At 42.7% G+C, this 246220-nt stretch overlaps 3 protein-coding genes across 4 annotated transcripts; all 3 read right to left on the reverse strand.

The window, feature by feature from the left end:
* Positions 1–13665: 13665 nt before the first annotated feature.
* Positions 13666–96008, reverse strand: SLC12A8 (solute carrier family 12 member 8). The gene is made up of 13 exons (XM_056861376.1): positions 95889–96008; positions 89830–89976; positions 84087–84278; positions 82037–82268; positions 53512–53625; positions 45325–45412; positions 42190–42277; positions 30924–31070; positions 28975–29653; positions 26631–26728; positions 24753–24870; positions 18614–18674; positions 13666–14029 (listed from the first exon to the last, which is right to left on the reverse strand). Exons 1-13 carry the CDS (start codon positions 96006–96008, stop codon positions 13828–13830), a joined length of 2286 nt encoding a protein of 761 aa, XP_056717354.1. The 3' UTR covers positions 13666–13827.
* Positions 96009–112915: 16907 nt separating this feature from the next.
* Positions 112916–162208, reverse strand: ZNF148 (zinc finger protein 148). Of its 2 annotated transcripts, none has more exons than XM_056861396.1 (7): positions 162189–162208; positions 136269–136614; positions 133946–134071; positions 132090–132213; positions 131410–131493; positions 119188–119306; positions 112916–114798 (listed from the first exon to the last, which is right to left on the reverse strand). In XM_056861396.1, the coding sequence occupies exons 2-7, from the start codon at positions 136596–136598 to the stop codon at positions 113194–113196; spliced, it is 2388 nt and encodes a 795-aa protein (XP_056717374.1). In that variant the 5' UTR covers positions 136599–136614; positions 162189–162208; the 3' UTR covers positions 112916–113193. The 2 variants fall into 2 exon arrangements, with proteins under 2 accessions (XP_056717374.1, XP_056717373.1); XM_056861395.1 differs by having other exon boundaries at positions 133946–134074.
* A 29388-nt stretch (positions 162209–191596) lies between these two features.
* Positions 191597–238587, reverse strand: SNX4 (sorting nexin 4). Its single transcript, XM_056861137.1, has 14 exons — positions 238525–238587; positions 226763–226881; positions 220639–220777; positions 219564–219713; positions 217937–217984; positions 216844–216899; positions 213654–213726; positions 212088–212149; positions 209910–209975; positions 202950–203039; positions 199283–199382; positions 196348–196493; positions 194086–194200; positions 191597–191968 (listed from the first exon to the last, which is right to left on the reverse strand). The coding sequence occupies exons 2-14, from the start codon at positions 226879–226881 to the stop codon at positions 191921–191923; spliced, it is 1212 nt and encodes a 403-aa protein (XP_056717115.1). The 5' UTR covers positions 238525–238587; the 3' UTR covers positions 191597–191920.
* Positions 238588–246220: the final 7633 nt, after the last annotated feature.

Consider the following 246220-nt stretch of genomic DNA (forward strand, 5'->3'; position numbering starts at 1 on the left):
AAACTCTGCCTGGGGGCTGATGGTTGAGTTTTGAGAATATGGATGGGGGGGAGCGTGCATCTAAAGAGTGGCAAATCCAAGGCAAAACCTCCCAGGCATAAATGGCCTTAGAGAGCTGCAAGCAAAAGGACCGGCCGCGTGATCATCAGCATTAGGAGGGAACTACCCTACCCAACCCGGTTGAAACGTTATCAAAAGAAGAGCTTCAGTATTCAACACGCAAACAACTATTTGCGCGCGGGAGGTTTTGCCTTGGATTTGCTGCTCTCTAGATGCACAGTTTCCCCATCCAAGTTCTCAAACCTCAAAAATAAGAGTTTTGAGAATTCCAATGGGGAAAATGTGCATCTAGAGAGCGGCAAATCCAAAGCAAAAAACCCCATGCATAAGTGGCTTATAGATCCAGTAGTTAAAACCCCCACGAGGTGGAATGCCCTGGGCCTGATTTAATCCTACACGTGAACATAAGAACATAAGAAAGGCCCTGCTGGATCAGACCAAGGCCCATCAAGTCCAGCAGTCTGTTCACACAGTGGCCGACCAGGTGCCTCTAGGAAGCCACTAACAAGACGACTGCAGCAGCACCATCCTGCCTGTGTTCCACCGCACCCAATTTAATAGGCATGCTCCTCTGATACTAGAGAGAATAGGTATGCAGCATGACTACTATCCATTCTAACTAATAGCCACGAATACCCCTCTCTTCCATGAATATGTCCACTCCCCTCTTAAAGCCCTCCAAGCTGGCAGCCATCACCACATCCTGGGGCAGGGAGTTCCACAATTTAAAGATGGAGAAGCAGGATGGACTGCACTTCCGGAGAGCCACATTCTAAAAAGCAGCATAGGTTATTTCCAGATGGGGATGGGCTTGCCTGGTTTACCTGTTGTTGGTTTGGCTGCTAATGCAGTGCAGCAGCAATGGGGTTTCCACACGGCAGGTTTCTCTGCCCATTCCCAAACAGTGGCCATCCCCCCTTCCCCCTGGCCACTGGGGCTTTTGCCATTTTAAAACAAATCAGCACTAAAATATAGTTTTATTGATATACTGTTGAAATAACAGGTGAGAGCCAGGGTGGTGTAGTGGTTAAGAGCGGTGGTTTGGAGCGGTGGACTCTAATATGGAGAACCAGGTTTGATTCCCCACTCCTCCACATGAGCAGCAGACACTAATCTGGTGAACTGGGTTGGTTTCCCCACTCCTACACATGAAGCCAGCTGGGTAACCTTGGGCCAGTCACAGTTCTCTCTAAACTCAGCCCCACCTACCACGCAGGGTGTCTGTTGTGGGGAGGGGAAGAGAAGGTGATTGTAAGCCAGTTTGATTCTCCCTTAAGTGGTAGAGGAAGTCGGCATATAAAAAACCAACTCTTCTTCTTGTATTCCCAGACTTCATTTTTTTCCAAAGCCGGCATTGGAGAAGAGCTTTATAGATACCATGGACTGCTGAAAAGACAAATAAGTGGGTTCTAGATCAAATCTAGCCTGAACTCTCCTTAGAAGCTAAAATGACCGAACTGAGACTATCATACTTCGGTCACATTATGAGAAGGCAAGAGTCACTGGCAAAGACAATAATGCTAGGAAAAGTTGAAGGCAGCAGGAAAAGAGGAAGACCCAACATGTGATAGATAGACTCAATAAAGTAAGCTACAGCCCCCAGTTTGCTAGACTTGAGCAAGGGTGTTAATGATATGATGTTTTGGAGGTCATTAATTCATAGGGTTGCCATAAACTGGATGCGACTTGACGGCACTTAATACAAACTCACATGTTTGAGGCCCCTTCTGTTAAGAAAGTTTCTTAGTATCGCCACAAGTAATGGGGCTAAAACAAAAGCAGAGGAGCTGTAACACCTGTTGTTATAACAGTATTTCGCTATAATTATATTCTAGAGCTGATTTTTTAAATTAAAAGCCTCCCGGTGGTGGGGGGGGGGGAAGGAGGAAATGGCTACCCTGGGAATAGTTAGGGGAAATGGCTGATGTGGAAAAATATACATTTTCCCACCCACACAGAAGCCATCCAGGCTTTACTTCAATTGTTCCCAAAACTACAGAGCAAAGCAAGTTTGAGAAAGATCTGAGAAAAGCCAAGGAATCCCTAGAAGGTGCACAAATACATCACAGTGCTGTGGGCCAAGCCAGAAAAAAAAACTCACTTCCCAACACATTGAACCCAGAGCTAGGGTTGTCAACTCAGGTTTGGTAAATTCCTGGAGATTTGGGGATAGCGTTGCCAACTTCCAGGTGGCACCTGGAGATCTCCCACTATTATAACTGACCTCCAGGTGATCAAGATCAGTTCCCCTGGCAAAAATGGCTGCTTTGGAGGGTAGATTGTATGGTATTAACGCCTGCTGAGGTCCATCGCCTCCCCAAACCCCACCCTCCCCAGGCTCTACCCCCCCCCCCAAATCTTCAGGTATTTCCCAACCCAGAGCTGGAAACCCTATTTGGGAATGGAGTCTAGGGACTGTGAATTTTGAGGAGCTCACCAGGAATGTGATACCATAAAGTCCATGCACCGAAGCTGCCATTTTCTCCAGGGAAACCAGTGTCTGTAATGTGGAGATCAGTTGTAATTCTGGGAGCAGGTGTTTGATTGCCAGGCCACCAGCAAAAAACGGGGGGACGGGTACTTTGGGGACAGCTGTTGGGCCAATAGTGTGTCACAGATTTTCTGGCAATTCTTAGGCAGGACTGACTTCACTTCTGGATTTTTGTCAGAAGTGACATCACACTGTTAACTGACTGCCGGGTTTTTTTTTTAATTTTATTTTTCTCCTGTCGCCACTTTGAGTGGCAGCAGGAAATGGAAGCTGGGAAAGGGGAATCTCTCACCTCCACTAGGGGGCTGCCAACCCTGTGGACCAGGCAACACCTAGTGGTTGGCAACCCTGCCCAGAGCAGGTAACCCAAGCAGAAATGGCCACAGTGAGCAAAGAGAGAGCACAGACTATTTCTCCCTGCAATGCTCGTTCTGCAGTCCACCATGACATCCTAGGGTCTAAATATTGTCGAAGGCTTTCACGGTCAGAGTTCATTGGTTCTTGTAGGTTATCCGGGCTGTGTAACCGTGGTCTTGGAATTTTCTTTCCTGACGTTTCGCCAGCAACGAAACGTTGCTGGCGAAACGTCAGGAAAGAAAATTCCAAGACCACGGTTACACAGCCCGGATAACCTACAAGAACCAATCCTAGGGTCTCTTAATAGTGGGCATTTATAAACCAGGAGTAGGAGAAGCCAGCCCTCAGGGACAAACTAGTAAACTCAGCCTCACCCAGGAGGGAAACCAGTGGAAACACCTTTTCCCTCTTCACACTTTTTAATATGTATTGAGAGCAACATATGACAGTCCGTTGCTTTTCACATTTTATACTGCTGTCATTCAAATATAAAATCTACATTGCATTAGACTTTATTTTTTTCCAGAAAACTATCCCCCGCACACAAAATAAAAGTTTCACCAAAAATATGAAGCTGTTCATTTGTTCTCATTGAATCAGCATTTCTCATTCCTATAATCATCTACAAATCTATTTACTCTGAATATTAATAGTCTTCCTTTTGTAACCCAGACTTCATTTCAAAACAGTTTTCTTCTCCTTTCTAACCTGTTTTTGACACTGTAACTAGACTCAGGAAGAGGGGAAAGAGCACTATTGCTGGGAAAGCCTTAAGTAGGGGAAAGGTGGAAAAAGTGGGAAGACACATATGTCTACAATCTGTTGGTGATATCAGTATTTTAAAGAGTGACATCCTGTTTTGTTGCCTGACAGATCCAGACCACAAAAACGTGGCCTCGATACCTTTGTCCATTTTTAAGATGTCACTTCAGGGTTGCCAACCTCCAGGTAGTATAGGGTAGTATAGGGTTGCCAACTGCCAGTTAGTAGCAGGAGATCTCCTGCTAATTCGACTGATCTCCAGCCGATAGAGATCAGATCATCTGGAGAAAAATGGCCGCTTTGGCAATTGGACTCTATGGCATTGAAGCCCCTCCCCAAACCCTGCCCTCCTCAGGCTCCGCCCCCAAAATCTCCCGCCGGTGGCGAAGAGGGACCTGGCAACCCTATGTCTCTTGTATCTGGGCTTGATTTTGTTATGACAAGGTAACACACCTTCCACGTTCGAATTTGTCCCATCAAAATTAGGCACACTGTAGTAAACAATCAACAAGGAAGCAAGAACAGAAAAGACTCTGGCGCGGTCACTAGATGTATAAGTACAACTGAGGCCTGCTGCAGAATGAGGTGGAAGGATTCTTCGATAGTAGGAGGGGAGATTCTTGTTTTCAATGCTCCCCCATGTTAAAAAAACAACAACCCAGCACGTCAGAATGAATGAGTCTAGCACAGTGATGGCGAACCTTTTAGAGACCGAGTGCCCAAACTGCAACCCAAAACCCACTTATTTATCGCCGAGTGCCAATGCGTAACACGGCACAGCCCTAGGCCAGTGGTCGGCAAACTCATTAGTCAACAGAGCCAAATGTCAACAGTACAATGATTGAGATTTCTTTTGAGAGCCAAATTTCTTAAACTTAAACTGTAGGTAGGTACACTGAATAAAACTTGATATCATACTTAATAATGATCTTATTTATTGATAAAAATTAAATTGTAAGTCCCTGCCATTTCCCCCTCCCCGTCCGGAGTCCTCGTCTGGAGGCCTGGTCTACCACCATAAAAGCCTATTGGTAGACCTGGCCTCCGGCTGAGTCCCATTGGGAGGCCAGGTCTACCAATAGGCTTTCTTGGCAGTAGACCTGGCCTCCGGAGGCCCATAGAAGCCAATTGGTGGACCTAGTCTCTGAAGAGGGACTTTTTCCCCTCCTCGGAGTCCAGGTCTACTGCCAAGAAAGCCAGTGGGTAGACATGGCCTCTGAGGAGGGAAAAAAGTAAGTAAGGTATCCATAAAATTAAATCATGACAATGACTGACAATCACTGTACATTTTCCCCATCTGCATTCTCAAAACTTATTGTTGAGTTGTGCATCTGAGTGGCAAATCCAAGGCAAAACCTCCCATTCACAAATGGCCAGTAACCCCTGTCCCGAGCCCAGGCCTCCCGGGGCCACCTCGGGACTTTCCAGACACCGGCGGGGGTTAGCCCCCACACGCGGGGGGAGAAAAGGGGTCTGGACAGCAGGATAAAAGCCCCTCCCACCCGTCCTTCCCTCCGCCCGCCGACAAACCTCCGTGGTCGGGCGCCTGGCCAGGGAGAGGGGGCAAAGCGCCGACACCACCCCCAAGCAGGAGCTGACCCCCACAACCTACCTTTCCCCCGCAGGTTCCCCAAAGGCAAGAAGGGCAGACGCCCCTGAACTGGCCCAACCGAAGAGGGGCGAGGGGGCTTCTGGTGGGCCGGGAGTCCAGCCCCCCCGACACACGTGTGTGCGCGTGCGCCCCCTGCCCACTCTTCCTCATGAGCCCCTCCAGAGGGCCGCGGAAGCCGGCCGGCCACAGGGAGTAAGAAGGGCTGCGGGGCGGAATACCCTCCAGGGGGGCGGAGAAATCAGCCCCCGCCGCCCAGAGTCCAGGAAAGGGGGGGCTTTGAACCGCCCCCGTGACCCAGCTGGGCGGCCGCGTGCCTACAGCCTCCCCCATCCGGGGCGGGGCAGAGCTGGAAAGGCCAGCAGCTGGGAGGGGCCGCGCGTGCCGGCAGAGAGGGCAACGCGTGCCGGAAGTGGCACGCGTGCCATAGGTTCGCCAACACGGGTCTAGCATATTGCTTCCAGTTTTCTACCAACCGGAAATAATTAATGTGGGGGAATTCTGGAAAACTGTAATCCCTGGCTGGCAATCTGAAATAAGTCTATTCTACCACCTGCCTTTTCGCTACCACATTGTGCTGGCCAGGCCTCAGGTAAGAAGATATCTGACCGCATTTCCCAGAGGTTGCTGCTTTCGACTTTTCTTGTTCTCATGCTGAACTTCATGGAACAGTATGCGCTTTGGATGCAAAACGCTACTGAAGTGTGCTGTTGAAGTGTCATGGATGCTTTGGGCTGATCCTGCATTGAGCAGGGAGCTTGGACTAGATGGCCTGTATGGCCCTTTCCAACTCTATGATTCTGTGCATAAAATTTCAGCTCTGGGCTGGAACCATTTGGATTGAACAATCCACTGAACAGTAAAACATGTTGAGTGACAAGTCTGAGCAGACCGTGGCCTAACAACATTTTGGTTAAGAAGAGGAAGGAAAACATTGGAAGTTTAGTCCCACACAGCTTTTTTAGCTGTCAGAAGTTCTGCATTGCTTAGTTGCTTGCTGAGGAAACATTGCTGTTGGACTTGACATTTACAATTCAGATTGTAACTAGCAAGAGGGCATAGCTTGTAGCACAGCTGCTAACTGACACATAAAAAGAATCCAGGAACAAATACAAGTAATAAATCTCAGAAATAGTCAGACTTAGCAAGTACACATCCTGTTTTATGAACCAGTGAATCTGCTTTTCAATTTATGCATTAATCAGAAGGGAAATCTTCTGTAATCACATCAACCAAGGTCCCACAAGAAAGAATGGAAGTAGTCTATATTGGTGCCAATTTTTTTTTGATAGTCCACATGAATTGAAAAAACAAATTTGCTCTCTCTGTAAGGAGTATTCACTCCATAGTTCATGGAAAGCCATATTCACAATCCCTGTCAGCCAAAAGAGCCACATGACTACTGCACCATCAACCACATACAAATAGTAATATTAAAGATAAGTATTATATTTATAGTTATAGTGCATCTAATCTCTTGGCTGTCAGCTTGATATATGACTGCCCCTCTGAGGCACAAGCTTGGTAACATTGGGTTTTATGCTGGAGACAGCAATTCAAAGGTATTGTTTTGTGTGTTGCAGAGCAAGATGAATTTGCTTGTTGCTTTAATCTATGAAGGAGCCCCGTGGCACAGAGTGGTAAACTGCAGTACTGCAGTCCAAGCTCTGCTCACGACCTGAGTTCGATCCCGACGGAAGTTGGTTTCAGGTAGCCGGCTCAAGGTTGACTCAGCCTTCCATCCTTCTGAGGCCAGTAAAATGAGTACCCAGTTTGCTGGGGGTAAAGGGAAGATGACTGGGGAAGGCACTGGCAAACCACCCCGTAAAACAAAGTCTGCCTAGTAAACGTCGGGATGTGACGTCACCCCATGGGTCAGGAATGACCTGGTGCTTGCACAGGGGACCTTGACCTTTTTTAATCTATGAAATGCAGAGAAGGATATTGCATATCTCTGTGTTGAGGGGAACATTGAAACAAATGTTCTGACAAATTTTGAAATTTTTGAAAGGTGGCTTACTAATCTCCAGAATGTACAGAATTTCATGTGTGTATTTTGAAGGAATTGTCTTGCTAATTCCTCAGAGTTCTTCAATTCCACAACCCCCATCAGCACATCTGTATCTCCATTGTGAGCAGATTTCTTCTATTTCAGTCACTTCAGTGGAATAAGAGTGGGAAAGTACTGCTGGGTGGGAAAATAGTGTTCCTCCCTTGCTATCTTCAATTTGCTTCTGTGTTTTACATGTTGGAAAAGGAAAAATGTACGCACCAATGTCCAGAACTGGAGGGAGTAAAAATCTGATTTGTACATGGCACTTATTTGTCTCTTGAGGTTTGTGGAACATTTAAGTTTAACCATTATATATGAGCATACACCTGTGTGGTTAGCAAGATACCAGATATTTTAATAATATCCAGAGAGGACTCCAAATGTGGAATAAATTGCATTGGTTCAAACTGGCAATTAAATTAACTTGACAGGGTATTTTATCCTTCACGCAAGAAATCAGCTTGGCAAGAGCAGAAGTTAGTAGCAGAACATTTTTAGAAAGATCAGAAGCTGAAATCCTGGGGGAAATTACAGTTTTGTAGCTTATTCTTGATTTCATAAGCAAAGACATGTTTTCTTCCCTCTCAAATAAAATATTACATGGTAGAATTGCCTGATAAAGTCAGCTAATTCTGTGGGAACAGCTGATTCCTCACTTTGAAAAGATTACTGCATAAAGGTAATGAATAGACTTATTTTACAACATTGCAGTTCCACTCAACCATCATACTCCCAAGCTGAAATTTTGAACCACTAAAAATCTTAAAAATCAGAAAAGTGACAAGTGTATACAGACAGGATTGCAACTAAAACATTTGGGGACACACCCACTCAAATCAAATAATGACTAAAATTGAAGATTCCTGAGTTACATCGGGTTGAAATTTCTCTACCCGACAGGAATTCATCACCTAATAGCAGGTAGACAGCTGTGAATAGGAAAGCACTCTGCACCTAGTCCTGAGGCAAAATCTCCACTGCAAACAGGAGGCAACCCCAAAATAGTATATCTCTCACTCCAGTTTCTGCTCAATGTTCTCACTTATCACTGTGAAGATTAAAGAGGACAGAAACAAGCCAGAAAGCGGCAAAGGGCTCAGGGAGGGAAAAGGTGATAGACTGAAGCAGATGCAAACTAACTTGGTCAGGAAGGGATCAACTGACTCCCTCAGCTTCAGTAAACTTGCAACTCTTCCCCCATTTTTTCCCAGACAACTGGAACAATAGCTAGTTGCACATTTCCCCTTACATCTCTACAACAAAAAGAGATAGTTTAAAAATAAATAAATGCTGGGAGTTCATAATTGGGTCAAGGCATATTTCCCAGTGGGGTTGCCCCCAGATAATGTTGGGTTTTTTTTTTTTTTTGTAACCTATAGTTAGAGTGCACAAAGGCAAACTATGCAGCAAAAGCCCATCTGATCTGTGTGCTGCACTGAAACAAACTTACCCAGAACATCTTTTATCTATGCAAACTAATATGCTTTCTTTATTGTAGGAACTCCACTTCTAAATAGGATAGGGCAGAGCTAGGTCTATAATGTAGTCTAGCTAACTAAGATGGATGGAGACGCAGGAGCCACGTCCTGCTCTCATGGTGCCAAGATGGAGAAGAGACAGTGTGCCTGGAGAGAAGGTGTGAAAGAGGAAGGAAGTTCTTTCCCTGAGAGTATCAGTCTAAACATTAAAGGGATAGCATAAGAGCAATAGAGGAAAGGATACCCAGTGTCTAGTCCAGTGTCTAGACCCATCAATCTCTCTGACTCTCTCATAGTCCCCCTCTGAAGTCTGAGGTTAAGAGACAGCACCAAGACCTTCACTTCCAAAAGATACTCCCCTCTCTGTAGCTTGCCTGGAATGGATGTTAGCCTAACTGGTGTCTTATTTTCTGGGAAACTCAGTGTACTGTAGTGATTAAGAGTGTCGGACTAGGATAAGACCCAGGTTTGCATCCTCCTCACTCTGCTATGGAAGCCTACTGGGTGACTTTGGGCCAGTCGCACACTCCAAACATAACCTACCTTACAGAATTGTTGCAAGGAGGAAATGGAGGAGAATGATGTACGTCGCTTTGGGTCCCCATTGTGAAAAAAGATTGGGTATAAATGGAGTAAATAAATAAAATTACCACTGGGTCTATTTTTTTAAATTGGCATTACCTTTGTTGTTTTCCTATGGCAAGCAGGCAAATTTCAGGGTCAAATTAAGCATTTTTGGAAGAATATCAATAATTTCACATTTTTGTTCCTTAAGAATCTTCAGGACCTGGTGACTCTGACTAGGTGTGCCAACTTCCAGGTGAGTCCTGGAGATCTCCTGGAATTACAACTAATCTCCAGACAACAGAGATCAGTTCCCCCAGAGAAAATGACTGCTTTGGAGGGTGGACTTTATGGCATCATATCCATGCTGAGCTCCCTCCTCTCCCCAAGCTCTGTTTTCCCCATATTCCACCCCCAAATCTCCAGGAGTTGGCAGCCCTAACTCTTATCAATTTGCCGGTAAGCCCTACAATATCATCACATTACTTCTATCGGATTCGGTTCTTCAGACACTTGTCCCTGAAAGTAGTGGTTCTGGCATGCGTAACTAACACCTTCCAATGAGAAGACCAACACGAATTAATTCAGGTCCTCTGCTGTTTTCCTTTCCTTGTTTAGCAACCTTTTTAACAGCCTAATAGCTTCCCTGGCTGGTTTTCTGTTTCTGATATATTTATAGCAATATCTATTGTTTGTATTAATGTTTTCAGTAATATGCACCTCCATTTCTCTTTTCATTTGCCTTCTTGTCAACTTACGTTTGTTCTGCCAGAGCTGATGCTTCTCCTCCTCCTCATTTGGGTACTTTTAAAAAGAAAGACTTTTTCCTTTTATGGTTTACTTGTCTCTGCTAATTAACCAAGCCTATGTTCTTTTAGATTTGATACTTTCCTAATCTGCAGAATTGCATTCTGTGTAAGCTTCACTTACTGTGGGATAGAAATAACTTCCAATCATCTTGAAGAGATTTGACTTTTTATTCTTTCCCTCAACTTTTTTTAATCCATTCCCTAATTTTTTGAAGTTTCCCTTTCTGAACATTTTCAGCAACTTTCCACTTACATAAACGCTGACTGTAATAGTGCTCTGGCCACTGTTCACAAGTGATTCAACAACATTGACATCTTGCACCAGGTCCCGAGCACCACTTCCCTCTATGAGGTTTCATGACTATTTCAACTCATGACCATTTAAGGCATTTAGAAATATTTTCCTTGTCACAACTCATCTGTGCATTTACCTAGTCAGTCAATGTGCAGGTATTTGAAAACACCCATTACTACATTACTTTCCTATTCTGTTGCTCTATTTTCCCCTCCCAAGGGCACCAGAATTTGAGCCATGGGACAAAAGTACTGCCTAAGTATAAAGTTATATAGTATAGGAGTCATAACAGCTTTATTATTCTAGGACAGGGTTGGATCTAATGAGTTGTCAATGGAAGGAATGATGGTCACAGATCTCACTGTGTTCCTCTCCCCCAGCAGTTTTTTCTGACCCTAAGAAAGTTTATTGTCTGGGTTGTGAGACCTGCATGCAGTAACAGACATGCGGGTTAGGAGATTGCCATAGGGAGGGCTGAAGGAAATGAAATAATCCTTTCTGCCTCTTCTGTCAGCACAGCTCTGCTTGACAGAAGATGGGAGGCAAAGGCCATTTCACCCCTTCTTCACTCCAACCTCCCAGCCCACATGGCTGTTAGTCCATTTGGCTTCAGAGCCCCAGGAATAAACATTTTTGAGGTGTGCAAGGATTGCTGGGGAGAGAGGGACATGGGTAAGATCTATGGATCACTCAATCCAACCCATAGGCCTATTGCAAGCAATTTATCTAACAATCTGCCAAAGTAGAAGCTGAACACTAAATGGAGAAAGCAAGAGCGAGTTGGCACATAAAATGTCTATGGCCAAATAAGTCATTTTGTGAAGCTTCAACAAAGTCACTGAAAAACTCACTAGGTTTTTTTTTAACAGTAATATTAAACACTGTCAACTGTAAAAATGAGTGAAGATATATATGTATGCATTGTGTAGTGTGCCACTTATATTTTAAAATTGAATCTTAAGGGGAAATATTACTCAAGTTCATAAATTTGAGAATTTGTGTCATAGAATAACAACCACAGGCTCCTGGTGTCTCTTACATAAGTAATTTTGATAAGGCTGCCCGGGGTCCTGTTGCTGCTGCTGTGGGGGTGAAGGAAGCGGGTGAGTGGCTTTTCTATCACTGGTGGATGAGCTTCATTTAAAGCTAGATGGTACAGTCATTCCTATTGATACTGTTAGATCTATGAATGACCTTTGACACAGTTGACCACTCCATTCTTATCCATTTGTTGGAATATGGAGTTGGTGTTAAGGGAGTAACCCTTTTGTGGTTTTGGTCTTTTCTGTCTGATCAGACACAAAGAATTTCCACCGGAGGAGTAAAAGCAGCTGAGTGGGATTTGTCCTGTGGAATACCACAGGACTCTATTCTCTCACCCACACTTTTTATTTATAAACAAGGCCACTGAATGAGATAATCTGGAGCTTTGGGTCATCTGGAGGTTTGGGGTTGGGTGTCCTCAACATGCAGATGTCATTATCCAAGCCTCCAGGTGCATCTGTCTTAGTTCTGAACCAGTGATTTGAGGCCATGATTGGGCAGCTAAGGCAGAACAAACTGCAGCTGAATCTAGCCAAGACAGAGGCAATGCTGGTTGGGAAGACTGATGTTCTAGAGCAGGGGTGTCAAACTCAATTGTTACAAGGGCTGGATATGACAAAAAGGTCATATGGTTGGGCCAGGTCATGTCTTGCCAACCAGATTGAGTGTGGGGAGGGTATCTGCCTTGGCTGATTTGCGGGCCGGATCCTGCCCTCGGGCTTTATGTTAGATATCCCTGTTCTAGAGGGTTTGGATCCACTTATCTTGAGTGAAGTGGTGTTGGCTTTTGTATAGCGGATTGAGCTTGGGATGCTCATGGACAGACTTGCTGTTCAAAAAGCAGGCTGGTGCAGTAGCCAAAAGCGCCTTCTATCAGCTGCATCTGGTTCACCAACTCTCAGACTTAGCCAGTCTGATCACACTGATCCATGCTTTTGTAACCTTGCAGTTGGATTACTGTAAAGTACTCTATGTTGGACTGCCCTTGAGGACAACCCAGAAACTATAACTGGTCCAGAAGGCCACAGCCTGGTTACTGTTAGGGGTTAGCCTATGGGACCATCTGGAATTTTGTTAATTATCAGTTTGTTCTCCCCTTGCAAGAAAGTGCTGATTATTTTTTGTTATTTTTCATTATCATAATTTAGAGATATTGCAATAGTATTAATAAAAAATAGCAGCAGTTTGGCATGCAAAGCAAAAAGCAATGCTTAATCGAACCTCTGTACCCCCAAACTTCAAAACCAATAAATACCATTGATTCATCAATGCCATTGCTGACCATGGGGGAGAACAGGCAATAATTAAGCCTTAAGAGAAGGATGAAAATGTAGACAGATGATATCACTGAGAAAGCTGAATAGTGCTTTGACTGTCCATACTGGACAACCAAATACTGCAATTGTGTTGCATGATTTAAAAAATCACCAGAAATCAAGATATATATGAAAGAAAGGAAAAAGTGGAGTGCAATGGACTCCCAACATTTGAATTCTCTGAGTGAATAAATCATAGCAATTTCAGCCTAAATGGCTAGTATAGAAGTGCCTTCTGGCCATCTGATACCCCCTTTAGCAGCACGGTTGTTCCTATGGTCCTTCAAATAAAGTGTTCTCCTCAGTCTTGACACTACCTTTATATGCCACACAAGCAATGGACTTCAGATATCATTAGCATCATATTAAAAATAGTGTGGGACCAATTGAATAGGCAGCAGTAGCTATGCAGGTAAAGATACTTAGAAATATGTTTGCATAAGATAAGTCAAGCACAAACATTGATCTCTTTAAGTATCATTCAAAGTCTTGGGGGTTTAAAACAAAGAAGAAAAGCTTCATGGAATATGTCTGGAATGGGCAAGTTACTTCATACTGCATGAATCCTAAAAAAGTTGCATATGAAAGTTTAGTCTTGTTTTGAACAGCTTCAGAATTGTGTGACCAGATCTCAGCTTTCTTTTAGCTCAACTACTCCACATTTTCCCCTGAAATTTCCTCTACCTATCCAGTTCTGTGTTACATGTTAATAGAATAAGAGGTGTCATATGAACAATTTACAACAAAAATAAAACGATTTTATAACATTATATTATGACATTAAACAAAATGATTGTGCAGTTATTGTGAAAAAAATTAGTCCCAATGTTCCAAAAAGGTCATAAATCTCTTTTTGAACAGAACAAGGTTTAGAAGCCTTGGCTGTAAACCTGGCCTTTTCCCCTTTAATTGGAAGTTTCAGCATTCATTAAAATCAATTGTGAAAGGGCAAGCCATTTAATCAGGCGGTGTGTCTGTGGTCAGTGTTTTTAATTGGCTGGTGGACTGAATGGCATGTTCCTTTCTCGTTGGAACTGATTAACAAACTCTTCTCTGGTGATAACAGAGGAATGGTGGTAGCGGTCCCGGGAGGCAAAATCTGTATTCTCTTCAGTGAGCTGCGTGGTCTCCATGCCAACTGTTGCAAAGGACGGTGTCACAACAAACCGCTCTTCCAGGGATGGCCTTCCCCTAAAAGACAAAAGAACACAGAACCTTCAGATGCCCCATTGTTTCCCAATACATCTGCAGCTGCGCTCTGAACTGGGTAAACAAAACAAAATAGAAAAGGAATCTGCACTACTATGTACAGACATGACGCTTCAAGAAAGAATGCAAACTTTTTCTTATAACTCCAGGGTTTGAACAAAATTCATAAAAGACCAGTTCCTTATACTAGGTTTTATTTTTAAATGCTGGTAAAAGTTTTCTTCTTCATGCATACACTTGCCTATCCCAGTTATTTCTGACCAGCTTCAAAATGTTCCAGTCCTATAAAACCAGGTGAACATTTATTTTTAGTTATATTTAAACTTTTTGGCTGAAATAATAAAATGATTTAAAATTATTTCTGTACCTCCTTCTTGGCATTTCCCAAAGTTAGCAGGCAACAATCCAGGGAGTGGAGGGAAAAGAATCCATTAAGTTTATCGTGCATTTTTAGGGTTTTTGTACTGAATGCAAAAAGACGCTAGGCACTGCTTCAGTTTTTAATGAGTGGAAGTTGAATATATTTAGATCCAACCTCATCTGCATTCACAGGTATTTTGCAGCATCTTTCTTACTGAAGTATTCCTCACTGGTGGTCAGAAAATTAGCCACGAAGGCCTCCTTGACTTGTTGCAAAGACATTGTCTACCTTGGCAGCTGGTTTTTAGCAGAAGGTAAAATGAAAACAAAAAAACAGCTTCCACTGAAGCCCTTCCACCTTCAATATATTTCCCAAGTTGCCAGCACAGCAAGAAGTATGTTACAAAGTGCTTTCACATCACCAAATGCTGGTGGTCCTATGTTCTTCAAGCAAAGTTGGTGGAAACAGGGAGCTTCTACAGTCTGAGTCTAGTTAACTTCAAGTGGAGTACTGATGTTGGGGTCAAAATATAGAGTATTTGGGGCTGATTTATTCATTATCAGTGATGCCATGAGGAATATCCAGAAAGTACATGTGATACCCATGTTACTATTTTATCGAACAGCACTCCAAGTTCTAGTTTGCTAGCTGGGTTTGCTAGCTGCATTTTCACAGCAATAATAAGCTGCAGCCAAAGGCTTGCATTCCACCAGAGGGTTTTCATGGATGGAAGTATGGAAGAACAAAAAGCTCCCTGGAAATGCTGCTCCTGGGGGTCCCCTGTCTCCAAGAAGGAGCATTTCAGTGGACATTTTGGGCTGCAGTGGGAGGGGGGGAGTAAGAAAGTTGCACTCTGCAGGTGGAAATCCTCTGCAGATATGTTCTGGTAAATCCAAACTAGAGAAATTCAAAACTTTGAAACAGAAGCACTTCCTTGGCACAAAACAGCTTCATATTTACATTTTTTACACTTTGAATTATAGGCTAATCATCAGGAAGAACTCTTGGGACAGGAAGCTGGCTCCAGGCATGTGAAGAAGTATAGAATAGGAAGGGTGATTACATGCAGGCCCCTGATGTGAGGGAATATTAGCACGTGTATCTTGTTACGCCAAAGTGAATAATTATGTACTTGATAAAATTCCCTTTTGTGCAAAAAAAAAAAAAAAAATACAGGAGTCTGTCTGCATTTGCACCTGGTCACCCTGGGAAGAACTGGTGGTTGATAAGACATAAATTTATGCAGAGTGGGGAAAACAAGACGGAGTCCAGAAAGAAGACATGTAAGGGACAAGGAAAACAAACAAATCAAAACAAAAAAGCCCTTTGTATATTTCATCAGATAGGGTAAGTGCTAGACATCTATCATGACCCCATCTGTAATCCTGGCTGATATCCCAGAGACATTATTCCTGACGGATGGCAGGGTAAAAGGCCATTTGCTGGCAACCTCTCCTTACATGCTTTTTAGCCCATCTCTATGGTCACTGCAGAACTGGGAACCAGGCAAATGCTTCTGCATTTATCTTCAGATTGTGACAACTTGGCTGTAATATCAGTAAATTAACTGCAGCGACCACAATCTCAGCTGAGGTTTGTAGCACACACTGGGGAGCTGCCCAGGCCATCTTAGAAGGCTGATATAAATATCATAAGGGAGATTTAGGTTGATGACTACTCTGAAACGCACATCCACATGGGACTACAATCAGTAGAACACTTAATCGGTATAAATATTCATGTGCCTATTCTGCAATTTGTAAAAAATAATGTTTCAAAAGTTAATTTTGTTTATCTTCACATTGGGGGTTACCGCACTTGTATTCCCAGCGATGTATGAAGAGTTTGAAAACGTTATAAAAAATACTGTTCGCACTTTCTATGTATTCCCACCGATGTATTAAGATCCACAATAGCCATGCGGATTAGTTTTGGATTCCACATGTTAACAGATCACTTCAGGATACAATGGTTCCACGTTAACATACCACACCCTCATTAGCACATTATCTTGATACTTACAGGACAATGGTTAGCACATTACCTTTAATACTTTGCAGGACAATGACTCAGCTCAAACCCAACCCCCTTCTGACTATATATTACTCTTCCTACACACTTGACACTGAGAGACACTGTCCTTCAGTGTTACTCCTCTGAAGATGCCTGCCACAGCTGCTGGCGAAACGTCAGGAAAGAAAATACCAAGACCACGGTCACACAGCCCGGATAGCCTACAATAACCAATGTATTAAGAGTTTGAAAACATTATAAAAAATACTGTTTGCACTTTGTTTGGCCCCTTTAGCTGTGAAGGCGTCTTCCAACCATTTATAAGCCGTGGTATCCAAAAACCCTTTTAAAGCGATGTTTTTTTACAACATTTTCAAACTCTTAATACATCGCTGGGAATACAAAGTGCGGTAACCCCCTTAATGTTGTGGTTTCAGGCTACTACCATTCTAGCTGTTTATAGAAAATCCAGTTGATATTGTTACTACTCTGCAGCATTCCAGTATGTTTCCTTATTGTCTTTCTATCTTTTTCAGACCTGATTTGTGGCAATATTTTAAACTTAAAAGCCAGCATGTCTGTTGTGGCTCAGCAAAATACTGCTGAGAATTTCCAGGGCTTCCTTTTTATTTCTGCTTCTTTCCTCTCTTGTTTTTATTGTAGTCAATTTGATCCATTTGATCCTAGCTTTCGCACAGTGGCCATGGCACACCTGATCCTTAACCAGTTCGTGATCCTGACATGGGGAGGAAACATTTGTTCATTGCTGCTTTTCTCTCTGCAGCTAAGTGATAGCTTATTATTTTTGCATTAACTTTTATGCTTAACATTTTGCATTTGCACAATTATGATTATTTAAAAAGAAAACGAATGAGAAGTAGTTTCAGTTGTAAAAATAAAGGAGATCATTAATATAGACATACATACCAAAATAACTAATTACAGATCAATTCAGGAAGTAGTTAATATGCTGGAAAAACAGTAGTGGTTGTGAAGAGCAATGGAACCATCATTTTAATTGCAACTGATTATGGAAAAGAAATGAATGAGCTGGACAAAAGTGTCTTAATGTGGAAGCAACTATTTGTGCGGCAATAGCCTTGTTAGAATAGGCTGTTAGAATGCGTGATAAAAGCTGAAAAAAGTTGAAAAAGAGCATCTCTAAGTGATGCGACAGCACAGAGAAGATGTGGGAGCACAGTAAATAACAGCCCATTCCTGACCCTTGCAGCCTCCAGGGGTGGCGTGGCCGAGGCACTGCCGCAGCGCCTCCAAAGATGTTTTCCAGCCGGTGCAAGGCAAAAAAAAACAACCTTTTAAAACATAAATTAGTGAAAATGGGGAAAATAGCCCCATTGAAAACAGTGATGCTGCACCAACAAAAAGCTGGCACAACACTGCTGTTTCTGAAGGGGGTGTTCCTGGGCTGGAAGGGGTCAGGAAGCTGACTACAGTCAGCTCTGCTCCTGGGAATGCCCCGGGAATGCCCCCCCTCCCATGCCAGCACTGCAGTTCTCTTCTGGGATTTAGGTCACAGAGAGGCTGCAGTGGTGGAGGAGCCCTGTGCAGCTCTGCGGTGCCCAGGTGCTGACAGAAATGCCCCTGTGCCAGCGTAAGTGCCCCTTATTCCGTGCTAAGAGGTCACGCTGCCTCCACACCACTTTCAGCCCAAACCTCAGGAATTATTACAATGGCAAATATTGGGAGCAGAAAGATTTTTTGCTTCTATCAAGGAAACAGTAGCCAGTTATAACTAACAAAATGTTAAGAAGCAATACAAATTGCAATGGAATTGGGAGCTCATGACAAGCAAGAAAAATGATATAAAGAGGGATCTATAGAAAGTAAGCCCTGACCTGGATGGCCCAGGCTAGCCTGATCTTGTCAGATCTCAGAAGCTAAGCAGGGTCAGCCCTGGCTAGTATTTGGATGGGAGACCACCAAGGAATACAAGGGTTGCTGATCAGAGGAAGGCACTGGCAAACCACCTCTGTTTGTCTCTTGCCATGAAAACCCCAAAAGGGGTTGCCATAAGTCGGCTGTGACTTGACAGCACTTTACACACACACATAGAAAGTAAGGATCAACTCAAGCCAAAGTTCAGACTCAGTATCATTATTAGCTATGCAACGTAACAATTTTAAAGGAATTACACAAGTGGATTGTGTCTTTTCCTAGTTACTGACACCAACCTGCAGGTATTAATCAAAAGTAGTTTCATCCACTTGAAAAAACTGAAATTAGCTGCAGCACCTTTAGAAAAAGAAAATTAATTGTTAGTTTAATACATAATCTAAAAATAGCCTAAAGCCTTTTAAAAATACTCCTCACAACCCAGCACCGATCCTGTATAATCCAAAGCAATACCAAAACAGAAATGGGGAGAAAAACCTGACCCCAGAAAAACCAGGTATCCAAAGAATTGCCTAATAATTATACTGATATGTAATATCTACATACAGTCTGTATTAATCCTTTCAGTAATGGTTCCACAGAGGATAAATCTTAAAACCTATTCCCACCAATATTAAAATATTTGGGTTACTTTGGATTAGGTCCCCAAAGCAGGCTGACAAATGGCCCTATAACAGTATGAATACCAGTGGTTTGCATAAAATAAACTAGCAGAACTTTAATACAATACACCATCAGAAGTAGTATTTAGTCGCCATATGGATTTTTGGTTTTAATCTAAAGTGGATTTTACTCCAAGCTTTTAATTGCAATCTATTATGTATTATTGTATTGTATTTTAAATTGAATGTATTGTTATTGTTACTGATGTGAGCTGCCTTGAGCCTGGCACTGGCTGGGAAAGGGCAGGATAAAAAAATCTAATAAAATAAATGTGTGTGTGTGTAAAGTGCCGTCAAGTCGCAGCCGACTTATGGCGACCCCTTTTTGGGGTTTTCATGGCAAGAGACTAACAGAGGTGGTTTGCCAGTGCCTTCCTCTGCACAGCAACCCTGGTATTCCTTGGTGGTCTCCCATCCAAATACTAACCAGGGCCGACCCTGCTTAGCTTCTGAGATCTGACGAGATCAGGCTAGCCTGGGCCATCCAGGTCAGGGTAATAAAATAAATAGTTGAACAAAATTCAATAAAACCAAATGCATTTGGTTTTACTGCATTTTTAAACTATTTGTATTGTATTCAAGTTCTGCAAGTTTATTTTATGTAACTCATTAGTATCCATACTATTACTCTAGAACACTCTGTGAGGTAGGTTACTCTGTGAGGTAGGTTAAGCTGAGAGTATGTGACTGGGCCAAGGTCTCCTAGTGAGCTTCCATTGCAGACTGGTGATTCAAACCTGGGCCTCCAAGATCCTAGTCTGAAACACCACTTTGGTTTTCATGGGATGGCTGGTGTTGAACAGTAGCAAGCAGCCGGGTCTAAGTCAGTCATATAAGTTGGGTGGTAGCAAGATGTCTGGTGATTGTTGTAAGGCCAGCCTCAATGAGGCCTCCCTCAAAGTCCAAAACAGACCTGGAAAGGGCCCCGTCCTCTCCCCTTTTTTTTCTGACAGGAACCAAGGCTTGATGGCTGACAATACTGTTTTGGTTGCCTAGCAATGGCCACCGAGGGCAGTTTTTTTTAAAGCTATAGGTGCTGCTTCTATTATTATTATCTGTTGCTATTATTATCTATTATTTTGACTCAAAATCTTACAACAAAGACTGTTACCATATATGGAACAAGAAATGCCCGATGTTCAAGCTGGATTCAGAAGAGGAAGAGGCACTAGAGATCATATTGCAAACTTATGTTGGTTAGTAGAGCATACGAGAGAATTTCAGAAGAAAATCAGCTTGTGTTTCATTGATTACAGCAAAGCTTTTGACTGTGTGCATTACGAAAAGCTATGGCAGGTTTTAAAGAAAATGGGTGTACCACAATATCTGATTGTTTTGATGCGCAACCTGTATTCTGGACAAGAGGCCATGGTTAGGACAGAATATGGAGAAACAGAATGGTTTCCATTTGGCAAAGGTGTTAGACAAGGATGTATTTTATCTCCCTACCTCTTCAATCTGTATGCAGAGCATATTGGTAGGAAAAATGGATTCGATTTGGATGAAGGTGGAGTGAAAATTGGGGGGAGGAATATCAACAATTTGAGATATGCTGATGATACTACATTACTGGCAAAAAATAGTGAAGACTTGAAACGACTACTTCTGAAAGTTAAAAGAGAAAGTGCCAAAGCAGGACTGCAACTGAACATCAAGAAGACAAAAGTAATGACCACAGGAGAATTACACAACTTTAAGGTTGACAATGAGGAAATTGAAATTGTTGAAGACTTTCTATTCCTTGGTTCCATCATCAACCAAAAGGGAGACTGCAGCCAAGAAATCAGAAGGAGATTGAGACTGGGAAGGGAAACCATGAAGGAGCTAGAAAAGATTGTTAAGTGTAAGGATGTGTCACTGGCCACCAAGATTAAGTTAATTCATGCCATTTTATTCCCTATTACTATGTATGGGTGTGAGAGCTGGACAATGAAGAAAGCTGATAGGAAGAAAGTAGATTCCTTTGAAATATGGTGTTGGAGGAGAGTGTTACGGATACCCTGGACCACCCAAAAAACAAATCAGTGGGTTATAGATCAAATCAAGCCTGAACTGACTCTAGAAGCTAAAATGACTAAACTTGAGACCGTCGTACTTTGGACACATTATGAGAAGACAAGAGTCACTAGAAAAGACAATCATGCTAGGAAAAGTTGAAGGCAGCAGGAAAAGAGGAAGACCCAACAAGAGATGGATTGACTCTATAAAGGAAGCCACGGCCCTCAATTTGCAAGATCTGAGCAAGGCTGTTAAGGATAGGACACTTTGGAGAACATTGATTCATAGGGTCGCCCTGAGTTGGAAACAACAAAATTACACTTAACACACATTATTTTGGGTGGGGGTTTCAGACTTTTCTGCAAATGTGGGGCTTTCTTTTCAGGTTTATAGGAAGATGACCCTGATCTGGATGGCCCTGGCTACCCTAATCTCGTCAGATCTCAGAAGCTAAAAAGGTTCGGCCCTGGTTAGAACTTGGATGGGAGACCACCAATGAATACCAGGGTTGCTATGCAGAGGAAGGCAATGGCAAACCACTTCTGTTAGCCTCTTGCCTACAAAACCCCACTGGGTTGCCATAAGTCAGCTGCAACTTGATGGCACTTAACACACACATACACATACAGGAAGAGATGTCTTGTCTTTTCATGGTTCAGATCTCCCGATTTAGGTATCCACAGATTTGGCCATGTTGAGAATTATATTGATACAAGAGGCAACCCACTGTTGAAACCAAGGCTTCAACTGGCAATACTGCTGTGGTCACCTAGTAAGGGCCACAGAGAGCATTTGTTTTGTTTTGTTTTAAGCTACAGGTGCTGCTTCTGTTATCTTTGCAGGGGTTAACGTTTTTTGTTTTAAAATTACAGACTTTTCTGCAAACCTGGGGCTGTTCTCAGGTTTGTAGAAAAATCTGTCTTGTCTGTTCAAGACTCCAGTCTCCATATTTAAGTATCCACAGATTTGGCCACTTTAAAAATTAAATATAAACACTGGAAAGAAAGGCAACACTCAGCATATCTTAACACCCACAGTTCCTTATAATGTTCTAAAGTGTAGATTAATAATTCCTAAATGTTTCGGTAAAATGTCAATGCCCCTAGAAGATTTTATTGATTTGCCTCTTCTGTTAGTGTTTATTCCCAAGGCAGTATGCATTGAACACAAAGGTCCACAATTCTATTTATGCCACTGTGTGTTTGCAATTTAAGAAGTGACGGAGTGCGACTGCAATTTTGATCCCCCCAAACTGAGAAACACAGCGTAGAAGGGTTTAACTGTTTAGGATTGCAATGCTGAGCTCTGAATACCATTTAGTATTAAGTACTGAAATAGAGCCCCGTGGCGCAGAGTGGTAAGCTGCAGTACTGCAGTCCAAGCTCTGCTCACGATCTGAGTTCGATCCCGATGGAAGTTGGTTTCAGGTAGCCGGCTCAAGGTTAACTCAGCCTTCCATCCTTTCGAGGTCGGTAAAATGAACACCCAGCTTGCTGGGGGTAAAGGGAAGATGACTGGGGAAGGCACTGGCAAACCACCCCATAAAAACAAAGTCTGCCTAGTAAACGTTGGGATGTGACGTCACCCCATGGGTCAGGAATGACCCGGTGCTTGCACAGGGGACCTTTACCTTTACTGAAATAATGCAAAAAACTAATCATCTGCACAGTCTCTTGTAGTGACCTTTACCTTGAAGATTATGTTATCAGTTAACATTTCTCACATATTTCACATGTTTAATTCTTAAATCAAAGAGCCTCCTGCTTCCAGTTAAATATTGATATTTAATTATCTAAGTATTGAAATTCTAGTCTTCACTGGAGTTTTCTCGGTTAATGGACAGGATTTACTGATCTTTTCCCTATTAAATATTATAGAAATTCCTTTATAGAAACCATTCTTCCTAATTTATTACACAATGATTTAACAAAATATATTAATATATTAAAATATTTCAGTTTGTCAAAAAGCATAATTAATCTAATCATACTAATTGCATCCAGACAGTATTAAACACTGTATTATATTACATACACAAACACATTGCAATTAAATTACACATACAATCTGTCCCTGCATCTGCTCAGGATGTCACGGCCTCCAGAACAATCAGACAAAATCATCCAGTTTTGGCTTGTCAGAAATAGTTCAAGGGTACATAGTTCTGTCTAGCCATTTTTGAACAGTTTCATTACATTTTGCCTGGAGATGCGTATGGAGTGCTTGAGTGACTACCTGTGAGTTGGACCAAATGCTCCTCCTGACTAGTGCAAACCAGTTGAATCCTTTGTTGGCTAAAGTTATTAATGGTTCACTTAAGGGTAGTATTGCAGGGATCCATGTTTGTTTGGCCCTTACTTAAATACTCTAATTAGCTGAAGATTCCCCCAGCAAGCTATCAATATGTCCCCAAGCTTCCATTTGTGAGGGAGGCTGTTGAGCAACTGGTTGTAAATGAGTTTTAAGGTACAGTTCAGGTACGAAAAATGCAGAGAAGTTCTCCATTAATTCTTTCCTCCAGCCCACTTATGAAACTCCTGCTTATTAGAGACTTCTCAAAAACTAAGCTTTGGGTTTATCAGATTAATGCTAAAGGAGCAGAAGGTTGGGGATGTAGCTCTATTTTAGTCTGGCCAGGTTTTAATTTGGCCAAGTTTCATTCTGCTTTCATGGAAACTGTGTGTGTGAAGTGCCGTCAAGTCGCAGCTGACTTATGGCGACCCCTTTTTTGGGTTTTCATGGCAAGAGACTAACAGAGGTGGTTTGCCAGTGCCTTCCTCTGCACAGCAACCCTGGTATTCCTTGGTGGTCTCCCATCCAAATACTAATTGAAGCTGAATCCAGCCAAGAAAGAAGTAATGCTGGTTGGAAAGGCAGATAATTCAAGAGGGGCTGAATCCACTTGTCCCAGATGGAGTAAAGTTGGGTTTTTCAGAGCAGATTAAGAACTTGGGGGTCCTCATGGACCCCGCCTTGCTTTTGGAAAAGCAAGTTGACATGGTGACCTTATCAGCCTCTTATCAGCTGCATCTGAATTGCCAGCTTTCTCGTTACTTACCTCAACCAATCTGGCCACGCTGATCCATGCTTCTGTCGTCTCACAGCTGTATTACTGCAATGTGGCTTTGAAGATAACCCAGAAACTATAACTGGTCCAGAATGCAGCAGTCTAATATTATTAGAAGCTAGCCACTGGGAACATATATATTGGCCATTTTGATACAGCTACATTGGCTGCCAGTCTGTTTCTGAGTTTAATTCAAGGTGTTTGTTATGACCCTTAAAGCCCTTCCCAACCAGAAGCCCACATATTTAAAGGACTGTCTCCTAGAGCAGCCCGTCTGCCATAGACCAGAGCCCAAGGGCCTTTTCCATCGTGGTTCCAGCTCTGTGGAATGGGCTCCCTGAAGAGGTGAGAGGGCCCCCCTCCTTGGAGATCTTTAGGAGGCACTGCAAGGCTTTTGAGAGGGGTTGGATGGCAGGCATCTTTTAAGGGGTGGAGGGGGGAAGAGATTTGGGGTTTCCTATTTTATTTTTTGTTTTAACAGAAGTTTTAAAAACTATTTATTATAAGCCACCTGGAACTATGAGGGCACGTGGGATATAAATCACTGTCTCTGCCCCCTCCCCAAAATAGTTTGGGATAGGGCAAGCTATGTGTAAATAGATTAATTAAAAAGTTTTGGATTAGAGTGCTTCAACATTTAGTTTTATAAAATCTGAAGCAGTTCTAATACTGTGGACTGAATATACTTACCAGGTGGTAGTCCTGGACTCACTTGTCCAATGTAGAAATACAGAATAGTTGCTAGCCCCAAATTGACAAGGGTGTAGATCCACTGAATGACAAACATAATGGCAAGGGATCCTACTGCCTATTGAAAAAGATAAAATAGTTAGGATTATTCTGTGACACATTAACTGTTGCTACTGCTAAGTAATATACTGGATCAAAACTGCTCTTGGTAGAAGGTTTCTCTGATTATTCTTGAGATGCCAAGCATTACTGGGTTTTCACAAGGGGAGAAAATTGCTTATATTCTCAGACTGCTTTTGGCAACTTTTCAGGATCTAAATCACACGACCCCCCCCTCCTCCCTTGTGTGTGATAAAGCTTTGCTGAAGTGGTCCAGTGAGTAGACCGCAACCAGCATATCTGATGTGATGGTGTGATCCAAGCATGTGGTATGAAGAAAATCATATGACCCACAACAGTCTTATCATGTCAATAATCCAATTTTTAATTCACAAAGTAAATATACCACAGGGTTGGGTCATACTGATTCCAAACTGTAACTGGTGTTACATTAAACTTGGGCAGACTCAGGTTCACGCACTCCCCTGCTCACCCCATCATGAGCCCACTAGCTACTTTTAGGGTTTTTTTTGAATCATAGTTTGACATTACATCCAAATTGACAAGCTTTGGTTTGTGCTTGCCTGTCAAGACAGGGCTGTAAAAAAAAGATACCCCCCCCCCAAAAAATGGTTTTGTAAACATGAAAGTAATAATTAGTATATGAAGATACTCTTTTGTAATCTTTGTATTTTGTTTTTTTTCTTTTATTGTATTGTTTTGTTTTGTGTTATAAACATTAATAAAAATTTATATATTTTAAAAAAAGACAGCTGTAAACCAGTTGTTCTTAGTCTGGAATCCTTGTTTGTATGCCCAGCACAAACCATGGTTGTTGGTTCTGATACAATGGCATTATAAGCCAGAAACCAAAAAATAGTAATCAGCTATGAGGTTCATGAGAAGTAGGACACAAAGGTAGTAGTCCTTCTTTGCAAGTTTTCCATCTGGTACACAAAGGCAGATGACCAGGGAGGTTTCAATTAGCACTCGTGCTAATATCTTTTTATCCTTCATGGATTTGTCTAATCCTCCTCTGAAACACTCTAAGCCATTACATCTTCCCCCTGTCATGTTACATCTGACTTATGGCATTCCCTAGTGCGATTTTCAAGGGAAGAGACTTTATGAGGTGGTTTGCCATTGCCTGCCTCCGGGTCATGACCCTGGTATTCCTTGAAGGTCTCCCATCCAAATACTTGCCAGGGTCAACCCTGCTAAGCTTCTGAAATCTGACAAGATCAAGCTCTCTCGCTCTCTCTTAATAAACATTTTAATTGTTTTAATTACAGCTGTTAGTCATGTCTTGACCACACATATAAACAAAAACCTTGAAATCTTAACTCCAATAGGCTTCATCTTACACAGTCATGGATATGCTCCTAGTGGTATTATGCTCTCATTGGGTAGCCTATTAGAAAGTATTATTAAACCCCCTTAGGCCTTATAGGGAAAGGTGGGTTTAAAATAAATATTTTTTCTGTATCTACAATAAGCTTCATCTTTTGTAGAAGAGCAAAGGATTCTGCCATGATCTCATTCCAGAATACCTTGCTTTTTACAATTCCATTTCTTCCTCTGGGTTTCCCAGCTACCAACTGCAAAACAGGTGTACTATTGCATTGTACAACAGAACTTTTCCTATAAAGCCTGAATGTGCGTTTGTAATGGCAATATCTTAATAAGATTCCTCTTCATTTACTTACTGTCCTAAGGCCATCAACGGGTGTTTCATACAGAAATAAATAAACATTGGAAATATCAGGAAGTATGACTCACACCAATAAGAGAAGCCCAATGGTTACAGAGTCTGGAGTAGAAGGACACTGGCATTTTCTGAATTTCTAACTCTTGACTTCGTTGTTTTACATTTAAATCTGCCAAATAAAAAAAGACAAAGCCATGAGAATAAACCATACCATAGATTCTCAATCTGTTACTGTTCAGCGGGATAAGCTTTCTGTATGAATACTCCATGCCTGAACTACCACAAGTGTTTTTGTACCATCAAACCTTTCAGGATTAATTCCAGTTATGGTAGGGGTCCCTAACCTTGTTGAGCTTGTAGGCACTTTTCAAATTTTAAGAACAAATAGTGGGTATCACCACAAAAGGGCTGCATGGGAACTGAACCAACCACAAAACATTGGGAGGTTCCATCACAAACCCCTTCCTGTGAGCAAGCCAGATTTTTCTGAACGGGTGCTCCCTGAAGACACAAAGGTAATCCCTCCTGGGCACTTCTGAAGAACATCCTGCACGGATTCACTCTGCTTTGGGGGAGAAGGAAGAGGGTGCCAGGAAACACACTGGTGGGCAACATGGCACTCATGGGCACCATGTTGGTGATCCATCATTGATGCTATCTAAGTTCAAGTCTGGCTGCAGTTCTTCACCCTTTCTATCAAATTATCAAGTCCAGTGGTAGTACTTACTTTCCTGCCACTTTTCCTCAAACCCCTTTTCCCTGCCACAATCTTTGCTATCACCATATTTCTTGCTAAAAGAACCCCCTTTTAAAGATGACAGTTTACCTGATAATATATATAAAAAGCAGAAAATATACTATATAAATGTATATAAGGTTTTTTTTTAGTTTCAGTCACCTTTAATGGCATGATAATAAAATAGTGTATATGTTTTAATTATATGAATTTTAATTTCCATAATGTATTCTGATTACAAAATTTGAATTTGAAATTTGAAAATGCATTATTTGAAATGTATCTTAGTAGCTGCCAGGTTGTGACTAAGGTCCCTTTCAAACAGCCCTTATAATCCGTTTTAGCAACCGGTTGCTAACAGCTATTTTGTGTCACTTCAGACATCATTGTTTTGGCTCCCAGCTGCCATCGGATTTTTTTTTAACCTTTTCATACAAAGCCGCTTGTGTCCCATTGGCAAGGCGAGGTTGAGCAGGTTTTATCTAAACTGCTTTCTTCCGTTTTCAGCTCTTCTTTGCACTTTTGAATCACTGTAGAGTGCTGTTTAAAATGTCTGGAGCACTTTTAAAAGGACTGCGCTCCCCCCCCTCCGCCGCCATTTTTAGCAGCACATTCTTTTTCACATTTTTTAAATGTTCTAACTTTTGCGCTATACTGCTAGACCAATATAGCAATTCAGTCCTATATTGTGTGTAAAGTGCCGTCAAGTTGCAGCCGACTTATGGCAACCCCTTTTGGGGTTTTCTTGGCAAGAGACTAACAGAGGTGGTTTGCCAGTGCCTTCCTCTGCATAGCAACCCTGGCATTCCTTTGGTCTCCCATCCAAATACTAACCAAGGCTGACCTCAGTCCTATATTGCCAGCATTCAAATGCATTGAATTGCCACATTGGTCTAGCACTATAGCGCAAAAGTTAGAATGTTTTTAAAATGCAAAAAAGAATGCACCACAAAAAAAGGCATGGAGAAAAAGCGGCACTGTTTGAAATGGGCAGAGTTCTTCAGAGTGCTTTAGAGATAACTCATTAATGGATTGAAATGTGCTGTATGAAACCCCCATCCCTGTATTGCTTTGCCTGGAATTGAGCCAACAACAGAAAACATCTGGTTTGAAACGGTAATGTGAAAGGGGCCCGTGTCTCCTAAGAATGAGTGGATAATAAACAATCTTATGGAATACAGGCTACTGACAGTTCCTTTGGTTCTTTACTTTGCCACAATTTTATAATAAGCAAACTTTTAAAGAGCTGGAGTTATCCAAGCATGCATTAGCAGTAAATTCCCTTCCTAAATCATAATGAGTATTATGAGATGAAGACCACAGTTCTTTTTGCTTTTATAGCAGGGGTATAACTTTAGTTTGCTGTTCAGGATATTAGCAAGCTATTTCCCACTGTGCCAAATTAAAATACATTCTGCTGCATGTACAAAAGGTGAGTATGGAAGACCACTGGGTAGAATATCGTAAACAGTAAATCTTCCTGCACTGAATTAAATCTGGGCTTCTATGTCGTAGGCAAATGAGATTAGAATCTCCAGTGAACCATTAACATAAATTTTATGGTCATATAAAAATACTGCCTTTGATATGACCACATAAAACAGGTCTCTAGCCTCATCTACTAGGGTACCAGCAAGATTATACATTTTTAAAAAATCTGTGTTTCTAATCTGTTTTACCTTCAGTTTTCTGACTGGGTGTATTTTGTATCTCATTAAAATGCTGGTTTCCATCTTGGCTGAGCTTCTGCTTGGCTTCCATAGTTGCAGATGGAGAGGCACCTTCTTCACCCTGATAACTTGTTTCTGAAAAGCTCTGCATATTTTTGTCATTGGATTCCAGGACCTCCCTGCAGAGATCTTGAGCAACAGTCGCATTATTATCCAGATCCAAGAGAAAGCTGTCTTGTAACATTTGTTTGGTTGCTTTCTTTTGTTTTCTCTGCTTGACTGATTTGCTAGTATCTGGGTCTTTCCCCTTTGTTTCATTACTAGCAACTGGCTCATTACTGAGAGGTCTAAAAAGTTGGTCCATGTCTTTTGTGAATTCTAGCAATGTGCCATCTGATCTACTTTGAATTATTCCATCTGATCCATAGCTGAAGGGTTTGTCCTGTATTAAAGGCCGAGAACAGCTCAGCATAACCTTGGAGTCCTGTCTGCATAATCTTTTGGCATTCTGCTGAAGGTTGTAGCTCATGGAGACAGAGAAATAGGAGTAATCCACCATAATGTATGTAAGCATGAAGTTTATGGTGACTATTGAAGCGAGGGTGTTCACTTGGCCAATGAAAACGAATGCCATGGTGATAAGGCTTGTTAAACAGATCGCAGCCACTGGAGTTTTGTTTGGTCCTTTCTATATTAAAGTAAAAAAAATACTAATGTTTGTTACTTATTGGCAATAATTTGATCTAGAACATTTCCATATAATGTTCTGTACATCTTAATGCATGTCTTGTCCATCTTGTCCTCTTGAACTGCCTGGTAAGAAGGGCACAGCCAGGGAAGGTGAGAGGACGGCAGGGTCAATGGCCTGCACAGGGACCAAAAACTATCAGATTTAGAAGTTTAGTGGTAACCCACTCTCTACATGGAGCTTCTGTTCTATTGGAGAAAAGGTTGTAACAAATTTTTGTTCTTCAAAAGCAGAACACGAGGCACTCAATAAAACTCCCCGAGAATTAGCTGGCAAAGAGGGAGTTCAGCATATCAGAGGCAAGGCAAGCAGGCTGATGGTAGCTAAAGAAGGATGTGTTTAAAGGTACTAGATGAGCTAATGTGTAGAATGACAGTTCACTCCAATGAATGTCATGGTCTAGGGACACTATAGGTTTTTCTACCCAACATTTAGATTATTTCAGTATTTATCATTGATAATGACTTGGTATCAAAGAATCCCTTAGCTTCTGGAATCTCAGTTATTAGGCCACTACTGGTCTGACAATACATAACAGATAAGGCAATGGTATGCATGAGTAAAGTGCTGCCAAGTTGCAGCTGACTTATGGTAAACGCAGCCTCAAATCACTGCAGAGCCAGAGGTTGCCGGGTTGTGCCGGGCGGGGGGTGGACAAGCCAGAGTTTGGGGCGGCAGGGGCAGCAGTAGAAGCCGGGAGCCCCAGGGGCTGCCGGCCATGCTGGGTTTCCCCGCGTCTTCTCGGGGCGGCGGCAGAGCGGAAATGGCGGCGTCTCGCCTGACGCCCAGCTGGTGAGCCGCGCTCTGCCTGTTGGGGTGGGGAGCCTAGTTCAAATGAGCCAATGGGCTCGAGGCTCTAAAGGGGGCGGGCCTTCCTGAAGTCAGACCTGGGGTGTTTCACTCAGGTCCGACTTCCCGGCTTAAAAGAAGGGGCCGCTCGCTGTTGCTCCCAGCCAACTTATGGTAACCCTGTAGGGTTGTCAGGGCAAAAGACGTTCAGAGGTGGTTTGCCATTGCCTGCCTCTGCATAGCAACCTTGGACTTTGTTAGTGGACTCCCATCCAAGTACTAACCAGGGCCAACCTTGCTTAGCTTCCAAGATCTGACAAGATTGGGCAAGCCTGGGCCAACCAAATTGGGGCCAGCCAAAGGTATGCATATCTGAAATTTAGTGTATTGAGAAAAAAGTCTTCAATCCTTGTTTACTAACCCCTCGTCCAAGGAATGCAAGAATTGGTATCACTTTCTCTTGAGCAATACATTGAAGGATTCGGGGTGCTCCATAGAGACCTCCCATACAGGATGCTAGAGATGAAATGTACAGACCAATTAAGAACAAGAATCCCACCAAGGAGACCTAAAAGAAAAGGGGAAAAACAGAGAAAAACTGGTATGTTTCTTGATTAATGTCCCAAGAATTCTTGCTGGAGAAATACATTCAACAGAAACCAATGGGGCTTCCACATCAGAGCTTGTATAGCTTGGCTAAGAGTGTGAGTTGTCCAGGATTCACCTCAGCCATGAATTTATTAGGTGGCTTTAGGGAAGCTGCAGCTGTCAGCTTCAGTACTGTCTGAAACATGAAGATCTGGCCTACTTTACCAGGCATCTGAATTACAATATACGTCAAATATATAATTCCTTCCAAATAAATGTGTTCAGGGTTGATCTTAAGTTTAAACTTAAAAGTTTAAAAGAACCTTTTCCTGGGAGTAAACCCCATTGAATAGACCTGAGCAGGATTCTGAGTAGATCTGCTTGTACAAAATCACTGAAGTGAACAGAAACTGTTCAGAAACCATTTTAATGTAGTTATTTCAGAAGAACTTGCCCACAAAAGCATGGTGGTAGACACTGCACTTCTAATTAACAACATGAAAGCATAAACTTTAATTTGCTCTGGGCAGCAAGTATAAACTATTAACCGAGTAAAGCAATCTCATGGAAAACGCTGCACTTAGCCGCAATTTTCTTAGGCAAACTGTACCAGTTTCAGGAAATAGAGCAGAGCATCAGATACTAGATTCCACTTACAAACTGGAAGCTAGCCTGGACAGAGTTTTATTTCAGGAAAGTGCACTTATGGAGATAGATCATCAAACAGAGAAAGACATACAACCCTAAAAGCTTCCAGATAACTAGAAAACAATCCTATATGTCCAGTGAAGATCAATATTGTGTTTTTTGTGTTTAAAAATTACAGGGTGGGAGGAAATCGATTAAATCATGAATCTAAATCAAATGCATTTAAAAAAAAACATGTTATAAAGGACTTAAAGTACCAAATTATGTAAGACAGAAACAGCTGCTCCCTTGTAATTGTCGATTGTGCTTGTACAGGGCAACTATCCTTTTGTCTTAGACCCTATTTTACATTCACAGGTAATTTCTTTTTTTAACACTATCAAAATGTAACAACTTCACATTCAAATCCTATGTGTGCTTACTTGGAATTGCCCACCAAGTTAAGTGGGGCTTATCCCAAGCAAGTGGACCAAGGATTGCAGTATTAAGTCCTTAAACCAGCTTGAAGTTCAGACACTCATGCACCTTTTGATCTGATAGCCAATCTGAGCATTCCTACAAAAACTATATCCTTATTTCCCCCTTTTCATTACAATAACTAGAGGCTTCAGCTTAAAGGAGCCTCATTCTACATAGCCCTCTACAGAAAGGTCTGCAAATATCTTAAAATGTAGACTAGGCAGTCTTGGCCAAATGTGAACAAATGAGACACAAATCCAAGTTCCAGCATAGAAGGTGATGCTGACCAGCACCACAGCTCCAAACGTTTCTACTTACAGTACAATCCTGACTTCAATGGACTTAGAAGGGTATTATTTTGCTTAGGATGGAACTGTTAGACACTTCAGCCACACATCTCTCTTTTTTGCCACTTTTATCATTAAAGCTACTCTATCTGACTGCTTAACTGTAGCCGTGCTGTTTTACTGTTACGGTGCATTCACAAGGCATGATCAGCAGTCCCTTTCAACCAATTCTGGTTGAATAAAGTACTGATGGAAGCTGGCTGTACAATTAGAGGTAGAGGCAAGAGGTAAAAAGGGAGGGTCCAGAGTGTGCAGATCTGTCAGACAAGTCAGGAGCGATACTGAGGATATGACCATCTTCTGGTCACTAGAGGCGGTGGGGGGGAGGTAGTTGTGAATTTCCTGCATTGTGCAGGGGGTTGGACTTGATGGCCCTGGTGGTCCCTTCCAACTCTATTATTCTATGTCAAACTGTCATATTATCCTGTGGCTTAGAGCACTCTACACTTTCCAGAAGCATTTCCGTGTTAAATTAGCACTATTACTCAGGGATCACTTACTTGTCTCCATACTCACCTTCTGAATTCTCATATTCCCTAATAAATGCAGTTCCTTTAAGATGAAAGTGGGTCAACGTGACCAGAAGTAGTTAAGAAAAAGGATTACTTTGTTTTTAGTCTTAAAATTCCATACTCTGTGTGACAAGCCTATTTTCCTGCTGAGGGTACACACACAGCTTCCTAAGATTTTTCTGGGATCTAGAGTTGTTTTAACCTAGAAACCTTCCCCTCATTTACCAGGTGTTCTAATGGTAGCGAGTGTATAGGCTTTGGTTTCGCTGCTTTGAGATAATTATTGTTAGGTGTGCAAGTACTTTAAGGAACTAATTGAGGCAGGATTTGAACAGAACAACAAAGAAGATTTGTTTATTTACAAGATAGTTTCAAGGTCTAGAATAGCAGCACCGGTCTCCAGGCTGACAAAGGAGAAACCTGGCTGAGGCACTTAATATTAGATCAGTTATGGCATTAGAGAGTAGTTTGGATTTTCTGTAACGCTTTCAGACAATCGCAGGCTATTAGTGATTAGCCACTAGGTGGGATCCTCTCACACATACTCAGGTTTCCACCCACACCAGCCTGCACTTTCCCCAGAGTCAGGCTAAAAAGTACAAGGTCTGCTCATCACCAGAGTCAGGCCTATTAAGTGGGGTACTCTATTCTGTCCCAGAGACAGAGTTGCACCTCTCTGCCACACAGCCAGGCAGAGCTACCCCTCACACTGTCTGCCCTTTTTCCTGAGCCAGACCTGAGGGATTCAAAAAGATCCCTTACTCAGAAAGATTATGTTTATGCTCGATGGGAGAGGTGGAAACTACAGAGCACATGCTTCTGAGATGTCCACATTACAAGGAGGCCAGATCAAAATATCTCCAGCCAGTGTTAGTTGGGCTTCTTGATGAATCTGATGCAGCCAAACTGAAATATCTGATAGAAACCACTGGGTATCCAGACAAGTAGCCCGATTCTGTCTAGGGATATGCAAGACATGGGGAAACGATACTAAAGCTGACACACAGTTTTAAACCCATTTGACTAGCTCCAATGTTCATGCAGCTATTTTTGTTGTTGGATTGAACTATTGTTGTTTTAATGATGTTTTAACTTTGTAATACTGGTCAAGGACCGCAATAAATTATAATGAATAATAATGAGCCAGACCTGAGCTGTCACTGCTCTCTACCTGAGGCAGATCTGAACTCGCTCCTCCTCTGCTTCCCTCCAACCTTCTATCCTCCTCCTGAAAGGTGACCAGCTGTTGGAACAGCAGCACACCTAGGGGCTCCAATGAGTGTCTGTTTCTCCCTTCAGGGGCAGGAGAGCCTCCTGTTCATCACACTCTGCATATTCTTCAACCTTAATGAGGTCAACGGCCCAATTTTTATTTTTATTTCATTTGTAAATTGCAGTTAATACACTGATAGTGCTGGGGTCATTTGTAACCTGCATTTGAATTGAAAGGGAAAGGTAAATAAGCACACAGGGGCAAAATGATGTTTTCTTCCTCAGTGACCTTGCTGCTATTTTTGTTCCCTTGAAGCCGGTAGGAAAGTACATTTAATTTTTTGTTCATGTTGAGGGTATATTCATATTTTCTACAACAACTCAAATATTTTAAATTTGGTTCCCTTTTTTAAAAAAGCATCGTGCAGCACATAAAATACATGCAACGTATTTCAAAACCCATACGACCACCACAAAACCAAACGAACCTTCTTATTTCTAGATAACAAAACTGCTAACAGATAAAAGGTACAAGGAAAAGGCCGGGTGGATAAAGAGAAATATAAGCTTCCATTATGAAAATAAACAACTACTTCGAAAATAGCACTGCTACCAGTTACAACAATGTGTTTTGTTAAGCTGGTTTACTGCACTGGTGAAAACAAACCGCTGATTGTGTCAAGCTTTGCATATCATTTTAGTTACCAAATGCCTGCATTTGAAAGTGCCACTTGACATTCCATTCACAGCTTAGGAGGAAGTGGTCTTTTCACCAAACCTTTAATGAGAACAAATTCCTCAAAAGGAATTGGTAATTCTGTTCCGATCGGTTCTCAAGTACCATTACTTCATATATTTAATTGCTGTTCTTGTTTTATTTATTTTTAATTGCTTTGGAGGACAAATGTTTCTTTTAAAAAATAAATGACTGATTAAATAACCATCATTTCTTTCCTCTTGCATTTCTCATGCAATGCCAATGAAGGGTAATTCTGCCAAGAACAAACCATGTTTTTTAATCCTTTTATTACATCTGCAGCACTTTGTACCACCTCCTCCCCTCAAAAAGAAAAGAAAACTCTTGCTTGCTGTTTTTTTAATGATGCTTTAAGATGGATTCAAACTTTCTGAGTAGCATGTTTTCCCAAAGACCAAATTTTAAATTAAGTTTCCTTATGCCTTGCTTCTCCTTGTTCTATCTATCTAGTATATTTTTATCCCAGCCTTCCTTCAAGGAGCTCAATGGGTGTCGCTTCCCCATCTTATCTTCACAAAAACCCTGTGAAGTAGGTTAAACTGAAAGAAAGGGACTAGCCCAAGGTTATCCAGCAAGCATAATGGCAGTGTGGGCATTTGAATCCAGGTCTCTCAGACACTAGTCCAACTCTCTATCCACTACACCATACTGACTGTGCATTCCCTTTCTCTACCAAATTCACCACATGCTTAAATATACATTATGATAACACTAGGTAGCACAGAACACAGTTCAAACTCCTGTCTCAGCGGGGACACAACCAGGAGTTCCTGCAAGAAAGATTAACCAATAGCTGCCTACTGTTATCTTTCAAAGCTTCCTGTTATCACAAAAACTTTTAGGATAATGCAAAGATTTAATACAGGCATGCCTACATGACAGGTATACAGAGTGGTGTAATAATGGGCAGTGTTGGACTCAGGGTCACATAACACAATCAATGCAAGATCTTTTACTAGATCTCTCAATGCTTGCTTTATCACTGCAAAGCAGGATGGGGTCATTTATTTTAGTTTATTTTTACCCCGCCCTTTCCTGGCCCAAGCCAGGCTCAGGGTGGCTAACAACAGTATAATTTATATCATATATCAATTAAAAACATAGAACATAAAACATATGTAACTATAAATATATACTTATAATAAACAATAGTAACATTAAACCTCTAAATTAATTTAAAATGGGGGACACTGGGGAAAGATGAATGAACGCACTAGAAATATCCCTTCCCTGAAGCTTCTATCAGCGGTACGAGAGAAAAAAATCTCCGTACTTTTTACCCCACTGCAGCTTTGGCAAGGGAGCAATTTATATTGAGGAAATAGCAAGGTCGAGGGGAAATCCTTAAGACCACAGACCTAATCCAATTCACATACAACCCCCACCCATAGGCCTAATCTAATTCATTGCCCTCAGATGTTTTTTCATGTTATGTTGGGAGAAACATATTGTCTGGTTCTTAGACCTGGGAAACCTAATTTTAAACCTGTGCTCAGCCATGAAATTTCACTAAGTGACCTTGGTTCAATCCTATCTGTTATTCTAACTCAAATGCTAGTTAGATAAAATAGGAATGGGAGAAGAAAACTAAGCATGCTGCCCTGAACTCTGTAGATGAAGGGCAGCATTAAAATTTATAAGTAGTAATAATGTGATTCACTAAGCTACAAGTAACATCGGCCATGTTGTATAGTCTGCCAGGCCCTTAACAACTACCCTAGTTTGCTTGCTGCCCCAAGTAGGCTTAGTGAGTCTCAGGTTGTACAGATCAGATGTAAAACTTGATGATCTAACAACTGTCTACATGTTAAATACTCAGTAAATTAAGATGACCCACAGTGGCCAAGTGGTTGGGACAAATGGCTAAACAGAGTTGCACTTTGGTTCTCGTAGGTTATCCGGGCTGTGTAACCGTGGTCTTGGTGTATTCTTTCCTGATGTTTCGCCAGCAGCTGTGGCCGGCATCTTCAGAGGAGTGTCCTCTGAAGATGCCGGCCACAGCTGCTGGCGAAACGTCAGGAAAGAATACACCAAGACCACGGTTACACAGCCCGGATAACCTACGAGAACCAATGAACTCTGATCGTGAAAGCCTTCGACAATATTTAGAGTTGCACTTACCTGTAACTGTTGTTCATCGAGTGATCTTCTGTGCAGGCACACATGGAGACTGTGCATGCGCAGGCCAGCCGCGGACAGATTTTTTTAAGCTTCTAGAATTCTTCGGCTTTAGAGAGAGCGCTTCCCTTCCCCTCAATCCAGTGTCACATTTCCTGACCAAACGATTACATGATTCGGAGAAGAAGCACTCTTCCCTCTGTCCTCCTCCCTGCCACCATGGACCCAATAAGAGATGACAAGACAGATCCCACAGCGGGGAAGGAGGGGGGGATGCATGCCTGCACAGAAGACCACTCGATGAACAACAGTTACAGGTAAGTGCAACTCTGTTTTCATCGTCGTGGCTTCTGTGTAGTCCCACATGGGAGAGTTAGCAAGCTCGCTTACCAGGCGGCGGGTGTGGAACCAGTTAACGAAAAAGTGACTGCAGCCCTGCCCTCCCTACAGCTGCTTCTCTGCTGGAGTCCATATCAATAGAGTATTGTTTCATGAATGTTGAAGGCATGGACCACGTTGCCGCCCTGCAGATGTCACAGAGGTTGACCCTGGAAGAAAAGGCAGCAGAAGCAGATTGTGCTCTGGTAGAATGGGTCTTTACCTGGAGGGGACGTTGGACTTTTGCCCTCTCATATGCCAGTCTAATGGTAGATGTAATCCATCTAGACAATGTCTGGGAGGAAGCACCTTTCCCTTTATTTGGGCCCTTAAAGCACACAAACAGGTTATCTTGAGACCTGAATTCAGATATTCTCTGTAAATAAAGTAAAAGTGCTCTGTGAACATCTAAGGAGTGTAGAGACTTCTCTGCCTGTGATTTCAGGGTTGGGGAAAAAACTGGTAAAACGCTGTCCTGGGACAAATGACAAGATGACACCACCTTAGGCAGGAAGGAGAGGCTTGGACGGAGTACCATCGTGTCCTTGAGGAACTTAGTAAAGGGGGCCTTGTGATGTAGGGCTGTCAGGTCACTAACCCTCCTAGCGGAGGTCATAGCTACTGTGTGTGTGTGTTAAGTGCCGTCAAGTCGCTTCCGACTCATGGCGACCCTATGAATGAAAGTCCTCCAAAACGTCCTATTTTTGACAGCCTTGTTCAGATCTTGCAAATTGAGGGCTGTGGCTTCCTTTATTGTCCATCCATCTCTTGTTGGGTCTTCCTCTTTTCCATAGCTACTAGGATCACTAGTTTATAAGACAGGGGGAAAAAAGACAGGAAAGGCAGTTCACAAAAGCCCAGTGGTTCAAAGGGTAGGCCCATCAACCGTGAAAGTACCAACGACAAGCTTCATTGAGGCGTGGGTGGTCTTACTGGGAGGTAAAGGTTGTTATCATGATCTGTGTGTACCAAGCGAGAGAGAGACTGCTTTCCAAAATGCTTGATTGGCGTTTTCATTTTTCTCCTTAGTCCCTTTACTTATTTTACCTCAGTAACTAGTAACAGAGATTTATTAAACACTGTACAAGGGATGGACTTGGAGGGAAAATGGTAGGTAGGGAAGGTATAGAACCAGAGCTAGCTTATAAGTTTTTCTACAGAAAAGGCATACATCTTAGATGGTTTAGTTAGTACAGAATAACAATTCTTAAATTACATTCCCAGATTCAGTTCCCAGAACTTCCTATAGATGTTCCTATGTTTGACCAGTGAGATACCCAAGCTACTTTCAAGTACAGATATAAAAATATGGCATTTTGACACCTGCATTTTGATCCATCTCTATGCCATGTATTATGCAATTGATACAAAGATAACATTAAAATTGCATAAATTTACTGAAAAAAGTCTGGTGCAAGGAAACAGAAAGTGGCACAAAATACAGAAGGGGGAAGAAAAAAATAAGGATTTCGGAGTCAAAACAATGGGGCTGTAAAATTCAGTGGCATTTCTACTTTGAACTCTGTTAAAAATATTTTTCATCCTCTACCTTTCAGTACCTGACAACATGGAATTAAAAAAACTAAAACAACTCAATTTTTTTATTGCTAGATCACCAGATTACGTTTGGGATTAAATTTTTATAGCTGTATGTTTATATGTTGGCTGGCATGTTGTTATATTAAATATATATGAATAATCTAATGGAGTTTCTACAGTAACATTTTCCTGTCGAGGCTTTTTCTCACAAAACATTGAGAATTAAAATATTTCATATCACACATATGTATGTTCATAAATTCTCCCCATATTGTCATCCTTTCCTGGGAAATCAGAAGAAGCTAAAGTTTCCCTTCTCTTAGCAGACTCCTCTCAGGAGATAACCATTCAAGTAGCCGAATTTTGCCTCCGGTCTAGTGGAATTCGTAACCAGCTAATCTGGTGAACTGGATTTGTTTCCCCACTCCTACACACAAAGCCAGCTGGGTGACCTTGGGCTAGTCACAGCTCTCTCAGCCCCACCTATCTCACAGGGTGTCTGTTGTGGGGAGGGGAAGGGAACGTTATTGTAAGTCAGTTTGATTCTCCCTTAAGTGGTAGAGAAAGTTGGCATATAAAAGCCAACTCTTCTTCTTCTTCTAATTGAAAACCTTTCCCCATAGAAGATCTTTCCTCCTCTTTTTCAAATCATCCCTCCCAGAATCATCAACTTTTATTATTTTATTTTATTATTTTAACCTAACTTTGATTTTAATTCAGAGCTGATATTGTATTGAAATAAAACTTGATTGATTGATGTACATAAATTCATAGGATCCTACCAATTGATTAGGTATAAGGATGTCAAAGAATATTCTCTCTGTTATCCTGGGAAAACATCAAAATATCTGGGTAGAATCATTTAAAGTGACAGCCTTCCATGAAGTATACTAGTTTGCAGTTCGGTTTGAACATAACACATACTGAGCTAACTTATCAAATAAATGAATATTAATCATTATAGGTATGTCTGCCTAATCCTATCCCCAGTCACGAAGGAAATTATGCTACATAAAATACACTGTTGAAGATTGGCTGTAAAGGACCTTGAACAAGAATGGGAGATGGTCATTCAGATTTGCAAACTAGAGGTATGTGTTCCTTTGCTAGGTATGACAAACATATTCGGCTGTTTGTCAGCGTCATCAATAAGGAAGCCCCTTTGAATTCCTGTGGGTAACTTGCTCTTGTCATTTTGTGAATCCCAGATCTGTCAGACCAATGAAGTCTCGATATAATTCCTATCAACCCAATTAGCAGGAAATCAAATGGAAGCCTTTTGTATGAGATGCTGTTGCTGTAACCTGCCTTCAAATGTAAATGTCGTGGAATGTCTAAAATTTCATAATCCTCTTGCTTTCATTGAAGTTATGCTAAGATTTCTGAGGGACAAGGTGATTATTTAACAATTGCATTCTAAATCTGGTCTGAGGTTCTAATGAAGGAATGGGATACACTGAACAATACAGCTTGGCAGTATTGGCCTGCTTTAATTCTTGAGGGTCTTAACCGAGGGATTATGCTAAGACTTGGTATTACTGAGTTCTGCAGGAGAATGTAAGCTGCTCAAATCAATTTCCCACAGGAAGTTTAGGGTGAAATACTGAAAAAGCAGTCCAGGACCTCCATTTTGTCTAGAAAATTTGATCTGAGGGGTAGTGACAGCTCTGTGAATGTGTAGCATGTCCTGTCATCTATGTAAGACTCGGCATGTGTGTGTGTTAAGTGCCGTCAAGTCGCTTCCGACTCATGGCGACTCGGCATACAGGGAAATTATTTGCTCCATTTACTGTCTTCACTAGCATTATGCATGGGCAGCAGTTAAGTCTAGGCTTCCACAATGCTGAGAGAGACTTGCCTGGCATATCTAAATCCTTCCCCAGCTCACTCCACCTCACCACCAGCACATTCCCTATCAGAGCCTGAAATGCCACAGTTTGGTCACTTCTACTCTATACATGTTGGAACTACTTGTATTTTTAAAATTTATTTTGCATTTTACTTATAAACTGCTGGCGTGGATAATTACTGGACACAGTGTGCCTAATAGCAGTTTCATTCCAGAATATGAGGATGTCTATTAAAGTCTCATAAAATGCAGTCAAAGCAAAGCTTCATGTCATCAAGAATCCAAATCCTTGCAGGCTGAGCCTGCAGAATCATTAAGCAAGCAAATATCTGCTTTGGTATACTGAATATTTCAGCTTTATATTATTTCTTTAAAAACATATTTTCTAAAAGGTGCAGGACAACACTAAGAATCATTAGAAAGTGTCTGGAAAAATCTCAGAAACAAGATAAGAATTCCCAACAGACAAGAATCAAGTTGCAGCATCTTACATGGTTACCTGTTCTCCATTTGCAGTCAGGCTTTGCACTGTGTCTTTCTGCAAGGTCAAGCTCATAGTCCATATTATTTCAGACTTTCTATTTCTCATGCATCTTTTCTTATCTCCCTTCCTTGCTGCTCTGCAATGCATATCATCTATCTGGACTCTTTTAACTTTCCTTTTCCAGCCTTCCCATCATGCAGTGTCTATGTGAAGAATACCCCTTCCCTTCAAGCTAGCTACCTTTCTTCAAAACCCAGCAAAACATTTCCTGAACTGCCTTCTGACAGTTAAACTTTCTCCATTGTTGCAAATGAATTATGACACCTTGTCCTGAATTAACTTGCACCACATTATGGAGGATGTATGACTGCCATGGAAAACATCACCCCACATTTTTTTATTTTGTGGCAATATCTAGAAATATCTGATGGTGTTAAACAGCTATCTAACAGTAATAACATTCACTGAATCCTACAGCGGACCCTACTGGCCGGCTGTCTCCAGTCTCTATATCCTTCTTTTCATGTCCTCTGAAAGTCAAGTCATTTCCCCTAAGGTCCGGATTCCTGAATCTTGTAAACTGAATAAGCTGCACAAAGTAAACACCTGGAAATCAATTTGTGTTATTTGTTTGGTGCAATGAATTTGAGTTTATTTTGTTCCAATTTTGGAACATTTCAGTACATAGACACTTAGCCTTCTTTGACACTTCTGAGTACAGTGCTTTAAAACATGTAAACTTTGAGTACTATACTTTCAGCACTGAGTGAAGTATTTTATGTGTTTAGTTAGTTACCTTTTCTGCTATCATAAAATCATAACGGAGTGATTCCCGGGTACAAATGGCTCCCAGCAAGAAAACAAAGACTATATAAAGAAACCACCTGCAAAAAATAAAAAGACAAGTGTCAAGCAGATAAGGGCCATCATTTTTAAAAACCAATTATGGTTAGGTGAAACTACAGCATACCATTCTTTTGCTTTTTTAAACAGGCTCCAAACCTGCATTGCATGAGTGGAAGGGCATTTCTCCTCATGCAACAAGGGGAGAAATTTCTACAGATGCCTTCTTCTCATTATAGTTCTCCACTCTACATGCCATTTTGTTCTCAAGGGTCTCCCTGACCCTCAGGGGTTACTTTTCTGGGTGGCAATATGAAAGGGGGGGTAGGCAACAATTCATTCTAAAGGGAAACCCAGTGATACTGAGGTGTGATTTAATTTCCCTTATTCTTCTTTTAGATCACTTTAGGAACAGTTATGAAATCAGCCCTGGATGGAGGTTTAGTTTAGAAAAAGTAAAGATATACTTGGAAACAATGTTAGCAAAATCCTTTGCAGAGATTTATGCTATGGCGGCTGCCACCACCATGCGGTAAAGTCGGCAATTAACAACACACTGAAAGGGTTGGAGGCCATGTTACAGGGCCACAGGGAGGCTAGTTTGGGTAACTGATTCCAGCCTATAATTTCCCAGGTGGAGCTTTCCTATCACCATTGGCAAACCTCTGACAGCCACCAGAAATGTTGAGCATGGAGACACACGTAAGTTCCACTTAGCTAAGTTCCACACAGTAAGCGCTCACAAACCCTATATGCTAACTGAGAATCACAGTGCCAGCCCCTAAGCAAAGCCACACCCTTCTAAGCCCATTGAGTTCAATGGACTTAGAATAGTGTAATTCTGCTTACGATGGCACTGCAAGTAATCATGACAAGACTGTTTCCAGGAGCAAATCATCATCCCATATAAATCTGCATGTCGATTAAAATCATATGGGGACAACCTATACAGAGCACAAGTGAAAAGAGACTGGATTGGGGTGTTCTCTGTGATGGATTTAATTTGCTAAGTTTTTCTTTCTAGAGCTTGTTGAGGAAAAGGAGTGGTATTGTTTAGTTTATCTTATCAATTTCGGTAAGATTTTAAGAATCTTGATACCATACAAGGAAATGCAAGACACATTGCTTTTTTGTATCCTGAATTAGATAAGGAGAGGCTTGGCCTATATCCAACCATGCAGTTAAGAAAACTTAAATTCCCTGAAGTTTTCTTTAAAGGGGGTGGTGATTGCCACTGATTCTCCCCTCCTACTGCAGCCCAGTGAGCCCCCTGAAATTTTGTTCCTGGGAGCCAGCAGAACCTCAGCAACAACATAGTGGGGGTTGGAATAGCAGAGAGAAAATTGGTGAAAATTTCCAACCCCTTTTGAGAAAATTGACCATAAGTTTTTGGAATGTGGTTGGACACAGAGCTCCTCTCTTTGTACAAGGAACTGGTTTACATGAATTTCAGGTCCCTTTCAGCCCTGCTGAAATCTAAGTAACCTTTGGAATAGATATCCCTCTATCAATCTGCAGTCACCCACTGAAGCCTGGCTTTTGGTGGTGGGGCTCTTGGGCAAAATGCTCTCAGTAGCATCTCTTTCCCCCCACTATAAGCAGGTCAGCCTGCTTGCCTTCACTCACTCATTCGACATCTCCCTCTGGGCCCAGTCTACTGCCCACTAGGTGAGGACAGCAATGGCAGTTGCTTCTTCTTCTCCCTCCAGCTTGCTTGGAGAATTGCCTGAGCCTTAGATTACCAGCAGAGTTTTAGAAGATTACCTGACACTGGAGAGAGGCATCAAATGACAGTAAATCCTACCTTAGTGGTAACTGTTAGTTCTGGCCTTCAAAATACTGTAGTTCTTACAATAATAAATCCAAACGCTTGAGCAGCTTTTATTTATTTATGTTCAGTGCCAGCTGTGTACATGGCATTTATTAAAATGTATAAGCAACAACTACTACAAACAAAAGATAGGACATAAGCCCCTGACATAAGAAGCTCACGCTAACGTGATAAATGAGAAGAAAGAAAGATGGGAGAGAGTTATCAGTTGAGCGAGAGAGGGGGAACCAGGGATGAATAAGTTGAGCGAGAGAGGGGGAACCAGGGATGAATGTATGGAAATGCAGTTATGCTAATTTAAGCTTTTTAAGCCACCTCTCCAGAGACCTACTCAAGGAATATGAAGAAAAAAGGTGGCACCTTAAGATATCTTTTAAAAAATCTAGCCTGGACTAAAAACGAAGTCCCAGTCCTACCTCGATGGTAAGTTTTGGAGTGTGGCGATGGGTTTCCCCAAAGCTCTGCTTTGTTCCCCCTATGCTTTTCAACATCTATGTAAAATCGCTGGGAAAGGTCATCTGGACATTTGGGCTGAATTGCCACCAATATGCAGAGGACACTCAGCTCTATCTTGTGCTACCTGCATATCCTGGGGGGGCTGGGGAAACTGTGAACAGTTTTGGAATGGTTGAGAACTAACAAGCTGAAACTTAATCCTAACAAAACGGAGGTGCTACTAGTGAGAGAAAAATCTGACCCAGGGAATGAGTTATCCCATTCTATATGGGGTTGCACTCATCCTAAAGGATTGGTTGACTATGGATCTGCTGCGGTTTCTATTATGCAATAAGTGCACCAAATGATATTTTGATATATTTTGATATTTGATAGGGCTGGTTTTTATTTGTGAATGCTTTTAATATGACAGGACATGGTGTTTTAAACATGAAAGCTGCCCTGAGCTCAGTTTTGCTGGGGAGGGTGGAATATAAATGTAATAAAATAAAATAAAAATAATAAATTAAATTGGTCATGTTCACACAGAGGAGTTTTGGCTGTTGTTAATATCAGTCCCTAAAAAACCATGACAGTTCAGGAGTTTTTACCTTTTTTCTAATTAACTAATCTTGTTGTCAAGCCCTCCAGGGTAGAAGGTCGTAATGGCAGATTATTTAAGCAAGGGCCAAGTTTTGTTTTCCAGATAATTAGAGGATGATTGGATAAGAAATTGATTTATTGTGCCTAGGAGATAAATACACAAATGGCAGAAAAAGTTACTATGAATAATTCCACCCACCCTGTTTTCAAGGGACTTACGAGATGCCTATTGCAGACAAGGATCCTAGAGGAATACTCATTGCAGGCTTCCGGAGATCACCACTCATATTGAAGCCAGCCATCACACCTGCAGTATGGGACACCCAAAAATAAACAGGATACTGTATTAGATCCGTAAGACAATGGACTTTTTAAACAACACCACTGCATGTACTGATATCTGTACCATGTATGCAAGCTTTGTGACTAAGCGATCAGGTATCCAGTGGCAACAAGCCTCTAACTACATGGCCACAAAGAGGTTCTTTGTACCAAACTAGACAATGACATCCAAAGAAAAACACTGATTTAAACAAAAAGCAGTGTATCTCAGAACTATCACTTGAAAGCAGTCCTTGTCCAAATGTCCATTGACATTCTACCTGGCAAGTCATGCAAGCAAGCTACACATATTACGCAATCTGTTAAACCCAAACACACTATGGGTTGACGCTCTTGCAAAAGACAACTATTGTCATGAATCCTTTCAGATCATGAACCTTCAGGACAGAGATCTGTCTTTGTGATTTTTTTCTGTAATGCATTGACTCACCTCTGTACCTTTTGGATAAAGGAAGTTCCTCATCTAAATAAATACATTCATTATGAAATGTTAGACCCTGGCAACTCAAGTCTAATGATGGGTAAACTCTTCCTGGCTTGATTCAGAATTCCAGGCAAGTGTAAGCAACACTGAATAACATTTTTTTTAATTCCCTAAGAATTTTAAACTGTCCCTCCTTGAATTGCAAGGAGAGAGAGAGTATCTGTTTGTGTGAGAGAAAAATCACCGTGGGGGGGTGCATGTGCACATTCGCTCCTTTCCGTGGCTGCAGGAGGCGCATTTTTGGGGGTGCAGCCCCCAAACTTTCAGCGTAGCTTCAGATGAGGCTTCTTGCAAGAATCTCCAAGTATTGTAAAGATGGGATCAGGGGGTCCAGAGATATGGGTCCCCCCTTTTCCCTATTGGGATGAATGGGATCAGCCGATCCTATGCATCTAGAGAGCGGCAAATCCAAGGCAAAACCTCCCGTGCTTAAATGGAATCGTATTCGATTACCCAGTCCTTCCTGATGGAACAGAAGACATCCACAATAAGACCCCTTTTAGGGCTTTAATCTATATTTTTTTCCCGTGTGTATGTGGGGGGGGGCAGAGTCTGTGGGGGGCAGTTTCTGTGGGGGGGGAAGCCAAAGGAGGCTTTCGCCCATTCTGCCGAGGGGTGTGTGACCGCTCACCTCTGTGGGAGTGTGTGTACTGCTTTTAAAGTTAAGTTTAAAGTTGAGTCTGTGCGGCAGCTAGCGAGTCTCTCTTCGCTTGGCACCCTTGGTGTCAAGCCTCCTCCTTGGTGTTTTTCACTGTTTTTGCCTCTAGCCTGGGGTTGAGTGCAACGGGGCGGCTTGCGTGAGATCCCCTGCGTCTTGGATTTTTTCCCCGTTTGGAGGGTGCACCGCGGCGCCGTATTGGTTGGAGAGGTGGGGGGTGGTGCTGGTGAGACTTGCTTGAGTTTGGTAGGGTCGTTTGCATAAGGGGGGAGCATCCCTCCACCATGAGAAGAAGGAGCAGGCCAGAAAATACAAACTCTGGGGTTTTTTTACACTGTCTGTTTTGCTGCTCACTCAAAAATGTTTTTGCAAAATCTGACTTTCACAATACATTTTCACGGTCCAAGTCACCTGCTCCTTTTTTCCCTTTTGCTATAGCTAGCCTAGTGCGCCTCTGTTCCTTTCCATGGTCGCTCACGTGTTGCTTTGCATTGCAATGGTTAGCACGGGAGGTTTTGCCTTGGATTTGCCACTCTCTAGATGCATAGGATCGGCTGATCCCATTCATCCCAATAGGGAAAAGGGGGAGAACCCATATCTCTGGACCCCCTGATCCCATCTTTACAAAATTTGGGGGTTCTTGCAAGAAGCCTCATCTGAAGCTATGCTGAAAGTTTGGGGGCTGCACCCCCAAAAATGCGCTCCCCCCGGAGCCGCGGAAAAGGGCCAATGTGCTTTAAGTGGCTTTATTCCTGTCACTGTGGGCGATTTGGGGGGGCAACCTCTACCGGGCCCCATATCTCAGGACCCCCTGACCCAATCTTTACAAAATTTGGGGGTTCTTGCAAGAAGCGTCCCCTCAAGCTACCCCAAAAGTGTGAGACCTCTACCCCCAAAAATGCCCCCCGGAGCTGCAGAAAGGCATGAGTCCATTTTTAATGACTTTATTCGGCTGAATTTTTCCCCAAACTTGAACTAGGCGCCGAATTCCACGGATCCGAATCGGGGGAATTCAGACTTCAGCATATCCCGAATCGAGATGGGCCGAATTCTGCCGAATCCGAACTATACCGATTTTTTTTTTCAACAGCCCTAGCGATTGTGCTGCTCCCAGGTGCTGTTGTGCTGTTCTGTCCAAGGTCAATCTATGCCCCGTGTTTAGTCTTCCTAAATTCCCATATTGTTGCCAAGTGCTCCTTCCTGCCTCTGGGAGGGGGGTTGCCTAGGTTACCAGTTATATCCTGTTGCTTTTCCATATATCCTCTGCACCTCGCCTTTGCTCCTTACTAGTGTCCTTCTGAATATTGCTTCTGAAACCTGTCGATGATAACCAATAAAACTGCTTTCGTGGATTTGCCGTCTGCTGGAATCTGTTTATGGTTTGCCGCAGGGCTAGAGCTCACATAAGTGCCGTCAAGTCGTTTCCGACTCATGGCGACCCTATGAATGAAAGTCCTCCAAAATGTCCTATCTTTGACAGCCTTGCTCAGATCTTGCAAATTGAAGGCTGTGGCTTCCTTTATTGAGTCAATCCATCTCTTGTTGGGTCTTCCTCTTTCCCTGCTGCCCTCAACTTTTCCTAGCATGACTGAGGAGGGAAAGGTGAAATAGGAGGATGCATTAGGGAAGCATAGGGGAACATTAATATATGCTTTGGAGTACACCACAAACATCAAAAAAGTTGGAACGAGTACATTAGCAAATAATGGGCAATGTTGATCGCTTTCCCCTTAACATTCCATCGCTAGTCTCTCCACTTTAAAAACAACCCCCCAAAAAGGTAAAATAAAGCATTTTTAAAAAGATAGTGCGGAGGGGAGGGAAAACTGGGAGAGGAGGGGGGCACAGATTCAGCTGGGGGAAGGGTGGATGTGGGTGAGGATGGGCCGCAATGAGCAGCGGAAAAAAACACTGAAAGGAGTATTATGCATGATAACGGAAGCCGACTCAGAATCAGCTTGAAAAATACATCAGCATATAAGCACTCCCAAAAACCCCTGGAAAACACCAAAGAAAAATCAAAGTGACTCCTAAAGGGAGGAAAACATGTATGGAAAACACACACACCCCTCCGTACAGTTGGAGGCCAGAATCGACAATAGCCACACATGCAGAAAAGGCCCATATGTCCCAAGGAAAGTGCTCTATCTGTGATGCTTCCTTCTGCCTTCATTTCTGCACTATCTTCTGCAGCCACCAGATAAATGGGGAGGTAGACCTGGACGGCCCAGGCTAGCCTGATCTCGTCAGATCTCAGAAGCTAAGCAGGGTCAGTCCTGGTTAATATTTGGATGGGAGACCACCAAGGAATACCAGGGTTGCTGTGCAGAGAAAGGCACTGGCAAACCACCTCTGTTCGTCTCTTGCCATGAAAACCCCAAAAGGGTTCGCCATAAGTCGGCTGCGACTTGACGGCACTTTACACACACACACACACACACACACACACACACACACACACACAAGTGAGAGGACTTTTCCAGCTCAGATTACAATCTGAGAGGGGGGGGGGGACTCTCAGGCTTTAACACAGGTCCTTGTTTGGGACTGGAGGTAAGCATTGCCTATCATCAAGGTTCATATTCCAACAAAGGAAATCTCCCTCCCCCCCAAAAGCTAGCATGCAGGCCAAGCAAGAGTTTAATTACATGAATGACAAAGCCACTTCTTGGCTATTGCATTACAAAATGTTTGGGAAGAAAGCCAGTAGATTCATCTGAAATGCTTTAAATATCTATTACAAAGAGAGGAACAGAGATGTCTTGGTTGTGTGACTATAATTTCACTTGCATCACTGAAGCAATGTACATAAAAACCCAGAGATCCCAAAACAAAGTTTGACCCCCCTCCACCTTCAATTTATTATTTTCTCAGGCAGTTTCTACAAATTACAAGTTAGTCTCATTTTACAGTGCTGGAGCCAGATAATGACTGAGTCATGGAACTGCGTATTACCATAAAGAGACCCAAACATGACCTTAAGTTTTGGCACACTGCTGTGGGGACTACATCGTTCGACTTGTGAAGCTGGGGATGGAGTTGTCTTTATCATACTACTGCAATCTATTAAACTGAATGGTATGAACAAAATGATATAAATGGATCAGTATAATATCCACTCCAATTTGCACAATTTCATCATAGCCTTTAATTCTTAATCAAGGGATTTATCTCTAAACTCTTTGATTTTTCAGAAGGATCAGAAGGGTGCTTTCACATGTCACAAAACTAACCCAGCATAGATATTTTTAAGGGCAGTTTTGCACATGGTCTAGTTGATTACTGGAACTTCAGCTTGTAGCTACATCCTACCAATGCAATTCATCCTTTAACTGAGTTTTAGGAACTAGACAAGGCTTCCAAGCTAATGCCAATCTCTGGCTTGGCACTACGCTGTGTGCCTTATCCTCATGCTCTGCTTTTCCCTCCTCCACTCATATATTCCAGTTCATCATTACCTCTTTAGCACAAACATCCAAACCAGCACTCTATGTATAGTTTGAAGCAGTTTTGTTTGAAGGACAAAATTGTAGTTTGGATGTAATGGCAACATATGGTTTGCCTAAAGAGAAAGTGTTGGAATGCCATGTCTCTTTGTAGCAGCCTCAGGCTAGGATCTGGGAATGGGGTTTCTTCACTCATGGTTTCTTGTCCTCCTTCCCTCTCTCTCTCCCACTAGCACCAGATAATTCCTGTTTGGCTTGGCCAAGTGGGAATTTAAATATACCTCCACACTACTGATGTGCTTCCCAGCATCTTCCCTCCTTTTGTGGGACTTCTGGCTCTAGTTGGTATAGTTTCACTATTGCTATAACAACAGCACCAACATATCAGGCAGTTGCTTCACTGGTATCCTGTGAGGCCAGTGACTCCGAGGTCCTAATGAATCATTTTTTTCCTGTCCCATAGCAAACTGAGTCTTGGTACCTTCACACTTCCTCTGAATACCAGCACCAGGAGGCAAGATCAGGGGAAGGCCTCGGCCTCTATGCCCTGGTGTTGGACCTCCAGAGGAACAGGTTGGCCGCAGTGTGAGACAGGATGATGGACTAGATGGGCCACTGGACTGATCCAGCTGGGGTCTTCTTATGTTCTTATACTATTGTCACTTCTGGGCAAAGGTCTCTTGTGGCTACCTGCTATGCTGACTGCTATTCCTTCCAATGGGGGAATCTTACCTATGGGTAAACACAGTGTACTGAAAGTAAATAACTTCTGAACGCAAAGAAATGGAGGAGAGGTAAGTGTACAAACACAAGGCTCATTCAAAAATGGCCTATGTCATATAGATTAGTGCCAAAATCAGTAACCAGGAGACAATCTGTGTTAAAGGAGAGGACTGAAGTGTTGAAAACAAGACACAGGGTAAATCACCTCTGGCTTCCTAGATTACTTGGCTGTCCACAGCTCATGCCCCTATTCTAATTTCCAAATATTCACAAGAGACTTTTCTTTAGGCCTAGTCTTGGATAATATCCCCAGAGAAAAGGCACATTGATTTAACCATGCCACTGACCCATCACCGTTGTGAGCAGTTAAGTCTGAATTTTGTAAATACTTCAAGAATAAAAGAGGAAGTTTTTTTTCCCTGAAAACCAAACGAATGGCATACTTAACCCAAAAAACTGTATTCTGAGGGAGCATCTAGCACAACTACTGGCTTCATTAGTTCTAATGAAATAATAAATCACCAGTGCTTTAAAACATAAATTATATCTGTTAGCTTTGGCTTGTTTCCTAGACACCAAGAATTAGTAAGAGTTGAAGCATAATTTAACAACATTACGGGTAATTTTTATTATGGTACTCATGTATTCCTCCTTCCATACTCTGCTATCTTGGATGACAGGTGCATTATTGCCTTCCTTACAGAAAGCAGCTGTGCAGTCACACTAAACTCTGGGTTGGACCCAAACTTCAGTGATCCGAGCAGAGTTTGGGAAGGGATCACAGCTATCTTTCCCTTCTATGTCCAGCAGTTTTCATTGGGGTGGGGGTGGGGGCTGATTTCCACCAATTTCCCCTTTTCACTGCAGTCCCTGAACGATCTCTGACAGTGTTCCCAATTGTGCCCTGACTTTCAGGAACATATTTTCAGGAGGTAGGAGGAAGAAAGGGAAAGCAACTATGATCCCCTACGTAAGCTTGGCACCAGGTAATAAAAGAAACAATGCGTGCTGCAAATCTACAAGATATACAAAAAATCACAGCAACTACGGCCAAAAGTTATAAAGAATAATACTCATATGGGCTATAAGTGTGTATGTATTAAATTGGAAAATAAGAAAATCAACTGGTATAGCATTAATACATAAGCAGAAATGTCTTCAGATACAATATAACAATCTGAAGGTGTCAAATACACAGGCTTGTATTCTAAACTCAGTAACTGCCACAATAAAGTTCTTGTGAAAATAATGATTGATGCACTCTCAATATTCCAAAATCCAGGTGAATTGATGTAAGTCTCCAACCGAAGGGGACTGAAGAACACAGAAGAGACATAGCTAATTTGCTGCTTCCAGGAAGACTGTTCCCTGGAGTTAAAATTTAACATGGTACTGAGGAAGAAGATGCGAAACGGGTATTGCCGGATGGATACCTGTCTGCTCTTCATTCTTCAACATCTCTTCTACGTTCTTCAGTCCCCTTTGTGCTAACATGATGCTTGCTTCAAAATCAGCAGGAATCAATGGAGGGCAAAGACAGAGACAATTTCAACAAGAGATGGGAAATGAGAAACCTTGTTATATTATACTGTTGCCCCTCATTCTTATCAACTGGTATAATACAGCAACTATCAACACAATCCTAAGCCCCACTGAATAGACGTGAGAAGGATTCTGAGCAGATCTGCTCAGGGTGGTACTGTAAAAATATGAGCTAGACAGCCCTGGGTGAAATCTCACTTCAGTCCGGAATTCACTGAATGCCTTACCCTTCCATCTACACAATATATACAAATGTATCTTACAGGGTTGTTGTAAAAATTACATGTAAAGCACTTGGAGCACTTAGTAAAACAACAATGCATATCAGTGGTCCCCAAACTGGGCAGTACCACCCCCTGGGGAGGCAGTGGGATTATTTAGGGGGCACTAAGAGGCAAGGGGGCAGCAGGGGGGCGCTAGAGGTGGGCCCCTTCAACTGTGTTGTTGGATAGGGTCGGGGGTGCTGGTGTTGAGTTTGGGAACCACTGATGTATATAAATGCTAAATAATGAGAAGCTAGGCCATTTCAGTGTTATGAAGTTTGGATTCGGGTGGGTTTTTTTCCTTTTAAAGTCAAAAGAGTTATAACAAATGATGACTAATCGATTATCACTCAGACACAAAATGAAAACAAAACTGAACTATGGAATGAGACTACAGCTGTACAGAATGAAAAACACGAACCCACTATAGCAGGTTGATATTGCCTAATCCGGGTACCTGAAAAGGGGAGATATACTCAATGAACTCCAGACACCATTTGTTCACATTTGCTTTAGAGTATTTGGCTAGATACCTTCACATACAACTCCCCCACATTCTGTAGCTAAACAACAACTGACAAATATTAGCCAAAAAGAGCATAAATATTAATTTTTTCCAAACTTATTTGAGACACAAAGTATTGATTTTGCAAAGCTTGAAAGTTTTAAACAGATATTGAAGTAATGGAAAGGATACTTGGAACATTGTGGGGTAAAGGGCCAAAGGAAGGCAGAGAATCTGTGAAGGGGACTCCTTCACTCTTGGAAACAATCACCTTTTAGGCTGAGGCAAGGTAAGCCCCTATTGCAAATACTTCTCTTCTCTTTACAATTATGAGGTGTACAAGTATGATTTCTTTAAAAGCCAAGATCTTTATAATGCACAGAAACCACCACGATGGTTACATTGAAAACTTCTTGGGTACATTCCATAAAGTTCCACAGTACCTGTAGCAGCTGGGAAGAATACTCCAAATACAGTGAAGAAAGACTCCCCTGGACTGTAGTCAGGAAGTGTGTTGTTCAACATAAGGTCTTCGGAATAGCCAACAAAACCGTGTTCTGCAAATTTGCAAGTAAAATAAGAGGAAAATACATTTTAATGTCTGCTGCAGACGGTGTTTATGCTCTCCCTATCACATACTCTCCTCACTAATGCCTACCCATTTCTGGGCTTTCTTTCTGCAAATATTGCATCACATTATGTTAACTGCTTTGCTACCGAATCACAGGATAATAACAATAAAGTGATGTCTAGTCATAATCAACTTATGGTGACCCCTCGGGGGGAAGGGTTTCAAGACAGAGGCGGTTTGTCATTGCCTGCCTCTGGATAACAACCCTGGTCTTCCTCGGTTGTCTCCCATCCAAGTACTAAGCATGGTCAACTCTACTTAGCTTCTTCGTTCTGACAAGCTTGGGCTAGAGTGTGCGTGTGATTCACGCCGAATCACGGAATACGAGATCAAATGTCCAGGGACAACTGGCACTATACCAGCTCAAATAAGGAACATCAATAATGCTTTTTGAAGTGTGATACTTTGGAATCAGGAGGATCTGTTTAAAATAAAACAGTATCTATCAATATCAGAAATACTTAAGCATATAATTAGAAAGAGAAACACAGGGGTTTGGAACAATTATTTATTATACATACATATCGGTCACTAGTTTTGGCTGGTCTGGCTACTGTTGCTCAGGCTGAGGACATATGGCAGAAAAAACTCCTTGGAACCTCTTGCTGCCTGGTCCTTGTTGAACTGATGGCTGCCCGGCCACTGATTGGCCATCTACAGAAGAAGTGCCATAGCGAGAAGAACAGCAGCTCCCTCATCCAGCAAGCAGCTATGGTGGCATAGTGAGGTACTTGAGTAGTTGTATATCTTGCAGTGAGGTGCTTGAGTAGTTGTATATCTTGCAGCAAAGCAATTCTGTCCCTGGTCAATTTAATTCTGAAACCTCTTCACATTTACATTTCATTTCTATTTCAGCTCAATTTATTTCACTTCTGCTAGGAAGGTACAAAAATCTCAGTGTTGCCCCACCCCCAGCCCTGCTTTCAGGAGCTACAAAGGTAACATACACCAAGAGGTACTCAGCTATTATTTTTAATCATTTCTCTCTGGTCCTAGGAAGGACAAAGAGACTTGGCAAAATACATGCCAATTGTTGCTATGTCATAAAAATAGCGGGGTAATAAATGGAAAAAATAAATAAATAAACCAGGGGTTGGGCTTATTGACATCTGCCAAATCTTCAAGCAAAGTCACTGAGGTCAAACGCAGCCACGGGTTTCCAGTACCATCATTCTTTTTCGTGAAAAGAAAACTGTATCTTTCTGAATGCCTTACACGGATGACCGGTGATCCATGAAACCTGGGACTTGGCATTCACAATTCACAGTCTGTGTGCAGAATTTGCTATAAAACTTAACTTTAAGACTCCCCAGAAGGAGTTTCTCAGACAGAGTGATGCACAACTGAAAAGGATCCCACAGGAAGTATACTGAACAACAAGATTTAGCACAGAGACTGTGTTTGCAATCCCCTGCCTGCAAAGTGTGTGGTGTGCAACTGCCAAAAGAAAACTTTGATTTCTGTATACTGGAGGGAGGGAGCGAGTGAGAGAGGGAGGGAGGAGACTAAAAGAAATGTCTGAGTTTTGAAAAACATTTTGGTGCATTGGAGTATAGGACACACCTTAGAGGCTTGGAAAAGTTTGAGGTTTCCGCCTAGAGCTCTGAGAACTTGGAAAATGATTTGAGAAGCAAAGCCAGTGAACGGTGGTTATGCAGGGTGAGCCATTATGCAACTGCCGAAAGGATATCTTTTTTGCCAAGTTCCATGAAACCTGGTCTTCATTACAGATTAGTCAAGTTTTGAGTCAAATTCAAGATATAGACAGTCTGCAATGTTAAAGCTAAGCAGAGTCGAGCACAGAAACAGGACTGTATTGTGAAACTCAATATGCAATATTGAAAGTGGCCCAAAATGATGATCACTAAACTACACTGGGTTTGCACTTTAGAAAAATAACAGATGTTGAAATATAGATATTTTTTTTAAAATAGAAGGTTAGATAGTCATTTAAGAAACTGGAAAAGAAATACTTTCCTCAGACTTTCTTTAAAAAAATGTACTGGGAGGTCACTGGAGCAAGAAAATGTCCACTGTATCTCATCACTTTGTTCTTCCATTACTAAACTGTATCTGTTAGTATTACATTTAAAGAAAAGTGCATCAGAAAATGTGCAGGTACCTTTTCTTCATAACCCCCAGCTCACCACCTCACAACCGTGGCTATGATGAAATACAAACAGCACACCTTCAGAACAGCTGGAGATCCTGCCCATCATTTTAAAAAATTAACCACTGATTATAATGCTCCAAATTTCTGTCACGGTCTAAAAACTTAATTTCTTTCAGAAAATCTTGCAGTGTTAATTGCTTTCTTTCCATTTAACATGTGGGAAGACAATCTTGCTGCTAGTGTCAAACCAAAAACCTCAAGAAAAACATTTGCCGAATAATTAGAACAGAAAGTTAAAAGTCCACCATCTCTTTTTCATTAGAGCCAGGGTGGTGGAGTGGTTAAGAGTGTCGGGCTAATATCTGGGAGACCAGGGTTTGAATCCCCACTCATGCCATGGAAGGTCGCTGGGTGACCTTGGCTAGTCACACTCTCTCAGCCTAACCTACCTCACAGGGTTGTTGTGAGGGTAAAATGGAGGAGGATATAAGCTGCCTTGGGTCCCCATTGGGGAGAAAGGTGGGGTACAAATGAAGTAAATAAATAAATAAACCTTCTCCCATGTTATGCATTATTTCATGTATATGAATAACAAGACAATGATAGACATCTACTGGTTAATAAAATCACATATAACTTTTCTTAATTCATTCAGTAAGATTTAAGGTGGCTGACTATATGTATTAAGTGTATTTCATGTCTCATATGAGAAGTGCCCAAACTGGTGATAATCTAGAAATGGCAGCCCCTTCCCCTCCCCCCATATCTCCTTTTTAAATAACTGTTTACAGTCATTCCTTTAGTGAGGGCAATAAAATCTTCATAAAATGTTGCGAGTCTTATCTCAGAGTTATTTCACTACCTAAGAAATCAACTAGTGTCCTACCTCACAGGAAACAATGTAATTATACATAAAATAACTAACGATTTTGCACTTTGTGGTGGCACAAAGTCTCAGATTCAGCCCTACCTATCTTAAACTACCCCAATGCTATCTATCCATCCGTTTTTTATTCCCACCCTTCTTCCAATGAGTGCAGGGCAACATATATAATTCCCCCCTCCTCCATTTTATCCTCACAACAACCCTACGAGGTAAGTTAAGATGAGAGAATGTGATTGGCCGAAGCTTCCTTCAGAGAGGATTTGAACCTGGGTCTGTCCAGTCTTATTCCAAAAATCTACCCACTATACTATACTATACTGTACTGGCTATTTCCCAATGTTTTGGAAAGGAGTCTGAACATACAGTTCTGCTTTACTCTCACTATAAGTGCCTGCCTGATTTTGGTTACACATTACCAAGAACATTAATTTTTAGGACTCCTGCTTTAAAGATCTGCCTGCATATTCAGAAGCTGTTTTGATAACCAAGCAGTGTATCTCCTTGGAAAATGTGGCGCAATATCTTGGAAACTCTTGATTCGTAGATCCTTCTTTACACACTCTATAAAATTCTTTCTCATATCTCAGGTAGCAGACAAGATAAGAATTAATGGAATTTATAAGGTCTTGTCGAGTTTTGCTGAATGCACCTCCCAGGATAGCCTGCCATTTCTCTATCATACACCTAAAATTAGGATCATAAGAAATGCCTTGGCAGGATCATACCATGGTCCACCCATCTAATCCAGCATTTAGCTCCTCTGTGCATTATTCTGTCACAGCCATTTCAAGAAGTGGATTAAGATGTCCAAGATATGAAAGATGATACTGCTATATGATATATATAGATATATATAATCAATTAAAATGAGATGGGGGGATCTTTAGCGTAGAGTTATACTAAAGCTACAAATACTTTCCAGGGAGATGTACACAGTGTGTGTGTAGGGAAGAAATATCAGCATGGGATGGGTGGGTAGTTCATCCCTTCTGAACTTTATGTTCAGCAGTTAGTACTGCATTAATCCCACCTCATGTGTTTGGAAGTCTACCCCAAAGGAGAGTCAATCTAGTATCAGCGCCAATGATCCGCACCAATGATGAATCTTCCCAACCAGATTTCTACTGGCAGATTTCATCCCTAAAATGTTAAACAAATATTGTGCAAGGCAGATGCGTCTGCGGGGACATCAGTACAAGTGTTCACAACACAACCCTCGCTTAACAGATCAGAATAATAACGGCACAGAAAAATCTCAAAGCTATAATTTAGTCCACTCCCTTGCATGAAAACATATAATTAAATAATTAAAGGAACAAGTTCAGTATTTGGTATAATTTTCTTGCTATTTCATTACAAAATTCCTAACTGGCAATAATTGAATGACTGACAGTGTCATCTCAAAGACTGAAAGGAAGAAGAGGAGGAGGAGGAGGAGGAGGAGATCCCTGATCCTGGAATTATTCCTCACCTCTGCCTCCTTCCATATTACAAGCAAAACAAACCCTCTAAAATAGAGACATTACACAGAATTGAAGGGTGAAAACAATCTAACAAGGCCCAGCCCCGTGAAAGGCAATTTGGCCTCCTTATCTTTTGATGAAAAAGAATGTGCTCCCTCAGATTAATGACGTGTTTACCAAAAAGGAAATCACCACCCTTCTGAAGCACTGACTGTTTGTTCCTTCCAAGTCACTGTTCACTGATTCTGAGCTGATCTCCCAAACCTTCCCATTTAAAGCCAGTATACAATGCAATTTCCTCTTGGCAGCTGGCTGCTCAGGATGCTCAAGATTCCACTTTTTAACTCTGTCCTGAAAGCTGCCCTAGTGGGGAGTAAGAAGAACAGACTCCACCTGTTACCCTAGCATCTGCCAAGTCAGTGAAGTGGGAAAGTTTGCTATTTAGGTCATGCTGTATTATTCATATGCAGAGAGACAAAGAGACAGATGGTTAAATTACTGCAGAAGTGTTCTCCTCTTTCTCCCCCCTCAAGTGACTCATCTACAAATACAGCATACAAATATTTTCATGTCCATATTTCCAAGACAGCATGATTTCTGCACTCATATTCAGGTCAAAATCACAGCAATGCAACACATTTATAATTCAGCACAGACAAGACTGCGTTTGCTTCCTGTGACTGTACCACTAATTAGCACTGAAATTGGCTGTGGGCATAGAACTCTGAGAATCTCTGAATTTATTAAATTGGGGGGAGGGGGAATGCCCATGTTTCTAGCCCATAAGGCTGCAGAAAGAGGGTTGGAAAAAGCATGTGAAAAAATACCTACTGAAACTAGAACAGAGACTGAACAAAATTTCTAATGTAAAGGGACATTTCAGTGCCCTATCTAGACCAACAAATGCACAGTTTATAATTTAAAATAAGCAATAATATTATAGCCTGCTGAGGTCCCTCCCCTCCCCAAACCCCACCCTCCCCAGGCTCCACCCCCAGAATCTCCAGATATTTCCCAACCCAGGGCTGGTAACCCCAGGTACGAGTGGACCATAAGTTAAATATGAGCAGCCAATGAGATACAGCAAGAGAAAAAGCTAATACGATCTTGGGGTGTATCAACAGAGGTATGACATCCAAATCGCAAGATGTCATAGTTCCGCTGTACACCGCATTAGTCAGGCCACACCTGTAGTATTTCAAATTTCAAATAGCTTTATTGGCATAGTACAATTTGCAGTACATAAAAGGATAAAAGTTAAAGTAAAATAAAATTAATAAAAATCATTCCTGACACATGTAGTATTGTATGCAGTTCTGGAGGTCTCACGTCAAAAAAGGATGTGGACAGAATGGAGCGGGTGCAGAGGAGAGTGACGAGGATGATTAGGGGCCTGGAGACTGAGCCCTATGAGGAAAGACTGAGGGAGCTGGGAATGTTTAATTTGGAGAAGAGGAGGTTGAGGAGGAACATGATTGCTCTCTTTAAGTATTTGAGGGGCTGTTACTTAGAGGAGGGCAGAAAGCAGTTCCTCTTGACAGAAGAGGATAGGACTCGCAATAATGGGTCTCAATTGCGGGCAGAAAGGTACCCGCTGGATATTAGAAAAACATTGTTTACAGTAAGAGTTGTTAAACAGTGGAATCGTCTACCTATGGAGGTGGTGAGCTTGCTCTCACTGGCAGTCTTTAAGCAGAGACTAGACAAGCACTTGTCAGGGATGCTCTAGGCTGATCCTGCATTAAGCAGGGGGTTGGACTAGATGGCCTGTATGGCCCCTTTCAACTCTATGGTCTTTTATGCATGGGTTGGATCTCCCTGCTTGGACCTGGGTTCATTGCACATTAAAGTAACCCAGGTTGGGGAAAACTGTATGCATTGGTTTGAATGATCAGGGATGAAACTGTGTGCTAATTGAACCATGAATACAGAAAAGCAGTCTCCCAAGTTCAAATCGAGTCCCACCCCTTTCAATGCTGCTCTGTAATCGGCTTACCTCGTGAGAGAAGATTTCCTTCCCCACAAACCCAATTGCTGCATAAAAAAGCATTTTAAGAACAAGAAACAAAAAACGGAGCAATCTGAAAGGGGGACAGGGAGAAATCCAAGCCTCATTTTTAAAAAGCCTTTCTTTCACTCAGAAAGAGCTCCGAAGGTAGCAGGAAGCACTTAAATCCCTGCCTCTTTACACATTGCTTTGTGATTGGCTGTGAGAGAAGCTGATCTTCTGTTTTCTCCTGCATGCTGCTTTGAGGAGGGGGTTGGAAAAGGGTGGGGCGGGAAGCTCAACCCGAGAATGGTGTATGCATGCTCTGTGACTCCAGAATGAGCCAGGATGAATGGTTTAATTCGGGCCAGAAGAGGAATGGTAAAAGCCGGGTTCATTTTGAGTTGAAACAGCGTTGAGTTTCCAAGGAATGAGGTACCGTGCATACTGAAAAATTTGATCCTGGCTGAAACGGGGAATAAAGGAGGTTAAAGTGACCATGCATAAATGACCTATGATTCTAAGGCACATGTAAAGAAACCCCATATTTGCTTTCCACATCAACCCAGAGACATTAGTAAAAGTTCTTAAAAGACAGGTGATGTGCTCAGAGATTTCCTTCCTCCACTTTGTTTGCTGGATGAATGGGGAAGAGGAGAAATTGTGTGTAATATCACATTACACATGTAATTTCTCTAGACATTACTGCAAAGACAAGGAGAGGAGTGGAATTCTGGCTTTGGGATGCAGCCATGAAACTCATAGCTTCTAGCTTAGCCCTTACTAAAAAATCTTTTTCTGCCTATGGGCTTGGTGAAAGACCAAAGTGGACAATATGGCCATGGGAGCTGGATGTGCTCTCAAGGCACTTTGGCAATCTTCAGTACTCAGGAGACAGCACAGCATTAGAACATGTCAAAGAACTTGAGTTCACATTTTGCTGCATGTTCCCTTATCCAAGGGGAAATAGGCAGGCTTCACCTGTACATGAAGCAAGACATCTTATAGCTCCCCTAGTATATGCAACTAGAATCAGAACTGGATAGAAATGTTTGTGGCTCTGCGTGAGACTAACTGTGCATTCCTGAAGGGAGGGCTGAAGCACCATAGGAGCTGGTGTGACCCCATGCCGGCATCGGGATCATTTTGTGCCATGATAAAGTGGCACAGACGCCAGCATGAGGGCATTTACACCAGCACCACGGAGCGATGCAGCAGAGTGGACCTTGGCTGATGGCACTGCCACTCAGGCAGTAAAGACATGGAAGCAGGTGCCCATGCCAGCATTGGGGGCGTTCCCGGGGCCTGGGAACACCCCCCTATGCTGTAGCGTTGCTATGCGAGCTAAATAGCTGGTGTAACACCATGTAACTCTATGGAGGAGTTTCATGGTTGTTGTTTTTTTAATGAATTTTAAATATTTATTTTTTGGCTGGGTGGTGGTGTGGAGGTGGTGTGCCTGTGCCAGGAATGGGCTGCCCCAGTGCAGGCCTAAGAAAACTATCCATTTAATAGACCCAAGGAGGATTCTTAGTAGACCGGGTGAGGGTGGCATTAAGAGAGTGCATGAAAAAGGGGACCAAATTGCAATCTCATTTGAAATGTTGAATTAGAAGAAGGAAAGAACAGAAAAGAAGGCCAACAAAATTAATTGCATTGGAAAAAGCAAAACCAAAAATAGGGTACAGAAGCATGGAAGAAGAAATATTTTACACAGGGGCAAAACTTTTGCAAAGTAGATTGCAGAGTGGTCCGGATGGAAAATTACTTAAAACTCAGAAAAAGATAAAAGATAAATTAAACAAAACAACTCTTAAAATGAGGACAGAGAGAAACGCCATTTGATAATCATGATGGAAAAGGTCACGGCTCGAGAATGGTGAATGGAACATTAAGATACTGTCTGTCCAGCCCAGTCTATTAACCAACTCCCATCCTATGAGCAGAGTCAGAGAGAAAGACGAAGGAAAACATGTCTATCAAACTAAATTCCGGTTGTTTTCTCAATTTTAACTCCCCCCCCCTTAAACAGCCATTGCTATCGCATACCACATCCTTTGCGCCTCCCAAGCTGTTCAAAAAGAGAAGTCTTTCAGCTCCCACCTTAGCATCAAGCCTCTCCAGTCCTATGAGTCCCTTGTCACACGTCACTTAACTTATTTTTAAACTTTGATTTACAAACTGCAGATGAGTGCAGAATTAAAAACATAGCAGGAAAAACTATAGCACCAGCTTTTGCAATGAATGTTTGACATTTTCTTCCAAACTGTTGGGATAAATAAACTTCACACAACTACATAAGAGCATGGAGACAGCAGATAATAAGAGTTTCACACAGAAATAGTTATTACTTATATAATTGCTATGTAAAAGAAAAAAGGTAAAGGTCCTCTGTGCAGGCACAGGGTCATTCCTGACCCATGGGGTGGCATCACATCCTGATGTTTACTAGGCAGACTTTGTTTTTATGGGGTGGTTTGCCAGTGTCTTCCCCAGTCATCTTCCCTTTACCTCCAGCAAGGTGGGTACTCATTTTACCAGCCTCGGAAGGATGGAAGGCTGAGTCAACCTTGAGCCCGCTACCTGAAACCGACTTCCATTATCAGCTGCTTATTTATTTTGTTTATTCCCTAGAGGTAATGGACCTGAAGCAAATATGGCTAGCAGTAACAATACTATTAAAGGTAAAGGTAGTCCCCTGTGCAAGCACCAGGTCATTACTGACCAATGGGGTGACGTCACATCCTGACGTTTACTAGGCAGACTTTTGTTTATGGGGTGGTTTTGCCATTGTCTTCCCCAGTCATCTTCCGACCTCGGAAGGATGGAAGGCTGAGTCAACCTTGAGCCGGTGTTGTGCTCCCCCCATTCTCAGAGAGTCCAATGAGAGCAATGAGGGCAGGAGGTTGGTTTGATTACAGCTTGCTTTATTGGCCAAGAAGTCATAACTGGGTGAGCCAGGATCCAGACAAACAGCTCCGCGATCCTGTCACCCCGAGGCAGGGCAAATGCAAGAGGTTTTATAGACGTTTGACATTCCAATACAATGATACATTTTCTTAACATTTGATTTTAGCTTGTCAATGCAACGTCATTAGTTTCTTCAGCGCGTGCGCGAGCCTCGCTATATTAATGAATGGAGGCTAACTTATTGAGCAGTTCAGAGTGTTCCCTTGCAGGGCGAAGCAAAAATATCAAAAAGGAGGAATAGGTGGGAGGGAGGCTGTCGGAGCACTCCCTTATACAAGGGGAAAGATTCCAGCCTTTGGAATATGTGTGTGCCTACATGCTTGGTGCTAAAGGAAAGGGGGGGCACTGGGAAGCGGCTTTTGCGGTTTTGCTTGTAAGCAGCTTATGTGTGTAGCTTGCGTGTATGTCTGAATGTGATGCAGGTATGATTACTCAGGCACAACACCGGCTACCTGAAACCAACTTCCGTCGGGATCGAACTCAGGTCATGAGCAGAGCTTGGACTGCAGTACTGCAGCTTCCCACTCCGCACCACGGGGCTCCTAAGGAATTGCTATGTAGACAACAATAATTAAATCAAACCAAAATGTTGTTGGCCAATGGCCCTCTTTTTATAGGAAACATTGTGATTTCTACTTTTACCTTGTAACCCACTCTGAGGTCCATATTATGGATAGAAAGGCAAGATATTAATGATTTTAATAAATACATTACATATTCCTACATAGTAAACCTGAGACAACCTTCTAGATCTGTATAAGTCACTGTGTGTACAGACTGTGGGAAGCCATTGTTATAATGCAGCCATTTATCAAACTGCATCTCCCAATAGTCTCCCACATGCCTTCTCATGGTGGTGGACAATCATAGGATTACTCATATGGCAAAAGTTGGGTCAGGGAATTCTTCTGTGGCAAGTCTGCTGGAATGGCCTCCCAGAGTGGATACAAAGAGTGCCTCATCCACGGCATTCCAGAAGACACAAACGAAACGGTTTTACTCCAGAGGGCATTTGGTGGAGAGTGAATTGGCAGGTTTGTCTGCATTAATTATTTAATTCAAAAAAGGAACCCAGCAAGACTGCAGCCAATCACAGCCCACCAGCGCACCATCGTTAGAGCACATATGCAAAAAAAAAAAAGACACCACACTCCCCTGGGTCAAAAAGAACTTTTCCCCCCAGGAAAGGGCAGACAGGGTAAAAATGTTCTCGGGTAGAATGAATACAACAGCGAAAGAGGCGAGATGCAGACAGAAATTTTGAATGCGCTGCCAAACCTCGCAGATCGTCCATGAGGATAATTTGCTGTAAGTGAATGGTGTGGAAACTGCCATTAATTGACCTGTAGTTATGAAAGTGACAAGAGTTTATGTTTAACTAACTAAGAAAGAAGCTCAGTTTTTTTCAGGGAAGACTTTGTTTGATCCTACTGCTCACCTGTTCTATCACTGCTGCCCTTGAAACTCCGCTGAAGTAATCTTTGTGTTTTATACTGATAAGCTCAAAAGCAAACTAGAAGATGATGGACAAGGTTCACAGTAGTAGTGAAGTTGTATCAGCTGATTATTAGTATTTTACTAGCAAAGAGATAGCTGCTGTGAGCTATGCTGGTGAAAAGAAACAGGGTTTTCATTTCATCCCTGCTGTTCCCCAAAGTAATGTGTAAATCTTTTATCTTGGCCACAATCTGTCTTTGAACTCACTTCTTCAAGAGATTTTGCAGGCCTGCATATGCCTGTGACTGTAAGGCCCCCTAACATTGTTATCATTAAAAAAAAGAAATATGTCTGCACTGAAATCCAAAGTGCAGACAATTGGCAGATAACCAGTTAATAAATTTCTTTGCCAGACTGTTGAATAGACTGGCCTATAGTCAAGAGTGATGTCACATCAATTCAATGCATTATAACTGGAAAAATGTGGGTAGAAGCAGGGTGGGTTTTATATATAAATTAAAAAAATTGTGTTAGCAGCCTCTTGCTTTGTTCACCCACAATGTCTACCTTGTTCAGTAGCTGAGTGGGATTTCTGCTGCTATTTTTGTTCAGTAGTTTTGCTGCAAAGAAATCCAGTGCCAATTTCCAGATGTGCTTCAAATCAGAAGTCAGCAATCAGATAGGCAAAGCCTGCTGAGATTAGCAGCATATCACCATCTCTTCCCATATAACATGCTCACACACATGCACAACTAGACTGTGCCTTTCTTTCAAAACTGTGGCCATATCCGTTATACCCAAAAATATTTTGGAATATTTTCAAAGCATTTTCTTTTTTTTAAAGTAGTTTGTGTAATAGGTTCCACCCAAGCTCTGCATACATCAAAGAATCAAGTGTTTATACAAGATAATCTTGTTTTAAGGACTTGTTAATTAAGGCTGTCTTCCTGTCACACTGCATGTTATGTGGCATACCTTTTGCCTTTCAGGAGGGTCAAAGGCGGGACTGCTCAAATTTTTTTAATATTGGGAATAATTAGAATTTTAAAATTTTAGTAGACATATAATGTAATAATTAACATCATGTCTATTTAGTTGTATTATGTTAGAAGTTATTTTAATATACATATGAATATAAATATTGTCGTTAATTTAAAGTTTTCAAGATTTTAGACAAAATATTAAGATAATCATGAATTAGCACTCCATATTATTGTATATTGCTTATACTAATATTTATTACTGAAATATTTATCCTTTTCTTGGGCATAAATATCTTTACTATTTTATTTGTAAAGAAGATCATGGCTTGATTCTTTCTATATCATTTGTAGTAATCTCAGCTTTTATCATAGTTCGTATTCTGTTTTTATTATATACAAAAATTTAAATTACCAAAAAAACCCAACTCAGTCCTTGCGTCAGGCCTGTCACATATTGAGGGTCCTCTACACATGTAGAAAACACATGTTCTGGGGTAAAAACCGGGGAACATCCCAATTTGACACAATAATCTAGTTCAAAAGGGAAGGACTGGAAGAGAGACAGATAATTAATAAGTATTCTTTATTGCCCTATTAAAGATACAGAGCTAGAAGGTGAAATATCAGAAAAGCAAATGAACAATGCAACAGTTTGTATACTGTCCCAAAAAAACATTTATGTTTGGATGAACTTGTGTCTAACTGGATATGGCTATGGGAAGATGGCTGGCAATGAGGTAAACCGGTCTGAAGCCAGGAAAGGGAAATGGAGGTTTGGAAGAAAAGAGGTATAAAAGAAGTCATAAAATGCCTGTTCTGAAGAGAAGGGTCCAGCTGGGACTGTTGAATTTGTGGTATTGGAAGGTGGACCAGGAGCAGAACCAGCAACCAAGTAAGGGTTCCTGCAATTCCATCAGCAAAAGAGCCTCAGGGGCAGAACACACTACAAAGGGGTGCCCTGTATATGAACCTAAATTTATTGGGCACACATAGGGGAAGCTTTTGGATTAGGTGAACTTGGTGCAATGGTGAAATCCTTGGTGGCAATGGACCAACAGTGTTGAGTTCAACTTCCTATCTGTGCATTTAATTCTTGTAAACATACCCAGGCGAAGAAGGATGATGTATACCCAGGGGAGCAGAAGTCCAAATATGGTCATGAGTCAACAGAATGATATGGCGGCTAAGAAGGCCAATGCAATTCTGGGCTGCATCAATAGAAGTATTGTGTCTAGATCAAGGGAAGTAATACTACCACTGTATTCTGCATTGGTCAGACCTCACTCAGAATACTGTGTCCAGTTTTGGGCTCCATGATTTAAGAAGGATGTTGACAGAGTTGTGGAGCATGCAAGTTGGAGCGTGTCCAGAGGAGAGCGACCAGAATGGTCAAAGGTCTGGAATCTATGCCCTATGAGGAGAGACTTAAGGAGCTGGGTTTGTTTGTTTAGTCTGGAGAAGAGAAGGTTAAGGGGTGACATGATAGGCATGTTTAAATATTTGAAGGGATGCCATGTTAATGAGGGAACTAGCTTGTTCTCTGTTGCTTCAGAGACTAGGACACGGAGTAATGGATTTAAACTAAGAGAAAAGCGATTCCACCTAAACATTAGAAAGAACTTTCTGACAGTGAGGGCTTTTCGACGGTGAAATGTGCTGCCTCTGAGGGTGGTAGAGTCCCCGTCTATGGAGGTCTTTAAGCAGAGGTTGGATGGCCATCTGTCGGGAGAGCTTTGATTGTGGGATCCTGCATGGCAGGGGGTTGGATTCGATGGCCCTTGTGGTCTCTTCCAACCTTGTGTGATTTTGTCATGCCAGTTGAGACAGCAGATGGGCTGAGTGAATTACTTGAATGACAGACTGTTCACAGACTGCTTGACTAAATGGCGTGTAGTTGCTTGATGGTCTTCTCTGGGCCTGAGACTGAATTACTGGAGAAGGCTGTATTGTGAATTAGGCTCTGGGATCTTAACTTATTTTCTTGCAAACCTGAGTCATTGTTTAAGGCCAGAGGAACAGGGAACTCTGGAGGTTTTGACAAGGATCACTGACTGACGTAATCCTTAGGGGCATTCAAGCAGTTGGCTACTCCCATCCAAGAGCACCCAGGGAAACTCCTACCTCTGACAGGGGCGCTGTGTTTGGTGCCAGACTGGATATTTTATTTAGGGCGAAAACGCACAGTCGCTTTAGCCTCCTTTATTCCCTGTTCCAACCAGGATTCAGCCATGATCGAATGCACGTTTGGTGAAACGCATGTGTTCCATCCTGGCTGAATCCTGGCTGAAACAGGGAATAAAGGAGGCTAAAGCGACCGTGCGTTTTCGCCCTTAGTCTTCTGTCATCTTAAAGCCACAGAGTTGTGGGGCATGCAAGGACAGGGGTCCCCCATGGGAGGTGGCTGTGTAAGTAGCACTGAAGCAGTGTTCCTCCTTGTAGTCAGGTATGCAGCCAGACAGAAAAGGGTCAAAGGCAGATGCATAATTTTTGGTATGCCTGGAACTGCTCGGCCACCTTAATTTATAGGCCACCTCTCCAGAGGGTGATATCCTGACTTTGAATAGTCTGAAAACATCTCAAATACCACCCTTCACTGTAATTTCAGGATTATTTATTCCCCCGAAACAAAACTGCTATTGTGTTCAAAATATTGTCGAAGGCTTTCACGGTCAGAGTTCATTGGTTCTTGTAGGTTATCCGGGCTGTGTAACCGTGGTCTTGGAATTTTCTTTCCTGACGTTTCGCCAGCAACTGTGGCAGGCATCTTCAGAGTAGTAACACTCACTGTCCTTCAGTGTTACTCCTCTGAAGATGCCTGCCACAGTTGCTGGCGAAATGTCAGGAAAGAAAATTCCAAGACCACGGTTACACAGCCCGGATAACCTACAAGAACCAATGCTATTGTGTTATTTGAATACTGTATAAAAGAAGTGGGGACCCTGCAAGACTAGCAGTGGGGGAGTCTGCCACTGTGCCCGCCTAGCTTATCCACCCACTCAATGGCTCCTGTGGGGTGTGTGGGTGTGTGTGGCTGCAGCACTGGTTGCTCCCTCCTTGCCCCCAGGCTTGCCTGCATTTTGCCACCCTGTCCACAGCTCAGGCAGCAGCTGCATTGGCTTCTCTTTCCTCTGTTGCCCCTCCAGAGTTTAGGCAGCAGTGGTGGTGAGCTCCTATCTGTCTGTCCTCCTTCCTCCTGCTTGGTGGTAAGGGGGCAGCAGCAGCTCTTGCTCACCCACCCATCTGATTGCCAGGCTGCCTGAAGTGGGAGGGCAGTGAGAGCTCCTGTTCCTGAAGAGCCACCACCATGAGGTGGGGGTTTTCATTCCTCTGCCCTACTCTTCAACCTCACAGGACAGGTGGAGGTGGGCTGCAGGCTCCTCCTCCCCTCTACTGATGGCAAGTTTATATTTCCTGTGCTTGCTCAATGTATTCCTCTATTTTTGGAGTGATCTCAACTCCTCCCCCCCCCCCATTTTAAAGAACTTTACAGATTTTTTTGCAAGCCTGGGGTTACCCACAAGTTTGCAGAGGGGGGGTGAAATCTCCTTTCTCTCCAAGGTGGAGTTTTAAGTATCCACAGATGGAGCCATGTTAAGAATCAGTTATATTGGTATGGACTGCAGATATCGCTGTTTCAATCATAGCACCACACACAGCCCAACTGCAGGCACCTGTTTTGTTTTAATGTAACATTAAATCTGAGGTAGGATTTTGGTTTTATTTGTTTGTTGCTTGTCCTAGGATTACAACTTACTAAAATCCATTTATCCTATACTTAGATGCATTTTGGATTTGGATTTTGTACAGTTAAAAAAAAGAATTGTGTGATTAAAAATAGTATCCTTTAGCCCTTAACCATCTACGGCATGTGGTTACCAGTTTGGTATAATTATGAAACATGAAACAATCCAGATGTTCTTGTCCTAACTTTTTAAGATACATAAATATCCAATTAAAAGTCCTAGCAAGAAAAGACACTGAGAAACTTTTTCCTTGAAAACAAAACAAAAAGACCATTACAAAAGATTTGAAACAGCCGTTTCTTCTTAAGCCCCAGTTCCTTTTAATTTTTTTTTTTAGGACAATAACAAAATATGAAAAATGAACAACAGATCTTGCCCAGAAAGAATTAAAAATCCTCTTCTTAATTGTATTTACACCCCACATAACTCTGCTTATGTCCAGAGTGTATTTAGAAGCAATCATAGACAAAACGAATTGCCAGAGACAGAGATACAGGAAAATAAAAGTAAGGCAACATTAATACATTTTTTCCTTCTTTTTCCATCACTTTACTCTGCTAAGCATAATGATACAGACGCTCTGTGAACTAAATTTAGGGGTGACACCAGGGCTAACTGAACCCTGTATCCTATCTGCATTTAGAGGTTCTTGCTTCTTTTTAAGTATACCATTGGGGAACCTGTGAGGACTCATAAGGGAAGGAAATCCCAGCCATCACTGCCGACCACTGCTGTCTCCACTTGCTCCTGCATCCCCCCCTCCATTTGTGAACAATTTTCTCCTGATTCTTGTGAAAGGGTCCTTAGCCCACCCACAAAATACTGTGCCTCAGCAAGGGGCTTTGGAAATATTATACTATGATTGCCAGATGGTTTTAACAAAAATAGTGGACACACTCCACCCTCCCAAACAGCCTTCCTTCCTCTTTTGCCCCCACACCGCATTTCCAGCTCTGATGGTAGGGGGAGTTCCTGAAGATTTTGGAGGCAGTCTTGGGGGTGGTGGGAGTTTGGGGAGGGCAGTGCTCAGCTGGGTGTGATGTCACTTTGTGATGTCGTATCATATGATCTCACTTGCAGGTCAAAGATCAATCAAACACTGCCCCTTCCTGTGAGGTCACTTCCTCCTTTCAAAAGGCAAATCAAAATTTCCCACTTTACTCCACTTCATGCTCCCCATGCACTTCTGAGTGCAATACTCCACCACTGAACCACAGCCCCAACCCAAAATATATGTGTCAGTATGCATAAATGTAGGGAGTCCCTTGGCACAGGGTGGTAAGCTGCAGTACTGCAGTCCAAACTCTGCTCACAACCTGAGTTCAATCCCAACAGAAGTCGGTTTCAGGTAGCCGGCTCAAGGTTGACTCAGCCTTCCATCCTTCCGAGGTCGGTAAAATGAATACCCAGCTTGCTAGGGGTAAAGGGACGATGACTGGGGAAGGCACTGGCAAACCACCCCGTAAACAAAGTCTGCCTAGAAAACGTCAGGATGTGACGTCACCCCATGGGTCAGGAATGACCCAGTGCTTGCACAGGGGACCTTTACCTTTTTTTATGCATAAATGTATCTGCCAACTGAGGATAGCACTTCATGCACCAGACAATGTAAACCTACAAATGCTGATGCCACAATAATAGTACAATGGCTTTGCTGATAGCAGGAAGACTCCCAGATTTTTATTGGTCTTCAGAATGTGCAAGACAGGATTGTACAGGAGGGCATTTTTACAAAAGAGACTATGGTACAGTTTTCCAAGCATCCTCTAGGTCAGTGATGGCGAACCTTTTAGAGACCGAGTGCCCAAACTGCAACCCAAAACCCACTTATTTATCGCCGAGTGCCAATGCGTAACACGGCACAGCCCTAGGCCAGTGGTCGGCAAACTCATTAGTCAACAGAGCCAAATGTCAACAGTACAATGATTGAGATTTCTTTTGAGAGCCAAATTTCTTAAACTTAAACTGTAGGTAGGTACACTGAATAAAACTTGATATCATACTTAATAATGATCTTATTTATTGATAAAAATTAAATTGTAAGTCCCTGCCATTTCCCCCTCCCCGTCCGGAGTCCTCGTCTGGAGGCCTGGTCTACCACCATAAAAGCCTATTGGTAGACCTGGCCTCCGGCTGAGTCCCATTGGGAGGCCAGGTCTACCAATAGGCTTTCTTGGCAGTAGACCTGGCCTCCGGAGGCCCATAGAAGCCAATTGGTGGACCTAGTCTCTGAAGAGGGACTTTTTCCCCTCCTCGGAGTCCAGGTCTACTGCCAAGAAAGCCAGTGGGTAGACATGGCCTCTGAGGAGGGAAAAAAGTAAGTAAGGTATCCATAAAATTAAATCATGACAATGACTGACAATCACTGTACATTTTCCCCATCTGCATTCTCAAAACTTATTGTTGAGTTGTGCATCTGAGTGGCAAATCCAAGGCAAAACCTCCCATTCACAAATGGCCAGTAACCCCTGTCCCGAGCCCAGGCCTCCCGGGGCCACCTCGGGACTTTCCAGACACCGGCGGGGGTTAGCCCCCACACGCGGGGGGAGAAAAGGGGTCTGGACAGCAGGATAAAAGCCCCTCCCACCCGTCCTTCCCTCCGCCCGCCGACAAACCTCCGTGGTCGGGCGCCTGGCCAGGGAGAGGGGGCAAAGCGCCGACACCACCCCCAAGCAGGAGCTGACCCCCACAACCTACCTTTCCCCCGCAGGTTCCCCAAAGGCAAGAAGGGCAGACGCCCCTGAACTGGCCCAACCGAAGAGGGGCGAGGGGGCTTCTGGTGGGCCGGGAGTCCAGCCCCCCCGACACACGTGTGTGCGCGTGCGCCCCCTGCCCACTCTTCCTCATGAGCCCCTCCAGAGGGCCGCGGAAGCCGGCCGGCCACAGGGAGTAAGAAGGGCTGCGGGGCGGAATACCCTCCAGGGGGGCGGAGAAATCAGCCCCCGCCGCCCAGAGTCCAGGAAAGGGGGGGCTTTGAACCGCCCCCGTGACCCAGCTGGGCGGCCGCGTGCCTACAGCCTCCCCCATCCGGGGCGGGGCAGAGCTGGAAAGGCCAGCAGCTGGGAGGGGCCGCGCGTGCCGGCAGAGAGGGCAACGCGTGCCGGAAGTGGCACGCGTGCCATAGGTTCGCCAACACGGCTCTAGGTATTTGACTCTCTTGAGTTTCCTTTTCAGCTTCCTTTTAAGTAGTCACTTCATGTCTCTAAAACTGCCTCTTTTAAAATTAAATGTGACTTTTCTGGACTTTGGGGCTAAACGTAATAGTGTTATGGTCACTGTTCATAATCAACGCAGCAACATCTACATCTAGGGCTGTTGAAATAAAAAAATCCGGTAAAATTCGGATTTGTCAAAATTCGGCCTGTTTTGATTCGGGCCGTGCCGAAGTCCGAACTCCCCCGCTTTGGATCCCTGAAATTCGGGCAAGATCCGGAGTTCAGGGGAAATTCACCCCCCCGCGCGCCTTCAGGGGGCTTCCCTGAGCCTCATGCAGCTCGGGGGGCGCAGTTTGGACAAGCTTGGTTTACATCGGGGTGGGGAACCTTTTTCTACCAAGGGCCATTTGGATATTTATAACATAATTCGCTGGCCAAACAAAATTATCACCTTAAAAATTAGTTGACCAAGCCCCAAGCAGGCAGCTGATCCAGATGAACCCCCCCCCTGGTGTGGCAAGCAAGCAGGCATCCAACCGGTGGCGCACTCGCCCACCTGGTAGCACAGGATGGTCTGTTGCACCAGCCGGGCATAGCCATCCAGCCGCACGCCAGAGTTGCTCCTGCAAAAAAACCCTCACATCTGCCTTGAATAGAGGCTATTCCTGTCTGCTGGAGTGGGCAGATCACCAGTCTTAGATCCTTCTGAGCTAGAGATCTGCTAGGACCCACGAAGGGCCAGACCAAACGATTTCGCGGGCCTTAAATGGTCCCCGGGACTGACGTTCCCCACCCCTGGTTTACATCGTTAACTACACCTCTTTTGTTTTTGCTCAGCCAATGACTTATATAGTTGGCCAAGTTTCTTGTTTGACAATATGTGTTAATATTCTGCTTTTATATGTGTTTCTTGAAGGCACACTATATCTGCTCCAAATTTTCTTAAAGAGTGAAATGTCTTCTTGTGTTTAAAAACTAGATTTAGTTCACTAATATTTAATGAGACAATCTTCTTCATTTAAACCTGCTGTCTCAAAATGCTGCAGCTTGCTCAAGTTTATCTTCTTCCTTCTCTAGAAGAGCCACCGGAACACTGGATTTCTCTTCCTTATCCGCAGTTTCACTATTTGTAGATGAATCCTCTTTTCCATTTTTACTTTTCCTTTCAGCTCTGTCCTGTGACAATAACTCTTTTGTGAATAAATCAGCTTTCTCAATGTTAGATAAGATTTTTTTTGAAGGAAAACTTCAAAAGCACAAGGTATTAGCCGGTGATGTTGTATCTTTTTCTTTTGCAGAATTTAAGAAGTCAAAATCTCTCCCCTTCTTAAGTACACTTGCTGGTAAATCTTGAAAGCTCTGGATTTGTTTTCCCTCATGGGTCAGTGGATTTTGTCTTTGGTGTTTCAATATCATGTCCCTTGTTTTTTTATGAGAAAACGTGACTAGGATGTCTCTCGGGAAGTTATTCCTTTTGGCAAAAGCTGGATTGATTCAGACAGCCCAATCCTGAGCCCAGAGGAGGAGGCTACTGCGAGCAGGAAAAGGGGCTTTAAAAATGTTAAAAATAAAAAATGGGGGGAAGATCCCCATAGAGAAAAGTGATGCTGCACCAGCAAAAATCCTGGTGTAGCCCCACTGAGGTGTAGGGCACTGTTGGGACACCGGTGGGTGTTTGAGCTGGCATCCCAGGGCTGCGCTACCGCAGCAGTCCACAGACCGACGTAAGCGTCCCAATGCCAGCGTCTGTGCCAGTCTTGGCAGCACAAGTGGCATGGGCACCGGCATGGCCACCTGCACACCTCCTGAGCTCTTTCAGCCTCAGAGCTCAGGAATGGGCTGTTAAAGTCTTAATAGTTTTCAAAATAATAGCAGGAATGATGTATCATAAGTCCTTAAAATAGAGCTGGTTTGCTGTTCAAATTCAGATTTGCTCTTCTCTACCCAGAAAATATATTTAGGACATGAAGACAAAGTACAGAGAGGGGGAAAGACTGGGGGGGAGGGGAAAAAAGAGCGGAAGATGGCTCAGATCTAGCTGGGAACTCATCCGTGGCTTTCCCCTTTGATGCTGCTGGAACCCAGTGAAGCCTCTCTAGATTCTTGCCAACAGACCTGGTTCGCAATCCTTGGGAGGGAGGTGAAGAAAAAAATATTCCTTCCCTCCGGCATTGCTCTGCATGCGATCAATGCCCCAAACCAGGCAAAAAAAAAATTATGCCTGATGATCTGCCATTGTCCTCCTTCCACCAGACTACATTGAGAACTGTGAAGAGGTGGATGCATCTACCAATTAAGATTCAAGCAGAGAGCAAACCTCTCATTGTGTGTGTGTTAAGTGCTATCAAGTCGCTTCCGACTCATGGCGACCCTATGAATGAAAGTCCTCCAAAATGTCCTATCTTTGACAGCCTTGCTCAGATCTTGCAAATTTAAGGCTGTGGCTTCCTTTATTGAGTCAATCTATCTCTTGTTGGGTCTTCCTCTGTTCCTGCTGCCCTCAACTTTTCCTAGCATGACTGTCTTTTCCAGTGACTCTTGTCGTCTCATGACGTGACCAAAATACGATAGCCTCAGTTTAGTCATTTTAGCTTCTAGGGTAAGTTCAGGCTTGATTTGATCTATAACCCACTGATTTGTTTTTTTGGCAGTCCACCTCTCATTACAGGTAGTCAAACAAATTACAAATGCATGGCTGGCATACAACAGAGCGTACATTAATTAAAATATAGATGCCTCCCACATACAATTGTTTGCCGATAAAGTCAGTGCAAGTTCAAATTGGAATGGAAGTGAATGTACATTTTGAAATTATATTCAGCATCTGTAAGACTTCAAATATAAAATGAAACTGTCAGCAATTATAAGTTGGCACGCTCCAACTAACAAGGATTCCCAATTTAGTTGTTCTCTTCACTATAAGGGGAGCAGGAGAGAGCAAGCGCACAATCTCAAGGCCCTGTTCCTGGTATGTATGCAGGTCCATGCCTGGGGGTTGGGATAAGGATGTGTATTGTCTGGATAGGACTCTGAATGATAAGTTGCCCTAGCAAGAGCATTAGCTATATTTCTTAATTATTTATGTATTTAATTCATGTATACCCTGCCTTTATCCCCAATGGGATCCAAAGAAGCTTACATCATTCTGCTCTCCTCTCCATGTTATCCTCACAACAACCCTATGAGGTAGTTTAGGCTGAGCAAATGTGACCGGCCCAAGGTCACTCGGAAAGCTTTCATGGCATGAGTGGGGGTTCCAACCTGGGTCTTCCAGGTACTAGTCCAACACTGTTAACCTCTACATCACACAGGCTGCTCTCTTCTATTCTAAAAATTCAGGATGATAACATTTTAGCATCTTATAAAGAATTTATACATTCCGATAGGAAGGCCACCTTAAAAAAAAAGTTCGTTAATGTAAAATGTATTTGTGCCTTATTCTAAAAATAAAAGCAATGACGGGAAGGAAGTGACTGAACATTGGGATAATATTGGTGTGTATGTCTAGTGGGGGAAATGGGAGTGATACAGCAAGGAAACTCCACCCAAGCATAATCACGTAGATGATTTCACTTGAAATCTACAAGAAGGATGTACACAAGTCTGGGATGTTAATTTAACAAAACAAAACAAAAAGATATAGGCAAAACCTAGTAAAATAAAGAGGGGGAATAATTGGTTACTAATTTTTAACAAAACCGGCATATTTAAAAGAGATATTCCATGGCTGTAATAATAAAAAACATTTCCAGGCAGTGAGCCCTGTTGAATAAAATGGTACTTAATTCTGGGTAGATGTTTTACGATTACTCCTTGTATCTCAGTAACATCCTATCTAATACATTTTTATTCTGGAAGTCCTTTTAAAAGCCAAAATATTAATTATGCATACAAATTGCTTTACATTTGCATAGAACAGCATAATTAATGCTGCTCATTAATAGTTCCCTTAGAGACAGGTTTGTAAACATTACAGTCTTTTAACGGGAAGGGAAACTGAAACCCAGCAAGACAAAACTATTTCCTAGATGTGATACATCTGGAGGTAAGGAGGTTAAAACATAGGACTTCAATCCTAGAGTTTTAAAACTGGATGCCTCCTGTTCTATTGTTTTGTACCTCTACATAAATTATTTGTCCTATCAGAGCCCTATACAATCCTCCAAATTATAAAACTACGTCATCAACCATTCCAAAACTCCTGGAAGAAATTTACTCAGACAGGCTTACTTAAAGACCAACAATAGCAAGCCCGTGATGCAGTTATAAATATCTGGATAGCAATAATTCAAACTGTGCGCCAGATACAAAATCCTCTTCTGCTCAGCTGCAGTAGCCTGTCCACTTGGCTTTGTAGAAAAGATCAACTCACTTTTTAAAAAAATCTCTATTATTTGTTGATCTTTGAAATTTATGAAGCTCTGAATGAATACCACCCTTTCATGTATTCAAACAAACCATATTTCTTGATAATGCTACCGCTCTGAATACACACATGAAGGGTGCTTCCTCTGAAAGCCCTATAATCAGTGCTGAGATACCACTCAGAGGATATTTGCAGTAATGCAGGATTTCCCAAGTAAATAGTTTGAGTGAATTTAGCAATAAAACCACTTCAAGCTACAGACAAATTACATTTCAAGCTTAATATGTTGTTGAAAGTAACCACATGAGCTCTCAAGGAGACAACAGCTTAATATACATTAACAACTCCACTGTAGCCAAAGGCCTTAGAATTCGATTTAGGAACGCACTGTAACATACATAGCAAGTACAAGCCTAAAACCCCATTCAGAAGTAGAGTCTCATAATTTTGGTTCCTTTTTATTTCTCACATTGAGCTCGTGTTATCCTGTGAATTTATTCTTGCATAAGATTAATGGACACCTTTTATCTAGAGGTGATTCCAGTAGGCCACCACATTCTTAACTAACTAATTCCTGCATCTATAGCTGCTGCTACTGCCCTAGATCCTCCCTCAACATGCACAGGGTCTTTTTATGTTCTTAGCTGTAATCTCTGACAAGACATTTCTAAGGATTTCCGAGACAATGAGTCTCACATGACCCGCCCGCCCCCCATGTCAACACCTGACACAGAGAGGGAGAGTGCACATGAGTGTGTTGACCCCACCTTGTGCAAATGATCAGAAACACCACAATGTTCCAAACATTCTTGATCATTGGGGGGGGGGGTTATGCGTGCATACTTCTTCCATGCATGGGCAGAATGGTGTGATTGCACAAATGAAGTGGGTGGCCCCGGCTCTCCCTCTCTGCACACTGACTGAAGCACAGAGCGGTTGTGCATTCAGTACTTATGTGAAGCTATTTGAATAGCTAAAATGCAGGATTGGAAGAATAATCATCATTAGTATTTAGAATTCTAACAATAGGCTTAATGGGGGCACAAATCCCTTTGTGATTGTTACCCCTACGTTGCATAAACTGGCCACCAAGATGGTGAGTTTGGCCACGCTTAAGTGTTCAAAACCTGTATCTCCCTTATTCCCAAACAAGGCACAGATGGAAATATGGAAGTATTGGTGTGTGGGGGAGAGATGATCCCCCCTCAAGGGCTTATTTCCATTTTTTTCTTAATGTTTCTTTTCAGACAGCAATGAAATCTGTTTGCAAAATGTTCTTAAAACACTGTATCTATTTCAGATGGTGCTGCATTTTTTCTGCGATGCTAGCTTTTCTTTTAGTTCATTTTGTTGTTTGTGCTATATCGATATACCATTATTTTAAGCAGAACGTTTCTACTCCGTACACTTTTTGCCCTGTTTTCTTTTAACCATGTTGTGTGACAGTGCACAGGAACAACAAACCCAGGGTGCTGGGCTGAGTAGCTGATCCAACTGAAAGGGAACCATAGCAGTTAAACAAACACACAATAGTAATTCAGTGCTGAACTATCCAGATAAGAAATGGAAGGCGTTTTAGGTAAACATATCAACGTATGCAATGTTTCAACAGAAGGAGCATAAAAGGGTAACTTTAACAAACTCAAATATTTAGCATAACAGTATTCTGGAGAGAAGGTGTAGAATGCAGGGAAGGGTATTGAGGTGGTGCATATCTCAAAATAGTAATACACTGATATACTGGAATACTTTTTTAAAGGCAGAAATAGTCCAAAAAGAAAAAGGCAGGGAAAAGAAAAGTGGCTCCTTTAAAAGCACAGCAGACCTTTAAAATGATAGTCTGCCATGACTCAGAAGCCCCCTGCCCCAATGAAAATAGGCTTTGAAAAATGTGGGTCAAGGCTCAACTAACAGCAGGACAGCGATTTAGTATGTGAAACCACACACATACACACACACAAATCCATCTGGCTTCAGAAGCTAAAGTGGGTTAAAGAAGCTGAAGTATATGAAAGAGCCCTAAGATCCAACACCAATCCAACACAGGTCTTTCACAACCTGTGAGTACGTTGGGTAATTCTGAATCTTGAGACTATGGTGCCATTCTACTATTCTTGTCATTTACAGCACATTAGACATTTCTGTCAAATTCTCTCCAGACAAACCGAAAATGTTTGCAACGTGACTCATCTTACTGTTCCAGCTGTTGTTTTTTTACTTCAGTTTTTTACAAATAAAGTCAATATAAAATAAGCGATTTTTGTCTTGACTACAGCATGATAAAAACTGAAGATGAAGTGACACCTTCTGTTTACTTGTGTAACTACATTTAATTTTTATGGACTATCACCAAGCTTAAAAAAAATGCATGCATGTTTATCTGCAGCAAGTTTCACAGTGCACACCACTTTAAATAACAGAACCCATTTTAAGTTTTTGTACAAAGAGGAAACAATACGTTGTTCTTAACAGATACCAGAATCAACATATGGAGCAATCATATGTATATTGCTAATGTTAAATCTGATTTGAAAGGCCAAAGCATGGAGATTTAATTTTAATTTAAGAACCCCTATAAGGCCAGTGTGGTGCAATGGTTAGGGTGGTAGACTCAGACTTGGGAGATCCAGGATCAAATCCCCATTCTGCCATGAAACCTACGATGTGACATTTGGTCAGTCACTCCCTCTCACCCTATTTAGATCGATAGATTGTTTATTTACAGCCCTTTGCCAGATAAAACAAAATACATGGACTACAAAGGTTTACAGTCCGAGTCTTAAATCACTTAAAAAAATAAAAAATAAATAACATCCAAGTTACATCTGCCATTTGGACTAAGAGACTACTCTATGGCAACAAATTTTCATAGTGATCATGGTGTCTCCCCTGCCATATTGGTGGCACCTCACACCAAACCCCCAGATGACTTCCCCCAGCAGTTTCATGTAGATGTTAATCAGCATGGGGGATAAGATGGAACTCTGCAGGACCCCGTGGCATAAATGTCATGGGGCCGAGCAGCAGTCCCACAGCACCACCTTCTGAAATCGGTTGGTCAAGGAAGAGCAGAAACACTGAAGCACAGTGTCCCCTAATCCTAGCCCAGTCAGCCTTTCCAGAAGGATACCATGGTTGACGGTATCGAAAACCTCTGAGAGGTCCAGGACAATCAATAGGGATGAGCTCCCCTATTACTGTCCTGATGGAAGTCATCAGTCAGGGCAATCAAGGCCATTTCTGTCCCTAGACCAGACCTGAATCCAGATTGAAATGGGTCTAGATAATCCATCTGCTCAAAGATCATGTGAAGTTGTGTAGCCACTACCTGCTTGATCACTTTGACCAAGAACAGAATATTACCCACTGGGCGGTAGCTGTTTAGGTCATTTTGGGTCCTGGGATGACTTCTTCAAGAGGGGTCTCACAACCACCTCTTTCAAAGTGGTTGGAACGACACTCTCACAAAGAGAGGAATGTACCCAGTCCAGCATGATACTATTAGCCATGAGGGGCAAAACTGGATGTGGTGGGCTGCACACTTCAAAGCCCCTTGTCCTCTTCATCAGGCCTCATCAACTGAAATCCATCCATTCACCTAAGACCAGACTGCTCCAACAACACCTTGAGACTGGACCAGTCCAAGTGTGGTATCTAAGTCATGGTGGATGAGGGAGAATTTATCTGCAAAAGGCACTGCAAAGGAACCACAGCAGGCTTGTATGTGTTCTGGGTCAACATCCTCTAGGACTTGACATAAAATCTCCTTCATAACCCGCTGGATGGCACAGTGTAGATGTAAGGGTGGCAGATAAGTGAGCTCCCTTTGCTGCCATCACTGCCACAGAGTAGGCACAATAATGTGCTCTCACCTGTTTTCAACTGCATTTGCTTCAAGTTTTCCCACCTTGTGCTCTGTCAGTCCAACTCAAGCTCCTCATCATCCAAAGCTCTCAATAAAAGAAAGGCCATTCTGGACTCCATGGAAGGAGAGAGGGTGCTCAGGAGCAATCATGTCCATAGCCCCGATCAACTCTGCATTCTGCAGGTCAAACAGGGCTACAACAGGGTCACTACCCTTGCTGGCTGGAAAATCCCAAAGAAACATCAGGACCCCCCTGTGGATCCATCAACCTCCAGGACAGACCATCCTAATTGTCCCCCCACCCTGGCAGATGTTCCAAGTGTCTGTGAGTCTAAATCTCACCACATAATGGTCGGTCCATGACAAGAAAAGAATGGAAAATTCCCCCATTATCAAACCATGTACCTTATCCTCTGATAAAACCAAATCAAGCATATGACCTGCTGTATATGTAAGTACCAGAATGTTCCTATCTCAGCATCTCAGGTTCCTACCTCAAAGTGATGCTTTGAGGACAAAATGTAGGACAGGAGAGAATCATATATACTATTCTGAACTCCTTAGAGAAATAGTGGAGTAAAAATACACTAAATAAATAAATAAATAAATCCACCCTCAAGACAAGGCAGTGAAATGCCTTAAATATAACTTATAAGTTACTTGTTAATAGTGGCATACAGAAATATAAGCAGTAATAAGGAGATACAGCTCAAACTAACAGTTATGATGCCCTGACCTGGATGGCCAAGGCTAGCCTGATCTTGTCAGATCTCAGAAGCTAAGCAGGGTTGGCCCTGATTAGTAATTGGATGGGAGACCACCAAGGAATACCAGACCAGGCTACACAGAGGCAGGCAATGTCCAACCACCTCTGAATGCCTCTTGCCTTGAAAACCTTACGGGACTGCCATAAATTGGCTGCAACTTGACGGCACTTTCCCCCACCACAACAGTTATGGTGGCAAATCCTTCTTGTTGCACAATTCTTTTCTCTAGGTACTCTTGTTCCAGCCAGAGGCCAGCTGGGAAGAAAAAAATATTTGGAATTAACTGTCGAGGGGAGAAGTAGAAATTGGGTTGCATACTAGGGTGCCAGCACCAACTCTGCTGGTACTGCTTTAGATGTAATTGATATGGATTTCCCAACATCACATGTACTTGGGCCTAAAACATTACAGCATATAATCGATGTTAACAGGTGATTCAGACATGTTAGTGCTGTAACTGGATGTATATGGCGTGGCAAGTATTTGTATTCTATACATTCTTCTTGTCTTTGAAACTCAGAAAGCAGTGCAACAGGGAAATACTGTGGTCCTTGTAAATACAACAGTGATTATCAATCTGGAGAAATCAATACACATTTTACCTGGATCTAGATGGGTGAAAGATCCAATGACAAAATCCAGTGTGGAAACAGCCAGTAGAAATAGTAGCAGCAGCTGGAGACGGATTATCCATTTCACACCAGCAAGGTTAATTCCAAGCAAGCCTAGAAGGACAGCAAGTGAGATGCCCCTCACTGCCCAAATGTTACTGAGACTCAGAAGGTCAGAGATAGATTCGGCAAATCCAGTAATGTACATAGCACCTGCAACACACTAAAAGATAGATCTATTTCAGTGAAACTACTATGAGAAACCATAAACTGAAAATCTGGAAAGCCCAGCAGATATATTTATTTTAAATATTATTTCAGTTTTTATAACCCTTCACATGGATCAAAAACCTTTTCTTCAAAGTGGCTTTAAAAAAAGGTCCATCAGTAAAAACAACAATTTGATAAAACAGCCTCCATGACTCATAGCTTTCATTTATTTTAAACAACAACACAGCAGTACTAACTACTTAGCAAGAAGTAAAATACCTCCCAACCCAGTTAAACAGATGTTTCCCTTATCCTCAGAATGCTGTTGGAACAAAAAACAATCTCTGATTTCCCAAATGCGTGGTCAGAGCATGTTGATGCATTTCTTTGAAAAGGAAGAGTTAAAGAACAGGTCCCACCACTGAAAAAGATTCTAACCCTAAAAATGCTTATTTTGAAAAAAGAGACACCATTTCAGGAGCAGAAGAAAAGTAAAGGTATTTTGTTGGAGATTCTCATTAAGATATTTACAGGTCTGTTTTTTTATATTTGATTATTTTTAATGGTAAAAGGATAGGAGCCTTGTGGCGCAGAGTGGTAAGCTGCAGTACTGCAGTTCAAGCTCTGCTCATGACCTGAGTTCAATCCCAACAGTAGTTGGTTTCATGTAGCCGGCTCAAGGTTGACTCAGCCTTCCATCCTTCCGAGGTCGGTAGAATGAGGACCCAGCTTGCTGGGGGGAAAGGGAAGATGACTGGGGAAGGTACTGGCAAACCACCCCGTAAACAAAGTCTGCCTGGTAACATCACCCCATGGGTCAGGAATGACCCGGTGCTTGGACAGTGGACCTTTATCTTTTTAAAAAAGGACAGGATAGTGGCATACATAATAACCTAGTATCAGTGTGTTCAAAAGTCCCAATACCTAACTGCAATAACAAGGAAACTGAATCTAGGACTGCAGTTCATATGCAACATAGTTTTGAGTTATGGTGCTGAAATAGTCCTGATCCACACTGTAGCCCCAGATATGGTTGCAATTCTTGTTGAAAAATTCTGTGACACTACTGATCACCCACTTGTAATCATATGGATGGGTCCATGGAATGAGCATGAAGTTACGTTTTCCAACATAAATAGCATATGTGCCAGCCTTGTGGAACCCAAATCAACAGCCTTACCAGTGGTGAACACATATTATTGTTGAACATACAATATCCTCCTCCATGGGCAAGGGAAAGAGGAAAGCCAGTTGGCAGTGATATGACAATGTTTCAGAGACATTTATGACCCTGGCCCATAACCTCTTTGAAAAGCTTTGTACTTGTTCTCTGCAAGAACTAGTCATCAGGATTATGTCTGAAGCTATGATCCTAGAATTACAACCCACTTAAACAAATGAGAAGGGCACCTTTTGCTACTAATGATGGCCAGTCCTGGTGAATACTACTGTAGTTTCCATTGCATAACCCAACGACCTTTTCATAATGTCATAGCTATACACCTTCTATACACTCAAGAAGATTATATTAACATATAGCAAATGCTGCATGTCTTAGACCAGTGGTTCCCAAAGTGGGCAGTACCACCCCCTGGGGAACGGTTGGATTACCTAGGGGGGCACTAAGAGGCAAGGGAGCAGCAGGGGAGCACTAGAGGTGGGCCCCTTCAACTGTGTTGTTGGATAGGATAGGGGGCACTGGGGTTGAGTTTGAGGAACCAAGGGGACAGTGGCACGAAAAGTTTGGGAACCACTGTCTTAGACAAAATTTGGAGAAGCAACCGGAAACTTGTATAAGTGATTTTTTCCCCCAAGAAGAGAATATTCCTACCTGGCCAAAAATATAAAGAAGGCCAACAGTCCCTCCAACTTGACCTCCAAGGATGGTAGAAATCATTGAGTAGACGCCTCCACTTCCAATGCTGCACCTTTCACAGACCCCAATGCCAGACAAGACAGTTATCAAGGCCACCAAGATGACAAAGGACACCAAAAACATGCCCATCAGGATGCCAGTGTTTCCCTGAAAAAAAATGGGGAGGGGGAAAGTGATTGAAGTCTAACTGGAACCTTATGCAGGACTGACAGTGTCCTCCTAAGCAGACCTAGAAAGGTGTAACTTGGCTTAGGTGTAACTTGCACTTCTACAAGCAGATCATCAGATGATTATTTGATGGAAGATACAAGTGGCCCATCTTCGCCTCTCATCTGTATTACCACATCACCATCAGATTTCACATGTTTGGGTGTGTGACAATGAATATTTCATAATGTGCACTGAATTTAGAATTGTCATATTTGGCAGTAGCATTTTATATATTATACCTACGTAAACTACAAAATTTGGTGGTTAAACATGCCTAATTTGTAGTTCATATTTCAAAAAGATTTCGAACAACATGCTACTCTGACCAAGCAGAACTGGCTCCTTTTTTTCTGCTTACCTGTTTGACACAAAGAACACACAAAGTTGCCTTCAATTGAGTCATACCATAGTAAGTATACTATAGGGTTGCCAGGTGTGTCCCACCTCCAGCAGGGGATGGGGGGTAGGATTGCCAGATCCAGGCTGGGAACCTTCTGGAGATTTGGGGATGGAGCTTGGGGAGGACAGGGACCTCAGTGGGGTACAATGCCATAGAGACCATCTTCCAAAGCATCAGTTTTCTCCAGGGGTACTGATCTTTGTAGTCTGGAGATGAGCTGTAATTCCAGGGGATGCCCAGGTCCCACTTGGAGGTTGGCATCACTAGCATACTATGATTGGCAGCAGTTCTTCAGCATCTCAGGAAGAGGTCTTTCATCTCATTTACTACCTGATCCTTTAAACTGTGGATGCCAACGACTGAACCTGAGATTCTCTGCACGCAAAGCAGATGCTCTACCACGGGGATCATCATTGCCCAGTCACAAGATATAATGGTGATAGGAATGCAGTTGAAAAAACGTATAAGCTTAGGGCTGCTTTACACAGTACAGTTACTTCACTCTTGAATTCTCCTGCAAATCACACCCATGTCTAAAAAAGAATCATGGGAGTGCCAGTTATGCCTAACTTTCTCAGAAAGACACAGGTAGGTCCCACAAGACTGAGAGTGGCTGAGCAGTAGCCACTCCTTTCCATATCTATAAAGAGCTACTCCCATGACAGTATTTTATAACACAGAAGAAAGCATAATATGAAAAACTATGTTTCCACAGCTTTTGGTATATACAAGCTCTCATCAGGAGGCTTCAAGTGTTATCAGCATGCAGATGCTAAATAAAAAAGTGACCTCTTAAGCCCTTCCTCTGAGCTTTCGAGAGCCCCGTTGAGAACTAACTCCAGTATTTTGCTTCCTTCAACCCATCTTCAAAGCATTCTGTGTGTTACTGTTATCCTACAGGCGTGGTGTTTCTTCCTCTGCTGATTGTCAAGGAGCAGCACTAGCTTTTAGGATTTTCTTTTTCTTTTCTTTTTTTTTGCTTACTAATTGTTGTTTTGTGTGAGACTTTCATGTGGTTACTCTCCATCTGTCACTATTTCCAAGTGGCGCCCACTGTTTGAAAAATACAAGGTATTTAGTTTATGCAAAACTGGCAACGCTTTTGTTTTGTTTTTAATGCAAATGGTCAGCTCAGTTTAAAATGAAGAACTGACAGTGCAGTCCTAAGCAGAGAGACACGGCCATTGACTTTAGTGGACTCAGAAAGATGTAACTCTGATTAAGACTGCAAAATGAGAACTATTGCTTCCCTTTTTAAAACAGTTATTTAGGAAGAGAACAGGAGAGTGAAGGTTTGTGTGCTAGCAGATACATGCATGCTGAGTCCTGGCTCCAATACTCCTTGATCGGATGCAAGTGTCTTCTAAGCCAGCAGGACATCAAACCAAAACAGCATTTCATCAAAAGAATAATATTCCGGATACATACCAGTTAGTTACAAGGGAGACAGAAAAAGAGAACAAGTGCACTAAGTAGAGGAAGGAATAGCTTTCTAGTTTTGAAAAGAAATAAAAGAACTTAAATGCCAACCTGATAATATTTGATACAGCTTTTGTGACAAAGGAAAAGGGAGACTGCTTAAACTGTAGGGCAGATGGCAAAGAAGCTGTAGAAGTAATGGGGAAGGGTTGGTACTCAAGTCACGGAGCAGATGTTTTGCATGCAGAAGATTCCAGGTTCAGTCTCCTGGCATTTCTACTTAAAAGGATTGCAGGTAGCAGGCGCTGAAAAATCTTTCTCTCACTGGGCCAGTCACACACTCTTAGCCTAACTCTTAGGGTTGTTGTGAGGATAAAATGAAGGAGAGGAAAATGATGGAAGCTGCTTTGGGTCTGAGAAGAAAGGCAGGGTATAAATAAAGTAAATAAATAAATAAAAATGAATCACAACGGATGTGAGGAACTTTATCTTCAAAATCTGTCTTGAATATTCAACTCCAGATTTAATCTTTATTCATTCAGTGGTCTTGGCCAAATTTCTCTCTCCCAGAGTTGGTGTAAGGCCAAAATGCTGTCTTTACCTGCCTGGAGGCAGAAGCAGATTGCAAATGTAGAAAATGCAGGTGATTTAGTTACAACAGCCTGTATTCTTCCACTCTACTAAGCAAAGTCCGGGGCCTTCCTCCAGCCTAAAGAGCCTTCCTCCGACTTAAGCAGCTCTTCCTCTCACAGAGGACTCCTCAGGCCTCCTTCCGCCTTATGCTTTAATTGCTGTTTTTATCTTTTTTTGAATGTGTATTTTTTTCCTGGTTTTAATTTTTTATGATGTGCTTTTGTTTGTTGTGAATGGCTTTTAATATTTGTTTTTATTATGTGTGCTTTTAACCCGCTATCTGCCTTGGTGGCCCTGACGGGGGAAGAAAGGCAAGGTATAAATTTTGTGAATAAATAAAATAAAATAGGCTGTTTGCCTTCTTTAACTGAGGCATAAAAGGAAAATGTCAGTGGATATTCTCTAGTGACTGATCTGCTGCATCTTTTGCTAAGGTCCAAAGGATCTTCACAATTACTGATTATTATTATTCATTCAATTTGTACACAACCCTCCCCGGTCACTGCCAGGGGTCAGAATGGCTTCCTAAAACAAATACACAAGTATTAACACAAGTATAAAACATATCACATTAAAACTATAAATTTATACAAAGAAGGTGCCCTAAATGTGAACAAATGAATATAATCAAGAGCATATTCCTAAACAGTGCAACAGGTGGTGAATATCCAGCTCTTATCTGAAGTATTAAGCTATCGCTTTATATTAACAATTTGTGGAAGCAAAGAAGTCTTTCTTTTCCACTATAACTGTCCCTACTTAGTGCTGTTCAGTGGAGATGTCTCAGCAGGAGAAGGCTGTTTGCTGTCAAGTGTAAAAAGTCACATATTTACATTTGTGAGCAGCGCTTAAATTAATACAGCTACTACAAGTGCCCTTTAGGTACAGCCCCTAGGAGTTTGTGGAGAAAGTATGATCATTATTGTCACTTAACTGCTCCCATCAACATAAGCATCATACTTGATTTGGAGCACCTACAGCCCATCAGGAGACCAGCTACTGAGTAGCCATTTGATCTCCACCCTCACCCAGCCAATTATATATTTAATTCACTGCAATTCTTAAATTTTATGTTCCTTCTCATCCCAATCATTTACTGTATAAAGGTAATTTTAATTCAAATCCATTTGTATCCAGTCCAGTTCCTAACTCAAACTTTATCCTCCTCCAAAATGTGTGGAATGCTTTCTTTTTCTCCAGTGGATAATTTATACTATAAAGTTTTACTGAGTAAGACAGATTCCTATTGAACTTTTGGTAGCAGGGTCAGTCTTCAAAGTTGTGAGTCTGGGCCATGCACAAATAAAGCTCTGGTCAATATATGCAACAAATGAAGAGAAGTTCAAGTGAGAGAAAACGAAACAAAGATTTTTAGTGGGGTAACAGGAGAGCTGCCCTGACCTGGATGGCCCAGGCTAGCCTGATCTCGTGAGATCTCAGAAGCTAAGCAGGGTCAGCCCTGGTTAGTATTTGGATGGGAGACCACCAAGGAATACCCAGGTTGCTGTGCAGAGGAAGGCACTGGCAAACCACCTCTGTTAGTCTCTTGCCATGAAAACCCCAAAAAGGGGGTCGCCATAAGTCGGCTGTGACTTGACGGCACTTTACACACACACAACAGGAGAGCTACTTCAGACGATATCTTTAAGTAGCACTTGAAGGAGTATGGGGGTGCGTGAGAAGGAATTTAATTATGACAACAGATTTCACTTGATTTGATCAGTTTGCCTGTAAATAATCCAAGGCATTATTTTATTTCGACATTTTTAAAGAAGCACATTAATGCAGTCATAGAAAACCACATAAATTTTAAGCACTAATTACTTGCTTGACTTGGGTGAGAAAAAGACACATTACAGTCGGATTTCTGAGCCATTGTGCTACAAATGAGTACTAGACACTGCAATCCTAAAGACTCTGAAACCATGTCTGTCCATTACAGCAACGATTCTATGTAAAAACTGTTGGGAATGTGTACAAAGAAGACAGAAATAAATGCTGTTCTTGCATAACATATGACACCCCCACCCTTCCATAGCATTGTTTGGACACAATGAGACAAATCAGAAAACTGAACAGCGTTTGCTACACTGGCGACAGTCATCACTATCACAGCCCAGAGAAGGTTGTCTGTATCGGGGTGAGATTAAGAACATAAGAAAGGCCATGCTGGATCAGACCAACGTCCATCAAGTCCAGCAGTCTATTCACACAGAGGCCAACCAGGTGCCTCTAGTAAGCCCACAAACAAGATGACTGCAGCAGCATTGTCCTGCCTGTGTTCGAAAGCACCTAATATTATAGGGATGCTTATCTGATCCTGGAGAGATTAGGTATGCATCATGACTAGTATCCATTTTGACTAGTAGCCATGAATACCCTTCTCCTCCATGACCATGTCCACTCCCCCCTTAAAGCTTTCCAAGTTGGCAGCCCCACATCCTGGGGCAGGGAGTTCCACAATTTAACTATCCATTGTGTGAAGAAATACTTCCTTTTATCAGTTTTGAATTTCTCACCCTCCAGCTTCAGCAGATGACCCCGCGTTCTAGTATTATGGTAGTGACTCCCATAAACATTATCCTAAGAGCATTTTGGCTACCAAAGGAGTAGTTATGTCAGTACAACATTACCTGCTCTATGTAGGGTAGCAGTAACAAAACTGAGGATACCCAGAGGATGCACCACTTTGAATATACAGAATGCTGTGACAACTACAAGCCACTGTGCTCTGTCACAACTATTCATATTAGGGCTGGATCCAGCTAGTCAAAATTTTCTGTTCAAATACAGGACTGTACTTTCTATCACCATAAAGGTTAAACACCACAACCTGAAGTGCAGTGTGACCAAAACAGAGAGTACAAAATGTACCACAACAAACTGCATACAACAAAAATAGTTCAAGAAAATCGGACCAGAGAGAATTTAGATAGAATAACCTTCAAGAATTTTTTTAAAAAGCAATCACACAAATCAATAAGGATGCAAGTTAGATAGCCTGCTACTTAGTCTGCAAGGATGCCTCATACTTACCACCAGCCACCCAGTTCTCAGAAAGAGAACTACTCCAAAAATGTTGATCATGCAAGAAGTAAATACTCCGTCCCATGTTCCAAACAACACTGGTTCCCAGACAAAAAGCTGTATCTTCCACCAGGGTCTGTTCTGCATTTGAGATACCTAAAAGAAAATAAACACTTCAAGTTACTTTTGCTCTTTTATTTTGCTGGGCACAGGGTCAGTTCACTACACAAACAACTGCAGATCTTGGCAAACAGAGCTGACCACTCTCCTGCCTCCCACTGGGAGCTACCTACCTGGACAGTTGTAGAGGTTATCATTAAAGCTGAATTCAAGAGCCTCATGAATAACTATCGTTCCTAAGCTGGCTGTGTGTGTGTGCGCATGCGTGCTTGCGCACACCCTTCTAATTTGAAGCCTTTAGGATTATACTGGCACAACTATTTTCTCTCTCTCTCTCTCTCTGCATATAACTGATAACTCCATAAATTATGGAGGCATAAAATAAATACTTTTATATAACATTGCTGACTTTATTGGTTCTTGTGGGTTATCCAGGCTGTGTAACCGTGGTCTTGGTATTTTCTTTCCTGACGTTTCGCCAGCAGCTGTGGCAGGCATCTTCAGAGATGCCTGAACTTTACTTACAGAATTGTCAGTTAAATGAAAATTAGATGTATTAAGTGGGAGACCCACAAGGACTTGCGAGGGTATCTCATTTTCCTCTCCCCCCACTATTTCCTCTTCCCATTCCCTACAAGTCCCCGTAGCCTCTCCTCTTTCCCTGCTTCCTTTACTCTTTCCCACCCACCAGGCAACCAACTGTTATTCACCCCCCGTCTTAAGCTTTCCCTCCTTCTTTCCCACTGGCAGCCTCTTCCTGGAAAAACTATGGCCCAGTTGCACAGTGCTGGCTGCTGAGCCAAGACCAGTTGGGGAACCTGCAAATACTTGTTAGGGGGAACACTGCATTTCCCTCCATATCTCCACATTATTTCATCTTTCCTTCCTCCTGGTAATACCTGTATCTCCACCTTTTCCTGCTTCCTTCTCTCCTTCCCACCTACCCACCCACCAACCTACTTTTTATCTGCCCTCCATCTTCAGCTATATATATTATTTCATTTATACCCCACCTTTCTCACACTGAGGACCCAAAGCAGCTTACATCATTCTCCTCTCCTCCATTTTATCCTCACAACAACCCTGTGAGTTTAGGCTGAAAATGTATAACTGCCCCAAATTCACCCACTGAGCTTCTATAGCAGAGTACTGATTCACACCTAGGTCTCCCAGATCCTAGTCTGAAATTGTAACCACTACACCACACTTTTTAAAAAATATATACTTCAAATTTCTATCCTGCCCTTCCCAGCCGAATCCGGGCTCAGGGCGGGTAACATTAAAACCATAATATAAAAGCTATAATACTTACACATTAAAACCAATAAATATAACCATACTGAACAACATAACCATAATAAAACAACAGATGGTGCTTGATTAGAATAGTAACCACTGAGAGGCTCTGCAGTCAGACATTCCCCCCAGGTTCGTAAAATGAACAGAATAGCAGAGGGGGGGGGGGAGGCCAACACTGATGACATCTGCAGCTGTCCTCAGATGTCATCAGTGTTGTAGAACTCTTTAAGGCCCTGTAGAACTCTTTAAGGTCCCACAGGGCCCTGATGTTACTGGGAAGGGAGTTCCACCAGGCTGGGAGTTCCACCAAGCCCTCGCTCTCATTGAGGACAGCCGCACACTCCTAGGGCTGGAGATCACCAACAAGTTATTATCCATGGAACGTAATGTGCTTTGGGGGGTGTACCAGGAGAGGCAGTCCCAAAGGTACAAGGATCCCAGATCATGTAAGGCTTTAAAGGCCAAACCAGCACCTTGAACCTGATCTGATACTCCAGCTGGAGCCAGTGCAGTTGGCAGAGTATTGGTTGTTTATGTTCCTGCAGCAAGGTCACCATAAAGAGTCTCGCCACGGCATCTTGTACCAGCAGGAGTTTCCAGATCAGTCTCAAGGGCAGCCCTACATAGAGCGAGTTACAGTAATCCAGCCTAGAGGTGACCGTCGCATGGATCACTGTGGCTAGATCAGGAGCACATCCATTGATGGGCTGTGCCATAAATTCCAACATCGGCGAGGTGGTGGTCTAGAAGATCATGATTGACCATGTCGAAGGCTGCTGACAGATCTAAGAGGATCAGCAGCCCCGACCCACCTTGGTCCTGCTGATGATGGAGATTGTCTGTGAGGGTGACCAGAGCCATCTCCGTCACATGGCCAGGGTGGAGGCCTGACTGAAATGGGCCCAGAGCCAATGTGTCATCCAGAAAACCGTGCAGCTGCTCAAAGACCGCTCTCTCAACTACCTTACCCAGGTACGAAAAATTCGATACCAGCCGGTAGTTGAAAGATCTCTTGGATCTAGAGATGTTTTCTTTAAGAGTGGTCGTACCACTGCCTCTTTCAAACTCCCTGGGAAGATTCCCATACCAAGGGATAGATTGACCATTTCCCCCAGGGGAGGCAGCAATACATCCATGCTAGCTTTGACCAATCAGGATGGGCACGGGTCCAAGAGGCAAGTGGTAGGCCTCACAGCTAACAGAATCCTGTCAGCATCGGCTTCTGAAAGCCAACTGAACTGGTCCAAAAATGGACCACAAGGCAGGCAAGGGCCTCTAGTTCACTTACTGTATCAAGATTGGCAGGGAGATCACAGCGGAGCGACAAGACTTTATCTGCAAAAAAGCTTGCAAATGCCTCATGGCTATGGTCAAATTTGCACCTACATTTGATTGTCCTTCTAAAGATGTAAGACACTGAATTATCCTAAACAACTGTGCCAAGCAAGAGCTAGCGGACACAATGGAGGCTGCATAATTTTCTTTCTTGGCATCCTTCACTGACATCTCATAGGCTTTCATAAATGTCCTATAAGATGTTCTTGTAGATTCGTTGCGAACCCGCCACCAAACTCACTCCAGCCGTCTAAGCTCCTGCTTCATATTCTGAAGCCCCTCAGTGTACTAAGGGGCCTGATTCCGGCAGGGGCAAAGAGGGCGGTGACGGGGGGGGGGGGGCAAGGAGCAAGCTTGACAGGGTATCTGCCAGTGTGTTAGGCGGCCGGTAGACCAGCCAGAAAGCCAAGCTCTCCTTGGCTTCCCACACTAGGCCAACACATTCATTGCCAGGTATCTCCAGATCAGAGAAAGAGAAAGCCTCCCAGATTATCAGAGTCCCCTCCCCCAGGCCAACTTCTGAGACTGGTGGAGGACCAAGAAACCTGGGGGAGTCCATTCTTTCAACTTCACCCTCTTGCACCCAGGTCTTGGTGGCTGCTGTTAATCAGTAGAAAGCAGCCAGGTCTAGTCAAGCTAGATTGGTGGCAAGTCGCCTGATGATTACTGGTAGGCCTAGCGCAGGAGTCTGCAAACTGCGGCTCCCAAGCCGCATGCGGCTCTTTGGCCCGTTGAGTGCGGCTCTCCGTACTTGGTTTGGAGCCCCTGCTCTCGCGTCAGCTCGCGCTTTTTCAGGTTTGTACAAAGGTCTGTGTTGTCTGTTCATGGCTCTAATTTCCAGACTTAATATTTCCAGACTACATGTTTTGCCATATTGAGAATTAGACACATTGATGACTACTGGCTATTCCAAACCCTAGCCCACCTATCCTTATAACTGAAAATCCTGCATGTGTGTCTGGAGGCAAGATGCTCTTCAATTATTAATTGTGTGTGAAGGCTTCAATTATTCAGTATTGAGAGAAAGGCACTCTGACCATGCTACCTGAAAGACTAACAGATTTATTGCAGCATACGCTTTCATGGCTGAGATGAACAGGTTAGGTTCCGTCTCTCCCTAAGAGCGGCCAATGAGAGCTGATGGAAAGTTGGGGAGAGACAGTTGAAAAAGAGCAGTTGGGAGTTGGCAGCTAGGGAATTGAGAGGGAAAAGAAGGGGTCTGATTGCATGATGCTGAGGCTTAAAGATCAGCTTAAAGCTAGATGACTAAGAAGAGTCAATTTTGCAACACAAGATCCAAGATGCTGGAATAGGGGAATGGTTCAAAAGTTCAATGGAAGCATAATGTTGTAATATCTTCCTTATTTTCTTCAGTGTTAGGTTCAAATCATAAATAAAATTAACTCCTTGTTTGTTTAACCCTGTGAGCTGAACACATGAAGCTGCCTTACACTGAATCAGACCCGTGGTCCATCAAGGTCAGTATTGTCTACTCAGACCAGCAGCTGTTCTCCAGGATCTCAAGGCAGGGGTCTTTCAAATCACCTACCTGCCTAGTCCCTTTAACTGGAGGTGCCGGGGATTGAACCTGGGACCTTCTGCATGCCAAGCAGATGCTCTACCACTGAGCCACAGACCCTTTGTCTCAGACAAAGAAACACACGCGCACACACACGTACCAGTGTTATGCCCTGACCTGGATGGCCCAGGCTAGCCTGATCTCGAAGCTAAGCAGGTTCAGCCCTGGTTAGTATTTGGATGGGAGACCACCAAGGAACTCCAGGGTTGCTGTGCAGAGGAAGGCACTGGCAAACCACCTCTGTTAGTCTCTTGCCATGAAAACCCCCCAAAGGGGTCGCCATAAGTCAGCTGCGACTTGACAGCACTTCACACACACACACACACATATAATGTTATAGGATATGAATAAATGGTATCAGAGAGTGAATAGAACAACGCATGAGCCCCCAACCCCAATAACTCAATGAAGTGTTTGAGTGAGAGCCTGTTATTAAAGAGGGTGGGTTACTCTGTCTGCTGATGTCTCTGTGAGTGAGAGGGAAGACCTGAAGTGTGAAATGGTCATGACTCTCTTAGAGATTTTAAAAGAGATGAGAAGGGTAGCAATGTGTGATGGCTGGACCTATGTGTAACCCAGAACCTGTGTGGGAGGGGTTGCTGAGGGTGGTAGGCACTCTGTGTGAGTGGAGAAGGGGCGTCATAATGGCTAAGGCCTGTTTCATCAGATACATGAAGTGAATCCCCAGTAAGCAGACATAACTACACCAATGAATATAAAGAAGAAAAAATGTGGCCTTGAAAAGAGCAAGAAAACCAAGAGTACGCTTTTACACATTTCTCTGCAAAACTCAGAAGTACTAGATAAGCATGATGACCATACACAGCTGTTACACTGTATCAGTTTAAGCCTTGGTTAATAGAATTAAATCTACTCTTAAATCCTAATCCGGAAATTATTTATGCTACACAATTGCTTTTTTAGTCGTTGAGGAGCCCGAGAAACTCCTTTTTTCATATATGAAAGGAGAAAAATTGTGTCGTCCATTAAAATGCATTAATTTTTGCCATGGACTTATGATCACTTGCAGTAAATGAATAAGTATTTAAAGAAATTAAAACTAAAGCAAATTATATCCCAGGAAACTGTAGGTTATTTTTTATAAACCCATGTTGAACTGTTTAGGAAATAATGATGGAGAGTTGGGTGGCAAACCCTATACCTTGACTGGAGTGACAAAATACCTTGAACCAGCCCTGGCTGGACATCATGGGCAGCACAGATGCATAAAAGCTCAAATCTGTATTGCAAGGAGAATATGTTGAGCATTAATAATGATAGATCCTGTAGTATTCTTGTCCTTAAAGCAATTTATGCAGGGGAGTGAAAATCCCAAGTAAGCTGTAACGGAGTCCTAAGTCTGCCCTAATAATGAGAAAATGAACCAGGATCTTATTTTGTTTTTAAGCTTCTAACCTCCTCTTCAGTAACTAGATTTCTTTGAGCACAAATCTGAAAACTGGTTTAGGCTAGAGGGCCCTGGCCAATGCCTCCCCAACCCTACAAACAGCAAAAAACACACATTTATTTGCCCCTGGTGATAACATTTAAAAAATCTCTAAAATTTCAGTTTTAGGATATTTTTGGAGAAATGTGAAAATGATTATGGATCAGTGTCAGAAAAGCTGCAAAATTATAATGGCTGTGGGCAACACTGTAGCCCATTTGCATTTCTGCATTTCTGCAAAAAGCCAGAAGAATTCAATGGTAAGGAAACGGGACTTTTTCAACATACCTGAGATGCCTCTTCATGAAAAAGTTCTTGCACATGTCCGTCATTCCTCAAGCTGGTGTTGCCCCTGGGAACAAATGGCCTGCCTTTCATGTTAAAGTAGTAGTTAAGGGGTGCTGCCATAATGCCAAAGTCACTGTGGACACAGCACAAGGTCAGCTGTTGTGTTCAGGTGAATTCCTACAACCCTGGGCTTGGCACAGCAGAGACTTCATCGCTTTGCTTCCCCTGATTCAATGGAAAGACAGAACAAGTTGTCATCACATTCGCAGCTACAGACGCCACAATATCACCCCTGTAAAGTATGCACAGTAGAGCAAAACTGAAGTCGTATCATAATGGAACCAGACCCACATAGAGTACCAACATAAAGATACTAAAACTCAGGTTTCCCAGTGCTAGAATCAGAACTTTAATGAGCATTTTAAAAATGAAAGTGATAGGCCCTGGGATTTGTACCTGTTCCTATGCTTCTCCCAGGATGTGCAGCTTGGTTTTTTGCAAGGTCGTCACTATGCTGCCAGGGAAAAATATTGGGAATAAAAAAGTCTTGCTGGAAAGGAAACACTGCCTCAAATCCCCAGGGGCTGGGAGCAGGGCTGTCAGAACAGAGAGATTAGGGCAGGACAGGTCATGTAATGTGTTACCATATGATGTTTGGGTTAAGTCTGGGATTTGTGAAGAGAGGGATCCTGAGGGAATCTTTGTATGAGGGCCTTGGCAGCCCTGGTTGGGAGAGTAAAGGGAAGGATAGAGGAGACAAAGTTTGCAAGACCCTCACGGTGCAGTTCTAAACAGTTACACCTTCCTAAATCCACTGAGGCCCACTGGCTTGATAGCTGTAACTCTGCTTACAATTGTATTGCTAGAGGCGTAGTAAACAGAAACAAGATTGTTCCCAGACAACTTCTGCTGTCATGTAGGTATACAAACAGGGAATCAGCAAAGACTTGGGAAGAACATAACATTTTCCTCTCCACCACTATTTCCTCTTTCCCTTCCCTGAAAGCCCCCATAGCCTCTCCTCTTTTCCTGCTTCCTCGTCTCCTTCCCACCCACCAGCCAATCTCCCTTTATCGGCCTTCCCCCTCCTATTTTCAGTTTCCCTTCCTTCCCTCCCACTGACAACCTCTCCACAGGGAAAGTCTGGCCCAGTTGAGCAGTGCTGGGCAGAACACGGTAAGCAGGGGAAAAAATGGCTTTGTAAGAGGCTATTCCCCCCGCCCCTATTTTCTGGTAGAATTCAGATGGGGAAAATGGGTATCTGTGTGTGTGTGTGTGTGTGTGTGTGTGTTAAGTGCCGCCAAGTCGCTTCCGACTCATGGCGACCCTATGAATGAAAGTCCTCCAAAATGTCCTATATTGACAGCCTTGCTCAGATCTTGCAAATTGAAGGCTGTGGCTTCCTTTATTGAGTCCATCCATCTCTTGTTGGGTCTTCCTCTGTTCCTGCTGCCCTCAACTTTTCCTAGCCTGACTGTCTTTTCCAGTGACTCTTGTCGTCTCATGACATGACCAAAATACGACAGCCTCAGTTTAGTCATTTTAGCTTCTAGGGTCAGTTCAGGCTTGATTTGATCTAGAACCCACTGATTTGTTTTTTTGGCAGTCCACAGAATCCATAACACTCTCCTCCAACACCACATTTCAAAGGAATCTATTTTCTTCCTCTCAGCTTTCTTCACTGTCCAGCTTTCACACCCATACATAGTAATAGGGAATACGGTGGCATGAATTAATCTAGTCTTGGTGGACAGTGACACATCCTTACACTTCAAAATCTTTTCTAGCTCCTTCATGGCTGCCCTTCCCAGTCTCAATCTCCTTCTGATTTCTTGGCTGCAGCCTCCCTTTTGGTGGATGGCGGAGCCAAGGAATAGAAAATCTTGAACAATTTCAATTTCCTCATTAGTAGAAAAGGGCAGGAGTCCAGTAGCACCTTAAAGACTAACAAAAATATTTTCTGGCAGGGTCTGAGCTTTCGTGAGCCACAGCTCACTTCTTCAGATACTGCTAGAATGTGAATCCATCTGTCTTTAAGTAGAGGAGAGTGAATTCAGTCGAGCATTAGTATGTAAATGTTAACAGGATGTAAATGTGAATAGCAGGCGTGATGGGATTAGGTGTGGTCTGCAGAAGAGTCTGTGATGTCCAGGGGAGAAGATGGGTGGACAGATGGATTCACATTCTAGCTGTATCTGAAGACGTGAGCTGCGGCTCCCGAAAGCTCCTACCCTGCCAGAAAATATTCGTGTTAGTCTTGAAGGTGCTACTGGACTCTTGCCCTTTTCTACTACTGGTATCTGAAGAAGTGAGCTGTGGCTCCCGAAAGCTTCTACCCTGCCAGAAAATATTTGTGTTAGTCTTGAAGGTGCTACTGGACTCTGGCCGTTTTCTACTACTGGTATCTGAAGAAGTGAGCTGTGGCTCCCGAAAGCTCAGACCCTGCCAGAAAATATTTTTGTTAGTCTTTCAGGTGCTACTGGACTCTGGCCCTTTTCTCTGAAGAAGTGAGCCGTGGCTCATGAAAGCTCATATTCTACCAGAAAATATTCTTGTTAGTCTTGAAGGTGCTACTGGACTTTTGCTCTTTTCTACTACTGGTATCTGAAGAAGTGAGCTGTGGCTCCTGAAAGCTCACACCCTGCCAGAAAATATTCTTGTTAGTCTTTAAGGTGCTACTGGACTCTTGCCCTTTTCTCTGAGGAAGTGAGCCGTGGCTCATGAAAGCTCATACTCTACCAGAAAATATTCTTGTTAGTCTTGAAGGTGCTACTGGACTTTTGCTCTTTTCTACTACTGGTATCCGAAGAAGGGAGCTGTGGCTCCCGAAAGCTCAGACCCTGCCAGAAAATATTCTTGTTAGTCTTTCAGGTGCTCCTGGACTCTGGCCCTTTTCTACTACTGCAGACAGACTAAGTCACCCACGGTGAATTAATTTCCTCATCGTCAACCTTAAAGTTGCGTAATCCTCCTGGAGCCATTGCTTTTGTTTTCTTGGTGTTGTAGAGAGCGGCCGACGCAAGGCCAACCCCCAACCCCCCCGTGCGTCTTCGCCCTGGGCGTCAGCGCCACGGCCCAGGGCTCTGGCCTCAGCCCCAGACAGGAAGGGCGGGAAAGAAAGCCCCCCGCCCCCGGCCGGCCGTGCAGACGCCCCTCTGCCCAGGGGCGGGTCTCCTCCGAGTGCTGACGAGGCTCCACCTGGAGCGGGGCCAGCCCGCCCGCCCGCGCGCCACGCCCGCGCCCCAGGAGTTTCCTGGATCCGGCAGCCACCTGCCGCGGGGCTGGGCAGGCTGCTGGCCGGAGCCTGGCCCGGAGAGCTCCAGAGGGGCCGGACAGGAGCCCAGCGGCACCCTCGAGGCCGGCAAGCTCCTGCGCGCCCCTGGGGCCCAGCAGCTGCCCGACGGCTTCAGGCATTTTTTGGCAGGGGAGGTTTGTGCCTTGGGTTTGCCGCCCTCGGGATGCGCCTTGCCCCCATCCGGGTTCCCAGAACTCAGCAATAAGACTTTTGATTTAGTTTTTTTATATTATTTTTATTGTTGTTTGTCAACATGGAAAATTTATGTTCTAAAAACCAATAAAAAAATTTCCAAAAAAAAAAAAAAAAGGCTTTTGGGAATTCGGACGGGGGCAATGTGCCTCTGGAGAGCAGCAAACCTAGAGCGAAACCTCCCTTGCGTCGCCTTGGGTTGGCCGCTCTCCGGATGCACGTTTCCCCCTCCGAGTTCTCCAAACTCTGCACGAGTTCTCCAAACTCTGCACGAGTTCTCCAAACTCTGTTGAGTTCTGGGAATCCGGATGGGGGACCTGTGCATCTAGAGAGCGGCCCGGGATGGCCTGATCTCGTCGGATCTCAGAAGCTATGGGAGATGGATGGGAGACCCCCAAGGAAGACCAGGGCTGCTGTTGTTGCAGTAAAACAATAATGTTGCAGTAAAACAGGGGTTCGCGGGGGCGGGGAGAGGGAGACCCAAGATCGTTATCAAGAGAACAGTTTATTGGCAGCTGCTGACTCAGAGATCTGCCTAATGGGCAGAAATCTCTGAGTGTACTGGGGAAGAGATATTGATCCAAATTCAAGTTATGACGATACAGCAACAAATTAGGCATATCCGATTGTATTACGGACAGAAAGGCGACTCAGGACAGTCGCAGTTTCGTCCAGTTTCTCCTATCCTTGTTTATCGTTCACTCTGATGCTCCACGACTCTGACTTAGCCCAGTGACCCAGTGCACAGAGCAGGCTTGTAGCTAGGCAGAAATTCCTTCCCTGGCAGTCTGGAAGCCAATTATTACCGGGAGATCTCTGGGGTACTGTCACAACCCAGGACGGCCCAGGCTAGCCTGATCTCGTCAGATCTCAGAAGCTAAGCAGCGTCAGCCCCGGTTAGTATTTGGATGGGAGACCACCAAGGAAGACCAGGGTGGTGTGCAGAGGGAAGGCACTGGCAAACCGCCTCTTGCCCTGAAAACCCCCTAAGGGGTCGCCAGAAGTCGGCTGCGACTTGACGGCACTTTACACACATGGGAGGTTTTGCATTGGATTTGCCCCTCTCTAGATGCGCATTTTCCCCATCTGAATTCTCGAAACTCTGCATGGCGGCTTGCCGTTGAGTTTGGAGAATATGGATGGGGGGGAAAGCGCATCTAAAGAGTGGCAAACCCAATGCAAAACCTCCCATGAATGAATGGCCACCGAGAGAGCGGCCAAGCCAAGGCAAAACCTCCCGTGCGCAGCTCTCCGGCCCCGACAGCTGGCCGGAATTCCGCTTGGCGCGACCCCGGCCCGCCGGAGAAGGGGGACCTCCACTGAGCCGCGACCTCCCCCCCCCCCGCGCCCCCGCAGTCCTGGATGAGGATGACTCCAGCTCACCGGGCTCCTCTTGGCCCAGGCTGGGCGGAAAAGAGGCGCGCCTCCCTCCGGGACGGGTCCCAGCCTCGCCGACCCCCGGCTCCGGTCAGCGGCCCCTCCGCCGCGCCGGCCTCCTGGGACTGTCCAGCGCCCGAGTGCCACGTGGGCCGGACTGGGGGTGGCTCCTTCCAGTCCAGGAAGGAGGGCTGGATTGCGAAGGTGTTTGCAGAAGAGGAAGGGACGCGGCCGCCGGCAGTTCGTTTCATCCTGTGATTGGTGACCCGATCGCGTATTTTACCATTATGGGGTTACATTTGTCGCCAGTCTTTCTCATGCACAGCTCCACGAAAAAAGGGAGGGACCCTTGAATCTAATAACTGGGTGTTGTTGGGGTTTTTTCCCCGCGGGGGAGTGGCTCAGATCCTTGAGACTCTCCAGTCGCAAGAATTGACAGGTACTGGATAGAAGGCAAAAAGAGCCCTGCCGTTGGTCCATAGCAAAAATAGTAGCCATGGAATACCTTTGATTCAGAATGACACAAAACTGCAAGCAGGCTTTTGAGTTGTACGAAACTCTTCACCGTGTGAAAAACAAAGGACAACAAGGCGTCTCTTTCCTCCCCTTCCCTCTTTTCTTTGTTTTTGAACACCCAGCCTAAAAGAAGATTTCTGAACAGCCCAAACGCCTGGTTGGCCTTAATCAAAGCTAGTACAAAACAAGTCTCTTCTGGCACCTTAAAGACGACAAGGTTGTATCCTAGGATACATTTTCATAGATTATTATTAGTTTTTAAAGTACGTTTTTAGTCCACCCTTCTTCTAGTTTCAGGCAGGTAGGCGTGTTGGTCTGCAAGAGCAAGAGTCAAGTCCAGTAGCACTTTAGAGACCAAGATTTCCAGAGTATAAGCTTTTGAAAGCCAAAGCTCCCTTTGGCAAAGAACAACGAAGGGAGCTTTGACTCCAGGAAGCTCATACCCTGGAAATCTTGTTTGTCTTTCAGGTGCTACTGGATGAGCTCAGGATGGCACACGTGAGTCTACCTTCCTCATTCTATCCTCTAAACAACTCTGAAGACGGTGAAGCTGCAAAAGAGGGAGTGACCCAAGCTCACCAGCTAGCTTCAGAGCAGAGGGAGGATTTGAACCTAGATCACCCAGTGAACTCCACGTAGGGTTACCAAATTCTTGGTGGGGCCTTGGAGTCCTCTTGTAATCTATGTATTTATTCATTTAAAACTTTTTTTTATATTACCTCGCCACCCTCTCAGGGTCCACAAGGCAGCAAACATAAAACAATTAACACACTTGAGCAATTAAAATACAGTTAAAACTATACAATAATTAAATTAAAACACATAAACACTAGAAGGAGGACCAGTAACTACTATTGGGGTTATGCTGAATTAAAGAAAACAAAAAAACTTCACCTCCTGGTGAAAGACACTGATAGAGGGAGGCAGACAAATCTCCTTGGGGAGGGAGTTCCAAAGTTTTTATGCCACGATGAGAGAAGGCCCTTTCTCATGTTGCTACCTGTCTAGGTTCAGATGGTGGGGGCAACCAAAGCATGGCCTCTGAAGATGACTGGAGCGTACAGGTTTGTATGGGAAGAAGCGGTCCTTAAGGTATGTTGGTTCCAGGCTGTACAGGGCTTTAAAGGTTAACACTGGCACCTTGCATATAGCCCGGAAGCAAATTGGGAGCCAGTGTAGATGGAACAAGACTGGAGTGATATGGTCCCTATGACCCACTCCAGTCAATTACAACTGATCTCCAGACTACAGAGATCAGTTTCCCTGGAGGAAGTAGCAGCTTTGGAAGGTGGATGCTATGGCATCACATCCCTGCTGAGCGCCCCTCTCCTCCCCCCACAAAAAAATCTCCAGGACTTTCCCAAGCTGGAGTCTTCCAGATCTTAGTCCTACACTCTTAAGCACTACACTGCAGATAAGAGCCAGCTTTGTCAAATGTGCTTTGTGGGTCCTTGCTAGACACATATGTGAGGTTATTTTTTAAAACACGGAAACTAGGATTAAAATGTTTTGAAACATGGTATGTATAATGGCGTGTTCCAGTGTGCCGTTTGTTTTCTGTATAAGAAACAATCTGGGGAGCTCAGTAACCATATTGACCTCTAAAAATGCTGAAACCCAATTAGTCTTCATGAGCTTTGTTGATAAAAATATCAAACTTTCTGTGAACTCACACTTACCCTTGAGGTTTCCTCTTCTCAAGCGTCAGAGCTGATTCAGAATAATTTTGGGGAGCTTGTTTTGTCTCCGCCTTTGTCAGCATATAAGGCAACTTGTTTCTAGTATGAAGAAGATAAAATAGCTGCTTTTCTTTAGGGATTGTAATATGTAAAAGAGTTCTAAGAAAAGTCAACAGGATTCCAAGAGTAGAAAAGAGCAAGAGTCCAGTAGCACCTTAAAGACTAACAAAAATATTTTCTGGCAGGGTATGAGCTTTCGTGAGCCACCGCTCACTTCTTCAGATACCGCTAGATTGTGAATCCATCTGTCTTTAAGTAGAGGAGAGTGAATTCAGACAAGCATTAGTATGTAAATGTTAACAATATGTAAATGTGAATAGCAGGCGTGATGGGATTAGGTGTGGTATGCAGAAGAGTCTGTGATGTCCAGGGGAGAGATGGGTGTGGAGAAATCAGCATTGGTAATGAGCCATGAATGCAAGGTCTTTATTCAGCCTAGGTAAATGCTGCATATTTTAGTTGTAACTTTATTCACTGCATATAACTAAAAAGATTACGAAGCACAGGGAACAGATCCTTTGATACCTGCTCACAAGTCCACAGCTCCAAATAGGGGCAAAAAAAAAAAAGAGGGAGGGAATCCAAACTAAATATTTACCTGTTTGCAATGGTCTTGTAAATCCAACAGACTAGATCCAAAAGGTGCAAGTGGAGTTCGGCTTGTGCAATGGATCTTCCAAGACTTTTTCACCCTGTTCACTGCCATCTGAAACTGAAAATCTATACCAAGGGTCCAGGACTCAGGGCAGTGCAGCTGAAGGGGTGTAGCCATGGAAATAATTGGGAACTCCTCCCATTCATGAACAGGCGGCCTATTTTTAATTCACTGTTTTTTTTGATGCTGTGATCTTCTTGAGAAGCAACTGCAAGTTGTACCATAATTATAGTGGACTAATAGTTATTGAAACTATCATAAGAACTAAAATAATTTGCTAAAATAATTTTAGCTACTAATCTACATTACATATAAGATACCTGAATCATAACTGTCTACTGCATTTGGTGCTTGCCTAGATTCTTCTTTAGACATCAACATCGATCTTCAGACTATCATCATGAAAACTGTTTTTTATTTAACATGTCCCACTATAGCAAAATATATATGTAAAGGCTGAAGGCATTTCTAATCTCCAAAGGTAATCACTAGTTTCATCTATTCCTTATCTTCTACTACTTCTAAAATTACTAGTGTCATTTATAAGCAAATATACTTGAAACTGTTTGGAAATTGCTAATGGTACAAAACACTGCTGCCATCATAACTGTAGTAGACAGACATCCCATGGAGGTTTGGCAGTGTAAGTTGTATTGACTGCCCATTATCTTCTGGGCAGGGGTAGCAAGAACCACCATGGGCCCCTGAAACCCCCATGCATGCCCTACCCAAAACTCATATGACAATATCACATGACTTGCCTGACTCCATGGACCCTTAGGGTGACCAGAGTTCCCCCTTTTACCCACCTTCCAAGTCCCCCTTTCTCTGCAGCCATTTTTTTGAGAACAATCCATGATCCCAGCAATTAGCTACAAAGTCCCGTGTGAGGGCTTCAGTTCATTGTGTCACAATTGTCTTCTTCCAAAGGTCCGCTGCACACAACACCTTGAGAAGTACAGCTTAAGTCGTGGTTCATATTAAATCTTTCTGGGTGACAGGACTTTAAAAGGTCCATTTCAATTGTGGCATCAGTCTGCAGTTCCCTTCCTAAGGACATGCACCAGAGTTAACAATAAATTTTACATTCAAAATATTAATTAAAAATTAATATATATAGTTGGACTAGTATCTGGGAGACCCAGGTTTGAATTCCCACTCATGCCATAAGAGCTCACGGGGTGACCTTGGGCCGGTCAATACGCTCAGCCTAACCTACTTCACAGAGTTGTGAGGATGAAATGGAGGTGATGAGTACAGCAGAAGCCACTTTGAGTTTCCATTGGAGAGAAAGGCAGATGAGAGTAACAATTTCAGACCATTTGAAGTACAAAGATCTGCACTATGTAGTTATCTATTAGAATATCAGTATTACACTGAAGCATGCAGATTATTTGGCAACCACCTGATCATTGTTCTGACTTGGCTCCCTGTAGTGAACTAGTTGGCTATCTAAAATCATTCCCACTCCTCTGCATGAAGCCTGCTGGGTGACTTTGGCTAGTCACAGTTCTCTCAGAACTTTCACAGCCCCCACCTACCTCACAAGCCACTTTGGGACTCCTTAAAGGTAGAGAGAAGCAGCGTATAAAAACCAACTCTTCTTCATTTAGTGTTCGAGAACACTTTAAGCATGTAGGAGCTCTGTCCCTTTTGTAGCTGAAACAATGACCTCTCATCCTAATAAATCCTCCTCCAGGACTTTAACCTTATAAGTGGTGAGAGCCCTTGATAGTTGAAGGCATCCTGAAATGAAGGCAGGGTTGGGTGAAATGATTTCACTGCTCCAATGTAATACCCTTTTCTCCAGTGCTGTATGTCGGGTTCTAACAAGTGATTTTTTTTCAATTTCCTTTTTTTCTTTCCCAACTCACTTTTAACATTCTGTGGCTTTTGGGGGGCGGGGGTGATGAAAATGCTTGATCCTTGTTTTTGGAATCTATTTTTTTAAACTGCAGTCCTGTATTTTTCTCTGTAGACCTCCAATCATGCAGAAATCCCTACCTTGCTAGTGAGCATCACCTTTCACTGTCCTAAGAGACGGGATAATCAAGTTTACTAGTAGAAAAAATATTTTTTAAATCCTGTCTTTCTCAGAATACATTTTAAAAACATTACAAAATCCAAATAAATTAACCATAAGGAATTTAAAGAAAGCCATGAAACTCACTAGCTCAATAAAATGGATAAATCCTATTTGAGAACATACTGTTCTGCAGGACCATGCATTTATACTTTAGCATAGATCCAGATATAGTAAAATTTGAGCACAGATTATTTTAAATAGCCAACTTGTTCACTACAGGAAGCCAAGCCAGAACAATGATCAAGTGGTTGCCAAATAATCTGCACACTTCAGTGTAATACTGATATTCTAATAGATGACTACATAGTGCAGACCCTTGTACTTAAACAGTCTTGAATTGTTACTCTCATCTGTGAAAAACCTAAGCCCATCCATGTAAAATGAATATTTTTGAAAAGTTTCTTAACCAATTTCTACATATTCACTCCATTTTAATACAATCTCGTGTTTAAACGATGTCTACAACCAGAAGCCAGATTCTTACTATTATAAGAAAAGCATGCAAATTGCACAAAAATTATTTTACTGGGGGCTGAATATGGTCAGTATTTTGCCTGAACCTATAACTGGTTGAAGAAGTGTGAACAGAGGACCGTTCACGTAAAAGAAAGTGGGGACTCACCCTTTTCCAGCCATACCACTTTAATTCCTGTTGCTGAGATGCACTATATCTAAGCAGTATAGATCTCACCTGATATAGTCTAGATAGATTTGAGTCCACAAGCACCTTAAAGAACAGCAAGATTTTCAGGGTATAAGCTTTCAAGAGTCAAAGCTCCCTTCGCCAGGATGGAGCCTCCTCAAAATACAAGAGAAGACAAGCAGAAATGTGCACTGATCTGGAAACCAGGAATATTCTTCCATGGAACAGGATACAAAACAGTACTCATCTGTTATGTCAATTCAATTCAGAAGAAAGTCTCTTAAAAATAAGAGGTGTGTAATTTGTTCCCATAACTTTCAGCCAAGACCAGCAGTGATCCAAACAATGGGCAACATTACATGAATTGGGAAATCTTGGTCCAAAACATTCACAAACTTTGGCTAAATCCACACAATTTTGGATACTGTGATAGAGCAGTCATTCATAAAGATTTTTTTGTACAGACAAACCAGTCCAGGCAGTGAATGACTGCTATAGCACAACAATAGCACAATATCTAACCATGTGTTGATATAATCGTTGACTGTTGGTGGCTGGAAGGTCTGTGCAGTATCCCTAGGAAGTAACAACTGCCTTATTGAAAATATCAGCTAATTTTTTGAGAATCTTAGATCTACAGTACAAGTAAACATAGTAATTTTTCAGCGTAATCTAATAAAACCATTTCAACTTTCTAATATACATCTATATACAACCACCACACAAACACACTTTATCACGAAATTCCTGATTTCTCAGGAATCCTGCATCACCTAATTTATTTCAAATACAAAATAATTACACAAATTCATACTTTCCATGTTTATACAAAAGCATCTGTATTACTTATACACATTTTAAACTGATGGAACTGGTAATTCAATTTTTTAAAATCAACACTCACAGTAAAATGGACAGATCTGACGTTGCATGTTAAAATAATACTGTATAATCATTGAAATAAATCTCCTTTGCCAGTATTACAGGGGATTTTATGAACTGAAAAACTAACAAAGCATAACAGACTTCAGGGAAAACAGTACTAAATTAGAAAATGCATTCCAGCAGCATTCTTCTATATAGTACTCTTTCCCTGACCTAAGTATTTTAATATTTGAGTAGACTACACATTAAATTGTCCACTTTTCCTCAAATGTATCAGATTTCTGGACTCATTTGCTGATCACACAGTATTTTTCAAAAGGAGCTCATTGGGTTTATTTGCATACCAAGGTCCTTTCCAGACACTGTTAAAATAAGACAAAACTACAGAGACAGAATCCAGTATAATTAATTTCCAACAATAAAATTTCCCTCAACACTGTTGCAAAATTCCTTCTACTGAAATGCTTTGCTACAATAATAAAAAGCATACATTACATATAAAAAGATACCAGTGTACTAAAAGTGACAGAAGTGAACTAGCAAATCCTTCAAAGCACATATTATATAAATGACTAGCATTTAAAAACATTTTGTCCTATAAAATTTAGGTCATATACATTTATAAACCAATGATCTTTCCCCATAACCCTAAAGCAATGATGACAGTTTTCAAATAACTCTGTTGCTCTGTACAGCCTGAAAGCACAGTTCAACCTCAACTTGTCTTGTGCTTGAACTGCATAAAGCTCATCTCAGCAGTGACAATTCCTATGGCAAAAAATGATTTTGTCAAAATAAACCATAACCATGTTTCAATTGTAATGTGAATTATGAACAGAACCACTTTTTGTAGCATTCAAATCTGATTTATACTGAGTCCATATTGGGACTTAGTGGATTTCAAATTAAATTACAAAAATAATCAACTGGTGCAGAAGAAGAAGAAGACCCTAGCTTTCCTTCCAGGATATGGAATAACTCTTGCAGTCTTCCTTATCTCGCAGAAGTGCAGTCACGCCATTAGTTTCATAATGAATGTGTGTCTACAGATGTAGTCACAGGTCTTAAAAGACTGCTTTCCCTGCCACTCAGATTGTGCCATGTAAACAACATTGTATATACTACAACAGAAAAACGGTTGAATGTATTGATTAAAAACAATTAAGTATATTCATTACCTTAAACAAAGCTATAATCTTCCCCAAACAATTTTTGGAACTATCTTTATGCTACTTGTAAAGTTAGCACTGTTAGGCATTATTGCTTACATACAGTACATCATATGCCTCCTGATATAAAGCAGTACTATGTTCTGTTTATATACATTTACAAGGTTCTTTTTTTCCTTTTTTTTAAACAAGCTGAAAAAACATTACATACTTTACAGACAATACAAATTCCCACATTGGTACTCAAGTCTAACAAATGGAATGCATAACATTAATAAAACATCATTAAAGGAAGACTGACAGTGAGTCCTTGATTGTCAAAACACATTTATATTTTATATATAAACTCTAACTGTGCAGAATCAGAGATTCAATCATAGGTACATCCTTATTTGATAACTCATATTTACAGAACAATATTGCATAAAAAAATAAAATAACGTTTACACAATTTTTACCTGTCCATCCACTGGGATAAAGAAAGCAAGAAACAAGTCTGAGAAAGGTCTGCTTGCTTCTGTTTGTGTTCACTACCAAAAGGTCTCTCTTTTTTAAATTATTATTCAAAATAGGAAACAATGGTTTTATATATGTATAGCAAAAGCAACTAGAAAATTTCCCTGAAACAAAGTAGTTTTAAAGTAATGAAAGTTAATTTTAACGCATTTTCCATTCACTGTAATACTTTCTCAGTATACGTTCTTTGCAAAGAGTATTTGATTTTGCTACATACCTAACAAACATGCACTAACATAAAATGAAAGCATTTCCAAAAGTTGCAAGGCTTCTGTTGAGCAGAATTTCTGAAGAAAACATAAAAATTGTTTTTAATTTATTAACCATGTCAATTGGGAAAAGAAATTACATGAGTTTTTACCAACTGAAATATCCAGATCACAAACACACTGCCTTCTAAAGTTTTGAGCTCTACGGTAATAGCAATACCCCCGGCAACTTGCAAAGGAATTTCTACCCAAGAAAATTGTAGGCTGCAATTTTACAAGTACAAAGTGAGTTAATACTGAAATATTTATACAAAGTGATCCTGGATCTACTCTGGATTCTCTTCAAATATTTACGCAACATGATACGCACATAAATAGTTTATGTGGACTATGTTGTATGTATCCATGTGGAGATTTTTCAGAGCCCAAAATCAAGAAAATGAAATCCAAGAGCTACACTAAAACTTCATTATTTCCCACTTGACTTGAAAACCATTTTTTAAAAATTGTAAAATTGGCTAACAAAAGCAAGCATATGACATTTCTTTGACAACTTAATTTGCAGTATTTATACTTCATAGTATATGAATAAATGTTCTGCAATGTACTTTGTCATATTATCGTGAGACTTCAACTACATGGCTTTACACCATTGAAGAAAAGCAGAAAGAAACCATCCTCAGTGGGTATCATCAGGCATTCCCATTAGCAATCTGCAAAGTTTCAGGCTTTCACTGTAGTCTCTCTGAACTGTTTCCTTTCTGCAAAACACTGGCACCTTGTTATACCTGGGAGTATATAATAATGGTTTTATGCTAATTTCAAGAGAGGCAGTAAGTGGTGGTTCAAATAAAAAGACCTTCTAAACATTTGTCAAAACGGTAGTGCACTGCAGTATGTGATGCTATTCTCTCCAGATAACTTGTCCTGGATAATTGTTTACCCTGAATTATTAAGACTAAGAGAAGATAATATAGCTCCTTCAGCTATAAGCTGGAAAGCCAATTCCTTCATTAACACGTTACAGTCATAATATATGGGACAGAAAATTAGTGTTAAAACTGACACTTAGATCCAAGGTACATGAAAAAAATATGACTGGCCAAATATTGAGAGGAAAAAAATGTAAGTATATTAAACCTGACAATAAAGGGACAGCGGAGTGGTAGATAGTGCTTCTAAAGAAGCTGTAGCCCAAGATGCCCTAAATAATTATTACTCCACCATGTCTTCTAACATATGCACAAAATAAATCTGTAAAATAATCAACAAGGATAAAAATGTGATTTCGTAATTTTGCTTTTGGTTAAGAAGCAATTTGGGAGCAGGTTCTTAGGCTTGTACAGGTTTTTCAAGGGCAAAAAAAAAAAGCCACAGGTACAGCTTCTACAGAGGCCTGGCAGGTTCTACACACGCTACAGGGCTTCCTGACCCCCATTCCACCCTCGTGCCCCTGATAAGCCCCTCCAGAAATTTAAGCTCCTTCTGGAGCAATGTACAATGCAGCAAAATGAGTTGCTGTCATAAGATTAAATGTGGCTTGCTTGGAAGTGCTTGGCTGCACATGCACAGGCTCTTGTTGATCCTAGCCAGCTCCTTGCACTGCTTCCTATTAACTTTCCACGTCTACACACCATAACCTTTATATCCAACTCGATGCACTGACTTTGATCCACAGGCATGCTCTTGCCACATCCATGCATACATTCCTTGTTCAGCAGTTTCCCTAAATTTATTGAATGTGGGTGCATATCTCACCTTTCTTGATAAGGAACTGATTCTGCAATATGTTAGGGATCAGATGCCAATCTTGCTACTTCTTTGGAGCAATGTTAACGTTTAAAAAACCCCACAGAAGAATACCAGAATACTGAATACATGACATTTAAATCAAAATGCGAAATGTGCTGGCTTTCTTGGTGTGGGGCAGGAGACAAACTAAAAACAAAGAAGTTAGGAAGCAATGATTCGTTGTTTTAATTTTGTGTGTCTGAGTAAATTAGTGAAAGAGCTATTTCATCTTGACACTGCAGATGTGTTCACTTACTTTGCTATGATTCAAATCTCCGGGCCATTTGCAATGAGCAATAAGATAACATTCCAACTCGCTACAGAGGCAGCCTGTTGACTGGTAGGAATGAGAAGGCATTTTGTGAACTATGGAGCTATACAGAAACTAGCCAAGGCAACTACCTTGGTTACTTAAGCAGCTATATTTGAATTTAACATATGAATACATGAGCTATATATTAACTTAATAAGATGGACCCAAAATTCAGTAAAAGGACAAGGAAAGAAAAACCAGAATCAGAATTCTAATTGGTTAAAAAAAATTCTCTGCGCATTACAAGGCTATCTTTGCCACAACTAAATTTTTCGGTTGGGAGAGAAACTTCAAGCTAGCTAAGTTATTTGAGAAATGATGGGCATGTATAAAATAATCTGAGCAACCCTCCTTGTCTATAAGCTTAACAATTAAAAAAAAAACCAATTTACCTACCTATCTGTTACTCAGCCCTTAGGTAAAACGGCCTAAGTTTCCTCAAAGCATCCCATTAATGAATGTACAATTGACTGAAAATAGTTTCAATTTTAAAAATGGTTAAATTATCCCAACATTTAAGTTAAGTCAAACCACACCATTTTAAAACTGTATATAGAACTAATTGTTGCACCACACTGTATAACTCAAGACAAACTACTATTAAAACATTTTCATGGGAGAACGATGAAGTTTACATTTTATTTATGTGTGAAATGCAATAAAAGTTTGACCATCTTCTGGTCAATGTCATTACTCACCAGCTATGGTTGGCAAAAATGCAACAAAACAGTTCATAGAGGTAATACACAGTGAGAATATCTACTTCCTCCACTTTCTGGGGCAATTTACCATAAAACGCAAGCAAATTGAATTGCCAAAATTTTCAAAGAGAAAATACACTTTTTGTGGTATAAAGGCATTCCATTCTTTTCTTTTTTTAGTTTATAAAATCTACTGTTGTTATAAGAGGTCATAACGATGCAGCCACATCAAACCTAAAAGTCTAAAATAGTTTTATTTTATTTTTGAGAAAAGCAGAAAAATATTGAAAAAATATTGAAAATAATCTAAGTGCTCTAATGTTAATTATTGCAGATCTGTAGGATGATGTACAATTAAACTTTTAAATCATGGAGGTCACCATTCATATAAGCATTATGAAACTGGGAATGTAGACTACAAAGCATTTTAACTAAAACCTAACTATCTTGATTCCTGCCAGCTGAGGGGAAAAGTCACAAAAGTTATGTTCACATACAAAGAAATTTACAATACTTCAAGAAAGAAGTATTAATAGTAGGTATTTTGCCTTTAAGTTTTTTAATTAAATCTGACATTTAAATAGGGGAGTGAGTCTAGCAAGCATTGTTACCTTTCTCAAGGTGTAGTTAAAGGAAATGCAAAGGAAACAACAAAAGGAATCTTATATGAAATATTTTTAAGAGAGGTGACAGAATTTTATTTGTTTCCCAGAATGCACTGTATTTGTCTAGCCATAATTCTCCTGACATTTAAACTTTTAAGTTTATTTTGTCTATACAGTTTATTCATATTCCCTGCTGAAGTGCAATGGCTAGATTAACTAGGAAATTCCAATATGAATAATTTCATAATTATCATTCTCCCAAAAATATTCAATGATACCAAACTAGGAAATGATTATAGGAAATAAATCTTATGAGGGGTGTGTGTTTTTTTTGTTTTTGTTTTTTGGTTTGTTTTGTCTTGTGTTAAATCTCAATGTAGCAAGTTCCTGATCTCAAACAAGTAAATAACCACCTGCCTTTTCAGTGGATGCCCACATATAAGGCAATTTAAAAAGAATGGCGACTGACCAAAAAATACAATTCCCAATAATTGCTGTACCAGCTCACTTTTTTGTTATAACACAAGGTCTTAAATGTTTATAGGATTCCATAGAACACGCTGATTTCTGACAGACCTGTGCTAAAGTGCCAATCTTATTTCTATAGATTCTTTTAGCCAAATGTCTGGCCTGTTGTGGCATCTGGTGAAGAGTTCATCCCAGCTCGAGCATCATTTACATTCACCAAGGGGAATTCTGGGAATTCAGCACTTGTCCCTGGTCCCCGCAGGTTCACTTGTCCATTAGCAGTGTTAAACTGAGATGATATTCCAGCTCTTGTTCCATGGTACTGAGCTCTGAATGGTTGCTCAAAGGAACCTATCTGATAAGCTTGATGAACAGGCTGGGCCTCTGCTTTCTTCTGAGAAGTCACCTGATCCAAAAAGTCCTGGGTAGAGGAAGAAGAAGAATGATTTGGCTCATCACCTGAAAAGGGAAAAGAGTGCTGGGAATCACCAACCATAAGTCCAAAGTGAGACTTGTCTGGAGTTGTTCTTAATGGAGAGTTCATTCCTGACCGAAAACTGTTGACAGGTATAGAAGCATAGACCTGTTTGTCCATAGAGGAGAATGCTGGTTGCCCTGTAAGAGTCTGGTTGTCACTCACAAAATTAAGGCTAGGGTTGTTCAAATAGGCATCGTTTTGGCTAGTTCTGTCCAAAGCTTGCTGAAGAAACTTGGAATACTCCTGTAACATACTGGCTTTATCGGATGAGGAAGCTTGAGAGCTTGACGCAACATTCTCAGCTTGCGTGACCTCTGACACTTCAGAAGAATTAATTGATATACTGGAGGTCACTTCAGCATCAGCCACGTTGAAAGCTATTTCATGCTGGCCGTTTGCTTTATGGGAATAATGGTCTAACAGAGTTTGAAGTACCTCATCTGGAATGACATTTTTGTCATGGTTACTTTTAATCTCCACATTCAAACCGGCTGTGTCCAATATGGATGCTGTGTTGCCTTCATCGATGACACTGGCAACAGCAGCCTGTGTGACTGAAGGCTGGGAGGCTATGGTGCCAACATTCAAGGCATACTCTCTGCTGTTACTGTTAGCTGCTTGGAGATACCTCCTCTTCTTTACAAACTGCATTGCATCATCATAGTTTGTGCTGCTGTGTACAGGTTTACTGGGGCCTTCCTGTAAAGTATCAACTTGGTCAATGTCAGCATTGCCTTCAGAATCCAACAGGCTTTGTTTATCCACAAGATCAAAGGCATACTTTGAAACCTTGCTGTCTTCATAAGAGGCTAAGGATGAAATGGTCTGACTTTGCTCTAGTGGCTGTTTGAGATTTCTCTTACTGTTAACTTTTTTGAGCACCAATTTTGGTGGGTGTATTTCACCAGAATGTGCTTCTTGCAAGTGTCCTCCACTAACAGAAGAATGTGGTAGCTCAACTGCATATTCAGCTACCATATATTCATCTTTTATCTTAGCGCTGGCAGCATACAAAGGCAAGAAATCATTCTTATCTTTCTTATGCTCAGATTTATCTGTCCCGCTTTCTTTGTCCAGCCCTGAAGACTTTGATTTCTCCATTTTTTGCCTTTTCTTCTTTGGCAAAGAGCAGTCTTTCAAAGGCATAGGGAAGCCTTGATCTTCGTCAGGTGTCAAAAGGCCAACTTTGGTGGCACTTCTGTTGGGTTTCTTGTCACGGTTTTCATGGCACATACGTTTGTGTTTCAATACACGGTCAGTCCTTGAGAAGAACTGCAGAGGATATTTTTGAATTAGAAAAATCAGCTTATTCACATGTTATATTTTGACATGCTGAAGTCCTCATTAGCAATTTTTCTTACACAGTAACATATAACACCATGTTTCCACATGGGACTAGATGTAGTAAAGCCATAATGTGGAGCAGGGTGCAGAGAGGAAAAGCTTGAAAAGCAGCTCTTCAAATGGGGGGGGGGTGTAGGTGAAAACACTCGGGGGCAAGACTAAGGCACTTTTCAACATGGGGGGGGGAGACAAAAACACATTTTAATACCTGGAAGAGAAAAACACTTGTGAGGGGAGGAGAAAAAGCTATTTAACTTTTAAGGGGTGAAGTGAAAAGATACAGGAAAGGAAGCATTAAAAAAAATCTGAACCTCAATGAAAAAACTGGCTTTTGCAATGAAGGATCTATGGGATATACTGGAAAATATAAGCCTGTATATTTCACAGGCCCAAGTACAAATGTGTACACTCTGGAAACGATGGATTTACTGAAACATTTTGATGCATGGAAGTGGAGTAGTTTGCTACTAAATCAACAGAGGATATAGAAAGAGAACTGAGACTATTCTGAGTAAGAACAGCAGCCTATTTCCAGACCAAGAATCTAGCTCCCTGGCCTAGAATATCACAAGCTGCATTTAGAATGCTGTTTGTTCAGCAAGGCCTAACACTGCTTCCGTTTAACCCCAGTAAACGTAATAAGATGTGGACATACCATAGGTACAGAGTTTGCACAGTCTCCTACAATTTGGTTTCAATTTTCCCCTCATGAGAACGGGCTTACACCAGCTCAGCTTCTGGCTCCCCATGGGTCCTAAAGCCCTGGTCAGATGGATCCAGTCATTCCCCTCCTCTCCAGCTTGGGACTTGCCAAAAGCACTCAGCCCTAACAGGCTGTTCTGGCTCCTCTTCTCTCCCAAGTAGAGCTGAGAGGAAAGGTAAGCACAGCAATCTGCCAGCTACCCAATTTATCTCTTTTAAAGTCCAGAACGGGCAACTACTGCAATGGGGGTGGGGGTGGGGAGGTCCATGTTGCGGGGCACTGTGTTAAAGTTGGGGGAGTGAAATTGAGGAAACTGTTTAGGCAGGGGAATGGAGGGTGTCACCAGAGGATCGTGTGGCAAGAAGTAAGGCTGGCTAAGTGGTCTTAGAATTGCTACTGAGGTTTGATGGTGGGACAGATGGAACGTAAGGTGGTGGTTGGTTTGGGAAGGTCATAATGTATAATTAACCTGTCGTAGATAAAATTAGGATCCCTGTGGCGCAGAGTGGTAAGCTGCAATATTGCAGTCCAAAGCTCTGCTCACGACCTGAGTTCGATCCCAACGGAAGTTGATTTCAGGTAGCCAGCTCAAGGTTGACTCAGCCTTCCATCCTTCCGAGGTCGGTCAAATGAGTACCCAGCTTGCTGGGGGTAAAGGGAAGATTACTGGGGAAGGCACTGGCAAACCATCCTGTAAACAAAGTCTGCCTAGTAAACATCGGGATGTGACATCACCCCATGGGTCAAGAATGACCCGGTGCTTGCACAGGGGACCTTTACCTTTTTAGATAAAATTAGAAATGAGGACATAATTGACCAGGTTTCATTTTCACTTAATATATATTTTTTTTTAAATGGAAAGCCCACATCAGTCAGCCTCACTACACTGGGTTAAGCAGAGTGAATCACTGTGATAATGTTGTTTGGCCTACTTGCAAACAAAACTTTTGAAAATATTAAGTAATAAATGATGACTTCTGATGTCACTGAACAAGATTCAGTGCATTTTCATGCAGCCCACTTTTGTTGAACAAAAAAATTCCCTTTGATACTAAAATAGGTTTACATTTTTATGTTATATAGAAACACATGGAAATCTTTTAAATAAATGAAAGCCATGTTGCATTTTTGGTAAATATCTATATACTAATAGCGAAGTAGGCCAAATCTAAGCATACTTAAATCCGGATCCTGGAGCTGTGAATGGGCAAGAAAGATCTTCCTACAAATTTGAAAAGGGCCCAAGGTTTTTCAGAAAAATGTGAACTCTTAAAAAAAATTGTTTTTTTTAAAAAAAAACCCTGAAAATGATAAAAGGAGTGCCTGTAGCTTTAAGCATCAGAGTTCCTCAGTGACTGTGGCTAGGCAACCACAATATTCCAGACTGAGTTTTCTCAGTAAAAGGCAGGGGGAGGGGGCAGGGACCTTTAGGCCTAATTTGGCCTTTGAGGGAAGACTCTTTGGGGCCAGGTTGCCAGCACCAGGTTGGGAAATTCCTGGAGATTTTAAGGTGGAATCTGAAGAAGGCGGGTTTTGGGAAGGGGAGAGGCCTCAGCCAAATATAATACCATAGCGTCCACCCTCCAAAGTAGCCATTTTCTCCAGGGGGACAGATCTCTATTATCTAGAGTTCAGTTGTAATTCTGGGAGATGTCCAGGTCCTGCCTGGAGGATGACAACACTAGGCCTGGAAACAACCTTGATACCAGTCGACTTGCATGACTACTTGGCCTGGCTCCTTGCTACTGTTCAACAGCAGCCATTCTATGAGAGCCAGTGTGGTATAGCAGTTAGAACTTCAGAGCAGGGTCTGAGAGACCCAGGTTTGAATCCCCATCTTGCAGTGGAAGCTCACTGGGTGATTTTGGACCAGTCACATACTTTCAGCCTAATCTACTTTACAAAGTTGTTGTGCAGATAAAAAGGAGGCGAGGAGAATAATGTATGTTTCTTTGGTCTCCACTATGGATAAAGGCAGGGTATAAATGAAGTAAATAAATAATAAATCTAGCTGAAGATGGGAGCCAAATAAAAGGTAGGTAGGTGAATGGCTGAGAAGGAAGGAATGAGGCAAGGAAAAGGAAGAAGGCATGGGGGTTGCCGGGAGGAGAGAAAGAGGAAATGATGTGGGGAGGGGGATACAGGGGAAAGTGAGGTGCCACCCTACAAAGTCCTTGAGGGTTCCCTACTATGCAAGTGGGCCTGGCCCAGTGGTCTGCATCACACAACTGGGTCGTAGGTTTCCTAGGCAGAGGCTGCCGGCAGGGGGAGAGAGGGAAAGCTTAAGACAGATGGCAGATAAAGGTCTGTTGGCAGTTGGGTGGGAAGGAGATAAGGTTGCCAACTCAAGGTTAGGAAATTTCTAGAGATTTGGGGGTTGGAGCCTGGGGAGGGTGGGGTTTGAGAAGGGCAGGAATCTCAGAATGGTATAATGCCATAACTCCACCCTCCAAAGCAGCCATTTCCTCCATGGGAAACAAGGTTGCCAGCCTCCAATTGGCTGCTTTGGACTCTATGGCATTATTCCTTGCTGAGGTTGATTCCCTACCCAAGGGAATGATCTGCACTCCTGATTATGAAGACTTTATCATGTCAAACAATGTGCAAATCAGCTCTCAAATTCAAATGATTTCAGTCAACACCTAACCGTTTATGTCAATACTGGAAGGTCAATATTAATAAAATGCACAAGTGTCCTTTCTGCTCATACACTCATCCTACTGTTTTCAGAAAAGTTGGAAAGGAGAGCACCAGTCCTGTAAAATCCATCCAACCAGCATTATTTTTTCTTAGGGTCTCTCCTTACAACGGGGTATAGAAAGATATACATTTTGTTTCTGGACTGATATACAGAAGGCTATGTGTACTGTAGTGAGAGTGTGGAAATAGGAATGAGAAGATCTGAGTTCAAATCCCCACTCTGCCATGACATTCATTGGGTGTCCTTGGGTCAGTCTCACTCATTCTCAACCAATGGGTTGTTGCCATCAAATTGAGGCTACAAGAACCAGGAAAGCTACCCTGAGGGAGAGCAGGGTTGAAATACGCCAGATGGGTAACATTATATCTGGTAGTAAATTGGCTGGTCTCTGTGAGAATGTTTAAAGCAACTAAACCCGGCTACCCTCAGACAACACAAAGATTCCAAAGTACTTAGAGGACTATTATGACTTTGGAAATTAACCAGAAGAAAACAAAATATGAGAATACCTCAGGAGGTAAAGAATGGTGACAGCAGTTAAAAGTCAGTTAAATTGGAGGGGCAATAAACAGAGTAAAGGGGAAATTAGCCTGAAGAAGCCCCTAACAGTTTATACAATCCTGTAGAGAGGTGCATATGTGTGGAAGGTAAATTCCCAAACTGTTTACTTCTTGACACACAAATGCCTCATGGACCCAGTCTGTTAAACTGATGAATCACAATTATTTTCAGATTTAAGAACAATATATTTTTTAGAAAAATCCACAACACAATGAGTGTCATTCAGGAGACCAGCATGTAATAAAGACCAAATCACTGCACTGGAGTGTAAAGCTTAACACGCCTCAAATATTCTTTTGGGGCACTCGGATTCATATTTGTGAAATATTTTAAACCCTTTCCTTTTAATTACCTGCAAGCAATATTCACACTGGTAAGGCTTCTCTCCACTATGAGTTCTCTTGTGCCTTTCCATGTGATATTTCTGTATAAATCTCATGCCACATTCGTCACATCGAAATGGTTTTTCACCTAAGAACAAAAATTAACAAGACAATGTATTGTTTAAATAACATGAAAAAAGTCCAGCGGCATACAGATCACCATAATGTTTATATTAGTAACTCTTACCATTAAAAAAAAATCTTACAGCAGGATGCTCAGATCTACAAGCAAGAAAACAAGCTATGGGTCTGTTCTCAACACCAGTACAGCTCATCATCCCAAAAAAATCATACATACATGTGGATAAGAGGAAGAAATCAAATACGAAACAGAAGACAAATGACAACATAAAAACAGAAGCGTACAATATTCACAATGGAAATAATGGGGGGTGGGATGGAGAGTGGAATCATTTCCATTTTAATTCTAAGAGGCAATATGTTGCTATTTCTAAAGTGAGAAAGATGGCATTACAGTTTATCTACTATATTACAATTTCCATGCTTTAATTTTCATACTTTATGCGCATCTCAAGTTAAAACAAAGCCAAACCATGTAATAAAAATACCAAACATCAGAAAACAACATGAATAGGAAAAAGGCATTAGTAAACAGCTTAGTGTACCACAAGCTAGTGACTAAGAGCAGCAAACTAATCTGGAGAACTGGGTACAATTCCCCACTCCACATAAGCCTGCTGGGTGACCTTGGGCAGTCACAGTTCTCTCAGAACTCTCTCAGCCCACGCAGAGGCAGGCAATGGCAAACCACCTCTAAGCGTCTCTTGCCTTGAAAACCCTATGGGGTCACCTCAAATCAGATGTGATTTGACAAATCAGATGTGATTTGACACACACTCACACACAGATCAATATAGGGAGATAATGCCAGAGATGAGGGGCAAGCATAGAGAACACTGTATCTCTAACTTCCCACATCACATCTGCAAGTGAGGACATACAGAGAAGAGACTTTTCACAAGACCCCATGGGCTAGGTACGTATTTATGTATTACTTATCCTGGGCAAGACTTTTTAGGTCTTTAACAGTAACAACGTAAGAAGAAGAGCCCTACTGGATCAGACCAGCGGTGCATCTTCTCTAAAGCAAGTTTTACACAGTGGCCAATCAATTGCCCTGAAGGGCCAACAAACAGGGCATAGCCCCCCCCCCCCCCATGTTGCTTCCTAGTACTGGGTTTCAGAGATTTACTGCCTCTGAATATGGAGGTTCCCTTTATTCCCCATGGCTAGTAGCCATTTATGGACCTCCATGAATCTGTCTTACCCCTATTTAAAGGCAACCAACATCCCAAATGGAATAGGAAGTCAGTCAGGCTCTTTTAGTATGTGATGCCTATAACCTTTGCTGTCTAATAATCTTTTTATATTTTGCAATCAGTGGTGACTAAGGTAGTTTTTGTTCCAAACCCAGACCAGAAGCCAGACTGAAAGACATCCAGATAATACCAAAAGGCTATGTTTGTAATGAATGATAATTTTCTATAGCTTTGTCACTAGCTTGTATACATTGTCTAGAGTAGCAAAACACATTCTCATGAATGTCATATATAGAAAGTTGTTTTTGTGAATTCATACCACCTGCATTGTAGCATCTTTATGGAAAGGGAAGATAACTTGGCAATGAAGACCCCAGCCATACATTCATTTATTTATCAATCCATTATGAAAGGAAAGAGAATCTTGGATCTGTGTATGCCCCCCCCCCATCTGAAAGTGTCATCCAACCCAGCACAATAGTCCACCAACCCTCTTTGTATTTCTGGACAAGGTAAAGAACACCCAGGGGTCAGGGAGAAAACATAAGTTATTCCAGGACAGGGTAACATCAGTGAATCCAAGACTTACTTTCCTGTCACACTGGGTAGAAAAATATACAAAAGTAATCATATACAAAGTATTACTGACTATGACATTACTTTGGATTTATATTCAAAAGTAACATTCTTAATAGGTTTTTCAGTAATGTACTAGAGAACATTCAAAGGAGTTTCTCTTTTAAAGACTACTGCTAAAGACAGCTAATTAAAATTCAGGCTTGCAAGTGGAATCGTTTTCATTCTTACAAATATTTATTTATTTCAGCAATGACTTCTTTACAAATGAGTACAACATTTGTTACTGAATATCCTAACTTGCTGCTATTTTTTAAAGGCAAGTTGCATTAAAGATAGTTGTCAATGTAATCGTCATTTATTATAACTTTCATTCCCTCATTTCCCTTTGTGTTTTATTTAAACATATTTATTAAGCAAATTATGAATCGTTTAATTCACGTTCTTTGGGAGGGTGGGAAATGCACCTGGGAAATGTACCATCTCTGGAAGCACTGTAATACTGGGATGATCCATGGGCGAAGGGAAGCAATATCCCAGATCATCTCTCCACTTGAAAAAAAATCAATTCAGTCCGCAACTCTTGAATCAAAACCATATCAGAACAAATAAACCACACCTGACTTTAGCCATAAAGCTGTGAAGCAATCGTTTTCCATTCCATAAAACCACAATATTGTCTTAATCAAACCCTTTATGCATTAAGATGACATTTCTTGGATTTAAGCAAGGTGGTCCTATTGTTTTGAAAGCAACTGAATGGACTTTAATTAATGGGCTTGCATCAGACTGCTGGACCCAGACCCACATTGGCAAAAAGCTACTTAAGTTGGGGAAGGGCCTGCAGAAGGATGGTGAAATGCCCCCCCCCCCTTCCAACAGCACAGCTCTGTTGATGGAAGAGTGTGTGTGTGATGGCAAAATTTTGCCATCTAGTCACAGCTGGCTAATGGTGACCCTGCAGGGTTTTCAAGGCAAGAGACATTCGGAGGTGGTTTGTCATTGGCTGCCTCCACGTAGCCTGAGAGAGCTCTGAGAGGTCACCCAGCAGGCTGCATGTGGAGGAGTGTGGAATCAAGCCTGGTTCTCCAGATTAGAGGCCGCCACTCTTGACACTACACCACACTGGATCTCACTGATGGAAGAGAGAAGGGGGTATTTTACCCTTTATCCATAAAATGTGGGATTCGATCCTAAAAATGTGGAGAAAAATGTTCTCACTAAGAATTACTGGAATTTGTATAAGACACCAAGTTTGAAACATCACTGCAAATATCCCGACTTTATCCAGCTTTACCCAGAATTAATCTCAATTTATTTTGAGAACTTACTACCAAATATGTTTAGGATTGCAGCCTTACAGCCCATAGCTATAAAAAATTTCTCAGAAATAAGTCTCACTCAATAAAGTCTTACTTTTGAATAACCATGCATAATATGGTTAATGTTTAATATTAGAAGATAAATTCCCTACTGAACATGAACTTATTTTAACTTTTTAAAATTCTTTTGGACATACATAGCTAAAGCAAATCAGTTATAATGATCCTTATTATATCTGGCTTCCTTCTCTGTGAGATCCCTTTATTAGAAGCAAACTCCAACTGACCAACTTAATACAACCCAAACTTCTATAACAATTAGGAACTTATAAAATTTAGGCAAAGCAGGTAACTCAAGAAAATGAATCAAGGCAGATTAGTTAGTCAACACACACACATATTACAGCATAAACATATACATACACTTCCAATCATACATTTTGTGCTTACTTCAGGGGTCAGTTTACATGAACATTATTCTATTGTTACAATATTTATTTATACATTACTGAACTTGTCTATGTTTATACTCTAAATTTATCTTTATATATAACTTATTCAGCATATATAACTATTATTTTCTATCTCTGTTAATTTTTTATTCTACACTTTCCAGTTAACATATTCAAAATAGCATTCCCATTTCTTCTGTGAATCTTCGATCATTCTTTCTTTCAGGATGTTGGTTAATCTGGCCATCACCGCAAATTCTTCCATTTTTGGTTGCTACTTTTCTAAGTCCAGAACAGTCTCTTGCTTCCATGATGCTGCCAGTACTATCCTTGCCGAAGTCATCAGATACCCAAAAAGGTCTCTTTGGTTGTTTTCCAAATTCTCTGGTGCTATCCCCAATTACATAATTTCGGGATTCTTTGAAATTTGATCTTAAGAATCTTTTGTATTTCTTCATGAATCTGTATCCAAAATTTCCTAACCTTTTTGCATGTCCACCACAAATGAAAGTAAGTTCCGCCTTTATCTTATTTGTATTTTAAATGCTTTTTAATGTTTGAAATGAAAAGGCAGCACAGAAATGCTTTAAATAAATAAAGCCCTGAAAAATAACACCACCTTGCTCTTCTTTTCAAAAATCTGCTAGCAACAAACCTTCTCTGGTATTCCATTCCACAGAGTGGGAACTACAACTGAAAAGATCCAAGTTCTGATGGCAGAACAGCCCAAAATGGTTGGTTTGATTATCTTAAGTGGCACATGGGTTCATATGGCAGCAGACAGTCCTTCATATACATAAGTCCTATGCTACATGTCCTCTTCCTAGCTGGGACAATTCGCAACCAACTAAATCTAATCTAAAGTGGAGAGGGGGAGGCCAATAAATCACCTAAATTTGTTTCCTGCCTGGGATTACAAAAAGCATCTAGTAAACCACAATACATGTCTGGTGGACTGCATCAGACATGGTGGGTCACAATATGGGGAACATACCTATGACAAGGCCACTTTTTGGGGGAAGGGTGTCTGAAGAGATGAATCAAATGAGCTGAAGTTCTAGGACTACTAGGCAAACCGAAAGCCAGAAAGTCTGCAGGTTCAGATGGCATACACTCAACAGTTCTTTAAAAAAAAAAAAAACCAAAGTCTTTACGCAAAAGCTGGACAAACACTTGTCAGGGATGCTCTAGGCTGATCCTCATTGAGCATGGGGATGGACTAGATGGCCTGTATGGCCCCTTCCAAATCTATAATTCTATGATTCTATGATCATATACTTGGGACTGCCATAAGGCTTTTGCCAAAATAGCCCAGCGAAGACTCCAGAGTACCTTAGCAATCATGGGATAAGAGGATGTGATCTCTTATGAATTAAAAGTTGGTTAAATATTAGGACGCAGAGAGGGGAATAAATGGACAGTTCAGAGGTAAGTAGTGGGGTCTCACAAGGATTGGTATGAATACTGGTGCTATTTAGTTTGTTCATAAATTATTTGGAACTGGAGGAGATCTGTGTAGAAGCTAGGGTCATCCAATGAAATTGTTGGAAAATAGGTTCAGGACAGCCAAAAGGAAATACTTATTTACTCAACAAATTACGGAATTCACTTCCAGGGAGGTAGTGATGGCCATGAGCATATACAGCTTTAAAACAGGGTTAAACTGATTCATGGAGAAGACGTCCATAAATGGCTACTAGCCATGGTGTCTGGTGCGAGCTTCCTAAATTGGGAGGGGTAGCAAATACGGTTGAAGACAGAGCCAGGATACAGGATGATCTTGACAGGCTGGAGAATTGGGCTAAAACTAATAAAATGCATTCCAACAGAGATAAATATAAAGTTCTGCATTTCGGTAAAAAAAAACCAAATGCATAATTATGGGATGGGGGAGACTTGTCTTAGCAGTAGTGTATGCAAAAAGGATCTTGGGGTCTTAGTAGACCAAACACTGAACATGGGTCAGCAGCGTGATGCAGTACCTAAAAAGGCAAATGGGATCTTGGGCTGTATCAACAGAAGTATAGTGTCCAGGACACATGAAGTGATGGTATCGCTTTACTCTGTTCTGGTTAGACCTCACCTAGAGTACTGTGTTCAGTTTTGGGCACCACAATTTAAGAAGAATGCAGACAAACTGTAACGTGTCCAGAGGAGGGCAAGAAAGATGGTGAGGGGTCTGGAGACCAAATCTTATGAGGAAAGATTGAAGGAGCTGGGTATGTTTAGCCTGAAGAGGAGAAGACTGAGAGGGGATATGATAACCATCTCTAAGTACTTGAAGGGCTGTCATATAGAGGATGGTGCCGAGTTGTTTTCTGTTACCCTAGATGGTCAGACCAGAACCAATGGGTTGAAATTAAATCAAAAGAGTTTCCATCTAGACATTACGAAGAACTTTCTAACAGAGCGGTTCCTCAGTGGAACAGGCTTCCTCGGGAGGTTGTAAACACTCCTTCCCTGGAGGTTTTTAAGCAGAGGCTAGATGGCCATCTGTCAGCAGTGCTGATTCTATGACCTTAGGCAGATCATGAGAGGGAGGGCATCTTGGCCATCTTCTGGGCATGGAGTATAGGTCACTGGGGGTGTGGGGGGAGGTAATTGTGCATTTCCTGCATTGTGCAGGGGGTTGGACTGGATGACCCTGATGGTCTTTTCCAACTCTATGATTCCATATTCAGAGGGAGCAAACCTCTGAATATCAGTGCTGGTAGGCAGCAGCAGGGGAGGGCATCAACCTCTTTATCCCGTTTATCCTCCAGGACTACTGGTTGGCCGATGTGTCAAACAGGATGTGGGACTAGATGGACCACTGGTCTGATCCAGCAATCTTTTCTTATGATCTTAATGTGCTCAGGCCTAGATTGTACCAAACAGACCATCCCAGAAAATGCTCCAAAATAGTTTTGCCTTCCTAAAGCAGAAGTATGGTTTAGCCAGGTTCAATTCATGGTGCTTGTTATGACCTTTAAAGCCCTTCACGACCTGGGACCCACATATTTGAAGGACTGTCTCCTTTCATATGTCCCTATGCACCAACTACAGCCATCAGGCAGCCATCTGTTGGCACCCACCTCTAAGGGTGGCTCATCTGGAAACGACCAGAGCCCAGGCCATTTCCATCATGGCTCTGGCTCTGTGGAATGGGCTCCCTGAAGTGGTGAGGGGGGCACTTCCTGGAGATTTTCAGGAGGTCCTGGAAGGCCTGCCTGTTTGCCATGGTTTCTGATGGGGGTTTAAATGGCAAGCATCTTTTAAGGAGGGGGGATTTGGGGTTTGCTATTTTATTTTTGGTTTTAGCTGGGGATGTTTTAACTATTATTGTAAGTTGCCCTGAACAAAGAGGAAGGGTGGGGTATAAATGGTTAAATAAATAAATAAATTCTTATTTTTCCAGTCCTCCCATAGGCACTACTTACTTATTTATCATTATTGTGAATCCAGCTAGTTACTGTTCTTAAACTTGCTAAATGTTGTGGTTTTCCTGATTACTAGTGTTCTAGTAAGAGACAGATTTCAAAGACTCAATGCAGAATAAATAACCATAACCCTAGCAAAATCAAGGCATAGAAGACAGCTGCAAGAACCAGACTGGATTAACTGGGAAATCAGCATTCTTTCAGGAGAGCTTTTGTACCCAACAAGAATATCCCTGTCAAGTAGTGCACTGTTTGCTAACAATCCTCAAATCCCACAATGCCTGTGTCTGGGGAAATAACCCATTTAGATGGATGAACGGAGCATTCACTATCTATAGGTACACTCTATAATTTTTAATGATTCAGAACAGAAAGACTGCATAGCTACTGGGTGATATAGCTTCCACAGCAACACTCCAGGTTACGAAATAAGCAGAATGCTCACATTTTTATTTTGTTTAATGAAATCATATTGCTTATCAGTTACTACTTTCCCAGTAGTAATAATTACAGTGTTTCAGCACCATTGTAAAGTTTTAAAATACATGTTTTAAAATATTCCATAAATGAGATAAAATATAAAGAAAAAGGACAAGGCTACAAACTTTGTTACATCTGTTAATACCAAGATCCATTTTAAAAATCATGCAATTCCCATGGTTTTGCTTCCTCTATCAAGTCAGTTGCAAGTGAAGATTGAAGGGACATAATTAAAATGTGGCCTTGCAGAACAAATCTATTTATGTTAAAACAAAGTGAAAGGCATTCAGCATAAATCTGTAGTCTTCCTTAGAGCCCAAGGGACCCATAAAATTAGAGCCGCTGGCTAATAATAAGTCCGTATCCTAAAAAGCGGAGAATGCTGATTTTCTGTACAGAAGATGAATTGTTTTATGTAGTTACTCTTTCTAAGAAGTTATCCCAATCGCCAAAAGGCATTTGGTATGATGCTTCAAGTCTCAAGTGTTTATGATGCTTCAAGGCTCAAGAACTCTGGAGAACTTGGATAACAATTTTGCCTATCAAGCAAGGGCCTAAAGGGACACAGACTATTACCTACTTCCAAAAGCCAGAAAAAAAAACAACTGCAAAATGTCAAATTTTAATAGAGCCCAATCAGATGTCACTAAATCAGGGCAGCAAGCCATCTAAGTTAACTATGCATGTGGTAGGGCAGAATTACATCAAACTACTGTCTAGGTTCACAGACAAATTTTAAATTTACAATGCAAAAGTACATATTTATGATCTGTCAACACTTAAGGCTTACTGATCTGTATTAAATAATTCCAGGACATGCATTTATTCTGAAGAACAAAATAAATACATTGCTGGATTGTATCAAGGTCCACATAGTCTAGTATTCTTTGTATGAATCCCAGCAATGTGTGCTAGGTTGTTCACCATAAATTGCTGTGTGGCCTGCTTCTGCCACAGCCTACAAGCAGTGACTAGCACTAGATCAACTACACTCCCCAACTACACTCAGTAAAGGAGATAAGCACTACAGTGTATCGCTTTTAGAGGACAAGAGAAGGAAACCGCAAAACACCTTTAAAACATTGCTCAAGGATTCCTGCAGCTTGCACACAACAGTAGAAGACAGAACCATTTTAAATGAGTCACGTGGCTTTAGGAGAGTATTTGCAGAATCATTCATCACTGGTTCCATCTATTTCTAGCATGGAAACTCTAATGAATGTTAATAGATGGCCATTTAGACCCTTTTCTACAAAGTCCTTTAGAATGCTCTCTATCTCTCCCTCTCCCCCCTCCCCTGAGTATGTACAAGCACATGGCTATGGAAGAAACCATGAAGGTATTTTAGAGAATTGCAAGGCTGTCTTTAACAAACTGTTGAAAATTTCAACAGAGGCAGAATCCAGTAATTTCTTTATCAACAGGATCGGTCACCAGGAACACATTAAAAAGTATTGTATGATAGGCACTGGCTTCTGACTAATACAGCATCATCAATGCAGAAGATTTTACAAGAAGTCTGCAGTCTAAATTTCTACAGTGAGAAAGAGAGCAATGCTCTATACATCTCTTAAACATTAGCATGATCTCAAAGATGAACTGAGAATACAACTTTCCCATTATCTCGCCTGTTTACTAAGTCTAGAGAAGCAGCCTTGGTTACCACACAGTTATTATGCAAATCCTACCCCTTGAAGAATTACAAAAGTTCAAGCCTCAGCATATTTCTAGAATGAGAGTTCTCCTGAGAATCTAAAAACTGAAAGGATCAAAGAAACATAATGAATAAACTGGGATTTGTAGCTGATGTATTAAAACGAGACACCCTCTGATATAACCAGGTTTAATTCATTGTCTGACATTTACAGAGAACTTGGCTAATGTAATTTAAACTGCTGGAAAACAGGGAATAAAATTAAATATTTCTTCCAAAATGTCAGCAATGTGGTTAGTTTAAAATTCTCTCTCAGTGCCCTGTTTGAAACAGAGCCAAACTACAAGTTACTTTTCCAGCTAGTTCTCATTGGTGTAACAAAAAGTAGCCACTAACGCCTGCAACCATGAGGAAGGAAGATGGGGAAGAAGTATATGACGCTTTCCTGCTGGCTGTTTTTCTTCTCAAAAATTTCCATCCCAGCTGCTTTTCCCTGTAGTGAAGGCCCATAACTTTTCACCACTTCAGGGGCAATTTTGACCATAACTGATATAGGAGGGAGGATGTCAAAACTCCCCCCCCCAAAAAAAAAAAACATTCTTCCATGGGCACAGACTAGCTACTTAAGTTGGTGAGCTAGAAAGCTTTCTGCAGAACTGTGGCTTACGAACAAAAGAAGGACATATACTGTATTTTCTGGCGTATAAGACTACTTTTTAACCCAGGAAAATCTTCTCAAAAGTCGGGTGTCGTCTTATACGCCGGGTGTCGTCTTATACGCCGGATGCTGAATTCCGAGCCGGACTGGAGAATCTGCCTGGGGAGCCGCCTCCGCTCTGTCCATGTCCGCCGGAGGAGGGAGGGGAGGCGAGCCCAGCGAGGGCGCTCACTGCCCGGCTCGGAGTCGGAGCCAGGCGCGCCGGGGTGCAAGGAGGGAAGTGCTCGGCTGCGCTCCAGCGGCAGCGCAAGGCAGGCAGGCGGCTGGCTGGCCGGGGCTGGGGTGGCCACTCTCTTCTCCCGGCACAGGGTGTTTTGGCTGCCGCCTAGCACACCCAACATGCCCCCTTTCCTCCCCGGCCTCTGCTTCAGCTTCTGTCTTTATGGGCTTCCCTCCCCTCCAAACCCTCCTTTAGCCCCGCCCTTCGCGGGCCGTCGGCTCAGTCCTCCCCTCGCCTTTAGCCTCGCCCTTCTCGAGGGCCCTTACTCTCACCCCCATCCCCCTCTTCTTCCCCGCTCCCTTCTCCCCTCGCCGACTCCCCCCGAGAGCCACGTCCCGCCGCTTCAGGCTCCCACCCTCCCACCGGAGCCCGGGGCTGAGCCTTGGCTACAGCCGGCGTCTCTGGCTGCGGGGCTCCCGCTGCCCGGGGAGGCTCCCTCCCTGCTTCGCCTCCAGGATTTGCTCCGGCCGGGCCGGGTCGGCACACACTCTTCCATGCCGGGAGGTCGGCCCACCAGCCGTTCCTCCCACCAGCCCCGCCTCCCGGCACGCTGCCAGCTCGTCCGGCTGCCCCCGCCCCCTCTTTCTCCCGCCCCAGTAAGTGGTGTTGTTTCCCCGGGGGTTGAGCCGCCCCAGGAGGACCGGGGGTGGCCGTGGGGTTGGGGCACAGTCCCGAGGGCCGGCCCCAGGCAGCGGACTCGGGTTGGGCCGCTCCAGGAGGTCTGAGGGCAGCCGCGGGGTTGGGGCGCAGTTCTGAGGGCCGACCCTAGGCCGCGGACAATCCCAAACTCTATATTTTAACTGTAAAAATGGGGGGTCGTCTTATACGCCCAGTCGTCTTGTACGCCGGAAAATACGGTAGTTCCTCAGGAGGAGGTACCAGTGTACACACCAACTGACTTGCCTAATGCCAACAGGAGACAGATTTGAGGATCAGAGCAGTGCTTGGATGCACAGTGTAGGAACTAGTATTTCTATCTCTATGCTTAAGTAACAAACAGCTTATACCACTTTTCAAGAAATTTACTTAACTGAGCACAAGTGACACTAAGAACAAATTTTAACTAAGAACACACCAAACTGCTGAATGTTCTCTATGCACTGGAAAATAACTATTTCTATGTCAAATGTTCTCTCACTTGAGATGCAATTCACAAAGTGAAAAATGGAGAAGTATAACTTGTAAAAAAGACCTAACATTTATATACAGCAGAAAGAAATCCAGACGTAAAGAGGAAGCATGGCTCTAAACGAATAGAGGAGTACAAGAATTACCAAAATGAGTCCAAACACTGCCCAAGACCCATGCAATAGTAAAAAAGGACATAAAAATTACATGGGTACCAAATATTTGTGCATATAAATCACTATGCATTGCTGTGAAGACATATTGTATTTTGCTTTCTTGTGATTCACATACACACACAAAGTACTAAACATTAGTAATTTAGCAGATATGAAAGTTTTCACCAAGCAACACACAGCATTTGCAAACTCTGTTTTTCTGAAAAGGAGGCTGAAAATTGGCATCCAGTTCAAAAGGACTGTAGTTGTAAATATTTACAGAGGTAATGAAAGGCCATGCACCAAAATGCCAAAAACCCATTGAAGCCAAGCCTGTTGACAGAATGTGCTTTTGCAGAAGTAGAATTTTAAAATAAACCAATGCAAAGGAACTATTTTTGCTTTAACATTTTTCTATTTGTCTTGCTCAACCTCTCACTCTAATATAATTTTCTGTAAGTGATTTTTAAAAGTGGGATGCAAAGCAATACCTAGGGGTTAGGCATTTTGGCCATTGAAGTTCTGAAAATGTACTTCTAGCTACTTATCCAATAGAAAATCTATTATCTTACAAGCTTTGCTCATTTCAGTTAGCAGTAATCTGGCAACAAAAAAGCATAAGAAAGAGACAGAAAGAGCAGCAAAGCTGAAAGAAGTTTCTCTTCTTCATAATGTCTGCAATGCATACATTAAAATAAAAGCTGCATATTCATCTCCTAACACTTGGCCGTGTTTAGGAAAAGTTGCTTAAACACACCAGTAAAGATACTCAAGGAACTATACTCACCAGTATGAATCTTCTCATGTCTCTGTAGCAGGTACTTCTGTATGAAACGCATGTCGCATTGACTGCACTGAAATGGTTTTTCACCTTAAACAATATAATTCCACATCTGTAAGTTAAAAGCTACAAACATTTGTTCTAACAAATACTGCTGAGGAATAAAACAGTTGCTTATTGCAATCCAACATCTGAGTGGATTCCAAAATATTTTAGTACAGAAATGCCTACCTAAAAGCAGTAAGTACTACAAATCCTGTGAGCCTGTAATGCTGACAAAAATAACACACATCAGAAAATCAGCATAGCAAGATGCTGGAATACAACATAGAATCTAACGTAATATTAAACATCTCTTCCATCTATACAGATGACAGATCTCTCACTGACCAAACAAGAATACAGAGCCTATCTTATAACAAGACACTAGAAATTGTGCTACTTGTGAGCCTACTACATACAGAAAGCAAAAAACAACAAAATTAATTCACATTAATTGAGATTAATTGTAACATTACTTTTTTCTGGTATTTTTGACACTTTGGTGCATGGAATACCTAAGATTAGATGCCATGTTTCCTGCACTTTGGAATATAAAATATATATTATTATGCATCACTCATTGCATTGTTTAAGATTCAGGAGTTCTTCAGGTATCAGAAACACAACATAAATTCAAGCAGTACCTGTATGAATGAAGACATGCCTCTGTAAATGGTAGTTGGTTCTAAAGGCAGCATTGCAATGCTCACAAATATGAGATTTGGTAGTTTTCAGACCCAGTGATCCATCCTCATTTATTGTAAGGATCTATTTTGAAAAGGGCAACATTTAGTCTTACATTACCCTCTGAAGGAATTTCATCAGATCTAAATGACCTCATAACAGAAGAACAAGGGCTTCAAGACAAAGCCACAATGTCAAATAGAAGAGAGACACTGCTGACGTAAATCTCAAGTGACTATTTCCTCAAGTGGCACTGTTTAACCTTATCTTTTTCGGATATATGACAGAAATCTGAAGCATATGTATGAATATGAAAAATATCATACTAAGAAATAAAATGCTTATCCTAAGGGGGATAATGTTTTAGAATATTATTCAGGCTATGGTAACTATCTTTTCATTATAAGAAGGACCATAAAGTCTCATATATGATTATCCTGAGAAGAGATTTTACTCAAATGGACCTAGAAAGGAACAGAATTGTAAAGATAAAAAGAATTGTAAAGACAAAAAGAAATTTAGATGACTTGAGTTTTATCTATTTTATTACCTCAAAACTGAAACAATGAGGTTTTTGTAAACTGGTAACCAGAATTATATATGTGCTTGTACCACAACACGTGTGTTCTTAATCACTTTATTAGCAAAGATTTCAGTTGGCAACCTTAAGATGTTTCAGTCTTAATTACATGTAACAATCTGCAATTTAACTAACATAATGTTTTCAGTCATACATGCAGAACAGCAGAAAAAACTGAATCATTAGTGATACTTGCCTCTAAAAGAAATCTAGTATGTCTTGAAATTCACCTATCAATATGACTTATTTCTAGTACAGGCAACAATTATACCCTCAAAAACTTAACAAAGTTCCCTTACAGAATGTGTATACATTTTAGGTGTTAGGCGAAGTTGCAAACCCAATACTAGAAAATATTTCTTCAGTCCCCAACCTTCTCCTTGTCCAGGCTGTGACCTCTTTCTATAAACTACTAGGAAGATTTGAAAGACAATGTCACAAAATAGGAAAGCAGGTTTCTGCATCATCCTCAAAATATGGATACCGCTATATGGAAACAGTTGCTAATTATTGCTGCACATAATTTGTGATTACTTCAGGCATGGCTAATGGGAGCACCACTGAAATGCATAGGCTACTAGATCTTTACTGAATCTGTGATACAAAAGCTGCATTTCTCAGCAGAAACCAACAAAGTCAACATATCTCAGCTTGAATTTGAAAATGCCAGTTGTACAACAGGAAACCTGAAACAAATCAATGTAATTTCTTGCTGCAAAAATTCAGGTTTTGCCAATACATTCAGAAGTATGCAGTTGTTGTGTTTCATCAGAAGAAACTCTTGAAATACAACTTGTGTTTTGCACTTTTAAAAACTGTTATATATTAATGTGGTTCCTTTCAAATGAAATGCTTGTGGATGTAAGGCAATCACTTAAGTTCAAATGTACACTATAATTAATTTCAGAACTAATGCAAGTCTGATAAAAAGTTATCACATCCACTTTGTTATCTGATTAATCCTAATATTAGCGTGTCTACAAAAGCTGTGTTATTGTTCATCTAACACAGCCTTAGTCAATAAAATTCCATACATTAGTAAAAGAAACTGGGAAGGCTGATGTTAAAAATATGCTGAATATTCAAAGAAACACACTCTAAGTATCTGTGGTGGTGCTTCGGGGTTGCAGTTACATGGTTATATGGTTTCCAAATATTATTATTTCCAAATAATAAAAAATCCTGGTAAATTACCAGGCTGCCTTCAAGGCTGATTTCTACCCATCACTGTCTTACCTTTGCTGGTGACCGCTGTTTCCTTTTCTTCTTTTTCTGTAAATCTAGCCCCTCCCGTAGTAGTTTTTTGTCCCTTTTTTGCTGCTCAGCTACGTCAGTAAAGGTAATTTCTTGTTTTACGCTTATCTGCTAAGATACCAAGTGCCAACATCAGATAACATATTAATTACACATGAGAGACATTTTGGGAAACTTTTAAAACAATGGACTTATTTAATGTTGTTTTTATGAGGGAAACTACTGCTATAAATTTCCTGTTTATATAACGTTACCTTGATGCCCTCCTCTATTTTACATTTCAATAGAGATGCTCTTTTATTACTTAGATTGTGTGCGATATGTAATAAAATTAAAAATAGAAATTTCACCACATAAGACACTTATTAATCATCTCATTCATACCTCTGACGACAAAATGCTATTCCCATTTTGCAGTGGGAACTGAGTCAGGGACTCAATGACATAGCAAGGACACCTAAGACCATGGCTGAGCTAGCAAATAGAATCACAGCTTACAAATCGATGTGTAACATAATAATTTCAAACCCATTGCAAAGACCAAAGAAAATGGGATGGCAACAGTTCCATAACAGCTCCCTGGTAGCCAGGAAAGTGTGGTTGAAGAAATTCAAGATTCAAGACAGGGCCTGATTTTACAGCAAAGCAGCATAAAGTCTGTAAAGTCTGTAAAGTTACCAGGTTTAAAGCACTGTATTAAGCTTTCTATACTTTTAAAAGGTTTCTTACAGCACAGCTTTATCAAGCCAATTCTTGCACATGTATAATTAATTTTGTGTTAAAAGTTCAATAACCTTAACCTTACACTATTTCTAAATATAACATTTACCATCGCTACTCTATACCTGATGATCTTTTAGATGCTGCTTCTGATAAATCTTTACTGGGTGATTGGGTGTTTAGGATGGATGCCTTAATTGACAAAGTAACAATCTGAGAGTCAAAATTTCCCCCCTGGTTCCATAACTACAAGAAAGACCATCTTAGATCTTCCTATTTGGTTAACCTCACATCTCAGAACTTTAGGGTGGCTTTCACCTCCCTAAAATTTCAGACCATGCCTTCAGCCTTTCTGACAGGGCGGTATAATAAAATCCCAAAGGAACATCGCACATGTATCTGTGGATCTTTATCACCAGAGCACATTTTTCATTATGTGCCGTCATGTCCGTTGTATAGTGAGCCTAGAGCCAAATTCTTGGATGGAATTTTGAAGGGAGTAAATATTTGTTCTGAAATGGATAAATTGTTTTTTTTTTAAACTCTCTGATCCACATGTCACCTTCAGAATGTCTCAATTTGCCATTGCGGCCAGGAAGATTAGCGCTCTTGAAGCTATTAAGAAAAGTTTTGTATAGGAAAGCAAATGAGTGTGATATTTGTTTTAATAGAGATTCTGTATGAAATAGTTTTTATCCAGGCAACGTATATTGATGCGATTTTATCCCTTTTTAAGCTTTTTGTACATATGTAAGGATATTTTGTAATGGCCTATGGCTAAACAAATAAATGAATTCTCTCTCTCTCTCTCTCTCTCTCACTATTTCTAAACAGCTGCAGAAACATTTTACGTTGCTTATCACTGGTCAAGGTGCAGGATGAATGAAGGCACTCAAAATCAAACGAGCAATGTCTACATGATATATATTTACTTTTGGAAAATGTTTCTCAGCCTTTTTTTGTAGCATTAAAAATGACCATGATTATTAGAAAAAATTATTAAATGTTGTTGAAGTTCACTTTCTTGTGATACCTTATACTCTCCCACCTCTCCTTGTTGCCGGTGCTGGTCACTAAAAAAACTGAGATTCTGAAATGCAATTTGTAAACTGCATCTGTCACTGATCATCACTGCAGAAGATGAAATAAGGTAGATATGGGCCATTAATTTTTCCATTATAGTATGGATCAATCTCTGATAACTTCTCAAAGCATGTAAGCCAATATCAAAAACTGAACAGATTAAAGGACTCTACAGTTTTTTGTCTAAAAAGCTCTGATTCTGTTTTGCAAAGTAACGCACAGTAAACACCCTTCTAAGCCCGCTGACTTCAATGGTCATAGAAGGCAATTAACTCTCTTTCAGGACTGGCATTTGTAAAAAGAGCAATCCTAAATAGATCTACTCAGAATCCTACTCAGGTCCACGAAATGGGGCTTACTCTTGATTGCACTGAGGGAAAAAACTTTTATTTTAGTCTTCATTTGTTGTTTCTGCCGTATTATAAAGATTCATACTTTGGTAGAGATTAATCACAGCATTTCTTCAACTGTATGTGTAAAACTAATTACAGAAAATGCTTACAGGGACATTAACTGCATACTGAAGCCCTTGGGGAAGTCTGTCCTGGGCCTCCATCTCGTCATCATTTTTCACTGTCTCTTCATGCACCATGAGTTCATCATGTGGTATCATTTCTTGTTGTCGAAGCTCGCTTTCTTGTAACACTTCATCTGCAGAAAGAATTTCTTGGTGTGCCATTGCCCGGTCTTGAAGCACTGCTTCCTGCCGTTCCCCAGAAATGGCTGACTGGCCAGATGAGGCACCCATTCCAACCATATCTCTGGATGACTGCATTTGCTCTATGCTACCACATTTGAAAAACAATCCTCCCAGCTTATCTTCAATGTTCATTCTTAAGTGCAATAACCTAAAAAGAGAAACTGAGTCAGCAAACTGAACAGAGTATTTAACATTTACTTCAGTACTTACATTTTTACATACATGCAAATAACTGATTGAATCCAAAGTTTCTGTTCCCTTAGTGGTGGAGCCTGTCACATAATTGAATGGATCTGCTCTAGAGACCCCTGTGTTTTTCTGAACTAAACTATGCATCCCACATACACCCGACTCTCTTTGATCTGAGATATGCCCTTGGTAGTTCCCCACCACCACCACCCTTTTTCTGCCACCACCTTGGGCAACTCCTCAAATATATCATACAGCCTGCTCCAGGTCAGCCTGAAGCTTACAAAATCATTTCTTAAATGTACAAAAATCAGAACTTACAAAAGCATCCCTTAAATGTCTTCAGACATGTGTCTGAGGCAAAAGGCTAAGATCCTCCCCTACCACCATGTGTCTGCCTAGGTGCGGAGTAGCTTATAAGGGATATAATCCAGTCAAAGTACCAAAATTAGAAGGGTTTTTATTCTATGCATACATAGAACAGATATTGAGAAACATCTACAAAAGATGAGAGGATACTATGATGGCCAAGATGTGGCATCTGGATGCTGATTCTCTTTCACCCCACCCATCTGGGATGCTGATGTTCTGTGCCCATCTTCATCAAATGGAGTTTTGTGCTTTACTGCAGACTCCAAAAACATGCTGGTATCACCTCCTCCTCTGCAGGTGGGGGACAGTGAAAATGCCTTACATAATCGGATCCCCATGGAGAAGCCCCAGTGGTCAGGGCAAATGCAGTTCCACTATAACTCTCCCCCAGGGATAAGTAAGTACTGGCTTAATGGTTATGCCATGTCCCCAACAGGAGCAGTCCACTATGTGGGAACCCCCTCCATGGTGGAGGGGGAAACCACAGTCCTTGCCTGAGCACCATGTGCAGGTCACCTGCTCTTTGCTGTCAGGAGGTGTCTATCGTACGCGCTTGTGCTAAGTGAGCTACAGGAGCATGGGAATGCTGTGGCTGGATACGAAGAAGCACAAGGAGAGCTTATAAAAGCCCTAACCCTGTCTTTTGCATCACCAAAAACGGAGGCATCTCAAAATGTGGGATACATCACCCAGGGCTGCAGCCTAAGTGGGGAATTCAAACAAATCACATGCTCTCCTTACTCAAGTTAAACCTCACAAGGTTGTTGTGAGGATAAAACGGAGGAGATGTAAGCCACTTTGAGTTGACATTGGGGTAAAGGTGGGGTATAAATGAAGTAAATGGATAAATAAAGTGCTTTTTTTCACACAGGGGCACCTCTGGATCTGGTCATCTACTGATCTGAATGAATCGCAAAAATCTTTGTGCACACGCACTCACACACACAAGGTCTACAGCATTAACCAAAGCTTTTATTATTCTCATTTTGTTATTTTCTGTATTACTCCTCCTCTTAAATACTCCACTCTTTAGGCTCCTTTCCACTCCCTTTTCTACCCATGTGCTGCCTTCTATCATCACTGCCACAGGCTCACAGAAGCAGTTTAATTACCACAGGGCAGGAGAAGGGGAATTCCCTTGCCTCTGTCGATGCAACTTCTAAAATTAAGAACTGGCAGTTAAATTTACTAAGAAAAGAGTTTTCTGAATCAGTCAAAGGCTGGAGTATATGCCTCACAGCAATACCACCAAAGAATTCAACCAGTTTAATTAAAAATGTCTAAAGAAATCTGTCTAAATACCTTCACTGGGGCAGGAGCATATTAATAAACTCTTCAGCTCTTATTCTCACTGTTTTTGAAAATTTAGAAATAAGTGGAATGTGCTGCTAGATTTAAACACACCTCCCTAGGAGAAAATTTTTTTGTCAGAAACTTGAGACTCATGTCATGGGAAGTGATCAAAACAGGCATGCGAATTCAGATACTGCAGCCACGAATGCCTACACAGGCCTGTCTGAGATGACTACAAGTGAACATCCCTACAAGTGAACATACAAGTGAAGAAAGGAAGAAATCAACAAAATTAAAACTGTATTTTGTTATATTCACTGTACGTAAAAGAAAGATGAACCTATCTTTAACAGCTTCATATGCAAATTATTTCAGTAAATACAGCTTCTACTTAAAGAAATTCCACTCTGAAACTTAACCATATCCTTCAGTACATTAGCCAACAAACTGGAACGGACCTACAAACTAAAGAAATCTTGACAGCTTATATCTACTACTGAGAGCCTCAGGGATCTGTCCTGGGCCCTGTGTTGTTCAACATCTTTATAAATGATGTGGATAAAAGAATAGAGGGGATGCTTATTAAATTTGCAGATGATACTAAATTGGGAGGGATAGCAAAGACACAGCCAGGATACAGGATGATCTTTCTCGACAGGCTGGAAAACTAGGCTAAAATAAAATGAAGTTCAACAGAGACAAATGTAAAGTTCTGCATTTAAGTAGGAAAAAATCAAATGCATAATTATAGGATGGGGAAGACTTGTCTTGGCTGTAGTATATGAGAACAAGGAACTAGGGGTCTTAGTAGACCATACACAGAACTTGAGTCAACAGTGTGACATGATAGCTAAAAAGAAAATTTGATTTTGGGCTGTATCAACAGCAGTATAGTGTCCAGATCATGTGAAGTGATGGTATTGCTTTACTCTGCTCAGGTTAGACCTCATCTAGAGTATTGTGCTCAGTTTGGGGCACCACCGTTTAAGAAGGATGTAGACAAGCTGGAACATATCCAGAGGAGGGCAATGAAGATGGTGAGGGTAAAGTTCAATGAGGAAAGATTGAAGGAGCTCGGTATGTTTAGCTTGGAGAGGAGACAACTGAGAGGTGATATGATAACCATCTTCAAGTACTTGAAGGGTTGTCATATAGAGGATGGAGCTGAGTTGTTTCTGTTGCCCCAGAAGGTCGGACCAGAACCTATGGGCTGAAATTAAATCTGAGAGTTTCCAAAAATAAATAAATTAATAAAACAAATAATTTCAATATTTAAATAATGTTAGCAAAATTTAATTAATCTTTGCAAAGGAGGCAAATATACCACATACAAGCACTGGGGATTTGTATGTGTTTCATTTCTCACATTTAGCCCATCTAACATGGTTGATTCACAGCACAACAGCCCTGACAACTACAGATAAACAGACTATATTTACATATGTGGGGTGAAAAATTTTCCACTGAAAATATAGCCTTGGATACTCACCGTGAGGGCTTATTCTCCTCTGAGGCGAAGGGCATCCTGAGCTGCGGGTTGTTTTCCCTCTCCATCCGGGTAGGCAGGACTAAAAGATTCTGACTTCCTGTGATACTTGGCGGGAAAACAGCCTGAGGAAGCCAGTTACCGTCTAGACTAGCTACATTAACAGCAGTAGGAAGAACTCGCTATATAAACTAACTGTAAATTGCAATTGCATATAACCCAACATGAACAGATAGACAGATAGAGCCATTCCTGTGCTAAGCAGGAGACAAGTACTGAACAGTTAAAATTTTTATTGTAAGACAAGTTATAAGGGAGGGGCAGGATGCCCTTCGCCTCAGAGGAGAATAAGCCCTCACGGTGAGTATCCAAGGCTATATTCTCCCCTGAGGCAAGGGCATCCTGAGCTGCGGGACTTATAAGAGCTCCCCAAAAAAGGGTGGGATAAGCTACACTTACTCGACTACATTCTGCAGGACCCTGCGGCCGAAGGCCGCCTGCGCTGAGGACCATGTGTGAATTTTATAATGCTTGATAAATGTTGAAACAGAGGACCAGGTTGCGGCCCGGCAAATTTCTTCCAGCGGGGCCTGTTTGTCAAAGGCGGCAGTAGTTGCCATACTCCTAAGGGAATGAGCTGTGATGCCCTCGGGCACTGGCTTGCCAGCTACCTTGTAAGCTTCAGCTATGCATGCCTTGATTGTGTTACTGATGGCAGCGGCTGACATCTTTTTTCCTTTACTGGGGTTAGATATTCCTATAAATAGGAAGTCTGACTTTCTAAATTCTGCAGTACGCTTAATGAATGTGCGGATGGCTCTCCTGAGGTCTAAGGTATGCCATAATGCTTCGGTTGTGCCTGATGGATTGGGGCAGAACGATGGGAGGTTTATTTCCTGAGATCTATGGAAATGGGAGTTTATTTTAGGCCGGAAGGTGGGGTCAGGAGTTAGGACAACCTTGTCTTTATGGAAGACACACAGGCCTTTTCTGATGGAAAGGGCTCTGAGTTCCGATACCCTCCTAGCTGAGGTAATAGCTGTAAGGAAGAGGACCTTCATGCGAAGGTACCTCATCGGAACCGTTTTGAGAGGTTCGAATGGTGGACCCATGAGAATCTTAAGAACCAGATTAAGATTCCATGTAGGGAACCTGTGAGAGGCAGGAGGTTGAATTTGGGATACCCCTTTTAGAAAGGCAGAGATGTGTCTATGCTGTGTCGTGGGATGTCCGTCCGTGAAAGGAACAACAGTAGAAATGGCGGCCAATTGTCTTCTTAAAGTGGAAGCCTTCAGGTTCTGTCTAACCCCTTCCTGTAAAAATTCCAGGATGCCGGGAATGTCAGGGTGAAGTGGGTCCATTTGCTTTCTCCTGGCCCAGCGAACGAAAGCCTTCCACGACGCGTTGTAAATGCGCCTAGTGGAGGGCTTTCTGGCCTCCAAAATTGTGTTAACCACTTCGACGGAATAGCCTAGCTCTAGCAGTGACCGCCTTTCAAGTGCCAGGCGGTCAAACAGAACCAATGAGGGTCTGGGTGAAGGATAGGTCCCTGTCTGAGAGTGTTGGATTCCGTTGGAATTTGCCATGGATCTTGGCAGGACATGCGCTTCAGAGTTACAAACCATGGCCTCCGAGGCCAGTAAGGGGCTATTAATATCACATTGGCTTTGTATTGATGGATCTTGCGGAGGACTTTTGGTAGAATGGGTATTGGGGGGAAAGCATACAGCAGTCCCCTGGGCCACGGGCTGAGAAGGGCGTCTGTGCCTTCTGCCTTTGGGTGAAAATACCTGGAGTAAAATCTGAGTACCTTGCGGTTTGATTCGGAGGCAAACAGATCTACTAAGGGGGTGCCAAATATTTCTGTGATCTGAAGAAATGTTCCTGGATCTAACTCCCATTCTCCTTCATCTAAATTTTGCTTAACCAGTCGGCCTGGCAATTGAGGTCTCCCTTGATATGTTCCGCTCTGATCGAGGGAAGATTGGCTTGAGCCCAAGTGAGAATTGCTACTGCTTCTCTGTGAAGGGAAGAGGACCTGGACCCCCCCTGTTTGTTGATGTGCGCTTTTGTAGCGACATTGTCCGTTCTGATAAGTACATGATGGTTCCTGATTATGTCTGCGAACTTCCAGAGAGCTAATTTGACAGCTCTCAGCTCCAACAGGTTGATATGGAGCAGTGATTCCTGGTGGGTCCAGCGACCCTGGGCTACCTGATCTCCCAATATGGCCCCCCATCCGAAAAGGCTGGCGTCTGTGAAGACTTGAACAGGGTCTTCGTGAATGTACTGTGTGGCTTTGTGCAGGTTCGACGGAACAGTCCACCACAGAAGACTGTGTCTGACGCTGTGTGGGATTGTCACTGACTTGACCTTTTTTCTTGCTATATCTAATTGGTGGGGACGTAGAAGCCACTGAAGGGGGCATGAGTGAAAGCGTGCCCATGGGACAATCGCTATGCACGACACCATCAGGCCCAGTAGAGCCGCAAGGGACATTAGCATAGCGGACTTTGATTTGGTCAGTTTGGTAGCAAAGGTTTTCAGTTTGCTTATTCTCTCCTGGGATAGAGATAAAGAGTTGGTCTTTGAGTTGATTCTGGTTCCCAGGTGTGTCATAACTTGGGAAGGTTGTAAGGAACTCTTGCCGAAATTTATGAGATATCCATGTTCCTGGAGGACCTGGATAACGTGATCTGTATGGGTGCGGGAGAGATTTGGTGTTGGAGCACAGATCAGAATATCGTCCAGGTACGGGTGTACCTGGACTCCTTCCTGTCTGAGTGTAGCAATGACTGTTACCAGTACCTTCGTGAAGACCCTCGGGGCGGATGTCAACCCGAAGGGGAGGGCTCTGAATTGGTAATGGTTGGGTCCATAGGCGAACCTGAGGAATGGTCTGTGTAGTGGATGTATAGGAATATGGAGGTAGGCCTCCGTCAGATCCACAGCCGTCATAAAGGTGCCAGGGAGTAGAGATTCCACTATTGACTTGACTGTTTCCATGCGGAAGTGTCTTCGAGCCATCCTCTTGTTGATGTACTTCAAGTCGAGGATGGCCCTCCAGTCGCCGTTTTTCTTTGGCACCGTAAAAAATATGGAATATACTCCCTGGCCCTTCTGAGAGCTGGGGACTGGCTCTATGGCTTTGATGAATAGCAGGTGTTGAATTGCTGTTATTGTCCTTGAATGTTTCTCTGTTTTGAGTGATATAGGGGAATTTAGGAAGAGATCCCGGGGTCGGGAGGTGAATTCCAGTAGGTATCCATTTGATAGGATCTGAGAGACCCATTTGTCCGGGTTGGACAAGGCCCACCTTGCTGTGAACATTTGTAACCTCCCCCCCACGTAGGTGTGATCGGCGTCACTGAGGGGGGTGTTTGGGTAATCGGTCGCCCTTATCTGACCTGGCCTGGAAGTTTTGGGGCCTAGAGAATCTCCCCCCTCTGCGAAAGGATCTGGTATTGTTCCATGATCCCCGGTTTGACACCCAAGAGCCTCTCCTGAAGTCTGTTCTGAATCTGGGAGTGAATTTGGGGGAACGAAAGGAATGATACAGAGGAGAACGTTGGTCTTTTTTGATCTGCATGGGAAGGACCTGTTTTTTATCCTTTGTTTCAACAAGGATACTGTCCAGCTTTTCTCCGAAAAGCCTCCCCTCTTTGACTGGGTAGGCCATCAGTGTAGCTTTGGCCTTAAAATCAGCTGGCCAGGACCTGAGCCATAGACCCCTTCTAATGGAGGTGACTGATGCCATTGACCTCGCTACTGAGGACATGGTATCTAGTGAGGCATCCGCCATCACGGTCAACGCAGTTTGTACTCTGTCAAGACCACCAAGAACTCTGAGGCTATCATCTGGTACAAGTTGTATAATTTTCTTGACCCATAAATAAGCGGCCCTAGCAAAGATGGAAGTGGTAGCGCTGGTCTGAATGGCCATGGCTGAGGCCTCGTGCGCCTTCCTCGCCAGGTAGTCTGACTTTCTGTCTAACTGGTCCCTCAGGGAGCCCACCCCGTCTTCTGGGATCAAACCTGGTGATTGGAGGTCCAACACAGGGGCGTCTACTAAGGGAACCTTAAGCATTTCCATGGCATGTGGAGCCAGATTGTATAATTTTTTAATACTAGTGGGGAGTTGTTTATTGGGAGTTGGGTGCTCCCATTCGTCTCTGACCGCGTTAATGAAAAATTCTGGGAAGGGTACTGAATTGGTTGTTGTCTTAGGTCTTGGAAAGCATTCCTTGACCCCTTTTTTTAACTTAGACTTTGGCTCTTCAGATTGATCTGATTCCTCATTGAGATCAAGGGCGAGGATAGCCTTTGCCAAAAGGGCCTGATAATCCTCCCCAGAAAAAAGTCTGTTATGCTGTTCTACTTGTTGAGGTGGGTCTTCGTCGGAATCGAATTCCCCCTCCTCTAACTCCTCCTCCTCCTCATAATCTACAGAAGAAATGGGAGACTTAGAGAGTTCCATTTGATTCTCCCTGGTTTCACATGGCTTAGCCTTCATTGCTGCTTTTGTAGGCCATGACCCACTCCTGCCAGCAGAGGGAGCATCGACCTTTGATTTTGCCTCATTTACAGCAGAAGTGCAGTTGGAAAAGGAAGGATTAGGCGGGAGATTGGGAGGGGGAAGGGAGGGGTCCAATCCCATAGGGGGAGGGAGGCGAGTTTGAAAGGATTGAAAGGCCATCCACTGACGCTGGAGGGCATAATTAATAAGGTCATCAGCATTTTGCCATGAAATAAATTGTGCGCCTGCCACCTCCTGGGAGGGGGGGGGCTGCCAACTCCCGGCGGGAACGTTCCCGTTTGCGCAGGGTTACCAGAGGATGCAGCTGCCATCGGATCCGAACGTCCCTGATGCTTGTTGAGCGGTTTAGCCGGTTTTGGGGAAGAGGCGGGTGACTTGCGCCCGGCTTTCGCCCCTGCTCCAACTTTAACGCCGCGCCTTTTTCTCCGGGCGCCCGGTAGCTGCGGCGCTATTTTGCGCGCCTTTTTAGGCTTTTCTAAAGGCGCCTCCGGATCAGGCGTCTGGGTCTCTCCCGGTTCCTCTTTGCTCCCTAATGGTCCGCCTGGGCGGCCGTTGGAAGAACCGGAGCCCTTGGGGTTGCTCTGCACCAACCCCTTTTGATAGTCCTTCTCAGAGAGAAGGTCGTCTTCCCTAACTAAAATGGCGTCGGCCATCTTGGCTAAGGAAATAAGGAGGGAAGAAAAAACGGAGGGGGGGGGTAGAAGACAGACCAACACTCAAAAAAACAAGGATCAAGGCGAAGATTAAGGACTCACGGAACACTGAGAGGTAAGCTGTAACACGAAAGGGAAAGAAACTACTCCTAGCTAAAGAAATGAAGCCTAAAGGCACAGAGCTATGCGGAGTTGCCTGCTCCACCCGGATAGGCAGGACGGAAACTGGCTTCCTCAGGCTGTTTTCCCGCCAAGTATCACAGGAAGTCAGAATCTTTTAGTCCTGCCTACCCGGATGGAGAGGGAAAACAACCCGCAGCTCAGGATGCCCTTGCCTCAGGGGAGAAATATAGCATCAGAATTTTTTAAAGAAAATTTGCTGCCCCACATCGCTAATGATGGGTTCCTCTTTGATGTATTCTCCTCTTTGTAAATACATGTTAAAAACTGTGAAAATCCATAATTCAATTCAAACGTACAGTTTTGTTTCTTTTGTAGAACAGCTCAGTAGCTGCTTGCATAAATTTAAACTCTGCTAATCTGATCCACTTTGTTGTAACTTATTAGAGAAGCTATTTGCAGTATGGCTGACAGCAAAAATTTTAAAATGGTTTCCATGTATATAAAAAGAGTACGAAAATATCATTCTGTTCACGGTTGCAGGAATTCAAACATTTTGGAAGTAAAATGTCACAAGGTTTCCCTTAGGATAATGTTGATAATTACAATGTGTGTATGTGTAAAGTGCCATCAAGTCACAGCCAACTTATGCCGACCCCATAGCATTTGCAAGGTAAGAGATGTTCAAAGAATGTTTGCCATTGCCTTCCTCTGCATAGCGAACCTGGAATGCCTTGGTGGTCTCTACTCAAATACCCTGCTTGCTTCCAAGCTCTGACTGGATCAGGCTAGCCTGAGCCATCCAGGTCAGGGTGATGGTTACAACAGAAAAACATACTGTTAGAAAAATGAACAGGAAATCCCTGGACAAACTGATATTTGAGACAATTAAAATGTCCTTCTTTGAAAAGAAAGAAGTCAAAGGTAGAAATTTTTTAAGTGTTTAGCTATAATTGATCCTGTTTATAAAATTTAAATAGGTATGTAGGCTTGGATCCTAAGACCTCTGAACCAAACAAGTTCATGTAAAAACATCCAGACTGTACTAGTGCCTTGCTCTTGTACATGATTTAATGTCCATGCTCAATCTTTGTTAGCCATTTCTATTTTTATACCTTTCCACAGTAGTTTTTCCATGACTATTGCTTTAGTACGAACATAAATGCAAGAAGTCCAAGAATACTGAAATGTTCCCACAATAGTATATCTTCTCTTTTCAATAATTTACTTTCATACCACTAAAACAGTAAAATAAAAAAGCCCAAAATGAGAACTAGAAAGCAAGTATCCAATCCCTCTTCACAGCAATAATTCCCGTTAAAACAATAATGTATGCAAGAGTGCATCAATGCTTATTTAGAGACTGCAACTGCTATGTTTTGATATGTTTTGGAAGATTACAACTTCATCTGTCAAATTTACAATTTACCAGTAATTTCTGTCCTTATTTATGTATTTTATTTAGGAAATTTATATCCCATCTTTATATTCTCAAGGGCCCTAAAAGCACTCTTAAGCAATGTGCTGTTGTCAAATATGATGTTACTGGCGTCTTGGCTGAAGTTGTAAATCCTTTCTTTTGACATTTCAGTTTATATTACGTTTTCATGAAAATGAGTAAAACAAACTTTTCAAATGTTAAGGGAGTTAAGCAGTGCAAACCTAAGCAGAGATACACCCTTCTAAGTACACTGAAGCCGTCCTTCCCAATGCGGACCCTAAGTGGCTTACATTGTTCTCCTTTCCTCCCTTTTATTCTCACAACCCCACGGAGTAGTTTGGCTGAGAGTGTGTGACAGGTCCAATGTGTGACTGGCCCAGCAAGCTTCCATGGCACAGCGGGCATTTGAATCTGGGTCTCCCAAAAATTTACTTCCACATGTATGTCAAGCCTCCTATAAATACACAATACTCTAAGTTGGGTGGCCACAAATTATTTCCATTGTATCTTCTTCACACATGCCATTTTATAATGCAATTATTTAATTTGCCACTAATAAAAACTCATATTAATTAAAACAGCAAATATTATTTATTTAGAAAATCTGTTTGAGGCAGCTCACAACTAAAACTATAAAGCAAAACCAATACAATAAAAACAAGTCCACAAAACAAACCAAGTAAATAAAATAAATAAATACAAACTATTAAAAGCATGGCAATAAATGATGCCAATCCTATAAACACAAGCCAGGGCATAAAAGGGCATAAAACAAGTAGAGTAGTCTAAAATGACATTGATAAAACAGTCCTCAGGTTAGGATCACACCATAAAACAGTTTAAAAAGATATATCCCCTTAGTTAAAAGTGGGGGTAAAGATGTTTTGGCAGGGTACCTAGAGGAAAGTAAGGGAGGTGCCAAGGGAGCTTGAAGGGACAGAGCATTCCAAAGGTAAGGTACCATCACCAAAAAAGCCCTGTCTCTAGTTTTCACCTGCCTCACCTCTGCAGGTGGAGGCACAGAGAGCAATACTTGATAAGATGATCTTAACTGGGAGACCTTCAAGTACCTCACCCCCAACCATTTAAGGGCTTGAAGTAAAAACCTGCACTTTGAATTGGGCCTGAAAACAAACAGGCAGCCTGGGCAGATCTTTCATCACAGGGGTGATACGATCCCTGCGTCAAGCCTCTGATAAAAAACTGGCTGACACATTCTGGTCCAACAAAAGTTTCCAGACAGTTTTCAAAGGCAGCCCCACATAGAGCACATTACAGTAATCTAACTTGGATGTGATCAGAGCATAGATCACCTTGGCCAAATGATGCTTTTCAAGGAATGGCCACAGCTGGCTTATCAGCTAAAGCTGACAAAATGTACTAAGTGCTACGGAGGAGAACTTCAACCAGAATCCAGCAATAACCCTATGCTACCAACCTGCTCCTCAGGGGGCATGCAACCCACTCCAGTGCAGGTTGACAAGCCAGCCTTCGAAAGGCATTGTCATTGACTAACAGTAACTCAATCTTGCCTGGATTGAGATTCAGTTTACTGACCCTCATCCACCCCATTACCTTCTCCAGGCTACTTCCGAAGTTCGACATAAATGTAATTCAAGATTCAAATACTGTAGTACTGAAAATTGAGCAAAACAGAGCACAAAGAACCCAACCACAATATTACATCAATCAAAGTTACACCTATCAGACCAATACATATAGAGAACTTTTTTAACTCTTTGAGAGAAACTTCTAAAACGCGTTCTGATTAAAAGCTGAATATACAACAGCTATATTTTAGTTACAAATATAATAAGTTACCATATAAACACCATTATTTCTATCAGGAGAAAACACTCTGAGTGCATGAGTATATCCAATGGCACTTCCCTTTCATCCAAGAGAATGAGAAACTATGAACACATCTATATGCATTAGACTACAGCCAAGTTCCAGTCTCTTGTATTTCAAGGGAGAAAGTCAAGCACATCAAGAAAGAAGGAAGTTCTTCAACCACTTACAAAATACTTTGCATTAATCTGTTATATGTTATATCCTAACAAAACTTTAAACTAAACCAGGAGCTTATTTTCTGAACATTTTGATTCTGTTTGTTCATATTATCAGGCAAAAAATCAGGGGACCCGCAAATGCTTGCTGGGAGCATCTCACAACCCTCACCCACTGTTTTCTTTTTCCTTTGCTGTGAAGCCCCCTACAGCCTCTCCCCTTTTCCTGCTTCCTGCTTTCCTTCCCACCCACAGCCAATCCCCCATCTTCGTCTTTCCCTTCTTTCCTCCCACATACAGCATCTACCCAGGAAAACAATGGCTCAGTTGTAGAGTAGTGGCTGCCTCACTTTCCACTGTATCATCTTCCCTACACTATTTCCTCTTTCCCTACTACTGACAAACCCCATATTCTCACCTTTCCCTGATTCTTTCCCTCCTTCCCACCCACCCACCAACCTACCTTTTATCTGCCCCCATCCTAAGTAGGTCTATTTGGATCATTTAAATAAGGCTTACTCCCAGACAAAATAAATCGAGGTCCTACAATACTTATACTCTGGCTTGATATCTGGCAAACCTCCAAGAGAAGAAAGTATCACAGTTTTTAGGCAGCCACTAAGATAACCTCTCCGTGTGCTTTTTTTCCTTTTTCCAACTTGGCAAGGGATAGCATATTCATGCAGTTGGTTATTGCATGAAACAGAATGCTCAACTAGATGGTCCACTGGTCTGATCCAGCAGCACACTTCTTATGTACTTGCAGCCGAAAAGGCTCTCTCTTAAGATCACCCCTGTCTTGGACGGGGTTATACTCCCCTTGAAAAGTCAGGCTCACAGCTTAGGAGTGCTGCTTGATTCAGCAATCACATTAAAAAATGAGATGCCCACTGTGGTTAGAAGTGCTTTTGTCTAGCTTCAGCTGGTGCGCCATCTGTGCCCATTTCTAGCCACAATGATCCATGCCTTAGTTAACATGTACACTGGACTACTGCAATGCTCTCTTTGGGACTACTCTTGAAGAGTGTTCAGAGGCCGCAGCTAGTGCAGAATGAGGCAGCTAGACTGCTGGACAGAGCCAGTTATGGGATCATGTGACACCAATATTACAGCAATTACATTGGTTTCCCATCTGCCCCCTCCAATTCAAGGTGTTGGTTTTGACTTTTATGGCTTGGGACTGGGGTATCTAAAGGATCATCTTCACCTATATGCTCCTGCCCAGTTATTAAGATCACAGAGAAAGGCCCTCTTGGCTGTCCTATCAACCAAAGAAAATCATCTGATGGCCACACTAGAGATGGCCTTTTCAGTGGCAGCCCCACGATTATGGAACAACCGAAGGTAGGTGAGCCTGGCCCCCTCACTGTCGACCCTTAGGAGGCAGCTCAAGACAATTTTCTTCAGGATGGCATTTGATTAATTTTAGTTCTTCTGCCTATCAGCAGTTTTAAATTATTGATTTTAAACTACTGATTTCAAATTAGTGTGGGGTTTTATATATTTTATTGTTGTTTTTATTGTAATCCACCTTAAGTTCTTATAAGGTAAAAAGACTCTCATTAATGTTTCAAATAAATGAAATAAACTGTGGAACTCCTTCTTTTCTGATATTTGCTAAGCACCTACATTATCATCCTTTAAGTACCATAACAACGTAAGAGATGTCCTATTGGATCAGACCGGTGAAAACTCTCGTAAAATATCCTCTCTCACACAATAACCAACCAGTTGCCCTGATACCACCAACAAACAAAGCATAAAAGGCTGAAGCCTTTCCCTCATGATGCCTCCTAGCACTGGTATTCAGGTTTACTGCCTCTGAACATGGAAGTTCTTTTTAGTCCTCATAGCTGGTAGCCATTGATGGACTTGCTCCTTACCAAATGAAGTCCATCCTATTCACCTAGGCTTTTAATAATTAAATCTGGTACTATTTATTCATTTAATAATTTATATCCCACTGTCTCACCAAGGGGGACCCAAAGCAGTTTACAATCCAATTCCACCCTTATATATTTGCATTCTGTTGTTTGGTTGTTACTGTTTTAATTTTACTGTTTTATTGCCTTTTTATAATCTACCTTGTAAACAATTTTAAATGATTTTTAACCAAATCAAAGAGGTATTACCTCATTTCCTAAATGATGGAGAAGGGGAGAGGAGGAAGAGGAAGAGGAGGAGGAAGAAGAAGGAGAAGAAGGAGTAGGAGGAGAAGAAGAGGAGGAGTAGGAGTTGGTTTTTATATGCCGACTTCCTCTACCTTTTAAGGAGAATCAAACTGGCTTACAATCTCCTTCCCTTCTTCTCCCCACAACAGACACCTTGTGAGGTAGGTGAGGCTGAGAGAGTTCAAAGAGAACTGTGACTAGCCCAAGGTCACCCAGCTGGCTTCATGTGTAGAAGTGGGGAATCAAACCTGGTTCTCCAGATTAGAGTCCACTGCTCTTAACCACCATACGACGCTGGCAGCAGAATGAAAAGGGGACACAGAACATTTACACGCGTCTTTACATAAATGACTTCACAGCTCAGTTTTAAAAAACAGGCCACTAAATACACAGTGCACTTTGTGCTTCATATAACATAAGACAAAATTTGACCAATGTTGAAAACTCCTGGTCAATTGACCAGCATTGCAACCATACAGCAGGGCCTACAGAGTTTATGGTAAATTCCTAGTTCCAGGAAAACAAGTGAAGTGCTGCCAGATGGGTGGCTAATAGACCTGGGGTCAATTGTATGTGTGCACATGAACTAATCTTGTATACTAAAGAGTTGATAAAATGGTTCATTAGAATCCAACTTACAGACTGAGATTTACTTCTGTACACAGTTAAAAGATGGAGCTATTTTAGTGTGGGGGTTACATTTTTCTGTTTAAGATAGCACTCAAGGCAATGTCAGTGATAATGATGCTGACAGGGAAAAAATCCAGCAAGGTTATACATTTTATTAGACTGTCTCTCTTGGATACAAGCCAAAAGACGACAGATGGAGGTGATGCTTCAACAATAGTGTTTATCTATGGCTGTTCTAGAGCAGAATAATTTTACTGTGGATTCATTTGCTATTTTAAGGATGAGTGGGTTTCTCCCACAGAGTTACTATTTATGCTTTTAGTTCTCTCATGAAAGTTCTGTATGCCACCTTTAAACCAGGTAAACAGACACATGGAAACCCAGTTGCCTTGAGCAACAGAAGGAATGATGGGGTAGAGTATTACTTAAAATCTCAGGATTTCAATCATTCAGTTATTGACTTGCTTGAGTCATCTGGAATTAAGGCCTAACATTATGCTTTTCCTGACTTCAGCCCTGGGTCGGATCAACAGACATCATCTGGGAGTTCCAAGCTTTGCGGGTGCATGCAGGCCCAATTCAGATCAGGACCACAGCTCATGAACAGAAGAAGCTCAAGCCTCCCCCCACGCAGTGCCATTTCCCCTCAAACAGATGGGCTACATGTTAAGTTTCCCTAGTGGGGCAAAAAGCATCTCCCAGGACCCACTTCAGGTTGGATAAATGGTATAGCAGTGAAAAGTCCCCTCAACTTGCACACCATGATTTATAGTGCAGTTAGGCTCTGAGTTTGGCTCTACAGGCACTTTCCCTGTAACATACCGAATGCTAATGAATGGATAGTCTTTTGACAGAGGACCAGATGACATAATCTTTGGTCTCATACAACTCTATTGGTCTAATTTCTAAGGAGCAAAAGTTTGAAATTCTGGTAGCAGACTAAACCTCACAAACACAACAAATGTATATAGTCTAAGTAAGACTTTATTCAAAGATTGTCTTGGGGGGTGGCAGGGACAACTCCAGATCCCCCCTTCTGTTTGGCACCCACAGCTACCAAACCCAGTGTCCTCTAGGCCTAACAGAACCACAAATGTACACTCTAAAGAGTCACGTGACAATCAGCTGATCAATGCCAACTAGCCCTTTCAAAGTCAGCCAGTCAATGACAGTCTGCCTTTTGAAAATCACTGCTGTCTGGTGGCTCCACCCTGAGGGCGGGACAGGGGAGCTGCCAGGAAAAGATTGCAACAAGGCTGCTATTGCTCTCTCACAGTTGAGGGCATGCCCCATAACACATCTGGCTAATGGGAGGTTACTGGGCATGCCCCAGGCATGGCTAATGAGGTTAGAGGGAGGAGGCCAAGGAAGACAGTCAGCTCTGACTCCCAGCTCAGAGGGGAGCAGAGATAGGGAAGAAGAGGTGGAATAGGGGGCTGCCTAACCCCTATCCCCCTCCATCTGAGACCAAGGGAAAACACTTCATACAAGTCAGAAAATGGCACATGATGGCTGTGGCCCAGGACCCAACAAACAGCTGCCATGATAATGATAGAGAAGTGCTCTGAAGTTGGAAGGCTCACAGATTCCTGATTTACTTGTATAGTTCATGTGTGTTCTCTCTACCCTGCCCAGACTTTTGAGAATATAGGCTTGGGTCCTGTGATAAATTTCCACCCATGGAAAGGATTTCCATAATTGGAGAAGGACTTCCTCACTCACCCACCCCAACACACACTGCAGGTCTAAATAACCCCAAAACCTGCTCCTAGAGAGCAAGGGATCCCAAGACCAGCATGGGAGAGGAGTCAGTGTTATACAGATTGGTGTAGTGGTTAGGAGTGGTGGACTCTAAACTGGAGAAACGGTTTGACTCCCCAACTTCTACACATGGGCCAGTCACAGTTCTCTCAGAACTCTCTCGGCCCCACCTACCTCACAAGGTGCCTGTTGTAAAAGAGGGGAAGGGAAGGCAGTTGTAAGCTGCTTTGAGACTCCTTAAAAAGGTAAAGGTCATTCCTGACCCATGGGGTGATGTCACATCCTGACATTTTCTAGGCAGACTTTGTTTACGGGGTGGTTTTTCAGTGCCTTCCCCAGTCCTTACAATAGAGAAAATCAGGGTATAAAAACCAACTCTTCTTCTTCTACGGCAGAAAGGGGAAAGCAGCTAAAATCACCTTCCCTTCCATTAATGGAAATTTTCCGCAGGATCAAATCTATCATACTTTTTCTACACAACTATAGCTTTGACTTTCCATAGGTACAGTCTAGATTACCAGAAGGATGGGGCTACCAAAAGCTGCTGTGATTATGAGAAAGAACATGAAAATGTAACCCTCTGTGGCTGTGAAATGTGCAAAGAAGGGAGAAGAGCAGGGGTACACAGTAAGCTCCTGTAAAGGAGGGCAAGCATATGTTGGTGGCTGGTTCAGAAGCCAGGTCAAGAGGGCACAGAGGGCAGCAGATAGGAAGGTAATTTACAGTACAATACTAAACAGAGTTTCGCCTTTCTAAATCCACTGACTTCAATGGACTTTAAATGGTGTAACTCAGTTTAGGACAGTAACCTCCAAGGGGTGAAACAAGAGGCCTTGTTGTGAGCAAAGTAAACATATTCTAATATTTTTATTCTGCAGCATTCTGATAAATTTTCTGCAACAGGATCCATCTCAATTTCAGTATTATCAGCCTAGATTCATAAAGATTGGCAAGGTTTTACAGGAATAAATATTGCATAATAAATGAGGTATGTGTGAATTTTAGGACAAAGGGGAAATTATTTGTCAATATTTCATTTGAAGTGGCCAATCAAATAATGTATTGCAGTTCTTCAGTTATTTATTTTGTATTCTACAGAATTTATATCCCACCCTGCCCTCACAAGGGCACACATTGAAAAATCACTGAAATTATCAAAATGAACAGCTGCTCTAAACTGATATGACATCTTAACCTATAGTGAAGTATTATCTGTTTGACAATATAGTTGAAATGACAAATTGTCACATGAATTTCAGTCCTGCCTTCTTGTTAAACTGTCCTCACAATCAAATTCCAATCTACAAATACAGGAAAATTGTAGGGGTTTCATTTGTTGCAGCCAAAACTTCAAAGCTAAACTGCAGAAAAATCCCAGGCAATCCACAAGGTAGCTAATAAAAGTGACACTTCAGATGAAGTTAACTCACAGTCTAATTTTTTTAGAAAGTGTGGCATTCATGAATTATTTTCTTGGTGAACTCCAATGTATCTATTTAACTTTAACTAAAGCATATCTACACCCTATTGGCATTAGGATCAGTGAATTTTTAGAGTATAATGGAGATATGAAGTATAATAATTTAATTTTATTAAATGGTTGTTTTTTTAATTCTGAAATTGGTATTAGGTGTAGTAAGTATATTATACTGTTCTTTAGGTTTCTTGAAAATTTGTTTCAAAATATAGTTGGGATACATATTTTTAGACTAACGCCCCTGCACTCACATTTGATGAAAGCAAGGACTGATTAACATATAATCTTGAACTTGCTAGTAATTAGAGGAGAAAAAAAGTTAATTTCAGATAAATTTCAGTTAATTTAAGGACTTTTTACCTTCTTAAGGATATTTCTTCAAACTGAGCATTTTCCAAATAACACACAACGGCTTGTAATATTGCAGGGCCTACTGGGAACCAGAATTTTAATCATCTTGAGATTCCTCGCAACATTCGTGATTCAAAATATACGCCATTTTCTCTTAGGTCATGCAAAACAACTGTCTGATCATTCTACTGTAACCTTTTCATTTTTTTCTTGCACCTGTTGAAACATACCGGTATTTGGTTGGATGCAGCCAACTTTTTTGCTCAACCTCACCCAACTCCCCGCCCACAGAGCTGTTGACCATGTCAAAGAGGACTCCTGCTTCCCTTCCTCAACAGTGGAAAAGCAGGATGGAAGAAACACTTTGCTCATCTCATATAATATGATGTGTTTATGAGTCTATGTGTGGTTTTTCAGTAGAGATCATGCCTTTTCCTTAACTAGAAGTACACTGGGTGCTGCTTAAATACTCTGAATATAATTTAAGTTATAATGCTTGCTAACTTTAGCTGAATTTAAGGAAAAAACATTTATAAAGAAAACAGGAACAACCAGTGTTACCATAAGTATTTTAAGGAAAAAAGAAAAAGGAAATTGTTCTGTCATCTGAATGAAATCTAGCTAGTCTCAAACAGTTAAAGGGTGCCTCACTAAGGACAAATGATGTCACAACCAATATCTGCACATATGTGGGAAAGGTTTCTGTCCTTCAGACCTTCCTCTAAAGCATCTCATCTGGTGAAAGGATATGAAACCAGACTGACAACTAAAATATTTATTTTTTGATTACTGCATTTGGTTGTATCCACACTGTAAAATTATGAGGGCTCTTTTATTACTGCAGAATGGTTTTTTTTTATCACCATGCAATATATTGCCACTCAGACCAATGTAGTCACAACGATAAGCGGACTATTTACACAAGCACTCTCAGTACAACTCCAGCTTGTGGAATTCCGCTGATTCCCCCTTCTATAAGCCTTCACTTTGCTCCTCTGCTATTCCCAAGGGTCCTCTGACTCTCAGGAACAGAATTTCAGAGGGCTCAGTGAGCTACAACCAGAGGGGCAATCAAATTGCTGCCCCCTCTTCCAAAATCCTAAGAACCCTTTACTCTTTGGGACTCGGCAGTTGGAACAGGCTATAGCAGTGATGGCGAACCTTTTAGAGACCGAGTGCCCAAACTGCAACCCAAAACCCACTTATTTATCGCCGAGTGCCAATGCGGCAATTTAACCTGAATACTGAGGTTTTAGTTTAGAACAGGGGTGGGGAACCTTTTTTCTGCCAAGGGCCATTTGCATATTTATAACATCGTTCGGGGGCCATACCGGGCGTAGATCTCCTTGTGTGTGTGTGTGTGGGGGGAAGCTAGGGTTGACAGGTCCTCTTCACCACTGGCGGGAGGTTTTGGGGGTGAAGCCTGAGGAAGGCGGGGTTTGGGGAGGAAGACTGCACAGCCATAGAGCCCAATGGCCAAAGTGGCCATTTTCTCCAGGGGAACTGATCTCTATTGGCTGGAGATCAGTTGTAATAGCAGGAGATCTCCAGCCACCACCTGGAGGTTGGCAACCTTAGGGGAGGCAATGCAGAGAAGGCTTGGAGGGTGTCTCAGCTCCCCCAGGTCTTCCCCCTCCTCCCAGGTGGGAAGGCAGCCAGCGGTGGGCCCAGGCAACCAAGGTGCCAGGGGGGCGCAGCTTGCAGCCTGCGGTCGATCTGCAAGGAAGGAAAGAAGGAAGGAAGGAAGGAAAGAAGGAAGGAAGGAAAGAAAGAAGGAAGGAAGGAAGGACAGAAAGAAGGAAAGAAAGGGAAGAAGGAAGGAAGGAAAGAAGCAAGGAAAGAAGGAAGGAAGGAAAGAATGAAGGACAGAAAGAAGGAAGGAATGAAGGACAGAAAGAAGGAAGGAAGGAATGAAGGACAGAAAGAAGGAAGGAAGGAATGAAGGACAGAAAGAAGGAAAGGAGGAAGGAAGGGAAGAAAGGACAGAAAGAAGGAAGGAATGAAGGACAGAAAGAAGGAAGGAATGAAGGACAGAAAGAAGGAAGGAAAGAAGGACGGAAAGGAGGAAGGAAGGGAAGAAAGAAGGACAGATAGAAGGAAGGAAGGAAGGACAGAAAGAAGGAAGGAAGGAAAGAATGAAGGACAGAAAGAAGGCAGAAAGGAAGCATGGAAAGGAGAGAGGGGGGGGGAGGGGGGGAGGGAGAGAGAGGGGGGAGGGAGGGAGAGAGAGGGAAAGAGAGAAGGGGAAAGAGATAGAGAAGGGGAAAGAGAAAGAGAAGGGGAAAGAGAAAGAGAAGGGGAAAGAGAAAGAGAAGGGGAAGGGGAAAGAGAAAGAGAAGGGGAAAGAGAAAGAGAAGGGGAAGGGGAAGGAGAAAGAGAAGGGGAAGGGGAAGGGGAAAGAGAAGGGGAAGGGGAAGGAGAAAGAGAAGGGGAAGGGGAAGGAGAAAGAGAAGTGGAAAGAGAAAGAGAAGGGGAAAGAGAAGGGGAAGGGGAAAGAGAAAGAGAAGGGGAAAGAGAAAGAGAAAGAGAAGGGAAAAGAGAAAGAGAAAGAGAAGGGGAAAGAGAAAGAGAAGGGGAAAGAGAAAGAGAAAGAGAAGGGGAAAGAGAAAGAGAAAGAGAAGGGGAAAGAGAAAGAGAAGGGGAAAGAGAAAGAGAAAGAGAAGGGGAAGGGGAAAGAGAAGGGGAAAGAGAAGGGGAAAGAGAAGGGGAAAGAGGAGAGAAAGAATAGGAGAGTGACTGAAAAAGGAAGAAAAGAGAGAAAAGCCTTCACACACACACACACACAGCCGGCTCCCTGCGACCGGGCTTCAGCCTTCCCACCTCTCCCCCCCCACCCCCAAGTCCACAAAAGTCCTCCACCTGATCGGCTCCCACGCGGATGCTCCGGCCCCGGGAGGGAGCGATTGGCTCTTTCCTCTTCTCCCTCCCTCCCTCCCTCCCTCTGCGGCGGCCGAGAGAGGTTTCAACCCCTGTGCCGCGCAGCGTGCAGGGACGCTTCGCCTTCCCGGCTTGGGGGAAGCGTCTTCCTCCCTCCCACCTCCCGCCTCCCGCCTCTTTCCGATGGCGAGAGGGGGTTTAAAGGGGCCGCAGCGTTCCTGCACGCTGCGGCTTCAGAAAGGGCCGTGCTGCGCTGCGCTTCTCTGGCAGCTGCAGCGGAGCCCAGTCTGGGCCAGGAGCCTTCTTACTCCTCCTCCCAGAGGCTCCGGGGGCTGCTTGGGCGCAAGTCCCGCCGGCCGCCACCGCAGCACGCCCCCCCCCCCACCGCACGGGCCGCTCCCGCTCCCCGGCTCCGCTTCACAGGCCCTCGGCTGGGTTGCGCGCTGGGCAGAACCGGGGCGGCGGCGGCGGCTCCTCTTGGCCGAGCGGGGGAGGCGCCGCAGGTGGCGGCCCGGCCTTCAGGGGCCTTTTGCAGCGGGCGGGCGGGCAGGCGGGCCCTGAGGGCGACTGCTGCCGGCTCGCCCGCTGTCCCCGCCCCCAATCCGTAGTCGCTGTGGACCGCCCGTGGCGCGGGGCCAGGCAAAGCCGCGCCTCGACCCCTCGTTTCCAGCCCGGGAAGGGAAGGGGAAGGAAGGCTGCTTCCCCGGGGGCTGAGTGGAGGCGACCGGGCACGTGCCGGCAGAGAGGGCTACGCGTGCCAGTGTCGGCACGCGTGCCATAGGTTCGCCAACACGGGGCTATAGTGTGAAGTCCAGCTCAAATGTACATCTGTAAGAAAACAAACACTCCGTTCTCGACAAGAAATCATGGCCAGCGTGGTGTAGTGGTTAAGAGTGGTGGTTTGGAGCGGTGGACTCTAATCTGGAGAACCTGGTTTGATTCCTCACTCCTCCACATGAGCAGCGGACGCTAAACTGGTGAACTGGGTAGGTTTCCCCACTCCTACACATGAAGCCAGCTGGGTGACCTTGGGCTAGTCACAACTCTCTTAGAGCTCACTTAGCCCCACCTGCCTCACAGAGTATATGTTGCAGGGAGGGGAAAGGAAGGTGATTGTAAGCCAGTTTGATTCCCCCTTAAGTGGTAGAGAAAGTCGGCATATAAAAACCAACTCTTCTTCTTCTTCTTTCCCCAAAACATCACTTTGAGGCAACATCACATAATCTATCCAACCTCCAAAATAAAAGGGGTCCTGGTAAAATCAAAAATATGCAAGGAAAGGAAGCTTCTTTTAGCAAGAGTAGCTGTGCCAAATCTACACAGGTTACACAGTTAAAATAACAGAAAATGTGACCTCCGAAATCTGTACCTTTATAGCCCCTTGTAAAAACATCAAACACAAATCTCAACATTTCAGCCACTCTAGAAATGGGCCTCAATCTTTAAGAGACAGGGCCAACACCTGAATTCCTCACAAAATTTATCAAAACATAAAAGTGTATTTTTTTCATTTGTGCAAATCCTGAAACTGAACATGTCTCAGGGAATTTTAAAATTTAAATCCGAAAGTAAAATTTCCAAAAATTGAGTTTTGGTATTTCTCATGCCCTACTAGCTACACCTACTCCAGAATATCCATATGGGAAGAATAACAAGGTTTAAAAGGACATGGGAGATGAGATTTGATGGTGGTAGGCAGAATACTGTCACAGATCTGCTAGATTCAAGTCTAGTAGCACCTTAGAGATCAACAAGGTTTTGGGGGTATGAGCTTCAAGAGTCAAAGCTGCCTTCGACTGCTTTGACTCTCGAAAGCTCATACCCCCAAAATCTTGTTGGACTCTAAGGTGCTATGAAACTTAAATCTAGCTGTTCTACTGCAGACCAACACAGCTACCCTCTGAAATTATTGACAAGAGATCTGAGTTTATCATTCATTAAGATCTGTAGCATGGTAGTGATAATCTTTATGCACAACATTTTTCCATCTGGGAGTGCATATCATGTCCAGTCCAGATTTAGCACTAAGATGCAAAAACAGTCATTTTCTTCATGGGAACACTTCTAAAATTATTCCCATGTAGGCATACATGTGAAAAATCCTGACTTAGAATTTTTCAACCACATGGATTTTATGAACAGACAGATGGTAACTTGTATTCCTCCACTGAAATAATTCTATAATCACTCCAAAGGAGGAACAAACTTCACTAGTACAGACCCTAAATATATTATATTGTTATGTGCCTGAGTTCATCAGTATTTATACTTTAGAGATCGCTATATATGTGGGAACATTAGGCTGCCTTTATCTAGGGCAGGGATTCTTAAAGGTGCTACCTGGGGAGCATTTAGAACTCTTGGGGGCAAATGAGGGCATTTCGAATTTCAGGATGCCTCTTCTCCACACTTGGTTTCTGACATCAAGTGAAGGAAGCAAGATCCCAGATTTCTCCTCCAAGTTTTAAAGCAAACAGGAATCAAACTTAACATTCAGGAATTTGGTAGGTGCCTATCAAGAACAAGAGTCTCATTGAACAGAAGCTTGTGATCTACGTATTATACACTTTAAATATAAATAAACCTACATAAATAAAGTTGCATTGTTTGGAACACTGTTTTTATGTTGTAGGCTTTAACCTGTGGTTTGGAGTGCAGTAATTGATTAAAGATTAAAACCACTGATCTACAATAAAATTTCACTTAGTTTACTCTTTAACTCAGTTACGCTCACAGTTCTAGCTCCTCTTTCATGCTAAGCTTGCCCTTGACCAGAAAGCATCCCACTGTGGCCTGCTAGGGCATGTTGCTCTTGTAGCAAGGTAGTCAGTACTTTACTAAATAGCTATTTACAAAACATTTATGACTATATTTTGCACAGGATAAAGACCAAGTGATTCCTACAAGTAAACTGCAAAAATGTAACAAAGCAGGAATAGGAGTTAGGGTAGATTTCTTCAATATAATCTATCCTTTCAAGCGGCAAAGACGGGAAGTGGATAGCTGCAATTTGTGCGTACTTCCCAGTTCCAGAATTCAGTAGCTGATGAGGGCTATCTTTGGGCTGATAGCAGTGAAAGGAGGAATATGTTTTAAAATGCTAAGTGCCTGGGAATGGATGCCTTTCTGGATCTGTCACTTTATGCAGCCTGATCTTGAACATATTTACTCAACAGTAAATTCCACTAATATTATGAGACGTACTTCCAAAACAGTATGTCCAGGACTGCAGCCGGTGTACTATTCTGTAACTGCTGAACCGTGGCACACAATGCAGAACTTGAGATGTTTTCAGAGTCCTCAGATTCAGAACCCTGTGGGTCTGTACATGATATTCCCAAGAAAAGGATTTTTGAAAGAGGAATGTGGAAATTGCTGCGGGAGATTTTTCTGTCCACCAGGACCAAAATCCCAGGTTCACAACAGTGGGGAACGGCCTGCGGATCTGACAGATTAGGTGGCCAGTGATGCTTGCCAATCTATAGGAGTCTCTTTGTCTCTCCTATTTTAAACCTGCCTTTAGGAATCCCGGGAGCCCCCAGCTAAATAGGAAAGAGCTAGCGGTGGGGTTGGCAACTTCTGGACCAGGCTGTCAATCCCAGGGTCTGGCAGTTCAAAGGGCTCCAGGCAGGGGTCACTCTTTAAGACCCTCTCATGACTGCCCCAGTGTCAAATATTTGACGGGTGTTGTCTGAGTCGATTGTGTCTCCTCCTTTTACCCCAAGGTTATCTATAACATTGCAAACTGGCGGGGAGGCGGGGGTGGGGGGGGAGAGAGTGTGCGTTTGCGGGGAGAAATCACCCCCAGCCTAATCTTTAGGAATGTGCCTTTCTGCAGATCGCCGAGCCCGACAAGTCTCTTTGTCTGCCAAGATTTCTTCTCCTAAGGGAAGGCCAACCTTTGGGGAAAGGTGGCGTCGGAAGCCTCCTAGGTCATACCCGCCTGCCCCCCCCCCCCACACACCATTGCCCTCTCCTTTTGTCTGTCTGCATCTCACCTATATGTATAGATATATATAGATATTCGTTCCTCGGCCTGCGAGAAAAGAGGCTGGGAAAGGGCCCCAAGCCCCGACGAGGCCTTGCTCGCCTTCGCTGCGCCGCGGCTCCGTAGGGATCCCCCCCTCTTTGCAGAGGGCCCCGGGGGGGGGGGAAGCAGCAGCAGGAGGAGGCAGGATCCGGGGATCTCCCCCCCCGGATCCCCGATCCACCCGCCCCGGCCTCTTTGGCCCCCGCGTCCGCCCCCCGCCCCCAAGGGTCCCTCAGGCCACGGCGCTCGAGCGACGAGGCCCGCATTGGCGGCGGCGGCGGGGGCCCCGGGCCCGCCTCCCCAGCCTCCAACGGCGCGTCCTTACCGGCGGCCCACAGCTGAGGCGAGAAGGGCGGCGGCGGGGTGACGACGATGGCAACGGGGGGGGGAGAGAGAGAGAGGGAGGGAGAGCGATATTATGGGGGGGGGGCTCAGAGCCCCCAGGCCGCGGCTCCGGCGGCAGCCCCGGACACCATGATGGCGGCGCTCGCCTCAGCGGCAACGGCTCCTTCCTGCTCGGCGGGCGGCGGGCGGCGGGCGGGCCAGGCCAGGCCGGTCGGGGAAAGCGCAGCCGCCTCAGCCTCCTCCTGGCGGTGACAGCGACGGGCCGAGCCGGGAGAGCGCCCGCGCCGCCGCGGTGCAGCTTGGGAGAAAGGAAAAAAAACCGCCTGCGGGATCCGAACCCGCCGCCGGGACGGGCGCCTCCCCTCCCCCCCCCCTCTGTGGAGAAGGTAGGAGGAACGGTCGGTTGGGAGGGGGAGGGGGAGACGCGAAGAGCGGAGGGGGTTCCTGAGGAGAGGCCCCGCGGGTGGGGACGACGAGGGCTGAGAGGGGCTGGGCTTCCACGACAGGTCTGTTGTGCGTGTGTGTGTGGTTGTTTTGTTTTGTTGGGGCGCTGAGGATCTTGGAAGGGGGGGGGTTTCCTTCGAGCATGTCCAGAGCGCCTTTCCCCTTCTCACTGGATCACAGGAGTCACCAGACTGGACTCACCAGGGGAGTCCCCAGACTGAGTCAGACCCTCGGTCCATCAAAGTCTGTGTTAGTAGAAAAGGGCCAGAGTCCAGTAGCACCTGAAAGACTAACAAGAATATTTTCTGGCAGGGTGTGAGCTTTCGGGAGCCACAGCTCACTTCTTCAGAGAAAAGAGCAAGAGTCCAGTAGCACCTTAAAGACTAACAAAAACATTTTCTCATAGGGTATGAGCTTTCGGGAGCCACAGCTCACTTCTTTAGAGACAAGAGCCAAGAGTCCAGTAGCACCTGAAAGACTAACAAGAATATTTTCTGGCAGGGTGTGAGCTTTCGGGAGCCACAGCTCACTTCTTCAGAGAAAAGAGCAAGAGTCCAGTAGCACCTTAAAGACTAACAAAAACATTTTCTCATAGGGTATGAGCTTTCGGGAGCCACAGCTCACTTCTTTAGAGACAAGAGCCAAGAGTCCAGTAGCACCTGAAAGACTAACAAGAATATTTTCTGGCAGGGTGTGAGCTTCCAGGCGCCACAGCTCACTTCTTAAGAGACAAGAGTCCAGTAGCACCTTAAAGACTAACAAAAACATTTTCTCATAGGGTATGAGCTTTCGGGAGCCACAGCTCACTTCTTTAGAGACAAGAGCCAAGAGTCCAGTAGCACCTTAAAGACTAACAAAAACATTTTCTCATAGGGTATGAACTTTCGGGAGCCACAGCTCACTTCTTCAGAGAAAAGAGCAAGAGTCCAGTAGCACCTTAAAGACTAACAAGAATATTTTCTGGCAGGGTATGAGCTTTCAGGCGCCACAGCTCACTTCTTTAGAGACAAGAGACAAGAGTCCTGTAGCACCTTAAAGACTAACAAGAATATTTTCTGGCAGGGTATGAGCTTTTGTGAGCCACAGCTCACTTCTTCAGAGAAAAGAGCCAAGAGTCCAGTAGCACCTTAAAGACTAACAAGAATATTTTCTGGCAGGGTGTGAGCTTTCAGGCGCCACAGCTCACTTCTTCAGAGACAAAAGACAAGAGTCCTGTAGCACCTTAAAGACTAACAAAAACATTTTCTCATAGGGTATGAGCTTTCGGGAGCCACAGCTCACTTCTTCAGAGAAAAGAGCAAGAGTCTAGTAGCACCTTAAAGACTAACAAGAATATTTTCTGGCAGGGTATGAGCTTTTGTGAGCCATAGCTCACTTCTTCAGAGAAAAGAGCCAAGAGTCCAGTAGCACCTTAAAGACTAACAAGAATATTTTCTGGCAGGGTATGAGCTTTCAGGCGCCACAGCTCACTTCTTCAGAGACAAAAGACTGTAGCACCTTAAAGACTAACAAAAACATTTTCTCATAGGGTATGAGCTTTCGGGAGCCACAGCTCACTTCTTCAGAGAAAAGAGCAAGAGTCCAGTAGCACCTTAAAGACTAACAAAAACATTTTCTCATAGGGTATGAGCTTTCGGGAGCCACAGCTCACTTCTTCAGAGAAAAGAGCAAGAGTCCAGTAGCACCTTAAAGACTAACAAAAACATTTTCTCATAGGGTATGAGCTTTCGGGAGCCACAGCTCACTTCTTCAGAGAAAAGAGCAAGAGTCCAGTAGCACCTTAAAGACTAACAAAAACATTTTCTCATAGGGTATGAGCTTTCGGGAGCTCATACCCTACCAGAAAATATTTTTGTTAGTCTTTAAGGTGCTACTGGACTCTTGCCCTTTTCTACTACTGCAGGCAGACTAACACGGCTACCCACTGTGAAAAGTCAGTATTGTCTTTTATAGAGGTCTATAAAATTACGCATGGTTTGGAGAGAGTGGATAGGGAGAGGTTTTTCTCCCTCTCCCATAATACTAGGACATGGAGTCATCTGCTGAAGCTGGAGAGTGAGAGATTCAAAACTGATAAAAGGAAGATAATTCACAGTGGGTAGCCGTGTTAGTCTGTCTGCAGTGGTAGAAAAGGGCAAGAGTCCAGTAGCACCTTAATGACTAACAAGAATATTTTCTGGCAGGGTATGAGCTTTCGTGAGCCACAGCTCAGGCTCACAAAAGCTCATACCCTGCCAGAAAATATTTTTGTGAAGAAGTGAGCTGTGGCTCACGAAAGCTCATACCCTACCAGAAAATATTTTTGTTAGCCTTTAAGGTGCTACTGGACTCTTGCCCTTTTCTACTGATAAAAGCAAGTATTTTTTCCACACAACGCATAGTTCAATTGTGGAACTCCCTGCCCCAGGATGTGGTGATGGCTGCCAGCTTGGAGGGCTTTAAGAGGGGAGTGGACATATTCATGAAGGAACAGGGTATTCATGGCTATTAGTTAGAATGGATACTAGTCATGCTGCATACCTATTCTGTCTAGTATCAGAGGAGCATGCCTATTATTTTGGGTGCGGTGGAACACAGGCAGGATGGTGCTGCTGCACTCGCCTTGTTAGTGGCTTCCTAGAGGCACCTGGTTGGCCACTGTGTGAACAGACTGCTGGACTTGATGGGCCTTGGTCTGATCCAGCAGGGCTTTTCTTATGTTCCTATGTTCACTGCTGCCCCAACTCCAAGACGGCCACGTCAAAGGATGTGGTTTCTAGGCAGGTTTGGGGTATAGGAATGAGGCCCGCTTGAGAAATGTGGTGCTGGAGGTCAGAGGCTGGTCGTGGGAGAGCAGGCGGGGCAGGTGCAGAAAGGGGTGCCCCGAGGGGGAACACATGAACACATGAAGCTGCCTTATACTGAATCAGACCCTTGGTCCATCAAAGTCAGTATTGTCTACTCAGACTGGCAGCGGCTCTCCAGGAGTGTCAGGCAGGGGTCTTTCGCATCACCTACTTGCCTGGGCCCTTTAACTGGAGATGCCAGGGATTGAACCTGGGACCTTCTGCATGCCAGGCAGAGGCTCTACCACTGAGCCACAGCCCCTCCCTGTCTAAGGATAGACCTGCACTGGATTATTCAAGATTTCCGAACAATTCCCAGGTGTTTTTATGTCCAGTAGTACACATTCAGATTCCCAACCTTACCCCAAGGATGCAGAGTGATGTGGTAATTACAGTTCTTTGGGAAGACCCAATTCAAATCCCCTTCCAACCATGAAGCTCCTGGGTGACCTTAGGCCAGTCATTCTCTCTCTCTCTCACCATAAGTACCTCAAAGCGTCGCTGTGAGGATAAATTCGAGGGAGATGAAGAACCATGTCCTTGGAGACAAAATGTGATAAAAATGCAATAAAATTGGAATAAGGCTCAATGTGTTCTTGTGGGACTATCCCAGATGTCTCCTTGTCTTGCTTTCTAGAGAGGGAGGAACAATTATTATGGTGAACAGAGGAATCCTGGAAAACAGTGAAAAAGCCCTAACAAACGGTTTAGAAGCATATATTCTAATTTAACCCTCACTTTCACCTCTTACAGTGGCACCAAAGTTAGAATGCATTCAACTGACGTAAATTTGCAAATGAACATGGCCGGAGTGAGTAAACCGATTAATTTTATCCAGTTTCCTAGAAGGACAGATTTCCATTCTGATGGCATGAACATAAGAACAGTCCCTTTCTTTTATTTCTTTATTGAATTTGCATCCCGCTCTCTATCCCGACCAAGGCCGGGCTCAGAACGTCTAACATCCATTAAAAGCAATCCAGAACGTAGTACATAAAATAGTGTGATACAATTCTACAATAAATCTCACAATAAAACCAGTTGGCGCCTATTAATAACCACATAGGTTCACAGCCAATCTGGGGGAAAGCAATCGGGACCCCCTACATTCAAGAGTTGAATACAGAAAAGCAGGGGGGAAGGGAGGCCAGTTATGTTTCACACCATTGCTACCCATAGCCCTGGCATTGCTACCCATAGCCATAGCCCTGACGGAATATCTCAGTCTTACAGGCCATGCGGAATTGCACTAAATCCCTCAGGGTCCTGGCCTTGCTTGAGAGAGAGTTCCACCAGGCCGGGGCCAGGACCAAAAAAGCCCTGGCCCTAGTTGAGGACAGCTGGACACTCTTCGGGCCAAGGACCACCAGTAGGTTGTTATCTGAAGAGTGTAGTGCTCTCTTGGGGGTGTACCAGGAGAGACGGTCCCGTCAGGACCTGTTGTGCATTTTTTTGAAGAAGGGGCAAAAGTAGGAAATGGCGCCCCCATGTATTATATACATATTTTGGAGCAGTACCCTGGCTACTTACCATGAGGGTCCTATCTCCTCTGAGGTACAAGGGCATCTTGATTGGGTGATTCTCGGTACTTTCTTGGGGAGGAAGGAACTAATTTCCACTTCCTGTCCCTTTGGTTGGAATCTGCCACCGACTCTTCAGTTTCCAATCTTGCCGAGTCGATAAGTACAACAATTCACTAACTCATTAACAACTCCGTAATATATAATAACCACCTCTTACCAACAGTATATTACCAACTCCGTAATATATAATAACCACCTCTTACCAACAGCATCTGAAGAAACACTGTAATAGATGAGAACTAATGTTAGAACAGAGGAAGGAGACCTGGGGTTCTTCCTAATGACAAAGTATGTTTGTTTGTTCTTTGTGTGTGTGTGAGATCATTGAAAAAACTCCACTCTTCCGGGTGGGCAAGATGCCCTTGTACCTCAGAGGAGAAAGGTCCCTCACGGTGAGTAGCCAGGGTACCGTTCTCCCTTTGAGGAAAGTGCATCTTGATTGGGACCTCCAAGAGCTGTCCTGCATCGGGTGAGAATTACATATCTCCTAATACTTGCTGTAGCACTCTTCTTTCGAATGCCGCATCTGCTGAAGAGAAGGTATTAATCCTATAGCATCAGACAAAGGTCGATGCTGAAGACCACATGGCAGCCTTGCAGATTTCTTCTATGGAAGCCTGCCTCGTGAAAGCTGCCGATGTTGCCACACTTTTAATTGAATGGGCAGCAATACCGTTTGGAATCAGAGTTCCGCGATGCACTGTAATAACAGAACTAATAACAGACCTAGACGATTTGTTGCCCTTGTCAGGTCCCATGAGAGAGATGAACATATATTTCGTTTTTCTGATCGGTGTGGTGCGACGGATGTATATACGCAAGGCCCTTCTTAAATCCAACCTGTGCCATTCCCTCTCCTTTTCACACTTGGGATTGGCGCAGAAAGATGGTAAGTGGATCTCTTGTTGCCTATGAAAGGACAAGTTGACTTTTAGGACAAAGGTTGGATCGGGGCTAAGGACCGCTTTGTCAGAATGAAATATGCAGAGCCCTTCATTGATGGAGAGTGCTCCCAACTCTGACCGCTACCAGGAACAAGGTCTTCATCCATACAAACTTAACTGCCACCTCCCTCATAAGTTCAAAGGAAGGCTTAAGAACATAAGAAAGACCCTGCTGGATCAGACCAAGGCCCATCAAGTCAGCAGTCTGTTCACACAGTGGCCAACCAGGTGCCTCTAGGAAGCCACAAACAAGACGACTGCAGCAGCACCATCCTGCCTGTGTTCCACTGCACCCAATATAATAGGCATGCTCCTCTGATACTAGAGAGAATAGGTATGCAGCATGACTAGTATCCATTCTAACTAATAGCCATGAATACCCTGTTCCTTCATGAATATGTCCACTCCCTTCTTAAAGCCCTCCAAGCTGGCAGCCATCACCACATCCTGGGGCAAGGAGTTCCACAATTTAACTATGCGTTGTGTGAAAAAATACTTCCTTTTATCTGTTTTGAATCTCTCACCCTCCAGCTTTAGCAGATGACCCCGTGTTCTAGTATTATGAGAGAGGGAGAAAAACGTCTCCCTGTCCACTCTCTCCAAACCATGCATAATTTTATAGACCTCTATCATGTCTCCTCTCAGCCGCCTTCTTTCCAAGCTAAACAGCCCTAAGCGTCTTAACCGCTTCCCATAGGACAGGTGCTCTAGTCTCCTAATCATTTTGGTTGCTCTTTTCTGCACCTTCTCAAGCTCTGTAATATCCTTTTTTAGGTGTGGTGACCAGAACTGTACACAGTATTCCAAGTGTGGCCTCACCATAGATTTGTACAAGGGCAGTATGATATCTGCAATTTTATTCTCTATTCTTCGTCTAATTATGGCCAGCATGGAATTTGCCTTTTTTATAGCAGCCGCACACTGGGTTGACATCTTCATTGAGCTATCCACTACCACCCCAAGATCCCTTTCTTGGTCTGTCGCTGCCAGCACAGATCCCATCAGGGTATACGTGAAGTTGGGATTTTTTGTCCCAATATGCATCACTTTACACTTACTCACATTGAATCTCATTTGCTATTTTAATACCCATTCTTCCAGTATGCAGAGATCCTTTTGGAGCTTTTCACAGTCCGATTTTGTTTTAACCACCCTAAATAATTTGGTGTCATCTGCAAACTTGGCTATTTCACTGTTTAACCCCAACTCCAGGTCATTGATGAACAGGTTGAAAAGCACTGGTCCCAACACAGATCCCTGAGACACCCCACTGCTCACATCCCGCCATTGGGAGAATGTTGACAAAAAGATGGAAAGATACCACATCAGGAAGCAATGAATTGGTGGAGGTTTGGTTTGCATGACACCCTTTAAGAATTACTTAATGTGAGGATGCTTAGCCAATTTGAAGCAATCCAGTTGAGGCACCACCATGGTGCAACCTGCCTACGCAGGGTTGCTACCTTGAGGTCTTGAGCCACTCCTTCCTGTAAGAAGGTCAGGATGTCAGCAGTGGAAGGGGATAGAGGATTGATGTTCTTTCTCCTACCCCATCTGACAAAGTCTTTCCAGGTGGCACTGTAGATTCTTCATATTGCTGGTCTGCATCGTATCCACAACCTCTGAACTGTAACCGCAATCTAAGAGCCTGCGACTTTCAATAGCCATGCAGTCAGCCTGAACCAGCCAGGGTCTGGATGATGGATGGGACCCTGATGCAGAAGATCTGGCCAGAGAGGTAACTGTCATGGCTCGCAGGTAGACAGTTTCTTCAGGGTCAGATACCACAGGCGCCGAGGCCAGTCTGGTGCCACTAGGATCACTGAGGCCTTCTCCTTGCGCACCTTCCTGAGGACTCTGAGGATCAAATGTAGAGGTGCAAAGGCATACAGAAGCCCCTCTGGCCAGGGGCCAGCAGGGCATCCACTTGTTCTGCTTCCAGTTGCCAGAATCTGGAAAATAAGTGGTCCAGTTGATGATTTCTCATGGAGGCAAACAGGTCAACCTTTCGGAGGCCGAATAAAGTGGAGATCTGCTGAAAAATGCTCCTGTGCAGAGCTCACCCTCATCCACTCTGCCTGCTCAGCCAGTCTGCATTAACATTTTGCACACCCTGTAGGTATTCTGCCTTCAGTGAGCAGAGGTGCCTCTCCGGCCACTGAAGAATAGGTTCTACTTCTCAATGCAGGCGAGAAGAGCGAGAGCCCCTTGTTTGTTGACGCGGGCTCTCCTGTGGTATTGTCCATCTGAATTAACACGTGCCTGTTGGATAACATGGAGCTGAAGATGATCAGAGCTTTCCTGATGGCCCTGATCTCTAGCCTGTACAGGGAGTTCTCCTGGTGATTCCACTAACCCTGAGCCTGGTGTTCTTTCAGTGTAGCTCCCCAACCCTCCAGGCTCGCATCCATATAAATCTGGATTGGATCCTCGTGGAGATAAGATAGTCCTCTGTTTAGGTGAGAAGGGACCATCCACCACTGGAGACTCTTGTGCACCTGAGCCGACAAGTGGACCAAGGGATCCTCCTTCAATGACAAGGATCTTGGTAAAGACCCTGGGGGCTGATGCCAGACCAAAAGCTAGAGCTCGGAATTGAAAATGCTCTCCCTGGTATGCAAACCTTAGGAACTTTCTGTGGGCTTCATGTATAGGGATGTGGAGGTACACTTCTGTAAGATCTATGGAGGACAGGAAGGCACCTGGACAGAGAGCTTCTAAGATGCTTCAAAGTGTCTTCATGCAAACTTCTTGCATAGGATAAATCAATTTACGAACTTTACATTCAGGATAGCCCTCCAAACCCCATTCCTCTTGGGTATGAAGAACACCGTGAAGAACACCGAATAGACCCTGAAGCGTTGTTCTCCTTTTGGAACTTTCTCTATTGCCCCTATTTGCATCAAATGATTTATGGCTTTTGTTGTGCGAAGGTGCTTTTCCAGCCTGCGAGAGGTTGGGGACTGGAAGAAACGATCTGGTGGGAGGCGCCAGAACTCTATGCAGTAACCTACATGAATTAATTGTTGTACCCATGTGTCCGGTTTTAGAAGGTCCCATTGGTCCCGGAATGCCTATAGACGACCTCCCACCTGTAGTGGCTTGGCATCACTGCTTGCCCTGTTTCTGGGACTTATCTGCCTCTGGGACTTATCTACCATATTTGCTATCCCTCCCAATTTAGTAACAACTGCAAATTTAATAAGCATCCCCTGTATTCCTTCATCCAAATCATTTATAAAGATGTGTGGTAGTTAAAACTGGAAGGCCTACTGAACCTGCTACCCCTTTTGGGGAACCCTCTGTTGGACTAGGAACCCCTGCGGTGGTCCTGTCCTTGTCTATGCAAGGTGTGGTAACTACGAAAGGATGGAGACTTTTCCTTCCCTTCACCCCTGTTTTGGCATTACCTTGTTCTTATCTCATGTCTTGACCAGTATCTTTTCTAGACAATCCCCCTTTAGGTGATCCTCATGAAAGGGGTAAGATATCACCACTGACTTGGAGCGGTAGCCGGCTGGCCAGGACCTAACCCAAAGTGTGCATCTGGTGGCCACCAATGAAGCCATGGCTCATGCTGCAAAGGTCATTGTGTCCAAGGAGGCATCAGCCGAACAATTAGACGCTTTCAGCACTCTGCTCAAACCTTCTGCCACCCTTCTATTTTCCCCTGGTAAGAGCTGAATCAGTTTTCTGATCCAGACTATTGAGGCTCTAGCAAATATAGAGGCTGTAGACGAGGCCTGAATTGCTAGGGCAGTAGCCTCATGGGTCTCCTTGCCTGTAAAGTTCGCCTTTCTATCTAATGCATCCTTAATATTAAGGGCTGCCATGGGAGCATCTACCAGAGGCACCTTTAACATTTCCATAGCCGATGGAGCTAAGTTGTACAGCTTTTTAACCTGACCCGAGAACTGCTTATTTAATGCAAGTTTATCCCACTCTGCTTTAATCAGGTGTTCAAAATAGGCTGGAAAGGGAACTGACTTATCCTTGCTCTGGTGGAAAGGGAAAAATGCTTTATCCCCAATGGTCTTAACTTTTGGATCTTCAGAAGGAGCTGGTTCCTCATTCAGATCCAAGGCCATAATGGCCTTTGCCAGTAAGGTCTGGAAATCATCACTACAAAATAGGCGTGTCTGCCGACCTGCAGTATCAGGCAGCTCCTCATCAGAGGAGAACTCGCCTTCTTCCCTCTCCTCATCATCGTCTGAGTCCTGGCTGAGGGACCGAGGGGCTGAGGGTTGAACATGCCTGGCATGCTGCCTTCCAGTAGCCTTGGTAGGCCAAGAGGCCTGGTGTTCGCAGGGGCCAGCTGGAAGGAAATGGTGACACTGGGCTGTGGAATATTGAATGCCCTCCAAAGGGGAAGCCATCATAAGCTGTAAGGCCTGAAGATGTTCTCTCATGGCTCTCCCAACCGCATCAGATAACTCTGCGTGTGTCACTGGTCTGCCACCCACAGCTTCCCCAAGGGGAGAGGGGTTTACATTACCGATGGCTGATTCCAGTTGTTCAGGTATCCGTCTGCCAATATACACTCCCTCGTTACCAGTAGGGGCTGAACGGGAGGTAGACGCAGTCACCATCTTCGTCTGCAGCATCTTTGTGCCAAATCTGTAAGGTGCGTTGCCACATATCTTTTCAGGTCGCCTTTTCATCTCCTCTCTGTGATGTTCACATTGCAGAGGAATGCACCGGCAACCCTCAGCTGGGCTGTGGAGCTCCTGCTCCTTAGTAGTAAGCCTGCCGTCGTCGAAGTCCCCATCTGAAAGAAAATAATCAGACCGACTGCTTGCTCCATTGGCCATTTTGTCTCCTCTGCTCTATACTGGTCAGGAAATGCAGAAGGGAGTGCAAAAGATCTCTGAATAAGGTTTAGTTGAAAGGAATGAAGACAAAAAAGGTTGTAGGCATTTGCCTTTTTAGCTACCACATCACACTGCTGACTAATGTTCAGTGTTTGGTCTTCTAAGACCCCAAGATCCTTTTCGCACACACTGCTGCTCAGACAAGTCTCTCCCATTCTATAATTATGCATTTGATTTTTCCTACCCAAATGCAGAACTTTACATTTACCTTTGTTGAAGTGCATTTTATTAGTTTTAACCCAATTCTCCAGCCTGTCAAGATCATCCTGTATCCTGGCTCTGTCTTCTACCATATTTGCTATCCCTCCCAATTTAGTAACAACTGCAAATTAATAAGCATCCCCTGTATTCCTTCATTCAAATTATTTATAAAGATGTTGAACAACACAGGGCCCAGGACAGATCCCTGAGGCACTCCACTAGTCACTTCTGTCCAAGTGGATGAGGAACCATTAACAAGCACTCTTTGGATGTGATCTGTCAACCAATTACAGATCCACCTAACAGTAACAGGATCTAAATCACAGTTTCCCATTTTTTCAACAAGAATATTATGTGGAACCTTATCAAAAGCCTTACTGAAATCAAGATAAACTATGTCTACAGCATTCCTCTGATACAGCAAGGTAGTAACTTCCCCCAAAAAGGAGATAAGATTAGTCTGACATGACTTGTTCTTGAGAAACCCATGCTGGCTCTTAGCAATCAGATCCATCCTTTCTAAATGCTCAAGGACTGACTGTTTGATAATTTGTTCAAACACTTTTCCCAATATAGAAGTCAAGCTGATGGGTCGGTAGTTACCCGGATCCTCCTTTTTCCCCTTCTTGAAGATGGGGACAACATTTGCCCGCCTCCAATCTTCTGGCACCTCACTTGTTCTCCAAGACTTCTCAAGAGGCTCAGAAATTACATCTGCAAGTTCTTTGAGTACCCTTTGGATGCAATTCATCTGGCCCTGAGGACTTAGTTTCATTTAAAGAAACTAGGTGTTTGTGCACTATCCCAATGCCAGTCCTTGGCTGCAACTCCCTTCCCTCATCATGTGTTCTGTTTATGCCATGTTGAGCACCGCTTCCCTCACAAGAAAATACTGAGGAAAAGTAGGAATTGAGGAGTTCTGCCCTCTCTTCATCTTCGGTTACAATTTCACTTTCTGGTCCCCACAATGGGCTTATCTTGTCCTTGCTCTTATTCTTACTCTGTACATAGGAAAAGAACCCTTTTTTGTTGTGTTTAGCATCTCTGGCTAGCCTAATCTCATACTGAGCTTTAGCTTTACTAACACTCTCCCCTACAAGCACTAGTTATTTGTTTATATTCCTCTTTGGTTATAAGGCCCTCCTTCCACTTCTTAAATGAGTCTTTTTTATTTCTCAACTCTTTAAAAAGCTGTTTATGGAGCCATCCTGGCCTCTTTAGGCTCCTCTAATTTTTCCTTCTCATAGTAATGGTTTGTGATTGCACCTTCAGTATTTCATTTTTAAGAAACTCCCATCCTTCTTGAACTTCCTGCTCCTTAAGTATTTCTGACCATGGGATTCTACCCAGTTTAAGTTTGTTAAAATTGGCTCTCCTAAAGTCCAACCTATATGCCTGACTATGTACAGTTTTTCCTTTCCCCTAGATTGTAAATTTCAAGATTACATGGTCACTACTACTCAGAGTGCCTACTACTTTAACCTCATCAACCAGTTCTTCCCTGTTGGTGAGAATCAAATCTAAGATAGCAGATCCCCTTGTTTCTCTGTCCACTTTCTGGAATAGGAAGTTGTCAGCAAGACAAGTCAAGAATTTATTGGATCTTGCATTTTTAGCAGAGTTGGACTTCCAACAGATATCCGGGTAATTAAAATCTCCCATGACTACTATGCCCCATCTCTTTGAGAACTATGTAATCTGGTCTGTGAGCATCTCATCCAAATCCACTGCATGGTTTGGTGGCCGATAGCAGACCCCCACCATAATATCACTATTATTTCTTACTCCTTTTATTTTTACCCATAGACACTCGACTGAACTTCCATGCTCAGATTCGTGTACTTCTTCACAAGTGTACACATCTTTGACATATAATGCTAATCCTCCCCCCTTCCTTATCTGTCAATCCCTTTTAAACAAGTTGTACCCCTCAATCTTAATATTCCAATCGTGAGTGATATCCCACCAAGTTTCAGTAATGCCTACTAGGTCAAAATCCCCTTCCTGTATTAGGGCTTCAAGTTCTTCCTGCTTGTTTCCCATACTCTGTGCGTTAGTGTACAGACATCGGAATCCATGGTTTATGTGCCCGAGGTTTTAGTTTCTGAACTTACCCACAAGTTTGTTTCCTCGCATACATAGCACTTCTGCAAATCTTTAATGTTCTCATCTCTAGTTATTGTCATAATGCTAGGCTTTAAGTTCTTGTCTCGCTCCCCTATAGGATTTAGTTTAAAGCCCTCCTTATCAGGTTGGCAAGGCTCTCACCAAACACATTTTTCCCTACCCTCGTGAGGTGCAAACCATCTCCTGATAGAAGAGCTTCATCTCGAAAGCGTAAGCCATGGTCCAAAAATCCAAACCTTTCTTCACAACACCATCTACGCTGCCAGTCATTAATTTGTAGTATTCTTCGTTCCTTTACTAAGCCACGACCTTCAACAGGAAGAACTGACGAAAAAACAACTTGCGCCCCCAGGTGCTTCACCTTCTTACCCAGAGCTGCACAGTCTCTTTTAATATGTTCTGGGCTGTGTCGGGCAATATCATTTGTTCCCACATGAACGAGCAAGAAGGGGTAATAATCTGTGGGCTTGATGAGTCTTCCTACTCTTTCTGTCACATCATGGATGTGTGCACCTGGTAGACAGCAGACCTCTCGAGATGACAAGTCCGGTCGGCACACTTAGACTCTACCCCTCTCAGTAGGGAATACCCAGTCACCAGAACACACCTCTTTCTAAATTGGGGAGCGGAAGATTGAGTCCTCTCATGCGCAGGAGCCTGAGAAATGTCTTTCATGCTTTGGGGACTTAGCCCTTGTTCCAGTGGTCCAGAATCAGTATCTATGGGGAGATCCTGGAACCGATTGCTGAGCAACAGAGGATCAGAATGACTCCTGATTTTCTGGCTCCTGTGGGTCACATTCTTCCATGCACCCTCCTCCTGTGTTGTTTGTGCCTCCATTTGTTGAGATTCCTTACTCTCCTCCTCCTGTTGCCCCCTAGAGTGCTTAATGCGTTCTGTCTATGAACTCTTCACCTTCCTTTATAAAATGGAGTGTGGACAAGCATGCCTCAAGTCCCTGTATCTTCTCCTCCAGCAGGGCTACCAACTTACATTACTGCAAGTGTAATTATTGTTACTCTCAGGTAAAAATACAAACATGTCACAGACCTAGCATGTTACAGCCTCAGCTCCCTCACTAGCCACACTGCTGTGATCCATTGCTGAAGTTGTTCAGTGACTTTCCTGCACTTCCCTGATAGGTCCCCTGACCAACTGCCTCTCAAGACTCCCTGCTTGACAAGCAAAAACACTCAACAGATATAAAATGTAGAAACGTGTCAGCTGCTTACAGGGCCCCCAGGCCAGACCCCCAGGCTAAAAGCCACAGGGCAAGAGCCTCTGGTGAGAGGAGCCTTCTTAAGTACTCTCAGCCCCACTCCTCAACAGCCAACAGCAGAGCAATTAACTTCAGCTACACCAGCTACAGCTAGATAAAAGAACAAAGAGAACCACTCAGAAACCCCTCTCCAGCAGGCTCCAAGCACACATTCACTCTCACACACAGCCACCTCAACTACTGCTCCCCAGCCAGAGGAAAAACAAAATCTTCAAAAAAAAATTTGCACTGACCTGTCTCCAAGCTCCTCCTCTGTCGCCCAGCCTCTGGCGGGAGGAGCCTTCTTAAATACTCTCAGCATCACCCCTCAACAGCAGAGCAATTAACTTATGCCACATCAGCTACAGCTTTCTCTAAGCTCCTCCTCTGTCTCTCAGCCCAGCTGCTTCAGTAGTTTAGGGAATGGCTTAGAAAATAATGAGGCAGGGAAAGGGGGAAAGATATGGGGGTTGCCAGGAGGAGGGAAAGAGGAAATGGTAGGGGGAGGGGGTACAGGGGGAAATGAGGTGCCACCCCACAAATCCTTGAGGGTTCCCTACTAGGCAAGTAGGCCTGTCCCAGTGGCCAGTACCACACAAATGGGCCACAGTTTTCCTAGGCAGAGGCGGCCGGGGGAGGGGGGGAAGGGAAAGCTTAAGACAGAGGAGCAGATAAACCTAAATTGGCTGTTGGATAAGGAGATAGGATTATAAACTCTAATTTAGGGAATACCTGGAGATTTGGGGTGTAGAGTCTAGAGACAGGGGTTTGAGGAGGGGAGGACCTTCAGAAGGGTATAATGCCATTGACACCACCCTCCAAAGCAGCCACTTTCTCCAGGGGAACGAGGGTTGCCAACCTCCAGGTGGGGGCTGGAGATCAATGGCTGCTTTGGAGGGTGGGCTCTATGGCATTATACGCTGGTGAGGTTGCTTCCCTCCACAAACCTTGCCTTTCCAAGGTTTCACCCCAAATCTCCAGGAATTGCCAACCTGGAGTCAGCAACTTTAAGGTGAACTGATCTCTGTAGTTTGGAGATCTGTTGTGATACCTGGTCCCACCTGGAGGTTTGCAAACCTAGGAGGAGAGATGGAAGCAGGAAAAGGGGAGAGGCTATGGTGGCTTTCAGGAAAAGGAAAAAGGAAACAGTGGGTGAGGGGGAAATGAGATGCTTCCTGCAAGTCCTTGTAGGTTCCCAGTTGTATATATTTATTCAAGAGCTGAATTTCAGGATACCCTTTGCCTGAACTGTATCCAGTGCTTCCTTCTGCTAAGTCTTACTCTGTCTGAGAAAAACTATATGGGGAAAATCTGGCTTGTTGGTATGATTGTATATTCCTTCCCACTTACCTTCATGCACGTAAATGTGAAAACTTCTTAGCTTCAGATACTTTCAATTGGTCCTGATGACTGAATGTAGACACATTTTCACTCCAACACTAGATCCCAATATTTTTGTGTTCCAAAATAATTGGATTTTTTGACTGTTTTATGACATTTTATCAGATTTTTGTGTTCATGTTTGGCTGAATCTGCTTGCTCTGTTTCATTTATAAGCATGTGGACAGGAATGAGCCTGTGGATATTGTGTATTTGGATTTCCAAAAAGCTTTTGACAAAGTCCCCCACCAAAGACTGCTAAGCAGACTTCATAGTCACGGGATAAGAGGACAAGTCCTCTTATGGATTGAGAGCTGGCTGAAAAATAGGAAGCAGAGAGTAGGAATCAATGGTCAGTTCTCCCAATGGTGGGATGTGAGCAGTGGGGTGCCTCAGGGATCTGTGTTGGGACCAGTGCTTTTCAACCTGTTCATCAATGACCTGGAGTTGGGTTAAACAGTGAAGTAGCCAAGTTTGCAGATGACACCAAATTATTTAGGGTGGTTAAAACAAAATCGGACTGTGAAGAGCTCCAGAAGGATCTCTGCATACTGGAAGAATGGGCATTAAAATGGCAAATGAGATTCAATGTGAGTAAGTGTAAAGTGATGCATATTGGGACAAAAAATCCCAACTTCACATATACACTGATGGGATCTGTGCTGGCAGCGACAGACCAAGAAAGGGATCTTGGGGTAGTAGTGGATAGCTCAATGAAGATGTCAACTCAGTGTGCGGCTGCTATAAAAAAGGCAAATTACATGCTGGCCATAATTAGACGAAGAATAGAGAATAAAACTGCTGATATCATACTGCCCTTGTACAAATCTATGGTGAGACCACACTTGGAATACTGTGTACAGTTCTGGTCAACACACCTAAAAAAGGATATTACAGAGCTTGAGAAGGTGCAGAAAAGAGCAACCAAAATGATTAGGGGACTAGAGCAACTGTGCCATGGGAAGTGGTTAAGACGCTTAGGGCTGTTTAGCTTGGAAAGAAGGCGGCCGAGAGGAGACATGATAGAGGTCTATAAAATTATGCATGGTTTGGAGAGAGTGGACAGGGAGAAGTTTTTCTCCCTCTCCCATAATACTAGAACGCGGGGTCATCTGCTAAAGCTGGAGGGTGAGAGATTCAAAACAGATAAAAGGAAGTATTTTTTCACACAACGCATAGTTAAATTGTGGAACTCCCTGCCCCAGGATGTGGTGATGGCTGCCAGCTTGGAGGGCTTTAAGAGGGGAGTGGACATATTCATGGAGGAGAGGGGTATTCATGGCTGTTAGTCAGAATGGATATTAGTCATGCTGCATACCTATTCTCTCTAGTATTAGAGGAGCATGCCTATTATTTTGGGTGCGGTGAAACACAGGCAGGATGGTGCTGCTGCACTCGTCTTGTTAGTGGCTTCCTAGAGGCACCTGGTTGGCCACTGTGTGAACAGACTGCTGGACTTGATGGGCCTTGGTCTGATCCAGCAGGGCCTTTCTTATATTCTTATGTTCTTATTTCTTGTTTCAGCTTAATTTTATTGTACACTAATTTTTACTAATCAAATTATGTGGGTGATGTGTTTTTAATATTGAAAGTACCATATCAGTGTTAATTACCTTTACTTTTCAGAATACTTATGGACGCTAGGGGGCAATATTGACCAATCTGTGTAGGTGATGGAAGCACTTGTAACTCATCCCTTCTTTGTACCTGTATAGTAGAATACACAATGACCAACACGGAATGAAATACATTGTCTGCTTTATGTATCTTAACAGTCAATGGCATCTGTTCAAGGAATTATAACAAGATCTGATCACAACATTAGCTGAGTTGGATAGGTAGACACCAGGGTCCCATAGAAATACTAAGCAATAAGTCTCAACTAAAAACAATTCAATCAAGAAATGTTTTTTTCTTTTTACTATATGCCTTTAAAATAGGAATCAGTGGCACCTGCAAGAAAGCCACCTGAACATGCATCCAGTTTTGTTTAACCGCTGGATCACTGTTCACAACTGGCATGTAGGAGATGAACCAAACTAGCAGGTGTTGAAGTTTCTCTATTCAATACTGTACAGTAGGAGAGTCGTTAACACATAAGGACAGTCACATCGACAAAAACGAGGTAATACTTAAAGATGCTGAAACTGGTTTTCCAAACTGAATGACTTCGTGATGCCTGATATTTCAAGTATAATATAGCTTATCATCAAAGGAACACTGTTCGTGCATGAGAAATGAATTGGCCGTTGCCTCTGACAAAAAAACCTACATTAAACTCAAAGCAGGCCAAGCATAATAACCTCTCTGTAGGTTTCAATAACTAAGATTTTAGTACCTTTTGAAATTTGCTTTGTTTTGTTGATTTTGAAAATTGGTGCTGTTCTCCTTTTATGATTGTCTTGCAAAATAATAACAGGTTACATTTTTTATTTAATCTACCCATTTTGTTAGATCAGCTTGAAAAACCTTATTCAGTATTTTCTTGCTGTAAGAAGTTCACTGGATGGATATGACAGAGTTTTCTCAGTTGCAGCACCAAGATTTTGAAAATTATTGCCTGACATGTACATCTGGGCACCAACCCTTCAAAGTTTTAGAAAGCTGATTAAAATCACCTTTTTAAGGTGGGCACTAAGGCTGAACTGATAACAGGTACCATTCTACATTTTATATTGTATTGGCTCCTGGTTGGTTACTTTATTTTTATTTCTTCATGCATTGGTAGTTTGTACTTTATGGTTTGATTATATATTGTAGTTTGGTTTTAAATTGTCTTTCTGTAAGCTGCCTTGGTAGTTCTAACTGAAATGCAAAATATACAGTTCTATAACTTTGTCTATTGTTAAACGTAAGCCAAGTAATAAGGACTTGGAAGTACATTCTGGTCTCCCTCTACACTTTCCAGAATCACTGCAGCTCTTCTAAATTAAAATAATATATGCAAAGGCAGCAGCTGTCTTCCTCCTCCTCCTCATAAAGGGAAATTTAGCGGTAGACCTTTTTGGAAGAAAAATACACTGGACATCTGCAGGGATTGTAAGAGTATCAAGAGACAGAAAACGTCTCATGACTTAAAAAACTGCACAAAATTGTGGAGAGATGTGTTATGTCACTTGGAGCCTACAGGAATCTGGCAGTATTTAACCCTCCACTCATCTCTAAGATCCACAACCAAAATGTTGAATCTGGTGTAGTACAAAGAAACACTTCTCTGAGCAAGATTGGAGATGTTATTTCTACAAGTGGACTGATTGCAGATGGTTTCCCCATGGTTTCAACCAAGATTGACTCCAATTTGTCCCCAAACAGGTGTCTGCCTTGGAATAGGTAGGCCAAGAGAATAGCCTTGGAGGTATAGTCTGCCTGCCATGCCATAAGGCCCTACGGGTAACCGAGGTAGTCGCCATTGCTCTAGCGCTAAGCAACATGGAGTCAAGCAACATGGAGTCAAGGGTAGCATCTGCTAAAAAGGTGACTGCCTTTAGCACCCTATTCAGGCCCTCTGTGGTTCTCTTATTGTGCTGGGAAACCAGGTGCGTCAATTTTCTGGTCCACGCTATGGCTGCACTAGCGAACAGGGTTGCCGTGGTGGAGGCCTGGATAGATATGGTCATGGCCTCGTGGGACTTTCGAGAGGCGAAGTCGGCCCGCCCATCAAGGGGATCCTTGAGTGTCCCCTGATAACAACCCATATGATTGCAAAGCTGCAATGGGAGCTTCCACTGGGGCAGTTGGAGGAGGGCCATTGCATTCGGAATCAGGTTGTATAATTTTCTGGTGAAGGCTGGGAATTGCCTGCTTGATAAGGGCTTTTCCCATTCAGCTTTTAATAGGTTTTCAAAATACTCAGGGAAGGGAACTGCCCTGGTATTTGATTGTGTTCTTGGGTGGGAAATCTCTGGAGCCTTTAGGCCTGTGCCATTCTTTAGGTTCCTCCCCGTGGTTCCTCAGAAAGGACTAAGGCCATGATTGCCTTGGACAGGAGACCCTGGAGACTCTGATCTCCAGGATCAGAGGAGCATGCCGAGTATATTAGGTGCTGTGGAACACAGGCAGGATGGTGCTGCTGCAGTCGTCTTATTTGGGGGCTTCCTAGAGGCACCTGGTTGGCCACTGTGTGAACAGACTGCTGGACTTGATAGGCCTTGGTCTGATCCAGCATGGCTTTTCTTATGTTCTGGTAAGTCGTCTCCTGAGAACTGTCTGGGCTGCTGCTCTTCCATGGGTCCCTCTTCCTCATGAGAGGAAAATTCCCCTTCTCCACTGAGGCAAGGGCATCCTGATCAGTGGGTTGTTTTCCTCTACATCCGGGTAGGCAGGACCTAAACTTAAAACTTCCTGTCTCCCTTGGCAAGAAAATTTCCCACAGGAAGCCAGTTTCCGTCCTGCCTATTCGGGTAGAGCAGTCACCGTCACGTAGCTCCGTGCCTTCATCTAGGACACTGGTTCCCAACCGGTGGTCTGCGGACCCCCAGGGGTCCGCGAGAACTAAACCAGGGGTCCGCGAAACTGGTTCCCAACCGGTGCTCCACGGACCACCAGGGGTCCGGCATGCAGCTCTCTCCCTCTCTCTCAGCTGAGCTGCGGCCGCAGCTCGGGCTGTGTGTGAGGTAAAGCGCCCTCCTCCTCCCCTCCTTTCCCTCTCCTCACAGTGCGGCCGGGTTTTTGCATGCGGCGCTTGAGGGCTGGCGGCGCCCAGGCGGGCGGCGGCAGCAGCCAATCAGCGGGCGGGATTTTCCCGCTGGTTTTGGCTGGTGGAGGAGGCCGAGGTGCTGAGGACGGGCGGATGGCAGGCTCCCCGGGGAGGGAAGGTAGGAAGGAGCCCAGGTGGCGGCAGGGAGGAGGAGGAGGTCTTGGATTTGCCTTTCTGGGGACTTCTCAATTGGCCGGAACAGCTGCAACCCAGAGAAAAGGCATGAAACTTCTAGCACCGGCGATACAGGTAGGAGACTCCTCTCCACCGCTCCATCCGTGCTTTATTTTTTATTTTTTGTTTAAGCGCTTGTAATTGTCTTCCCTTGGTTGTTTGGCTCCCTCTGTTTCAAAATTCTTCAACAGGGGAGGTTTGATTTGCTAGAAACCTTTCGTGCCCTGGGGCGAAGCAGGTTCACTCTCCCGCGAAGAGCTTCCTTTTCGGTCCTCTGGCAAAAGAAATGCAGGCTTCCTATGCAGGGGAGGCTTCTCCAGCAACCAAACAGGGGGGGATTCCTTTAAAATAAAACCACAGGATTGGGTTCTTTTGGTCCAGGCTTTAGGCAAAGCTTTGTGTGTGTGTAAAGCGCCGTCAAGTTGCAGCCGACTTATGGCGACCCCTTTTTGGGGTTTTCATGGCGACTAACAGAGGTGGTTTGCCAGTGCCTCCCTCTGCACAGCAACCCTGGTATTCCTTGGTGGTCTCCCATCCAAATACTAACCATGGCTGACCCTGCTTAGCTTTTGAGATCTGAGGAGATCAGGCTAGCCTGGGCCCTACAGGTCAGGGCAGGCAAGCTTTGTGTGTGTGAGGACTAGAAATGCAGACGGGCCAAAATATATGGCTCTGGGCATTTTCGAAGGGGAAACTTGGGGAGAGGGCTGGAAGGGAAGATGATTGTCCATCAAGGAAATGAGGAATGGGAAGGGGGGGTACCCTGACTGAGGAAAATAGATACACAACCCTCCCGCTCACCTCATAGATCCCACTGATTGCAGGAATTTGTGAATGGGAGGTTTTGCCTTGGGTTTGCCTTTCAATAAAAAGTTGTTTGTATCATTGAAAGCTCTGCTATTGTGTTTTTCTTTTAAGGCAAAAGATGTTAATGTATGAGTTGTTTTTTCTAAACTAAAACCTCAGTATTCAGGTTAAATTGCCGCATTGGCACTCAGAATTTTTATTTTGAACCTTGGGGTCCCTGCACTGAACAAAAAAGTTTTAGCGGTCCCTGGTCAAAAAAAGGTTGGGAACCACTGATCTAGGATAAGGAGTAGTTAGAAAAGCCTTGACTGAGTGTTTAGTTCGTCCGTGTATGTAAGTGTGTTTATAGTCTTCCCCTGACTGTTCTGGTCCAATTCCTACCCCCCCTCTCCTCCCTGCTGTGTCTTCTTCATTATTCCCCGGGAGTGAAGGCATCGGGGGACTCAAAATGGCCGATGCCATTTTGCCTCGGGAGGACGACCTCCTCTCTGAGAAAGATTACGAAAGGGGCTTAGTTCAAACCATCCCGAAACTTCCCGCTTCTCCCAACGACCGCGATTGCGGACCATTAGGGAGTCAGCCGCATTCCGATCAGGCTCAGACTAACGAGACCGGCCCGACTCAGCCGAAGACAAAAAAGGCGCGAAAAGCTGCGCCGCCGCTACAGAGCGGGAGAAGAAAGAGACGGGGCGGCAGATCGAACGCCGGTCTGAAAGCCAGTCGGAGCACGCCCGAATCGTCTCCTACAGAGTCGATTCCGAGGCCCAGAACTCAGGTGTCCTCCTCGGCGGCAGCTGCAGCAATTCCTTTCCCGATGGGAACTGGTAATGTGGTGGCATCGGTCTTTCCCCCGGCGGGAGTTGGCAACCCCCCTTCCACTCAATCAGCAGCGGGAAGCCATTTTTTATCATGGGAAAACGCGGATGAGTTAATTAACTGTGCCCTCCAGCGCCAATGGCAGGCTTTTCAGGCGTTTCAGGCACGGCTACCCCCACCTCCTTGGGCATTCCCACATGGCCATATATCCACTCCTCACACCCAAACTGCTGGTTCTGCAGGAGTTGGTGAACCTGGTACATCAGGGCTCACAAAGAATACTGCCTGGCCCACAAAAGCGGCCATGAAAGCTGCAGTAGTGGAACAGGGGGAATCTCAAACAGACCTCTCCAAATCTACAAATTCTTCATTGGAGGACGATGGAGAAGAGAGAGAGGAAGGAGAGTTTGATACTGATGAGGAGGAGTCTCCTCAACCCATTGAACAACACTCTAGGTTGTTTACTGGGGAAGATTACCAGGGGCTTCTGGCAAAGGCCATTCTGGCCCTAGACTTAAATGAGGACACTAGTTCCTTAGAGGAACCCAAATCAAAGCTGAAGCAGGGAGTCAAGGAATGCTTTCCTAGACCACACCCTAAATCTAATTTAGTGCCTTTCCCTGAGTTTTTCATTAGGGGGGTCAGAGAGGAGTGGGATAATCCCTCATCTAACCATCAAGTTCCACCCAATATAAAAAAGTTATATACCCTCGCTCCTCATGCTATGGATATGTTAAAGGTTCCCCTGGTGGATGCACCGGTGCTGGATCTCCAGTCACCAGGGCTAGTACCAGAGGATGGAGTTGGTTCCTTAAGGGACCAACTAGATAGAAAATCCGATTACCTCGCAAGAAAATTCCACGAGGCCTCAGCAATGGCTATTCAGGCCAGTGCCATGACGTCTGTCTTCGCAAGGGCATCTTACTTGTGGATAAAGAAAATTTTACAGTTGGTTCCAGAGGATAACATGAGGGTTATAGGTGGACTGGAAAGGGTTCTAAACGCGGTCTCCCTTATGGCAGACGCATCCCTTGACACCATGTCATTTGTATCTAGATCAATGTTGTCGGTTACATCCATTAGGAGGGCGTTATCGCTGAGAGCCTGGCCTGCCGACTTCAAAGCCAAAACCAATCTCATGGCCTATCCTGTAAAGGAAGGAAGGCTGTTTGGCGAGAAACTGGATAGTATTCTAGTCGAAACAAAGAACAAAAAGCAAGCATTACCAATGCAGGTCAGAAAGGACCACCGCACGTCCTCGTACCCGTCCTTTCGTTCCTCAAAGGTGGCACCCAGATTTAGAGCAGATAATCGTAGAGGGACTTGGGGACCAACCAGGGGAACCTGGGGAAATTCTCGTTCCTTTCGTAGAGGAGGGAGATTCCAAAGATTCCAAGGACCACAATCTAGATCCGACAAAGGGGACAGATTTACCAAGGCCAACTCACAGTGACGCCAACCTTATCCAGGTAGGTGGGAGACTACAACGCAGATCAGTGGACATTATCCAAACCAGACAAATGGGTAACACAGATATTAAAACAGGGGTACCTATTGGAATTTACGTCCCAACCTCCCGACCGCTTCATGCGGTCCCCAATCTCATTCAAAAAGGGGAAACATCTCAGAACCCTTACAGCTATTCAGCATCGACTACACATCAGGGCAATAGAAACAGTTCCTGCCCAACAAAGGTGTCAGGGAGTGTACTCTCTTTTCTTTACTGTTCCCAAAAAGAACGGGGACTGGAGGGCCATCCTCAACCTAAAGTACATCAACAGGAGGATGGCACACAGACATTTCCGGATGAAAACTGTCAAATCTATAGTGGAGTCCCTACTCCCTGGCACCTTTATGACGGCAGTGGACCTCACCGAGGCATATCTTCATATCCCTATACACCCCGATCACAGACGATACCTCAGATTCGCATATGGGACAAATCATTATCAATTCAGAGCCCTCCCATTCGGGTTGACATCTGCATCAAGGGTCTTCACAAAGACCATGATCACAGTCATCTCAGTTCTCAGACAACAAGGAGTCTTTGCACTCCATTCTGATTTGCGCTCCAAGCTTAACTTTATCCAAACTACACACGAAACTAGTGCTACAGATACTCCAACAGCACGGGTATATGGTAAACTTCCAGAAAAGCTCCCTGATACCGTCCCAGACTATGACTCATCTAGGAGTACGAATCAATTCCAAACTCGACACAATCTCACTGCCAAAAGAAAGAATGTACAAAATAATTTCCTTGGCTACAGCTACGGCCAAGTTGAAGAAAACTATGCTCATGTCCTTAGCAAGACTCATGGGCTTGATGGTGTCTTGCATAGGGGTGGTCCCCTGGGCTCGTCTCCACTCTCGACCATTGCAGAGATTCTTCTTCCATACCAATTAGACATTGCCAGAAAGAAGGTGAAAATAATCTCAATTCCTGCTCAGGTCAGGCAGTCTACACTGGTGGTCCAAACCATCGACTCTGCACAGAGCAACTCAATACATTCATGCCGAGCCCATACAGATATTTACGGATGCCAGCTTGATGGGCTGGGGAGCCACTCTGGGCGATCAGATGGCCCAGGGATGTTGGTCTCATCAGGAGTCAAAACAACATATAAACCTCCTAGAACTGAGGGCAGTAAAATTAGCTCTACTGAGCTTTGCCAACAGACTCAAGGGCCATCACGTCCTCATAAGGACGGACAATACTTCCACAAAGGCCTACATAAACAAACAGGGTGGCTCCAGATCTCAGGCTCTATACAGAGAAGCGTCAGCGATATTCACATGGGCTCAGGTGAACATTCCATCGATACGAGCAGAACACATCAAGGGCAGCCTCAATGTGCAGGCAGACTGGCTAAGCCGCCAGTACGTCGACGAGGGAGAGTGGGAACTAGATCAGGAAACATTTCATCTTATTACAATCAGATTTGGCACCCCTTCCAAATTTGGCACGCCTCAGACTCAAATCACAAGGTACCAAGATTCTTTTCAAGATACTACCATCCCAGGGCAGAAAGAACAGATGCTCTACTGAGTCCCTGGCCACAAGGTCTGCTTTATGCATTCCCCCCAATTCCTATCCTGCCCGTTACAATGGAGTCACCATAGCTCAACACAAGCATGTCTCGGCCTTCTTGAAGGGGGTAACTCAAATTCAGCCACCCGTAGTTCATAGGTTCCCCTCCTGGAACCTTAACCTGGTACTTAAAGCCCTCACTCTACCACCGTTCGAACCTCTTCGTTCGGTATCCATGAGATTCCTTCGCATGAAGGTCCTTTTCTTAACAGCAATAACATCTGCCAGGAAAGTATCGGAGCTTAGAGCACTTTCAATTAGAAAGGGACTATGCGTTTTTCGTAAGGATAAAATTGTGTTAACTCCTGATCCTACATTCTTGCCCAAAGTCAACTCAAGATTTCATAGAACCCAAGAGATCAATCTCCCCTCCTTTTGTCCCAAACCAAAGGGAACCGTTGAAAGACTCTGGCACACCCTAGACTTAAGGAGAGCCATACGTATCTTTATTGATAGGACAGCCGGAATCAGACAGTCAGATTTTATGTCCATAGGGATTTCCAACCCTAACAAAGGGAAAAAAATGTCAGCAGAAGCTATAGGGTACACATTACGGCAATGCATCAGGGAGGCATACCAGAGTTGTGGTACCCCAGTTCCAGGGGGAATTACGGCCCACTCTCTTCCTAGTGCGGCCACCACAGCAGCATTCGACAAACAAGCCTCAGTCGATGAGATCTGCAGGGCAGCCACCTGGTCCTCGGTGTCTACCTTCGTGAAGCACTATAGGATTAACACCTGGTCTTCAGCACAAGCGGCATTCGGTCGCAGGGTGCTTCAAAATGTTGTAGATTAATGTGATACCCGCCCAGTGGGAAGCTCTGTAAAGTTCCACTGATCAGGATGCCCTTGCCTCAGTGGAGAATGAAGCCTTGGATACTCACCGTAAGGGCTCATTCTCTTCTGAGGCGAAGGGCATCCTGCCCGCCCGTAATAATTAAAAGTAATAAAACTAATATTCTCTAGGGTTATCTTAAGTTATGTAAGTTAATTGTTATGTCCAGTTTACTGTGATGGTTCTAGTACTGGTTGTCAAGGCGTTCCATAGAGTGTAATTGTTCCTGTCAATATAGCTGGTCTAACCGGTAACTGGCTTCCTGTGGAAGGTTTTCCCACCAAGGGAGACAGGAAGTTTTAAGTTTAGGTCCTGCCTACCCGGATGTAGAGGAAAACAACCCACTGATCAGGATGCCCTTCGCCTCAGAAGAGAATGAGCCCTTACGGTGAGTATCCAAGGCTTCATTCCTCCCGATCCTCCTCATCCAAGCTCAGTAGGATTGATAGGGAAACTACACTATGGCTGGGCCTGCAGGGGGCATAGCCTTCCTTGCTGCCTTGGTAGGCCATTATGGATGGAATTGTCCTGGCTGGGGTTCAGGGCCTGTAGAGGGGTTTTGTTCTAGGCCTGCGGCCGAGAGGGGGGAGCTGGGGTGTGAGCCCTGTGGGGCCTGGTGTGAGGAAGCCAGCACTGGATCCTGCAGAAAGGGGAACTCTTCCCTAAGGGCTCTCCTCATTAGGATTAAAATGTCCAAGGCCTGCTACCCACCTGCAACGTCCGGGAGAGTAGGGGCTAGCTCACCACTCTGTTGATGGTCCGGTGGGGTCTGGGTTGGTGGTGGGACGTCCTGAGCTTTCTGGAGGCCCTTGGTACCACAGGGGGCGATCAGGCTGCTGGTGCTGCTTTTTCCTGCCGCGATCTTTTTGGCTGCATCTTGAGTTTTGCGCTTGGATCCCGCACCCCGTGAATCTGCCGCCTCTGTGGGGCCACCTTCGCAGCTACCAGAGGAAGGAGTGGCCACTTGCAAAGGCGTTGAGACCAGGCCAGCCACAAGGTCCTCTTCGGAGAAGAACCCATCCACTCCAGTCTCCTGGCCGGCCGCCATGTGCCTCTGAGATCCAATTACCTTGCAGATGACTTAGAAGAAGCCAGAGAGGGAGCATGCCAAAAGTAGAAGTCTCTCTGCTGCTGCAGTAAGCAAAAACTGAGCCATTTCTATACGAGTCTGGGTTGCTGCTCTGGAGCAACCTCTGCTGCTGCCACTCTGTAGCGAGGCAGGAGGGAAATACAGTGAGTGACCAATCCCTGCCCCGGAACAGGAAGTGAAAACTAGTTCCTGCCAGGGAAGGGAATCACCCAACTCTCAAGATGCCATCCCCCTCAGAGCAAGAAATAGCATCCAACAAGAAATTCTTTTGTATTGTATTGTAACTGTCTTATAAATGTATGCTGGATATGCAGACTGTTAGTCTGTGTTCAAATGACTCAACAAGCCTGGTTTAGAATTTTGGTCTGTGAAATAAGAATCCATATGACTGGCCATACAGGAAGTCTTCAATTTACAAGTGGCACATGAAGGGAGGAGAAAGTCCAAAAACTACGAAAGCTTGTTCTTGAATCAAACAAACCAGTTTTATTTGCTGTCTGACTGTAGCCTTACTTGACTTTTGAATATTTGTTTTGTAGAACTTAGCCATTTCACCACACACAGAATAATGGAGAGTTTTACCTTGAGCAAAAGTGAACTAGAATCTTATTTATGGAAATCTGTCTAACAGAAAGATTTTTTAAATATATAGACAGATGCATAGTTTGAGTCCCAGATAATTTGAAAATGTGCCTCTTCAAATAAAAAAAGCCAAGCAACAGTTAACAGTAAAGCCCAAATACAAGATACAACCATTTCAATATAAGGAAAACCCAAAATAAATGTTATGGAAAAAACAAAATAATAAAGTGTAATTTTATTTAGCATATTTGGCACAAAGCATACAAGAACCTATTGATCCCTTCTGAAATTTAATACAGTTAGCAAGAAAAGGCATACTAGTACATTTAAGTTATACAGCATATGAAATCAGGGGTTGGGGGGGAAAGGCACCAGGAAGCTCAAGTGCATGGAAAATATTGACTCCCAAGTGCCCAGTGGTATTAAATTAAGGCACGACTACTCTAGGAAGTGTACTAGAAAAATTTAAATTTGTAGCTGCTTATTATTTTTGGAATGTACAAGTTTTTATTCTACCAGTTTTAGGACCTAGATTTCAGTCCTTGGAAACGGAATGATTGGGCATAATCTATCTTACTAGATTCTCTACTACAAGCAGAGAAGATGGAACTTTCTCTAGGTATTAAAAGGGGGGAAATCGTGTTGCAGCAGTTTAGCTGGAAATATTTTACTCTGCAAACCTAGTTTTATAACCAAGAAACAAAATTTGATTTTGGAAATAAACATTTTAAGAGGTTTTTTCTGATGTATGTAAATTAATAAGGTTAATCATCCAAAACAAGTAAATGTGTGCTTAAGAAGTAAGTACCTTAATCTCAAAGCAGCTTCTTGGCAATTGCATCTGGCTTGATTCCACGTTTAACTCAAGTGACATTTTTGAACACTCCTATGTAGAAGAGAATGCAAAGCTCCTTCTTCAAGCTAGAATCAATGGGCTTTCAGATTCAGCAAAGCTAGCAAGAGAGACCTTGCTCATGAACATACTGTACCAGTGGACACCAAACAATCCATTCTATTCATTTCCTTTGTAAACAATGCAGATGAAACAAGTTACCTAAACAAAATTAATGCTAAGACATGTAAATAGAATTCAGATGTATGTTGCTGCAAGCACAAACCAAAACCATGCCAGATTCATAGTACCGTTCTGGAAACCACCTCTTTTAGTGCTAAATAGGCACATTTTAAAGTTCAGTATAATCGACTTAAAGATAACTATCAATACAGAACCAAATACTCCTAAATGTAATGGATGCTGCAGAGTAAATTTAAAGCTGGTTTTAAACATTCTTACTGAGGTCAGTAACAGTATCTGCTTGCTAATTATGCAGCCTTGTGTGCTGGCAAGTATAAAAATTCTCAAAAGGGAGTCCTATCAGTTTTAAATTTCTAGCACAGAAACATCACATTGAAAGTACTGTACAGAATGTCCTTATTGTAAAGGGTATCAAATATTCAAAAATTTGATACAAAGATTAAGCTAACCTTTAGAAAAACAAAATTTCTTCACAGAAATATAACGCATTGAACGAGTTATGGAAATGGTTGAAACTTTGAAAATACAATTTTGTGCCACAAATTTGGGGGAGGGGGGGAGGGAGACAGGAAAAATACAGCAACAACTATTGTAGCATTACACATGTGAAACACAAATGAATGAAGGGGGATCTGGAAATGATTTATACAGTGCAAAGATTGATGGCTCAAGAGCCTAAGTATGGTGAACAGTTTAGTTGTGTGTGATTCATTGGAGCCAACTTGGATCCTCCCCTACCACCTTACTTTGAGAGAGTTACAATGTTCAGTTTGCTACTGCATGCAAAACAAGCCACAAGGTGGCCATCCAGGAACAGAGACCGATTCTTTGTGCCCTACTTTCACAACTACACTGGTGCCATGGTTTAATAATGTAGCAACTTAATATCCATGTTCATGCACTTGTGCTTCTGTTCTGCAGCACTTCACCAAGAGGGACTCAGTTCCATACATCACATCTTGCCGAAACATTCTTTTGCATTAGTCCAAACTTGAATTCCCTTTAATTAACAAAATAAAGAGAAAATATTTGAGCTGAACCTTCAATTAGGTAGTTGAATAAAACTGACTATTGACAATCATGTATTATTTTCCATCCAAACTGGGTACCCACGGTAGGGTGGGATAAATAAATAGATAAAGAAAATATAATTTATTTAAGGCGCTATGTCAGGATAAAAGTTATTTTAAAATATCGTTAAAACAGCAAAATGGCATATCCTAGGTTGATATACTGTAACCATATGCCAGACGCGTTTCGGCCTATTTGGCCATCCTCAGTGGTCAATTGATACCCATGTAAAACATACACACATATTTACAAATATATAAACATATACAGACAATTATATATCAGACCAGGCATGTATGTAGGTTGTATAGTATATTTCCAATTATACAAACATCTGGTTAGATTGTCTACAAGTTGTTATACTAGGCTGTATATGTCTCCCATATAAAATATGTGTGCTATTATCAACTAGGTAAAATAGTTCATACTCCTGTTCATCTTCTAACATGATTTATGCCATTACATGCCAGCATTGCCCTTCCACCCTCTACACTGGATAAACAGGCCAGTCCCTGCGACAAAGACTGAATCGACATAAGTCTGACATCAGAAACCACAACATTCAGAAACCAGTGGGGGAGCATTTTAACCTTCCAGGACATTCGGTTGCTGATTTAAAAGTAACAAATTTCTTACAAAGGGATTTCAAAAGGAGATTAGAAAGAGAGACTGCTGAATTACAACTAATAATGAAGCTCAAGATTATGCATTCTCTGGGACTTAATAGAGATCTGGGATTCCTGTCTCATTACCAATGCTGACTTCTCCACACCTACTATCCCTCTGCATATCACACCTAATCCAATCATGCCTGTTAATGTCATTTATTGCTTTTTACATTTCCATTGTACTAGTTAGACTGTCCAAATCTTAGGAGAGCCTTCACACTGACCCGCTTTCAAGCTCTCCCCTCAGCAATGGTAGAGAGGAGCTTTAAAAGGACCCCAATAAGTGACAGACATTGCCCGTGTGAAATTGGAGAAATGGAAACAGTGGCTCATGTGCTATTAAGAGGTCCTTGGTATGAAGAGGCGCGTACCAAGTACATTCTCCCTTCGCTGAAGGGCCCTAGAGAGCCCATAGAATCAGATATATTGCAGACACTTCTGGAGGGAGAAAAAGAACAGGTTACCTTAGCCACAGCTAGGTTCTGTGCAACAGCTTTCAAAGTTCACCTTTCAAAGGTTTCCTCAAGGATGGGTCTAATTTTAAATTAGGGGTATAAGTAAAATCTAACTTGATGGATTTGTATTTTAAATTAATGCACAATTGTGAACGGTGGACAATTTTATCAAGTATTCTTAGAATGGCAATGCCGTAATAAAAATCTGTTCTGTTCATTACCATTGTGTGTCTAATTCATTTGTCTCTCCTTAAGGATAGATGGAATCACATTCTAGCTGCATCTGAAGAAGTGAGCTGTGGCTCACAAAAGCTCATACCCTACCAGAAATTTTGTTAGTTTTTAAGGTGCTACTGGACTCCTACTGTTTTCTACCACTGCAGTCATCCTCAGAGGACCTTCCTTGGATGTTCCTGCCTTTTGAGACTAGGTGAATAAAAACCCAGGAGAGGGCCTTCCTGGTCATGACACCAAAACACTAAAACTCTTTCCTCAGAGAAATTAGTCTGTCCCTTTCTGCTGCATCTTCCACCAGCAGGTGGAGACTCTTTTGTTTCATTTGGTGTTCGCTCAGTGTTCTATGCACAATGTTTTAATTGTTGTGTTTATGTTGTGTATTTTATCTCTGGTTCTAACTGTTTTAATGATGTGCTTTTTTGCTGGTTTTAAAATGTGATTTTATTATGTATGTTTTAATTTGATAACTGCCTTAGTGTCCTTACAACGGCAGAAGGGCAGATAAATAAACACATACACTATGTAATGCATGTCATAAGCTTAAAATGAATCAAATGTATCCCACGCCTTCAATGCATTAACAGGCAGTAGCTGAGGAGCACCCTGATGCTTCTTCCCAAGGAGACTGGTATTATCCTGAGATAAACTTGGTTTCCCTGTTAAACATACCTGTCCAACAGACATACCTTTTTGCACATACTGATCTGCATCACAGCATAACTTATGAGGGCCTCTTTCAAGTCATGGTTCTTTTGCTCTTTGAAGCGTTCAATATCAGCCCAGGCACTTTTGACAAAGTCTCTGAAATTAATTGAAGACAAATTAATGAAAGCAGAACATGCAAGTTTCATACTGCTGTAAGCCCAAGCAACATCTTCTGAACCTTACCAGATGAACAGCTGAAACCCAAAGAGTAAGCTAAGAAAATATAATAGTATGGGAGGTTACAAGTTCTTTATGTACTTAAACTGAGGTTACTTTACTTACATTCCTCTTCCAACGTGACATACTAAGCTAAAATGTTTGGGATGTAGAATTAAAATTAAGATAAAATGTCTTCTAACAGTGTTTGGCTTGTTTCATGATTCAAAGCTCTGGTGGTGATTTGAGCCACTTGCTTCCTCGGTGTCTAAATATTTCAAAAAAGTATTTCTCTCCCTGTAATCTGCAAACTTAAAACATTTCCTTCCCATAATTTCAGAGGGGCAGCTATGTTAGTCTTGCAGCAAAAACAAAAGGGGGGGAGAAAGCAGAAGTCCAGTGGCCCTTTAAAGATTATTGCAATACTCCCTATGTAGGGCCAACCCAGAATATTATCCGGAAGTTTCAAATACTGTGAAGTGTAGCTGTAAGGTTTGTGACTGGCACAGGACATAGAGATCAAATGCTGTCAGCATGCTGGTTAATATCTTTATAGCTCTGAACTGTCTGGGACCAGGAAAACTCAATGATTATGCTCTTCTGGAAAGAACCTTCACTATATTCCAGGGCCTGCTCTATGTTGGTGCCTCACCTTTGAAACTCTCTTTTAACAGAGATTCAGAACCTGCTTAGTTTGAGGTGGCAGGCAAGAAAAAATTACTTTCTCCCAGGCTTTTGAGGTTGATTTTAAAAAAAATGTTTTTGCTGCTTCAGGGTTCTATCTTTGATGTTGTTGTTAAATATTCTGTGTGATCCTTGTTTTATCCTCTGTTAGGTCCCTAATTACTATTTGATGCTGTCTGTTATTAAGTAAAGGTAACAGTCTCCTGTGCAAGCACCGGGTCATTCCTGACCCATGGGGTGACATCACATCCTGACTTTTACTAGGCACTTTGTTTGCGGGGTGGTTTGCCTTTACCCCCAGCAAACTGGGTACTCATTTGACCGACCTCAGAAGGATGGAAGGCTGAGTCAACCTGGAGCCGGCTACTTGAAACCGTTGGGATTGAACTCAGGTCGTGAGCAGAGCTTGGACCGCAGTACTGCAGCTTACCACTCTGCGCCACGGGGCTCATCTTGTTTGTTATTACCAACTGACTTTATGTCTGTTATTTACTCATTTGTGTTTCATTGTATTTTAACTTGTCTTTAAGGTGCCACAAGAATCCTCTTCATAAAAATACACAACACACTTATTTACATAATTTCTGCGGGTTACAGAGAATTCTACTTCTTTCTATAGAATCCGATTTCAAATGTCAGTATTTTTAGAATGGTGCATACATAAGCCCTGAATACAAAGCTGTACTTCCTACGCAGAGAATATGAAATAATAAAAGATATTCTGTTCTTACACCTAGTTGGTAATGTCAGTGCTTATTTTTCAGCAAGACTTACTGATCCAGAAGGAGCCTGGATCTAAGTATTAATTGACACTGCCTATATTTTATGTGAAAATTCAATGGACATTTTCATTAACTGGATTTTTCTAGAGTGAAAGAATCTATCTTCAATAGCACTACCAAGAAACCATCTACAGACAGCCTGCTAAATATTTTGCTACCTAAATATAATACACCAAAGACACAGGTACATCTGTAAATATGAAAGTCACCAGTTTTCATTCTCAGTGCAGGAGCCAATAATGTGGTGTTCTTGCAATTGATAGGAAAGCTGTGTAAAACATCTCGCAAACACAAGAAATATAATAAAAATGCTTACAGCACAAAAAGAGCTTATGCTGACATTGGATGGGATCCTATCTATCATTTCTGTGCACCTGGGGGTTAAGGTTAGCTGATTCTCCCCTCCAACAGCTGACTTCCAGCTCTCCCTTCATGTTGTCCCCTTGAAGATCCTGTTCTGTAGGAGCAGCTTTTCAGGGGCTGCAGCATTTTGGGCTGCAGTAGGACAGGGAAGAAATCATATTCCATTCTTCTGTCAGAGGAGATTTTTAGTTGACTCCAAGCCACTGACTCTAAAGAAAATATAGGCTGTTAAAAGTAATAAACAAAATCAACAGTTACCGGCTTTCTACGTTCTTTGCTTTGAGCTGTTCTTCTCCTTCATGTATCTGTTCTTCTAACACTTTTATCTTTGCTTCTCTTTGTTCGGGAGTTTCTTGACCAAAAAGCTTACTGGTCATTCCTTTCAAGGAGAATGTTCTCACAGTCTAAAATAAAACCACAATAAATACATTTTTTTTCTTCTCTTCCTGGAAAAGAAATGCCCATATACATATATGAAGTATCTGTTTCAAAACATGCACAAAAAATGTGACAGGGATGCCAAAATTAAACCCTAAAGCAAAAACAAGTTCAATATGGCGTGTTACAGATGATTAAACCATGACTGAACCTAAACACCAAGGCTCATAACTTTCTATTGTCATTAGCAATGGGAATTTAAGTTGCAACCTTGAACAGTTAGGTATTCCCATATTTTTCAAGTGGGTGACAATCAGTATAACTGTGTGCAGGACTGAACGCGTAACGCTTGGTGGTTGTTTTTAAAAACACAATGCCCTAGAGCCAAGGCAGATTACAATATTTTATCATTTCCTTTGGCTTAGGTCATCATTTTTATCACTCCTTTCATGATGGATTGTTTTTAAACGTTGTTCATAAATATCAAACCCATTATCTTCCCTTTCCTAGTCTGAGTCAAATCACCAACTCTCCAATTCACCACCACCAGTCATCCACTCACATGTCTACTGTATGCCAGGCCTTGACCAATCTAATCGCTAGGCGCCATGGTGCTTTGACAACTCTGTGGAGCCTACAGTTTCTCTTCAGTCCCTTGGAGCTGTTCCTCACAGGCAGGGTTGAAGTGCTGCTTAAGAAGCTGGTTTGGAGCTGCCAGCCCCCTTCTTTAGTAGCGCTCCATCTCGAAAAATAAGCAAAGGCAGCTCTCCAAACTACTCTAAGGGCCGAACTACTCTTCACATGTACAACATGATCGCCACAGGGACTTACAACAGCTGCAAGCTCTCTGTGGGAACTCAGTTCAAAAGCCTAGCAGGGGGTTGATTTGGATTGGGACCTGGCACAGGTGGAGAAGGGGATTCTGCCACCCCCTGTGCTGCTTCCCGATCTGAAACATCCCTAGTGGTGGTGGTGGGTAATTTGCCACATTGGGGGCAGAACTGCGCATGTAACCAATCAGTGCACATGCAGCTTCCTGATGAGGGAAATAATGCCTCCCTGGGGCCATTTAAGGCTGGGGAAATGGCTGGGGGAGACAGGAGCCCCTCCTCCCCCACACCATAGCCCTAATAAAAACTGGGCTCTGCTCAATAATCCAGCAGTTCCTACTCGTGGCAAAGCCCTTTTGAAAAAGGCAGAGCAAGGGAACATGGACAAGGAGAGACACAAGACTGTCAGCAGTCAAAAAGGTAGAGAGTCAGTCATACCAAGTAATTGCATTTATCCTGAGAAGACTCTGTACCACTGAGTAAAAATCACTGAATAATAAATAAAGGATTTAAGTACATGCACTCACACATCCCCTTTCCACTCAAAACATAAGCCTCCAAAGGAAATATTTTCTTTAAAAAAAAAACCAAGTAGGATTTGTTACAGGCCTGCAAACATTAATATGTACTTTGCCTGTGAGACTGCTTTATACATGCACTTGCCACTCTGCAGTCGACCTTTGTGTGTGTATTTGTTAATGCCTGCCATATAAGCAAAATGAGCAACGTCTGGAAGTGGTTAAAACATCTTCCCTTTCCAAGTACTGAAGGGGGAACTGTCAAAGGGTGAAGAAGAAGGTAGACACAAAGGGGCTATTACACAAAAGTGCATCTCCATGCTTCTAATACCACCAGAATACACGGATTAGTTTGTAGTAACTATACCAAAGCAACAATACTAATGCTGGAAATTATCTATTGCAAAGTTGGCATAACCCTCTACTTCAGAAAAATAAGCAAATGCAGCTCTCCGAGCATTATATATAAACTGTCACAAAGCAAATGTACATGGGTCAGAATATCAGAACCTGAGGTAGGGAAAATTGTTTTGAAACCTTTATGTGGGCAGACTTGAGTCTAGTGCACAAAGATGGCAAAGTTACTAGTGGGTGGGTCCTATTTTAAAACTACTGGTGGGGAAACATAAGAAAACTCCATATTCAAGATATCCCTGGGCATAGAAACCATGGCTTGAGCAGTTTACCCTGGGATCTAATCTTCTTTCCATTTTTCTGAACATGTATGCAGTCAAAACCTGGTGTAAGATTTTGCTTGTGAAGTGAATTCCAGTAAATGCATATATCCTCTCTCTAGAGATCAGTTTGAGGCAGCATACATGACAATGAAAATATTGTATTTGTTATGGAAGAGTCTGGATTCTGAATTTTTGGGCTGGCTCCTAAATCTGCGGAAAATTTGTCAAACCCTGTTTGATGTCAAGCAGGTTTGTAAATAATAAGAACTTGTGTGTAGTGTATATGGCATAACTATTCAAATTAATCTCTCCATATCATGTGATACACTGCACTCCCTTTCCATTCAAATTCCTCTGGCTGGCTTCCAAGCCACTGAACAAATTAAATCATACTAAAATCCTTTCAGTTTTTAAAAACGAAAAGAATTATTCCTCTCCACAGTTCAAAAATTGCACTTTTGCCAGCAGCATGCTAAATGTCTTTCTGGTCAATACAGATGCACAGAAACTAATACTTCCAAAAAGAAGTTTGACACTGACAGCACAAGTCACTGAGAACTAAGTCACAGTGCAATCCTGTGCAGTACTGCTCCAGTCTAAGCCCCATTTAAAATCAGTGGGCTCAGACTGGAGAAACTGCACAAGATTCCACATTCTGAGACACAATTTTTGCAAGACTTGTCGCCAACCTCTTGTCAGCAAATTATATATTAATATAATTTAGGTTAAGAACCTGGTTGCCTATAATTCTAAATCTTGGTGACTATAGGAGGGGTGGGACCAAGCTTACTCCTGTTGCCAATTCCTCACACTGCTGCTTCTTCGATGTCAGATCCTGTGCAGTTGTTTCCAACTCATACTGCAGAAGTTCATGCTTCCTGCAAACTGCCCTGAAAACAATAAATGAAATAAAAGCTTTGCCATGAAAAACTCTGCTCATTATGGTCTTAAAAATCAAGGATTGTTTTTTTGTTTGTTTGTTTTGTATCAGACCTTCATCCTGAGAAACTCATCTACAGTGAGGGAAAAAGTATTTGATCCCCTGCTGAATTTGCCCGTTTGCCCTCTGACGAGGAAATGACCAGTCCATAATTTTAATGGTAGGTCTATTGTAGCTGTGAGAGACAGAATAACAACAGGAAAAACCCCAGAAACCCAGAAGACAAAAGTCAGAGATTGATGTGCATTATAATGAGTGAAATAAGTATTTGATCTCTTTGCAAAAGATGACTTAGTATTTGGTGGCAAAACCCCTGTTGGCAATTACAGAGGTCAGACGTTTCTTGTAGGTGGCCACCAGGTTTGCACACATCTCAGGAGGTATTTTGTCCCACTCCTCTTTGCAGATCCTCTTCAAGTCAGTAAGATTTCGAGGCTGATGTGTAGCTACTCGAACCTTCAGCTCCCTCCACAGATTTTCGATGGCATTAAGGTCTGGAGACTGGCTAGGCCACTCCAGGACCTTAATGTGCTTCTTCTGGAGCCACTCCTTTGTTGCCTTGGCCGTGTGTTTTGGGTCATTGTCATGCTGGAATACCCATCCTCGACCCATTTTCAATGCCCTGGCTGAGGGAAGGAGGTGCTCACCCAAGATTTGACGATACATGGTCCCGTCCATCGTCCCTTCGATGCGGTGAAGGTATCTTATCCCCTTAGCAGAAAAACACCCCCAAAGCATAATATGTCCCCCTCCATGTTTGACGGTGGGGATGGTGTTCTTAGGTCGTAGGCAGCATTCCTCCTCCTCCTCCAAACACAGCAAACACACTGTCCTTCAGTGTTACTACTCTGAAGATGTCTGCCACAGTGGCTGGCGAAACGTCAGGAAAGAAAATTCCAAGACCACGGTTACACAGCCCGGATAACCTACAAGAACCAATGAACTCTGACCGTGAAAGCCTACGACAGCAAGTTGAGTTGATGCCAAAGAGCTCGATTTTGGTCTCATCTGACCACAACACTTTCACCCAGTTCTCCTCTGGGTCATTCAGATGTGCATTGGCAAACTGTAGACGGGCCTGTACATGTGCTGTCTTGAACAAGGGGACCTTGCGGGCTCTGCAAGATCTCAGTCCTTCACGGCGTAGTGCGTTACCAACTGTTTTCATGGTGACTATGGTCCCAGCTGCCCTGAGATCATTGACAAGTTCCCCCCATGTAGTTCTGGGCTGCTTCATCACCATTCTCATGATCACTGCAACTCCACGAGAGGAGATCTTACATGGAGCCCCAGACCGAGGGAGGTTGACAGTTATTTTGTGTTTCTTCCATTTGCAAATTACTGCACCAACTGTTGTCACCTTCTCACCAAGCTGCTTGGCAATAGTCTTGTAGCCCAGTTCAGCCTTGTGCAGGTCTACAATCTTGTCCTTGACATCCTTGGACAGCTTTTTGGTCTTGGTCAGGGTGGCTAGTTTGGAATCTGATGGATTGATTGCTTCTGTCGACAGGTGTCTTTTGAACAGGTACTGTAACGAGCTGGGATTACAGGTAAGACCTCTCCCTTACAGCAGGTGCTTCTAATCTCAGCTCGTTACATACAGTGAAGATACCAGGTAGCCTGACATCTGGCTGATTGATAGGGGATTGAATCTGGCTGGTTGATAGGGGATCAAATACTTATTTCACTCATTATAATGCACATCAATCTCTGACTTTTGTCTTCTGGGGTTTTCCTGTTGTTATTCTGTCTCTCACAGCTACAATAGACCTACCATTAAAATTATAGACTGGTCATTTCTTCGTCAGAGGGCAAACAGGCAAATTTAGCAGGGGATCAAATACTTTTTCCCCTCACTGTAGCTGAATTAAATAACCCCATCATTAATGCAGTCCTGACACAATAAAAATGCTACGGAACGTGATTCGTTAATAATACTAAGCCACAATTTCTGAATCTTTAAATTGCTAGTATTTTTATAGAGATACATCCCAGGCTTTAATTCAGAAAGTTTCAAGTGGGAATATGAGAACCACTTCTACAACAGCCAGTTCTCCACATGGTACAGAAATAACAGATGTCCTAGGATCAAAAAAATCTATCAATAGGTAGCAGATTTGATTAAATTACAGTTTCATTGTTGAAATCAAAGAAGAAGAGTTGGTTTTTATACCCCGCTTTTCTCTACCTTTAAGGAGTGGCTTACAACCACCTCCCCCTTCCCCTCCCCACAACAGACACCCTGTGAGGTAGGTGGGGCTGAGAGTGCTCTAAGAGAGCTGTGACTAGCCCAAGGTCACCCAGCTAGCTTCATGTGGAGGAGTGGGGAAATCATACCTGGTTCACCAGATTAGAGTCCACCACTCTCAACCACTACACCATGCTGGTAAAGGAGGAATGCTCCCAGAATTTAGGCCGTGCTGCCCTTCTTTCATCCTGTTTTTCATATGTTAGTCATTTTCTATACAGGATTATACCAAACTAAAGCCTTTGGATGGCTCTTTACAGTCTTTTCTTTTTTACTATTTAAAACGATACAATGCTGCTTAGAATGGTAGACTAGGACTTTTTACGTCCAGGAACATCTTTTCTACCTCACCCCCTTTGAATGTATTTAAAATATTTATATATAGTCCCCTCCAAAGTGAGGTTCAAGGTAGCTTACGTATTAGTATCCAGGAATGTATTTATAAAGCAAAGCAATAAAACAAATTTATGTTTATTTGCTTTACATCTAGCTTTCAGAACTTGCTCACTCTTAATTTGTTCCTAGTAAGTATTCTGTTATTGTTGCTCTTGTATATTTTCTAATATAACCACATGGCTGCTTACATTTGATAAATATAAAATCAAAATATCCAATCAATGATGGTTGGAGAGCCAAATCTCTCCAAGCACAGAATCAAGAAGATTAGGTAACCTGTTTACTGGATTCCTCCATGTGTGTGTGTAAAATGAGGTGAAGTCCCAGCCAACATACGGTAACCCTGTAGGGTTTTCAAGGCAAGAGACTAATAGAGGTGGTTTGCAGTTGCCCTCCTCTTCATAGCAACCTTGATATTCCTTGGTGGTCTCCCATCCAAGTACTAGCCAGGACTGACCCTTCTGAGATCTGACTAGCCTGGGCCATCCAGGTCAGGGCGGATTCCTCCATACATGATCATAATTGTTCACATTGTCCAAAATGTACAGTTAGATAAATATGCAGAACATTTGAAAAATCCAATTCACCTAATAAAAATTAGCAGCATAATGGACAGCTGTTTAGGATACAGTAAGCTATAAAGTCTCAGGACAACTGCCATTATTATACTGTACAAATGAGAAGCTGACTTGCTCAAAGATTCCACAGAAGAGAAGGCCTTTGAATCCACATTTCTAGTGCAATGCCCATTTACTTTTGTAAGTTATATATAAGTGATACAGAATCTTGGAAAACAGTTTACAAATGTGGCCTATTGGAACATTTATACAACATCAGAATTATCGCATAAGGTATTATATATTATATGCTTACCTAAGAGCTTCTGCATAGAAGAGATATTCTTTCAGCTGGTCTGCATAATGTTCTTCCTCTTCTAGTATGTCATCAATAGAAGCTGCGTACCTAGAAAAATATGACAGTAGAGAAACAGGCTCCCAAAATTTGATGGTACTGTTGAGCCATCAACTTTTCACTTGTTTTGTTAAAGCCACCTCATGCTTGTTTAGGAAATACAAGCAACTACAAAGGAGGAGAATGGATTTAAATTAATGATTTAGTTAAATCACTGATTTAAATAACTCTATACTGTTACAAAGTGATCTGATTTCAATCTCATTCTATACAAAATGAATGTTATACATATCTATAAGGAAAGTTTTCTAATAAACTTAAGAAAGGTATGCTGATACTGAGGGCGAAAGTTCAGTCTTTAACGAATATATTAATTTAAGACTATAGAACATTGCTTATTTTCTTCATGAGAGCAGAAGATGACTAAAATAGGAGCTTTTAACTCCCTCAGAACAAAAGAAACTAAAATAGGAGCGCTTTCTAACTCCTTCAAAACAAAAACAAAAAAGAGTCAATTCCTATAGCTTAATAAATCTACATAATAAATCAATTAGGATGTTAGCACCTCAGCCAAAAGAGCAGTGGAAACAAAATAAAGTCTTGATTACAATACAGAACACGATGACCTGATCTAGATAGGCAAGGTTTTGTTATGTGCAGGAGCCTATGGCACTTTGGTGGGCCAGAAAGTGGGCTGGGTGGGAGGACAGCGATAAACTGAATAAAAATAAACAACCTTCAAGCCTATTGCTGTTGCAAAAAAACCCTATATTTTTGTAAGACGGTAATAGCTTCTATATATTCTGTTTTCTTTAAGAACAAACAATATTTTATACGTTTGAGGTAACAACGTAAGCCATGACCTGCTAAAGTTTACTGCCCGGTTGTCCATGAAAAGTTAGTATTTTTACCTTGTTCAAATAAGGTTGTTTATTATCAACCCAACAAAAGGACGTGGGCTACTAGAAGTGTCCTACATTGAACCAGTACGTTCCTCAGTAAGCTTTAACTGTCCTGAAATTCACTTGTAACTGTACTTTATATTCCTGTTTTCCCCCTGCTCAACTCCCCCTCCCACGTTCTCCTTTTCACACAAGCACATTCTCAATTTGTCCATCTCCCTTCCTCTCCCCCTGTTAAGCCCCCCTTCATTCTTTGTCTCCTGCTTTCCATCAGCCAAACTATTTTTCTGTCAATAATTCGTTCCTTCTTTTTCCCCCTTCTCTTGTCAATCTTTTTATCCAGTCTTCTTCTGAATACCATTTTCTGTTCATTTTTATGGTTATTTCTCTCTGTCTTTCAGCAGCAGAATAAAGCCCATTCACTACCAAAAAAGACAAACTACATTTTTAGCAGCAACAGTAGTAGCTGTAGGGTATACATTGTCTTAACATGGTGAGGGAGTTTGTGTATGTCAGCAAAGCTGGGAGCAATCCCATAAGGAGTTTAGACTCTGTCAAGAAGCTAAACTCCTAGCAGAGTCACTCAAGGTGGAGTGCTCACAGCTGAGACACCAGACTAAAATGCATTCACCCCCTTCAGGAATCAACAACCACACCAGCAGAAGAGAATGGACAGTTCCAATTATGATAGGGGCAGAGGAATCCTTGCTACTGGGCAGCGACAGCCGTGAAAGGTGACACAGGCGGAAGATCTTTCATAGACAACGGCAGTGCCACTTCAGCTAACCCTGGTTAGCACTGTGCAGAAGAAGGTAATGGTAAACCACTTCTGACCATCTCTTACCTTAAAAATCCTATGATGAGACAATCCAAGAAAAAAGATATAGTGCTGGAAGTTGGAACCCCTAGGTTGGATGACACTCAATCAGCTACTAGGGAAGAGTTGACTACAAATAGTGCTATTCTTAATAACCCAACTGGACTAAAGCTGAAAGGACATTCAGTTGTTGACGTGAATGGATGAAAAAGGAAAGTCCATAGCTGTTCAATGCATATAATAGGAACACAGAACGTGAGAAGTATGAATCAAGGTAAACTCAAAATCGTAAAACGAGAAATACAACGTTTATACACTGCAGTCCTGGAAATGAGTGAACTAATATGGACTAGATTAGGATGTTAAAATTACAAAGTATTTTGATCTAGAAATGACAAACACAGAAGAAAACGAGTAGTTCTAATAGTGGGGCTAGATGTAGCACAGGCAGTCAGGGGCTATATTGCAAAGTCTGACCGACTAATATCAAACAGACTTCATGGAAAGCCTAGCATAACCATCATTCCAATTTACATTCCCAATACAGATGAGGAAGAAACTGAAAGCTTTTGCACAAGTGTCCAGGAACAAATTGATCACACACCTAATCATGCTGATAATCATAGGTAACTAGAACGCAAAATTAAGAAAGAAAAAAGAATCAAATATTGTTTGGCAGATGTGAGCTAGGAGCAATGAAGCAGGAGAGCAACTTATAGAATTCTGTGAAGACAACAATTTATTCATTGTGACCACATGTTTCAGGCAACCGATTAGACAGTTGTAAAATGGACATTACCAGATGGCCAATGTAGAAATCAAATAGATTACATAATCAGAAACAAAAGATAGAGAAGCTCTATTCTCTCTGCTAAAAACAAGAGCAGGAGCCAATTGTGGTACAGACTATAAATCGTTAATATCAAAAATTAAAAGAAAGGTGAAGAAAACCACCAAAACATTCATAGTGCCAAAATACAAACAACATTTCTGAGGATTTTAAAGACCATGTAAAGAACAGATTTGCATTACTTAGTTCAAGTGAACAGGATCCAGAAGAACCATGGGGTGAAACCAGATATATTATCAAGGAAGAATGTGCAAAGACTATTCCTGTAGCCAAAAGAAATGAAAAACCGTGATGGATAGCTGATGAAATTCTTTAAAAATTGTTAAAGAGGCACAAACAGCAGAAAGTAAAAGAATCAGAAGTCTAAATGCAGCATTCCCGCAACTTGCACACAAAGACAAAGAGAACTATTAAAACAACCAGTGTAAAGAAATAGAAAAGAACAAAAAAGAACAAGAGATCTGTTCCACAAGATCCAAGAAATCAAAAGATGGTTAGGCATACTGAAAGATCAACAAGGAAATACATTAACAGGACAAAATAATGAAAAGATGGGAATAATACACTGAAGAATCATACCAAAGAGACGCAAAGATAGCAGTTCCCTTCATGAAAAGTTATGGCTCATTTTAAAAGAAATGAGTGTGCCACAACACCGGATTGTTTTAAGGTACAACCTGTACTTTGGACAAGAGGTTATTGTTAGGACCAAATATGGAGGAACAGAATGGTTTCCAATTTGCAGAGGTGTCAGAAGGATGTATTTTATATCCATATCTCTTCAATCTATATGCAGAACATATCATAAGGAAAGTTGGATTGGATTTAGATGGTGAGTCAAAATTGGTGGAAGGAACATTAACAATTTGAGATATACAGGTGGCACCATATTACTGGCAGAAAACAGTGAAATGACTCCTGATGAAGGTTAAAGCAGGAAGTGGCAATGCAGGATTACAGTTGCACATCAAGAAGACAAAAGTAATGACTACTGGGGAATTACACAATTTTAAGGTTGATGACAAAGAAGCTGAAATTGTTAAAAGATTTTCTATTCCTTGGCTCCATCATCAACCAAAAGGAAGACTGCAACCAAGAAATCAGAAGGAGATTGAGACTGGGAAGGGCAGCTATGAAAGAGATAGAAAAGGTTCTTAACAATGCATCACTGGTGGCCAAATTCAAGATAATTTATACTACAGTATTCCCTGTTACTATATATGGGTTTGAAAGATGGACAATGAAGAAAGCTGACAGGAAGAAAGTTGATTCCTTTGAAATGTGGTGTTGAAGGAGAGTTTTGCTGATACTGTGGACAGCAAAAAAGACAAATCAGTGGGTTCCACATCAAATCAAGCCTGAACTCTTCCTAGAAGCTAAAACGACTAAATTGAGGCTATCATACTTTGGTCACATTATGAGACTACAAGACTTATTGGAAAAGACAATAATGCTAGTAAAGTTGAAGGCAGCAGGAAAAGAGGAAGACCCAACATGAGATGGATTGATTCAATAAAGAAAGCCCCGGCCCTCAGTTTGCAAGACCTGGAAAAGGCTGTTAATGATGGAATGTTTTGGAAGTCATTAATTCATAGGGTCACCATAAGTCAGAAGCAACTTGACAGCACTTAAAACATACACACAAATTGTCTTGTGTTCATTTCAGCACATATTGGAAAAGGGTACTTAGGAAATCCTTCTTGGAAAAGAAGAAAACGCAAAATACAGCAGGAAGTTGGAGATTAGGGCCAATCTTTCTTTCTCGCCATTGACAAATGGCTGAGTATGACAGACAAAATCTTCATCACCCTCATCAACGGAGGGGTAATGGAGTGGCAGTAGATTATGGTAAAAATGAATAACAGGGCTCTTTTACCTGGGGCAAATGGGATTTCCATACTTCCACATCAGTGCCCACAGCTTCAAGGCTAGGAATTTGAACTTTCACTATTCAATAGCTGCTAGTATCAATATCACAGCCTTTCCATCCCCATGACTGCTTACCTGTCCACCAACAAAAGACAACCACTGTTCACAGAGTCCCTACCAGAGACAAGGAAAGGAAGCAGAGTAAGACTTAACCTAGCACTTCCTGTCACAACACCATACAGATGCAAAGGCCAACACATTGGGATATTAAAAACACACATTAAGATATATATTTTTAAAAAAGACTTGGTTTCTATCACAGATAAGATGGTCACCCAATTGTGGGCCAGAATTCATCAACTGAAAATGGTTGTTTCAGAATTATGCTGGTAACTCTCTGACTACTGTACCTTTGCCTTTACTGTGAATTCTGACAACTGTACCCTTGCCTTTACTGTGAATTTGCATGTTAGGAAAAAACACCTCATGTCTAATATGTTGTAATATGCTCTACATGGGGCTGCCCTTGAAGAAGCTACAGCTGGTGCAAAATGCAGCACCTTGTCTATTATCTGGGACTAGCTAGCAGGACCTCATCACTCCTGTTCTGGGAGCACTTCACTGGCTGGCAATTAGTTTCCAGGTCCAATTCAAGGCACTGATGTTTACCTTTAAAGGCTTCCAGGACCTGGTACCCATATACTTGAAGGACTACCTCTCCTTACATGATCTCTTGTGGCAGCTCTGCTCTTCTCACCAAAGTCGATCATCAGTTCCTCCACTGTTTATGGCACATTTTGCCACTGTCTGAGCACAAACATTTCCAGTGACTGCCACCATGCATCTGAAAAAGCCCCCTGAAAGATGTCAGGGGGCCTCCTACCCTCCTGGCTTTCCAGCAAGAATACAAAACAAGAATTCCAGAAAGCTTTTGGGGCAGTCTGAGCAAAGAAAAAGAAGAAGAAGAGAGTTGGTTTTTTTATACCCCACTTTTCTCTACCATAAGGAGTCTCAAAGCGGCTTACAATCGCCTTCCCTTCCCACAACAGGCACCTTGTGAGGTAGGTAAGGCTGAGAGTTCTGACAGAACTGTGACTAGCCCAAGATTGCCCAGTAGCCTGCATGTGAAAGAGTGGGAAATCAAACTCGGTTCTTCAGATTAGAGTCTGCCATTCTTAACCACTACACCATGCTGGCTCTCAAAGGAGGAATGCCCTTGCTGGTTGGGTCATATGTTGTTTTTAGTCTTGTTTTTAATGTGTGGTTTTAATGTTTGCTTTGAGGTTTTAATGTTCTGTATTGTTTTTACATTATTGTTACCCACCTTGGGTCCTGGGGTACCTGGGAAAAAGGCGGGTATATAAATATTTTAAATAAATACAGTATATAAACTATTACCTGAAGTATCTACAACTTGCATTCTTGGGATTATAGTATCGGCCCATCGAAGCAAATAAGCGGATCAAAAAAGCCAGAATGGTGCCCAGAAATACCCCACTACAACACAGGCTCACAGGAAATAACCCCACTGGTTGCCATGTACAGCTCGCAGCTCAAGCCAGGTCAATGCATCATTGTTACATTTTAGATGCCTCAAGTTCCTACTCTTTGTAATCGCATAGCAATATACACCTATGCAAATGTTAAATCTTTTAAAAATAAAGAAATGACTAACAAAATACAAAGTAAAAGGGAGAGCTTCCAAGGAAGGCATAAAGCATTTTACATACTGAAAAAAGAGCAATTGGAGTATATGTTCTGAGAACATTTTCATCATTGGCCTTCCAGTCAGGCATTTCTACTACTTCAAATTGACTTGAGATGTCTGCCCCCTGCCCAAGCTCCATCAATACAGAAGTTCTCAATATTAGTCTGGCAAGGTTCAGAAATGCTGCAAACAGGTCAAGCAAGGATCTTATTTTGCCCACCAAATCCTGCAAAAATATCATTCAAATGCTGCAGGTGGATTTTTTCTCTTTTCTGTAGTGTTTTATTTCTGTTCTAATTTACCAGAGTGCTACCAGGGTGAATGCTAGTGGCTTAAGTCTTCAGGTGCCCCAGAGAAGCAAAAAAGATTTAGGCACCGAATAGACGGGAGTTTGTAAAACAAAGCCCATAAATTCACAGACCATGCAAATCTACTGCTGCCAAACAAATGGAGAGTATCAGATCTGCAGCACATTAGGTTTTATTCTACCAGTTTCTGGCATAGTAGCTTGAAGGAAATGCAGGAAGTGTGCCAAACTCTCCTACAGTTTCAAAGTAATAATAAAAAAGAAATCCCTTTAAATCATCAGGGACTCCTTGGGCTACTTAATGCAGTAGACTCTAAAGCAGCCCCAGCCTAAAGTCAATGAAATGCTGCACAGCCTAGAGTGCTATTCTTCAAAACACACCATTTCCCCAGCTCTTACTCTCCACCCCCACCCTCTTCTAATACTGTCCATCTGGCTTCCATCAACTCTCAAATAGTCAATACTTACACATCCATGTGATGGCCGGCACTCTGCAGCCCATCCCCCATTTCCTTCTCTATTGCGCTCCATTCACTAGAGACCGAAAAAAATTAAATAAAAGACCAACACTGCACATGAAGGGTGAGGAAGTTAATAAGCTGAATTCTGTATATCGTTCCTCCTGGGGGATATCTGTGTGGAAAAACCTCAAGATTTTGCTTGGCTAGGCTGCAGAACTTCCTTTGAGCAGTACTGGTGAACACAACATTTGAGCGCCAATTTTAAAGCCTGTTGCCTCATCTCTAACACTTGCATGGTTTTTTAAAAGATTATTCCAGCAGTTTAGGGACTGGAGCCCCCACACACACACACACACAAACAAAAGGGCATCTTGCTCAAGCGGTTGAAATTAAAAAATATCAACACATTACATTACTGAAGATGGACAGTTAATGCTTCTGTATTAAAAGTTTTATTTTCGTGTCTGGGATATTCTGGGGGGGAAGTAAATTTTCCTCAATTAAAAAAAATTCAATGCTGTTCTCAGATTTTCATTAACTTGAAACTGCCTCACTATGGAGAAGAAAAGAGCTCCATCACAGATCCATGTTAAAAACAAATGACTTTTTGGAAGTTTGGAGAGGGATGCTACTCCTTATTTTGTGGACAATGTGAAACTTTCATGAGGATCCATATGCCTCCCACTGTGAAGGTTGCTAAAAATCTAAAGAACAGGCTTTTGTGAAGACTTTCGGTGTTCATTGTATTATTATTTTTTTATGTTTCATATTGTTCCCATTACTAATTAAAAACCTTTAAACATGATGATGGCTTGGATCCACTGGAATAATTCCATAGAAAGAAAGATTTCTGCCCACAGAGCACAACTTTCTCCCCTCTCCCTCCCAAAATACTCCCCAAAATTCTGTTCCCTTCTGAAAGGCTCCAGTGGATCCAAGCCAAGGAATAGAATTACTCTAATTAATACCATCAGATCCAAATGAAATGAACAGAGGAATATTAACAAAAATGGGCAATTATCTTTCAAGCCTGCATTAGAAATCAATTTGTTGTTTTTTGGAAATATGTGACTACTGTTTACATGTTCTTATGACATTCTGCTAACTTGTTTAAAGTTGTTAGAAGTTTAAATGGCACTTTTCTTACCATGCAATCCTATGCAAGGTTGCTTTAGGCTAAACCCATTAGATGTCGAAGGGATTAGAAAGGAATAACTCTGCACTGGACTGCATTCTAAATTAGACATCCCCATCTGCAATCCATTAGCCTAGTGGATTAAATTTGCCAACTGCAGAATAAAGAGGAGAATCCCTGGTTCCAGAGTCAGATTCCTTAATTTTTCCATAAGATGGAAAAAATTAAGCACTCGATCCACCCATATAAACTCACAAAAAGACTACTGCTTGAGTCAGCTCTTTAAGTATAGCGCATCTGTCTAACTGTCACAATGCTTTCTTAGTATTAAAGACCAACAATGAAAAATAAACCCCCATTCCAATTGTACATGTGCAAGGCAGACAGAGGAGAAGCAGATGCTGCAAAACTGCAATAGTCACTCAAGCCCCATACGCTGATCACGTAAGAAAAGACACATTGGGAAATGTGGTCAGAGGTTCAAAACCTTCAAATGTGTTTCATGATGGCAAAATGCAAACAGCTTTTCCCTTGATCTCTGAATAGGATAAGGCATAGCCAAGGTGTTTCAAATGCAACCTGTTGATCCACCTTGATTTCCCAAAGTTGGCTCATAGTTAGTGGAAAGCAGTGAGAACAAGCTAACTCAAGTAGATTGAGATGTGCTTGCAATTTTATCCCAGGACAGAGGAGCAGTTCCTAACATTTCGCAATCTCAGATATAGTTCTTTTTTTCCCTTTTACTACCTAAGGACAAAATTGCAGATGGTACACTCAGTTTGCAACTGTGACAATGAACCCTGTTAAAAGTTGTTCTGCTTTTCAGGAAAATTGGCCGATAGAAAAACACAAGAGAAGCCCATTTTCAAGGTCATCTAAATCCTCTGAGGAAATAAGATATCAAACGTATAAATCAAGGTGATCAGTTTCCAGTACATTTAAGATACAGCTGCAATTTTTTACAATGAAAACAAATTCCCCCACAAATTACTTCTGAGACACATGAACTGAATAAACTAGTAAGTTATAAAAACCACTCTCAGCTCTTACCTGAAAACTCTCCCATAATTCCCATGGACTTTGTATACCCCATAGAGTCGATCTGCTACTCTCTAAAATAAGGATTTACATGCAGAAGTTAGATATCTAGAAAGACCAACAGGTGCTTTATATGTTGTTTCCTAGAGAAAAGCTTCTTAAACTTTGGGTTGCAAAACTGAATGTGGGGGTCATGAAAAATTTGGCAACAGTAAATGGTAAAATTATATGTATACCACAGAATGGTTTTAATAAATCATAAAGAAATTTATTTTAAAATGTTTTAAAATCAGTAAATGTTTGATTTGTATACCTATTTTATATACCTATATACCCAGGGTCACGTAAAATTTTCTCAGGCAAAAAGGGGTTGTGAGTGGAAAAAGTTTAAGAAGCCCTGTTCCTAGAGGAAAGTGTATTAAACACAATGTTCAGATTTATAAATTTATCTGCACCACAAGCTTCACACAAAGCACAAGTGATCCGGTTTTATCACAAAAATGGGAATGGTGGGAGAAGAGGCCCTCTTCTTTTTGCTCCGCAGACTGGTCAGTCTTTACCTAAGCAAGAAAATACTGTTTTAAACCAAATCCCCCCACTATTTCCTCTTTGCTCAAATCCACATCTTCTGTATCATGACTATCTTACTTAGATTTTTTTAAGAAACATCTGACAGGGACCCTTATGCAAGACTGTTTTCAGAATTTCTAGTACCACACTCAGTTCAACCAGCCTCATCAACATGCTCATTGATATGCTAAAAATCTGAGGGATAGGATTTCTGACAATATTGGTTATTTTATTTAAAAGATTAGAAGTGCAGTACTAGTTTCCTGGGTGACAGAGACAGACAACATGCCAGGATAAGTAGTTCAGCAATTTAATATTTCACTTTAAGGAGCTATGCTATCATTCCAATATTCTATTACTATTTAACACATTTTATCACTATTGAGCATCTTTGAGGCACAGAAAGACTTTTTTTTTACACCTCCTCAGTACATGCACATTCTTGTCCCCCATCCCAGGACAAATAATTACAGAGCAGTTAGAGGGGGGAAATTGGGCACATGCTTACAGCATTTCCTAAAATTCTTCTGGGAGAGATCCTATGAAACTGATAATATTGTGAAAAGTAAGTAATTTACTGAAACCTCAATATAGATAAATCAACCCCTTAGACAGGACACAAAGTTCCCATAATGACACTAACTGGAAGAGTTTGGGATTGGAGTAAAACACAGCAGTAGGTCAGAAAGACTGCCGTACTTTCCCCAACAACCAACCATGGTTTCTCAGCTTCGCTTTGAGTACCACCAATTTAATCGGTAAAGCTGCTCATTTCCCCCTCCCCCCACATCACATCTGTGTCTCTCTTAAATATGCAACAGTGTATCATTGTAGTCAGTATCATTTGATTTATTTTGCGATAAACAGCACGGACAGGTATTTAAACAATCAATCTCCGAAAGTACCACTTTCACATAGTCTTATGTATGGATAGATGCCCCACTTATTTTATACATTTAAAGAAAGCTAACTTGTTACTCTGTCAGACTCCCGATGGGAAATACTTACAGCTCTGACTCTCAGAAGGTGTGATATGACAGACTGCAGCTCATCACTGTAGTGTTTAAGTTCTGTAAATCTCCTGGGATTGCGAAAACAGGAAGTACATCACTAGCAATCAGAGAAGCAAGCTCTCACAAATTGCATGACAGGATCACAATAAAACAGTTTAGCAATACTAAACCTGATTTGTTCAAATAGAATAATCTCAGGCTTCTTGGAACAGTCATCACAGACTAAAGTAATGACTTAAAAGATAAACTTTTTAAGTGAGTAGTTGGATCAGCAAAGTAAGGGTTTTGGTTTATCTGTTTGTGCCATGGGCACTCCATCTGTCCATCTGTTATGTGCGAATTAAATTCTAAATATATGTTCAGGCTACTTTTCTAGCATGAACCCACACACATACTCTGTACCTGTTTTCATGGGGGTGGGGAAGATGGAAAACAAAACACAATGCGATAGACATATTTATTTATTTAAAACATTTATTAGCCGCCTTTCTTCCTTATGGAGCTCAAGGCAGCTTACAATATATAAATAAAATACATAAAATAGAATACATAAAATACATACAACCCAAATTTAAAATCAGTTTAGGACTGCTTTAATCAAATACAATCCTAAATAAAACTGTCTTCAGCTGCCTCCTAAAGATTGAAAGTGAGGGGTGCACCTCGCTGGGGCTGTCACCAAAAAGGCTCTCCCTCAGGTGCCCATCAGACAAGCTTCTTTGATCGGTGGGACAGTCAGGAGGGCCTCTCATTGCAATCTTAATTCCTGGGCAGGAATACATGGGAGAAGACGGTCCTTCAGATACCCCAGTCTCAAGCCATGTAGGGCTTTTAAGGGCAAAATCAACACCTTGAATTGGGTTCAGGAGCAGATCGGCCGCCAGTGCAATTGCTGTAATATCGGGCTGACATGCTCCTGATTACTGACCCTGACCAGCAGTCTTGCCACAGCAGTCTGCAATAGGTGCAGCTTCCCAACACTCTTCAAGGGTAGCTCCAAGTACCCTTGTGCATTGCAACAGTCCAATCTAGATGTAACTAAGGAATGGATTACTGTGGCTAGATCTGACAGAACCAGTATCAGATGCAGCTGACGCACCAGCCGAAGCAGGGCAAAAGCACTCTGGACCTCTGCCGCCACCTGGTTTTCTAAGGTTACTGCTGCGTTGAGTAGAGCTTCCTAGCTGCAAACCTGGCTTTTTAAGGGAAGTATAACCCCATCCAAGACAGGAGAGGTCTCAAGTCCCAGGTCTGCCTTTCTACTACCCCAGAGCACCTCTTCCTTGTCAGGATTAAGTTTCAGCTTGTTCACCCTCATTCAGCCCATTACTGCATCCAAACATCGCCTTGATGGGAGGCAGCACAAGCTTCTCTAAGGTTACCTGGCCCCCCCAGTGTTACATCTTGCACCAGTGCCTAAGAACCTAGAAGTTCTGCTGTCGTGGGGAATTGTTAGGGAAAGGGATGGCAGGGATAGTTGTGGATGGGGGGGCATGCATTGGTGAGGATTTTGGAGTCTGCTTTCTGAATGACATCAATGGAAGCATGCCAAGCAAGACCTGACATTCAGAACAGGCTCAAGATTTTGGGGATTTTTTGTTTTGAGAAAGAATACCTTGACTAAAACTGAATTGATCAGGGAATAGAAGAATTATCCACCACAACAGATTCTTCACCAGTTCCACAACTGGCACTAGAGATGAATTTTCCAGAGAGTAGAATCAGCTGTCAGTCTTACTCCTCACCTCGTACCTCATACAGATGCACTAAACTTTCATTTTTAAAAATAATAATCCAGAATGAATGTATAATTGTTCATCTGCAATTGACTATGCCAAAAATACAATGCAAAGATGCTCCAGTGACTGAGGGAGGGGGAGGAAGAGGTGCATTAAGTGCTATCAAGTAGATGTCCTCCATGCCCTATTTCCTCCTACTTTCGTTCAAACAGGCCAGGCCAGGGACTTGCTGGACCAGGATTTTACACCCTTGCCTTAAGAGAGGAAAAAGTTAAATTTATACTGAATACAACAAGGTACCAGCTCTAATGTTGTAAAAATATTATATCTGTGGTCACACAAAACAAATGATTCTCAGCAATTGAAAATAATTACCATTACTGCTAATTACATATACCAGGGAGGGGGGAGAATTCTTCTCCAGTTTATTTTGTGCCTTCACCAACTTTTGTAATACAAAGGAAAGTACTGTAAGTACAGCCCATTTCCTCTTCTTATAGTAACAAGGGAGGAAGAGGTCTCCAAAAAGAGTAACAGAGCACGGCTGAACTACATGCAGAAGTAGTGGGGTGTGTGTGAGCAGAAGGCTTTGACAGTGTACAAGTCTGACCTTAAGAGTATGGTTCAGCCAACACAAGCAAAAGCAATAATCAGGAAAAATGAAGCCATGTTTTGCATTTGCATTTTAGAAAGTAGCTGATTGGACTACACACGATGGCAATTCAATAATAACCATGCTTTTTGTTCTGTTTTAAATTTTGTGGCTGAATACTATAAAGACAGTTTGACTGCCTATAAAGTAGGAAGAAAAAGAGCTTAGTTAAAGCATCCATTGAAGGTTGCTTTTTACATCAGCAGGATGCAACAATTTTATTTTCAGCTTCAATTACATAAGGTAGGAAAAGCTATGTGCTGGGTGCAACAGAAAAAAACTTGCAGAATGAGGTGCCGTGCTGCATCTTTCTGCCTTTTGCAAGCAGCCTGCTGTTTGTCCTCAAAATCCTCTCTGAGGGTCAGGGGACCCTCACAAAAATGAACCAGGTATACGGAGCTGCAGCAATCAGGGGAATCAGATATAATTGCCTCTTTTTCTGAGGTTCCCATTTTACAAGCGGAGCATTGAAGGAGACACTGTGACTTGCCAAAGATATTACAGTAGGTTTGTGACTGAGATAATATCAAAATTCACCATCCAATGGATCATACTTAATATCTGGGAAAGAAATTTAGGTCCTGTCAAGACACAAGGCTCTTCAGAATAGAGCTTTATAGTTCTTCCATAAAATAAGTTTTGGGTTTTTTTCTCATTTCTATTTTAAGGGTGTTTTTTTAAAGATTTGGTGTGTGTTTTTAAAAAAAATTAGCACATGCACTGAGAACTAAAAGTTAATGAGCCAAGATATTAACCAACTGTGACTAAGATTATTTAATTTTTCTTATACTTACTTGTCTGGGTTTTTTACTCTGAATGTTGCATTAAGAGCTTTTAATCTTGAATCTGCCTAGAATAGGGGAAAAGGAACACACTTATTAACTTATTTAAATCTAGAACCATAATAAGCTCCAAGACAAAATGCACATTTGAGTTTTAAAACTGTTGGCATAAATTTTATATCCCCTGTACTTTAAAATAATTATGAACCTGGCTCAACAGGAGCCAAGTAGAACCATTTTGACGACATGCTTCACACAGAAGGGCTACAGAGATGGCACTTTGATGTAGAAATGGAATGGTTGAATATGGAATGCTGTGTGATTTTACTTGAGCAAAGCACTATTAGCTAATTTTCAAAAATTTCACATTTACTGTCATAAAATACTGAGCGTATTTCACATACACTGCTACTGTAATTCTTACAATAAATCTACAACATAGGACAAATTACCCAGTTGTGCCGAACAGCAGTTCTTGCATTGGCTTCACATGCAAGCTGGCTGGGTGTCCAGATTTGGTCCAGAGCTGATGACTGGTTGAATATTAATTAGAATATTTTATTGTATTTGTTTGTATTTATAGGTTTTATTATTTATTTAAGTTTTAATGCTATGTTTGTGTATGCTGTGAACCACCCTGAGTCCTCTGTTTAGAAGAGTGTGTGGGCTATAAATCGAATAAAAACAAATAAGGAGAGCTGGGGGATAGCTTGTTCACCCATCTTGTAGTAGAAATATTGTCCTACATTTAATGCTTATAGGCTTTTAAAAAACTCATGCTTCTCCATGAAGCACGTGTCACATCCTATCATAAATATTTCCAAGACAATAAAAATATGCAGTCATTCTTGCAGTTTGAAAACACCCACTTCTGCTTGGAATACCAAGAGAAACCAAGTTTGGAATTTGCAAGGGGTACATGGATCAAGATAGCTGGACAAGCTGGACAAGCACCATCTTAATCTGTATATTTGCAATATTATGCTATGACTTAAGTTACCAAAATAATCTATATGGTTTCTTCTATATCATTGTAGACTTAGGATTCTATAAATTAATTTTACCTTTAATTAGACTAAGTCACACTATAAGTATCTATATTTACCTTCAGCTGAAACCCTGTCTCATTCACCATGTCCTTCCATCCACCTTCCTAGAAATGAAAATTTTATTTCAATTGATAGTTTCAAAATGGAATGAATGTGAACATTAGTTCTATACACACTCTGGTTCAATAAAGTTCACTACCCTCAAGCCAGCTTAGGTACAATGCACAACAGAAAGAAGATCTCTCAAAACACTCCCTATTCTATCTACTCCCAACCACTAGGACTGATTAGCTGCCAGAGATACAACAGTTAGCACTAAGGGGTACCTAGTTTCTCTGCAGCATGACTCATATAGATCCTCATGGCAAAAAAAACTTTGAGAATCTGTCACTGATGGGCACTGATGGGCATCTCGTTGTCAGACTTTGGAAGAACAGAAGCTTTGGCTATAATAAAAAAGAGTATCAAAGAGATTGATTATGATAGCACATCTTTTCGTGCTTGTCGTGTTTGCTCATCTCAGTTTTTTTGAATACCACCACGTGGTTTGCCTGCCTATACCTACTCATTGACAATTCCTCATCTTTCTAGAGCCTTCTTTCTAGCTAAACACTAACCCTTCTATGGTTATGCAAGGCAGAATTCTGAATTTACCATACTCGGAAAGGACTTGTCCGTGCTCTTTTGGCTCCATTGCCTCATTAGCTCATCTGCTCTTGGAATGTTGTTTCTATGAGGACCTTAGAGCATAATATATCTCTCCTCTTTCAATACATAAATCCAGTGCCTCTGTGTCTGATATAATGCCTTTTTTATTAAGTGATAGGGATCCCAAGGCTACACTGGCAGCAGCAAAATTTATCTCATTCCTTATATCCCTCAAACATTAGACTCAAAGCTATGCTGCTCAAGATCAATAGATCAAGGACCTTCTAAGAGATAAAGGAAAGGAAAGAGAGACAACAGAGCCAGTCAGTGGCTGCTCTTTCCCAGAGCATGAGTTCAACCCCTACAGGCACAGCAGAACTGCTTTTCATGTGACAAGTATAACATGTCACCTGACTCTTAGATATACGACAGACCAGGACAGAAATTTTCACTGGATAATTCCCCCTTCCAAAATCCAGTTTTCAAAAATCTAGACAGAATCTTATTAACCATCCCCTTGGGTCAAGGGTTTTTTTTTTCCCCCGGGGGTGGGGGTTTAAATAGAAAGTTCTATTCTAATTACTAACATCTATAAAAAATGGATGATGAAGTAGCACTAAAGGAAGCATCTTTATGAAGGGTGGAATGGGAGCAGCTGTTTTGTTCAGCAGAAGAGAAGGAAACAGAGGCCAACACCCTATGAAATAGGCTTGGGGAGGCTGCTGGTTCCCTTGGATTCTTCAGTGGCTTTTGATATCACTGACCATGGTATCCTTCTGAATTGCATGGAGACATTACCTTAAAACTGGTCTGGTATATAAACCGGTACATACCATGATAAGCAGTGCTGATTAAATGATACGACATAATATGACAACATAAAACACAAATTTCTACTGCAACTTAGAATTAGAGCAGAAGATATGTGAATAGATGAAATAAAATTATTTACACACGTGCATATATTATTAATTACGATCAAGTCAAGATATCACTTTTTAAACAAATACAGCCAACAGCATTCTATTAAGCTACCTTGGTTAAAAAGGAATTAAAAATTCTGTCCTGACAAAGGATAGGATGTGAAGCCACACGTAAGAGAAAATTTTCCAAGCCAATTCTTCGTCTTTCCACAAAATCTGGATCCATGTTATCTGCTGATAATTTATGCCAAACAAACTCTGCCTGTGGATTAAGGAAGGCAAGGTTGTGAATACTCCATTTTAAGAAAGCACAAAGAAATAATTCTAAAGCCCATAACAGGGAGGCTGTATATTTGTCAATTAAGCATACTGACAGAATGGTTTGGTTCAGCTATTTCCATGTTAGTCCACTGTAGCAAACCAAAACAGATGCCCAATGGCACCTTAATGAATAACAGTATATATTCCAGCATGAGCTAAGAGCTCTGACTTATGCTAGAATATATGTTGTCCGTTTTTAGTGTGCCACTCACTGGACTTCTTTTTTGGTTCAGGTATAACATGTTACCACGACATATTTTATCTGTTTAGTGAAATTGGGATTCAGTTTGCAGATGATCATTCAAATTCTGTTTTTTCTTGACAAGTGCTACTTTTGTTATTTTTGCCACAAGGAGACTCGGCTGGAAACCCAGTCTGCGTTTTGCTATGATGGGCGGTGCTGAGGTATAAGCCAGGATGTCTGCCTTTGTACATCATTAAGTTAAGACTATCTTCAAATCATGATTTCAGATCCTACCTTGACTTACTCTAACCCAACCACAATTAGCAAATGATCACACTATTCAGTTTGTTCAATTAAACCATGGTTTTGTGTGACATCTGAACGGACCCCACACACTTATTAATTAATTCAGCAACACTGAAGCCTTGAGCGCTGACCACCAGAAATTTGCTCAGGCTTGGCCTTTGAGATTTCAATAGGTATTGGCCACATACTTAAAAGCCTATCTTTACAAATTAAAAGGCTGCTCTTTAAATAAAAAAGCCCTGACAGTGAAGATTTTCATATTACATCCTCATTTATTTGCTTGACTGAAACAAATGGAACAATTATACAGTCCTGGATAAATGCAAGTATGTGCATCATGGAGGCAGAGAAAACAGAATGAGATAAGCTTTCTTACCCGTTTTTCTGGCAATGGTGGAACAATGACATGTGGATAGTTAACTAGCAAATAATTCCTCAACAATTCAAATTCACTATATCGTCTCCAGAGAGAATCTGGGGGGGAACAGTGACCTTCAGCCTGCGACTCCACAGCCCTGAAATACATCAGAACACAGCATTCTCTTCAATATTATGATCAGTACAAATGTCACAATTTAGAGCTATAGAGGCTTGAGAAATTCTACGCTAAGATTATTGCAGCGGTCTTTGAAGTGACATCATCCTGGGCAATTAGCTATGGAAAAACAAATACTAACTGTGAGTTTCATTAGTATTGCTATCTGAAAACTTTCAAAATGCTGTTACTGTTTTCTTTCTTTAGAGTGCTTTGACAGTCTTTTGCATGCTACTGTGTCCTAAAGCGTTTTGCCTATATACAAAACAGTATGTCAGTGTTAGATTAAGCAAGGATTACGTATGCTTAAAAAATAAACCAATATATTCTGTAAACTGCAACCAAAACAAAACAATACTCCATTTCAATATTTCCCCAGAACTGTACTGAGGTTCTGTCCCCATCAAGATAGAAGACTTCCAAAGCGTACTGTTCTTAAGTAAATAAATTTTGAGAAGAACTAGTACAAACTGTCAGCAAGGTATTTTGAGATCATCCACAAGTTGATTTAATGCATTGTATTAAACAGTCAAGTGGCATAATTTATTCCAGTAGGGTTTTAAATTGTGCAGTGCCTAATCAGAAACTGCTACTTTTAGTTATCTGTAGAAAGAAATTACAGAAGCAAAACAATCTTTTTATGTTCTTTCCAAAGTGCAAGAATAAAACTAAAGAATGTTTTAGGGCAAAGTACATACTCTGCATTCAGACAGAGGACAAGCAGTTCATTTGTACAGGTGGAGTCCAACGCCCCCCCCCCCACATGCTGATTCACCATGTGGGGAGGGAGAGTCTGCACAAGCATGTTGGCCCTGCCCCCATAATCACTGAGTGGTCTGCGGGGGCAAACATGTGGAGAACGTGCCCTCACGCACACCCCTCTCCCCATGATTAGCAACATTCCAAAACCAGCATAGTTGCTAATGGGGAGGGCATACACGTGGTAAACGCCTGAGGGGTTGTCTGTACCGAGCTCATGATTCTCATGACACTAGGAGGAAAAAAAGATACCTGTAAATGGAACACTGTCCATCTTAGACCAATATATCTCAGGAATGCCCACAGTTGTCCATCACGAAATTTGCCCCTTTTAGTAACATGTTTTTCCACAGACTGATAATCACATGAAAATGAAACACACTATTAAACAGAAATTGTGATGCAACCTTTTGATTTAGATTGGACATCTGGTGCTCACAGATTTTATCACATAGAAAAATGTTACATGTATGATCACTGCATAATAAATTTCTCATATCTGACTCCAGGCAAAGAGACTATAATGATCTCTGATAACCTGAAACCACAGCTTCAAGATTTCTGAGGTCCAGAACCCCCTCTTATATTATAGCAAACATTGTTTTAAACTCATTTTAGTTTCATAAATATACAGTCACAAACTTATTAATTGTTTAGGCATTTATATAATGGTTTAAACACCACATTAAGCGGCATGAGCTGACACACAAACTTTTGATAAGATACACTGCTTACTAAAATGCATCTCTCTACATGTGTTTTCCATGTATCCTTTTGAAAATGTTTTGCAAAAGATAATCAAAGACGTAAGAATTCCCTCAAACCAGAAGAAAACAATTCATTATTCAGCATTCCAATACATACCTGGATGAGGCTATTCCTCCTTCAATATGCTAACAAATTGCTACCAGACACTTAATTTTGAAAGCCACACATAAAGCAAAAAATCACTGTGCAACTCTGACCTATGGCAGCTTAATCTAAAATCTAAAAGGGCAACTTGTAAGTATGCTTTCCCTAGAGTGCTCAACTCATTCCTGAATTGCAAAGCACTAAGAACATTGCAACAGCCAAATATGTTTAGTGAGGAATATTCACGATATACCTGGCCAATGAAAAAAGACAGACAAATCCTAGTTTGCCGTGACAAGTTTCCTTTGCTCTTTTACACACCTCCCCGAGGACCTGCTAGTATCCCAGCCTGCAATGCAGGAGTGGCACTGAGGAACAAAGCCAGGATGTCTGCATTTACATCACACAAAAACATAGTTAAGACTGTGGTTAATAAACCAACTTCAAACCATGGTTTCAAATCCTGGTTTAATGGCCCATAACATTTTTATTGTGTTATTAACCAAATAAGAGTAGGAAGAACAACATTTTTGGCACCTTATTTATTTTCTGCACAGAACTGTGCAGAGAGGTATTGAACCCCACCAACATCCCCTCACACAGCACAGCAGCTAAGGTTCATTTGAATGCTGCCCAGCACCAAAGGAGCATAACTTGAGACCCAGGGTGGTATAGGACCCAGTGTTGGATTAGGATCTGGGACACCCAGGTTTGAACGCCCACTTGGGGAGGAATGAAACTGCTGCTGACAGGAATAAATCAGTGCAATATTCTAAAAATGCTGCACAGCTTACCAGCTTCCATGTACTTAATTCAAATTACTGGCTTTTATCTATATAGCTCTGAAATGTCCAGATTCCAATTACCTCAAGATGCATTTATTTCTACATTATTCACCCCCTCACATATACACAAAGACAAATTTATGATCCAAAAAGTACCATCCTCTGTGAATGATAGATTAGCACTGGTAGGGAGGAGTGCTTTTTCTGTGAAAGGCCTGCTTATCCTTTTCAGCCTTCCAAAAGCTGACAAAGATCTTTTGGGTTCCACTGAGAATATGATAAAGTCTTTTAGGAGGGTATGATGCACAGTTTTTATTTTACTGTGATTGTGTCAAGGAACAAAGCTTGCTGAGAGAAAATCTATGGTTTGTTTCCTTCCCAGTAATCAGGATTCTAAACCAGGAGGGAAGGAGCAGGCAAACCAGAGAATTTGAGGTTATTTCACCTCAAACAAACTGGTTTGTTCACCACATCTGAATGCAGCTATAACAGGAAATACTTTTGTGGCCAAATACTTTTGGATGAAGGCTCGACTAATTTTTGTTCGGTACTTTTTCCAGGGGAGTGTTTCTTTAAAAAAGAAAAAAAGAAAGGAAATGGAAAGCTGGGATTCTTCATTTCCATAAATGAAACAATGTAGGTAAAAGAGGTGGCTGCGTTATGAAGCCACAAAATATCTGTTGGGAGAATATCTCTTTTTAAAGGATTTTTGTTTCAGAAACCTACAGAAATTAATCGTTATTCCAAGCACCTTCTTTATCATCTTATAACTGTATCCACATCCAATGCTGTAGCCACTGCTTCAGTTAAGAAGGATAATTACTTGACATTTGGTCTAGCTTTTCAATTTGTTTTCATTCCGAAATATAATACTTGTTAACTGTTTCAACAAGAAAACCACACACTTGCTCTTAACAGAGCTATAACATTATTCCTTATTCAGGAACTGAACCAAGTGCCTGGGGAAAAATATTGACGGAAAAAAATTAAACCCTGATTTTCACCTTTTAACTAATAAGTGAGGAGATTACATGTCTGAAAACTACATTTGTTTACTTTAATGTGCCAAAAAGAAGCATTTAGCTAATCTTTTCACTCATTCTCCTAATTACCTGAAATGAGCCATTAAACTGCAAGAAAAAAACAGAAAAGGAAGGAAGTATATTGAGTTTATTTAACAGTAATAATAAAACTGGTACACTACATGAATTATGTAGTTACACTGTTTTAGCATTCTAGGCAACAGGTGACACTTTCACTCCATTTCAGAACAGCTTTTTCTGTTTGTGGCACTAAAAAAATTTGTAATCTTAATGCACACTTTACTGAGTAAACAGGCACAAGATCAGGCCATCAGAAATCTTTCCCCTTCCATTACCTTCTAACTACACATGGAGATGTGGGACAAAACTTATTCAAAAATTCTTTCCAGTACTTTATCTTCCAAGTAAAATTTTCCATTTCGAAGATTCATTGTTTCACAAAACTAACAACAATTAATGGAAGCCATTGCCAATATGGCATAAGGCAAGCTCAGCAATTTCAGTTATAATTAATGGTTTTCAAGTGATTATTCCTAAGAATTGTGTGACAGCGTGCTTGTATGTTTTACTCATTTGTAAACTGGGAATTTGGGGGTGGGGAAGATGGACCATAAATACATATAATACTCTAAATAATAATCAAGTTATGAATTCACCTGATTGACTGTGCAGGTCAAATCAAAACCAAAGCTAACGTTCTTGTTTGTATGTCATCTCTTACATGTTAGAAAGGATGTTATAATCACTAGTCTGATCTGGAGCTAATGGGGAAAGGTGTTAGTTTGCCAGTTGGGAGTTAAGTTTGGACACTCAAATGTATTAGATGGAGATTGTGGCAAAAAGGGTTAGCGGAAGAGGAGGCTGCGTTATGGACAGCATAGGGAACAGGTTATTAATTCAGTCCCCAGATCCTGCCTTGACTGGGAGAGGGTGTTACTGAATTATAGCTGGTGGCTACTTCAAGGGTAACAATTTTGCTGCAGTGAATAACACAGCCTCTGGTGAGAGTTCTGTCCCCCCTTGGCAGGCTCACTGTTTAAAGTTATAACCCCAAATCTCAACCTTAATAATTAGTATTCTTCCTCAATTTGTTTTCTTGTACATAAACTTTGCTCTTGCTCCCTTTTTTAATGGAAAAACAATTTTGTCCTGTCAGATTTTTACTTCACACCAATACTGGCTTGGGTGCGGGCTTTATATTCAAGCCAGAATTCCAGCTCCATTTCCTGCTGTAATTCCCCACTGCAGTGGGAAGGCAGGAAAGTGACAGAAAATACTTTGAGCCCTATGAAACTGTCACATCCCCTACAGCACATCTCAAGAAACTTCTGTAAGCTTTGTGTTTCCTATTCTCTCTCCAAAACACCCTCAATAACCCAAAATGGTCAAAACACATTTTCTATTGTGCTGTTCCTGTCTGCCCAGTTGTTCTTTACAATGCTATGTACAACAATTATAATGTATAATGAGCAGCAGTACCAGCAAATGAGATGTAAATTATACCCTGTCGAACAACTATAACTTGTTTCATTTCCTTGCTGCAGTCAAGACACTATTCTAGTACCCTTTTGGCATAAGGAAAGTCTATTGGGAGGGAAGTGGCAACACCACTGGACTCGAGCACATTTTTGCTGCCAACCATGTTATCTGCCATCACGGCTACTATGCAAGTCTTTAAATCTCCTTATCCCCTAAGACCAAACTGTGCACAGTTTTCTCATTTTATATATTAACCTAAGTTTCAGGAGGGTAGCTGTTACTCTGTAGCAGTGGAACAAAATCCAAGTCCAGTAGCACCTTAAAGACCAACAAAATGTTCTAGGGCGTAAGCTTTCATGTATCAAAGCTCACTACATCAGCTATGGATATGTTAATTCCATAAGGTTACTACTACCTGAACTGAGAGAGGGAAGCAAGTCTCTTTCATTCAGCTGATATGCCCAACTCTTACTGCTGAGCATAACATCAGGTTATGTGTATCTACATAGCTAGCTTGAGATGCATGACTTGAGATCCCAAACATATATACTACATGAAGCAAAGAGTTTTAAAAACTAGAAGTAGATTTCTTAGTAATAGCTTTTTAATATGTGATAGGAAATGTCGGTCTGCAGACTCCAGGGTCCAAATAACAAGTGGATTTTTACTTCATTTTAAATAAAGTATTAAGTAATCCTAACCTGCAACCCATACTTCAACTCTGAAGTTCCACAAAAAGCTTGGTTGGCTGTTTTCATTGTAGCACTAACATGTCATTTCAGCATCTATATCAGAGCACTAAATCATTTCAGTTATCATCACACTGTACTTCCAGTGGAACTAAATCCAGTTCATATCAACATCAGCCTGGGGAATTGTGCACCAGCCTCAGCTGATTAACATGGACAGTCCTTCAGTTGCATGTTAGGAACATAAGAAAAGCTAGGCCCATCAAGTCCAGCAGTCTGTTCACACAAGAATCAAGAATTAATTTAAAATAAATTAAATGAAAATTAATATACTTCTCATTTAATTTATTTTACCCACCTTGTTTCCACCAGGTAAGCTGTGTACGTTTCCTGCATGTTCATGGCATTTCGTCCAGTCCGTTTCTCTGCTTCTGAGACACTGATTTCTATTTTCTTCAACAAACAATCTTCCATCATCTTTTTAGAAAAAGACAGAGAAAGAACTTTTAAGTCTTAGATATGGAAAAAAGTCCTTAAAAGTAAAATACTGAATGTGTAAAATCCTGTATCATTTATTAAATATGTATAAAGGTTTTTGAAGAGGTGTGTTGAAAATGACTTGTGCCTGATGGAGGGGAGTAAGTGTAAGGTCAGTGAGTTCTCAAACTTCCAACATGGTAACTGTCCACACATACAATCAAGAAGTAAAACCTGATTGAGCCTCACCAGTTACAGACAAGACAAAATCAGGATGCCTTGGGTTTTTCACAAAACTGAATGATTCAGGAGGGCTTTTTAAAACAGGTAATAGCGTTATACTGAAATGAAATGGTACGGAAAGATGCCTTGGAAAGGGTTAGATACTGTGCAATACAGTGTTGAACACATGAAGCTGCCTTTTACTGAATCAGACCCTTGGTCCATCAAAGTCAGTATTGTCTACTCAGACCGGCAGTGGCTCTCCAGGGTCACAGGCAGAGGTCTTTCACATCACCTACTTGCCTAGTCCCTTTAACTGGAGATGCCGGGGATTGAACCTGGGACCTTCACAGCCCCTGTGTTGCTGTAAGTATGCTCCTACTATGTAATTTCTGCATAGTTTAACGCGTCGTGTTTAAATGATTGTTTTGTTTTAGCTCTTTTCTGATTTCTGCAATCCAACCCCTAATGCATTGTTTATTGGATGACCCAGCCTGTTGATTGTATTTGACTTACACTGTGTAATCTGCCTTGAGTCTCAATGAGTGACTTACACTGTGTAATCTACCTTGAGTCTCAGTGAGAAAGGCAGACTATAAATAATGTTAATCATAAATAAGATCAATTATTCTGTAAATAACAACTATCAGTCCTTTGCTTTTCGTTAAATTACAAAGCCTGGCTCTTTAAAAAGCAAAAGGCAGCCTGTACATGATTTCATGCTCAGTAGGCACAGTGATGTAAGCAGGTTAAATAACAGCACAAGGTAGCCCTTTTGATGGCAGAAAGGCAGGATTGTAAATTTTGTAAAAATTAAGTAAAATATATTATTTGACATTCAAGACCAAAGAGTACAAAGAGAGTTTAATACGGTCCAAGACCAGCATAAAAACATACCAGATATACATACATAACACATATAAAAGTGTATCAAGTGCGAGCCCCTATAACATCTTACAATCTCTCACTCATAAAAGCCGTGAAGCGCATAATGTTAAAAATATTACATGTTTGGAATTAGCATTAAAAAAAATCTAAAATCGCTCAACCATTAAGTCTGACCCATGCACGCCTGATCCTCATAGCTTGCCACCCAAATTTGGCCACTTTAAAAGTTATCTCCATATTCTTGTCTGCGAGCATGTTAGAAAGACTAAAAGCTCTAGATCGCCCTGGGAGGCCCAATAATACAGAAAGAACGGCTTCTCGTATCTTGTTGTAGATTTTGCATTCAAACACAACGTGCTCAAGGGTCTCAGTACTCCCATCAGAGCAGGGGCATAATCGTCCTGCATATGGTATCTTTTTGTATCTCCCTTCCAAAACGGCTGAAGGGAGTGCGTTACAACGCATCAGGGTGAAGGCCTCCTGTAGTCTGGACTATCTAAGTGGGAAAGGTAAGACATCGGGACTACGTTGGTAAGAGTGCTGCAATTGTAGCATATGTTTTTGATTCTACTTAGGTCATGCTGTCCACGTCCAGAACGCTTTGCCTGATCAGGGCTCTGGCCTGTGGATGGTCCATTGATAGGAGCGATGTTGTGAGAGACCATAGTAGCCTAGTTTATTCATCATATTTCTCAACCAGGGGAAAACAAAAGTGTCATACAAAATTAAGTTAACAAGTCCTTTGGGATGTGATGCTATTTTGAGCCAATAGGAGATCGAGACAATCCATATCCTTGCTTCAATCGTTACTTCCCCTGTCTCCATTCGAATTGCAGCATTGGAGACACTGGGAGGGACTTGTAGTACAGCTCTCAGGAATTTGGATTGGATTTTCTCCAACCTGGAGTAATTTGCTGTGTTAATAAGCGGCCCCCCATATAACATTTGGGAAAGGGTTTTGGCTTTATATAACTTAACAGCAGCTGTAACCGAGCGTCCTCCCTTAGTCCAAATTTTTTTTAATATAGCTGCGGCACTTTTGGGGGCATTGGCGGAGACATGGGCTATGTGAGAATTCCTAAATCCTGTTGCCTGAAAGACCACACCCAGGTATTTATAGCAGTGTACCTGCTCTATCTTAATCCCATTCAGACTCCAGGAGTGCAGTTTTGGTTTATTGGCAAAGACCATTACTTTAGTTTTTGAGTGATTAACCTCGAGTTGATTGTCAGTGCAATAGATCGCAAGCAGGTGCAATGCCCTCCTGATGCCAATAGGTGTTCTAGAAAGAAGAACGGCATCGTCCGCATATAGTAACAGAGGAATGTGCCTGTCCACCAGTTTTGGGGGGTGCAGCTCTTGCTTGTTTAAACATGCTACCATTATTATTGATGTAAAAATTGAACAATAATGGCGCTAGTATGCAGCCCTGTTTGACCCCCTTCCTTGTTACAATGGGGTCGGTTAGCTGCCCTTGATGGTTACATCTTACCCGTATTGTGGTTCTTTCATATAGGGCTCGAATCAGGAACAGAAGCCGTCTGTCTATTGTAGAAGCGCTTAGCTCTTCCCAGAGAATGGATCTTGGGATTGAGTCAAACACCGATTTCAAATCAATGAAAGCTGCATACAGTGAGACCTAAGACCACTCCTATTCATTAATCATGGCAGAAAAAACAAAACTACAACAGAAGAGAGATCATAAAAAAGAAGAAACTTGTTTCTTGTCCTTTCTGCTTTCTTAGACTTTCATGACACTAGTTAACTGCTTACACCAAATCTGACAACAAAAGTGCAGAGCTGCTTTACATACTATGCATTAAGAGAACAATATCACACTGTGCAGGAAAGTGTCATGATAGCCATGCATTTCCAGCACACATATAACACACTGTACAACTGAAGCATAATTTTTTAAAATGGACACTTTGTGTATAAGTTAACTTTTATCCCGCTTATCTTCAAAGGAGCTTAGAACAGTACACACAGATCCTCCCCACCATTTCATTTTCACAACAGACCTGTAAGATACATTGGGCCAGACACTGTCTCTCAGCATATGGCCACTAAGCTCAGTGGCAGAGTGGAGATCTGAACCTAGGTCTTCATGGTCCTAGCCAAACATTAACTATTAACCTGCAATCTACTAAACAGCCATTGTCTTTTCAGCTATACTATGACATTTCTCTTCTCTCTACCTCTCACTCTCTGATGATGCACAATAAATATGACTAAGATATCAAATAAAAAATAGGAATAAAGCAGTACTTAAAAAGCTTCATACTTCTCTTTCCACAAATGTTTGCTCAAATAAAACTCATTTTATTAGCCACTGAAAGTAGTGTGGATGCCAAACAAAGACTACTGAGGAGCAAGTTTCACAGTCTGCTCCGACAGGTTCACATGGGAGACAGCAGTACTTCAGATAACCTCAGTCTCAGACCATGTAAGGTTTTACAGATCAATATCAGTACTTTTAACTGTGCCCAGAAACAAACTGCAAGTGCAGATCTTTAAGCATCAGAATAATATCCTCAGAGCAGTAAGTTCCAGTTAACAATCTGCCCCCTGCACTGAACCAGATGTAGTTTACAAATCCCATGTAAAGGGCAACCCCTTGTAAAGAACACCGAGGTAATCTAACCTGATATTTATCAAAGCATTGAAAAGAACAATAAGATCTTTTATCAGGAACCTGGCTCACAAACAAAGGGTGCCTTGGTCACAGACACCATTTATATGATGCCTCCCAATCCAAGCTTAGTCATGAAACCCAGAAGGATACCTTGGTTTGGATCCTGTGGACAAAAGGACTGCAGATCTTCTCTGCATTCCACTTTTCCCACCGTTCCCCCCCACCCCCGCATCTCTGAGCAAATTTGTTCCTGAGATTTGGGGGGGGGGGACTTGTACGGTCTAATAACCATATGGGTCAGGAGGCTGCAATGAGGATGGAGGCAAAACAGCCCTCCTTTCCATCAGTGAAGCTGTTATAATGGAAGAAGAAGAAAGGGTGATTTCATCCCCCTCCCCACTGCAGCCTCCCAATCCATGTGGCTTTGAAACCATTAAGATGCCAAAATTCCAGGAATAAACTTTCACACAGTACAAAAGGACTGCTGGGGGGGGGGGGGCGAGACATGGGAAAGATCCATGACTGTCAGTATCTTCTGCTGATGGCTCAAGGGATCAACCCATGACTGACGCTATTGTCCACCAAAGGGTCACATGCCCCCCATCTCCCAGTGTATGCATTCAGCCAGGGAGACCATGGGAGTTTCTGTTTCCAGTCTGTGCCCAAAGCCAGACTGAAGTGGATACAGATAATTCAAGAATCATTGGTGGTGGGCTGCTGTCCCACACCCACTCAAATTCTTTGCACAAGGGTGGGAGATTAGCAAACCAGCTGATAAATTTGAGAGGATTTCTTCAAGAGCAGTATCACTACTGTCCGGGGGCTAGGCCTATCCCCTCTGTTAATACATTTATCACCACCACCTGAGCCCAACCAGTAAGTCAGATGTTTTTAATCATAACAGGTAAAGGCCAACCATGTAAATGGTAGGCCATGCTTGCCAAAGCATGTGTCCCCATCCTCATGCTGCAAAAACTAAAATTAATTCAAGCATCCAACCACTTAAGGGAACATTAAACAACTATATCATGCTCAATGAGCCATCCAAATTGGAGCAAAAGCAAGCCACTTGATTTGCAATGCAATTAGCAAACAAGCCATAGTAGGCTACAGAGGATTCTGCTAGGTCATCCTGAGACCCAGATTGAAGTCTTATAATTTTGAAAAATCTCCCAAATGACACTGTACAAATATTTTGCTACCACCATTGTAAATTCTCCTTGCCACCATAGCACAGGCCCATAATGGGCTCTAACCTGTGTTCTGTCAAGAGGCAGCAAATAAAAACACAAAAACTTTCCACAACTTTTAGTTCCTCTAAACTTGGGGAACAAGAGCAACAGAAGATCTAAGCTTGGGGAAGGTGGAGGTAACGTTAAAGGCCTTTACTCAACCCTCTTGCAGTTGGTGATGTTCTTTCTATGAATACTGTTGTGACTAAAGATGTTACTTACCATAGAAACAAACAAGCTAGTAAATTGTGAATAAATTTGCCTGAAGCAGTGGATATGATCTTTTATATGCACCTCCATGTTTTTATTTTCTTAATCTTACCTCATTTTTGTAATCTTCCACTCACATATCCTACGTAAGACTGACAATGGTTAACACAAAAATATCAGCTTAGTCAGAATCTCTTTTTTCCATTATTGACATGGACGAGGAGACTACCGTATATACTCGTGTATAAGCCGAGTTTTTCAGCCCAAAAAAAGGGCGGGAAAAGCCGGCCTCGGCTTATACACGGGTCAATACGGTAGAAGGGGGAACGAGGAAGGAGGGAGGGGGGAACTTACCTCTGCTGCCGAGCCACCGCCATTTTCCCCGGCCGGGAGGGGCCCTGGGCAGCCTCTCTGCAGCAGCAGAGAGGCTGCCTTGGCCCCCCCCTCCGGCCCCCGCCGCCATTTTCCCCGGCCGGGAGGGGCCCTGGGCAGCCTCTCTGCAGCCGCAGAGAGGCTGCCCTGGCCCCCCCCGGCCCCCGCCGCCATTTTCCCCGGCCGGGAGGGGCCCTGGGCAGCCTCTCTGCAGCCGCAGGGAAGCTGCCCTGTCCCCCCCCGGCCCCCGCCGCCATTTTCTCCCGCCGGGAGGGGCCCTGGGCAGCCTCTCTGCAGCAGCAGAGAGGCTGCCTTGGCCCCCCCCTCCGGCCCCCGCCGCCATTTTCCCCGGCCGGGAGGGGCCCTGGGCAGCCTCTCTGCAGCCGCAGAGAGGCTGCCCTGGCCCCCCCCGGCCCCCGCCGCCATTTTCCCCGGCCGGGAGGGGCCCTGGGCAGCCTCTCTGCAGCCGCAGAGAGGCTGCCTTGGCCCCCCCCTCCGGCCCCCGCCGCCATTTCCCCCGGCCGGGAGGGGCCCTGGGCAGCCTCTCTGCAGTCGCAGAGAGGCTTCCCTGGCCCCCGCCGCATTTTCCCCGCCGGGAGGGGCCATGGGAGGCCCCTGCCCGTCGCGCCGCTACCGCCCACGCGCCTGGGCGCCTTCCTCCGGCCGGCAGCGGCCTGGAGGGGCCTCCTGCCAGCCCAGGAAGGACGCGCCGCCGCCGCTTCGCCGCCTCTCCAGGTAAGGAGTGGGTTCAGGGTCTTTTCCCCCTCCCCCCTTGGATGGGACTGGGGTCGGGGTGGGTCGGGAGGGCCTGGGAGGCGGGAGGGCGACCTGGGCAGGGACCCTGCGCTCTAAAATGGCGGCCGCCATTTTAGAGCGCAGCATTGCGGGTAAAGGAAATTTCTTATTGCCCCTCGGCTTATACGCGGGTCAATAAGAAATTCCCTTTTCTGGCCTCTAATTTGGGGGTCGGCTTATACTCGGGTCGGCTTATACCCGAGTATATACGGTAAAACACACATTAAGAGTGGTTTTGTTAGAACCATCTAAGACGACCACATGGTAGTAAACCTTTCAACCAGTTTGTTGCACTTTGAAAATTACATATGGTCCAGAACGCAGCAGCCAGGCTGTTAACCAGGTCATGCTGTTATGAACATTGGTTCTTGTAGGTTATCCGGGCTGTGTAACCGTGTTCTTGGAATTTTCTTTCCTGACGTTTCGCCAGCAACTGTGGCAGGCATCTTCAGAGTAGTAACACTGAAGGACAGTGAGTGTTACTACTCTGAAGATGCCTGCCACAGTTGCTGGCGAAACGTCAGGAAAGAAAATTCCAAGACCACGGTTACACAGCCCGGATAACCTACAAGAACCAATGAACTCTGACCGTGAAAGCCTTCGACAATATGTTATGAACATGTTTCACCAGTCTGCAAAGACCTACACTGACTTCCAGCTTGTTTTATTCACAATCCCCCAATTGTCTTTTAAAGCCCTAATCAGTTTGGGATCAGGGTATCTAAAAGGTTGCCTTCTCCCATAGGACCCAGCAGAGTGGAACCCAGGAATTTCCTGGTCTCTAGCTCAGTCTCTTAGCTGTTCAGCACAATAGCTTTTTGAGGGGGTAAGATCTATGTTGGTGACTGGAGAAAGAACTGGACATAGTGAAGCATGCTTGGGAAGACGGGATAATAAAGACAGTGCATACTTCAAACAAGGCAAGCCATTCTTTTCTGCCTCTCTTTTGAGCCCCCCCTCCCATCATAAAAAAAACCCTGCTGGATCGACCATCCTGCTTCACACAGTGCCCAATCAGTTGCCCTGGAGAACAAACAAACAGGGCATAGAAGCCAAGGACTTCCCCTGATGTTGCCTGTTAGCACTGAAATTATAGGTTTGCTGCCTCTAAATCTGAAGGTTCCCTTTGGTCACCACAGCTGATGAGCCTATCCTTCATGGATCTGTCTAAACCAGGGGTGGGGAACCTTTTTTCCGCCAAGGGCCATTTGGATATTTATAACATAATTCACGGGCCATACAAAATGATCAACTTAAAAATTAGCCGACCAAGCCCCAAGCAGGCAGCTGCCCCAGATGACCCCCCCTCACGCGGGCAAGCAGGCAGGCATCCAACCAGTGGTGCACTCGCCCATCTGGTGGCACAGGATGGTCTGTTGCCGTCCAGCCACACGCCGGAGTTGCTCTTGCTCCGCATGGACAGGGGCGGATTCTACAGCCAGCTCCTGCTACCTCTGCCTGCAGGGATGAAATGAGGACACACTGGCTAAGAACTCCCCCCCACCCGCACATTCTGGCCCTGCCCCCTTTAACCCCTCCATTGTCACCACTTCCGCCTACAGCCCTCTTGTAGTACAGAGGGAATACGTTTCTCCGTGGCCCGGGTGGGAAAGGGTTAACAGTTTCTTGGGCGGTCCTAGCAGCTCCATAGCTAAGGACTCTTCCGCAATGGGGGGGGGGAGTTCCTTTTCTCAGAAAAACAAACTCACATCCGCCTTGAATAGAGGCTATTCCTGTCTGCGGGAGGGGGCGGATTGCCAGTCTTAGATCCTTCTGAGCTAGAGATCTGCCAGGACCCATGAAGGGCCAGACCAAATGATTTCACGGGCCTTAAACAGCCCTGAGCCTGACGTTCCCCACCCCTGGTCTAAACCCAGTCACGTGTACCTGTTCTACATTCCATGCTCCAACTCTGAATATGGAACTAACACAAACCTACTACACAGGGCTGTTTTAAGAAACACAAACAAAATAATGTATATGAAGTACACCAAAAAAGCTCCTTGATTGCTCCATATCATGATGCACATAAAAAAACACTTTGAATGTACGGCACAAAACCAACGTGGATATATTTGAAATAAAATTATTGTCCCCAGTGGGATTCTAGGGCACCCTGATTCACACCAGAACAGGGCCTCCTACACAGTTCCAACAGCTTCGTAGCAACCACTCCCAGGCCATTTATGCTTGGTAATTAGCAGCACATTCCTGGCTGAATTGCCCAGCATATTTTTTTTGACTTTTTCACGGTGAATTGTTGTTCAGGAATCCGGTGCAATACTGCTTCGCATTACTTTAAAAGGTAAAGGTCCCCTGTGCAAGCACCGGGTCATTCCTGACCCATGGGGTGACATCACATCCTGACGGTTACTAGGCAGACTTTGTTTAGGGGGTGGTTTGCCAGTGCTTTCCCCAGTCATCTTCCCTTTACCCCCAGTCATTTTACCAACCTCGGAAGGATGGAAGGCTGAGTCAACCTTGAGCCGGCTACCTGAAACCACCTTCTGTGGGGATCGAACTAAGGTCGTGAGCAGGGCTTGGACTGCAGTACTGCAGCTGACCACTCTGCGCCACGGGGCTCCTTAGCATTACTTAAGAGCCTCTTTAACGCGACCTTTTGTGTTTGCTCCGCTCCGACACCGAAGAATCTCCTCAAGGAACCATGCCAAAAGACAGCCGCGTGTTAGCTATGCTAATGGCGGTTGGCTAATGGAAGGAACAATGGAGCAGGCAAGTGTGTGTGGGGGTGGAATTTCTCCTTTTTCGGCGGGGCCGTGAATAGTCATTTTAAGGGTCTCATTTTAAAAAAAAAAAGTGCTTTGAGCGAGCTTCAAAACTGACCCTGCATAAATGGCCCCAGAGAAAAAAGGGTTTCAGCAGGTACCAAAATTCCCAGTTGTTTCTCCAGCACTTCCACCTTTCCATTCAGCCAGCCATTCTGCTGTCCCTAGGGCTGCCAGGTCCCTCTTCGCCACTGGCGGGAGGTTTTTGGGGCGGAGCCTGAGGAGGGCGGGATTAGGGGAGGGGAGGGACCTTGATGTCCCAGAGTCCAATGGCCAAAGCGGCCATTTCCCCCAAGTGAGCTGTTCTCTATTGGCTGGAGATCAGCTGTAACAGCAGGAGATTTCCAGCTAGTACCTGGAGGTTTGGAAATCAGTACAGGAGCGAAGACAATTTTAAACAAAGTGCCAAAATATTTATAAGCTACTACATGAATATAAAGACAACACCAGACAAAGTGTATACAAAAGACCTACAAAAGCCATCTATAAATATTCATGTGTACAACGGGAGTACTTTTTCAAAGTTGTCTCAGGTATGAGTACAAATTCTTCTTTTGAAGGCAAATATCGCGTCGTGAGATAGAAGCCACCAGTTTATGGAGGATACGGCCGTTTCAAATTCTTAGCTTATTTAGTAATTCTTCTTCAGCCCTTCCTATATTATAAATAATGTAAAATATACAATCACAATTACAATATACAGGTCATAAATTGTACAATATAAATCTACAAGCACCGTGGGGTATACAACGTTACCTACAATTTGAAGATGAAATATGTAGAAATATATGAAGGATGCTCATTGTAAGTATTTTTAAGATATTGCTTGTAGATTTATATTGTACAATTCACGGCCTGTATACTGTAATTGTGATGGTATATTTTACATTATTTATAATGTAAAATGGCCACCAAGACTATATTAATTCATGCCATCGTATTCCCTATTACTATGTATGGGTGTGAAAGCTGGACAATGAAGAAAGCTGATAGGAAGAAAATAGATTCCTTTGAAATGTGGTGTTGGAGGAGAGGGTTACGGATACCCTGGACCGCCAAAAAAACAAATCAGTGGGTTATAGATCAAGCCTGAACTGACCCTAGAAGCTAAAATGACTAAACCGAGGCTGTCGTATTTTGGTCACGTCATGAGACGACAAGAGTCCCTGGAAAAGACCGTCATGATAGGAAAAGTTGAGGGCAGCAGGAAAAGAGGAAGACCCAACAAGAGATGGATGGACTCAATAAAGGAAGCCACAGCCTTCAATTTGCAAGATCTGAGCAAGGCTGTCAAAGACAGGAAATTTTGGAGGACTTTCATTCATAGTCAAAAAGGGCAAGAGTCCAGTAGCACCTTAAAGACTAACAAAAATATTTTCTGGTAGGGTATGAGCTTTCTGAAGAAGTATCTGAAGAAGTGAGCTGTGGCTCACAAAAGCTCACACCCTACCAGAAAATATTTTTGTTAGTCTTTAAGGCGCTCCTGGACTCTGGCCCTTTTTGACTACTGCAAACAGACTAACACGGCGACCCACTGTGATTTATTTTCATTCATAGGGTCGCCATGAGTCGGAAGCGACTTGACGGCACTGAACACACACATAATATAGGAAGGGCTGAAGAAGAATTACTAAATAAGCTAAGAATTTGAAACGGCCGTATCCTCCATGAACTGGCGGCTTCCCTCTCACGACGCGACGTTTGCCTTCAAAAGAAGAATTTGTACTCGTACCTGAGACAACTTTGCAAAAGCACTCCCGTTGTAGACACGAATATTGACAGACGGCTTCCGTAGGTCTTTTGTATACACTTTGTCTGGCGTTGTCTTTATATTCATGTAGTAGCTTATAAACCAGTGGTTCCCAACCTTTTTTTGACCAGGGACCACTAGGACTTTTTTGTTCGGTGCAGGGACCCCAAGGTGCAAAATAAAAATTCAGAGAATTCGAAAATAAACTTTAATCATAACTGTTAGTTAAACATTAAACTTAGAATAATATTTGAATATATATTTTTATAATAGAGAACTTTTAATTGAAAATATTAATTTATTATGGGTTTATAACTTTGTTTCGCGGACCTTAATTTAGTTCTCGCGGACCCCTGGGGGTCCATGGACCCCCGGTTGGGAACCAGTGTTATAAACATTTTTGGCGCTTTTGTTTTTAAATTGGTCTTCGCTCCTGGACTGATTTCCAAACCTCCCGGTCCTGGGCCAGTGGGGTCTATTTTCTCCCCCCCCCCCAGTGCCTGGAGGTTGGCAACCCTTGCCGCGCCGCCCCCGTGAAGCCCGGCCTGCCCCCCACCCCGCCAGGCCCGCCCCCCAGCTCGGCCCCGGCCTCCCCCCGCCCACCGCCGCTCCCTCCCGCCCCTCGGCGTCCCCTCTCCCCCAGCCGGCCTCCGCGTTCCCGGGCCGCCGGCACCACGCAAGCCCGGCGCTGGGCCTGCCGCCGGGCCGCGGCCTAGTCGCGGCCCGATTGTGAGGGGATTTTCTCTCTCTCACCGCGAAGACTGGCGCGCCGGCCTCCGCCGTCGCCTCCTCGCCGCCTCCCTCCTCCTCCTCCTCCTCCTCCTCCTCAGGCGCAGGCCCGCGGGGCGACTCGGGCTCGTCGCCTTCCTGGCTGCTGCTACTACTGCCGCCGCCGGGACTCGCGGCCCCGGGATGCTCCATGGAGGCAGGAGAAGAGGAGCGCCGCGGCTCCCCTCCGCGCAGGCGCACAGCCGTCCCGGGAGAGGCCTGGAAGCCGAGCTCTCCCTCTGCTTGTGGGTGTGGAGGGAGGGAGAGGCCTGGAAGCCGAGGTGTGTGTGTGGGGTGTGTGTGTGTGTGTAGGGAGGGGGGCCCCTTCCTGCTCTCTCGGGCCATTAACGCGCGGGACTTCTTTGCCTTGGGGTTTGTGCCCCTGTTTAGATGCACATTCCCGCCCCGCCCCAACCGCCATCCAAATTTTCAAAACCCAACCGTAAGCGCCCCTGTGCAGAGTTTTGAGAATTCGGTTGGGGGGGGGGTGGGGGATGTGCATCTCTGTGTGTGTGTTCAGTGCCGTCAAGTCGCTTCCGACTCATGGCGACCCTATGAATGAAAGTCCTCCAAAATGTCCTCTCTTTGACAGCCTTGTTCAGATCTTGCAAATTGAAGGCCGTGGCTTCCTTTATTGAGTCAGTCCATCTCTTGTTGGGTCTTCCTCTTTTCCTGCTGCCCTCGACTTTTCCTAGCATCACTTTTCCTATCATCCTAGCATTCCTCTTTTCCTGCTGCCCTCAACTTTTCCTAGCATTACTGTCTTTTCCAGTGACTCTTGTCTCAAAATGTGACCAAAATAGGACAGCCTCAGTTTAGTCATTTTAGCTTCTAGGGTCAGTTCAGGCTTGATTTGATCTAGAACCCACCGATTTGTCTTTTTTGGCAGTCCACGTGCATCTAGAGAGCGGCAAACCCAAGGCAAAAACCTCCCGTGCATAAATGGCCTCTCGGGGGTTACCGCATTATGTATTCCCACTGATGTATGAAGAGTTTGAAAATGTTATAAAAAAATACTGTTCGCCCTTTCTATGTATTCCCAGCAATGTATTAAGAATTCAAAACTGTTGTAAAAAATACTGTTCGCACTTTGGGGGTTACCGCATTATGTATTCCCAGCGATGTATTAAGAGTTTGAAACTGTTATAAGAAAATACTGTTCGCGCTTTCTATGTATTCCCAGCGATGTATTAAGAGTTTGAAACTGTTGTAAAAAATACTTTTCGCACTTTGGGGGTTACCGCATTATGTATTCCCAGCAATGTATGAAGAGTCTGAAAATGTCATAAAAAAATACTGTTCACACTTTGGGGGTTACCGCATTATGTATTCCCAGCAATGTATTAAGAGTTTGAAAATGTCATAAAAAATACTGTTCGCGATTTCTATGTATTCCCAGCAATGAATTAAGAATTTGAAACTGTTGTAAAAAATACTGTTCGCACTTTGGGGGTTACCGCATTATGTATTCCCAGCGATGTATGAAGAGTCTGAAAATGTTATAAAAACCATCACTTTAAAAGGGTTTTTGGATGCCACGTCTAAAAAATGGTTGGAAGACGTCTTCACAGCGAAGGGCCAAACGAAGTGCGAACAGTATTTTTTATAACAGTTTCAAACTCTTAATACATCACTGGGAATACAAGTGTGGTAACCCCCACTGTTAATAGCTTGACTGGACGAAGTTTTAAACTACAAGTTATACTGTAAATGAAGTAATTCTGAATTGTCAGTTCAAGTCTTAAGGCTAAGACAACAAGAATCTTACTGTCTGCTCCCTAATTAGCAATATAATTGTAATCCATTTGCTAGCATGGGGCCCAGTTACTTCTCTGTATGTCTAATGATGCATGTTGATTTGCTGTTTCTCATATATTCTTTTGCCCAGGTCTACCCCCTTTAAAACAAATCTCTGGGAGAATAACAGTGCCCACAAACCATGTTCTTCTCTCAATCATTCCAACTTAATCCTGACATGACAGAGGTTCTCTGGGTTAGTAGAAAGGCAGGCTGGGTCTTGAGACCTCTCCTGTGTTGGATGGGGTTGTGTGTGTGTGTGTGTGTGTTAAGTGCTGTCAAGTCATTTCCAAGAATAGGGTTATACTTCCTTTGAAAAGGCAGACTCACAGTTTGGGAGTGCTGCTCAACACACCAGTCACCTTAGAAAATCAGGTGGCTGTGGTGGCTTGGAGGGCCTTTTTCCTAGTTGTGTCTGGTGTGTCAGCTGCATCTGTTCCTAGTTGAATCCATGCCTTAGTTACATCTAGACTGGACTGCTGCAATGTGCGCTACCTGGGAAGTGTTCAGAAGCTGCAGCTAGTACAGAATGCTCTGGCTAGACTGCTGGTCAAGGCCAGCTACTGGGAGCACGTGACCCTGATAGTACAGCAATTGTTCTGGCCACCGATCCACTCCCAAGCCCAATTCAAGGTGTTGGTTTTGCCCTTTAAAACCTTACATGGCTTGGGACCAGGATATCTGAAGGACCATCTTCTCCTAGATGTTCCTGCCTGGGAATTAAGATCGTGGAGAGAGGCCCTCATGACTGTCCCCCCCCAATCAAAGATACCTGTCTGGTGGGCACACGAGAGGGCCTTTTTGGTGGCACCTGGTCCCCTCACTTTCGATCTTCAGGAAGCAGTCGGAAACAGTTTTATGTATTTATTTTAGCATTTAGCATTTGGGTTTTATTGTTCTTTGTTGCTAACCAGCTTCTACTTTAATACTGCATTTGCTTTACACTCTCATGGAGATGTACTAAATGTGCAGGATGAATGGAAAGGGAAAACTGTGTGACAGGCAAGTGAGTTTTACTGGCATTTGCATATTCCACATCACTGACACATTTGTAAAACAAGAGACATAACTCATTCCCCTTTCCCTCACTGCAATGAATGTATTGTACTTCTTCAGAATGCAGAATATGAGTTTTCTTTTAGCTTCCCCTTTTCTCTTTCTTTCCCTTCCGGTGCTTTCTCTGTTTCTTGCTCAGATTCTCCAATCATTTCCCTATGATTGCTCTCGTCTCCCCCTAGTGGCATATACTTTCAATTTTCTGTGCCCTCCTTGCAAAACAGGCAGGACCAGAGTATTCAGTGGTGAACCAGCTGTTCACCAGTGCTATCACCAGTTCTATCACCAGCTGTTCACCAGTGCTATCCTACTTCAAACAATCTGTACAATCTCTTTCCCAAAGTAGTTTTTAAGTCTTTAAACTCTTGATTCTGCATTTTTTTAAAGCATGGGGGAGGACAAATGTTCATTTCATTGAATTACCCATTGACTCCTTAGGATGCCACTGTAAATGTATTTATTTTTTAAAAAAGGTTAACTCTCCTGAAGCACTGGGGGAGGCAAGATGGGCTACTGAATCGTCCCTTTATCTCTTGGCCAATACATCCATCAGGTTGACTATTTACTTACTTCATTTATAGTCTGCCTTTCTCACTAAGCTCAGGTCATATTATACAGTAAAAAACCAATGCAATAAAAGTAGTATAATACAAACAACAAAGCAATAAACTACAAAATAGAGAGCAATCCTCCAAAACTGTATAAAACACAAAATGAAACTGTATTACAAAATTAGAGAAACAGTACAACAGTATAAAATCAACAATGAACAAAGCAATAAAAACCGCCTACAATTTCAGACCTTGTTCCCTTTATTTAAAAAAAAGTCTGCCCTGAACAATTCTGTCCTATGCATTCTGCAGAATGAGTGTGGGAGCCTTCCTGACCTGGATACTCCACAAAGTAGAAGCCACACCACAAAATGTTTGGATACAGGCAGCTGTTGATCTTACCTACTTACAAAGGGCACCTTTAGGAGGTGGTCTTAGCCAATGGGCAACAGCGGCAGCTGCCCTGGGCCACATACTGGAGAGGCCAACTGCGAATAGCCTTGTTCTCCTGAAGGAAGGGGGGAAAGCCCTAAACGGTCTGGCACCATCATACCAGCGGGACCACCTCTCCCAATATACCCTCACAAAGAGTGTTACGCTCAACTGGTAACAACCTACTGGTGGTCCCCGTCCCAAGAAGTATCCGGCTGTCCTCAACCAGAGCTAGAAGCCTTCTCAGCTCTGGCCCTGGGCTGGCGGAACTCTCTTATCAAGTGAAACCCAGGCCTTGCGAGACTTGGCTCAATTCTGCAGGACCTGTAAGACAGATGTTCCGCCAGGCCTATGGCTGAAGACAGCAATGATGGTTTTCATCTTAGCTGGCCTCCCTAGAGATCCCTACGCATTTCACCCAAGAGGCTTCTTCACGGGGATCTGTTAGTCTTTCACTGCTATTAAAAAGAAGAGTATAATACTGAACTTGCAGTGGTTTTTTTAAAAGAAGAGTATAAGTTCAGTATTATACTCTTCTTTCTAAAAAAACAAAAGACTTTCAGATTCCCCTGAAGAAGTCTCTTGGGTGAAACACGTAGGGAATTTTTATCTGAGTAATATAAATGTTTTTACCTATTCTGCACTATCTGCCTTGGTCTTATTTTTATCTCCTGCCCAATGAAGAGCCAACCCTATACATGTAACCACACCAGCATCTCCTGTTTAGTGTAGCAGCTTATTTTTTATTTTTTTTTATTTACAAAGTTTATATCCTGCCTTTCTGCCCAATTGGGGCCACCAAGGACTAACAGTTAAAAGTAGAACATTATCAATCTTATAAAACCAACTAAAACCAAAAGTAAAATGCATCTATAAAACAGAGAACCGGCAGTTAAAACATAGGGAAGGAAAGATGTACTATTGAGGGAATACCAGACAAAACAAAACAAAAGTCTTCTTCTGGTTAAAGACAGTGATGGAAGGGAACAGGAAAATATCCCTGGGAATGGAGTTCCATAATTTGGCATGATGATAGAAAAGGCTCCCACTCAAGTTGCCACCCTCCCTATCCTTAGAAGGTGGGGGGGCAGCCAAAGAAGGGCCCCAGAAGATTGGTTGGCCACTGTGTTATCTGATCCAGCAGGAGTCTTCTTATGTTCCTAAGACAAATGTAGTGGTCAGGTAGTTTTCCATGGGAGTAAGCAGTTCTTAGGGTGTGATGATCCCAGTAAAAAGTCAGCACCTTGAACGGGGCCCAGAAACAAATTGGGAGCCAATATAAATGGACCAAACCTGGATTGACATGGCCCCTATGACCCACTTAGTTGGCCTGTACCTCAGAACTGTTAAAATACACTGTTGTGTGTGTTAAGTGCTGTCAAGTTGCTTCTGACTCATGGCGACCCTATGAATCAAAGTCCTCCAAAATGTCCTATCTTTGATAGCCTTGCTCAAATTTTGCAAATTGAGGGCTGTGGCTTCCATTATTGAGGCTCTTGTTGGGTCTTCCTCTTTTCCTGCTGCCCTCAACTTTTCCTAGCATGACTGTCTTTTCCAGTGACTCTTGTCTTCTCATAATGTGACCAAAATTCGATAGCCTCAGTTTAGTCATTTTAGCTTCTAGGGTTAGTTCAGGCTTGATTTGATCTATAACCCACTGATTTGCTTTTTTGGCCGTCCACGGTATCCATAACACTCTCCTCCAACACCACATTTCAAAGGAATCTACTTTCTTCCCATCAGCTTTCTTCAAAGTCCAGCTTTCACACCCATACATAGTAATAGGGAATACGATGGCATGAATTAACGTAACCTTGGTGGCCAGTGACACATCCTTACACTTAAGAATACACTGTTAGCACATTAAAAAAAACTTCAAAAACATAGTGTCCCAGTATGAAATTTAAAATGGTCTTTCAAGAGGCCCTTGTCAGTGCTGAACCAAACAAATCAACATAATACAATTTGTCTCTTCTGCCTCTCAGTTGTTGTGCTACTGGATTTATTGTGATTTCTCGCTGAAACAGTGATATAAACTCTCCAATATAAACTAGGCCCTGACCTGGATAGCCCAGGCTAGCCTGATCTCGTCAGATCTCAGAAGCTAAACAGGGTCAGCCCTGGTTAGTATTTGGATGGGAGACCACCAAGGAATACCAGGGTTGCTGTGCAGAGGAAGGCACTGGCAAACCACCTCTGTTCGTCTCTTGCCATGAAAACCCCAAAAGGGGTCGCCATAAGTTGGTTGCGACTTGATGGCACTTTACACACACACATAAACCAGAGCTGAAACCTTCAAGACTGTTTTCTGTTTGTAACTTTCCTTGCTTCTTTGGCCTCTTCCTACTAGAAATTCCAACTAGAATTCACTGAGGTCAGGTCAGTTACACGCCAACAGTTCCTCTGAATCACTGCCGGTTTACAGCCAGCCAGTACTGACCTCAGACTTTGTCCTTTTTAAAATTATTTTGAAATTAAGATTGCCCAAAATAGAAGTTTTGCCAGTAAATTTTTTGTGTTTTAACGTTTCATTAATAGCTGTACTATGGCGAGTCCCCCAAAATGGTTTCTGCCTGTTGGATATATCTCTGTGGCAATTTTAAGTGCTTTGGCAGTGCAGTTTTGTGCAGAGTTATTCTAGTTTAAACCCATTTATTTCAGTGGCATTACTGGAGTAATTCTGCATAGGACTACCTATGACTGAAACCCTAAAACCTTACCAAGGCAAGAGTGCCATCCAGAGTGTCTGGGACTTTGGACCCCTGGGGGGTTACATTAGAATGACCCATTCATTTCCATGGATCGTCCTGACAGAGTTAATTCATTTTGGACAAAGAACAACCCACCAGACCACCTGTTTGTCATTGAAATTCAGAGCTATTACCAGATGCTCTGACATTAGAGATGGAGCTTTGCAGGTGTGTGGATGTAAAGAGCCATCAAGTCGCAGCCGAGTTATGGCAACCCAAGTAAGGGGCTACCAAGGCAAGTGAAAAGCGGAGGTGGTTTGCCATTGCCTTCCTCTGCAGAGTCTTCCTTGGAGGTCTCCCTTCCAAGTACTGACCCTGCTGAGCTTCTGAGAGCCGACAAGATCAGGCTATAACATGCTGCCTTCCCTTCCTGAAGCTTTGCATGGGATTTGCTAGATCAGCTTGTCTTTCTTAGAGAGGAGGTTGGTTTAGGTCCAGTTCCACTCTCATAAATATCTGGACCTTTGGGACTTTCACTTGTCTTCAGTTGTCTGTCTTCAGCAGAAACTGGACCCACCGGAGTTTGGGTAGGGGTTAAGGACTCCTCCAACATCTCTTTACTGCAAGGAACTCTGTACATTCTCTGAAGAGTGAGAGTTGGTTTTTATATGCTGATTTTCTCTACCTTTTAAGGAGACTCAAGCCGGCTTACAATCTTCTTCCATTCCTTTCCCCACAACAGACACCTTGTGAGGTGGGTGAGGCTGAGAGAGCTCTAAGAGAACTGTGACTAGCCCAACCCAACTGGCTTCATGTGTAGGAGTGGTGAAACCAACCTGGTTACCAGATCAGAGTCTGCCATTCATGTGAAGAACCTGCTACAGCCTAGATAAAGTGTACTTAGCTGTGTTAGTTCAACTTTATTGCATTCTATTTTAAAATCTTTGTGCTGTGTGTTCTTGTGTACCCCCCCCACATACTGTTCTGCCCCTTTCCCACCACTCTTTTGAATCCTACCACCTTTTTCCTTTCCTTTTTTTTAGCTGTCTTTTATAATAAACCTTTTTATTAAGACTTTTTTTTTGGCTTTGCTTAGTGCAATTCACTTCTCTGGACTATAATTGGTTATATAGGTACATTCTAGGGTTTCTGTCC

This window comes from Euleptes europaea, chromosome 15 (genome assembly GCF_029931775.1).
Source record: "Euleptes europaea isolate rEulEur1 chromosome 15, rEulEur1.hap1, whole genome shotgun sequence".
Taxonomy (NCBI): Eukaryota; Metazoa; Chordata; class Lepidosauria; order Squamata; family Sphaerodactylidae; genus Euleptes; species Euleptes europaea.

Coding starts and splice junctions, on each gene's coding strand:
- SNX4 (XM_056861137.1), bottom strand. CDS start 226,881: ATGATGGAAGATTGTTTGTTGAAGAAAATAGAAATCAGTGTCTCAGAA. Junction 212,150..213,653: donor ACCTTCTGAGAGTCAGAGCT/GTAAGTATTTCC, acceptor TCCTTATTTTAG/AGAGTAGCAGATCGACTCTA. Junction 209,976..212,087: donor AATTATGGGAGAGTTTTCAG/GTAAGAGCTGAG, acceptor TTCGGTCTCTAG/TGAATGGAGCGCAATAGAGA.
- SLC12A8 (XM_056861376.1), bottom strand. CDS start 96,008: ATGGCAGCACCCCTTAACTACTACTTTAACATGAAAGGCAGGCCATTT. Junction 89,977..95,888: donor TTCATGAAGAGGCATCTCAG/GTATGTTGAAAA, acceptor ATTTTCTTTTAG/GTATCTCAAATGCAGAACAG. Junction 14,030..18,613: donor CTTTTGATTAATACCTGCAG/GTTGGTGTCAGT, acceptor TTTGTCTTTTAG/GGGAAGGCCATCCCTGGAAG.
- ZNF148 (XM_056861395.1), bottom strand. CDS start 136,598: ATGAACATTGAAGATAAGCTGGGAGGATTGTTTTTCAAATGTGGTAGC. Junction 132,214..133,945: donor AACAGCGGTCACCAGCAAAG/GTAAGACAGTGA, acceptor TTTTCAAAATAG/ATCCTTACAATAAATGAGGA. Junction 119,307..131,409: donor ACATGAGAAGATTCATACTG/GTGAGTATAGTT, acceptor TTTTGTTCTTAG/GTGAAAAACCATTTCGATGT.